Here is a 246906-nt window from a genome sequence, read left to right on the forward strand (position 1 = left end):
CCCACCACTCCCAGAGCAAGACTGATATAGACATATTGATGAGCTCTGGGTTTGAGAGAGCCTGCCTCACTGAAGAAGGTGAAGAAAGAGAGAGCGATGATGATTCCTGTCATCATCAGTCTTGGACCTCCAAGTAGACACACACCCTTGTACATAAAGATCCATCCATACATGTGCCTACACACAGTCAAATGGGCATACACACACCACACAAGGCACAAATGATAAATAGAAAAGAAAAAAAGCATCCAATGTATCTTCAAAGTAAAAACAAAAAAGTTAAGCTTTTTCAATTGAATAGAGGCCGTGTCAAGAATCTCATCCAACAATCTTCTTCTTTCTTTATTTTATTTTATTGATTTGTTGGATGTCTTTTGAGACAGGGTCTCATGTAACCCAGCTGGCCTCAAATTCACTCTGTAGCTGAGGATGACCTTGAGCTTCTCATTGTCCTCCTCAGTCTGGAAGTGTGCCACCATGCCCTGTTTACACCATGCTGGAAATCAAACCCAGGGCTCCATGCATGCTAAGCAATCACTCCACCAACTGAGTTACATCCCCAGCACCTCACATCATCTTCAAAGTTCCCTCCCTGCCACTACCACTGGCTGCCTTGAGCTACATCCATAGGCTCCCAAGGTCTGGCAGGAAATTAATAGGAAAACCACAGGATTGCGCAATGACTCTGTTTTTTCCGGTGCCGTCTCCAAAGGTCTACTTCCCTCCATTCTTAGAATTCCCCTCCTTTAGAATCTTTCCAACTCCAACCAGCGTGTATTTGGTCCAGAACTTGGTTACAAGCTCCATGAATCCCATTCCACCTCCCCAACTGCCCTTATTCAGGCATTACTCCTCTCAGTGCTCACCAAGTCACAATCAAGCACCCATCCTGACTCAGTCCTTGGATGAACACCACAGATCCAGACACAGTCTGACTAAGACCCCCTCTGCTCACAGCCACCCTGAGGAATAACCTAGATGATAGACAATTCAAACAGCAGGGGCTAAGGGAGCCTCTTAGTGGGGGCAAAGGGAGCCTCTTAGTATTCTTGCAGATCTCATAAGCACGTCAGTGAGTCCAGCTGTCGTTCTCAAGCCCCACAGTCCAAAGACCAGATAATCATGATGTGATAGAGAGTCGCTGCCTTTGGGCACTTGGTACTGTCTTTATGAGACATGGATGTCAGCTCTCTGCTGACAAGAAGGAGAAACACCATCTCCCTGTCTTGCCTGGCCCTGGTGCCACTGTAAGCAGGTGAACAGACATGCCTGGTACTTTCTTCACTCCCTTCTGTGGCACAGATCTTTAGCCACTCTCCTTCTTAGCTCAGCCCAGGCCTGGGCTCGCCTATGTGCCCACTGACCACACTGAAGCAGCTGAGAGCCCGGCACAGAGCCAGGAGCACCACGAGAGCTCAGCGGCCCCGCCCACAGCCCAGCCCTACACTCTCAGGCCCGTTATGCAGGTTAGAATTGTCTTCCTTCGTCCCAGGATCCCTCAGGACCAAAGCTTAACAGAAGAGGCCAGACCAGTGGAAAGATAATTGGAGAAGGCTGCGTGAGCAGAGTGGACCTTGTCCCCAGAGCCTAGCACACGGTGCTCAGGGGCCACCTGCTGGCAGTCAGGGGCATGTGTGACTCTGGGGGAGGAGCTGCCTAAGCCAGGGTTCCTACACATACACACTGGCACCACAATCATTTCATACACGCACACTAACACACATTTTTTTTTTTTACTCTTTGTGGGGCCCACCACCCAGCTCCCAAATAATTACATGGAGATTTATTCTTACTTATGAACGCCCAGCCTTAGCTTGGCTTGTTTCTAGCTAGCTTTTCTAACTTAAATTATCCCATTTCTCTTTAACTATGTTTGCCCCTGGGCTTTTCACCTTTCTTTATTTTATATGTCTTTCTTTCCTTCTTACTCCATGGCTGGTTGTGTGGCTGGGTGGCTGGGTGGCTGGCCCCTGGCATCCTCCTTTCTTTCTCCTTTTCTCGCTCCTCACTCTTCCCGTTCTTCGCCAGACTAGATTTCTCTTCCTATTTATCTCCTCTGCCTGCTAACCCTGCCTATCCCTTTCCCCTGCCTTGCTATTGGCCATTCAGCTCTTTATTAGACCAGTCAGGTGTTTTAGACAGGCAAAGTAATACAGCTTTACAGAGTTAAACAAACACAACATAAAAATACAACACATCTTTGCATCACTAAACAAATATTCCCCAGCATAAATGAATGTAACACATCTTAAAGTAATATTCCACAATACACATCCCACACATACAAACATGTATGTGCATATACAGAACTATGCAAGTTCATACATACATGCACATGAGGCCCTTAGATTAAGAATGCAAGTACATGGACATAATACAATGCCATGCACTGATATGTGTGCATCCACTTACACATACAATATAAAGGTACACACGTGTATATATAGAGACCCTGGTCCCTGGTTGAGTTTCTCGCTCCACATGGCCTCTTATATAACTTATACCCTCCCAGATATGCCCAGGAGAGACAGAAGCATCAGATCTCTACCCCACCAAACCCTGCTCTGAGGAGTCAGGTGCTGTTAACTCCATGGCTCAGAAACCAGTGACCCCTTCATGAGATCTCAGCTCTACCTCAGCTCTAGAGGCACCTACCCACACATGCACACATGACTTCTCCTCACTTGGAACCCATGTTTTTTTGACAATTGTATAATGGCATAGGTGTGGCTCAGCAGCATAAGGACAAAGACGAAGAGCCCTGACTGACAGTGACTTCAATATGAGATGGAACAGCTCTCCAGGTGCTACAACCAGGTGGCCATCTCCGGCACCAGAGGCCTGGAAACCAGAAAGGAGAGAGGGGATACTCCTGAGCTCCCTGGGCTTTCCAAGCTGGAGCTTTGAAAGATAAGCCTACATTTCTAAGGGTGTGTTCAAGGGATGGCAGCAGCCCCAGAGGCCCAGATTCAAGGACAAGGAAAAGGCTACTACTGTTTAATGACTGCCCTGTGCAGGCGTGGTCCATTCCAGCCTTGCTTCACCATCCATCGCCAGTCCCATTCTTCCCCTTCTGTGTCCATCAGATTTTTCCACAGATGCACTACCAAGTTTAAACTCCCACTAGTTTTTCACTAGGCAGCTGGAGTACACTCCTATTTGGACCACTTCCCCTTCCTCCTCCCGATCAATCAACCCCTGTAGAATTCAGAAGGACCAACCTTAGCCACAGGGAACAACGTCTTTTAGTGACTTTGGATTCTAAGGACCAAGACAAAAATCCTAATTTCTGTTCTGAATGTGACTTTCCTCTCCAGGATCACGGCTCACCTCTTGACCTTCAGTGTCCCTGACCTTTCCTGGTTCTGCCCCATGCCTCAAACAGCCCACCCCTTCTCCAGTCTCAGAGGTTTTGAATTGTCAGTCTAGTCTCCTGTCCCCACCCTGGAAGGCCTCCTTCCACTCTCTCTTCAATGTCACACTCTCTTGGATGCTTTTTGTGCCCCGACATCCTCTTTGTGTGTAGCTGTCTATCACCCAGAATTGCTATTTAGGCTGTTTGCTGATTTGCCTGTGTCTACTCTTTCCCTTAATTTCAGAAAGGGCAGGGACTTTGTCCCTTGATCATATTTTTATGTCAAGTCTCCACAGATTGTACATGCTACATTCACTGATGATTATTATTTCAACGAAATCTTACTCCAAACAACATCCTCCCATTCAACATGCCCGTGTTCCAGAGAGAGAGAGAGCATGAGGATGGCAGCCCAGGGCCTCTTGGCTTAAAGTCAACACGTGACCTTCTATGTCAGTCCCTGTCCTCAATTCAACTCATCTCATCATCTGATCAGTCCCAGGACTCAGCAGGCCTGACTGGACATTTGTCCCCACCTCAGCAGACCTGTGCCATCATCTTTCTTGAGCAAAAATGTAACTGTCTGATTGGCAAAGGCAGTGTTTATCTGAAGTCTCTGGTTAGTGGATAAATGAAAAAAAATCAAGTAACTAAATAAAAGACCTGCAGATGCTCATATTATTTTGTGCATGTTGGGGGAAACATTCTAATAATGGTGCCAAGGGCAGAAAGCATAAAGATCAAAAAAGTAAGAATATTAAACTTCCCTACATCTGTTTAGGTATCCAATATCCAAAGAACAGGCCGTGGGACTTGGAGTTGGATAACTGAGACAGGCAAGCTGCCTTTGCAGGAGCCACTACATGATTTGAGGGAGTGATACTAAAAATGACTGAGCCTTTCAAGACGACAGCAGCAGAACCTTAAGCTAAGAGCAGCGACTTTCTACAGCATGTGGACTCAAGACACTGTACAGGCATAGGAGCGCAAAACCAATCCTGCTTTTCTACACTGTCAAGGGTGATGCTCAAAGCTGGGAGAGGCCTCGGTGCAGCTTAGAGAGCACTTCCTAAGGACCTCACCAGTGCCCAACATTGAGAAGCTTGGAGCATAGTAGTGGAAGAGCAGTCAGTGCATCACGAAAATGTTAACATGCTTGTGTATCTCTACTCCACTGGAGGCCAGCGGGGTGGGCTGCTGTCCAGAGGCAGGATCATCTCAGCAGCCATCAGTGAGATGTGACCATGCAAACACAGCCCGGAGAGTCCTTGTATCCAAGAACCACTTTACCTATACGGACCAGAAACTCAGGGATATTTGCTTAGCATTTGGCTAGAGGTAGTTAGAGAAAACCTGGCTGAAGATAACTAACCCAGGTGCTATGAGACTTGATGATGCTGATAGAGCCAGGTGTCCCCAAGTCCTCCACTGTCTGTAGGTTGGGGAGGTTCACAGAAAGAAAAGTTTCCACAGGAAATGGGGATGTTGATAGTCTAGGTATCTCGCTGGAGCGCTGTACCAAAACATGTCTTAGCTCTAAGCTGAGAAGCTGCTTCTGGTCAACTGAGCTCAATTTTCTCATCTGTAAGATAGAAATAGCAGTAAGTCACTGTGAGGACAAAATGACCTTCTGCAGGTTGAAGGGACCTAACCTGCAATCCTGTACCTATAATCGTTTCTAACACTATTCGTGTAAGAGCCAGCAGCAACTGGTGGGTGATCCAGATGATAAGGAAATGGGGAGAGGACATAGTTCAGTCTCAACTGCAAAGTGGGTATTAATTATAATAGCAGCATTAATTATAATACCATCATCTGATCAGTCCCAGGACTCAGCAGGCCTGACTGGACATTTGTCCCCACCTCAGCAGACGTGTGCCATCATCTTTCATGAGCAAAATTGTAACTGTCTGATTGGCAAAGGCAGTGTTTATCTGAAGTCTCTGGTTAGTGGATAAATAAAAAGAAATCAAGTAACTAAAGAAAAAGACCTGCAGATACTCATATTAGTTTGTGCATGGAGGGGAAAATATTCTAATCACGGTGTCAAGGGTCAAAAGAATTGTTAGAGTCATGGTGAGAATTAGATGATATAACACAAAGAAGACCTTGGGGTGGGGGAAGCTCAATGAGTAAAACCCCTTGTCTCAGAAGTGTAGATGTAACCAACGGTCTTATTAAATAAGAAACACAGAGCCGATTCAGAGAAGAAGCCAAGAGGTCAGAGCTAAGAGCCTCACCCTTCCTGATTCAGAGATCCTCTTCAGCCAAGAGAGCTCTCCGAAAAAAGGGGCCTACTTCCTGTGTGTATGACTTTATATACTCTTCCTGTTCTGCCTTCTCATTGGTTGTAAACCGAAACATGTGACTGCCTCATCACTGCCTGAATGTACCGCCCTCCAGGTCCTTAAAGGCGTGCGCCACTGCCACCACGCACTTGCTATGGCTCTAATAGCTCTGACCCCCAGACAACTTTATTTATTAACATACAATTAAAATCACATTTCAGTACAAGTAAAATACCACCACACAGAAGCCTCACAACTGAGTTCAGATCTCCAGGACACACATGAAAGCTCGGGACAGTCGCACAGGGTCTGGACTCCTGATAGAAACAGAAGAGTTGCTGGAAGCTCACAGGCCAGATAGCCTAGAGCACACCACAGTGAACAACAGGAGACACCCACACTGGAGGCCATCCTCCGACCTCCGCATGCACACACAGGCGCCTCTAGTCACACACACAAAGCCTGGGCCAGGACGCATTCATTGTAAGCTTTACAGTTATACCACTTGATACTGTCATCTGCATTTTATCTATGCAGAGCCAATGGGGCACCGTGAGGGCATGTGGAGACAGGAAGTCAAAACGCTGAGTTAAAAATGCACCTACATTAATTGTTTCGGGACGTGTCCTTGAGCGGTACACTCAACTTCCTCTCTGCAGAGTGAAGATGACGATGAAACCACCTCTCTGGGTGTGAGTCAAGGTCACACAGGTGTTGAAAGGATATTATTATCTATCAAGAAACGTGTGTGTGTGTGTGTGTGTGTGTGTGTGTGTGAGAGAGAGAGAGAGAGAGAGAGAGAGAGAGAGAGAGAGGGTGTATGTGAGACAGTGTGTATGACAGTGTGAACGTGTGTGTGTGTGTGTGTGTGTGAGAGAGAGAGAGAGATGGTGTGTGTGAGACAGTGTGTATGACAGTGTGAACATGTGTGTGTGAGTGTGAGAGTATGTATGTGTGAGTATGTGTGTGTGAATGTGAGCGTGTGTGTGAGTGTCTGCGTGTTTACTAGAATAGCTTATTAATAAGGGCTGAGTAGTCCAACAATGGCACTTATTAGAGAGGCTCAGAAGCCACACTGCTCAGTTCACAAGGCTGGATGCATTAGCAGCTCTAATTGAGTACGAAAGTCCTGGAAGATTCCTTAACAGTCTGTGGTCTTCAGTCCATGTTGGAATCCAAAAGGGCTGGAGCCTGGAGTCAGCCAGACAGTAGTATGGCTGCTGTGCACTCATAAATGAAGGCAGCGGGCGAGCGGCACCTTTTCTCCCTGGCCCTCTCTGTCCACCGGGCTGCTCACAGGCCCTCTCTATTCACCGTGCTGCTTGCTCTGGGGAAAGGTCTGTTCCCCTCAATTAATCTTTCTGAGAAATACCCTCAACAGACCTGCCCTGAGGTGTATTCCTTAGTTGATTCCAGATCCAATCAAGTTGACAATCAAGATTAGCCATCACAGAAAGCAACCGGCTATCCTCAGAAAAGGTACTAAAACAGAAAAGGAAAACCCAGGAGGGGGCTGCGGAAACAAAGCATCTGACTGACTTAAGCAGCTACCCGTGACAGGAAGGCCAGAAGGCCAGGGTCCAGGTGCTGTCAGAAAGTCCGTCTCCAGTGACATCTTCTTGGCTAGAGGGTGGTACCTGACCACTGTTGTCCTCTCCTGGCCTTGGTGTGCAGAGGGAGCTCTGCAGGTTCCTTCCTCTTCTTAAGGAGCCCAGCTATGGGATTCAGGCCCCATCTTGACCTCACTCAGTCTTAATTTCTGCACAACATACTGCTCCAATACATTCATATTGCCACACTGCACACCAAGTCTTCAACAAATATGGACCTGGTGGAAGGTGGGGGCAATTCAGTTCGTAACACAGACCATATTAAAATCCAGTGTGAAGAGGTACAGCTCCACTCTAGCAAGGAATAATGCTCTGGAAGGCAAACCTGCTTTCTTGAATGGACCCTCCAGGCTTCCCTTGGAGACAGGCCTAGAGCATGAGGTACTGTGAGGAAGGCTTGGTGCAACACTTCCCACACCTTCTGTGGCCTTCTTAAGTAGACCTCACATTCAGTTTGCATCTGCCCAACCTGTTCTCCTTCATTTCGTCTCTAAAGTGGTTGGTTTCCCCATGGAACAGCAAGCAAAAATTTTATTTTTGAAAAGTGAAGTTTTAGATTTGGAAAAACCTCTATAAAGTGTCTGAGTCCCTTCAAACCATGTGAAGGGGGGAGGCTTTTAAATAAATATTTGAGTCAACACAGATTTTAAACAGCAGAGATGGATGGAGTCGTTTTATTACAGAATTATTAAAAAGCTGTTTATCCCCAACTGAACAAAAACACAGATCAAATCCAAATGGCGGGAATGTGAACAGGGTTTGGGATAATATAGCCAGAGTGTCTGGGGTAACTTCTCTGGAAGCAGACGAGCTTCAGCATGTTAAATTAAGTCCTCTGGCACCTTTTAAAATCTAAGAAAATCAGCTGCATGTTTCTCTAACGGGCTAGAGTTTGGGTGAAAATAAACAAAACTTTTAAAATCACCCTGGCTTTGAAACTAAATACCTGATCACAAACCATTTCTGCAATGCCCACTGCCCTTGAATGGTTACAATTTATTCATTCAATAAATATTTATTCAGTTCTTACTATGCACCAAGACAGAACATCAGAGCCTGGTGATGTCATCGGAGATGAAAACACACAATGCCTAGCCAAAAGACAGATCAACCATTGGCTTTGGAACCTGACCAACAGACCTGGCTGGGAACCCAGAAGGTAGCCAGACACCCAAGGAGGCACTAGGTTAGGAACCTAGAATGGGGACCAGACATGGAGTAGCTACGTGGCTGAGATCTATCAAGGAGACTCAGCAAATGTGGGACCATTGTCTGACAGGGACTTCCTGGTATAGGACAGGGAGGCAGGAAGCAGGAGTATATCATAGGCCACCTGGAAGTACTTCCACATCTCCATGGAGTCAAGTTTCTCCTCCTACCCCTTTGAGAGGTCCAGGGACCAAACGCATGCTATCAGGCCTACATGAGAAGTACCTCTACCTGGTAAGACCTCACTGGCCCCACAACTCTGAATGACCAGAAGATTGATCCCACTTTGAGTCCACGCACCTGGGATAAAAAGAGATGCCTGCGGCAGGATTGTGATTCCTGCCCCCACTGGGATGGATGTGAGGCAGGAATGAGAGAGAAACATCCATGGAAACTGACAAAGAGGGAAGTAGCCCAGAAAGTGAGAATGGGACTGACTGAACCCACCTGGAAACAGTAGGGTAAGCAGGGACGCTTTCTGACTTTCAGGAACCCGGTCTCGTACAAGAACCCCCCTGGCCTTCCATCGCAATGCTTGCTCTCTAGACTGTGGGAGAAAGCCAAGAAGTAAGAAAGAGAAAAGCTCAAAAGTGTGTGTGTGTGTGTGTGTGTGTGTGTGTGTGTGTGTGTGTGTGTGTGTATTAACATTTGTTATTGATATGCCAATTCCCAAGGTAGGAGAGAGCTAGAAGCTCTCTCCAGCAGGGCCCCCTCCTCTTTCCCTGCTGCCTGAATGTCCCCTGTGTAGCCCTGTGAGTTGTCACTCCAGGCACCTTCAGCTCCCCAGCAGATGAGGAATCCATCAAGAACATACATCAATGCCTGGCGTTCACTGAGCACACACTAAACAACTGGTACTGTGCTAAACCCTCCCTCTGCATCGTCTGCTGCACCCCCATTTTACAGATGAAGCAACCACGGCCTGCAGAGATACGGAACATGCTTGAAGTCACACAGCCAGCTGGGAACAGAACCAAGACCCCCGGCTCCAGGTGGAAGGATATAAACCCTGTGGGTAGCCTCTACACTGGCTGCTTTCAGCCTGCTTTGCCTCGGGTGGCACCGACCCTCACCCCAGCTGGTGAGATGTAATGGGACTCTTTAGTGAGTTTCCACATCTGCTGAGCCCAAAGTGGCCTCTGTGGAGTTCCTATGCATTCACGCTGTGTCTCCCGCTGGAGCCGCACAAATAGGAAAGCACTTGACTGGATAAAGTGCCTCGGGTGTCAGAACACAGCAACAGAGTTCCCCTTTTTTCTCTGCTCCAGATCCAAGTACCTGGGCTCCACAAGCACATACCCTACAGAGCTGGAGGCGGGTGATTCCCAGGGCCAGTCTTCAGACTTGGCTAACCCAGCAGTGCCAGAGTCGCCTGGGGTGTTGGGGAAATCCTAGCTCCTTTGGCAGAACACAAATCAGTAGATGTAAGCCCAGGAGTCCATGTTTTTTACAAGTTACCATGGGATTCCATTCAGAAATAAAGAAACCTGTTGTTTTAAAGAAAGAAAATCCTAGCTCGAATTCACAGGGCTCCATTCCAGCTAGCTCCATTTGGATGCACTCTTTTCAGTGCTGATGGTTCTAAGTCAAAAAAACCGTCCTGAGACAGTTGGTTATTAGGCAAAGGCAAGGACAAGAATACATAATCCATATGACAAGAGATGCTATTAATCAGTAATGCACACAGGGAAATATTTAATCCCAATATCTATTAAAAATGCAATCAAAACAAGGCAGAGCATTTTATAGCCATCAAATTTAAGACTAGCAATGCCCAACTTCAGGGAAGTTATAATGCCATTGGTTCATTTGCACACTGCTTGTAACAATTTAAACTGATAGAATATTTTGCAAAACAATTCAGCACCATAAATCAAGGCCACTAGCCTAGGTCTTATAAAAATATCTGCTCTATGTCAACTGCCATGCAGGTGATGGAGTTCCAAGGTACAAGTAAGACTTGCTTGCTGCCTTCAAAAGGCACAAGGTACATAAGAGAAGTCTCGATTTAGTAATAAAGGTTAGTGGTAATAATGCATACTATTTATATCATTGAGGAGGGCTTCTCAGCTCTGCCTAGAAGTTCACAAAGTGTTTCTGGAAAGGCTGACAATTGATCTAAATCTGGAAGGAGGGTGTGATTGCAAATGTGAAGAAGTTTGGGACAAGCACTCTAGGCAGATGGAGTGGCCTGAACAGGTCCTTGGAAGCTTGCAGGCATTTACAGTATGCAAGATGCCAGAGGGACTTTCAGGGCCCCAGGGATAGTAGAGGGAAGTGACTCAGAACCATGGAGGCTCACCTGTGTTCTGATAAGGGTCTGGGTCTTGTCATGTAAGTTATAAGGAGTCAATGGTGTCCTTTAGGCAGGGGAATGTCATGCCAAAGAGCAGGTCTGAGTCTTAGAAGTTCCTGGCTGTCATGTGGAAGACAGCAAAGGAACAGGAGTAGATAGGTTACCCAGGGATGTGGCCACAAGGGAGACAGTACAGGCCCCACCAGGGAGTGTGTCTTACTTAGAGTTCACTATTGCTGGGATGAGACACCATGACCACCACAACTCTTACAAAGAAAACATTTCACTCAGGGTGGCTCGCTTACAGTTTCAGAGGTTCAGTTCATCATGATCATGAAGAGGAGCATAGAAGTGTGCAGGCAGATGTGGTGCTGGAGCTTAGAGTGCTACATCATGCAGACAACAGGAAGTCAACTGACTGTCACACTGAGGGAAGCTTGAGAAAGAGACTTCAAAGCCTGCTCCCACTGTGACACACTTCCTCCAACAAGGCCACACCTCCTAATAGTGCCACTCCCTTTGGGGACCATTTTCTTTCAAACCACAGGGTGAAAACAGGGAAAGAAATAGAAGGGTAAGAGACAAGGAAGGAATGTGCTCATACACACATCCCCATCTCCCAGTCACTGGAAATTGGTGGGTCTTTGTGGAGTTTTAAGAAGTGAGTTGAAAATCAACTCAGAGGAAGAGCTGGAAGCTGCCCTTCCCAGGGGGTCAGTGATGCTCTGACTTGTGTGAGGAGAGCATTGAGGTCAGAGCTGCAGCAGCCTCTCAGATAGGGGCTTAGAAGGAGAATGAATAGCCCACCAGCATCACATGCCAAGGTTTAGCCAGCTACTGCAAAAGACAGCTATTCCCTTCAAGTGGGGACAGGTGTCAGCAGTTGGCTTCTAAGAGCCGCAGATGCTGGATGAAGATTTGAATGGAGGAAGCTGTGGACATGCTTTTCTCCATCACAGTATGGAAGACTATGGAAGTAAGCAGAAGTGAGGCAAAGGAGATGTTGGGTTGCAATCCAGCCTTGATGGAGGCCTCAGATAGCCTCCTGGCAGGCATTGACACTGACAGAATCCTTTAGAGTCATCTCGTATTGAAGAGGCAGAGGATCAGATGTTCCAGGCAAGGGGAGGTGACTGCATCAATTACTTTCCAGTTGCTGTGATTAAGCACCACACCTAAAGGCAATGTAAGGAAGAGAAAGTTTGTTTGGGCTTATGATTCCAGAAAGATCAGAGTCCATGAAGGCAGAGCAGAGGTATGTCAACAAGCTACAGGCATAGTGGCAGGGACAAGAAGCCGAAAGCTCACATCTTGACCCACAAGCATGAAGAAGAAGAAGAAGAAGAAGAAGAAGAAGAAGAAGAAGAAGAAGAAGAAGAAGAAGAAGAAGAAGAAGAAGAAGAAAGGGAGGGAGGGAGGGAGGAGAGAGAGAGAGAGAGAGAGAGAGAGAGAGAGAGAGAGAGAGAGAGAGAGATCTGAAAGTGCTTGGAAAATTTTAGCTCTAAAATCCCACCCCAGTGACATACTCCCTCCAGCAAGACAACAGTTCCTAAACCTCCCAAAATAGCATCATCAACTAGAGACCCAGTTTTCAAATACAGGAGCCCGGGGGGGGGGGGGGGGGGGGACATTTTCATTCAAGCCACTAAAGCAACTACTCTATGTTCAATGAACACATGAGTTGTCTACTAGCAGCTCTCTGAGCAACTGAGGAACCCACAGACCTCTCCCCGGAGTTGTTTGAGTGACCATTGTCATGCCCACCACACAAGTATTCCATTTTTGGTTGAATTGAGGGAATCAGGGTCAGGTCCCTGAGAAGAAATGGGAAACAGAGCAAGAGTCCAGACACAAAATGCAGTATTCGGTGGGAATTCTATGGGGACCAAGGGGCCGAGCCTTCCTTAGGGTCTATTGGTAGCAGACCAAGTGTACCATGGTTCTTTCAGACCCAGTGGATTATGTCGAAGCCATGACAGATACCGAGACAGGACAGTCCCTGGGAGCAGTCACTGGCCATGTGGGGAACAAGCACCTGATTGTACCATATGCATCAGAGCCCCAAACCTAGATGCAAAGGCAGGCATGATGATACACATCAACATTCTAGCCTAGGCAAGATGTAACAACATCAACTAAAACCTGGAAACAGCCTACCTGCCCAGCGTCAAGGGTCATTTGGTAAATCAGTAACTTCTGTGTAAGAGAACGTTTTTCTACCAATTAAAATAAGTCAGGCAAATTTTTTTTTTTTTTGGTTTTTTGAGACAGGGTTTTTCTGTGTAGCTGTGGCTGTCCTGGAACTCACTCTGTAGACAAGGCTGGCCTTGAACTCACAGAGATCTGCCTGCCTCTGCCTCCCTGAGTGCTGGGACTAAAGGCATGTGCCACCGCCAAGTCAAGCAACTTTTAAACAATGTGAAACATCACTACATTCAGCAAAGAACACAATCAAAATTTCCACCTAGTCAACACACTTATCAAGAAGTCTGCATCTGGACATTGGCAGCAAATGCAGGAAAAAACACCACTGACTTTGTGATGCACAGAGTGTGAGTGGTTTTAATTCTGTTATCATAGTTCTTTCCAGCTTGACCATCTCCCACCAGAGGAAGATGTGACAGGCTCCTGTTGGTGTGTGGCTGGCAGATGTTAAGTTCCATTTCACACTCACAGCGACGGCTGTGTGCAGCCCACTCCGCAGGCAGACCTCCAGCCTGCTCAGAGATGGCTCTGGGGCAGCCATTATATATGTCTGTGAACAGAGGGGTGTGGGAATTGATGATGAGGAAAGATTTCCAGGAGAGAAGCAAAGAAAGCTTCATGCTCCTCATGTCAACAGTCAGTAAGTGTGATGTTAAGGGAGGCGGAATTTAGGCTGGTATTTTAATAACGGCTGATGAGCTGCAGCCCTCTGGATTGTGGCAGACACTTAGATACCAGGTCCAGGATGATTCAGAGGAGTTTCTGGAGTCAAAGACGCTAACAGGAAGATTTTCTAGCTGGTGATTAAAATCCAGAAACCAGGGGCTGGGGATGTGGCTCCGTGATACAGTACTTGCCTAGCATTTGGAATGGTCTGATTTCAAGGCCCAGCCTAGTGGGGGGAAATGCTCAAAACTTAAAGATAGTCAGCTAGATCCAAACAGTACCAGCTCCTAAAGGATCTGGGGTTGCCCACAGAGAAGAGACACTGGGTAGCCCCTATAAAAATGCCTCATTTTAAACAGTCCCATTTACCCAAAATTAGCCTCAGGTTCCCTAGCTAGCTGGATTTCCCTATATCCCTTGGACTTCTGATTCTTCTGTCTCTATCTCCTGAGTGCTCGTGTGATAGGTATGGGCCACTAGGCCAGTTCTATACAGTGCTGGGAATTGAACTTGTGTCCTTGTGTGTGCTACAGAAGCGCTCTACCACCGGGCTACATTCCCAGCCCCCACTGCATTCTTGCTGTTGATCAACTAATCTCATTTGTGCTCTAAAAGCCCCAAAGTTTCCAAGACTGTGTTACTCAAGAAACCACAGCTTCCTCCGTTGCTGATGCTTAAAAGAGTTCTGAAAGTAACCAAGTAGCCCTTATTGTGGCTTTTTTTTTTTCTCTAAAAGTATTTTGTCTTTTTAATATCAATTTAAGCATCACTGCTGGTGGCATTTGAATATGGGCTAGCAATGAACTTCCATTACAAGTTGTCAAGTTGCCTTAGACCCCATTTATACATTCTTAATATGTCAAGTGACTTTGATTCTCATTACAATTCCCAGAGCATTCCTTTATTACTTTGCTGAAGTCATTCACCAAATATTAGTGAACTGAGCTGTGTACCAGTAACTAGGCTGGGCATCACACCAAAGGTCCAGAAATAAACTAAGCCAGGAGTCGGGGGATGGGGAAGGGGCTGTAGTTCACAAAAAGAAGCAAAGGAGTTATGGAGGGTACGCCACGGGCTTCCAGTACTGTCCTGAGGGAGATGCCATCTCACCTGGAGAGGGAAGGACAATTGAAAGGAGGTGGGAGCTGGTATTGGAAGGCAGCAATGGAGACAGCAGTCTCCCAGGGGTTGCAGTGTAGGAGAGAAGCCTGCAGAGGGAAGGCACGCCCCGATGGTGAAAGACACTGCCTGCCAGGTTGAAGACGGTGGATTTCAACCTGAAATTTCTGGGGAGAGCTGGGGCTTAGAGTAAGTACTCAACAGATCCCTTTGCATTATATTTTAGTCTTCCTGGGGTGGTGGAAGGATGGGGCAGAGGAGGGAGAGATGCATGACAGGAAGCTGTAGCGATCCATCATAATATAACCTGCCTCGTGCCCTGCGTACATCATTGCCATGGTTATCACCTTTTACCTCACTGAAAGATAGTACAACCAAGATGAGAGTGTGGTTCTGGGATGAAAGGGTCCCAAGGCATAGCAGAGCCCAGGTCTGAAATGTCAAGTTCCAGGTAAGAATGACTGCTCAGTATAGTCTTTCAAAAGTCACATATATCTCTGGTCCCTAACTCAATCTACTATAAATAAGAGACACCTGACACTCAGGGTGTAATGAAGATCCTGTAATTAAGATTGGAAAACACTTGGAAAACCATGGAGTCCTATGGAAGTGCGAACCCAGATGTCTGTCTGACTCCCCTGGGAGAGATAGGGGTTACCATTTCTACTGTAGTTAATTTTGCAGTGGGGGTAAACTCAGATTTAGACTCTACTGTGGTAAGAAAGTCACAGTAATATATTGTTAGACAAAAATCTACCACTAAGAAGAAAATGTCTCCACATTCACCTGTGTCCTCAGATAACTAAGTGCTTGCAGAACCACACTCAGCCACTAGAGGGAGCTCATCCTTTAGCATTGAAAGGGAGTCCACCCAGAATGTCAAAGAGATAGATCACGTGTAACAGAAGAAAACAAACTAAAAAGTACAGTTGGTTGTTGTTGTTGTTGGTGGTGGTGGTGGTGGTGGTGGTGGTGGTGTTGGTGGTGGTGTTGGTGTTGGTGTTGGTGTTGTTGGTGGTGGTGGTGGTGGTGGTGGTGGTGGTATCTGTCTTTGTGTGTGTGTGTGTGTGTGTGTATGCGTGCGTGCGTGTGCTTTGTTTAATTGGTGTTCTGACACAGGACCTCTCTAGGTAATCCTGTCTGGCCTGGAACTTTCTATGTTGACCAGGTTGGCTTTTCTATGCAGAGGAGGTTGGCCTTGAACTTGTTATGGTCCTCGTGCCTCTGCCTCCTCAGTGCTGGGACTGAGGGCGTGTACCTCCATACCCAGCTGTCTAATTACGGTTGTCATCAATCTGGCAGTAGAGTTCTACAGTTAGACAGAGCTCGCTCCCAGTGTCACTGTTTCCCAGCTCATGAACTAAACAAGTGGCTTCCCGTCAGCCTGTGTCCTTCATCAGTAAAATACTTGGGCCTATCCTACATGGTAATGACGACGTAAAACTTAAATTGGAAGTGTCCATGAATGCCTAACACAGTACAGAAATGCCCTTCTCTTTTCTCAGTGTGTTACAAGTTTCAATGACTGAGATATGTGCTTAAGTGAAATCAAGGGACAAAGAAGGGAAATAGAGCAGAGAGAAGCACAGCGGGCCTGTGAGCCACTTGGTGCTGGTCGTGTGCATCCCTCCTCCTCATATCCGCTGAGTAAAGACATCCATATATGTGGGTGCATCTGTATAAGCCCCATGGCTAAGCGAGACCATCACAACAGATGGTAAGCAAAGAGCTACTGTAAAGTGTGGCAGGCACGTGGATCGCAGACTGGGCTCTCTCCTCCTGCTGGATCCGTTCCCTCAATCATGGAGTCTTTACCCTGAGGCAGGGATGGAAATGCTACTTCACTGAGTTCATGTCATCCCATCTTTTATTTCCAAAACCACCCTTTCACTTTGGCCTCGTGTTTCCAAATAGTCGCCTCCACTTGGCATTCTAGCAAGTGACCCTGAGAAGGGTTATGACCAGACTGCGACAATATAGATGGTAGAGGAGGAGATTTGGGTCAAACACTCAGATTCTCTTGATCAATTCCAAACATCAGATGGAATGATTTTCTTCTGCTCTGTAATGACTATTTCCTGAAGGCAACTGGGTCTGCTGGATCCTCTGATTTCTCTTAAGCAAAGTCCAAAGGTGAAGGGAATTTGCATTTATTAAGCACCACTGTGCTTAGCACTCTAGTAACTCTCACACAATGCTCACACCTCTGTATGGGAAAGTATCTCTTCTTCCCTGAAGAGACATCTGGGGCCCAGAGAGGCTGAGCACTATCTGAGGTCACACAGCCAAAGGTAGGGGTGAGCACAGTCTGGAGTTCTTCCTTAGCGTCAAAGTTTGAGTTTTTTCCAACAAATATACTAAATACAATTAAAAAAAAAAAAACTTGCTGCGTGCCCTCTTTTGAAGATGCCTTTCCCTAACGTACCTCCTCTTTAGAGCTCTGCCACCCCAATTTCTGAATCTGTTCTCTGTTCTCCATGTTATAAACTGTTCTCATTTAATCCAACCTCAAAGGTTCCTACTCAAGTCACTCTGAAGTAACATCCAACAAAAGATCTGAATTTCCTGGTCTACAGACAGACTTAACTGAGGTCATTCTGTTGTTGAGGGAGGGTTCTGGGCCTAGAAAACCCACTTCCACACATAGAGAAATGGCCTTTAGATTGAGTTGAAAGAGAGAAAGCATTCTAGCCACCGATGGACAGAGTGTAGGGACCCAACCTGAGCCTGGAACCCCATCTTGGGTGTGCTGTCCAGCTCTCACCTCAATCTTGATTGAACTGGTCTTCAGTTAGTCACTTCAAGAACACCGCCACTGTGATGCCCCAATCAGGTTCAGCTCTCTGCAAAGGTCATCCACCTGTCCCCAAAGTCTTTAGTAGTTCTAGCCCTGCTCAAAAAGGCTAAGTACAGTCTCTTATAAAACTCAGGAAGTCTCTGCTTAAAAAAACAAATTATACACTTCTAATATACAGCAACACCAAATAGACATCTCATTCCCCAAATGAAGAAGCAGGGCATAGCAAAGAATGATTAGACCGAAGCATGAGGGAGACCCAGCAGCAGGGTGATCACTAGATCCTACAGTTCCATGTCAGGTGTCCTGGGCTTGTCATAGAATCATCTAGGCTCTAAAGGGCCTGAGTAGCCACACTTCTCCAGTACCGTTGCCTGTAGCACACAAAGACTCTCTCTTAAGCCATGTCTCCTCCATGCCGGCATCATGTTCCCATGATTCTGGCATCTCTAACATCATAGAGTTTACATTTCGATTTAGTATTCACCTTTACAGCTTCACACAATGGCCTCTCACAGCCTTCTTGTTTCTTACTGCCTGGCCTCAGCGATTCTCTGGAATCATGAAACAGAACTCTATGACCTCCTCAATCTTGTATTCTTCGTGCCTGCAAAGCTAGTTATCATGTAGACAACACCTACAACTTTTGCTGTCAGCTCCAAAGGGGGCCTGGCCCCTTTAAACCATGCTAGTCTAACAATGGATGGTAGTAGTCAGTTCATTTTGTCCTCTTTGTCCAGTCCAGACCCTTCCCATGGAGTGATGCCACCCACCTAAGTTAAGGTAAGGCTTCCCATGTTACTATCTAATTTAGATCATCTCTAGTGGGCATGCCATGATGCTAACCTAATCTAGCTACCTCACAGGTGTGCCTGGTGGCTTGTCTGCTGGTTGTTTCTATATCCTGTCAAGTGAATAATCAATAGTAATCATTACAGTGAATTCAAGGCAAGCCTGGCCTATATAGCAAGACTCTGGAAAACAAACAAACAAAAAAAAACTACCTCCTTTTCTTTTCTATGCCAGGCTAGCCTCACAATTTTACTGACATTAACCACTACTCATTGCTTAGAGGCATAACAGTGCTGTGACTGCTAACACTATGACTAACACTACTGCAGTTAGCAGAAAACAAGGACTCCTTTCCAGCTAGGCATGACCTTGTGACTTGATGATGGCTGATGGCAAATGGGAGACGGTGAGTGTACTTACTGCTTCTGGATTATGCTCCCTGCTTGCTATTCTTTCTTAGGGGTAAGAGAATGCACAAGTTGGCACCAGTCAACTTTGACCCACAATGACCAGAACAGTGCCCTGCAGAATGCAGGATCCTGAAAGTTTATGGAGTTATCCCTTCAGATGTGGGTTTCAGAGGGGGTTGCAGGATACGCTGGGTGCTCCTAAGGAAGGGAGACAGACAAGGGGAAGAAACCAATGAGGTGTGCTTAACATGGCAGTGCTCCCAAGGGGCAGCTGGAGGGCATACCAGGAGAGTGTAGAAAGTAACTCAGATATCGACCTAGGTGCCAGGAGAGCTGGAGGGTTTGGATGCCAATGCTCCTCAGTTTAGTTAAGTAAAACTGGAGAAACGGACATTCATTCCCTGGTTCATTAAGCCTACCTCATACCCAAGAAAGAGTGCCTCAGACAGGCACAGATATTAAAATGAATCTTTGTATCCAGACCTGCTCTCCCCATCCACCTCTCCGTTCTTCACATCACTTGGACTTTTATGAAAGAGATAATCCCCCTCTTTGCTTAATCACTCTCAGTCTCTGTCACTGCATACATCTGCCTGCTTTAGAGGATGGTACATGATCGCCTGCACCCAAAGCGTGTCTCTATCGCTTACCAGTGCCAAGGGATTGAGTCTTCTAAGCTGCAGTGACTTTCTCTGGAAAAACGGATGTACTTATGATGCTTCCTCCCAGGCCTGAGGTGGTTTTCCCTTCAGGGATTTTCAGGGTGGGGGGTGAGGTGGGGAGAATTGGTTTGGTTTGGTTTGGTTTTGGGACAGGATCTTCCTGGGTAGCCTAGGCTTGCCTTGAAGTCACTATGTAGCCCAGGCTGTCTTCAAACTCACAATAGTTTTGCTTTATCCTCTAAGAGATGAGATTGCATACAGGCATCAGCATATTTGCCCCACGGGGTTGTTTTGAAGGGGAGCTAGAATGATACATGCAAAGCACCCAGCCAAGAGTGAGAGCATGGCTGTTCCTCCTCCTGTAGGGGCCCTTTTTCCAAAGCTGCTCTTCCAGGTTCCCTGAGAGTGGCATGGTCTCTAGGACCTGGCCTTCCAAAAGTGAAACATAACGGGAGGCCCCAGAGCCGTGCCCAGCAAAGAGTTGTCAGGATCAGTTTGCGGAGATGCTGCACCTGGGATAAAGACATTAGCAGCTACAGTTCAAAGATCAAGTCCAGGACACAGCAGCCAACACAGGAAGGTGGTGAGATGAAATGAGATGGACTAGGGGAAGCCCCTAGCCCTGACGGGGCTTTCCACAGAGGTTCCTTGGGGTCTGGGCATAGGCAGGGAGCCAGCGCACAGTTGAAATAAACAGCAGGTGGTCCTGGCTACTGCGTGGCTCTGCCACCTGATCACCTCACCTGATGTTCCAACAGAAAGCCCCCTCTTGCCCCAAGCATGCACTTTAAAACTGTAGACTGCTCAGCTTTTCCTTAGAGCAGCAGGGAAGCCACAAGGCCTCTCTTTGAAAGACCAGGTCAATGGGAACGATGAATCATTAACAATTGTGATGCAATGCCCAGGATAAATATTTGTTGATTCGTGATGGATACCAAGGGCTGGGTCACGAAGCTTCCTTGAAAGTAAACATGGAAGGATGCTGTTTTACTCTTCCTCTCTGTGTGGAAGTGGTTACTGAGACTCATTATTCATTCAGCTTCTGTGGGCACTTAGGCAGGCCAGGCTCTGTGCTAGCTCAGGGTCCTAGAGAGATGGAGGCAAATCCTCAGTGCCCTGACAGAGTCATGAATAGCCAGAGGAGCAAGGGAGCAACGAAAGGATATTTGGTCACATTTAACCACTAACAACAATGTGCAGCTTCTACCCTACTCCCGGAAGTTAACCTAATGCCAGCATCACTTTTTAAATCAACTTTATTCCTGGTTTTTCTGTAAAACAGCGGCACAGAGTTTCCAGGTTGCCCTTACCAGTTTCCTCTGTTCATGTCGTCTTACATTAGAATAGCACATTTGTTCAAATAGATGCATCAAGTTTAAAGCTCTTTGACATCTTTCTCTGCTCCAGGATCCCTTTCAGGGTGGCACATTAGTCCTGGTTGTGACAGTTCCTCAGATTCTCCCAGTGGATGGCCTGGCAGATCTGAAGAGTCCTGGTCAGGTACTGCCTAGGGTGCCCCTCTACTGGAGTCGGTCTCAAGCCTTCCTCAAAGTTGTGCTGGGGTCCGAGCACTGTTTTCCTCACAGCTTGAAGGGCATATAGTGCTGGCATGATTGGCCACTGTTGATGGTGACCTTGCTCACCTAGGTGAGGTCATGCTAGCCGTTTGCTCTCCTGTAAGGTCACTCTTTTCCTATCCAACTCCACACCACCTTTGCTGGAAGTCACAGTGTAGAGCTCACACCTAAAGAGTAAAGTTCTGTCCATCCCTGACCAGGACAGAGGATCTACATTAGTTGTCTGCAATTCTCCTATGCAAGGAATGTATCTCTTCTCTCCACTTATTTATTGGATCATATTGTACATTATCGTAGGCCAAGAGCTTTTACTTTCTACTTCAGGCTGTAGCCTAACACTAGTTTATTCTGTTTGACTAATAAACGCAGTTCGGGCAATGGGGTTTGCTTGTGTCTCTTTGATATATCCTATCAATTTAGTTGTTTGTTTAAGTCATTTATCTTGTATGCATGCATTTGTATGTGTGTGTGTGTGTGTGTGTGTGAGCGTGTGGGGGTCACAGCATGTTATGGAAGTCAGAGGACAACTTGTGGAAGTTAGTTTGCTCCTCGACCTGTGGGTTCAGGATATTGAACTCAGGCTGTCGGACCCTGGCAGGCATCATCGGCTTTCCTGAGCCCTCTCGCCAGCCCTGTTGTTTGTTTTTGAGTATTTCAATATTTCCCTTCTTACTTCCTGGCACTGTGAGATGCTACAAGCTCATCTTCCATCATCCTTTTCTTGTTCTGGTCCTAGAATAAGCTCTTTATCCCAGAAGCCCTAGTTAGCTGGAGAAAGCTTTCAGAAACCAAGACCTGAGTGCTGGGTTCAGGGCCTGTATTTTATTTAACTCCTTGTTTGAAAAACTAATTTGAAAAGTTGCAATGTAGCACAAAGAAAATCCATTTATTCTTTATTCCGGCTCATCTCCTGTTGGTATTTTGTGCCATTTGCTGTAGGGTGTGTTCGCTTTTTCTCTATATAATTTTTATAAACCACCTGAGACATTAGGGCCCTTTACCTCTAAATGCTTCTGTGTGTGCTCACTAAGAGGAGCAAGGGCACTCTCCTGTATGACCACAATAATCGGGTTCTGCCAGCCTGGCATAGATCTAATTCTTTATTCCAATATACTGTCTGCTTTCCAATATTACTGATGGATTCAAACATCCTTTAGAGGGTTTTCTCGTCTCCCATTCACAGCCTAAGCTTATGCTAAGCACTTAGCTATCATGCTCCCTTAGTTTTGTGTCACCCAGGAGAGGTCCTCAGCCTTGCTTTGCCTTGTATGATATTCTCAGTTTTTAAAGAGTACCATCCACTTTCCTTGATAAAAAGTTTCTCTCTTGGAATGTTACATGCATTTTGAGGGCATAGTCCCCAGGGCTGTTCTCCCATTTGATACCAACTACAGACTCAGGGCTTCTCTAAACTTTTGGAAGTTTTAATGATTCTCAAGAAGGACTCAATGAGCTCACCAGAAGCTATGAGACTCGATTACAATTGATTGTAAGAAACACACTGTAGCACGAATCTTAACAGGTCTTATTAATAAAATCAAACCTGAATCCAGGCATTGGGGTGAATGCTGGAAGATCAGAGAAGCAGAACAAGCCACAGCTTCCTCACCTGGCCAATTCCTCAGCTGATCCTGTTTCCTCAGACTGAAAGCCTCTGTGTCCTTATCCAGAATGGATCTCAGCTGAACTGCTTCTTGAAAGCCTAAAAGCTTAACCAGGCAAAAGCTTAACCAGGCCTACTTCCTCATCCTCATGCCTTAAATACCTTTCTTCTTCCTGCCATCACTTCCTGAGATTAAAGGCTCTTATTATCACACCTGGCTGTTTCCAGTGTGGCCTTGAACTTACAGAGATCCAGGCAGATCTCTGCCTCTGGAATGCTAGGATTAAAGGCGTGTGCTACCACTGCCTAACCTCTATGTTTAATATTATGGCTGTTCTTTTTTCAGACCCCAGATAAGTTTACTAGGGTGCACAATATTTGGGGGAACACAATACCACCACAGCACACAGACTAAAATCTGTTGATGCAAATATGAGAGGCTGCAGACTTTACATTTATGTGGACCTCTTCCCTTGGAGTCAGCTTACATTGCCTCCTGGAAGTTGGTGTGACACACAGTGTTGAGAGAGGGACCTTCACTCAAGTCTCAGTGTCCAGCTAGCTTTGTTCTCCATTTCTCAGACGTGATTGATTGATTGTCCATATAGTTGAAATCCACCTCCAGGTCAACTGATAGCATGTGATCCAAACTCCCACCCCATTCACATGGCTGGGATTGCTAGGCCCCACCCTGAACAAAGTCACTTCTATCAGATATGACACAGAGTCATTCCCAGAAGCTGAGGGCACAAGGCCAAGTTCTTTACATTGACATTTTCTCATGAATACATCCAGGTTATGATTTTCCAACTGTGATATGATATTAGCAATATGGTGTTTGTAAACATATCACATCAAGAGTGCATACTGTCCATCTGCCCCTCACTGGTGATGCTAATTATCTACACAGTCAAGAGACAGACTATTCAGACCTCAAAGTGTCTAGAAACTCTCTCCTTTGATTCTAATAACCATTCATTAAAAGAATACTAAAGTTTTTTTTTTTATTTTTTATTTTGCAATACAATTCAGTTCTACATATCAGCCACGGATTCCCTTGTTCTCCCCCCTCCCGCCCCCCCTCACCTTCCCCCCAGTCAGCACCCCATTCCCATCTCCTCCAGGGCAAAGCCTTCCCCGCAGACTGAGATCAACCTGGTAGACTCAGTCCAGGTAGGTCCAGTCCCCTCCTCCCAGGCCGAGCCAAGCGATCCTGCATAGGCCCCAGGTTTCAAACAGCCAACTCATGCAATGAGCACAGGACCCGGTCTCACTGCCTGGATGCCTCCCAAACAGATCAGGCCAATCAACTGTCTCACCCACTCAGAGGGCCTGATCCAGTTGGTGACCCCTCAGCCATTGGTTCATAGTTCATGTGTTTCCATTCGTTTGGCTACTTGTCCCTGTGCTTTATCCAACCTTGGTCTCAACAATTCTCGCTCATATAAACCCTTCTCATTCTCGCTAATTGGACTCCCAGAGATCCACCCGGGGCCTAGTCATGGATCTCTGCATCCAGATCTCTCAGTAGTTGGATGAGGTTTCTAGCACGACAATTAGGGTGTTTGGCAATCCTATCACCAGAGTAGGTCAGTTCGGGAGAATACTAAAGTTTTAAAACCAAGAAAATATCCCACTCTAAACATAAACCCTCCCAGATTTACCACTTATCGGTGCGAACTACCTAAATCAGTCTTTACTGTGGTGGTTGCAAAATGTTGTTATACCATCTCCAACATTTCCTCCAACTTTACCAGTCCACACTTGTCACTGTCCATAAAGGAGGAGACTACAGTTTCAATGAACATCTCCAAATGATGTTGATGTATGAGGTCTCCTTGACCTGCTCTGAGAAGCATTCTGATGAGCCTGTCTTTCATGAAAACATAAAAACAAGTGTAGGTGTCATCTCAGAGGAGAGAGAAACATTCACTTTTGGGCAAAACACTCCTTGGGCAAAGGAAGAGCTCTTGCAGTAGGCTGGAATACCCCCAGCTCACTCTGGAAAAGGCAAAGGCTGAGACTAAGATGGAGAGGTAATCTTTAGCTTTCTCCTGCATATTTTTCCTTCTTTTCTTTCTAACAGCTTCCAGTTCTCTCCAGCATCTCACCCTCATGTTTCTCAGATATTCCCTCCAACAGCAGCAACATTTGAATACTTAATGGATGTACAGATTCTCAAAGTCTTTTGAAATGGATTGTTGTGCTGGCTAGTTTTATGTCAACTAAACAGAACTAGGGCATTCTGGAGAAAATGCCCTCCCCAGATTGGCCTGTGGGCAAGCCTGTGGTCATTTTCTTGATTGATGATGGATGTAAAGGGCCCAGCTCACTGTGGGTGGGGCCATCTCAGGGCTGGTGGTGTTGGGTCTGTAAGGAAGTAGACTGAGCAAGTGACGGGGGCAAGCCAGTAAACAGCACTCCTCCCTAGCTCTGGCTCCAGTTCCTGCCTCTAAGTTCCTGCCTTGACTTTTCTTAGTGATGGAGCATATGACCCGAGAATTATAAAGTGAAATACATCCTTTCCTCCCCAATTTGTTTATGGTCATGGCACTTTACCAGAACAATAAAAACCCTAGGACAATTTCCAACATGCTAAATTCTGGAAAACACTGACCTTTAGGATGCTGTTTGATCCAGCCTCCAATTCTCCATCCACACCTCAGGTCATACCTGCATCCCAAGTCAAACTGAGCCAGACTGAACCATAGACTCTGCACCAAACACCCAGCCCTCCTGTTTGCCTCCATGAGGCATTTGTACAAGCTAGTCTTTTCCCTGGAATGCCTTTGACCTACACATCCTAACACTTCCAGTGTCCAATGCCAGGTCAGCCTTCCAGACTCAGCTGGAACTGTGTCCTCCCGCCCTCCTTGGTTCTGCCAACAATATTAGAAGCTTTGATGTGTGCTTCTAAGGCATTTTTAACTCCCATCTTCCCAAACTCAACCACTGTACAATAACTACCCATTTGCTTATTTTTCTCTTCATTTAAGATTGCAAGCAAATTGAGGAGAGTGATTGTGTCTTATTTCTTACTGTATGCCCAGCATTGAACAAGGTACCTACACCCTAACAGACACCAGGGAAGTTTATGAACACATAACTGATAGATGATTGGTCAAATAATTAACATTGTTCAGTGTCCATATGACTGGTACTATTCCATGTGGGACATACACATACACATACTAATAATGCAGATATGCTTATCACTGCCATTATGCTGTCAAGAACCATAAAGCACAAAATTTAGCAACTGATCCAAGATCATGTGGCTGGTAAGTGCTGCAGCTGAGATTTGAACAGAAGCAGGTGACTCTAGAGCCTGCAAAGTTCCGTACACTGTGTTTCTACACAGAACTGTGGGAAGAAGAAGAAGAAGAAGAAGAAGAAGAAGAAGAAGAAGAAGAAGAAGAAGAAGAAGAAGAAGAAGAAGAAAAACACTTAACACACCTGGCTAAAACCACTTAACGGAGGAAAGATGTGTTCTGACTCCCCGTTTGAGGAGATGGAGTCCATCTTGGTGCGGAAGGCATAGGGGCAGGATGATCATGCACCTGTGGCAACAGGAGTTTGCTCACATCTGGGCAAAAAAAAAAAAAAGAAAGCAGAGGGAGGTGGGTGCTGGTGCACAGCTGGTTTTCTCCATTTTCCTTTTTTACTCAGCTTGGTACCCCAGCCGATGGGATAGTGCTGCCCTCATTCAAAGTGGGTCTTGCCCTACTCTGTTTATCCTCCCTGTAAACTCCCACAGGCATATATCTAAAGGTGTGCTTCACCAGTGCCCTCAGGTCTAGATGTTTCTTAATCCAGTCATGTTGAATAACCACTGAGACAGCAAGCTAGCATTTCTCTCAGCTACTATGTGGATGGGTAAAACTGACCAGACAGCCCAATATTCACACCCAAGGAACAAAATCTTTACATACCATCACCCCCCTGGGGTTGGGGAGGGGGTGTCATGTGCTGTTAACACTAGTGAGTGTTCGATTTGCAAACCCCCAGAGGGGAAGGAGAAAGTTCAAGTGAGAGTTTAGAGACAACCACAGCCTTTGGGACACAAGCAAGGGCTGGCCACCAGGTATTTCTCCAAGGGTAAAATGGTCAAGGAAATTCGTCGTAGAGAATTTTGCAAAAGTTGCTCATTGGAAGCCATTCATTCACATAGCACATAAACGGGTTGAGTTCCCACTGCTCCCAGCCAGGCCACGTGCAAATGCTAGTGACACTGAGATTAAAGAAACAGGTGTGAGCCTGCCCTCAAAGGCCATAGAGTCAGATGAAAGTCCATGAAAACCCATAGCATGCATGTCTGTGTGATCACTAAAGAGGTGTCTCCCCACTTGCTCACAAGCACGACCTTTTACTGTCAATGTTACGTTGAAGGCATGCAGTTCCATCTCCTCCTTTGCACACGCTGCTGCTGCTGCCCTCACAGGCTGAGACACTCTTTCACCTTGCTAACATCTCTGGGTGTCTGCCACATGAAGGAACTGGGATGCAAACACAACCAATGCGGTCTCCACCTTCACAACTTCTTGCCGGGGTAAGATGTATAGCAGAAATTGCCTGTTCTGTTGCCTGGGCGGGCCTGTTGGGTACATGGTAGGTAGAAGCAGGAAATATTTGTTAAGTGAATTAAGATTTAAAAACAGGATGGGCAGCTGCTCACTCATTCATGTCTTCAAAATTCTTTGCAAGCATCTATTCCGCTTCTCCTGCTAGTAGCAGCCTAAGGAGATTCATCAGCGCACAAAACCGAGTCTCCACGGAATTGTCGCCCTGGTTGGTTTTTTTGTTTTGTTTTGTTTTGTTTTTTGTTGTTTTTTTTTTCATTCTATTGGAGGAAAACAGATAACAAGCAAATATCTAAATACATAATTTGTTATCCAGTAGTATTAGGTACTAAAGAAAAGCTGACCAGAATGAGAAATCAGAATGTCAAGTGTGGAAACTGTAGACACAAGCCATGCCAGCAACCCTAAAACCTAGCACGTGGACATATTTTGCTCTTGAAACGTGAATGAGGAGCCTTATGGGATTGATTCTTTATAGAATTGGGGTTTCTCCCACGCCCCTCATACACACATGCTAAGCATTGAACCTGGGTTTCATACATGCTAGGCAAATGCTCAGGCTTCCAGACTCAGCTCACAACTCACTTCTTCCAGTCTCCTCTGGCTTACCACCCCAGTTTAGTAACTCTGTTAGACACTTCTACACATGTGCTTAAGGCTAACAATTTAGATGCAACCCACTCTGTAACAAGACATGTTAGCTTTAGTGGTGTCCTTATAGTGCTGTGCTGAGAGTTCAGAGAGAAAATATATACAAAACAATAAATGGTAGTTATTACATATGCATGTGTGTATTTGATGCTAGGGGTTCAACCCAAGCCTTCAGACATGTCTTCTCCTACTACACTGTGAATATTATCACTAAGAATCCTACCATGGAAAGATTAGCAGAAAGTCTGAAGGAAAACGTGCAATGATAGGCAGATACTCGAATTGTGACCAGAAATAAAAAGGAAGACAGAATCAAACTTCATTAAGCACTAACCATGAGATTGAACCTTAGACCCCTTTAATTTTTTGTTTCATCCACCCATGTCTGAAGAGTGAATCAGACACTATTATCTTCATGTTTTAGATACTGGGCTTTGGAAAAGATCAGTGTCTTACTCAAAGCCATGTGATTCCTGAGTAGTATTTTTTCCCTCACTACAAAAGCCTATTTTCTTCCAATATCACTACAAGAGTCCCTGCGTGTTACTAATTTGCAATAGGAAAGTTAATTTCAAATTTTAAAAAACAGCGCACTCAAAGTCAGCTTATTAAATTCTAAGGAACTTCATTCCAGGGATAAGGATGCTTTTGTCAAAGATTTCAAAGAAGCCACAGCACTTCATGGCAACATCCCAGGTATAAATTCCCCCAAACTCCTAAACTCCCATGGCCTTTATTTGCACATCCACAAAATGGTGGTAGCAATCTCCCACAAAAATGCTGGGAATTTAAATGAGATCATATAGGGAACCCCCACTACAGCCTGCTTTTAGTCTGAGTCTTCAGATCAGCCCTGCTGAAATGATTTGAAAACCCCTCAATGTCAGAAGCCATTGAAATGGTAATCTAGCTTCTAATAGCCACAGTTTCTTCTGTAGATACAAGGAATTGTTTCTTTGAGCAAAGCCTTCTGGGGAATGAGAAAAAGCAAGGGAGTTCATCTTCCTTTTTTGTTTTTTTAAAGTAAAGAATAAACAGGAAGACTCTAGAGACTGAATTAACTTCATAACCCAATATCCTAAATTAGTTATTCTAACCTACAGTGGAAAGTGTTTAACTTTTACAGTGTGCAGATATAGACATACTCATGCACACATGCACACGTGTGCACACACACACATGAATACCTACATGCATACATACACAAACATATATGCACACCCATATATTGCCACACACTCACACATATGTGTTCTATATTCTGAGCTTGCACTGCTGTTTGGAAAGAAGCAAGAATCCTAATACAGCTATCAAAAAAACATTTCCCAGAGACACAAAATCTGTGTTTTCTTATGTTGCCTGATAAGAATATCCTGGGGATTGAGTCATTCTCTGTAGACAGGGTAAGAAACCATCAATTCCACATGCATTCTAGGTTATTCTTAGGATCAAGCAAAACTCAAATCACTATTCAAACCCAACTTGCAAATGTAAAGACAGTTCACCTCCCAGTGAGGCTACTAATGTTGGTCTCAAGTGATTTGGCCAACACAACTAACCAATCACTAGACAATTCCCTTACCCAAAGGACATACTGCTGTAATTAAATTGATTTAATTGATGGAATTCAGCATTTAGTCCAAGTTAGCTTCAAACTCATGGCAACCTTCCTGCCTCAGCCTCCCTGGTTCTTAGATTACAGGTGTGAACCAGCCACAATACCCAGCTCTACTATAGCTAACTTTTAAAAATCAAAGGATCTAGATACCCCTTGAATGTGTCTGTCTCCTTGAGCAGTGGTGACAATGTTTGAATGGCATTAGGAAAATCCCACTTTGACTTGGAATTGATGCAGTGTGTCACCCTGGCCAGGTGTTACATGACCTGAGGTGCCTGGGGTGGTTCTGCACTTTGATGCCTCCTGCTACAGAGCAATTGCCAAGGGTAGAGAGAGGGAGCTGCAAGATCAGAGGAGGAGATTACAGATGGAGACAAAGTCGTGAAGAGCAGTGCTCAGCGGAGCCAGCGAACCCTTTCATAAGGCTGTGTCTCTTTGCACTAATCTCTCTCAATCTTAACAGCTCTTCCAAGTGAGTCATTCCCACTCTACAGACTAAGGCTCCATCTAGTAAATGACCAAGGACACTTGGGGTCTTCAATATCACTTTACTCTTTGACAATTCCATATATGTATCTGATACATCTGGTCACACTCAGCCCTACAGCTTCCCTGTTTTAAACATTCATTCATTCATTCATTCATTCATTATGTATAGGTATGCTCGTAACACAGTGCACATGTGAAAGTCAGAGAGCAATGGCTGGGAGCTAATTTTCTCCTTCCACCATGCGGGCTCTGGCAATAGCACTCAGGTCTAGGCTTGGCCTCTGGAGCCCAAACCCACTGAGCTATTTTACTGGTCCCCTCTACCCTTTTACCCTCCTCCCACGCCCACCAATGCCCACCTCCTCCCAAGTCCCCGCCCTACTTTCTGTCCTCTTGTTTTGGTTTTGCTTTGTGACTGGCTTAACCGGGGCCAGTGACTCACTAGTTTAATTGGGGCCGTGCTGTGGCATGAGTGTGAAGCCATCCACTGGTGCTTGAGGAACTTACCAGTGGTTACAGCACTGAAGACAATGACTTCTTCACTCCAAGCAGTTCTCCAACACCATTAGGTCCCCTGTGTGGAAAGGGGCCCTATGCGTCCCTCCTCTATCTATGACTTTGTGTTTAATGTGTTCAGTCTTGTGCAGACAGACCCCACACGGGCAACAGCAGCTGCCGTGGTTCACTAGTGGCAGCCACGACGTGCCCCAAAGACAGGATTTTATAGCCCATCATCCGGCTCTTGCACTCTTTCTGCCCTTTCTTCTAGGATGTTCCTTGAGACGCGGGGGTGTAATATAAATGGACGCTGGGGTTTTGAGATCCTATGTGTCTGGCTCTTTCCAACACATCAATCTGCAGCCACTCAAGGGAAGGAATTTCTGAGATGGAGCAAACTGGAACGGAGTGAGGAGGGCCACTGTGATGGATTGAATGACATAAAAATGTAAGTCAAAGAGAGGATGAGGACTTGAGGAGAACACCCTGAAAGGTTATAGAGAGCTCATAAAGGCACATGGTAATGATAGCCCATTTAAACCTCAAACACGCTGTTAAGAGAAGGGCGTGTCAAGGCAGGCCCAATGCTGAAAGGGAAAGACTGTGCAGGTATTCCTAACCAGGAGCCAGCCCCACAAGCTGCCAAAGGGCAGCAACTTGCAGGGTCGCCAATGCGGTACCTTGACAAGCGGGTCCCTGTGGATCTGAAAACAACAGATCAAAGTGGATGCCGGGACTGTGAGGCTAGAAGGGGCTGTGCTCTCCTCCATATCCTAGCCCCCCAGCCTGGCTGCCACTCTAATCTAGACTCTCCACATCTCTCTTGGTCCCCTGGCTGGTCTCCCTGCCTCCAGCATTCTATATTGTCTACACAGTATCATTTCAAACTACTACAATCCTCCCATGAAAATCCTCAGTTGTCTCTGCTGGGTTGGCGCTGAGAAGCAGGGAGCACCGTAGTAAGTAACTCCAGGACTAGAGTCAGGCGGCTGGGTTCCAACTCCAGGGCCCCTTTCCTACTAGCTGTGTGTCGTTAAAGAAGTTGCTTGTCCCCTCTGAGCCTCCACTCTAATGAGGCTTATAATAGCACCCGAGTCACGGCCTCCAGCCAAGCATTTAGCACAATCCCTCCAAGTAGAGTGTGAGCTGTAACTGGCACCTGCTGTCACTGGCATCTAAAAAGCCAGGATTTGGCAATTCATCCGTTGCTGGGGACTACACCAGCATAGGATGGACCCCAGGCTCCCAGCCATTGGCTATTCGTTTGTTTTGGAGGTATCAGAAAGTACTGTCAGTGCTGGGGGATCTGGGTTCGGAACAAACTCCCAGGTGATGCACAGTAGGCAACTTTGGAGAGAACTTACTGTTGCTAGAGTTTTCCTGCCTGGCCCACAGTCAGGGCAAATCTCTCTCACCTGCCAGTCCCACAGCCACTCAGACCCGACCAAGTAAACACAGAGACTTATATTGCTTACAAACTGTATGGCCGTGGCAGGCTTCTTGCTAACTGTTCTTATAGCTTAAATTAACCCATTTCTATTAATCTATACCTTGCCACATGGCTCGTGGCTTACCGGCATCTTCACATGCTGTTTCTCATCATGGCGGCTGGCAGTGTCTCTCTGATTCAGCCTTCCACTTCCCAGCTTTATTCTCCTCCTTGTCCCGCCTATACTTCCTGCCTGGTCACGGGCCAATCAGTGATTTATTTACCAACCAATCAGAGCAACACATTTGCCATACAGAACATCCCACAGCACTTCCCCCTTTTTTTTTCCAAAAAGGAAGGTTTTAACCTTAACAAAGTAAAATTACATATAATTTGGGAATTTGGGCGTAGCTTCTCTTACTACTTCCTGCTGGAGGGGGTCGCTGTATCTTATGGGGACACAAAGAAAATTTTAGGATCATGGAGTAGTCTGTGAGGCTGTATCGTCTGAGCCAGTTGCCTTGAAACCATTCTGGATGTTGGATCATCTGGGCCATGGTGTCATTGGAGACCTTTCAGGGGGTCTTGGCTGGTCAAACCTGATGTATCTTAATCTGGAACAAATCCATAGCCTCTGGCTTTCTGTGGAAACAAAAGAGACTCTTTTCCAAAGCAACATATCCTTATATCCAAATTTTGAAGTCAAGGTATCTTTAAAATATACATGTTGGTTTAACTCAACAGCTTTTACAATCAATTGTTTTTCTGCAGTTAAAAATCCCAAAGACAACACAATCCAGATTCTCTGTGTAATATTCATCTTTATGTGGCTTATTTTTTATATTAATTTTACTGTCTCTTTAAAGACTTTATTTTTTAAAACTATGTATTTGTTTATATAACTGTATATATCACCTTTTTTGTCTCTTTCAAGCCTACATATATTTTACACAATTGTAAACTATTACATCTGAATCTCTTATTGTGAATCTGTTGCTTTAAACTGCAGCAGCTGTGGCTGCTGGCTCCGCCCACCTCAGCTTCCCAACATGGCCGTGGTACTTTACCGCCAGCTCTGGGAGCTATCATGGGTCTGTGCTTTTATCCAAGCAGTGTGTAGCCCAAAAACCTCCTTTTTTGTTTTGTACTAGCCAAGTCTAAATCTACCACGCAGCTTAATGTGCCACTTGCAGAGGCCTCATTCCCGCCATACTGCAGGTCAAGCTCGCACGCTAGGAACCCGCCAGTAGCTCAAACCGGCAGCTGCCGCTCATTTGAGAGAGACAATTAGGAACTGTTTTTAGTTTCGTTTTAGAATCTTTTCTCAGGTTTTAGGTGGAAACTCTTGCCACCACGTTGAATGCCATTTGTTGCTAGAGTTTTCCTGCCTGGCCCACAGTCAGGACAAATCTCTCTCACCTGCCAGTCCCACAGCCACTCAGACCCAACCAAGTAAACACAGAGACTTATATTGCTTACAAACTGTATGGCTGTGGCAGGCTTCTTGCTAACTGTTCTTACAGCTTAAATTAACCCATTTCTATTAATCTATACCTTGCCACATGGCTCGTGGCTTACTGGCATCTTCACATGCTGTTTCTCATCATGGCGGCTGGCAGTGTCTCTCTGACTCAGCCTTCCACTTCCCAGCTTTATTCTCTTCCTTGTCCCGCCTATACTTCCTGCCTGGTCACGGGCCAATCAGTGATTTATTTACAAACCAATCAGAGCAACACATTTGCCATACAGAACATCCCACAGCAACTTACCACCACATCTAGGAGCTAGGTGACATCTAAGAGTTAGGTAGCCACTGGGGGCTAGGTGACATCTAGGGGCTATGGCATTCAATGTCTAGGTGGCATCTAGGGCTAGGTGGCACCTAAGAGATAGCAACATCTAGGGCTAAGTGGCATCTGGGGGCTAGGTGGCAGATCATAGCTTATCTGTAGTAGAGGAAGGGACTGGAAATTCAGGTTTATTCTGTCTGTCTCTAGGTGAGGGGACTTCCCACAGAGGAAAGCTATGAACTGATCTGGGTAGCAAGAAAAAGAATGGCTTGAAGAATGACAGCCCGAAGGGTAGAGTGGTCCCTGAAATCTGACTAATATCTAGGCTCCATGCTCACGAGAAACCTCTGTAATCACTAAATTCTTCTTTGGCCATAAGAAAGGCCAAAAACATAATGAAATTCAGTTTCCATGCACAAAATAATCTATGAATGGAGGTGGGGACACTCACAAGTAAGAACCAAGCTGCACATAGAGCTTTAACCAAGCTATGTCGAAATGTTGTTTAATCCTCAACATCAGCAAACAGGAGGTTCTGTGCCCATTTTACAGATGGAATGGCTGGGGTTCTCCAAGGCCCAGTCTTACACACAGCTAATAAGCACCAGAATGAAGGTTTAAGACCACATGCACCTGGCTCCTAACCTGTGCTCTTGTTACTATACCACTTTCTCCAAGAGCAGAGGTCACCAGCCCTACTCCGACAGCCAGTACTCAGGACTCCTCGTGACCTAACTACCTCCTCAAACCGAGGCCCTGTCCCAGCTACAGGGAGAGCAAAACTGAGGTGACAAGGACGTGAGCACGAGATCACCGGTCTGTAGGGATGACTGACCATAGTCAAAATGCCACTACGCTCTCAGTGACACAGTCCTCTCTAGTGACCCAGCCCCATGCAGGTCCGCAAAGTTCTTCATACTGGTGTCAAGAGTCTGGGTTCTTCTACCATGTGGTACCATCATACTACAGACCTGATTGTTCACACACACAGCAAAGACAACTGGAAATACCATACAGAGGTTGGAACAGCCAGTCCTGGGTACAGCATGGTAGCACAGGCCTGTAATTCCAGCATTCGGGGGTTGACACAGGAGAGCTTCTGTGAGTTCACAGCCAGCCTAGGCTCCAAAGTGAATTCAAAGCTAACCTAAGATACATAGTGAAACCATGTCTCCAGAAAGAGAGACAGACAGAGAGAGAGAGAGAGCATGCACACGTGAGTGTGAGTACCCAGCCAGTCTCTGGTAGCAAAGGAATCTGAAAACAAAGGAATTATCTAATGAAGAGGTTAGTAGCCTGCCTGAGACTCTGCTCTGGATGGCCATCCATGAATTCTGCAGCAGTGACAGGTCCAACACCCACCAGGGACGAGGAGTGGTGGGCAAACTGTCATTCGGGTGTCAAGCAATGTCCAACCTCCCCCAAAGGACTTTGCCCCTCCCCACACTTTGACCCCAGTACCCCAGCAGCTGCTGCAGTGACTAATTCTAGGCACTTCCTGGTTGTCAGGTTTCAGCACTGCGACTTCCTCCTGCTGGCACAGCTACAGCTGAAGACAGACATTAATCTTCGAGGAGAAGGGCAGCCTCGTGGGAAGGCTCCTGACTGATTCACAGCCAGGACTAATAGCGACAGCCGAGTTGCCCAGTATTTGACAGAAGGCTCCAGCCTCTCGCCTAGTAAATTACTGAATGCCTCTTTTCCCACCCTCAGCCTTCTTCCCTCTCTGGGTCCCCAGCACCCGAGCCTGACAAGCATCATACAGCCCTGTGCCCCAAACCTTCCGACAGGATTCTTACCGAACGCTTGCTAGCAGCTTACCCCCACGCCCTAACACGCCCCCACCCCCCCAAAACCCACTAGTTCTAAAAAGGAACCCCAAAACCTGTATTTTCTTTCTTGTTTTGTTTTTGGTGGTTTTGTTGTTTTTGAGGCAGGATCTCTCTACATAGCCCTGGCTGTCCTGGAACTCACTATGTAGACCAGGCTGGCCTTGAATTCACCGAGTTCCACCCGCTTCTGCCTCCCAACACTGGGTTCAATCAAAGGTGTGTGCCATCATGCCTGACAGCAATCTATATTTTCTTATAAAAAGTTCTACCTTCGTCCTGAAGAAAAGAGTCTTATCTTTAGGTTAGAAGGCACAAATAAGATGCGTGTGGCCATGCAAAATCATTCCTTGACATTTCCTTGCTTGCAAACACAATTCTGTATAGCATTGAATTCCATTGCCATGTTAGCCTTGGCCTTTGTGCAGTTACAGAACAGTCACATCACACCAGGCTTACAAATGCCCTGGGTCTAACTGGACCTAGGACTCAAAAGTTACGGACTTTACCAGGAGGTAATTGCTGTGGGATGTTCTGTATGGCAAATGTGTTGCTGATTAGTCAATAAATAAAACACTGATTGGCCATTGGCTAGGCAGGAAGTGTAGGTGGGACAAGGAGGAGAATAAAGCTGGGAAGTGGAAGGCTGAGTCAGAGAGACACTGCCAGCCGCCATGATGAGAAACAGCATGTGAAGATGCCGGTAAGCCACGAGCCACGTGGCAAGGTATAGATTTATAGAAATAGATTAATTTAAGCTGTAAGAACAGTTAGCAAGAAGCCTGCCACAGCCATACAGTTTGTAAACAATATATAAGTCTCTGTGTTTACTTGGTCGGGTCTGAGTGGCTGTGGGACTGGCAGGTGAGAGAGATTTGTCCTGACTGTGGGCCAGGCAGGGAAACTCTAGCTACAGGTAATGATGAAGTCAAGGTTAAACCCTGGCTCCCCACAGACCTGTGGCTTCTGTCCTTCTTTTCTTTGTTCAGCTTTCCTCATGGGGCTGCCAGGGGTGAGGACAGCGCAGGAGGAGGCAGAGTACACTAACTCAGGAAATCCAGAAGTTTCTGCTCAGGCCTCTCAGCCACCTGGGATGCCTTCCTTGTGGATGTAGGGAAAGGACAAAGGTGCCACAGGAAGGCTGGCCAAGCAGCTGAGTGGAAAAACATGGAGAGGGGCAGGTTAGGACATTGAGCAAGCTCACTGGTGGCTTCCTAGGAAGGGCCAGGACTCTAATGAAGCAGGTGGCTTGGAAATTATTAAAGTTTCTAGAAAGCAAGGAAGCAAGCCCATAGCCATCGGCTATGGCACCCGTCACTCATGGCCAGTGTCAGCCTCTGCCCTTTCTGCTCCAGCTGACGTGAAAGTCTGATTCCAGTGCCTCCCACTGCAGTGGTAGCTCCTCCCAAACAGCCCCTTCTCTAGTCCTCTGACCCTCGACCTGGGCACTAGCTCCTCCAGGCAGCTCCTGTCCACTGATCCACTGACGCAGTTTGCATTAAAGCCCTTGTATTAGTTATGTCCCTCGGGACAGAGTGTGAGCCCCCCGTAGAGGTGCGCAGGAAGCCAGGCTTGGTCCCTAACTCAGCTGAGCGCTCTCTCCCCTAGTTTTCTCTCCTGTCTTTTCACTTTATCCCCCCTCTCTCTTTTCCTTTTCTCTCTTCTTTCTCTTCCTTTCTGTTCCACTTTCTGTTTCCCTTTCCCTCTGTTCTCTCTCTTTCTCTTTTGCTCTCTCTCTTTCATTTTCACTTTGTAGTTTCTCTTCCACTTCCTCTTTCCTTTCTTCCCCTTTATGTTCCCTTCTTTCCCTTCCTGTTCCTTTCTTTCTCTCACTTTCTCTCACTTTCTCTTTTTCCCTTTCTGTTTCTCTTTTCCCCATGTTCTTTCTCTTTCTTCCTCTTTCTCTTTTTCTTTCTCTCTCTCTACCTTTTCCTTGCTGTCCCTTACACTCATATACATACCTCACAGAATCGAATTCTCTTCCTAAAAAGTTCTTAGTTGTATTGATTCTCTCATCACTCACAGTGTTTCTCTTAAATATACTAACTCTTGAATGCATGCTCCAACTACATGCATGTGTGCATACACACACACAAACACGTGCCTGTGCAATACACATATGCGTGTGCATTCCCTGTCATCACAGGCTGAGGCTTGTGTGGCAGAGCAAATGCACCACTCATGTGCCCATCATTCTAGCCAGCTCTTGTCTGTGTCTTGTCTTATCATAACTGCATAGTTAGGTCTACCCTAGGCTGTAGGCGTGGCATGATCCTATCTTACCATTTGACTTGTATGTTTTTTCTGGTTTCCTTGCAAGTCCTGAAGCTCAGAATATGCTGAGAGACTCCCAGGATGCAGGCAAATAATGCTGCAGCTGCAACGGTAGCAGGTGCATGGGTTTAGTGAGAAACGAGGACAACTTAGTTGCTGGACCTGTCAGCTCAGGTCTCCACAAGCTTCCTCTTACAAGTGCGCTCCTCACTCTCTGAGTCGGACCCTCCCAGGAACATCATCCTCTTGGGAACTCAGCTACACAGGCAATTACTGGTGGCTTAGATTGACTTCAGGCATGGCTAAGCCAAAGCCACCATGGAAAGACCCCCATGTAGGAGGACTGACTGCAGACTGGAGAGATTCCTCCAGCAGGTCTGGAGAGATTCCTCCCAAGCAGATGCTGAGGAGGTACCAGCGGTAGCCAGGAGAGAATGTATCATCCATGTTGGGGCCTGTTCCGTGTCAGAGAGTTCACAGCTTAAAGGGCCCTGAGAATCTCATTGAGCAGCCGGACATCTGCCACAGCATCTCTGGCCCAACCACACTAGCAGCTGTCGACACAGCCCCCCTTCCACCCCTCGCTGCCATTTAGAGATATCAGGTGACCTGGGAGAAGGAAGACCCAGAAGGCCGACTGAAAACAACAGGCTGTGTCTCTTCCCAAGGCAGGAAGCTGAGCCTGGGTCCACGCCCCCCTCCCCAAGCTGGGAATTAGAAGGCACACTTAAAATTGGATGAGAGATTGAAAGTTTAATTTAAATCAAATCGAAATGTTTAAAACTCCCCAAATGGGTCTGTTGTGATCCTTGACAAGCTAATATTTCCACATGAGATATTATCTAGGAATTGAAAAGAGATTCCCAGCAGAGCTACCTTGAAGAGTCACAACGGGGAGTGGGGGTAAAAATAAACTTTAGGGGGGTACACTTTGACTCATTCTTCATGTGGGCAGGTTATACCTGTAGGTCAGATGTGCTCACATGTAAGGCAGGGGAGCAGTTAAATGTGGACTCTGATCTGGGAAGAAAAGCCAGCAGTGCAGTCAGAGAGAACAGGCTGGCTCGGGATCAGCAGGCAGTGTCAGCCTACCTCCCAGAGTCAGACTCTCCGCATCCTGTGCTGGGCAGGCTGAGTGTTCAAAAGGATGATGGTGCCCTATGAGTCTGCAGCTCAGAGTCAAAGAGTCAGTCTGGAAGAAGCAAGACTGACTCTGAATGGTCACAGCAACACACAGAAAGGGAGCAGAATGGGAGCAGAAGTCAAGTAATTTCATCAAAATCAAGGGTTTGTATGCTATGAATGAGAATGGCCCCCATAGGTGCGTATGTTTGAATACTTAGTTCCCAGTTGGTGAACTACTTGGGAAGGATTAGGAGGTGTGGCCTAGTTGGAGGAGGTGTGTCACTGGGAGTGGGCTTTGAAGTTTCAAAAGCCCATGCCATTCCCAGTTAGCATCTCTCTCTCTCTCTCTCTCTCTCTCTCTCTCTCTCTCTCTCTCTCTCTCTCTCTCCCACTGCCAGGTACTTGTGGATCAGATATAAGCTCTCAGCTGCTGGTCTGCTGCCATGCTCCCCACCCTGATAGTCAAGGACTCACCCTCTGGAACTATAAACTCTCAATTAAATTCTTTTATAAGTGTACTTGGTCATGGTGCCTCTTCATAATGATAGGAAAGTCACTGAGACAGAAGTCTGGGGAGGTACCCATACACAAAGGCAGGGCATTGGTGTAATAACCAGTAAAGTGCAAGACAGAGCCAGGGGAGACAAAGACAGAAGAGCAATCAACTGAGAGACCCAGTCCCATGAGTGAGCCTTCCCAAAAATGCCCCCCACCCCCGTAGTTCCCAGGTTAAAATCCCTTGGTTTTCATAGCATTCTGTGCCTCCTAATTTAGTCTCCACCCCATGCTTGTGTAACTATCCCTTTATTTTCCCAGTTCCTTGTCCAGGTCCAGAGGAGAACCTTTCTGAGAACAGGGATGTAGTCAATGTTTTCATGAGTGAGTGATGGATGAAGAGCTACGTGGGTGGAGGGGGCTAGTTCCCGGCCACTGCATAGACCCAGTGTTTGGCTAACAACAAATAGCAGGTAGGTTAGTGGATGCCGAGAAGAGACCAGGAAGTGATGGCTGCCTAGTGAAGCCTGTATATGGGCCAAAGGTTGATTCCTTCACAAATAGAAAAGAGCAGGAGTTTTTTCAATCCTGGTCAGCTCAGGACAGAGAGATCCCCACAGGAGGACAATGTCATGGAGCCCAGCGGGAGGTTGCGAAAGAAGAGAGAGGTCAGAGAAACCAGAGATCAGCTGATCTTGTGGCCTCTCTACAGCATTTCTCCACTGCCCCGGAGTTTGCTTCAGAGGGTCCAGCCTAACACAAGTATGACCCTGAATCAGATAACTCGGGATGCCGGTGTATCTCTGGTGCGCCGTGATGAGGGCGAGACAAGCACATTGACAGGGTGTGTGATGCAGCTCCTACTGAAACGGCTTATCCTGAATCACAGCCACAGAAGAATAACATCATTTGGGAATGCATGCTCAGAATACCTTCTCAATAAACTTCTTCGAATTGACACGCAGCCTTTAAATCACAGAGAGTGTGTCAGTGTCAATGAGATGCAATTGGTTCTAACCATGAGAGGAACAAATCTAAGCTCCTATTTCCAGGCACATCTATATTTCCATAGAAAATAATATGGGAGAGTGGTCAGGTGCCACACCCAGTATAATTTCAGATCTCAGAGCCCCATGCCAAGATTCTGCCAAACCGTATGGCATCCAAAAGATGGGAATTAGCTGGGGGAGGGGGGAAGCATATGGCGAGGGTGGGAGGGGTTTGGGGAGGATTTGCACAAGAGACAGACTTGCTTTTCCAGAGGAGGTCTGCTTTACCATCAGACATTGAGGCAGAAACATGCTGTTTGAACAATAAAAAGAATGCCCTTCGTATTGCCTTTTCACACCAGTAATTGCATCCTAAAAGGGTGGGCCACATCCAGGGCAGACCCTACATACATATGAAGTCCAGACACAAGGTGGGTACATGCAGGGAAGGGAACCCAGGAGTCCAGACCTTCTTGGGTGCTGTCAAAGGCATCTGGCAGAAGTAACTTGACTGCTTGCTTTAAGACCCATACTACATGTTTTGCAAGTATAATTCTTTTTATTATTTCTTTGGGGGGTAAAAAAAGTATACACATAAAATTAAAAGTTAACATATTTTTAGTGTTTTTTTGCCAACTGTCATATGGGGGAGGGGTGTCAGATTTAGTTCTTTAAATTATGTATTTTTAAATGGTCACAAGTAACTTGAACAAAAAAAGGAAGGAAGGAAGGAAGGAAGAAGGAAAAAGAAAGCTATCATGGAAAATCAAAAGGCTATTACCCTAGAGTAAATAAAAGCCAATCTAGGACATTAAGGAGTGAATAAAGATGGAGGTCAGAGAGAACTGGGCTACTCATTGCAGATCCAAGCAACAGCCTGCCTTTCCATATTTAACACAAGAGTAGGCCATACATCTAACAATAGTCAGATACCAGGTTCCCACAGGCATTCCTTGATTCCATAAGATATGACATTGAACAAATCTCCTTCTCTCAAAATTAGAGTTTTGGGGAACTTTCAATCTATCTGCCACTAAGCTAATCCTCATAATTACGTGTTTTTTTAAAGTTCTCATCACAACCATGAGACTATAGGAATTATTACCCCAAATTCAAAGTGAGGAGACTGTGACTGAGAACAGTTTTATAGCTTTCTCATGGCTACACAATGTCCTGGAACATGATAGAGTGACTAAGACAGTAGTGAAGAGGGCCAAGTCAGGGAAGCAATGGAGGAAGAAAGGAAGTCAGGGCAGAACAAAGGCTGGCATGTGTGATATCAGGCCTGACTTAGCCCTTCTTTACCTCATGTGCTGGTGGGACTGCTTCTCTGCAGTACCTTGAAGAGGTTAAATGGCTTTGGGTGCTGGAAAAAATGTGGCTCTGGGTTCAAATGTGGTGAATAAGATATTGATGGTGGTGATGGTGACTGATGGTGAGGTAGAACTATGATGATGGTTATGACTAATGATGGATGAGGTGGATAGGGAAAAGTATGGCAATAGCATCATGATGATGCTGATGATGGAGCATGATGGTGGTGGTGGTGGTAGTGATAAGGACCTATGATGAGGATAGTGGCAGCTGAATATTTTCCTGTGTCTCGCCTAGTCCATAGCCACTCAGACCCAAATAAACACACACAGGCTTATATTATTTTTAAACTATGGCCATGGCAGGCTTCTTGCTAGCTAGCTCTTATATCTTAAATTAACCCATTTCTATAAAGCTATACTTTTTGCCATGTGGCTTGTGGCTTACCGGTATCTTTACATCTTGCTTCTCCTGGCAGTGGCTAGCAGCGTCTTCCTGCTCTCTTTTTCTTCTCTCCTATTTCTTTAGTTAAAATGTCCCACCTAACCTTATTCTGTCTCACCATTGGCCAAACATCTTTATTTGTCAACCACTCAGAGCAACACATTTACAGCATACAGTATGACATCACCCATCATTTTTTTTAATTAGACAGAAAAGGGGAAATGCTGTAGGATAATGCTTTTGTACACTGGTTTAATAAAACACTGATTGGCCAATAGCCAGGCAGGAAGTATAGGCAGGGTGAGCAGATGAGAGGCTTCTGGGAAGAGGAAGAACAGAGTCAGGAGTGGCCAGCCAGACACAGAGGAAGCAAGATATGAAGGTAGAACTGAGAAAAGGTACCAAGCCATGTGACTAAACATAGATATGAATTATGGGTTAAGTGCAAGAGCTAGTCAGTAATAAGCCTGAGCTAATGGCCAAGCAGTTATAATTAATATAAGCCTCTGTGTATTTACTTGGGAGACATGAGTGGGAGAGATTTGTCCTGACTGCTGGCAGGCCAGGACACAGGAAAACGTCCAGTTACAGATAGTTGATAAGTATGAGGAAGATGGTAATAGCATGAGATGATGGTGATAATAACGATAGTGGTGATCATGACAGTGATGATGGTAAGCATGATGGTGGTGATGGTCATAATGACTGACAATGAACATGGCGAACATGAAAAAGATAAACCAATTCTGTCTGTTGAAATCTGTTTACGTAGCAGACACTGTTGGAAGACCTCAGTCCTTTGTCTCCTCTTACTCTCAATGTCACCTTGTGAGGTTGACATTGTCATTTTCCTCCTTTATACAGACAAAGAAACTGAAAATAAATGCCTCGGAGGTAACACACCTAGAATAGTAATGCTGAGCCCAAAACCCAGACCTAAAGACAGTCAGGCTATGCTCTCAACCAGTACATTGATTGCCTTCTTACAGAAATTTAGCCACAATCCCCAAGTCCAGTGGGAGCTAGCATCCTGCAGGGCCTCTAAGAAGAAACTCAACCACAATAACTCCTAAGGCACCATGCAGGCATGAAAGGTTATGACCGCAACTTTGTCACTGTACGGAAAATACATCCAAAGTCTGTTTGCCTTTTAAATTTTGTTACTCTTGTTCTTTTTTATGTCCCCAAACTTGTGAACTTTTATGATTTTTCTGTTACTTCAATACTTAGTAATGTATTCTGCTGGAGGAAAACGGAAACTTTTATTGTACTTTACTCTGTTTTTTACTCCATTCTTCTACCTCTTGAATGCATCTCGAATTCATTTTGATGCATAGCAGCAGTGAAATTTTAGATCGACCTGACCTAGCCCACATTATTTCTGACAGAAAGCCTCCTTGTTGCTTCTCCCTGAAGTTACTACCATAAGACAGGTTGAAGTTTTGTAGGTACTTTTCAATTGCAGACAGTCCCTGATGATCCCTGACATTCAGCTCAAGATTTTTCAACCTTACAATGGTGTGCATGTGGTATCCATTCAGTAGAAACTGCACTTTGAAGTTTGATCTTCTCCTGGGCTAGCTTTATGCAGTAAGATCCTCTATCAAGATCCTGGGCAGTGGCACCAAGCCACAAATCCTAGTCTAACATAAAATCTTAACAGTGAGGAACTGATACTCTACAATGTGTACTGTGAACTGTTGCTAAGCTATCATGTCAGCAGGCTGGGGGCATTAAACACAGTTTCAGCTTATGATGTTTTCAGTTTTCAGCTTGCAGTGGGTTTCCCGGGACATAGCCCCATCACATGTCATGGAGCATCTGTATTTGAATTCCTCCCAATACATCTATTGAGGAATTTCAACCTTCCTAAACTGTCCATGGGTGAATCTACTTTAAACTTTTTAGCAGTAAGGTTTAGCCAGAACAAGGACTATCTAACATACCAGATGTCTTTACCTTCAAGGTTCTGTGAAAAAGGTAACAAAACTCTAGTTGACACCACATTAGCAATTTGTAGTATGGCATTACTGAAGCACATGGCGATTGGCTGCGCCCTGGCCCATATTTACAGCACATAAGGTGCCTATTTCTGGTACTTTAAGGACAGGAAGGGTGCCTGCCTAAGAATGACAAAACAGTAAAATCACCATATAGGATAGAGTCCTACAAGGCAGAGGAAATAGGAAAGTCCTTCTTTAATTTCATAAAATATATTCTTCCACCAAAATCAGGACAAAATTGGAAACCATCATTAAACTCATTCTCAGAAATATCCTAAGATATATTGCATCTGTTCACCTAAATTAAATATTTGTGAAGATGTAACCCTCCAACAGTAGGAAAGGCTATGGGAAACCAACGGTGGGCCTGAGGATTCCGATCAGTAAGAGAACACAGGAACAGGGCTTTAGGGTCAATCCCAGGCACCAAAATGTAAGAAAGGAAAAAAAAAATGGAATCAAAGTTGTAACGTAAGCAGGTAGATCCCACAGGAAGTCGATTTGCCAAAATGGAAGCAAATGAAGAGCTACGGCTTCTAGGAAGAAAGGCAAAAGTATTTTTAAATGGGAAAAACACTGGAGAAACTGAGTCTAGCTATTATGTACAAACTAGTCTAGTTTTCAGACGGTTTTATTCAGATGGAGTTCACGCACCATGTATTTCACACATTCAAGTGCACAGTGCCATGCTGACTGTGCAGTCATTATCATAGTCAGTTTTAGAATATTTTCATCAGCCAAGAAAAACCCAACTCTGAACTCCTCACCACCAATAGCCCTAGACAATAATGGGTATGTTTTATATCTCTGTGATTTTATCCATCCTAAATAAATCATGTAAATGGCATCATGCAATATGGGGGTGTTTGTGAGATTAAACCCAGGGCCTTTTACAAGCTAAGCAAGCACTCTACCAAATAAGCTATGCCCCTGGCTCAGTAGACAGTCTTAATATTTTGAGATACAGTGTGTGTGAGTGTGTGTGTGTGTATCATGCATTAATACTTCATTCCTTCTATGACCAAGCTATAGCTTATTCTATAAATACACATTTTGATTTTTTTTTTTTTTTTTTTTTTTTTGGTTTTTTCGAGACAGGGTTTCTCTGTGTAGCTTTGCGCCTTTCCTGGAACTCACTTGGTAGCCCAGGCTGGCCTCGAACTCACAGAGATCCGCCTGGCTCTGCCTCCCGAGTGCTGGGATTAAAGGCGTGCGCCACCACCGCCCAGCCGATTATTTTTTTTTACCAGTTGATAGACAGTTAACTTGTTTCTAGCTTCAGGATCTTCAGACTAATGTTGCTGTGAAGGTAATTGATGCAGAGGCTTTTTCTGTACTTTGCTTTCCTTCCCCCTCTTTTTGGGGAGCGCACGTTTCCATCTTTTTGGCTATTTTCCTGAGAGTGAACTGCTGTGTCATGAAGGAACTCAACATCTGGATTTCTACGGACTCATGGCTGTTTTCACAGCAGCCTTGATTTCGCTGATGACTCATGATGCTGAGCATCTCTTCATGTGATTATTGACCATTTGTATGTTTCCTTCAGAGAAATAATCTAATTAGGTCGTGTGTTGATTTTAAATCTTGCTTTCTATTACTTTATTAGATATATGTCTTCCAAACATTTCTTTCCACTCTATATTCAATTTTTACTTCATTGATAGGATCCTTTGAAAACTTTTGAAGCAAGAAACTTCATATGGATATAGTCAAATTTATCAACAGACATGCCCCTGTCTCCAGCATTTGATGCCTGCCCTTCTGATACATGAAGAAATTTTTGCCAAATATGAGATTGTGAAAATTCACAAGTTTGCCTTGGGCACCTTACATCATGAGTTCATTTTTGTCTACTGTGTGTGGCAGGAGTTAAACCTCTTTCTTTTGTATTTGCATATCCAATTCCTCAGCACCAATCTAGCCTCTAAAGTGACAATGTCCCTTAATAGTCAAGGACAATAACCTAAAGCCTCAACCCTGACAGCTGCAGGACATTCTGTGACATTATCAATAGCTTATGGATTTCTGCAGTGGAAGACATGTGTTCATACCCCTCATCTTTGATTCTGAACTCTTTCTCCTGAGTTTTCTCAGCTGCTGTGTGCATCAGAAACAGATCTCCTTGAATCCCGTGTGCTGCAAAAGTAATGCTTTGCAGTTCACTGTCCTTCTGAGAAAAGGATCCCAAACAGGGCTTTTCCATAGAGGTAGAAGTAACTTCAATCACTTGCTCTGTAACTTCAGTTACTCAGTTGATGGCACCAGCGAGCTGCTGCAAAGGCATGAAGGGAATCAGGAACTCGTCACATGGTTCAATATGAGCTACTTCAGAGGCATATCCCATATACTAGGCAAATGGATCCAACCAGATGCTGTCTTTTGTAAATGTTAACCACTGTTTTGTGAGATTAGTGGGAATCCAGGACCATCACAACTAATAACCACCATGTATGGTTTAGGTTGACTTTCTGGTAAAATAGACACAATATTTTATATGTTTTATTTTACTGGCATTTATTAAGACAATTATATGGTTGCTTGAAAAATATCTTACTATAATGCCTGTAATATCGTATTACAATAAATTCTTTAAAGTAATCCTGTCTACTGTGGAATAAAGTATTTGATTCTGTATGATCATCTTTCGTCCTGTTTCTTTAAAAGATTGAAGGTTTAGAAATACATCATTTTTCAAAACGGAAGGATTAGAGATTCACAGGTAGCCTGTGGACCATTTTTGCATTTACCTCTGTTGTTACATTTTAATTGTCTTTAAGGCCAGGTTCTGTGTTCTACAACAGCAGAGTGATAAGGGAGTCTTCTGATCCTTGTCAGTCAGGGAAGAATGCTCAAAATCACCTCCAGCCTACAGTCGGGACGAGGGTGAGCTTTAATCATTGTTATTCTTCTTCCAAGAAACCAATCACTTCTTAGAGACACTAACTCGCAGCTGCAATTGCCTCTGTGCTGATTGCTAATTTGCTGATATTTGGCTTTTCTGTTACTGTTCTGAGTCATTCTTTTCTATTTTCCCCACTTTCACCTTAAAAATTTAAGAATGTGTTTGCTTCATCAGAACTAGAGCCAACACTTGTTAATGTCCTTGTTCTCTACATTTTTATTTAGATTTCTTTGAATTAGCAAATTTGTACTTTTTTTCTGATGCTGGCATTGAACCTAGGGCCTCACACATTCTAGGAAGACATTCTACCACTGAGCTACAGTCTCTACCCCATTTGTACTTTTAAAAAAAGTAAGTTCTTGATCTTTTTCTAGTTCCAATGTGGATTTCATACATACATGGATATATATGTATGATATATATATATATATATATACATACATACATAAACTTTAATCGTGTACATTTTTGTACCTTGATCTCTATAAAGAGATACTTATAAAGGTAGAAATCCATGTTTAAATGCCATGGACCTGTGGACACTTGAAAGTGCATGTGTTCTGTCTTTATGTTGTTGCTGTAATGATGTTGATTAAAATATTTAGATAGTTTAATCACTTATTAAATTGTTCTGTTTAATATCAAAACTATTGAGGTTTGTTCTCACGTTTACTATGTATGCTTCCATATCATCCTCTAACACATGAGATATCACCACTAGTAAACCTTCCTTCTCGTCAGCCCACCAGCACCTGCCTCCTCTAGGAACTCACTCAACAACAAACTCCCACACCCCACCCCACCTCGGACCTGAAGAACTGGAAGCTGTGGATAGGACCAGAGATGGCTTTTTAGAGGCCTCACAGTCATTCTGATCCCTTTCCAATTAGAGCATCATTGATCTAGACCAGAGCATCCAGTACTGTAAAATGATGCTTTTGAACAAGGATCTCACATAGAACAGAATGGCTTCACACTTGATTTGTAGTCAAAGATGACTTTGAACTCCTGATCCCCCATCTCCACCTTCATAGGGCTGGGATCACAGGTGTGTACCACCACAGCCCCGAGCATCATGCAATCAAGACAAGCACTCTACGGACCATCCCCAGCCCAGTATGAACTGATACTAAATGGTTCATTTAATGACTACTATAGTGTCATGCTTTCTTTCTTAGTTTTCTGTTTTCCTAATATATTTTGGCATTTTATTTGTGTGTGTGAGGTTTGACAAAGTATATTAAGCATATTAGCACACCACTGAATTTTATTTTATGATCTAATTGGAGAAAATGTTAGCCCAATTTAAATAGATAAAGACTGTCCACATGTCTTTTCATACACTTTATGCTTGGTCACTGTTGCATTATCTTATTCTGAGTTTTATTTCTTTGATATTTCCTTTCCATTCTAATTTTCCTGATGAACTGTTCTATGCCTTAACCTCCTGCAAATATTTGGAATTCTAGGAGCAAATTGCATCCAAAGCTTTCAAAATCTGTACTTATTTATCAACTATGAAGACTATAATTTTTACTCTGGTCTATTGAAAAAATGTAGACACTAGAAGTTGCATCTTCCCTGCCCTCCAGTCTTTTCTCAGTGTTGCCCCTTTTTTTTGAATTCAGACAGTATTTCCCCTTTTAGCTAAGTATCATTTTTTTACATATAGTTTTTGCTTTTATTACAAATGTATCTATTGCTAGGTTGTTTCACATTTCTTAGCTCTGACTGCCTCACTAAGCTGTAGTGTGTTCATGTTGCATTTCATATGTATGTATGAATGTACACATGCAAGTGTATGTGGTATGTGGTCTGTGTGTGTGCATATTAGTGTTTAGATTCACACACTTATGCATGCAGAGGCCAGAGGAGGATGTCAGGCATCCTATTCTAGCACCAGAGCTCTACCTTATCCTCTGGGGACAGGGTCTCCGGGTGATCCTGGCACCTACAGTCCTTTTGCTAGGCTGTCTGGCCAGCAGATGCCAGCAACAGCCTGGTCTCCACCACCCATATGTATATTTTTTTCCTGCTACTATTTTGTTTTCACTTTTATGCCTCTTTTTATTTCCCTACCCTCTATCCTCCTCTTAACAGCCTGGACCATTTAATGGAAGAAAGTGTCCACATGTATCTTATTAGGAATTGATATTTTTAATGTTTCCTTCTCTTTTAAGATCTTTTTTGGAGGAAAGCGAGCGAATATGCTTAGCTACAGTACATCCCCATGCCTCCAGGCTACAGAATCTCTCCATAAACCTTGCATTGATTTTCCTAGGCTCTCAACTTAGGAGCAATCTTTATTTATCCAGTACTGAAACACTGCCCAGCAAGAACCAGTCTGGGAATAGTCAGAGACTGGGCGAGAGGGTAGTGCAAGAAGGGTCTTCTCAAATCCTTTCCTTCCCATCTTCAGATCCAAAAGAGGAATAAAAAAAGGCATCAGGCCAAGAATGTAAAGATTAAGTAACCCTGAGAGAATTACAGCAACACCTTGAAGAACTCATATAGGCAAAGGAATCAAGTAGGCACGGGTTTCCTGCTGTGCCCTCCTTCAGTGTGTCCTGAGTCCCACAGTGTTTCGGGGCCAGAAGGAAGTGAATACAAGGCCCAAGGGATCAAGTCAGTGCTCCTTCTGTAGCTCCGGCTGCACTTGAATCCAGGCTCCCTGACGTCCACACTCAAGCCATCACTTGTAGGCACACCAACGATTAAGCTTCATCCATATCATTCCTGGCAGAGGGCACCTACAGCTGAAGCACCAGCCTTCATTCAAGAAGCAACCTTTGAGTCTCCTTGCTCACTGACTGCCTCTTTATTATAATATTCTTTTTCCATTTCATGAAAACAACATCTCCAGGAATTCACATTTTTTACACTCTTTTTCAAGTTACCCCCTTTCCCCTAAACTACCACTGCTTTCCCTAGGCCAAATCAGTTGGTTCCTTCTTATTCATGTGGCCCATCCTCTTCATGACACTGGTGGCCATTGGGTATCCATTTCATTTCTGAAGACAAGTCTATTATAAACAGATTCATAGTGAGCTTATCTGCTCACACATGAGCCTCCAGCCTGAGGTGAGGGGACTGTGAGATTCTGCCTGTAAGGGTGCTTGCTCACTAGCCAGCATCTCTGAAGGGTATAAGGATGGGGAGCAGGTAGAAGGCACCATCCTTGATGCCCACGGACACCACTGACCACCTGCCTGTGGGAAAAAGACTATTCTGGATTACCATAGAGACACAGTAGCTCCTAACATGCAGATTTCCTGATTTCTTTAGAAAATGCTCTTCTCCCTTCAGTTTTGGATAGAAAGGACACCTGTTGTTTAGGGAAATGCCTATGAGGAAGGAGGGGAGTTTGGAAACTAAATAAGGTGGCCATGGACCAAACAGTTTGATCAGCATCTCCAGGCAGCCCATTTCCACGGAATCCTAGACTCGGGGAGATGGGCGTTCTCACACTCCCCATGCCACCCTGCTCCCACCTGGATGCCACCCTCTACCCAGCAGACCCACCACTAGCAGCAGGACCCTGGCCCTCTCCAATCTTGCTTGCTCGTGGGTCTGAATATAATACACCCTCTGCATTCCACGAACTCCACAACACTCTCAGTCTTCTAATAAGCCACAGCCATCCTCACTTTTTAGGGAGCTCACTTACTTGCATGTGTATTTTCTCACTGAGTTAGCTTCTTGTTATTCGCAAGGCTGGAGGAGAAGGCTTGCTCAGACTCACAGCTCCATCTCATACAAAAAGTGGAGAGAAAAGTTCAACAGTTCAAGTAAGAAGTACCTAGCAGCCTAGAATACTAAAAATTCTCTTGTTAGGCACTCTCTTCAAGTGCCTTTAAAGAAATCACTTTTTCTTCATCCCAGAATTTTAAATGTTATGTTTATACAGTCAGTATTCTATGTAGGGTGTAGAAAAAGTCTATATTTTATAATACAGCTGTAAGCTATAATTTATGTTTATATACACATATTTATAATTTATATTTTATATAAACTATTTTAAATTCATTATTTTGAAAAGGTTATAAGTATTTGGTGCAACCATAGAAACATTTTTAAATGGTGTTAGTAAAAAGTCATTAGAACCGTGATTTAAGTCTTTCCCATGAAGACCTAGAACTCAGCAGAGGTAGCTCAAGGACAAAGGAGCAGGACGAGGGGCATGTCCCAGTGTCCCTGGCCAGCTCCAGCAGGAGCACTGTCACTTGGATCTGTGCAGACTCCTGAGGAAGATTCCGGCTGCCGAGGATCACACCCATCCCAAGCACTCTTGGAGGCGCACTGCATTGGAAGTTTATCTTTACATTATTCTGGGACACTGTGATTTATAAATAGGCTTTGTTGCTTATTTAATAATCACTAACCAGTTGAAGCTCTTAACACTCAGCATTTATTTTATTTCATTAATTCTCTTGGCACATTTGTCCTCCTGAATTGGAACACAGGTTTCTCCTGCCATCTGGTGGCAATATATACCTATTGCGGGGACAATTTCCAAATTTATCTGGTTATCTGGCAAGGTTGAAAATGCAAACCCAGAACAATGATGATTTGTAGGGGACTTTTTTTTTTTTTTAACATCCGCTGCAAAGCACATATATATGCATTACCTCCTGTGAGCCTCCAGTGTGCCTTGAGTAAGCTTTTTCAATTGGTATGCTGGCTTATTTTTATTGTCAACTTAGCACAGCCTAGGTTCCTCAGCACAGCCTAGGCTCCTTACCTGGGAAGAGGAGACCTCAGCTGAGGTATTGCTTAAATAAGACTGGCCTGTGGGAATGTCTGTGGGGCACTGTCTGGACCACTGATTGATGGAAGAGGCCAAGTCCACACGGGTGGTTCTATCCTTGAAGGGTGAGCCTGGGCTGTATAAGGAAGTTAGCTAAGCATGTGTCTATGAGCAAGCCATAGAGTGAGGCAGCAATTCATCACGGTGAGGGAGCAGCATAGCATGGTGTGGTGTGTTCGTGGCAGATGGAGACTCAAAGAGTAGACAGGAGCCAGGCTCAGGTCTGACTCCCAGCGCCACACATCAGTCACCCCTAAAGGCTCTCCAATCTCCTGGAATGGCGCCACTAGCTGGAGACTGTCTTCAAGCACAGGAGCCTGGTTGAAACCATCACAAAGACAAAGACACGTGCTTGTTTTACCAGGAAGCTCACGTTGCTGGCAGTAAAAAATTCATCATCTGAAAAATGAAAATCCTGGGGCTGAAGAGATGGCTCCGCAGTGAGAACAATGGCTGCTCTTCCAGAGGACCTGCATTCAGTTCCCAGCACCCACATCGGGTGGCTCACAGCCACCAGTAACACCAGCTCTACACAGTTACCAATATGCATATGGTCCATTCGTGCACACACGCACATGCACACACAAGAAGGGGGGACAAAAACAAGTATTTTTAAAAGAAAATCTTCTGAGAAGTGAAAATACCTAGTTAAAAGGAGAGCCGGTAGGTCCACCCCACTCAATCCAGCTCAAACCTAAAATGCAGGACCTGGCTTCTTATAGAAAGTAGAAACAAATAATAAAAATAGGTGTGAATTACCCCCTCGCTCCACAAAGGATTTTCTGCTTTCCCAATCAGTCCCCTAGACACTTCTGTGACTGCTGAGCTAATCACAAAAAGAGGTAATCTAAGAAGAGGGGAGATGCTGGGATTCAAAAGGAGGTGTAAGAACTAAGAAGAGGGAAAGGCTTCCCACCGGAAAGGGAGGGAAGGCTGGGGACACAGAGACCGGAGGGGCTGGAACAAAGACCGTTTTAGAGTTTAGTGGGAAGCAAGACTTTGGTGCAGCTGTTTCATGTGGAGATGGGTGGGAGGACTGGCAGAATCTCCTATGGGACATCGGGGAGGAAGGAGCCAGCCACAGGAGCAAGTCCAGACACGACAAGGAGTGAAAAACAGGGATGGGGGTCAAAACCCCTGGAAGAAAACACACCACCAGCTCGAAGCTAAGACAAAGTCTGCACCGTCCATGACAGAAGTCAGTCTGCAGGCCTTTAAGACTAGAGATGTCAGAGATGAAGGCTCCTGTTCTCCTGAATGAAGGAGAGAGGAAAGGAAGGGGGATCCTTCAGCCCTAGACCTTGCCCCTGATTGGTGGTCACGTGGAACAGTCCTATCTAACACTCTTTGTACTTCTCAGTGGATTCTATGAGAGGAAGGTGCATCTCCCCTCCTGGGACCATTTAGAATTTTGGGGCAACTGGCCTTATGGCTCTTAAGTATTTGCTTTTCATTTCAGATAGCAGTTACCACAAGAACTCAATAAATTTCTTTAGCCATTTATTAAATGATTATTAAATTAATTGATCGGTAAATGTACACGTGAGGCCCTCTGGACACTCCTCACTCTATCCGTTGCCATCCTCTTCGTCTTTCACCTAGATATATGTAATGGTGACTTGTCTCCTCACCGTGTCCTTCCCTTCCGTCCATTACTCTTTTAACACTTAAGTCCTATTTCCCTCCTCTGTCCCGAGCTCTTCAGAGGAATAGCAAAGGCCCCCAAGTGGGTTCGATCTTTCTTCTATATAGTCAGGTCTTTTTCCCTCCTTGAACACACATCTCTGCCTGCACCCTCCACTCACTCCATTTCAGCCACGCTAGCCACACTGACCACTTCACAAACGCACCCCAGCTCTAAGTGGGATTCCAAGGCTTTGCCTCAGATCTCTATGTAGCTTAGCCCCTCGGAGCCTCAGTTCTTCCTCTGTGTCAGCTACTCTCAAAGCTCTTCCCTGGTCACTTATCTGAAACTCACAGTGCTCCCCACCCAGAAAACCTTTAGATCTTTCCTGCTTTTTTTTTTAAGGAAATTTTTTTATTCATTTTACACACCAACCACAGATCCCCCTCTCATCCCTCCTCCCGCTCCCCCCAGCCTTCCCCCTTCCTTCGACCCACCCCCCATCCCCTCCTCCAAGAAGGTAAGGCCTCCCATGGGGAGTCAGCAAAGTTTAGTTGAGGCAGGACCAAGCCCCTCTCCCTGCATCAAGGCTGAACAAGGCATCCCACCATAGGTAATGGGCTCCAGAAAGCCAGCCCATGCACCAGGGATGGATCCTGATCCCGTTGCTAGGGGCCCCTCAAACAGACCAAGCTACACAACTGTCTCAGTTATTCCTGCTTAATTTTTTAATAGTGCTTATGACTTCACAATACATGACAATTTACTATTTTACCTCATTTCTTTCCCTTCTAATGTAACCCCAAGGAAGGCTTTGGGTCTACTTTGTTCAGAACTGTACCGCCAGTATTCAGTGCTCGCTATTTGTTGAATGAAATCCCAGGCTCCCAAGTAGTTTAAGTCTACATGGTGTCTCAATCAAATAAACCAGCCTAGCAGCCAAAAATAATTTGAACTTTGTACTTTGCTCTTAGAAAAAATACTTAAAAAAATGGGAGATCACAGACATAACTCAAGTAATAACTCTTAAATGTTGCTTACCTCTCTAGTCTTCTCAAAGTCCAGTAACTCCTACTTAAAACCAGCTCTCCCAGCTGGAACTCCTCCAGGCTCAGTAGATTCTTTCCTGTCCCTTTCCCAGGGGCTTGTCCTTTCCCTACCAGCCTTAATAGAGTGGCTGGGAGGCATCTGGTTCCCCACGGAGGGAGAGAGCAGAGTCCCCTAAGAATTCAGTTTCTGTCACTCTGTGATTTAAAAAAAATATATTGGCAGAGCACGGAGAGAAATGGGGGATTGTTCATGTGCTACAAATGTAACTACAGTTACATTTGTACCGTTACAAGCGTGCCAGGGCCTAACGCCTTCTCCAAGGAGCCTGTCTGTGCACTACCTAGGTAAAGACCGTCAACTGTTGAGTATTGTTAACTCACTTGTGACCAGGTGTGTCGAGATCAGAAACTTCTTTCTTCCAAACTCTAGTTTGAGAACCTTGATTTTTCAGGAAAATTTGGTGGCAGGGGGTGTAGAGTGTTCTGAGTCACTGAAGAGAAAAACTCAGACAAACTCTGGCATATATAATATAAAGGAAGAAACTTTATTAACAGTGTGTGTGTGTGTGTGTGTGTGTGTGTGTGTGTGTGTGTGTGTAGACCAAAGGCCAACAATAGGTATCTTCTCTACTCATTCTCCAACTTATTTTTTAAACAAATTCTCCTCTCTCTCTCTCTCTCTCTCTCTCTCTCTCTCTCTCTCTCTCTCTCTCTCTCTCTCTCTCTCTCTCATTCACTTACTCATTTGCTCAGTTATTGGCCTTGAAGCTCACTGCAGGCATTCATCTGGAGGAAAGCCCATAAGTGGAGAACCTCAGAACTCCTACCCTTGAACGGGGGAGGTTAGGGGCCATCACTAAGAGGGAAAGAGTAGAATTAAAACCAAGGGTAAGGGATCCAGTGTCACACATCAGAGAAGACTCACAGCATGACAGAGTCAGCTAATGGGTCACAAAGACGTCATTTGTCCGTTTAGGCCCAAAGGTTCTGATGTTAACCATATGAGTTATACACAGCTACTGATAAGGGGCTAGAAAGATGGCTCAGTCAGTAAAGTGTTTGTCACGCAAGCATGAGGACCCGGGTTCAGATCCCCAGTACCCACGTAAAAAAACTGAGAGCACTGCGGCACATGCGTGCAATCCTAGTACTGGAGACAAAGAGATAGGTGGATCCCTGGGACTCACTAGCCAACTTTGGCTTAGCCAAATCAATGAGCTTCAAGTTGAGAGAGAGAGAGAGAGAGAGAGAGAGAGAGAGAGAGAGAGAGACTGTCTCAAAAAATAAGGTGAAGAATTACTAGAGAAAACATCCGCTGTTAACTTCTGGCCTACACACACACACACACACACACACACACACACACACACACTGTTGATAAAATTCCTCCCTTGGGGCTAGGGTTGTAACCAAGCATGTTGGATGTCCTAAGTTTGATCCCCAACACCAGAAAGGAAAACCAAAAATCCTTCCTTGGTGAAGATCAGTGTAAGATTTGGAGGAAAATTAAACCTTCAGGTAATTCAATTATTCATTCAGTCAGTGTCTCTAGCCATAGTCCCTTCCGGGGCATGGTCCAGTGCCTGCTCTCTTCCAGCTCCTCCAAACCTACTCATTCCACACCTGTCTGTGGCCCACTTTGAAGAGAAACTTCAGGAAGTGTGGTCTCCTTGCAGGAGGCACGGGTTTTTAACCCCAGAGAAAGTTAAACAACCAAACCAAAAATCATAGTGTCTTGAAAAATGACGGTGTGTATCTGTGGCCAGTTTTATTATTATTTCCTAGAACTCTTAGCAGCCTACTCAGGATTCCAGGATTCCACAGAGCACAATTTAAAATCCTTTGTCCTCTGACAAGCTGACCTTCCAAAAGAAGAGGTGGGCACACTGTCTATCCTCCAGGCAGCAGTAGCAGTGAGGTACATCAAAGTGAAGTGAACCAGGCTTCATTATAGGTGCTCTGAGCCCGAACCGTGTTTCCCAGAGGATCCATGCAGACTTATAAATAGTTGCAGTAAAGGAGTAAATAATGAATTTGTGCAATTGGAGGGAAAGCAGCAAAGCATTTCTGGTGATGGGGTGACAAGCATTTTAAAGACGGCCTGCGCCTGCGCCTCACCCTGCAGATGTAACAGCTTCATATACATTCATGAGCTCTGGCCTCCCAGCCCTCCATCCTCTTTTTCATCACAATCATAAAAGACAAAAGGAAAGTGAAGAGCAGCAAGAAAGATAAACTTTAAGGGTCCGGATCGCAAACACAACCTGCAGTTTGTAAATTGCTTGGAGACCTTTGCAGGGAGAATCAAGAAAATGAAAAGTAGAACATACAGGAATATTGCCGTTTGGGGAGAAGTCTGTGCTCTGGGCATAAAGCCTTGTGTGGAGAATTGGTTGCAAGGCACATCACCGACGAGATGTGAGATTGCTTTGAAGAAAGGACATGGCTGATTCTCCACTCGGCTTTCTTTCCGCCTGTCTCCTGTGGCCACCTCCAAGGTCATTGACTCGTGGAAGCTCGGAGATTCTATGGCTTTAGTTATATTAAAAACCAGGGGCCTCAGGAGTCCCAACTACGTTTGCTGGCCTCTGCTGCCCCTAAACCTTCCCACGTAGATCTTCCAGGAGTCCAACCGCAGTAAAGTCAAGGGTCTCTAAGCTCACCCTGGAGTCACACTTCTTTCTAAGTCCCAGCTCAGCCATTTTTTATATAACCTACATTTTCTTCCGAAAAGGATTTATGATCAGCTGCAAAAAAAAAAAAAAAAAAAAAAAAAGGCTTTTGGATTCTCTGCATGTGTGCATGAATTGCTTTGTAATTTAGGTAGAGAGATTTATTGGTTTTAGACACAAACGTAAACACACACATACAGAAAGAGAGAGAGAAAGAGAGAGAGGAAACCAGCTGCCGGTAACACGATGTCAAGTGATCCTTACACGCTGGGGTCCTTGTTCTGAAAGGCAAACGCGTGTTGCTAACTTCAGCCGGAAGGAATGCAGCGGTGCAGCTGCAAAAAGAGATGGAAAGATCACAGGCTGCCTCTCCAGCACCCGGCTGTATGTTTAAACCAAAGGGGATGGAGGGTCAACTAGCCAGCTCAGCCAGGTCAGCGGGCCTTGCTGCCTCTTTCCTGTGAGTGACCCCCGGCCCTAGCAAGCTGTTAGGGAGCTCTGAACTGCCAGAGAAGCCAGCCTTCAGAAGAGATATGAGATGAAGACCGTACCCATTCATGGTTAGCCCTGGCCTTGAGGTGGTCCTGCAAATCCTTGGCTCAGGGCCAGCGTGGATAATTACATTTCACCTGCCCAAACCCTCCTGTGGTTTCCCTCCGAGACCTGTTCCTCTTCCACAGCTGCTGTGATCCAAAACATAAATACTCTCTCACAGGCAGTATTCTATGCCCCAGCAGCTGAGGTTTTGTTCCTTGCAAGGAAAGCCCGTTTGCACACTCTTATTCCTTCGGCAAATGTTTATTAAGCACCTACTTAACACGCGCTAAGCACTGTGCTGGACATGCAAAGATAAATAAGCGAGACAGTCCATTTGGGGCCCTTGAGAAGCTCAGACTAGTAGGAAAGCCATCAGTAAGAGCAGTAAATGCCTTTTAAAATAAGGTACCGGGAGGGAGGGTGTGAGGTGAAGGCTCAGTTGGTAAAGCACTGGCCAAGCATAAGACATGAGTTCCGTCCCCTGGAACTAACATTAAAATAATAATAATAGGAGGCCAGAAACAACGGCACACACTTGTCATCCCAGCACAGGGGAAACAGAGACATGCAGATCCCTGGAGCACCCAGGCGAGAAAGCCTAGCCTACTTGGTGAACCCCAGGCCCAGGAGAGGCTCTGCCTCAGAAAACAAGTGTACAGCACCTGAGGAACAGCAGCTGAGGTTCTCTTCTGGCCTTCCAGTACACACACACACACACACACACACACACACACACACACACACACGCCTAGGAAACAATGAGAAATTCTAAGTCTTCCTCCGAATAAGCAAGTTTCCCAGGGCTCATGATGTTGCAGCTGAGGTGTAAACAGAACCCCAAGAAACGGAGATGGGGAAGACCATCAAAGCAGAGGGCAGCTACAGAGCAAGGAGACATGAGAGTGGGGGAGAGGGGTGGGGGGCTCGAGGCATCTTCCCTGGAGAGGTTGGAGCTCACCTGGAACACCTTGGGCAGGGATGTGTCTATAGCAGAGTACGGTTTCAGAGATGTCAGTGAAACAACTGCCCCCCCCCCCCCCACACACACACACACTGCTTGTCCATCCAATGTTGCTGTGTGGAGAGATCAGACAAATGGGAGAAACAGTGCCAACAGATATAAGCACTGGGGAATGGAACTAGCAGGTTCTCAGTGAGAAAGGAGAAGAATCCAGATGATGAGACTAAAACCAAGACGGCCCAGGAGGAGGCAGAGTGGAGGGAAGGAGGGGTGCACATGGAGACTCCAGACAGTAATTGAAGATGCAGGACTGGATCATGAACTTCCATGCATGTTCTGCAGTGACCTCAGACCACAGCGTGTGGCTTTGGGCCACTGAAGGGCCTGTTTCTGGGCCTTCCTGATCCACACCGTCTGTCTATTCAGTGAGTCTAGGTATTTCTAACAAGTTCCCCGATGACAGGATGGAGCTGGAGTCCAATGCCAATGCATCGACTGCCATTTTCTCCATGTGAGCTGAGTTTCCTCATAGCAAATGACTAAAGGGCCAACGCTGGGGGAGATCATCAAAAGTACTCCTCTCCCAACAGATTCCAAGGATTCTGTTCTAATCATTAAGAACAAGTATTTGGCTGGGCAGTGGTGGTGCATGCCTTTAATCCCAGCACCTGGGAGGCAGAGACAGGAGGATCTCTGAATTCAAGGCCAGCCTGGGCTACAGAGTGAGTTCTAGGACAGGCAAGGCTACACAGAGAAACCCTGTCTTGAAAATGCAGATATAATATACACGTGTATCATATATACATTATACATATATATATATGTATATATATGTATAATGTATATATTAATGTAGGTGCCAGGCATTTTTGCTAAGTACCTTGCCCTTCTTACTTAGTTCCATCACTAGTCCTATGGAAGTGAACAATACTATCATCTCCATATTTCATATAAGGAGACTGAAGCACTAAATGGTTAAAATAAGTCAAGGTCCAAGCATGGGTGCACATCTCTAATCCCAGCACACAGGAGGCAGAGGCAGGAAGGTCTCTGAGTTCCAGGACAGCCTGTTCTACAGAGCAATTTCCAGGGCTACACAGAGAAAAAAAAAACCCAACCAGTCAAACAAACAACAACAACAACAAAACCCAAGTGTCTTAGCCAGGTATGGTGGCAAACTCCTTCAATCACAGTACTTGGGAGGCAGAGGCAGGTGGACCTCTGTGAGTTTGTTGAAGATAGCCTGTTCTGCATAGAGTTCTAGGATAGCCAGGGCTATTAGAGAGACTCTGTCTCAAGAAAAAAAAAAGTCAATATCAAGTTGCCCATGAATGGAAGCTTTCCACATAGGCTATACTCAAGTTCTGCAGTAGACTGTTCCTTTAATCATCCTAGGTTTCTCTCTACAAAATAGCCTAGTGTATTCAAAGACTAAAATCTCCCTCATCCTATTATATCGTTAACCTACAATAATTTCCTGAATCTGTTTGCAAAAATCTGCCAGCACATAGCTGGCATCCACAATGGAGCATAATAATCATCTTTCAGCTTCTTAATAACCCTTGTGCATTGAACAATCAGGAGAACGAAAGGGTCAAGTGGAAGGCAACGCCCTGTAGTGCTATGAATGTGTTCGAGGATTTTTTGTGATAATGCCAGGGGGATACATGGGCATTCTTGGCATATGAGCATGTAAGAGCCTCACAACATCTGTTCCAACAGCATCTCCAGATAGTACACGCAGTATCATCCTTAAAAGACAATTTTCAGAAAGCCCTAAACAATTGTTAAGGGTTTTTTTTTTTTTTTGCTACCTCCAAAGAGAAAGCAAACAAAGCATGTAACTTATGATCCAACTCTCTCTACACAACCTACTGGTAGTTACTTAGCCCCTAGTTACATGCCTGAAATGGACTGTATCTTATGAGAGAACACAGGACATTGAAAATTATGACCTGTGTCCTAACCCCATTTCATGTAAAATCCTATAAGCCAGGAAATGTGGCTAAAGTTGCCTGAGGAAGACCTGGGTACCAAAAGCCCACCTGCCCACTCACCAACCCCACTTCTGCAAGAGTAAGCTCTATGAGAGATAGAATGGCATGTCCTCTATGAAAGTTGGAGATAAAAAAAATTATCAAGAGAAACATTCCCAAACTATCTCTGAGCCATCCTTGGCCCAAATAGCTCTATGCCCAGCAGCAGAAGGGACCTGAAATTAAGTATGACTGTCAAGACACATTCTCACCTATTATACTAACGGCCTTGCTTTTCTAGATTTTTTTTAATTATCTCTTGTGAACAGATGTAGAAGTTGCCTTTTAGCAATTAGAAATGCCAGAAACTAGACAGAACCTCTGTTAACCCAGTTTTAAAATGTTATATAGGGTGTCCTAAGTCCCATCTGATGTGTGCTCTTTCTACGAGATTTGTAAGAGGCTTAAGACGGAGGCCCATGAACCAGCTGAAGGCAGTAGAGAAGACAAAAGAGAGTAACATGGAACATACGTTCCATGACCATGACTTATTGCTATGCTGGATGCTTTGTGATGTGAGTTCCTTGATCAGAAATAGTGCTGGAGAGAATACCATGATAGCATAAAGCATTTGGTAAGCCTGTGGAATGCCAGTTGTTAGAAGTACTATGGGCAAGGATGTCAAATCTGTACCCAGAGTAAATGTCTATTCCATTAAGAGCACAATGCTGCCCCTTCTGTAATGGAAGTGGCCTAGTATGAATAACCTAGTGTAACTGGCTGATAACCCTGAGAAATGGAGCAGTATTGTGGACTTAGTATCGGCAGGTCAAGTAGCTGTTAGTGGTGAAAGCAGATCAGGCTCAGTGAGGTATTCATGTGGCTGAACTCATGTATAACATCCATGGAATTTAAGACTGGTTTTACTGTTACAGCAAAAATGAGTTATTGATATTTTGATTAGGATTGCTTGAATCTCTAGATTGCTTTGGGAAGTATGACCATCTTAGCAATATGAGGCCTGCTGATACATGGACAAGGGACACCCTTCTATGCCTTTAAGTCTCCCTTTATGTATGTTAGCACTGTTTTGTTCACAAGTCTTTTACATTCTTGATTAAATTTATTCCTCACAATTCTATTCTCTTGGATCAGTGAGGGTGGGCAGATCAAAGATGGAAACATACATATGCACAGAGAGATGTTTAAGGAATTGCTTCATACCTTTATGGAGTTGGCATGTCCAAAACATGCAGGGAAGGCTGGAAATGCAGGCAGTGGTTGATATGAAGTCTTGAGGAAAAAGCTTTTCTTCCCTGGATGAACTACTTCAGTTCTTGACCCTTCAAACTGATAGATAAGGTCTAACCTCCTTGTGAAGGGTAATCTCTTTTGTTAAAGCCAACTAGTTGGGCCTAGACTCTGATGGCTGTAGTGAGAGGAGAGCCCAGAAGGCAGTAACATCTTCTATGACTATTAGTCCCAACACGAAATGTGTGTGTTAATCTCCAGTTCTAAGTTACTATGTACAGAGACTTGTTCTGGACTTACAGTTAAGTAGAACAATGTTCAGCACAGAGGAATTTAGATGAGTACTTGGTTCACAATAAGTACATTTAAGAGTTAACTTCTACTTCAAGGTAAGCTGGACCAGGACCTCCCTTCTTATGACCCAGGCAAGGAGAAAAGTCAGTAAAGAAAAAAATACAGTGTTGCAAGCATGGAAAAAAAGGAAGTTCTTCAGAAATTTACAAAGGTAGTACAATGGTTAGTGTTCATTGCCAACTCAACAAACTCTAGAATCTCCAGTAGATGAGCCTCTAGGCCTATCTGAGGGACATGACCTTGATTATATTAATCAAGGTGGGAAGGCTCACTCACTGTGGGTGACACCAGTCCCTATGCAGGAAAGGGAACCTGGACTAGAAGAATGGAAGCAGTAAGCTGCAGACTCATCTCTCTCTTCCTCTGACTGCAGACATAATGTGACAAGCTGCTTCAAGCTCTCGGTGTTTTGACTTTCCCACCCTGATATGGTCACCTTGGACCATGAGCTAAAATAAACCCTTCCTTTCTTAAGTTGCTTTTCCCCCCCAAGGTATTTTATCACAGCAACAAGAAAAGAAACAAAGGAAGGCAATGATAAGATACCTTATCACTATGGAGACAAAGATGGGCAATGCATGGGAAGGAAACCAAGTTGAAGACAGCTTCAGTTGCACAACTCACCAGAGCAGAGAGAGGAAGCAGAAGACTCTTCCAAATGTGGTACTGCGGACTGAACCTTCCAGAGTAGCTCAATGAGAAGATCCCACTGAAACTGGAAGAGACAGCCAAGCTGATAGATGTGCAAAGCACATCATGGAAAGATGATATGGCAAAGTAACAGGATTCCTCCAAGAAGTCAAACTCTTCACCTACAGGATTAAAAGACTGGAATAGGTAAAATATTGCATAAAGACCACAAGGTTTACTAATGAAAATGATCAGTGATCTCACTGAAAACACAAATAAGCCGATGAAATCAATCAAGGACCCAGAGAAGAAAGTCAGCAACACAGAAGAAAATGCCAGCAAAGCAGACAAGAACAGCAGCAATGTGAATAGGAAAGCAAGTAACATAAGGGAAAAATTCAAGACAGTAGTTGAGATTTCTTAAAATTCCAGTTCTTATATCTTAAATTAACCCATTTCTATCAATCTATAAGTTGCCATGTGGCTTGTGACTTACTGGTACTTTACATCTTACTTCTCATGGTGGCAGTGACTAGCAGCATCTCCTGACTCAGCCTTCCACCTCCCAACATTCTCCTCTCTCTTTGTCCCACCTATACTTCCTGCCTGGTTACTGACCAATCAGCACTTTATTAACCAATCAGAGCAACCCATTCACTGTATACAGATATCCACAGCAATTATCTCTCTAGCTTCTGAATCTGGTACCATTTTGTTTACTGCTGAAGACAGCCTTTGTAAGAAAACTGTGAAGGATTCTGTTGGGCACTGTATAACTTTCATGAATGATTCAATTTTCTTTCCTGCTTCCTCAATTCTGTCCCATGCATTCATGGCTGCCATGCAGCATAGAATTAAGGTTTGGTTATCATATAAACATTGTCTTTGTATTTCAGCATGTTGGCCTTCTCCAAGAAGCTGATCCTGGGAAATTTCCACACCTCTAGTTCTACATTGATTTTTCTATTGTCTTAGCCTCATCTCTATACCAAGTGTGCCACTGTAATTGTGCTCCGGGTTCCAGGACAGTGGTTACTAATTCTTTCCAGTCCTGAGGAATAATCCTATTACAAGTTGACCACGAGTTTAACATCTGCTTTACAAATGGAGAATGCATGCCATAGGATACTATAGCTTCCTTAAATCTCCTCAACTCTAACATTTCAACTGGAGTCCAATTAGCTTGTACACACCCTTGAGCAGGTAGTTCCTGTATGGCTACTGGATAAATTAAGTTAAATTGTTTGAAAACAGGCTGTCTCTCTGTAATTGTATAATTCAATCCTGAAATAATTTCCCCTTTAAATTCTTCTGTCTGGGTCTGAATGTCTCTATAATTCATTTTAACAGGTTTTTCTAAAGCTTTTATCTTAGCACTTAAATTGATAAACTTTTTAAATAGTAAAATAAGGATAATTAAACAAATATGTATAATTGATGCTACATACATCCCCATCAACATTAATTATCCTCTCATGTAATTGTTCCATTTTCAGACTGCCTAATGTTTTATCAAACAAAGACCAAGTTCCTTCCATTGTAAAGATATTTCTCATTTTTTAATGTGGGAAAAAATTTTGTCTTTTAACTAGTTTTTCTCTTTAAGATATCTGATATCTTAATTGACTTACCAAGTCTGTGTAGAACAGCAGAAGTCCGAGGGAATTTCAAAGCAGCTACCTAGCATGGTTGCAGTCTGAGATGGGGATCCAGAAAGAGAGAGAGAAAGAGAGAGAGAGAGAGAGAGAGAGAGAGAGAGAGAGAGAGAGAGAGAGAGAGAGAGAGAGAGAGAGACTACTACCTACCAGGAGAAGACAAAAAAGCTAAAAGTTAAAGTCTAGCCATGTGCTCTGGCCTGAGCCATTTCGGACCTGTAAACCCACAAGCAGTCTTGCCACTTGTAGCTCCGGCCCCTTTAAGCTCTGGCCATGTGAGTTGGAGATCTGGCCACAAGTAGCTCCAGGTGCGTGTAGCTGGACTGCTTGTAGCTATGGTGGTCGAGTACAGTTCTGGCTGCATATAGTCTGGATCCCTTGTAGCTCCATCTGGGCCTGGGGGCCTGTAAGCTCTGGCCAAGCTGGGGCCTATAACCCCTAGCCTGTAAGGCCACCAATGTTTTTTTAATGAATTCTTGCCACGTGGGCGCCAATTGTAGATGAGTTTCTAAATAGTCTTATTAAATAAGAAACGCAGAGCCAAATACAGGGGTGAAAGCCATAGAGATCAGAGCAATAGCCACCAACTAACCTTAGCTCACCACATCGCTGTAGCTTCCCAAAAGATTATCTTCCTGTCTAACCTGTGCCTTTATTGCCCTGTTGTTCTGCCTTCTCATTGGCTCTAAGCCCAGCCACATCACTTCCTTGTCACTGCCTGTCTGTACAGACCTCCAGGTCTCTACAGTTGGTACTGGGATTAAAGGTTTGTGTCACCACACTTGGCTGTGTCCTTGAATGCACAGAGACTCTGCCTGCCATGTGATCAGATTAAGGGCATGTGCTACCACCACCTGACTTCTATTTATGACTGGCTATGACCTCTGATCTCCAGGAAAACTTTATTTATTAACAAATAAACAAATAAAATATCACATTTCAGCACAAATGAAATATTACCACAAGAATCCAATCAACCAGAACAACCACTGACAAAGTTTTTAAAAGTAGTAAAGATCTCTCAATAATAACCAAAAGTGTAAATGGCCTCAACTTCACCAATGGAGACATAATTACTAAACTGGATTTAAAAGCTAGATACAACCACCTATGTTGTGAAACACACCTCACTGGTAAACTCGACTCACTGTACATATTACCAAATAGCTGCACAGCAACATGTATATTAACATTTGATTAAATAAGTGAATAGTCTAACCAAATTAACACATAAGATAGGTCATTGTCACAGCTGAGTTGTGTGAATCCTGAGTTTGAGGATCACTGAACATGTAGTTACTATTACTTAACATAGAACTGAAAGTTTTGGGGTTTTCTCCCCCTGGAACGGTAAAACAAAAATCCATAAGAAAACAAGGCACACCCCGAGGCCCATCTCCCACATGATCTAGATTGTATCAGTTTGGCAATTAACACTAACCATCCACTAACCATCTCAATCCAAGTCATGTACATAAGGTTTTAAAATTAACAGCTAAGAAAAGGGCTCACGTTTGAACCTGGAACATAGGAGGAAAGTCTGTGAAATGGCTATTACCTCTCATTGTTAGGGAATTACAAATTAAAACAAGTTATCAATACACACCTGTTGGAATGGCCTTCATCCAAAACCACACAATACCAATTGCTACTGAGGATGAAGAGCATCAAGAACCTTCATGTCCTGCTGATGTGTTATTCGAATCTATAAGAGTCTGTCAAAGGATCTCAAGAATTTATTAAGATATAAAATGGGGATAATACACTCACAATACAGAATGAAATAAACACCACCGCTTACACAGCTGTCGTGGTCCTCTGTTCTGCCCAAGGGTGACGGGAACCAACTGCAAGCTGCTCCACACCGCCTGACCCTGTCCTCACTACCCGAGAGAGAGCGAGGGTGACCCCTCCTCAGTTTTAACCAGTCATGTACCTAGAAAGGGCCATGCCCATTGGGCCAGATAGTCCAAAGCATTGGTTGAACAGAATGAATTCCCACAACACTGATGGTTTATAAAAATAGTTAAGGGCACTTTAGAAGACTGCTTGGCAGTTTCACACAAAGTGAAGCTTAATCTTGCCATATATTACAGCAGTTAGCAGGTATTCACCCAATGGGCCTGGAAATGTGCACCCAATATAAAAACCTGCACATAAACATCTATAGCAGTTGTATTCATGATCAACCAAAATGTCTTTCAAGAGGTGAATGGGTATACAAGCTGTGGTAGGTCTAAACAGTACAACAGTATTAAGAGATGAAATAAGACATTACAACCACAAAAAGGCACAGATTAATGTGAAACAAGTATTGCCTACATGAAAGAAGCCAGCCAAGAAAAGCTACGTATGACAGTTCCAACCACAGGAAAAGCCAAAATCCTAGCAAGGATATAAGAAGGGCCTAGAGGACGTCAGGAATTCAGGGTCAAAGGGAGTTGAATAAGTGAAGCTCAGAAGTTTGGGAAGGAGGTACGATAGAAAAACTATTTTGTAGGATATTGTAATGGCAGACATACAACATTACGCATTTGTTAAATCTATGCAACCTCACAGCACAAAGAGTGAAAATGTAAGCAAATTGTATAAAACATAATTGAGGTCAGCAGATCCTGGAGACACTATCATAAAGATAAAACATTTCGGTAGGAGAGATAAGTGAACCTGGAATTACCGTGATTCCTAAAGTTACCCAATGAAAAATGTCACCCAGGAAGTTTATGAAAATACACATCTCTTCGCTCCTCTAAACACACTGATTTCCTAAAACCGGCAAGTATGGAGAAACAATGCCATAAAACGGTGAGTTCTGCAGTCCCTGATGATGGAGACATCATCACAGTGAATTTTCTGAAGTTTTGCAGAAAATGCACACACAGGAGAGAGTGCTTCCAGGAGAGACTGGCTGGCCTAGTTCCCAGTGGGCCTCACAGGTGGTGTTAGGATGATTAATTTATCACGGTCCTAAGGATGCCTCTCAGCCTTACAGGCCTATAAATCTGACTGAATCCATTTACAGTCAGCCTCACACAAACGGAGATGCTTGATAAAACCAGTCAGCAAGTTTACCAATTAAAAATTTAAATTATGATGATTACAACTGACGCTATGAAAATTGGTGCAACTACTTCCCTTTCTTCCTTTAGGCATCTGTATCGAAGGAATAAATTGCTATCCAAAGTTTACTTGGCAAACAATAAATTAAAGAAGATAGCAAGCAAGAAATTAAAGAAGAGTTAACTGGATCACATTTACAAGTTCACTTTGTGTAATATTCCTCGGGGCATTCTTACCCGCCATGGTCACTGCCCAGCCAAAAAACAACATCATTCAAATTAAGATGAAACAGCTATCATTCACAGCTTACACTCAGATTTTCACTGGAGGTTCTGATCTACTATGCTTCAGTGAGTCAAGACAAATATATGAAGCATCTAAAAAGCAAGAGATGAAGCTTTACTTGTAAACAACGTAATTATAAATCAGAACATTCTAAAAGTACATTCCTAACCTTCATCGTGCAGTAAGACGTAACTCCGTGTACCAAATGCTGAAATATAGGAGCTAGAACTGTGACACTCTTCTTTAGAAGGAGGGATAAGTGAAAGAGCTCATGATTTTGGATTAAAGAAAGTTGTTCAACAAAAATACACACAATCTAAGGAAAAATAAACTGAGCCTCACCACAATTTCAAAAACTTTGTTCTACAAGTGATACAAAGGGGCTCAGAGATAATGGGAAGGAAGGGTGTTTACATGGGGAGAGGAATGGGAGGGTGAGGCAAGGAAGGGGCTGTGGGGGTTAATCAACCCTAGAGGTGTTTGAGACTCATACACATATAGGTGAGTTTAATGGGAGTTACACTACACAAGAATTATGCTCATCCCAGAAGATATTAAATTGACAATAAAACACCCAGCATGGGATACCTCCCCACCTAGCAGTTGGCCAGAGTTGTGCCAGAGACTCCCCAAAACAGTACAGGCTAGTGCCATTGCTCTTGCTTTCCCACCAGACTTTGATGGCAAGACCCTTGCTGAAGCCACGACACACTTTGGTCCTGGGACATGAAGAAATCAAGTTGGTAGTGACCAGGGAGCTTCCTTCCTGCTGGCTAGCTTTTATACTGCTGTAGTTAAGCCATCCAAGATGACCACCAAGCCATCTCCCTATCCTGGAAAGACTTCTTAAATAAGAACAAAAAATTTTAATCATAAAAGGAATACTGCTACATTAACTACTGTAGGCTGCTGGAGGGAAAAGTTTTCAACAGTTTAACCAGCTCAGAAGCCTGTGGACTACAGTAACAACCAGTGTGTCTTTGGCAAGATGTGCCCACTGGTACAGTCAGGACTTGATACAAATGTTCTGGGAGTAAAACCAAACACATTCTGATTCCAGCACCCACGTAAAAGGCCAGGAATGGCTACACATGCCTGTCACAGCAGTGCTGTAAGGGGTTGGGGTGGTGACAGAATGTCACTGGGGCTTGCTGCTTCCTGCCTAGCTTCAGATGCAATGAGTGACTCATTCTCAAGCTGGAGGGATACGGCAGCCAGGCATCCTCCTTCGGCCTCCATGAATGCTCCCATCATGTATACCTCCCAGCATGAACACAGAAGCACTCGTACACACACACACACACACACACACACACACACACACACACACCCCTTATCCTTATCTGAAGGCTGTGATGATATTTGCAAGAGCTCGTATTCACCAAGCCATCTCCCTATCCTGGAAAGACTTCTTAAATAAGACCAAAAGTTTTTAATCATAAAAGGAATACTGCTACATTAACTACCTTAAAATGAAGTGTACAAGTTCATAAACACTTGTGCATGGAAACACAAGCCAGTAGACTAGATTATATCTGTGTAACCAAAGTTGCTGACACATCTACTGAAGCATTCCAGTTCCACTAGTCACCAGGAAAATATAGACAGTATTTTTATGTGTGCGTGTGTGTACCCCAGAGGTTTTTATGAGTCCGTGGCATTACAGACATTTTCCAGCCATCTAATATATGTGCTGAGATCTGAACTTGGGGAGCTGTAGGTATTCTTAATCACTGAGCCATCTCTCCAACCCTAGAAATATAAATTTTAAAACAAGCATTAGTATTTATGCCCTCACAGGAGTTATCAAAAGACACATAGCACCTAGCATTGCTGCTATGTGTGTGGGAACTGGAATTCACACACACAGTCAATGCACACACATACAAGTCCATGCAAACTCTTGCAGAAAAGCTTTTGGAACTGTCTACAAAAGTTAAATATGCTCATACTGCAGGACCCAGCACTCTCATACTCCAAAATACCCTGGGAGAAAAAGTATATGCACATGTGCACCAAAGGATATGAGCAATATTGTTCATAACACTGATATCTGCAGGAGCCCCACACTTAATATCAGTTTCTACCAACAAGTGAAACAGACGCACAAAATAAAGCACAGACCCAAGTCACCTTTACAGAGTAACCATTACTTCTCTATCATTCTAGCATCCCATGGATTTGGTCGGAAGGGACACTTGAAGTTGTTTTGATCAAAAGACTCTGGCATTTATCCTTCACTGTGAGTAACACAGTAAGGTCCTTGCATCAGGACAAGGAGACTGAACCAAACCTAAAGATCTTTGAATATTCAAACAATGCATATCAGACGGGGAGAGAAGGAGCTTTCAAGGTTCTAATAGATTTAATTACCATAAAATTCATGGCAATATATATTGGACAATTACAGGGAAGGATAATGTGAGTGTTTGAGACTTGTAGTCAACTGAGAACATGAAAGATCAAACATGGAATGTGAATGTGATAGTAACACATGTGAGTAAAATGATAGAATTATTGGATGCATGAGTCAGAATACTCTACTGATAACCTCTAGTATCAGACCATTACCACAGCATAGAATAATCATAATAAACCATGGAATAGTATAACAAAGAGCACAAACTTCTGAAGTCCCCACCTCACTTGTGAGATTCAAGTGTCTGATGCAAAGGGCACATTATATGAACTTACATACAACTTGATTTCAACCACTGGCTAGCTTAACCTTTCACTATACACTTTATAAAACACTATACAGTGTTTTTAAAACTGTACACATTATTTTCAAAGCATACGATTAGGTACAAAGTGACCTCTCACAACCCAATTCTGTATAACTCCAGGTCCTAAGATGACAGACATTCAACTGTCACCAAAGGTCACCTGAGGCAGTAGCTCCAAGTTCACTGTCTCAGATTAACGAGAATTAAGGGTGTGGATTCTCATTGGTGTATGAAAAGTAGAAGCAAGCCTTTTGAGATTTCTAGAAAAATGAGATCTGGAGGAGAAACGAGGAATTAAGGAAAAGTGGGAGAAACTCCCACAAGTGGGAGGGATTTCTAAGACAGAGCCCTTGAACTCCCGTCTTGTGATCCACAGCACAAACAGGAAAAGCGGCAACTCGCAAGAGGTGCACAGAGGCAACAGTGAGAACCAGGGACTTCCTGAGGAACAGAATCCCTGCCACACATAGCAACATAGAGTGTTTATCGTTACTGTTTCTCTAGAACAGTGGTTCTCAATCTTCCCAACGCCGCGAACTTTAATACAGTTCCTTACATTGTGGTGACCCCAGTCATAAAATTATTTCATTGCTACCTCATAACTGTAATTTTGTTACTGTTATGAATTGTAATGTAAACATCTGATGTGCAGGATGATATGAACCCCACAGGGGTCATGACCCACAGGTTGAGAACCCCTGCTCTAGAGACTGTTATTTGGGGTTCCTCAGATTGGCATGTGGCTTCATGACATGAGTCAGAAAGAGCAATAACAATGAAAAGAAAATGCTAAGAAATTAGTTGTCTTTAAAAATATAAAATCTGGAGCTGGGCACACACCTATAATCCCAGCACACAGGAGGCAGAGGCAGGTGGATCTCTGAGTTTGAGGCCAGCCTGCTCTACAGAATGAGTTCCAGGACATCCAGAGCTACACAAAGAAACCCTATCAGAAAAAGAGAGGAGAGGAGGGAGGGAGGGAGAGATGGAGGGAGGGAGGGAGGGAAGGAGGGAGAGTGTGGTGATATTTTACTTGTGCTTTAATAAAGCTTGCCTGGAGATCAGAGGAAATAGCAAGCCATTTTAAGTAAACAAGAAGTCAGACGGCACAGGCCCTTAATCCTATCACTTAGCAGGCAGGGTCTCTGTGTGTACAAGGTCACAACAGAGCCAAACATGGTGACACACGCCTTTAATCCTAGTACCAACCATAGAGACCTGGAGGTCTGTACAGATAGACAGAAAGTGACAGAGCTGTGTAGGAAGAGGAAGTGAGGTAGCTGGGCTAAGATCACCAATGAGAGGGCAGAACAGCAAGGCAATAAAGGTGTGGGTAGACAGGAAATAATGCGCATTTGGAAACTGCAGAGTTGGTGAGATAAGGTTGGCCAGTGGCTTTCCCTATTTCCCTGATCTAAGGCTTTCACCTCTATATTTGGCTCTTTGTTTTTTATTTAATAAGACCATTTAGAAATTCATCTACAGGAGAGGGAGGGAGGGAGGGAGGGAGGAAGGAGGGAGGGAAGGAGGGAGGGAAGGAGGGAGGGAAGGAGGGAGGGAGGACAGACTGCACTACATCCCAATTTCCGGGCCAGCCTGGACTAGTAAATACTTACTTTAAAAAAAAAAAAAGCATCAGTTATTTTAAATGACCCAGTGGAATTGTCTTACTAAGAAAAATAAATTCAGTAAATCAAGTTAATGAAGAAACAGTATGACTGCTTGCCTTGCTCTGTGGTACCCTCAGGTCTGTTATAAAGCAGTTCTAACAATCTTATTTTTTTTTTTAAAGATTTAGCTATTTATTATAAGCACCAGAGATGGTTGAGAGCTACCATGTGGTTGTTGGGAGTTGAACTCAGGACCTCTGGAAGAACAGTCAGTGCTCTTAACCACTGAGCCATCTCGATCTTATTTTTAACAGACACTCTGTCACTTTCTAAATCCTGCTTAATATCCATCCATTATCTTTTCCCCATGGGAACACACGTTTCCTTTCTCTAGGTGTTTTCCTTGTGCTCTGTATCTTCAGAATCTAGGAGTCTTAACCTAAACTGGCAATTCTTATTTGCTGAATAAGCAAACAAACATGCCCAAAATGTGACTCATACCTGGGGCAAACACCATACAGGGCTTTGTGTCAGGGGAAGGAGAGCATTTTTATTTTTTTATTGAAAGTAAGTTTCCTCACATAACAAATTCTGATCAGTTTCCCCTCCCTTCCTATATCACCATTCTTCCAACCTGTCTTCTGTCTCTAGAAAACAAATAGGCATAAAACAGGGAAAAAAGAAAAAGCACAAGAAACACACACACACCTTAAAAACACAAAATCAGAAACCATAATAAACAAGCAAAAGACCAATAAGGTAAGAAAATGACCAAACAAGGCAATATGAGACAAATCTCCCAAAATACCATTGAGTTTGTTTGTGTTGGCCATCAACCCTTGGCCCGGGGCCTGCCCTTAATGTGGTTTCTATATCCAGTGAGACTCCATGGGCAAACACTAAGTTTTCTTTTGTAAGTGGTTGCCAAATGGAGATAGCCTGAGGTAGTGACGGAGTCTTGTGTCTACTTCCCCTCTCGGCATTAGGACTCCACATGACTAGGACTCTGCGTGGCTAGGACTCCGCGTGGCTTAGACCCGTGCAGGCCCTCTGCATGCATGCTGCCAGTCTCTGGATTCCTATGTGCTTCTGTCCTGTTCTGTCTGGAAGACACTGTTTCCTTGGTGTTGTCCAACACCTCTGGCTCTTACACTTCTCCCTCCTCTTCCCCAAACATTTTTAAACACATGATTCAGTTTCCAACATTCCTCTCAATTGCAATCAACTCGTGACTTGAAGTGGATTTTTTTCCCTTTATTTTTTCATAAAGTATAATTTAATTTAAAAAGTGGCTGTGCTGAAACAGACAAAAACTACACGCACAAGTGTCTCTCCGCTTCCTTTCTCTCACCTCTTTTCAGGTTATGGCCACTGGAAAGACACTGGTCAGAGCTCCACTGAAATCCATCTACCCCACGAACCTGGTCTCTCCCTTACTGGAAACTCTGTCAGCAAGGAAGAATAAAGAATCTGGTGGCTCAGTTTGGAACTATTTAGGCACATTCTGCTAGAGGCTGGATCACAGCAGTGTAACATGAATTTTAAAAGGTCTTATTAATAAAAAAAAAAAAAAAAAAAAACAAAAACAAAAAAAACCCCGGAGCCAGCCATGTTCTTATCTCTACAAAATCCTCAGCCTCCTGAGAGAGACTTCCCATTTACTCACGACTCTTATATACCTTTCTGTGCCCTGCCATCTTACTTCCTTCCTAGTGCTGGGAATAAAGGTGCGTGTCACCATGCCTGAGTAAGAATGTGGCTAGTTTGTTCTGTTTATCTGATCTTTCATCTTTCACCCCAATACCTGGCCGGATTTTTTGTTTTGTTTTGGTTTGGGTTTTTTTTTATTATTATTAATAAGACCTTTTAAAATTCGTGTTACACAGCAGTCTGGAGCCCATGTTCTTGCACTTTCCTATCTCCTCTCTACTTTTTATTTTTTAAGGCCTACCAGGTCCTGCCATCATTAGGGGTCACCTCTGACTGGGCTGTGTGATGTGGGCCTATGAACCACAGCCATGCTTCTTGGTAGTTAAGGAGTAAGGAGCTGGTCTCCAGTAGTCACCTGAGCAGATTCCAGGTGGGAAGTTTCAAGCCTAATCCACGTTCTCCAGTACAGCTAAGAATTGAGGGATCTAGCATATTTGCATAGCCTGATGAAGTGGGCAGGAAGGTCCCTTCAGACTGTGGTCACTAAGTGTATCATAGAGTCAAAACAACACAGGACTCTGAACTCCTTCCTCAAAACAATACAAAAGAAAAACAAGGAATACTCCTCTAGTGCGAAAGTACTTATTTTAATGAATTTGTTTTTAACACAAAAGTAAAACAAGATTCTTACTGTTTTAACTACAGCTAAATTCAAACTTCAGAACCGACCAATAATAACATGTTCATTTTGCAAAGTTCCTGACTACAGATTATCAAATATATAATACAGAATTCAATTCCATGCTTTCTGTCACAATATTAAAAATAAACATTTTCTAATACCAAGGTTATCAAAAGTGCCCCACCCAAAATCTTTTTCTTAAGCAAGTAAAAGTAGAGAGCCTGCTAGTGTGCATATTTGTTAAAAATTAAAAAGGAAAACTTTACATCTTGCATGTCATTTAAGTGTTTCTTAGCCAACCAGAAATACCGAATATAGGTGGCAGGTTCCTATTCTTGGTATAAAAAGTCAGACCACAGAATTGTAATGTTAAAACAGGACTTTAACACCAAATAGAGCAAATAAATCTATCATGTAATACATTTTCTTGTTTTCTTTTTATCTTGTCGATGAGAAACCAGATTTCATGTTGTATTACTTCATTCAAGTAGTCTAGCATGTGAGGTTAGGTTCTGTGCAGGCAGTTCTCATGGGAGCTGAGCATGTTCACATCAAAGTGGTTTTCAGTGAAGATAAAACTAGCAATACGTGTCCATGTCAACACGGGTTTGCACATGGTGATTCAACAAAAACACCATGTGCAAACCCACAACAGACAGTCAAGTAAACACCCGAAGCAGTGGTCACAGAAGAGAGGGGCAGAAGGAGACACTGTCAGCCATGACAATACTTTTTGTTGAAGTCACTGAGACATGCATATTCAGACCAACTGAGTCAGGAGGAACATATGACATGTGACACCCTGGCCTGGCATGGTGGCCCGTGCCCATAATCCCAGCACTTGGGAGGCCGAGGTAGGAGGAGATTGAGGCCAGTCTAAGCTACAGAGTGAGACTGTTGTTGCAAAAAGAAAAAGATACACACAAATTATAACCCTGCTTTCCTGAGGAGAAAGTAGTTCTTAAAACAAGAGCATGAAAAAAACTTCAAACTGAGACTCAAATTAACAGTGTGGTCTCACTGAAAAATAATACTTTAAAATAAATTAAATTTCAGGTATTTTTAATGTGAGTAAGATATATAAAAACAAATGTATACACCAAATATACACTATCAGTTTATTTTCAGTTAAAAATTAGTTAGGAAAAGTTCTCCATGTTCAAATTTAAATAGGAACTGTCTTCTATATACAGGAATTGTACTGGAAATATAAAGTAAAAGTTTAATTCTACAGAATTAAAACACAATTAGAATCATTCAAAAAGTGAAAAAAAATACTGAATTTTATAAGTGTGAAAGCCTTAGAATTTTGTAGTAACAAGTGGACAAAAGTTTTCTACCATTTAAAAAAGTATCCTTTTATCTATATAAAACTATTCAAATAATTATGAGAATCTCTTACACCAGAAAAATAAATTCACATGATACACTCGTGACCCCAAGAGTTACTATCAACAGAGTGGTGTCCCTGAAGCAAAGCATCTCTTCCTTCCTGTCTCCTCTATCCTTACAGATAAGCCTACATCACGTCATTTACGTAGAAACACGACCACACTCTAACTCAGATAAGTAACTCTTCCCCTTTGGCCTCCTAAGCTCAGGCAAAACCATCAGTCTTCTTTCTTGGCAAGCCTCTTAGCATCATCCAGATCCTCTATGGTGGGCTTGGATGCTGACGAGGTAGTACCATTGGAAGACGGTTTTGATTCCGTTTGCTTTTCACTCAATGAAAACTGCTGTTGCCAGCCAAACAGCATCCGGCTCAAGGTATCCTCAAAGGGAGCAAGAGTCACAGTGGAATCCTTTGTCACCATCATAGTTACCTAGGGAAAAAATTTTGAATTTCAGTACAAACACTTTCTGTTTCTCAAAACTGAGACAGAAAAATTAATAATGGGAAAAGGGAGTCAAATGTGTTTTTTGTCTAATCTACAGGAGAAAAAAATAAGCTTAATTCTGGAAAAATCTCTGACCCCTATGAATATAAAGAGTATTATTCATCCAAAGTAATACCAGGTACATTTTGATGTACCTTGTACATCAAATGAAGTATGATATTGCTATAACAAGAAAGAAAGGGGGGCGGGAGGGAGGGAGGGAGGGAGGGAGGGAGGTAAGTGAATGGGTAGATAGAGAGACAGACAGAGAGACAGAAAAAGAAGTCAAAAGAAATGAGATATAATATACAGTCTGTATCAGCAGCTAATACAGCTGTCATTACTATACATCTGGCTTGGTCAGAACTGTGGTAAATACTTTATACTCATCTCCACTTTCAGTTTAATACAACAATTACTGCTGCCTTCACCACAGAGAGGAGCAGAGTCACACACAGCTCTGACAGGTAGTTAACTTGTCCCAAACTAAAAGGATAGTTAAGTGGTAAACAGGGTGCAATACAGATTTTGGGTTCAGTCACTACTTAACCACACACTATTGTCCATGGTTGCAGACTATTTCCCTAAGAGAAACTGCAGACGGCTTCTCCCCACCCATCTTTTCTGCTTGAATTAATTGTATGCAGAATGAAGACATCAGAATGTGGACCAAAGAGTGCTTTCAATCCTTTACCTAGCAAATCACATGGCCCAGAAATGCCCAGATGTGACTGAGAAATTAGACTGGCCCCAAAATGTATCTACTGGGAGAACTCTGGTATCTAACATAGTTTCAAAGCCCTAAGACTAACAGTCAGTTCTTCCAGATCACAGAAAGGAATCAAACTAGAAACTTTTGGAATTACATTCCTAAAATAGTCCCCTACACAATCCACTTTCTTGGGATAATTGACACAAAGAATAAAGTCTCACATGTGACATAATCTAGGGGCTGGGAAGTTACAAAAAGAGTATATGAGCATCTCAAGAACAGACAGGTGAGGAGTCCTCCCTGCTCAGGTGCAGGCCACACCAATGCGAAGAACAGGGGAGTGGTCTGCCTGCCAGTTGAACTGCCCCACCCCTAGATTCTGTTCCCCAAGACCCATTCCACAGCCCGTGCCCCCCACCTCATCATCCCCAGTGCTGCTGGGCCCTGCTCCCACCCCTTCAGACTCCTGCTGCTCAAGTGCAGACCACCCAGTCAGAACAACAGGTGTGAGTGACCTGCCTACCCCCTTACCTGCCTCACTCCCTAGATTCTGCTCCCCAAAACTCATTCCACTATCTGTCCCTCTCACCTCACTGCCATCGCCAAGGCCAGGCCTTGCCCCAAACCCCAGGTGACTCTTGCTGCTCAGGTGTAGGCCACACCTGTCAGAAGAACAGAGACTCCTTGCTGCACCAAAGGCCAAGCTAACCTCCAGAAGGCCAACTCCCAACTTGGATAGAGACTCCCTACTAGATCAGAGGTCACACAGGCCACCAGATTCAGGCCACAACGACTAGAAGACCAAAGAGGAAACAGAAACCAAGGAACAAAACACCCATCCAACAAAAACAAAATCAGAAATCAGGACCTACACCTAATCATCCAAAACCCAGAAGCCTAAAATCCAGTGTAAGAATAGAATCAGCGCCGGGTGGTGGTGGCGCACGCCTTTAATCCCAGCACTCGGGAGGCAGAGGCAGGCGGATCTCTGTGAGTTCGAGGCCAGCCTGGTCTACAGCGCGAGATCCAGGAAAGGCGCAAGGCTACACAGAGAAACCCTGTCTCAAAAAACCAAAAAAAAAAAAAAAAGAATAGAATCAGCAACAGCCAGGGCAATACGGCACCACCAGAGCCCAGCTATCTTACAACAGCAAGACCTGAATATTCCAATGCAGCACAAGCACAAGAAAACATCCTTAAAAACAACTTTATGAAGAAGATAGCAGTCCTGAGGAAATGAAAAAGTCCCTTAAAGAAATCAAGGAAAAGAAAACTAAAAAACTGGAGGAAATCAATAAATCCCTTAAAGAATGCCAAGAAAGGCAAGAAAAAAACAAACATGTGAAGGAAACTATCCAAGACCTGAAAACAGAAATAGAAGCAATAAAGAAAACACAAACTGGGGAAATTCTGGAAAAGGAAAATCTGGGTAAGGGAATAGGAACTATAGACACAAGCATCACCAACAGAACACAAATATGGAAGAGAATCTAAGAAACTCCTCACACAAAACATCCAGAAAATCTGGGACACTATGAAAAGATCAAACCCAAGAATAACAGGAATAGAAGAAGAAGAATCCCAGCTTAAAAACACATAAAATATATTCAACAAAATCATAGAAGAAAATTTCCCTAACCTAAAGAAGGACATGCCTATAAAGATACAAGAAGCTTACAGAACACCAAACACATTGTCTCAGAAAAGCAAATCCCCAAATCACATAATAATCAAAACTAAACATACAGAACAAAGAAAGAATATTAAAGGCTGCAGAGGAAAAAGGCCAAGTATCATATAAAGGCAGACCTATTAAAATTATACCCAACTTCTTAACTGAGACTTTAAAAGCTGGAAGAACCTGGATAGATGTCTTACAGACTCTATAAGAGACCATGGATGCCAGCCCAGACTACTGTACTACTATACCGATAAACTTCAATCACATTAGATGGAGAAAACAAGACATTTCATGACAAAGTCAACTTTAAAAATATTTATCCACAAATCCAGTCATACAGAAGGTACTAGAAGGAAAATGCCAACCCAAGGAAGTTAACTACACCTATAAAAACACAGGCAATAGATAATCTCACACCAGCAAAATCCCAAGAAGGGAAACACACACATACACAACCACCACCACAACAACAAAACAACAAGAATTAACAATCACTGGTCATTAATATCTCTCAGGCAAATGGATGGAACTAGAAAAGATTATCCTGAGTAAAGTAACCAAGACTCAGAAAGACAAACATGGTATGTACTCACTTATAGGTGGATACTAGCTGTAAAGTAAAGTAAAAGATAACCACGCGATTGTCCACCCAGAGAAGCTAGGTAACAAGGGGAGCTCAAGTGGAATAGACTCTTGAATATCACTGTGAAGAGGAAATAGAATAGATTTCACAGGCAGACAGGGAGAGAGGTCTGGATGAGGGTGGGGTATGGGGATGGGAACAGGAAGGATCAGGTCAGGGGAGGATGGAGGGAGAGAGTACTGGGAAAGACAACTGGAATCGGGGGCATCTCTGGGAAGAACTAGAAACCTAGTGCAACAGAAACTCCCAGGAATCTACGAGTGTGATCCTAACTAAGACTCCTAGCAATGAGAGATATGGAGCCTGAACCTGGCTGTCTCCTGTAACCAGGCAAGACTTCTAGTGGAATGGCTGGGACACCAGCCCAGCCACAAAATCTTCAACCTACAATCTGTCCTGACTACAAGATATGTTGGGGTAAAGGTGGCACAGAAATTGTGGGAGTATCAAACCCCTGACTAGTCCAGTTTGAGGCCCATGCCATGAGAGGGAGCCCATCCCTGACACTGCCTGGAGGGCCAGACCCCAGAGGTGGGATAGCCCAGAGACCTAGGAAAGAGCCAAACACAACCGGCAAAAAAAAAAAAGTCAGTGAAATGATTCCTAGTGGTATTCTGCTATACTCATAAACTGGTGCCTAGTCCAATCACCATTAGAGAAGCTTCACCCAGCAGCTGATGGAAACAGATGCAGAGGCCCACAGTCAAACATTAGGAAGAGTTCAGGGAATTCTGCAGAAGAAAGGGAGAAAGGAATGTAGGAGCCATAGGGGTCAAGGACACCACAAGAAAACCCACAGAATCAACTAACCTGGGCTCACAGGAGCTCATAGAGACTGAACCGACAACCTGATGCCCCACTGCCCCGTGAGGATTTATATGAAGGTAATGGGTACTGGAGAGGGAGAGCCATGTACTCCAGTGGTGCAGCCACTGGTAAGGCACCCATAACCTTTTTTAAAAATTGAATGTATTTATTTTAGTTTATTTGCATGTGCAGGTGTTCTGTCTGCATGCATGTCTGTGCACCATGTGTGTGCTTGGTGCCTGCGGAGGCTAACGGAGGGCACGGTCGCGTGGGACTGGAACTGCAGACCACTGGGAGTGGTACTCCCTGAACTGAATAGACCTTATAATTTATTACACATAAATTATACTACTATAAAGGTGATTTCTAAAAAATCTAGAAGTACTCATTCCTAAGTATTTTTAAATACACATTAATCAGTCCTTTGTTACACAGTCTTTTAAGTGACCTGGATAAAGCTGGTGTCTGCACACCTGGGACATGGCTGCTGGTCGTACCTACAGTGGAGTTAACCGGCCACAGGACAGCTGTGTCTGCAAGGGTCTGCTGTTACCAAACTGCTCCTGTAAACAGGATGCTCCTGTTTACACACCCCCAAGTTCCTTTAAAACCTTTATATTCCTCATCTTCACTTCCTTTTACTTATCTCAATTAATAAAAATCATTTTATAGTTCTACCATCTTTGAAACTGCTCTTACCAAGGTCATCACACATGGCTTAATTTAAAAACTCTGAGCTTCTCTATAGTTTTAATCATTATTGGTCAGTTCTTTGCTCGATTTCACAGAGACTATTTCACTGTAGCTTCTTCTAGAAAGCAGCCAAGAAGTCATACGTTTCTCAAAGTTCTTTCAAGTATTCTCTGATGGAGCGGGGATACAAATTTGACACGGCTCACAACAGACAAAAGTCTTACCTTAACAACTTTCTCATGTCAGAGGGCTGGAGACATGGCTCAGAAGTTAAGAGCACTGGCTCCTCTCCTAGAGGACCTGGGTTTAATTCCCAGCACCCATGGCAGCTCACAAATGTCTAACACCCTCTTACGGTCTCATCAGACACCAGACACATGCATGGTGCACAAATATATATATGCAGGCAAAACACCCATACACATAAACAATAATAAAAAAATGTAAGCCTATGTGAATTTTAACCAATGATACATTCCCATTTAACATGTTTAAAATTAATTACCATTGAGATCAATGAATGGTAGAAAATACATCACCCTTACAATATGACTTTATAAAGACAATGCCGGAAGCCACGTGTCCCTTGGGACACGTGTAAGCTTAGCTCAAGAAACACAGACTTGCTCAAAATTGCAGAGCCTCCGTTTCAACCTAAGTCCGTGCATCTACATGCTCAAGAGCTTTCTCCTCTGATGATAATCTTTCCCATTTATTTTGTTTCTCTGTGGCTTGGATTTTATCAATCATAAAGTATTTGAGAGAATTATAAAAGTATGTGATTTCTCCTTTAGTGAAACTGGCTGAACATGAATGAATGTCCAGCTTGCCTGAGTTCTGGGCAAAAAGGAGAAAAGGAAATTGCAGAGGAGAGATGAAGGAAGGAAAGGAGGAAAAGGAAGATATTTCACAGATTTCTCTCAAGAAAGAAGAGAACCATAGGTAGAGGTGGGAAAAAATTAGCTCTTCTATATTTAACCAGAAGGAGCAAGCATATCTGTAATTACATGAGACTTCCTCCACCTCCAGACTTAAGAACATACTGACTTTTCACAAAAACAAAAAGTGGTATCAACTTAAACTGTACCCCAATTTTGCAAACAAGGCAGGCCTGTCTGTACAGCCCCTGATTTCCTCCCTCCCTCCACTCCTCTCTGGCTTCCAACAAAGCACCTGCCTATTCTGTCCATCCGTAAATACCTCCAAACATCAAATGAAGAACCACAGAAGAGCTCCCGAAAATTCTGATGCATGGAGCAAACTCTCCCAAATTCATCTTTTTATATTCAATAATTAAAAAAAAAAAGCAAGTGTTGTTGGTACTAGCTTATCTGAAGGACCCCATCCAAGGGAAAGGCTTACACCGAATTTGTAATGCTGACTGGTGGACACCTGGAGCCCTCTTACCTTTATGGTCACGAGAAAGAAGGTGTAAAGGAACATGAGATCATGCTTTGACACTGCCAGATGCTTGGTGTGCTGGAAAGTGAAGATGATTGACCCCAGCAGCGTCACCTTGGAGGGGCTGAAAGGAAATAACATTTTAAGTCAGTGACAAACATACTCTGTCTACAATTTTTTCAGAGTGCTCTGTAAACATTAACTTAAGGAATGGACTATTAACAGATTAACACAAAATGAGCTGTGTGAATACATTTTTAAAGTCTCAGAAATGCTGAGTTATATAAACTTTAAAACCTTCTCTCAGCCGGGCGGTGGTGGCGCACGCCTTTAATCCCAGCACTCGGGAGGCAGAGGCAGGCGGATCTCTGTGAGTTCGAGGCCAGCCTGGACTACCAAGTGAGTTCCAGGAAAGGCGCAAAGCTACACAGAGAAACCCTGTCTCGAAAAAAAAAAAAAAAAAAAAAAAAAAAAAAGTATAACCAAAACCTTCTCTCATAACACAAAGAATTAAGAGGTTATTTTTACCGACTCTCTGTGTGTGTGTGTGTGTGTGTGTGTGTGTGTGTGTGTGTGTGTGTGTGTGTGTGCACTGTGCTGGCTAGCTCTATGTCAACAACACAAGCTAGAGCTATCTGAAAGGAGGGAAACTCAGCTGAGAAAATGCCTCCTTGAGATCCAGCTAGAGGGCATTTTCTCAATTAGTAATTGATGGAGGAGGGCCCAGCCCATTGTGGGTGGTGCCATTCAGGGGTTGATGGTCCTGGGTTCTGTAAGAAAGCAAGCCAAACAAGCCAGGAAGAAGCAAGCCAGTAAGCAGTTCACCTCCATGGCCTCTGCATCAGCTTCTGCCTTCACATTCCTGTCCTATTTGAGTCCCTGTTCTGACTTCCTTTGATGATGTACAGTATTGTGGAAGTGTAAGCCAAATAAACTCTTTCCTCCCCAAGTTTCTTCGGTTACGGTGTTTGATCAGCAATAAGACAAGTACTAAGAGTTCTTGACCACTGAGCTAACCCTTCAGGCCCAAGCCTTTTCAGAATGTCCATTATGTTTCCATAGTGCAGTATTTCAGAAACATATTTGTCCATCTAACATTTTTTTAAAGGACTTGAAGGTTTCATGCCCCACTGTGCAAATCTAGAATTAGTCCTGAAAAACCATCCATGATAAACAAGCCCCCAAGACAGATAAGAGAAGTGGGAGAAAGCCTTTCCTGTTCCATGACATAAATGCCACCACTGGACAATTTGAAGCTGCTGTAGAGAATGGTGAGTAAGATGTACACAGTCGTTCTCGGAAAGCAGTATGAGCTAGGCATGGTGGCACACCTTTAATCCCAGTTCTTGGGAGGCAAAGGCAGGTGGATATCTGTGAGTTCAAGGCTGGCCTAGGCTACATAGTGAGACCCTGTGAGCCAGCTCTAGTTTATCACCTTGAGCACAGCAGGTCAGTCTTTGCTGATATCTTAAGTATTAATGCCGAAATTATGAAACTGCTATACTGCTACCCTACCAAATCAACAGCAGTATTTTTATCTTACACACTTATCATGTACTTATGTATCTCAGTAAAGACCTCGGATAAACTATAAACTATGAGAATGCTACACTGCAACCATGAAAATATTTTTATAAGCCAGTTTATTATTTATTTTTATTTTTATTTTTTCTTTTTTTTTCGAGACAGGATTTCTCTGTGTAGCTTTACGCCTTTCCTGGAACTCGCTTTGGAGACCAGGCTGGCCTCGAACTCACAGAGATCCCCTGCCTCTGCCTCCCGAGTGCCGGGATTAAAGGCGTGCGCCACCACGCCCAGCTTCAGTTTATTATTTAAAGGTTACTAAAGTATTATAAACTAAGTACTGGGTTCTAAACAGTATAAGATCCAGACTTCACATAATAATATGAATAGTAATCATGTCTTAGAATAGTGATTCCTCAACTTTTATTGTATATTCCTATAGTTTTTAGTATTTTAAGACAATTACTAATATGAATGGACTTGTTAGTTTATATATGTATAACTATTATACAATGTACACAAGATTGAACATTTAAAAGTATAAAAGGCAAATGAGGGCTGTGGAGATGGCAGCGGGTAAGGAGACCCTTGCTGTACAGTGTGAAGGCCACACTGGATCCCTAGAACCCACAAAGGCCACCAGCAATCCCAGTGCACAGGAGGCAGACAGGGAAATCCCTGGAGCAGCCTGGCTAGCCAGGATGCCTAAAACAGTGAGCTCCATGTTCATGAAAGACCTCACTTCAACACACAAGGTGAAGACATATCACTAAAAACATCTGAATTCCACATGCACAAACATGCACTAGTATACATATGCACCCACACATGTGAACACGTGGTAATATTTTATTTGTGCTGAAATGTGGTGATATTTTATTTGTATGTTAATAAAGTTTGTCCGGAGATCAGAAAACATAGTCATCCATAAACAAAAGTCAGGTGGTGATAGCACATGCCATTAATCTGATCACATGGCAGGCAGAGTCTCTGTGTGTTCAAGGACACAGCCAAGCGTGGTGACACATGCCTTTAATCCCAGTACTAACCATAGAGACCTGGAGGTCTGTAAAGACAGGCAGTGACAAGGAAGTGAGGTGGCTGGGCTAAGAGTCAATGAGAAGGTAGAACAGCAAGGCAATAAAGGCACAGGTTAGACAGGAAGAAGCTGGTTCTCTTGGGAAGCTACGGCGACGTGGTGAGCTAAGGTTAGCTGGTGGCTCTCACTATTTCTCTGATCTCTACGGCATTCACCCCTGTATTTGACTCTGTGTTTCTTATTTAATAAGACTGTTTAGAAATTTGTCTACAAACACGCCCACACATATACATACACGAGACCCACCCCAACCCCTACCCCCGTGGAATCTGAGTTATCTTGTTGTTCTTTTGGTGTTCTAACCACTTGGTTCCTACACTAAAGTAGCTCACTAAGAAAAAGGCTTTGACACACACACTAACTGACCATTTTGGATTATGTTTTCTTAAAGAGGGACTCTAAAAAATATAAGCAGTTTGTAGATAATTGGGAAAGGACACTGGAGAGGATTTAAGGAAGATTTAAATCAAAGTAGTAGATTTGTTACGAAGATTGAGACGCCCTGGAAAATTCTATCATGTCTCTTTCCAAAGCACAGTGGTGGAACAGAGGCTGGCTACAGTCACAGACATTCCCCTTCCAAAGGGAAAGGAGAGATCCCTGGCACCAAGACATCTCAAACATCCAGCAGATGGAGTTCCACTGGATTCCAGGGCTGCAGCTGCAGGCTCCATGCTCTAATTTTACACAGCATGGCTCTGGCCTCTGGACTTGAACTGTAGCCTGTGAGACCGGCCTATGAAGCACCCCAATCCTTCCTCAAAACTACTTGGTCCTCTTCCTTGTTTCAGGACTTATTCTCTACTCGTACCTACATCATACATACAGAAAGCTAGGATCTGCACATGAGGAGAATAAGTTCATGTTGCACATTAAGTAGGTTTTGCTGTTGTTGTTGTTGTTACGTATATGGGTGCTTTGCATGCATGTATATACTGTGTACCAGGTGTGTGCCTGGTGCCCACAGGGGCCAGAAGAAGCCATCAGGTCCACTGGAACTGAGTCACAAAAAGTTTGAGACATCACCTGGGTGCCAGGAGCTGAACCTGGGTCCTCTGTAAGAGCAGCAAGTGATCTTAACCACTGAGCCAGCTCTCCAGCCTCCCAGCTGTTTTATAAAGGACGGGAATCCACAGAAAACTGATGCTGACTTTAGGAGTTCACCTGGGAAAGTAAACTCTTAGAATGAATCTGCTGGTTTTCTTCCCATTTTGATTGCCATTTATTTCTCGGGTACATTTCAGCCACCTACACAGTTCCAAACCTGTTCTTTTCAAAGAAGCTGGGTAGAAGCTATGACTGTAGGCCCAGCTCTCAGTATGACATATACCACTTACAAGGACATCTTCAGCCACTCATCACCTTTTGGTTTCCAATCTCCTTTTAGCAACTGTTCACAAGATGTGACAATAACACCCCCTGCACCTAAAAAGGAGAAGAAGAGAAAGAAAAAAAACTATTTAACCAGTTTTCTTAAGAAAACACATGGCAGGGGAAGTCAGACTTTCCCCTCCTGCTTTAAATCCAAGATTACCAAAATAGAATTCTTGAGAGGAAGAAAAAGTAGTCTTCTGTATTGAAATCTGAGACAACTGCATTCTCTCTCCCAGCATGACAAACGCCTGTCTTACTGTGATCTACGGTTAAAGCTGAGATCTCAAGCACAGAGATGCATATATAGAATTGTTTTGTGAAAAGTAAGATCCTCTCTTGATATTTATTTCCTTGACATGGTTAGTTTTCAGTGCAGCATACTGTAACAGAGGTTCCAGAAATATGTTCGATGCTTACATAGACAACACTAGGGTTAGTGACATAGCCCAGTTGGCAGAAACACTTGCCTAGCATGTATCAATCCATGACAATGCATGAACCAGGTGTGGCAGCACTTTCCTGTGATCCCAGCACTCAGGAGGTAGAGGCAGTATGGTCACAAGTTCAAGGTCATCCTCAACTACACAGGCTACCTAGTCTCAAAAAGAAAGAATATAAAATAATTATATTAGCAATTAGAACAATGTGAATATGAATATTTGCTACTTCTAACAACTCACAAGAAAGGAATATAAAGCAATTTGTTTTCATTTTTAGACAGGGTCTTTCTATGTAGCCTAGGGTGGCCCAGAAATCACTGTGTAGCTCAACCTGGTTTCAAACTTGTGACCTCCTGCCTCAGCCTTCCAAGTACTCAGATTACAGGTGTGCACGACCATGCTCAGCCTCAGCAGTGCTAGTTAATGTACATGACCCACAAAAGTTCTCATTAAGCTGTTTCATTTATGGCAAAATAATTAATTATGATTGCATATGGTTCAAGAAAACCTAAAGCAATTATTTATAAGGAACTTTACAAGGCCATCAGGCTCAAAATTATGGGTGATCGCTAATTCTCATGTAAGTAATTTTTAAATTAACTTTAGTAGCTAAAAAAGACAAGGTTTTCACTTTCCAATAAGAGTTATTAAAGTATGTGATCCCCACTCCTGAAAACAGAGTATTCAGAGTTACAGTACATCAATAACAGAATATGTATGAACACATATTATTAATATTACCTCGGGCCCATCCAATAGCTATCATGACTATCCAGCCATTTTTGTAATAGCTATTAGCATGTGTGACTCCACCTACTATTTTCCAAGTTCTGGTCACTTCCTTCATTCCCGCAGCCAGGAGCTGAATAGGTAGATATGAATAGCCCTGGGAAACTAGGTCACGTGGGCAAAAAAATACAATATACCTGAAATTAAAATTTAAATATTTTAATATGTAAATAATATCAGAAGACTAGAAGTGAAAATCTAAATCATCATCACTAGCAACATGGCATAACACAAAGAATGCGATTATCCATAAAGCTTGGAACATTATTTCAAAAAAAGTAGACTGGACATCAGGTTGTTTTTTTTGTTTTTTTTTTTTTTTGTTTTTTAAATTTATTTTAATTTATTTTGCAATACAATTCAGTTCTACATATCGGTCACGGATTCCCTTGTTCTCCCCCCTCCCGTCCCCCTCACCTTCCCCCCAACGCCCCCCCCCCCCCCCCATTCCCATCTCCTCCAGGGCAAAGCCTTTCCCACAGACTGAGGTCAACCTGGTAGACTCAGTCCAGGTAGGTCTAGTCCCCTCCTCCCAGGCCGAGCCAAACAATCCTGCATAGGCCCCAGGTTTCAAACAGCCAACTCATGCAATGAGCACAAGATCTGGTCCCACTGCCTGGATGCCTCCCAAACAGATCAAGCCAATCAACTGTCTCACCCATTCGGAGGGCCTGATCCAGTGGGGACCCCTCAGCCATTGGTTCATAGTTCATGTGTTTCCATTCATTTGGCTATTTGTCCCTGTGCTTTATCCAACCTTGGTCTCAACAATTCTCGCTCATATAAACCCTCCTCATTCTCGTTAATTGGACTCCCAGAGATCCACCCAGGGCCTAGTCATGGATCTCTGCATCCAGATCCCTCAGTCGTTGGATGAGGTTTCTAGCACAACAATTAGGGTGTTTGGCCATCCCATCACCAGAGTAGGTCAGTTCGGGCTGTCTCTCGACCATTGCCGGCAGTCTGTTGTGTGGGTATCTTTGTGGATTTCTGTGGGCCTCTCTAGCACTTTGCTTCTTCCTGTTCTCATGTGGTCTTCATTTACCATGGTCTCCTATTCCGTGTTCTCCCTCTCTGTTGTTGATCCAGCTGGGATCTCCCGCTCCCCCAAGCTCTCTTTCCCTCGACCCTCGCCTTTCATTACCCCCACTCATGTCCAGGCTGTTCATGTAGATCTCATTCCATTTCTCTGTCATTGGGCGATCCCTGTGTCTTTCTTGGGGTCCTGTTTTCCGGGTAGCCTCCCTGGTGATGTGAGTAGCAGACAATTCATCCTTGTTTCATGTCTAGTATCCTGCTATGAGTGAATACATACCATGTTTGTCTTTCTGAGTCTGGGTTACCTCACTCAGGATGATTTTTTCTAGATCCATCCATTTGTCTGCAAACCTCATCAGGTTGTTTTTTAACTCACACAAAACATATATAATCTGTCTGTGTCATGATGAGGGAAAGGAGTCACACTTTGCAATACTCCATAGAGTTTTTAACTTATTCACACAGTTTTAGAACAAACAGGTACATAATTTATTACCAAAAGGAAGCAAGTGCACCATCAGTTCCAGCACGTACAGGCCCCGGCCACTTAGTGTCTTTGTTCTTAGGGAAAAGGAATCAAACAAAGGAACCTTTTGGTAAATGAACAGAGGTTGCATTTCAACTCCTGTTAACATCTTGACCTGTGTCCCTTAGCTTAGGGCATTAAGTTAAAATCTGTGCAAAGATAGAGACAGCTCACAAGGAAATGAGTCTATGTTATAGAAAATGTATTTCCATGCAGCTGAAAGAATATGAAGCTCAGTCTTTAATTTGGTGAATACGCTTAGTTTTAGCCAATGAAGTTGTTGCTAGTTTAAGAATAACTCACCCATTCTCTGGAGAATCGCAGTTTTAAACTTCATTTGTTCTCCAGCATCCCCTCAAATACTATCAGTGGTATTTACTAGAAACTACACTGTTTCTTCCTTCCATTCCTAAGAGACAGTTCAGTGCATAAAGCACAACAGATCTTCTTCTAATGGGGTGATGCAAAACACTCGGCAGGGAAAAGTGTTGGGGTTCTTTTGAAAGCAAGAGTTAATTTTATTCCAATTCATGAGTCATAAACTCACAAACCTCCATGTTAACGAAACCCTGTGCCCACTTGAGCTGCCACGGAGTCAAGGAACAGCTCTTTGTCATGCTCAAGACTTACAAATAAGCACGTCCAACAAATGACTAGACTTGTTCTGTGACACAAGCTGGCTATGTGATGTTTCTCTAATGAATTAGTGGACCAACAGTCATTCATATATCCACGGAATATGAAATATTTGCCAACACACTGCTCCAGAAACCTAACATGGGAAGCAATGGTTTGGTCAGCCTCCACATCCCTTCTTCATCTTACTCGCTAATTCCTTCCCCTTCTTCTTCTTCAAAGTCCCACTCCAACACCACTATACCCACAGCCCTGGAAGGTCTGTTCCGTTTCATCTCAGCTCAGACAAGCAGCAGCTCTAGGCAACTGAAGCAGCTGGTTGTCAAGCCTAAAAACGCTCTTTAGACATTGTTCTCTACAATATAAAATAAAGGCTAGAGTGCTCCTAAGTAGATTACACTGGTCGCTGGATGACAGGAATCCTGCAATTTATCAGCTGTCTTCTAACCAAAAACTCAGCACAATGAAAAATAGCTCTGAATCATTCATTGGCATTCAATCTGGGGGAAAACACAAAACATAGCAAAGAATCACTGGAAAATTACAGAATCTGGGAGAAAGAAATGAAGTATCTAGAGACAATTTTATGTCATCTGAGATAAGATTTTATAGTTTAAAATTTTTACATGGACATAGGATCTTTTCAAAGTCTTTATATGTATAAGTGATTTACAGGAAGTTAGACAATGGACAGAAAAAGCATATACACTTAAGTAATAAATGGTATATATATTCTTAATAAAAGTAAACAATCTTTTGGTATCTATTGGAGATTAGATTAAGAACAGACACTGTGGTTTTACTTCAGCAGTAATTCATGCTAGGAAGAACATACTCAAAAGAAGACGCAAAACCGTATTACAATGACTCTATCTGCATTCCCTAACTCTATCTTTAACATGTGTGAAAACCTATTACTACACCAGCGATTCTGGACTTTACATCCAACTATGTGACACTATAACATATAGTCTATAATTTATAATTATTGCTACTTCTGAGTCCTAAGCTTTATCCTATTTTTCTAAAGTACAGCTACAACGATCTCACATGTTAACGAAACCCTGTGCCCACTTGAGCTGCCACGGAGTCAAGGAACAGCTCTTTGTCATGCTCAAGACTTACAAATAAGCACGTCCAACAAATGACTAGACTTGTTCTGTGACACAAGCTGGCTATGTGATGTTTCTCTAATGAATTAGTGGACCAACAGTCATTAATTAAACAGCAGGTCTCCTCTGTAAAGAGGATAATTCCACCTTAAGTTTCCAACATCTAAAATACCTTTACCTTGAAAGCACTAAAGAAAAAAAAAATACAGCAAAGAGAAAAGAAGATAACAATGGAGTTCTCACATGACACAGAGTAGAAGTTAGTCTAAAACAGGATACAACCAACAAATGCAAGCTAAACCAGTTTAAACAGGTTTTAAGATGGGAGCATAACTTAGGTTACAGCCAGAGGCTGGGCAGAGAGGAGGGCTAATCATTAAGAACATTGCTTCATTTACTACCAGTTCTCCTTTTCTGTCAAAGGCAGCATCACTTAACTGAGCCAAACAACACACTGCAGCCATGTTGGTCTTATGCAACAGCTCTGCTCTGCTCTGCAGTGAGGACTTTCATTGATATGTCTTGAAAACACCTATAAAACAATGGCTCATATATCCCCTCATCTAAAGGTAATCTCACTACAGTATGATTGGGAGTTTAAGGAAAACATTCTGAGACATAAAATCGATGCATGGAAAAATTATAAAATATGTACTGTCCCCATAAATAGATTTTTAAAAAGAAAACTTGAATGAAACAGTATGTTGTGTTGGATGTTGGGACAGTAGCTAGCTATACACTGACAGAACCAAGGTCTTGTTTGTCTTTACCAGTAGATGGCGCTAACCTCCAGACATGTGCGATGTGTGCACTGAGAAGCTGCGGTGTTAAAGCTGACCTTGCTATATGATTCCCCAAATCAATTAATTGACTCTTAAAGTTGGAAGAAGCACAGTCAAAAAACTTTATTCTAAATGTTAAAACTTCTAATATTAAAATAGCAAAATATACTGCCTGAAAGCCAGCATCATTTTTCATATTTAAGAGACTGTAAGGCCAACATTCCTATTTCCAGAATTCAAAGCAATTCACTGCTTACGCAACAACTAGAAGATTAAATAGCCAAGGTTTAAACCAGGGCTCCAGCTACCTAATATCTCTGATACCTTGTATAAGTCATTAACCTCAATGATCTGTTAAGGATAAAACAGTACTCACCTCACAGGATTTTCCAGAGCTTCAAAGAGACAAAATAAGAGACAGGGATAAAAACTGGTGATGTTCACCAAGTATATACTGAGCAAAACCTAAGACTGAATGAAAACTAAGTAGGGAAGACTGGCATACTAGCCATGAAACTGCAACAGTATAAAACACACCCTTATTTTAAAGATGGATACAACTAAATGTACATGAGCAAAGAACAGAATAAAATTCATTAGCAATGTCAGAATATTCTAATTTTGTTATATCCTTTGCCCAATAAAAAATAGAATTCTCTGTATGTCAGTAAATTAAGTATTACATATGTAACAGAAATAAGATAAATAAAAACTCCATAGTATTGAATTTGAATTAGAAATACACATCAATACGAACTTGAGTCATTTTCTTTTTCTTTGCCTTAACTCAGCTCAGTGGATGCCCTAGCAACACCTTTAATGCTCTGAGTGAGGGTTAGAAAACTATTTCTCACTTTAAAAAAAAAAAACCTAAAACTAAAACTAAATTCCAGAAGAAGTGTAAGAGTCTTACAGTACCAGAGGTCAAGGATGCTAATCCCAGGGCTGGGGGTTCCTCTGAAAAGTCTCCCACTGGCCAAAGATGGGACAATTAGCTTCAAATCATGACAAAAATTGAAATCTAGCCGGGCGGTGGTGGCGCACGCCTTTAATCCCAGCACTCGGGAGGCAGAGGCAGGTGGATCTCTGTGAGTTCGAGGCCAGCCTGGTCTCCAAAGTGAGTACCAGGAAAGGCGCAAAGCTACACAGAGAAACCCTGTCTTGAAAAAACCAAAAAAAAAAAAAAAAAAAATTGAAATCTATAGAATCTCACAAAACATCCTTTTAAAAAACTAATCATCTTTGCAGGAGATCAGCAAGTAAAAGAACCAATCAACCACGCTGCTTTTCTATGAGCCGTACACCGGGCTTACCAAAGACCAGTAAGTCAGAAGTGTCTATTACCCCTGTATGTGTGTGCTGAAAAATATGTTCTTTCCACTTATAACATACCTTTTAAATGTAAAGGCATACATTCATAGGCATGAAATTGTATTTCATTTGCTGGATCAACTAATCAAGATCTGTAGTTCCTTGCTACTCAAATCCAGAAATCACAGTACACAGCAATCCACTCTTTTGAAGGTATATCTACTGATCTGAACAGTTCTTGGTGGCACAGTTAACAAAGTGAAGTTTCTGCTCTGATATGATGTTTTCTAGAAGTAAGACAAACCAGCATTTTTAAAAAGCCAACTGGTAACATCTGCAATGTTAATGAACCTGAGAAGGAAACAGAGGAGGAGGAGGATATGACAGTCACAGAAGTCTGTGACGGAAGGTAACATTAGCAGTCTGGGGTTGGAGGAGACAGAGAAGTGAAGGAAGAACAAAGTCCCGGAGGCAGGACACCTTATGCGTTCAAGCAGCAAGTTCAGTGTGCTAGAATGGAGTAGGGGACAGACCGGTTACACCTAACAGCAAAGAGAACAGAGGGAGACTTTGTAGGGATGTACAGGCCATGGTCAAACTCAGGATTTGTTCCTAATTACTGCACACACGAGTGACATACTATAACATATTTTAAGATAATCACTTTATCATTATGTGAAGAATAGATTTAGGGGGGTAATGAAAGAAGCAACTAGCCTATGTAGGAAATTACTAAAAGTCCAGGCCACACATAGGAGGCTCAGTATTTAAGACTAGAAACAGGAGAGACAGGAGTACAGAATCTGGCTGTCTTAGTTCTTACATAGTTTCAGCATTTAAACAACATTTAAAAACCCAAAATGTTAGTATCCTTCTAAAATAATATAGAAATGGAAGTCCTTTAGAAGTGTTCTGGAAGACAATACTGTGATATGATTAAGCAAGTCTATGAGCTACTGTAGCTGTCACGCATGGAAGCTCTAAGGTCACACTTGTTCTGATTCTAGCCCTGCCACCTACTAGATATGACAGTTACAGCAGCTGTCCCATGTCTCGGTGTCCTTGCTGTCAAACGGCAGTAACAACGGCTATCTCTGGTTGGACAGTGGCAGAACTCATTTGATACAAAAATGGAAGGCGGAATACTGGGGTCTGAAGGATAACGGAGGAGGACCAGGGAGGTCAGGAAGGATCGGGAGAATCAGCCGAACCTGAGCACGAACGAGAATACCACAAGGAAATTTGATACATGTAAGCTAGCTTTTTTAATTTTTAAGGGGCTGAAGAGACATCTCAGGAGTTTAGAACAGTGGCTGCTCTTACAGAGGACCTGGATTCAATTCTCAGCACCCATATGGTGGCTCACAACTCTGTTATTTCAGTTCCAGGGTATCCAACACCCTTTTGTGGACTCTCAAGGCACCAGGCACACACATGGTGCAATACATACATTCAAACAAAACACCCATCCACATAAAATAAAAATAAATAAATCTTTTTAAAAAAGTAATTACAATAGCTCAAGTATGAAAATAAATAATTTACCTAATATATAATATTAATTCAATAGATACTAGCTAGCAAATGAATAACTCCATGCCACCTACTTTCCACAGCTGAAAAATATAAACTATTAAAGAGAGAAAGTGGTCTTCTTAATGAAAGCAAGCAGCAGCTTTCAGTAGAATCACTGTAAGACTTTCCTGTCTGAGTTTAAAGTAGTATATTCTCTTCTCTCTCATTTGATAGTTTGAATCATGATCTTAGATACCATCTACTTGACAGTGAAACCGGTCTGTAATCACTGTTAGTAAAAAAAAATCCTAATTCCACAAACTACATTGCATTTAAAAAAAACAGCCGGGCGGTGGTGGCGCACGCCTTTAATCCCAGCACTCGGGAGGCAGAGCCAGGCAGATCTCTGTGAGTTCGAGGCCAGCCTGGGCTACCAAGTGAGTTCCAGGAAAAGGCGCAAAGCTACACAGAGAAACCCTGTCTCGAAAAACAAAAACAAAAAACAAAAAAAAAAAAACAAAAACACAGTAAGACCTGGAATCCTGTTCATATGGAGGAGGGTCATCGTGCAGAATAGTTCGATGCACTCAGTCATTCCATACCTGATTAGATAGCTTACGTGTTTATTAGATGTTTCAAATAGTTATAGAATAATTCATAATTTAGCCATAGATTAGAGAGATGTAACATAGTGTTTCATAGTATTTAAGTCATTTTTTTCTCTTAATGTCACCAACAAAAGATTTTGTCAGGAAAAAAAATTACAATAGCTACTTCATAGGACTAATGATTAAATATGAAAATGAATTTTAGCTGATATACAATACTAATTCAATAATTACTAGCAAGTGAATAATTCTACCCCACCTACTTTCCACAGCCACAGGTTCCCACTACTACTTTACCACTACTACTATTATTTATAATATCCCTGCTTATAAGTACTTAAGAATATTTAAATTATTATAATAAAAATGAAGTTTTAAGTATATTTATTATTGTTTGCACGTGCATGATGGGGGTGCTGCATGCCACAATGGACAAGTGGAAGTCAAGAGGGCTACTTTGTGTGGCTGATTCTCTCCTTCTGCCTTGATGTGAGTGCTGGGGCTATAATTCAGGTGGCCAGGCTTGTGCCCCAAGCTCCTTTACCTACTGAGCCATCTCACCAGGCCCAGTAAAAATGAATTCTAAACTGGGCGGTGGTGGCGCACACCTTTAATCCCAGCACTCGGGAGGCAGAGGCAGGCGGATCTCTTGAGTTTCAGGACAGCCAGGGCTACACAATGAGACATTGAATCAATCTATCTATCTCTCTATCAACAAACAAACAAATTAAATAAATAAATAAAATCCAACAAAGAGGAAGACAAGAAAACTATACATAAGCCATAATCACTTGGACTTTCTGTTTAGTTGTTCATATTTAAGCTTTTATCATGTCATAATTCTATGTGTTAGAGTTTGTTTCACAAAATAAAATATTTGGACCAGTACTTCATGTTCTCTCACATTAAAATGTTCCCACAAAAACCTGTGAGAACAATTGTCACTGGGAGAAGACAGGGGAGAAAGGGCAAGAGGTAAATTTGCACTTAAAACCTTGGGCACTGTTGTGTTCATTCACTGCACATGCGTGAACTTAAAGACTTAAAAAACCTTAAAGGAAAAGGAGCTGTGTTACCACCATCTATACAAGAATTCTTAAAATCCCTCTCAGTGCAACATAAGGGCAACTTACCAGATTGAAGAAGCCAGTAAAATATTAGTGTGGTTTGTAAGGAACTTCAGTGGAGGCTCTGCAAGCAGTACACAGGACAAAATTCCTCCACCAAAGCAGTGCAGCATAGCACTCAACCAGCTGGACATGGGATTGCTCCACGCCACTGCCGCTGCTCCTGAAATGACAGAGTACAAACGTGCTCTGAGATAGTTGTCCATTCACAACAAAGCTTCGAGGACCCATCACACCAGAGAAATAAACCAAATCTGTAATTTCCCATGAATTATATTCATGAGTGTGCTAATCACGATCATCTAAACCAGTATTCTTTTTAAGTCAGTGGCTTTATTGTGTGGGGTGTGGTGGGGTGGGTGAATGTGGGTGCGTGTGTATGTGGGTATGTTGTGGGGCTATTCTGCAGTGCAGGCACATGGAGGTCTGACGTTGATGTCAGAACAGCTTTCTTCAATCATGTCTCGGTGTTATTTTTGAAACAGGGACTCTCCAGAACCTGAAGCCTGTTTTTCATTTAGACTGACTGGCCAATGAGCCCCTGGATCTGCCTTCTCCAACCCCCAGTGCTGGGGTTAGTCACGTGCGGCTTTGCTTGGCTTTTATTTTGGTATGGAGATCCAGAGTGAGCTCTCCATGCTTGTGCACTTTACCTGCTCAGTCATCTAACCCCAAAACAACCCATTTTTCTTTTTAAAAAAGGTGGGTGGGGAAGAAAAGTGAGAGACAGCACACTATCTATGTGCATGGCTGACAGTGCACTTGCTTATGCATGCACACGTAGAAGCTGGGGTTGACTCGGGGTTTCTTCCCATATTGCTCTCTGTCTTTTAGGGGTTTTTTTTAGGCAGAGCACTCTGTAATCTTGGCTGGCCTGGAACTCTCTATGTACACGAGGTTAGTGTCTAGAGATCCACCTGCCTCATCCTCCTGAATGCTGGAATTAAAGGCATACACCACTATGCCTAGGTCCCTCTTATTTTAGAGACAGGGCCACTCAGTGAATCTGGAGCTGTTTTACTATATTGGCCAGTAAGCAAACTCCTAGGACCTACCTGCCTCCATCCACCCGGCTTTAATATGGGGGCTGGGGATATGAACTCAGGTCCTCATGCTTGCCCAGCAAATACTTTACCCACTAAAGCCATCTCCCATCCCCAGAAGTATTTTTAATGACTGATTTTGACATCCTTAAAATACCATCCAAGTTCTTCTTGCCAGTTTCCTAGTAACAGATGGTTAATTTTAAAAGGTTCCCACTTAGCATTTCTCTTCATCCCAAATCTTACTGTAAGCACTCCTAGACAATGTGGCAAAGGAATATAGTATGAAAGGTTGGAGGCCAGTGAGACGGCTCAGCAGGTAAAAGCACTTGTTACCAGTCTGACAAACTAAGTCTGATCCCTAGGACAGACATGGTGGAAGGAGAGAACCAAATCCCACACACTGTCCTCTGACCACCACACAGGCGCATGCGCACACACACATACACACACACACACAAATGTAGTCGGAGGTTTCTCCGGTCCTGCCCGGCCCTGTGGTCAGTACAAATCTCCCCCTCCTGGGTCCTGCGGCTGCTTGATTCCAAGTAAACACACAGAGGCTTATATTACTTGCAAACTGTCTGGTCTATGGGTCAGGCTTCTTGCTAGATAGCTCTTATATTTTAAATTAACCCATTTCTATTAATCTATGCTTTGCCATGTATTCTGTGGCTTCACCGGTCTGTGGGCATCTTGCTTCTCCTTTGGCGGAGGCTGGCATCTGTCCTGTCTCTGCCTTTCTTCTTCCTGTCTCTCTCCTTAGACTTCCCACCTGCCTCTAAGCTGCCTTCCCATAGACCAAAGCAGCTTTATTTATCAACCAATCAGAGCAACACATATTAACAGCATACTGAAAGACATCCCACAGCACACAATAAAGAGTGTAATTAATTTTATTTAAAAGAAAAGTTGGGCCAGTCCAATGGTTCAGTGGGTAGAGGAGCTTGTACAAGGCCTCCAGCCTGAGTTCAATCCCCAGAACCCATGTAAAGGTGGAAGGAGAGAATCAGTCCCACAAGCTGTTCTCTGACCTCCACACATGTGCTGCAGTACCCTACCATCACCAATAACAAAGTCTTTTTGGTTTTTTGAAGAAAGGTTTATAACCTTAAGTACTTTAGAAAACGTAAGAGGCTACAGCAAACAAACTAAGCTTTCAACATCTCAGGCTGGAAACAGGAACAAACTCCAAGGTCAGATCATGGGGGAGGGCTAGAGAGCTCGCTCAGTGGCTAAAAGCACACATTGCTCCTAATGGCTCATCTTGGTTGTCACCCTGACTACAGCTGGAACCAACTAAAACCCAGGCAGCTGGGCCTACCTGTGAGGATTTTCTTGTTTGGATCATTTGAAGTGGGTTGATCCACTCTAAATCTGGGCCACACCTGCTGGTGGCAGCCTACATCTAAGGACAGAGAAGAAGGAAGCTTTTGCTTTTTGCCTGCTTGCCTTCAGTCTCACTGGCAAGTTCATCTACCCTGGTGCTTAGGCATTCCTCCGCTGGTATCAGAATCTTTGGGATTCCAAAGTAAGCTGAAGACAGCAACTCCACAGAACCCTCTGGGACTCCAGCACCAGACTGGGACTGCTAAGACATTCAGTTCATGAACTGAACAGCTAGATCCTTGGCCTTTCCACTGAGAGACAGTCATTATTGGACTACCTAGACCACAGCCTGTAAGCCACTCTAATCAATTCATACATATATGAATATATTAGAGAACACTGATTGATACACTGCTTTTGCATGGTTCCCAGCACCTACATCAAGCAGCTCAGAACAGCCTATAACTCCAGGTCCAGGGCATCTGGCATCCTCTTGTGACCTCCGTAGGGACAGCACTCAAGTGCACAAATACATACATACATACATACACACACACACACACACTTTAAAAAGAAAATCTTAAAAATGACATTTTTAAATTAATGAGAAATATGTATTTTACCATCTAAAAATTAGTCCTAATAAATGACTTAGGATTTATAGAAGAAAATAACTGGAGGGAGAAACCTGATAGAAACTACTCTGAACATCAAGTGATTCTAGACCCGAACGAAGTTCTGAGAACACACTACCATTTCTGTGGGATTTCTTTCAAAATATATAACCAGAATTAATCTAATCTAATATGCAAAATCCAAGTAGAAGGCTACCCTGAAGAAGAAAAACCTGGCCTTTACCTTTAAAATATCTAGATCAAGGAACAAACACAGTATGCATACACAAGCACATTCAAGCATGCACGCACACATACACACACACACACACACACACACACACACACACACACTCTGGCCAATTTGTTTCAAGGTTAATTTCTATTACAGTGACAACTACTGGATATACAAGAACTGATGAAATTTACAGACTGAGGCAGAAAAAATGTATTTTTATCACAGTTAAACTTTCTGATTTTTATAACTGTATTGTGGTCAGAATATACTATCTTAAATAATTAGAAGTGACTAGACAAAATGCCTCTAATTTATACTTACACAGCCCTAAAAATAATATGCACAAGTAGAAAATTTCAGAGTGGAAAAATAAGAATAACAAAAAGTAAACACTTGGTAAATATTAAGTAAGTACTATGTAGGAGGTCCTTAACCAATTATTCTGGAACTTGATTTATAAGTCTAAAATTATCAAAAGAAAAATGAATTAAAACATAAAAATAGTCCAAACCAAAAAAACAGAAGCAATTTCGAGAAGTACAAAGTGACTACATGAACAACAAAATTATAGCATGGAACCTTTTGTGAAGGAATACTAAACACCGTGTATGTTGTTAAGATATATAGAGTGCACAGAAACCAGTGTGTACTAACAAACTATTAACTGTTAGTATGAGAATCCTGGCCTTTATGGAAGATGATCAAGAAAATTTGAGGTTTAGTTTTTACTTATGTATTTATTAAGACAGACTCATACATTCCACACTGACTTCAAACTCATTATCGAGATGAGAATGACTCCTCACATACAGGTATACTCTGGCTAGCACTAGGGGTGAGTTCTCCAAATGGAAACTCTATCTGAATGAGATTCAAAGTGTGACACCTTGCCATCACTATGAAGATATTCCTCAAGTAACTGATTATTTCTGCTACATTCACATTTAGAAAACACTGGCTCAGTGTTATTCTAACAAATGATTAACCTTTACCCTATACTGAGCATTCACTGGCTAATAAGCGGACCTATATACATCCAGACTTCCCTTTACCCATCAAAACAATACAAATCAAATGTATCAAATGCTTATTCATTTCTGATTATGCCTAACAAATACCATTTCCCACAACTTCAATTTACTCATTGCACTTAAGACATTCCCATATTCTTGAACTTGTGCACAAGTTATAGCTGCATTTTAAGATTTAATCTTGAGATTTTAAAAGAGACCTCAGTAAGGAATGGGCACTCTAAAAATGTTCATATGACAGAAAAACATATGTGAAATATTTCAAACCATTTAAGCATTAAAATTATGCTACCGTGAGTTTCCCTTACCTAGCATTGTCACAATTTAAACAAGGAGTTAAGAGTACCAGTAGCTCTCTAACTTCTGGACAGGGCCTCAATCTCCTTTGCATTAAATTTCATCATTCATAATATGAAAATATTATATACTCTATAAGGATTTAAAATAAGACAACATACTTTTATGCTGAGTACATGGTAGACACTGCTGGCTGATTTACTTGCTGAATGGATCAATCTGGGAGCAGAGATAAACATGCTAAAGGAAAGCCTGGGGCTGCTGCTCATTCAATTCTCTACGCCAAAAATGTAATTCCTTTGTTTCTTACTGAAAGGCTGGGGTGGGAATGACGTGCCATGCCAGTGAAAGCAAATCAACAGTCCTTAAATCAATGAACGAGGGTGTATTAGACAGAAAAGACTCAGGAAGAGAACAGCTCAGGAGAGGGAGTACCTCCCTGAGAGTGGTCCTTTCTGACCCCATTTTCAAAATTATGTCAGCAAGAAAACCTTCTCTAGTTCAGACTGCAGAGCCATAGATGTATGTATGGTATGTGTGTGTATTTGCATATGTGTGGGAGCACAGGTCTGTGTGTGTGTGTGTGTGTGTGTGTGTGTGTGTGTGTGTGTGTGTGTGTGTGAATATGGAGGCTCACAGTTGATACTGGGTATCTTTCCTAATTTCTACTCATTTACTTATTGAAGCAGGGTCTCTCTCTGAACCCAGGACTTACTGATTCCAGTTAGTCTTTGCTAGTCAGGTTGCCCCTGGGATTCCCTGACTCTGCCCAAGTACTGGACTTACAGGTGGCCACCACACCCATCTGGCTTTTACATGGGTTCTAGGAATCCAAATCCTTTCTTTATGCTTGTATAGCAAGTGCATTATGCACTGAGCTATCTCCCTAGCTCCAAATTACTTGATTTCTAATATACATTTAGGAGAGAGAGAGAAAATTCTCTATCCTACCTTAAGATATTTTAAATATGCTACCAACAGAATCATTTTCCAAAAAATTCTTTGCAAAAGCAGTCACACTGCAGACTAAACTGAATTTCATGTTCAAGATGGCTGAAGTACAAATAATCTCATATGAACTTTAGTATCAGATACCTCAAGTGAGCTGTGATGGACAGCTGGAGGAAGACAGACAGGCAAATGGTGCAACAGCTGAACGAGGCCTGCTACCCGCACAGCCTCCTGGGACTGGAAAGGCACAAGGAAGTGGCTGTGCTGGAAAGAGCAGTGGTCAGCGACATGACGAGTAGCCCCAGTTATATGCCCTGTGGCTACAGTAAGGCCTCTGTGGATCACAGGAAAGCTTGCGTTTTCACTCTAACCAGCAAAACCAGGAGCTGCCAAACTTTATATTGATTAGATGTAAGTATTTTAGACACCATGGGGCTATACAGTGTCTGTTCAATCATCCAATTCCAATTTGGCAAAAAAGTAGTCATAGGGGATATGTAATTGAGTGAATATGCTACATTCCAATGAGACTTACTTTTACTAAGAATGAAAGTTAAACATAAAATCCTAATTCACAGCCGGATGGTGGTGGCGCATGCCTTTAATCTCAGCACTTGGGAGGCAGAGCCAGACAGATCTCCGTGAGTTCGAGGCCAGCCTGGGCTACAGAGTGCGATCCAGGACAGGCACTAAAACTACACAGAGAAACCTTGTCTCGAAAAACCAAACAAACAAACAACAACAACAACAAATCATAATTCACTTCCATGAACTCACTTCAAATCACACCTACAAAATACCAGATGAATCTTTAGACCACCCTAAAATGGCTTTGCTAACTTGGTCACCACAAAGCCTGAACCGACTCTTTAGTGTAGGTGAACATGACCTTTCTATCTTGTACTCAATCTAAACTTAGGTCAGTAGTACGTACCTATTTTTAAGAACCACTGCACTGTAGTTTTCTTTTGTATTTTGATTTTTTCCAGCAAGTATATATTGTATATTGAGCATATTTCCCTCCGTTGTCTTCCTCTCCTCCTCCTGGTAGAACCACTGCACTGCTGATATTTTTCACAACAGTCAACATCCAGCTGGCAGGTGGTTGCTATGACACCCAGAAAGGAGCATGTGAATGAATGACCAGCTTTCTTAAAGCTTCCACTTGAGGTGTTAAGTATCCTGTGAATACTAACATGTTTTTATTTTGGTCTTTCCCCTACAGGTCCCCTTTTTTAAAATGAGGGTGTTGAGGAGATAGCTCAGTCAGCATAGTGCTTGCTATGCAAGGATGAGAACCTGAGTTTGATCCTCAGAATTCACTTAAAAGAAAAGAAAAAAAAAGCGCTGGGTAATAGTGACCTGTGTTGGAGACAGGCAGATCCCTGGCCAGCCAGTCTTTCCGATCAGTGAGTTCCTAAGCAAAAGTGAGACTGTCTCAAAAAAGAGGAAACACCTTGAGAAACCACACCTGATGCTTACCACTGGCTTATACTTACACACACACACACACACACACACACACACACACACACACACACACAGGGCTGGGGGGTGAAAAAAAGGAAGCTAGAAGAAATGGTTTAGTTGTCGAAATACCTGCCTTGCAAGTATCAGCAGCTGAGTTTGATCCCTAGAGAACCATGTTAAAAAATAAAATAAAATAAAATAGAAATAAAAAAAAAAGCCAAGGGTAGTAGTATATAATCCCATCACTGGTGAGATGAAGACAGGTAGATCCATGGGACTCAATGGCTGGACTTGGTGAGTTCCAGGTCACTGAGAGACTCAGTCTCAAAAAAACGGGGTGGGTGGAATGGATGGAAGGTGTTCCTGAAGAACAAACAGCCAAGGTCATCCTGTGGCCTCCACATGCACAAACACGTGCACAACACTGTTGTGGTCTGAACGAGAAGTCCCACAATACTTGATTCTCAGTTGTTGACACTATGTGGAAAGGCTGCTGTACGAAGTACATCACTGAGGCAGACTGGTTTTAAGGCCTCATCCATCCATCGCTCACTCGCTTGCTCGCTCGCTCCCTCCCTTCCTCCCTCCCCTGCTTCTTTTGTGTGAACAAAATGTGGCCAGACAGCTTCCTGCCCCTTCCCACCATGAGGACTCTCCTCTCCCTTGCTTCATCAGGGTAACAGGAGAGTAACTGACAGTCGCACACACAAGCACATACACACATAAACCGCGTCTGCCTGATGTAGTACCATGAACGAGAATCTCCCCCACAGCTTCTAGAGTTTCAATAGTTCCTCACCAGTTGTGGTGCTGTTGGGAGGCTGCAGGTGTGGCCTTGATGGCGGGAGGATGGCAGCAGAAGCCGGCTTTGAGAGCTAAACTCCTGCCACCTCTAGTTCCCTCGCTCTGTTCTGTGCTTGTATTTGAGGATGTGAGCTCCTAGCTTCCTGCTCCTGCCACCAAGTCGGCCTGCTGCTGCCATACTGTGCTGGCCATTTGGACTGGAACTGAAGCCACAATAAACGCCTTCTTCTGTAAGTTACCTTAGTCATGATGTTTTATCACGGCAACAGAGAATAAGTAATACAAGTCACATATGGTTTGTCATCAAAATTATTTTTTTTAATTTATCAATGTAGCAACTAAAGCCCACTGAATTTGTGTCTGACACAATTCAAGGAGTTTTCAATCAATTTTTAATTACAGTAGGAAAAGCAGATACACAGAACCACTATGTGGTTATTTCCCCAGTTCCTTAATGTGTAACTAGAATAAATATACTTGGCAACTGGCACAATCCCCATATTGATCCATAAATCATTATGGTAGGAAGGATCAAGAACCCATAGAGATTCCTCTCCTCACCAGTGCAGTAGTATGTATCTACACACACACACACACACACACACACACACACACACACACACACACACAAAATTGGTACCATCTTGAAAAACAAAAAGATGGTAACCACATGGCTTGATTGTTTATAGTCTTTTTATAAAGCAGATGGCTCTTGGTGAAGAGATATGAGTTATCAGAATCTAGAGAGGCAGCAGCTCTAACTGCAGCTATCACCTATGATGCAGTATTTACTGGATCAAAGTAATGCAACTTGCAATCTAGAAGTCAAATGCTTTTTTTCTCTATACTAACTTGGCAGAAGCAGTTTTACTTTGTTAAACTACCCCAGTCTTCAGGTCTATGGTAACTTTCCTACATTTCAATATGTTCCACAGAGACAATATCATACTGGGCATCTACACAACATCACACCAGCTTCCTCTACAGATATTAAACTGACTGGATCTGATGATTAAGAAATAGCAGTGTATGTCTTAACAAGATACATGCAAGGCATAGGTGGTGATGGAAACCTTTTATCCAAGTTTGTGGAATATTAGTTGAAGATACGTTACATTTGTTTATGCTATGGAACATTTGTTTAATGATACAAAGATGTGTTGCATTCTTTTATGTTGCATTTGTTTAACTCTGTGAAGCTGTGTTCCTTCATCTATCTAAAACACCTGACTGGTCTAATAAGGAGCTGAACAATTAATAGCTAGGCAGGAGAGGGATAGGCAGGGTTGCCAGGCAGAGAGAATAAATAGAAGGAGAAAAAAAGATCAGAGGAGCAAGAAAAGAAGGTGCCAGCCACAGGGTGAAACACAATAGAAGAAGGAAAGAAAAGATATACAGAAATAGAGAAAGGTAAAAGCCCAGAGGCAAAAAAATGGGGTAATTTAAGAGAAACTGGATAGAAACAAGCCAAACTAAGGCCAGGCATTCATAAAAAAGAATAAGCCTCCATATGATTATTGGGGAGCTGGGTGGCAGGTCTACCAAAGAGTAAAAGAGTTAAAAAGAAAGAAAGAAAGAAAGAAAGAAAGAAAGAAAGAAAGAAAGAAAAAGAAAGAAAGAAAGAAAGAAAGGAAGGAAGGAAGGAAGGAAGGAAGGAAGGAAGAAAGAAAGAAAGAAAGAAAGAGGAAGGAAGGAAGGAAGGAAGGAAGGAAGGAAGGAAGGAAAAACCTACATCTCAGCACTGAAGAGAAAGAGGCAAGCCTGGTGTACATAGGGAGTTCCAGGACAATCAGGGTTTCATAAAGACAGCTGTTTTCATTTTTTTTCTTTTTCTTTTCTTTTTTTTTTTGGTTTTTTGAGACAGAGTTTCTCTGTGTAGTTTTTGTGCCTGTCCTGGAGCTCGCTCTGTAGACCAGGCTAGCCTCGAAACCACAGAGATCTGCCTGCCTCTGCCTCCTAAGTGCTGGGATTAAAGGCGTGTACCACCACCACCCGGCTGTTTTCATTTTTGAAAAAAAAAATGCAGCAGAAATACGAAGTAGGAATTGAGCTGATTATGACAAAAATAATACCTGGAAGAATCAAGGAACTCTTCCAGAGGATTGAGCCAAATCTCAGGGAGTATTTGGTGTTATTCAGCTTTTAATATACCAGTTGTTTCCTGCTATGAACTTCTTGTGCACTCATACATTCCCCAAGAATTTATAACGGTGTGAATGGATCATTTCTTGGGCATACACATTAGATATCTGAATAAATTCACGTAGACAAGGTTTACTGCCTTCAGGCCCTCAGTTTCTTCCTTAACACTTGAATTGGATGTCTGCCTTCTGCAACTCTCCCTTAGCAAGCATCCATGGACAAGCAAAAATAGCTGGTCAGACCACCCAGAAGGTGCCTGAGGCCCCTGAATTAAGGTAAACACCCTTATGGAGACACCGCCTGGCCCAAGGAGAAGTTAGGGACATAGCTTTGCTTCTTGTGCAAATCAAGCTCAGATCTCCCCTCCTCACACAGCCCTAGAGCAACTTACTTAGAAAAAGGGTTTTCTGGATACCAGGTGGAATGAGATTTCTGGATGCCAGGTGGATTAGGCAGGTTTCCTTGCTCCAAGCACAGTTTTTGCAGATTGTAGGTGGATTGGGTCAGGAGACTGGGACAGGAAGGGATGAGCATGGACAGAGGAACAGAGAATGAAGATGAGGTTGAGAGCTTAGTTAGGACTAGGACAATGAGAGGACAGGAAGAGAAGGAACAGAGTAGAGCTGAGTGTGAGAACAGAACTGAAGCTGTGTAGATAGAATTTTGTCTTAGAGGAATAAAGTAGACAGACAAAAGAGCATAGTGTACATAGATTCATATCGTCTAAGATTAGATTATCAGCTGGTTGTAGATTCTTCCACAGACCCTGATAGAGGGCTATCAAGGGGCTGGACCCCAATAGTCCCCATCAAAAAACCAACCAACAAACAAACACTGCTAGGTGTAGTGGAGCATGCCTTCACTCCCAGCACTCAGGAGGCAGAGGCAGGCGGATCTCTGAGTTTGAGGTCAGCCTGGCCTACATAGTGAGTTCCAGGACAGCAGGCTACACAGAGAAACCCTGACTTGGAAAAAAAAGAAAAATCAAAACCAAAAAAAACAAAAAACAAAAAAAACACAAGACACTTACAAGCCAGAATGTAAAGTTAAACTCTACTTCTGGGTTCTTTTATCAGTTAAGCCTCTTGTCAGATGACTGAAAACAAAGTCACTTTAACAGAGAGAATTTAATATAAAGAACTAAATTCATATAGAAGTTCAACTAGACAGTTGAAAAGCGAAAGTAAATACAATATAACAGAAAGCAGTTACTATTCTGGGAGAACAAAGGATAAGCTGAAATTATGAAAACTTAGAAGCATAGAGAAAAGCTCCATAGAGCCAAAACTAGGACCCCTGAGGAGGAGCCACTCTAGCTGGTGTTCAGTACAGCCCACTCATTATACAAACAGAATGCTGAGTTTAAAGTTCTCACCCCATGCTACCTGACCCATTATTGGTAGAGTTCAGACACTGCTCTACTGTCTTTATGAGCATGCTCTCTACCATATCACTAACTGGTATCTTATGTCTGGTCAAAGATTCTTCCTGTTCACCTAAAAATAAATAAATAGATAGATGATAAATAAGAAAGAAAGAAAGAAAGAAAGAAAGAAAGAAAGAAAGAAAGAAAGAAAGAAAGAAAGAAAGAAAGAAAGAAGAAGGAAGAAGAGGAGGAGAAGAAAATATATTCAAGCAATAACTCTAACTCTCTAAACTCAGGAGTAAATTATAGGGGTGTGTATGTGTGTGTGTGTGTATGTGTGTGTGTGTGTGTGTGTGTGTGTGTGTGTGTGTGTATAGCTATATAGATGTATACACATGTGGAGGCAGAGGTAGAAGCTGGGTATCCCCCTCAAGCTTACTTTTTGAGACAGGTCTCTTACTGAACCTAAAACTCACCAATTCAGCTGGACTGGCTAGCCAGAAATCCCAGCACTGGGATTATCCATGAGTGCCACAGCACAGAGCTTCTGAACACAGCTTACTTGAGATGGAATGCAGATCCTCATGCTTGTGTGGCAAGCACATTACAGACTAAGGCCCAGCCCCAGCCCTTGAACTGTCATTTCTAATACATTCTTTCTCACTCCACACTAGATAGAGCCTATTCTAGCTTTTAAAATCATACAACAAAAGGTGCTTCTGAAAATCATGTCTTCTTATCTAGATATTAATTACATGGAGAGATACATTTTGAACATTCATAGGCTGTATATTTATGACTATTGTCCCTCTCGCATGAATATGTAGACATCCATAAAAACTGCAAGATATGCTGCTGTCACTTTCCACCTGTCTATAACACCAAGATTAACAAATTCTTAATATATTAACCCTTTCATCTCCCACAAACCAGAGGCAGGAACAATGGCAACCTTTATTTCTGTATGTAATTATAAAAACAATGAAGAAATTGCTTTGTGGTGTGGAAATGACAAAAATCGTGGAGAAAAAAAATAACAAATGACAATGTATTGAGACTGATAAATATTGAGAAACCAAGAACATTAATAAGGCTGCAAAGCGAAAGTGAACAGTGAACAGTAAGAAACTGGAACTAGCAAGATCTGGAGTCAAGAACAAGCTCTATAATTTACTACCCATGTGCCTTAGGAAGGATACTTACTCGCCCCAACTCCACATCCGTCAAATGAGTGCACTACTACAGGAGTGCGGAGGGATTATAATTATCCAGCTGAAATAGTCTTCACGGAGCTGAACTGAGTAACTATTATTACTGTGTGAGAAGGATAGTGCTGCCTTATGAGACACTACTGAAAAAGAAAAAAGCTGAGCTTATTTAGGGCTATAACAGTATCTTTTGTTTGGGGATCCTCAATATCTAATATAGTGCCTGAAAGAGCATGCTGTTCAGTAACAATTTGGTTTAATGAACGACACATGATTGGAAAGCTAGCAAAACTGTTGTAGACTTCAGACTGAAATAATAGATGTCATGGATAGAAGAAATAATTGTAGATTAAATTTCCAGAAGGCGGGGACGTAGCTCAGTTGGTGAAGTGATTGCTTAGCATGCAGCACGGCAAAACAATTGAGCAGGGTGCTGCATGCCTGTGACACGAGTACTCAGGAGGTGGAGGCAAGAGGACCTCAATTCCAGGGCTATCTTCTAGTTCAAAGCTAGCCTGGGCTACATGAAACCATGGGTGGGGGCTCTTGAAGAAAAGAACCTGGATGTGAACATAGATTTAAATAAATATGTTTGAGGTGTTTGTATGTTTGTTTGTTTGTTTGGTGGGGGTGCTGATCATGGGGGTGCTGATTGGTTTTTTTTGTTGTTTTTTGAGAGAGAGTCTCATTATGCAGCCTAGGTTGGCCTGGAACTCATGAACATCCCTTGTCAACCTCCTGAGCACTGGGACTTCAAACTTTCATTATAGCTCATGCCACTACAGCCAAATTATTTTAATTTAATTAATGTATTAAGATTTAGGGAAAAAAAACAGTGGCACACACCCTAATCCCGGTACTCAAGGGAAGCCCTAAGGCAGTGGTTCTCAGTCTTCCTAATGCTGCAACCCTTTAATACAGCTCCTCATGTTGTGGTGACCCTTCCATCATAACATTATTTCATTGTGACTTCATAATTGTAATTTTGCTGTTATGAATTGTAATGTAAAGACTTATGGAGACAGAGGTTTGCCAAAGGGGTTGTGACCCACAAGTTGAAAACCACAACTCTAAGCTGAGTTCAAAGCTACCCTGAGTCACATAAATTTCAAAACAAAACAAAACAAAAACTTAAAAGCAGAAACAAAAAAGGTCTAAAGGAGATAAGATTTTAAGTATAAAATAAGAAAATAAGATTAAAATTGATGATATAGCCAAAAATGGTGGCACATGCCTTTAATCCCACCACTCAGGAGGCAAGAGGTAGGCGGATCTCTGAGTTCTAGACCAGCCTGGTTTATAGAATGAGTTCCAGGATAGCCAGGGCTACACAGAGAAACCCTATCTAGAAAAAAAAAATTGTACACTACTAACTCAAGCCAAAAACTACAGAAATTAGATGCCAAGACTTAGGAGGAACTAGATCTATTTATGAGACAAATGGAAGTAATTGGGAAAAGATCCAATTCACATAAATAGGCTGATGCTTTTGTGTCTTTGGTTATGAAGCAAAAGTAATCTGGAAAGAGAAGGATGCTACTCTCCTTCCTTGGGTTTAAATAACTACAACTTAGGAGCTGAAGAAATGGCTCAATGGTTAAGAACACAATGTTCTTGCAGAGGACCCAAGTTCAATTCCCACACCCATGCTGGGTGTCGTCTCACAGTCCAGTTCTAGGGAATCTGGAGTTCCCCCTCAGACCTCTGGCTTCCCATGGAAACTGCACTCATGTACACATACCCCTACAGACAGACACTCATACATATAATTTAAAACATGGTAAAAATATATCTAAAGAAGAAAAAAACCTAAAACCCCAGCCAGACAAATATGAGAGGTAGTTCTCCAAACTGTTAGAGAAGAATATTCTTATTACCACACAAAGAAACAATACAAAAATAACCCAGCAAGGCAATTTCTTTTTAGGAGGCAAGGGAGCACACCAAGCAGGAAATCTGATACATTTTTATCCTCACCCTGGAGTGTAAGACCTCTCCACACTGGCGGGGCCACATCCTCAGTCTTTTCCAGTTGGCTGGCTGTAAAACAACTTAAGGTAAGAGGAAAGGGATCTGCCAGCCTGGGCCGTCATATTCTGGGAGTGCATGGGCCTCCCTTATCGAAAGTTTTATCAGGTGAAAGAGATTATAGATTTGCATAGACGTTTTACAGTGTAGGGCCAGTAAAAGATTCAGATTCCTTGACAGAAAGTTTAACAAGCTGGGGAAGGTGTAAGTGCTGTTGACAGAAAAGCAGTTTCTCACAAAACCTTTCATTCTCCAACCTACACTGGCATTTCATAAAACCTACCCAGAGGTTTTACAAATGATAGGATACAAATTCCGAGCAGTGATGTGTTGGCAGAGATGAAAAATAAAACCAGGCTCTTAAGGAAATACAGGTTTGAAAGGGGAGAAAAGAAGAACCTGCTAGGGACAGATCTCAGCTGGTGGAGTATTTGTTCAGCATGCATCGTGAATCCCTGGATTTGATAAATAAAACTAGGTGTGCCGACACAAACCTGTAATCCCAGCACTCACTCAGGAGGTGGAGGCAGGAGAACTAGAAATTTAAGGTCATCCTCAGCTCCATAGCAAGTTCAAAGCTAGCCTGGAGTACACGAGACCCTATCTCAAGAGAAGTGAGCTGGGGGATGGAGCAAAGAAGTCTCACTGTGTCTTCTCTGTGAGCAACCCTAGGTCCTACAGGAACCCACACTGGTCAGATCCTACAGGAACCCACACTGGCCAGATCCTACAGGAACCCATGCTGGCCAGATCCAGCAAATCTTCAGCCTGGAGGGAGTCTGTTGGCTGGTCAGCTTTTGCTTGTTTTTCTATGTTGGCAGCTGAACCCAAGCAGTAGTGAATGCTAGCCAAGTACTCCACTACCAAGCCACATCTCCAGCTCCAGATTTGTTATTTTAATCACCAGCTAGAAAATCTTCCTATTAGTGTCATTGACTCCAGAAACTCTTCTATATGATCCTGAACCAATGGTCTTTTAGTACCTGCTATAATTTAGTTGGCTCACTGTTGTTATTAAAATGCGAGCCTAAACTCTGCCTTCCTTAACATCACACTTACCAGCTGTTGTGCGTGAGGAGCATGAAGCTTTCTTTGCTTCTCTCCTGAAAATCTTTCCTTATGACCAATTCCCACACCCCTCTGTTCACAGACATATGTAATGGCTGCCCCAGAGCCATCTCTGAGCAGGCTGGAGGTCTGCCTGCGGAGTGGGCTGCACACAGCCGTCGCTGTGAGTGTGAAATGGAACTTAACATCTGCCAGCCACACACCAACAGGAGCCTGTCACATCCTCCTCTGGTGGGAGATGGCCAAGCTGGAAAGATCTATGGTAACAGAATTAAAACCACCCACGCTCCCTGCATCACAAAGTCAGTGGTGTTTGTTCCTGCATTTGCTGCCAATGTCCAAATGCAGAGCTTGTTTTTATAGCACATTGTTAAGGTGGATTGTGTGTGTGTGTGTGTGTGTGTGTGTGTGCATGTGCACTCGCTCTGCTGAATGTATTCTAATGATGGTAAGTGTCATTTAAAAATTGCCTGAATTATTTTAATGGCTGGAGAAAAAATTACATTGAATAGAAAGTCAATGGCTACCCACTAATCTGGTAATGTTACACTGATAAGCTGTTTCAGAATTTGGGGGTGGGGGGTGAGACAGGACCTCTTGTTGCCCAGGCTGGCTTTGAACTCATTGTATAGTTCCGGCTAGCCTTAAATTCTTAGGGCCCTGTTGTGGATAGGGGAAGAACTTTGCTATCTGCACATACATGAATTATAGGCTTTACTGTGCTATGGGTTCTAGAGCTCTGGAGAACTGTTTGTTGAGGGCTTTAAAGTGTTATATAGAGTTTGAAACCACCCAGAAAAGACGACCAGATTCAATTCAGATTATAATTGGCCAAATGTATTGAAACTGATAGCAAGGCCGCAGTCTCTAACCCAAATCAGAGATGTGCCAGCCAGAAGCAGGTGAAGGAAGGGCTTCTAAAGGTGAAAACCACAGCACTTCACTCCTGTGGAATTTACAGCTGCGTAAGGAACTGCCTTACTCCCCTTGCACACAGGAGTAAGTGATGTTACAGAAGTCAGAGCAAGCAGCTAATCATTTCACAACAGTTACACAATTCTAGGGAGGGGCAAAGAGTCAAGGCTGCTGGGAACTTATCCTTCAGGAATTTAGGTCAGAGACAAATGGCTAGTAACATGGGTGCCTAGCACAAAATGGAGTTTTCTGCAGCCATCACAACAGCACCGTCAACTCGTAAAGCATGGATCTACTAAGTGATAATGGAGCTGAACTTCGGATGAGACGTGCACACATCAGGCCTTCAGTTCTAGATTAAGAAAAAGAAATGCTAACCACACAGGCAGAGTACACAAGCTAATCACTGTATCTACAGACAAAAGTCTGGACAAATGTATTTTAACAAAATGAAAAGAGAAAAGATACATGAGAACCTATGAAAGTATCACAAGGCATAAGATACACAAAATTCAAAGAAACGCTTAAGAGTAAACTACAGGGTCGGGTGGGGAGAGGGTTCCATTGGTAAAGTGCTTGTCATGTAAACATGAAGACCTGGGTTCAGATTCCCTAATGCCCACATAAAGCTGGGAGCAGCAATGCACACATCCATAACCTAGCACTTGGTGAGCAGAGAAAGCTCTGCGTTCGAGACAACCAGTGAGCTCCAGGTTCAGTGAGAAAACCTGTCTCCACTAGGATGAACAGGGGAGATACCCATCATCGACTTTCGCCTCCTCATGCATTGGCACCTATATGCATGAACACATACAAACTTCATACACACACCAAAAATAAAGGCTAAACTAGTAAAGGATCTAGAGACATACAGATCTACTCTGAGAGACTTAAAAACCTAAAGGAGACAGGTGACTCCTGAGAAAAATGTAAATTACCAAGCAACTTACTTAAAAAAATCATCTTGATCTAAACCTATTTTATGAAAACAGCAGAACCTCGGGGTAGTGGTGGGGCACGCCTTTGATCCCAGCACTCTGGAGGCAGAGGCAGGCAGATCTCTGTAAGTTCAAGGACAGCCCAGTACACAGAGCTAGTGCCAGGACAGCCAGGGCTACAGAAAAAACCTTGTCTCAAAAAAAAAAAAAAAATCTAATATGCAAACACCCATAATAAACATGAATGTAAAAGTTTAGATCACGTATTAACAATTCAACTCCCAATACACTAAAATAATACATAAAGCAAGCTAAGTTTATTCCAAGAATATAATGATTCATAATTTTTCAAATTAATTCTTGTGCAGCTGGGCAGTGGTGGTGCACGCCTTTAATCCAGCACTTGGGAGGCAGAGGCAGGCGGATTTCTGTGAGTTCGAGGCCAGCCTGGACTACAGAGTGGGTTCCAGGAAAGGCGCAAAGCTACACAGAGAAACCCTGTCTCGAAAAACCAAAAAAAAAAAAAAAAAAAAAAAAAAATTACATTCATGTAATCGACATTACATTTCCACATGAAAAACAAAACAATATATATATATAATATATATATATATTATATATAATTATTTACCTCAATAGATTTCTTTGGGGTGTTTTGTTTTGTTTTGTTTTGAGACAAGGTCTTGGTATGTAGCCCAAGCTCACCTTCAGTCCAGTCCTCCTGTCTGTACCTCTCAAGTACTAGGATTACAGACATTTACCAATCCTGAATCAATAGATTTTTTTTTTTTTTTTTTTTTTTTTTTTTTTTTTTTGGTTTTTCGAGACAGGGTTTCTCTGTGTAGCTTTGCGCCTTTCCTGGAACTCACTTGGTAGCCCAGGCTGGCCTCGAACTCACAGAGATCCGCCTGGCTCTGCCTCCCGAGTGCTGGGATTAAAGGCGTGCGCCACCACCGCCCGGCGATTTTTTAATTAAAAAAAAAAACTTGATAAAATTTGTCACCTTCTCTGTTTGGGTGGTAAAGAGGAGCAACCTAGAGACTTAACAAATACAATAAAACTGTCTTACAAGATGCCTCCAAAAAGCCTATGGAAAACATCACATTTCGTTAAACATTAGGAGCATCCTCACTAAAATCAGGAGTAAGGTGGGAACTACAATCAGCATTACTGCTGGTCACTCTGTACCAGGACTGATGTTTCTCCTAAGGAGGCTAGAAAAAGAAATGTGGGTTCTTGGCTACAAGCAATATGGCAAGCTTAAGCTAAAGAGAATTTACTGGAAGAATTTCAGTAACTGCCAAAAGAAATGCAAGGCTGAAGAAAACAAGTAAATACTAGGGACCTGCAAAGGGCCATGCAGAATGGTCTCTGTAAGAGGGCAAGCCCTTCAGTTAGTCACTCTGCCGAGATCACTGAGTTCCAAGGGCCCTTTGGAATAATTCATCACTGAGATTCAAAGACTTTCCAAGAAATACCCATCTACCACCAAATGGTTGCAGAGCAATTAAGAAGTGTGTGTGGGAGGGTGCAATGGAGCGTAGTATTCATGGGAAGCAGAGGACATCATCAGTGTCCTACTCTATCACTTTCCATCTTATTCCTTCCCGACATGGTCTCTCTCTGTACCTGAAGCTAAGCTCCAACAATCCTCCTGCCTCTCCCAACCCCCACAGAGCTGAGTTTACAAGCACATGTAGCTATGCACAGCTTTTCACATAGGGACAGGGGATTCGATCTCAAGTCCTCAGGCCTGTGCAGCAAGCGTTCTTACCCACTAAGCCATCTCTCCAGCCCCAAATGCTTCCTTTGTAACTAAAAACCATAATAAAAGGCTGGAAATATGGTTCAATGGTTAAGAGCACTTACTACTCTTACAGAGGACCTGATTCAGTTTCTAGCACCCTCAATGGATGGCTCAGAAATACCTGTAAAGCTAGCATAACTCCAGCTCCAGGGAACTCTGACCCAGTGGCCTCTGCGGGCACCCGTACTCATGTGCACATACACACACAAAAAATTAAAAATAAAAATAAATGTATTTAAGAGAGCATAAATCAGCACTTCTATAATCCTCAGCATGAGACCAACCTTCCTGAAACAATATATAAAGCCTAAAAGTCATAAAGGAGATCTGTCTATAAAAGTACGTCTGTCTATAAAAAAGAAAATAGATTTAACCATGAAATTTTTAAAACTTCTGCACTAAAAGCTAAAATTTAACGAGAGAAAAAAATAAAACAAAAAGCTTTAGCACTTCCAATAGAATGTCCATGACGCATGAAGAGAATCAACAAAGTAAAACAACAAGCTACATCCCGACAGAACAGGGAAAAGATATTAGGCATTTACAGGAATTAAACACAAATGACCAATAAGACCAAAGCAGCACACACATTAATAACCAGGAAAAATGCAAATGAAAACTATTTTCTGACTATGAAAATAACAAGAGGTTGAGGACTGACAATAATCACTACTGTTAACGTTAAAGGGCACTCTAACACACTCCCTGCTTACATAGGCATTCTCCTGTGAACGCAATCGTTTACTAGTATTGGGAGAAAAGCATGTTTCCCTCCATGTCTATTGGCATTCAATTATCCAAGTGATTCTCAAAACCTGGAGTCTCAAATTTTGGATTTCTATACACCCTGAAATTTAGAGAAGGCATGCACGGGGTGCCAGGGTTTGGAAGAAGGGACTACCAAGGGGCCAAGGGGATTTGGAGAAGATGAGAAAAAATACGTTATATTTTAATCATGACCATGGTTAATCATGTAACTTTGTGATTAAAAAAATAGTGAATATACTTATGTAAATAATATCCTTAAAAAAATGACATTAGAAATGGCTCAGTCTGGAGCTACACTGAGTGGGAGGGCATTACCCTAACATTACCTCCAGTAACAACAAAAGGCCTAGAGTGTTAGTTTACATTTAGCATTTAGAAATGTCAACAGTTTTTAAAGTTTCTACATACTAATTTTAAAATAATGCATTAAATGTTAAAATAATGTGTTCTTTACTAAAATAACTATTTCCCAAAGCCCAAACTATTTCGTGAGAAAAGGCACACTGTTGTGTATTTGGGCAATCTCCTTAACGTCTAGCTTCAAACAGGCACAGCTGGCTGACCCCATCATTTGTTTCCATCTCTTACAACACTGTAAGCCACAGAGCCCCTGGGAAACTTCACTGCACAGTCCTAAAGACAAGGAAGACGTGAAGAACTTCTGACTATCATGAAAACAATGAATTTTTACACCGTGTGACAGGAAAGCACGTGAAAAGTGAACCACACTTCGAGAACATCTGATTTAGTCAATACAAGATACTATCAGATTTCAGATGTGGAGTAGTATTTAAAAAAATGTAGTTCTTTTTTAATCGGAGAAGCATTAGCCCTTGCAGATGCTCTGTTCTTCAAACAATGAGTGGGACTTAGAAATTCTCAAAACACGTAAAAGAGTCAAGGATTTAGAAGTCAGTAGTCCCTAAGAGGTAAGACAGTCATCCTCAAGCCTTCACACTTCACCTGCTGGACAAGGCAAGGCAGCAGATAGCAGGAAGGCGGTGAAATGCCTGACCCGCAAAGACAGAGACTCAGAACAATAATGGAAACGTGGGGTAACTTTAAAAGTAAAGCCAGTGAGAGACAGGAAATCAAACATTGCCCTCTGGTCACATGGTTCATGAAACTCAAGGTTGTGAAAACCACATCACATCCCCACACGGTTCACACAGATGCTAAACTATGCCAAGTGACTGTTAACCTGTACCACGTCTCTAGTGACTGAGAAAACGCAAAGCCACCCACTCGTGTGGTTTAACACGCGAGCACGGTGCTAGGTGCCCCCTGAGGCGTTCTGTTCAGGGCTCTGCATCATTTCCCTAAGACGAGGTCAGAGTCAGGTGGTCCGTACCGGGAGGTGGGCCACCCGGGATTCAGGAGTCCCTGTCTGGGCCATCCCGGCACTGACTACGCGGAACCGGAGCGCAGCGGGCCCCTTCAACTCACCTGGCCGCTGCTTCAGCGCCATCACCGACACCAGGTAGTGGGCGACGTCAAAAAAGGGGAACATGGACGTGCGGGAGAAGGCCAGGGTCAGATCATCCCACGGGTATTCCATGACGACGACCGACCCCGTCGGCCCCAGCAGCCACGGCTGCCGGTTCCCCTCCCGCGGCGGGGTTGGGGGAGGGGACGGCCGCGCCAGCTCCAGCCCTGCGCGTGCGCTCTGGCGCCCAGGGGGGTGGCGAGGGGCGGGGCCCTGTATGGGGGCGGGGCCGGAGCCGGAACGAGAGGCGGGGCCAGCGAATTATGGGCTTACGTGGGCCTTGGCCCTGGTTCTCCTAATAAAGATTTGGCATCTTCTCTGTGTGAATCTGTGCCAACTGACCCAAGGGGCCACTCTCAGAGTCAAATTTCTTTATGTAAACGATGCCATTCGCCTTTCATTAAACAACTACGATGTAACTCACTTTGTTGCCTACTAAAGATATGAAAAAGAAAACAAAGTTTTATCCATAGCCTCATGAAACTTGCGCTTTCCCAAGGGGGCCTTTTCTTTTTTTTTTTTTTTTTTTTTTTTTTAAGGATGCACAGAATTTCACAAAGCGTAAAAAGCATGGATGCCATGCCAAGGCAGTTGGTTAGGGAAGACCATTGCAGGGAAATGCATAACGTATTAAGAGCTGGTCTGCAAATACTAGGAGGTATTTTGGCTAGACTACAGACTGAGAATGAAGTTAGAAAAGAAGTTAAAAAAGAAAAGAAGTAAAAGCCTTTCACAACAAAACCGAGGTGTTTTAAACTCTTGATCAATCGCTACATTGCATTCAATCTTGTTTACCAAAACCCATACCATTGTGCTAAATTGGGTTATTCTGGTAAAGAAGATGGGCAAGGCGCTGATGTTGCAATCCAGCTCCAAAGATTAGTGGAAAGAGGTGAGGGAAATCAGAGTATACTCACAGGTCCAAGACAAAAGTTAATAGATGTGGGTCTTAAGGACAGAGACCCAGATAGAGAAAGACTGTCCAAGATGAATGCAAACTCCACTTGTAAAGGCAGCAAACAGAGGCAAGTTTGAAGAAACAAGGAAAGGAGCAATCTGGGGAAATTATTTATAAAAAGAACTAGAAATAAAGGAAAAGAAGTAAGTCTGGGTAAGAAAAAAGAGTGAGTTTGGCACTTTTTTATTTGACAAGCCAACAGACGGTGCTGTTACCTGGAATACGTAAACACAGGAGCTATTATTGAAGGAAGAAGTAGATGACTGCTCTAAGTATTACTGCTAAGGGCGTTTCACCTTTTTCCTCCTGAATTTAACCTTTGTTATTAACTCAGTTAGCAAATGTTACCTACACACATGCTTTGTACCAAACACTAGATACTAGAGGCAGTGTCCTTAACACTAGGTGCTTAAAATGTAAAAAAATAAAAGAAAAAAAAAGAAAGAAAAAAGGTAATAACTGCGTTTCATAACCTACTATGAAACAATAGCCTTACTAAAATACTTTTCTGCTTTCTTTTCAAAGCAAACACTTTCTAAACAAAAACATTTTTTTTAACCTCTGCCACACTTTGGTTTTTTTTTTTTTGGTTTTTCGAGACAGGGTTTCTCTGTGTAGCTTTGCGCCTCTCCTGAAACTCACTCTGTAGCCCAGGCTGGCCTCGAACTCACAGAGATACGACTGCCTCTGCCTCCCAAGTGCTGGGATTAAAGGCGTGCACCACCACCACCTGCACACTTTGTTATAAAAATAAAATAAGAAACACTCAAGGTTTTATTAATTCTTTTCATATGTTTTAGAGGTTCCCTGACATTTGTTTCACCACACAAGTGTGAAAGTAAACTTAGCCACATCTGCCTAGTACCTGAAGACAGTGTTAAGACCTAAAGGAAATGAACTAGTAATATCACACACAGAAAAGTTCTATCCAGATTTTGTCTGTGCCTATTGTATTGGCATCTGGTCACTACATAGATTATTCAGTCTAATGGAATGCTGCATAGTTGAGGGAAACGGGGAATGAAAGAGGGAAGACTTGGAATAGAATAGAAGAAAGGCAAGATATAGAAAGTTTGTCACCGGCGGTGGTGGCGCACGTCTTTAATCCCAGAACTCGGGAGGCAGAGGCAGGCAGATTTCTGTGAGTTCAAGGCCAGCCTGGTCTACAGAGTGAGTTCCAGGAAAGGCACCAAAACTACATGGAGAAACCCTGTCTCAAAAAAACAAAAACAAAAAAAAAAAGAAAGAAAAGAAAAAGAAAGAAAGAAAGTTCATCTGGGAGCATCCAGACCTTTTCTGACAGTCTGAAAGTGATTCACAAAAGTTGCTGATAAAATAAATCCAAACAAGTATACACCTTAGAAAACAAAGCTGGTCTAATCAGACTAGCATCTAAGGGATTTTTGACTCAAGCTCTTCAAAGCATTTTTTAGTTCAGAAATATGTGAAACTAGTATTTCCTAAACCAGGTTTCTCAACAGTAGCACCATTGGCATTTGAACTGAGAATTCTTTTTCATTTGGGACTGCCCTAGGCATTATAGGATATTTAGTAGTATCTCTGGTACAAGCACACATGCATGTACACACACACACACACACACACACACACACACACACACACACACCCCAGTTGTGATGATCAAAAATATCTCCAGACATTTCGAAATGTTCCCAGAGTAGGGAGGATTATAAAATCATGCACAGTCCAGAACTACACTGGTAAATGAATAAGGGTCTGTTAGCAGAATGTGTTTCTATTAATACAAACATTGTAGTCATGCTGTAAAATTAACCAGCAGGTTAATTCTAGATCTACTCTCATAACCCATTTTAGTCCCAGCTTGTTCGTGTTTCTTCGTGGTTCAATGTCTGTACTCAGCATCACAAATGGCATTTCCTTCTCTCCTGCAATACTGCTTCTTAGCCACTGGGTGGCATGCCTTTCATTTTGAGGAATCCACATTTTATATATATATATATATTTTTTTTATATATAATGAACCATGAATAGTGTAAGAAAAGAAACTCTCATATTGAAGGGACTGATTGCACTTCTAAACTTTAGTATGCTAGATAGGCATTTTGTCTAAAGTTATGTTTTACTATTTAATATTTAAGTACACTTGTTTATTATGTGTGTGGAGGTATATGTGTGTAGAAGCATATGTGCCTCAGCATGTATATGGAAGGAGTCAGTTCTCACCTTCCACCATGTGGGTCCCATGTATCAAACTTGGGTCCTCAGGATTGGTGGCAGATGCCTTTACCCACCTGAGCCATCTCAGCACCTCATCTAAAGTTATTTTAATAGCCATTTAATAACTGCCCTGTATGAATCATATTATAATAACACATGACACATAAACACATGTACTTTGAATTTAACCTTTTTAATGTTCAGAATTATAAAGGACAGTTAACTAGAGAATGCTGGTCACACTCAACATACCTACCACTTCCGATCAGCACAATGACATTTCAGTGATTAAGTTGGTCTGAGAATCCCCCTGTACTCAGTATGTATTTGGTAATAACTTTGATGTTATGTCTGGGAAAATATGACTCCTTATTTCCCACACTTGAAATGAAAATCTTTTTCTCTAAGCATCAGTATCATTCATACTTCCAGTAAATATAAACTACTAGACTAAAAATATTCTCCAAGTGCAAACTTTCCTAAGAAAAACCTGAGGTCACCAAAGGGAAGGATCTCATTTCATCAAAGCTGAACTGCCAGTCAGTCACCAGTGAGGTAGCTGCCAGTTCTCCATGGTTCACCACGCTTAGCAATCTATCTCTGCTCAAGAGTAATAGAGACCATTAAGTTCATAGGTTGTTAAAATTGGAACATGTACACTTGAAGAAAATAAAAGTCTTTGGGGGCCCAAAATATGGCTGAATGGGTAAAAGTCCTGGATGCACAAACTGATGACCTGAGTTCAGTCCCCAGAACCCACAGGGATAGAAAAGCATCAACTCCCACAAGAAGTTGTCCTCTAAGTTCCACATGGCTGCCTTATCAAGCAGGTGCCTGTGTGTGAACGCCCCCCACATATAACAACAACAACAACAATAATAATAATGTGTGGTTTGAATAAACATGGCCCCTTATAGGCTCGTAGAAAGTGACACTTAGGAGGTGTGGACTTGGTAGAGTAGATGTGGCCTTGTTGGAGGAAGTATGTCACTGGAGGTGGGCTTTGAGGTCTCAGATGCTCAAGCCAGGCCCAGAGTCACTCTCTCTTCCTGCTGTGCGCTGATCCAGCTGTAGAACTCTCAGCTACCTCTCCAGCACTATGTTTGCCTGTGTGTCACCATGCTTCCCAATATGACAACAATGGTATAAAACTCTGATCTGTAAGCAAAACCCAATTAAATGTTTTCCTTTATAAGAGCTGCTGTGGTCATGGTGTCTCTTCACAGCAATACAACTTTGTTGAAGACAACTGATGATGATAATGGTGATGATGATACATAAAATAAAATAAAAATTTTAGGCCGGGCAGTGGTAGCTCATGCCTTTAATCCCAGCACTCGGGAGGCAGAGGCAGGCAGATCTTTGTGAATTCGAGGCCAGCCGAATTCCAGGAAAGACGCAAAGCTACATAGAGAAACCCTGTCTCGAAAAACCAAAATAAATAAATAAATAAATAAATTTAAGAAATTTCCAGGACAGATAATAAGTCATTCTGGGAAGGCTAAGCAAAGTAAAGAAGTTACTGAACCCCATGAAACTGAGGACAAGTTGAACATTAGATCCAAGAAGGAAAAAAAAGCAGGACATTTCTTGACCCAATAACAGAGAGGGTCAGGGCCTTGTCTCCACTACCGACTATATTCAGTGCCAACATTCCTTATCCTGTGCTCCTCCCCCATTCAACATCGCCAGGAGACATAGCCTGCCTGACATGAGGAAGAAAGATGTCCTTTCCTGGTTAATATGCTCTTGGGTGGAAGCTGGATCACATGGTTAAGATGCAAGACACTGTTATGTATCTGAGGCAATCTCTGAGCAAAGAGAAAGAGAGAGAGCCACCCCAAAAGGTTTCTCTTTCTCTCTCTCTCTCCTTTCTTTCTTTTTGTGATACAGAATCTGACATAACCGAAACTGGCCTTGAAAACTCACTATGTATTATTATTATTATTATTATTATTATTATTATTATTATTATTGAACTTCTAATCTTGATAATCTTCTAATCTGGTTTTCTGTGGTGTTGGGGCTCAAGCCCAGGGCTTCAGTGCATGTTAGCAAGCCCTCTACTAACTAACCTATGACCCCAGCATACATTATCATTTTCTTTAACCCATTTATTTTAAACTAGTGCTAAAGAGAGAATGCAAAGAAAGACAGTAACGAACTAGACTTTTTTATTCTTTACCACCAGTTCCTCTTAAGGACACTGTTAGTACAGTTATTTTCTCATGTTGGACAAAGCTCAAACACTACTAAGGTGTTCCTTTCCTGATGGATGCTACAGCAGTGAAAAGGCCAGGTGAGAACCAAGACCTTTGAAGAAGCGTTAGTAACTCATCATATCCTTTAACATTATCCAGAAGATCCCATTGCATTCTCCTCATTTGGAATACTAAAGAAAAAGTTCATAACAGTTAAAAACATCAATGTTCCCTCCCAGCAGCTCAGAGGTACCTGTCCAAGTCAATGAGGGAAGGAAGTAAGATGACTCCATTGTCTCTCAGCTTCTCTCCTCCCCTTCCATCTTCTATTTCTCTGTAGTCAGGACGCTCAGTGGGCAGATGGAGGGCACAATTAGAGAAGAGGAATAAGACTTCCGTGGTAGTCTGAATGTATTTGGCCCCCATAATCTCATAAGGAGTGGCACTATTAGGAGGTGTGGCTTTGTTGGAGTGGGTGTGGCCTTGTTGGAGGAAGTGTCGCACTGTGGGGACCGGCTTTGAGGTTTCATATTCTCAGGATACTGCCCAGTTGATTTCCTGTTACCTGCAAGATGTAGCAGTCTCAGCTCCAGCATCACCTCTGCCTGCACGCTGCCATGCTCCTCACCATGTTGATAATTGACTGAACATCTGAAACCATAAGCGAACTGTGTCTTTTCACAGCGTAAGAAACCCTAACTAAGACAACTTCCCATCTGGTAAGTGTTGTCATAAGGTTGGTTTGGGTTTTCCTTTGAGTCTTGTTTTCTGTTGTTGGTAGCTTTCTTAGGCAGGCCCCAGTGCTAACTCATTCACAGGGTATATTTGTGTGTTTGCTGTTGATGCCATAGACCTCCATTACCAAGGATTCTTGCTGTCTACAGTTATAACAGACACCACATGTGATGAATCCAACATGCATATCCTCTGCGATTAGATTAAAAATTAAATGTGGCTTGCCCAGCCTCTCAGGAAGGGGTATAGTTATTCAAGTATTGGCAAACTAAATGAAAGGGGAATTCTGTTATCAGCTTCTGAAACTAAGAGAAGAAGAACAAAGAGGAAAGACTGATACTGTCCACCCTCAAGAGCTGCCATAAAGCTGTAGGAATTAAAACGCAATAGTAATAATGAAAGGACAGAAAATAGATCAATGAGAGGGGAAAAGGTAATCACCCTGATAAGAGAGACCTATGCCCTTGTCATGGCCTGTCTTCAGCCTTGAGTAGCCATCTTGTGACCATGAGGGAAAATAGCATATAACCAAATGTATCAGTTATGCCTCTCTGACCTTCTGTTGTTTGAGATAAAATAGTCCTTTATCTGTTTAAAGAGAGTTTGGATGGGGGAAGGAAGGTGCATCTTTCCTCACAGAGAAGTAGGAAAGAAAGCATTCTACTCTCCGAATTCCCTTCCATGGATTTCCCTTTAGCTTTCTCACTGCGTAGACTGTTGGTGGTGAAGATCCCAGGAGCGGCTGTTAACTTTTATTCATCCTGCATAGACAGGCTAGCTTCTCATTTGAGAATGCGGAAGCAGCATCTTTTGTCTTAGGGCTCTAAGGAGAATGCTAAGGAAATGAGTCCCAGTTAACAGCTTCTGCTCCAGAAAACGGGAAAAGGATGGAGATGACAGAAAAGGTTGGAAAGAAAATCCATACATATACAGCTGAGTCCCCACAAGATGCTTGTGATTTGTGTAGGTGGTTGTATTTACTCGGCACTCCAGCAACGTGAACAAAATGAGTACTTAATGCTTGGACAAATGAGAAGGATCCTACATGGGAATTCATAAAGGTGTCTGGATACAGGCAATTCCTCCAGAAAATGGAGAAGTCGGGATCACTGGCTTCAGCATCTGCTTCCTGTTTTGTTTTCTTCTCGAGACAGGGTATCACTGTGCAGATCAGACTAGCCTGGAACTCACTGATATGCACCTGCTTCTTCCTTCTGAGTGCTGGGATTCAAGGCATGCACCTTCATGCCCAGCCCTTCAGCACCTGCCTCTTAACTCCTGTGTCTCAAAACAGGAGAAAACAGATCATCCACCTTATGGAGCAGTAGGATGAAAGCGACAGAGATGAATCTCTTGCATTTCCACCATGAGAACTGGATATCAGAATCAATGGGATCCAGAAACAGATCCTTTGAAAATAGATCCAATGCAAGTGGGTTCTGATGCCTACCAGTAACAGAGGGAAATCATTCTATTGAAAGCTGTCCATGTAACAAGTATCCACAAATACATATCCCATTGCTTGAGACCAAAATAGCATAGCTTTCTTATAGAATATGTATGTATACATCACACATCGCCTAAGCCAGTTCAAGTCAGTGTTCAGTTAGCAGAATCGTCATGCATGGATGGGTAGAATATAAATTCCAAGGACCACTTCAATCACTATATGTTCTTTAAATCTCTGTAAATCTTGTGAAATATCAAATCTGAAAAATGTGAGAGTCTATCAGTAACATTATTCATGAAGCTGGATCCTCTTAAGGTTTTGTTTGAAAAGCTGATGGTAAGTTTCCTTAGCTTAAAGAAACAACTAAGAAGCTGACTGTGATGGCATGCATCTAGAAGCCCAGTGCTCAGGAGGCCACTGAACTCTAGGCCAACGAAGGCTGCATAATGAGACCCTGTCTAAAACTAAATAAGTGAATAAATGTGAACATAAATAAATAAGAACTAAGGAGAATATTTTAATAGCAGAGTTTCTTATGGGAATCTAAGAAAGGGATAATTTTCCAAAGTCATTTAAACTCGGAAAATCCATGCCCAGCCACCCCCTAAGCAATTTATTAAACTGGAGTATAGCTTTAAAAATACTATTTAAGCTTTTCTTATTTCCGTTATCTCAGGTGAAAATCAGGTGAGTTATAGTGTTCATTCACCTAATGAACACATATCTCATCTTTCAGATGGGGCCCAACAGATTATAATAGGAAAGTCCTTCTCTATCCTTTGGCTCCCTGTTGGCACTACCCTACAATTAGCAGCATATCAGTTTCATCCTTGACGACCAAAGGCCTTGGACAAAATGTCTCATCTCATGTAGTGTGGTAATAGCATAGCACACAGAGCTCTGTCTGCAGTCGGAACAGCCACTCCCTGTAGTCTAATATGGAGGGCTGTGGATCAACCTCTACAAGTCTGTCTTCACCCTTAGAATAGAAATCACATCACTGTTTCAGTGTTGTTTTCAAAATGAAGAGACAACGCATCGAAACTGCCTGGCACAGTGTTGGCCACAGGAGGAACTCAGAAGTTTCTCTCCTTCTCTTTTCGTACTACTAATGCTACATAACAGGAATTTTCTTGAGATACAGGGATTAAGAAGCAAGTGCTGATGTTTGAAGTAGAAGACTCCAGATGTTTGAGTCTTCTACTTGCTAACAAAATTACCATGGGAGAGTGCCTCTCTGCTCGTTTCTAAAATAGTAAAAGTAAACTCTAGAACTCATGCTTTTGCGGAAGATAAGTACAGTAGTAAGTATAATAATATATATGAAGAATGGTGCCTGGCTCAAAGAAAGCCCTCAGTGATGGCCATTTGTGATGAATCAATATTTATTTATCTGATATCATAAATTTTCTGAATAATTTTCACTTGTCATGAATAGAAAATACCACATCAGAAGACTCTAACTTGTACTCTAGTGCATTCACCTCCGTCCCACTCCACACCCCGGCTGCTGGGAATTAAAATTATGGCCTCACATTTGCTAGGCAGGTGCTGTACCACTGAGCTTTATTCCCAGCCCATTACCTGCTTATCTTAATGGAAATAATGAGCAGACTAATTATTGCATTTAGGCACCTACACCCTTTTGAATGTTCAATGAAATTGTCTAGTGCAGGGTGGAAAGATGGTTTGGTAGGGAAAGTAGGAGGCTGGAGTGTAGTGGGTAGCCATTCCAGCTTTGATCTGGAAGTTCCAACCCACATTGAGACTTTGGCAACTGTCACGCCTACAAGGCGGGGCCAAGGGAGGTGCCTGGAGACCCGAGATGCAGATGGGCCAGCGCTCTCTCTTGGTTCCGGGACCCTAGACAGTGGAGGTGGGCCAAGCAGAGCTCCAGCACCGCTGGACTGCGATACACCTTCCCCAGACCCCGCGACCTACCTATCCCTTAATTTGTAAGTTACGCCATTAAATAAATCTCCTTTTAACTACGTGGAGTGGCCTTAATAATTTCACCAATACTGGAGAACCCACATAAAAACCAAGCAGGTTTGGCAGCTCCTGTAATTCCAGAACTCAGGAGGTAGAGATAGGGAATCCACAGGACAGTCTGGCTAGCTAGACCAGCCAGACCTGGTGAGCTCTGGATTCAGGAAGAGACTCTGCTTCAACAAATAAAGTAGAGAGCAGTTCAGGAAGATACCTCATGTCAACTTCAGACCTCCACATGGACACACACTTGCACACATGTGTGCTCACACACATTTAAACTTGAATACACACATCACACACAAAACCAAAAATTGTTTATAGCACTCCAAGAAAAGATGTGGGACTTTTTTTCTTTATTTTCTCCTTTTTGGTTTGTTTTGTCTTTTATTTTTAATAGCAGTTAATGATAATCATTAATTCTCCAAAACAAATAGCAATAATGCTCCCTATGATACTTGAAGATGATAGAGTAGCCTTGAATATGGCATGTTCCCAAGCTTCTCTGTATCTCTCTTTCACATTCTCTCAGCTGGAAGTCATTCATGCTAAAAATATAACTTGTTTGGTGCAGAAAAGAATGTTTAACATGGCCTCTGATGCTCTCACTTCACCCAACCTTGATACGCCAAAGTAAAAGCTAGGATTAGCTAGCACATGTTCTAAATAAGGGGACGCCCCTTTTCCAACTAAGATTAGGACAACTGGTCACCAGTAGTCAAAAATCCATAACAAGGAGAGAGGTTGAGGATAAAATTAGACATAGGGATGTAGAGACTAGCCAATTAGAGCAGGTGGCAGGCAAGTCTGGTCAGTTAGGTCATAGCTAAGACTAAGAAATCCAGCCTAAGCCAGATGATGTACTGTGTACTGGCTTGAGTAGAATGTGGTCAAACATTGCCCAGGCAGAAAGGTGAGATAGAGATAAAAATCAAGCTGATAAAAGCAAGAAGACAGCTCAGAGACAAGAAAGTTTGGATGAATAGCCATATAAAACTACTCTAGGCTAGAACCAAGCAAGGATTTCTTCTAAACAGGTAAATAGTTGAAAAAAAAACACAAACCACTGCAATAAAAACATACACTTAGCCTCTCAAAAGAATTTGCTGCCCAAAAGATACCTCACATACACACACGCGCACACACACAATCTCTGCTATATGATTTTTTTAAATGATGAATGACATTAAATAAGGGGGGAGACTGATGTAACAACAGTACTCACACATGAAATTCTCAAAAAATAAAATAATAAATCTTAAAAGGAAAAAATTACATTAAAACTACTTTTTCATTATCAACAGATGCCTTTTAAAAATATACATCTTACCCAAAATATGTAAAACCTGTTATAAATAATTTAAAAAACCCATCTTTTTTAAAAGGAAAGTTGAATACAAAGAAGAGCAAACATGCTAACAGACAAACATAAAAGAGGTGCCCAGGGGCTGGAGAGATGGCTCAGCGGGTAAGAGCACTGACTGCTCTTCCAGAGGTCCTGAGTTCAATTCCCAGCAACCACGTGGTGGCTTACAACCATCTGTAATGAGATCTGGTGCCCTCTTCTGGCCTGCAGTCATACATGCTGTATACATAATAAATAAATAAATCTTTAAAAAAAAATATTAATGAAAAAAAAAGAGGTGCCCAGGCCTGGGGCCTACACAGAGCAGCCTCAGCCGGTGGAGGCCCTCGGTTCCCCAGCACAACAGCAGCATCAAAGAGGCTTTCAAAACAGCCAGTAAACACATGAAGATGTGGTCTACAGAGCAAGTTCCAGGACAGCTAGGACTGTTACACAGAGAAACCCTGGCTCAAAAAATTAAAAAAACAAAACAAAACAAAGAAAGTCAGTGCCAAGCCTACTCAGGAGATTTGGCATCAAATCAGCAGAAAGAAAGTCATGGTACAAGTCAGTGGTACACACCAATTCAGGGTTGGGTCTTTGTGAAAATTGAGGCATGGTCACAGAGATGGGCCCCTGTGTCTCCATAAAAGCCTGCACACTGTAGGGGAAGAGAGGTGTGGTGTCTTTCCTTATCAATTATTAGGGTCATGGTGGATACACTTATGACTAAAGACAGGTCAACAAAAGCAATCAAAATCTTCAATGGGACAAGAGCCTTTAACGATGTAGACTCAAAGACCCAAAGAAATCAGCCCATTTTGGTATTTTTGCTTGATGAAGAATGGTCAACTTTGTAAACTGCTATTTTACAAAAAGGCATGATCTAATGATAATGGGCTTGGGGTAAGAATGTCCTTGCAAGGCTGGTCTACCTAGACTCCTCTTGACCCCTCTGTGAAGCTATTCTGTCCTCTTGGAAATGGCCGGGATCTCTCTGGAACAGGGATCTTCCACAGAGAATGTGCTGCCCTAAGAATGATCCTGGGCAAAACACCCACAGCTGTTGGGGTTTGGCTTCGGCATCCTGCCCATTCCAAGCTGATACATAACCTCTTCCTCCTTCCTGGTTCTGTTTTCAGTATGTACATAACAGCTCTTAGGACATGCTGTGCTGTGTAAGCAGGGTGGGGAGGACTGTCCACATCATGTTCTATTCAGGATCACTGAGTCCTGCCTGGCTTTGAGGAACATTGGGGTAGATAAAATATAAAATAAACGGCCAGAATAAATTCAGGAAACATTTTCTAGTTTAATAGTAATGACTATTAGTAAGTCTTATAAAAGATCTAAGTATTTTTACTCCAGTTTCTTTAAAATATTAGAGTTTTAAATCTAGGCTTTTTCTGTTCTCATGAAGAAGCCATCTATTTCCCAGAGCTGTGTCTGTCATAACTGGTTTGGATTTGGTCAAGGTGGTTAGCTTGACCAGCTCCCAAGACTGCAGTTCACATCCACTGACCCTTAGACTCCGGTTTATGATGACAACTAGACAAACAGATGTGGATGGAACACTGCAGCCTGATACAGCAGCATTCCATCAGGAAAAGGAAGCCGCACATAGCAAAATCCACACCAAAGTTATGTCCAAAGCTCACTGCTATTTAGATTGCTGTATATTTAAACTAGTAACAAAAGAAAATATGAATTTTCTATGACTATCCTAGAATAGTCAGCCACCTAAGGAAATTAATTTAAAACTACTAGAAGAAGCTGGGTGTGGTGATACACATCTTTAATCACAGCACTCAGGATGCAGAGACAGGCAGATCTCTGAGAGTGCAAGGCTATCCTGGGCTACATAGAAAATTCCTGTAGCTTAAGTTTTCCTGCCTGGCCCACAGTCAGGGCAAATCTCTCTCACCTGCCAGTCCCACAGCCGCTCAGACCCGACCAAGTAAACACAGAGACTTATATTGCTTACAAACTGTATGGCCGTGGCAGGCTTCTTGCTAACTGTTCTTACAGCTTAAATTAATTCATTTCCATTAATCTATACCTTGTCACATGGCTCGTGGCTTACCGGCATCTTCACATGCTGTTTGTCATCGTGGCGGCTGGCAGTGTCTCTCTGACTCAGCCTTCCACTTCCCAGCTTTATTCTCCTCCTTGTCCTACCTACACTTCCTGCCTAGCCAATGGCCAATCAGTGTTTTATTTATTGACTAATAAATCAGCAACACATTTGCCATACAGAACATCCCACAGCAAATTCCAGCCAAGGTTACACTGTGAGATTCCTTCTCAATCAATCAATAAACAAACAAACAACTGCTACTACTTTTCAGCACCTGGGGAGACAGATTAATTGTAAAGGGCTCACTGTGCAAGCTGTTCAGATCAGAGTTCAATTCCCCACCTTCCACATAAAAATCTAAGTATGGTGATAAGTGTTGGAGAGGTGGAGACAGGAAGATATTTGAAGCTTGCTGACCAGAAAGTCTAACTGAAATGGTGTACCCCGGGTCCTATAAAGAGACTCTGCAAATAAATAAATATATAAATAAATAAATAACTAGCTGGATAGATAGATAGATAGATAGATAGATAGATAGATAGATAGATAGATAGAAGATAGATGGATGGATGGATAGATAGAAGATAGATGGATGGATGGATAGATAGATAGATAGATAGATAGATAGATAGATAGATAGATAGATAGAAGATAAATAGATAGATAAAAATGAGGGTGATGGCTCCTGAGGAATGACACTCAAAGTTACATTTTTCTTCCACACGCATACACACGTGTATGTGCACACCCCCCTACACACACACACCACGTACAAAACCAAACAAACAAAAAACATACACAAATACATTTTAAAAATCTAAGTTGAATGCAGGTACTTCCGTGTTGCTATTTAGACTCATCTAAAATCTCACCTTTAACCTGCTGCAATTGCAGTCCTCATACAACCAGAATCTGAGGCTATGCAACTACAAGATTTTTTTTTTAAAAAAAAAAAAAAAGCAGGGCATGATGGTGCATGATTTTAATCCCAGCACTCGGGAGGCAGAGGCAGGAGGATCTCCAGAGTTAGAAGCCAGCCTGGTCTACAGAGTGAGTTCCAGAATAGCCAGGGCTACACAGAGAAACCCTGTGTTGGGGGAAGAAAGAAGAGGAGGAAGAGGAGGAAGGAGAAGGGGGATGTTTTTAACTTTAACTTTAAAAAGATGACTAAGGAGTGAAAAGACTGTGGAAACAGACACTTACGCCTCTCCCTTTGGCTATCAGGCTATTAAAAGGATGATCCCCACCACCATGCCTTATGCTGGGGAAAAGAAAAGGACAGGGTTCTGATGTTACCACAAGGGAGTGAGTCTGTCCCCCAGAAAGATTTCACAGTTTTGACAACTTGTCAGACCTCCTTGTGGGAGAATCTGGAGCCCAGAAAATAATGAGTTAATGATGGGCAGGCCCACATCTTGACTGGGTTAACCTCTTGCCCTCTAGTTAAACCTCTACCTTACAACAGGACTGCAAAGATGGCGGGAGGAGACACCAAGGGCCGCTTTTCGATGGCCACACGGGAAACATCTTTCTCTGGCCTCTGCTTTTTCTTGTCTCTTTAATTGGTTTGTTGAAAATGGTAGCCAACAACAGTTCACTAGGGCTGCCAGAGTCCACTCTCTGGCCCTAACAACTCTGGAAACAAGTGGAAGACTGAGAAGAGAAATAAGATAGGCCTTCTTTACTTCTCTTGATAGGAACTGGTCATTATTGCCTGTAGGTCACTGTAACCTACTTCAGGCTTGTGGGGAGGAAGCTTGTGGGGAGGGAGCTGGGAGGAAGTGGGTGAGTGTTGACTGAGAAGGCCCCCATCATTCATTCACTTCAGAGTAGTTAATCTTTTCCACTCAGTAAATGAACTGTGAATTACGAGAGTCTCTCAGCTCAGCAAAGAACTCGGTGAAAGATCCCAGAGGGAAAAGGGGCTCAGGAAAAGGAAAAAGACACATTGCTCTGCAAGCTGTGACAGGGGCAGGTGTGTGGCAGCCAGTCTCCAGGGACCATGTCTGCAACTGCTGAAGCTTCAGCACCCCAGGGGACAGCCACCTTAAGAAACCAATTAGCCAAAGTGCGAGTGTCAGTCAACCTATGCAGCAAGAAGGGAGAGAGGCAAGGCTCTGGATGAGAGGGAGACAGCAGTTCAGAGACTGTTTATTAATGTCTTGACCGAGAGAGGAAGGCCCTGGATAGACAGGAGTGGTCAGGACTAAAAGTGAGCTGAGATGGCTTAAGGGGTAGATTGCTCTGGTTCATTTTCAGCGTGAGGTGTGCCCAGAGCACATCAGAGTGACAGGCAAGCAGGAGGCACCAGGCCCTCCCTTCCCTCGCTGACTTTAGCACCTGCTGGTCTCAGAACTTAGAATTGGAGAGTTACAGGCAGTCTGCTCTTTGACTGAGCCCATGAACGGAAAAAAGGGGGCAGTCTCAAGCCCCACATTACTCATTAGATAAGACTTCGTGTAGTGATATATTGTGTATCAAATAAAGCTTGCTTGAGGATCAGAGGACAAAGCCAGCCACTAGATTAAACATAGAGGCTGGAGAATGGTGGCACATGACTAGCACTCGGGAGGTAGAGATCTGTCTGGATCTCTGTGAGTTCAAAGCCACCCTGGACTCCATGAGATGCACTCAGTCTAGGAAAGAAACAGAGACAGGCAGTGGTGGCACACGCCTTTAATCCCAGTACTTGAGATCTCACACCTTTGCTTGGGACACACACACACCTTTAATCCCAGGAAGTGAGATGGCAGGGTGGAGAAAGGCATATAAGACTTGAGACAGGAACTAAGAGTCTTTCCGCTGGGGACACAGAAGCAAACGGTCAGGCTCTTTTGGCTGAAGCTTTCCAGGCTGAGGAGTTCTAGAGACAAGATGTGGTGGTGGCTGGTTCTTTGTCTCTTTGATCCTCAGGCAAGCTTTATTTGATACACAATATATCACTACAGCTTTATGTCTTAAACCAATGAGATGGGGAATTTAAAATGAGGGGTAGGGGGAGTCCTACTGGCCTATGGGAGAACTTCTCTCAAGCCAGGACTTTAAAAACCACTATCTTATGTCAAATCAGCACACAGACCAGGCCTGCTTTTTGTCTGTGCTGACGTCCCTCTCTTCGGAATAGTATGTTAAAAACAGCTTTGAATGGTATGCTAAAAATGGCTTCATTTCCTCCTGCCTCTCGGATTTATTATCTTATTCCCAGCAATGCATCCAAACACTTCCCTCCATCGCTGCAGATTTCACCTTCCCATTTGAGAACACCACGGAGTTTTTCCCAACTAAACAATGCATAAAGGTCCTTTAAAAGGCTGTTAGTGCTGGGATTGGTGGTCAACACCAGTTATACCAATTGGTACTTGAGAGGCTAACACCAGTAATACCAGTCAGTACTTGAGAGCTGAGACAGGAGGATTTTGAGTTTGAAACCAGTTTGTCTCAAAAGCCCATTTTGTGTGTGAGAGAGAATGGTACTCTTCACCTCGTGAGGTCCAGCCTTCTGCAAGGAAGATGCTGGGAAAGGAGTGGGAACAGTAGATTTAGATGAGTCCTCTTGATTTAAAATAAAAGAAAAATCACTCCTAGGAGGCTGTGGAAGACGAGTACCAGAGTTGGCCCCACAACGGCAGAAACAAAAGAGGAAGCGCATTGTCCCATGGAGGTGTTTTCTAGTTTCTGTCCCTAAAATATCTTTCCCAACCAGAGCTGGAATTCTCAAGTGCAATAAATAAGTCTCAAACAACTTCGAGTGTCCCAGAGCACCCAGCATCATCCATCACGGGTAGCTTGTGGGATTGCATCATAGCTTCAGCTCATCTATCAGTTAGGTATTGACTAACCCAGCAGGTAACTGCGAAGTGGGAAGAGGAGGCTTACTGGTCACACCTTCCCTCTGATCCCGTTTGTGCCTAATGTGTGCCATGCTCTGGCTAGCACTGTGGATCCGGGACACTCTAAATCGTCGAGAGCTCTGTGGACTTCCCAGAGGAGCAGCTTTGTGAGGCTGAACACAGAATCTACATTCTTCCTGCACTCTTAGGGGGTAGGTTTACCGCTGAAGTCATTGTCCCTCTCTTCTCAGCCTTAACCCTCTGCAGAGTCTGGTTATGCTGTTTAGGTTTGTGAAGTACAAATTAGCATAATCCGATTAGATTAGCCAGTGAGGGGGGGCCTTTGGTCTGAAAAGCAGAGAGAAGAAAAGTGGCCTACAAAGAGGGGAGCCTGGAGGATAGGAAGGGAGAGGTGGCCACTGGCCTCCGGGCTGCGGGCGGGCGGCCTGAATGCTTGCACCTGCACAAGCCCTCTTGTAAATAAGGACTCTCAGATGGTATTAGACAAGGGACGGAGGGGCCCGGGGAGCCTGGGGGAGGTAAGCATAGGGAGGAGAAAGGCAAGATGGCAGCTCTGCATTAATTGATTTATCTGGATTGCTAGAGCAAGGGCTGCTGACGGAGGAGGGTGACGGGCTCGCTCCTACTCAGCACTGAGAGTGTTAGCCTCCTAATCTGGTCTATGGAGATAACATCTGAGAATCTCTGCAACAGCCTGATAAGGGGTTGACTCTATACGATAAGGGAATAAAGTTCAGTGGGTGTTTGATTCTAGTCGTTTCTGAATTTGGACGTCTGCATCCTTCCTTTGCTTAAGGAAAAGACAAAAACAGAAAAAGAAAAAAAAAGGCTATATGGTGGTACAGATGGTGGGAGTCATCTTTGGCTGTTGGGTAACTTCTGTTTAAAAGCACAATAGACAAACTGAACGACCCAGTGTTTTTTAACAGGCAAAGTCAGGGAAATTGACTGATACTACTTTTCTCTATAGTTAGGAGGTATGATCAAGTTTTTCATTTTTTTGAAACATAAAAAAGGACTCCATGTTCACATGAATAAATAGTGAGTCTCAATCAAGTGATGTGTATGTGTGTGTGGGGGGGGGTGCCTGTACCCATGTGTGCCTGTTGAGACCAGAGGTTAATGTTGGGTGTCGTCAGCTAGCACCCACCGTATTTGTTGATTCATTCAGTATTTAGAAACAGGTTCTCTTAGTGAACTCAGCACTTACTGATTGACTAGACTAGGACCATCAGCTCGTAAGCTCCAGGGATCTGCCTGTCTCTGGCCCCCTACACCAGTGTACAGATGCATGCTGCCATGCCCTGCTGTCTGTGTGAGTGCTGGGGATCTGAACTCAGGTTCTCATGTTTATGGGGCAGGAATTTTACTGTCTGAACTTGTCTCACTGGCTCCAGTATCCACATAAAAAACAGATGTGGCAGCTCACATCTGTAATGTTAGTTGCTTACAGAGACAGGTGGATCCCTATAGTTCACTGGCCAGCCTGGCTAAAGGTTCTATTATTTTTTATTTTATGTGTGCGTGGGTTCATGTGAGTGTGTGTGTGTGTGTGTGTGTGTGTGTGTGTGTGTGTGTGTGTGTGTGTGTTTATGCACTCACACGCGTAGATTCTGGGGCCCTGGGATTGAGTGTGGAGATTGAAAAACAACTTTTGGAGTCTGTGGGTTCTGAGGATTGAACCCAGGTGCCCAGGCTTACTTGGCAAGCATCTTAAACTGCTGAGCCATCTCATTGCTCCATTTTCTATTCTAAAAGGCAGAAGAAAAAGTAAAAGAAACTTTGCCTTTCCCGAAAAGCTGACCTGGTTCAGAGCCTTGCCTTCTTGGTCACTACTGGCCTGGTCGTAAGTTTTTCTGCTAGACTCTTCTAGGTCACAGTTTCCTGTAACTGTAGCTTGATAAACAGCATCATTAAATAGTGGTTAGAAGGATTAAAAATGGCATGTATTATATCCTTGACCCTGTGAACATGCAGTGAGAGTTACCAGCATTTACTGCAAGTGTTTATACTTTAGTTCCTTCTCAACCCAAATCCGAGTATTCAGATACATTTACATCATGTGTCCAAGAGGTGGATCATGAGGCCCATGATGCCCATGAACAGACTGCAGAGAGGTGAAGTCCCTGCAGCTACCTTCTCCTTTTTACTTTCTCGGTCATTTTTCCAGTCCATGTGTCCCACTCAGTTTCCACAGTGAGTGTTTCTCCTCTTGAAGTCAGAGCCCACATCCTCTCAGGGAGCAACAGAGGATAGGTTGCCAGTTGCTTTTAAAAATCTCTGCAGCCTGGGAAGGCAGGGAACAAAATAACCCCAGTGTGAAGAGAAGCTGAGTTCTTGGGGCCTCCTGTCCAGAAGAAAGAGTAAGAAGCAGGCAGGCAAGATGGAAGCTCTTTAGTCTCCATGAAAGTGCTGTATGATTTGCAAGTCTGCGGGATACAGTATTAAGAGATTAAGAAGGAGGAAGAAAAAAAGAATACACAGTTTTATTGCATATACCCACTGATAAAAGTGGGTAGAAGAAGTAGCGTGGATGGATAAAGTAAGTGGAATGAGTTTTTTGTTTATTTATTTAGGAGCTGGGAATTGACTTAGAGCATGAACCATGTGCTCTACGATTGAGCTATCTCCCAGACTCAGTACAATTTTGTACCTTACGAGTGAATTAGATCCTCAAAAATATCTTCAAAGGTGTTGTATGATCGCCACAGTTTTAGCTAGAGTGTTAAAGGGAATCTAAGCTACCTGATCCTCTGACCTTCTCCTGTTACTCACTGGTGCCAATGAAGAGTTAGAGGACAGCGCTACCAACTTTCGTTGATAAAACCTCCCCCAACTCAGCATCGCTTAGACACTACACCACTCAGGTGACAGATATCTCATCCTTCCAGGGAATTTCCAGGCACCTTGTCTCACTGCTGACAACTCTTTCAAAATCCACCCTCTGTGCAGTCCCGAGACGAAGTTCAAGGGGGTCCGCACATCCGAGTTTCTGGTGTAATTGTACTCTTGCAGCTATGCTGTGTGCAGGGAGAAGACATCGCAAGGCCACATAGACAACATATACGCACATACATATACACACATAAGGTAGAATTCGATCTACATTTATTTAGTGGAATATTAAAACAATACACTGGAATTAACAGCTGACTTCTGGAGTAGATACAAGTTCTTTCAACATAGTACTCCGTTTATCCCAAAGTAGAATCTGGTCACAGTGGTCATGTGACTGTGTACAAGAAAGTTTTCTTTTTTTGCAGAAAGAAAACGTTTATTCCCTTTTATTTTATGTGTAAGGATGTTTGCCTGCATGCATGTATATGCACTACATGCAAGCCTGGTGCCCACAGAAACCAGAAACGGGCATCAGAGCCCCTGGAACTAGAGTTACAGATGGCTGTGAGCTGCCATGTGGGTCCTAGGAACTGAACCTGAGTTCTCTGCAAGGCCTAGCAAGGACTCTTAACTACTGGGCTATCTCTCCCACTCCTTTTCTAGTCCTTTCAAACCTAACACATGTACATGATTAGCTATCAAAAAACAACACAAAGACTTACAGAGAGCAAGAATGTACCTTATATGTGGTGAAGAAGAACATTTTGTGCAAAGCCTTATCCTCCTTTCTCTCCAACTCCAGAGAGTCGAGACCAGGAGAGCAGGAGAGATGGAGGGGCCACCAAGGGGAAGGGGAATATAATGAGCGTTTGAAGTGGCCTGATCTGGCCTGCTTGCCCTTATAGAGCAGGAAGGCAAGCTGAGGCAAACAGGTCTGTTGATAGGGACTAGAAAAAAAAAAAAACACATCAAACCGTCTCACGCTGGTGCCTATAGGTGCCCACCGTGGGGCTGCCTGTGATACTGATGGCATCACATTTGGTACAGCTGTCTTTCAGAGGTTCATTGGTGGTAACCACTGCCTGGTGCTTCTGGGGCAGGAAGCTTCCTCTTCCTAAGGACTTTGGTGCTTATTTACCTAGCAGTGTGTCTCTGGCTGTGAGGTTACATGGATATGGTTAGAGTCAAGAAGAACATAAGACTCGGATGTAAATAAAACAGTGTGAAAAGTCACCCTGTCTTTACATGATGCAATTCTTCTGTGCAGAAACAGCTCAGAGGAACGTTCTGATTCAGCAGTGTGAACCCACAGTTATATATTCTTAGATATTTTGTGAAATGGCAACAATAATATTGATATAATACATGCATGTAATTAGGGCTGGGGATGTGGTTCAGTAGTAGAATGCTTGCTAAATATGCTCAAGGTCCCAGATTCACTCCCCAGGACCACAAAAAGAAGTACATATAATTAATAGAATACAATTAATGCTGTATTAGCAAATATAATATTATTATAAAAATTAGGTAAGCCAATATACTAGAAGTTCTTAGGGTCAATGTCTGGCAGAGAGTGAAAACTTTGTCAGTCTTATTCTTAATATTATACTCATGTGTTCCTTACATATAATTCTGAAATATTCATATCTATAGTTCTTTGAAAAAGAATTTTTCCCAGAGACAAGGTCTCATTATGCGGCATAGGTTGTGAATTCTGGAATGGAAGATATCCTTTTGTCTTACTTGTGATATAGTAAGGACTACTGGAGATTTACGACTTTAAGATCATGCACATACTTCTTTGACCAGAATTCTGATTATTTCTTTATATACTTCTTTCTGTGATTACTTAGAACAAATAATGGGATTGCATTCACTATAGTCCACATTTTCAATACTTTTCTAATGATGACCATTAATAGTCTACCAAGGAAATTTCTCGAGTGGGAATTTCTAAAGTCTTGTAATAAATGTTACTTGGTAAATTATGAACCTAACTGAAACTTATGTATAAATCTGGTGTCTTTAGAACTTCTTTATGATACACCATTAGCGAAGATAAGATAAGAAAATGAAGTCATGCATGACTGTCTGTCTCCAGTAAGCAGCAAGTGGGCACAAGAAGACATTGGGCTGGGGAGGCCTTGCCACCTCCGGCCTCCTGAGATCCCAGAGGACATTCTAGCCTTCGAATTCCTTTTGAAACACCTGCTGCAAATCCCTCACTTTGCATTGCTATTGGCCTTTCAGATCCCTCCATATCATTGACCTCTCTAGGGAAGGATGTGACTTTTGACTAACCTTTGGCCTAGGTCAGCAGTTAAGCTGACCATTATCCCCAGCCTCTTTCATCTCTTGCCTTTTAAGGACAATGCCAGTCGTGCATAACTTAATACTTATTTTGGCCAACTCAAGCCATTCATTCTTAGGTGATGAAATTCACAAGGCAGGTGCTATAAGGGGTATTCTTGGATGGTAATTATGGGAAGCTTTAAAGAGAAGCATTAGACTGAGCTTCTCAGAGGGAGAAAAAACAGCCTGTGCAGCTTCATTTTAATGTCTTGTCTCCCCCCACCCCCACCCCAGGGGAAGCCAACCATATTCTTGACATGGATAGTCTTGGAATCATTTTCACATTTTAGAAGTAGAGGCGAGTTGCAGGGCTACAGTAAGGATTAAACATCAGAATCCATCCCTGTACTCAAGTGGATTTCAGCTTTTCAGAAAGAACAGGATATACACAGGTGTCCATAATACAAGGCAAAGGAAAAGAGGTTGTAAGTCAGATAAGGGAGATGAGGAAACAGTGAGTGGGTCGAATAGAACTCTGGGACGCTGTGTAAGAGTACGTAGCCAGGGGCTTGTTGGCTCAAGCCTGCAGTCCCAGAGCTGGGGAGGTGAGGAAGGAGGATGGCCAGGAGGTTGAGGTCAGCCTGAGCTACAGAGTGAGTCCTCATCTCAAAAAGGGTGAGGGGAAGGAATGGAGGGTGGAAGGGGGTTATATATTAAGACCAACCATGAAGGATTTAGTGTCTGAGATTTGATACAGATGGAGAGGCAAGTGGAAGGAATGAGAATGGAACAAACAATTGAAATCACAAGGCTAAAGGAAGACGTAGAAAAAAGGCATCATTGAGTGAAGCCATTTTATTGCCCATGTAACACGTGTAGGGTTTGTGGGAAAAGGAGAAGGTACGATGGGGCCAGGTTTGCAGGTGGCCTAGCTCTTGCAATGTCTGTTTGTGTGGTAGATGAACTGAGGGTTCAGGAGTATGGAAGCAATCTGACCACAGCTGTGATTTGAGGACAATTAGGAAGCCATATGAATCAGGTGTAGTGGCACCTGCCTGTAATCCCAGCATAATCGAGGCTGACATAGAAGGATCATAAGTTCAAGACCACCAGGGTCTTATGTGGTAAAACTGTCTAAAAGGGGGGAAAAAAGAAAAGAGAGGGGGACAGAAGAAAGCATGCTGCTGTGAGGACATGGGGAGAGGGGAGAGACATCAGTTGATGCTATTTTTTTCTCTAAACTAAGGACAATGAGTATGGAAAGGGTTTTCTTCCATATCAGGACAGTGACCATGAAAGTGGAGAGATGGGATGGATATGCTTAGTAAGTTTATGAAATTATACCTAAAAATAAAAGAACAATTATTTTCTTAAATAGTTTATTTGTAATAAGTTAACAGTTAAATAGCAAATTATTATCAATGGTTAAGAACTCACCAAACACATCAACAGATAAAAATCTTTGGTTAACACAGCTACTCACATTCTACAGAGCAGGATAATTTCATATCACAAAAAAGCATATGAAGATCACTAATTGCTTTTAGGGAAAGGTTAACATAATGATAAGGCGCTTGTTCCTTTTCAATCTCAACACACGGTGACTGATCAATGCTATGGACAGGCTAGAGAGAGGATCAGGAGACTGGCATCTGTGTCCTAGATTTCGGCTGATGGCCCATGAGACAGACCTGTTTTCTTCTCTGTGAAATGGAGTAACACAGTCAATATAAAGCAAGGCCCTGCTTGAATATGGTTTCTACACATTTCCATTACTGTCCAACGCAGACCAAGTGCTCACTTTAATTCAAGGAACAGAGAAGCATAGTTAGAAAATTTGGCTTAACTCTTCTGTTAGACTCAAATGGTCTGTAAACAGAAGTAGCACCCAGCAGACGGTAACGCATTTGAACTATGAAGTCTTATGGCTAGGACCACCAAAGGAAACCGTAGAGGGAGTTCTGAATTAGCTTCCATTCTCACACACATCATGACTAGGTTTTGGACTACATGAGATTACAGTTGTTTTTTGGTTTTGTTTTTTTTTTGTGTGTTTGTTCGATAGTCATGTTAATCTAATTCAACTTGAAACAGAAAATTAAAGCTGAACAAATATTGTAAGGAGTACATCACATATAATAACATTGTAGAGGTTTACTCATCTATGAAAGGATTTCCTCTCGGGCTTCTTTAGATAAGTATCCCCTCCCCCCATTTACTGTAATGATAACTCAACCTCCTCACATCTTTTTGGGGTCCTTGTAAGCACTCCAGTGGGAGGCCCTGGTTAAGCACAGACAAGAGCTCATCAGGAAAGTGAGTGTGTTCTGTGTAGAGCACAAAAATGTTGCATTTAGGGACAGAGGGCCTCTGTGCTTTCTTCATATTCACAGAACCTATGTAAAAACAAAACCACTGTCAGACGTATTTTATTTAATGTACCAGATGAGAGGGTAGTGTTACTTAGTTGACAACTACCATAAAAACTTTGAAATGTCCCACTGCCTGGCAATTTGGGGACAACCTTGAACTTCCCCAAACTGATGAGAATGATATACACATCTGGGGTGGAAGGAAGGACTCGGCCAGCCTCTGTGCTTACCAGTCTCCAAAAGCTATGCTGTTTCTGTGGGGAAATTGATCTAGTGCAGGTTAAATAAAGGATTTGGAGGGAAACCCGTTGTTCTACAAGTGCATCGGCTAAAACGACCTTAATGATGCAGTTACTTTAGAATACTTTCTAGAGAAACAAGAAGTTTAAATTCCTGTGTTGTGTAGACACTGGGAATTCATAACCACAATCCATAGATTTCCCACCTGTAATTCAGAAGATCATAAAGCCAAAAGAACTCTGGGGAAATAAAATGTCCCAGATAGACATCTACATTTGGGGCTCAGCTACCAGATTTATCTTTGAATCCAAGTACCATGAGGCCCAGAATGGTGTGTGGTGATGACTGGAGCATCCATAGGGCTCCACCCCTGCCTCCAGCTTAAGACCAAGCTGATGCTCCCTGGGAGACAGGAAGTGAAGCTAAATGCACGAGGTCATTAGCATCTGGTCCTTTATTTCTATTGTTTGCTCTCAACAAAATAGAAAATGGCAACATTTGGGTTTTCATAATTATCAAATTGTACAGGACTTAAGTCAGCAGGAATGTGGGCTGAATTAAACGTTTTAGTACCCAGTGTGTCAGTCTAAGTGGTCTGCTCACTCATTTTAGCTAACTTCTAATAAGAAAACTATGAAGTCTAGTTCCTAAATTACCAAGGTTTTTCCTGGAATGAATGCAATCCACTATTTGGTTTCAGAGGTTCAACTAAAGTAGAAGATCATGATTCTATAGAGGTCGAAGGATATGGAGACTTTCACATACATAATTCCTCACTGCTGTGCTCCGAAGGGACATCCCTCCAGAGATGGCCCCACGCCTCTCCTGTGTTGGTTTCCACAGCGGCTACCTTTTCATTCATCAATCTTAAGATTTCTTGTATGTACCCTCAATAAACATGTCTCCTTTTTCAAAGCAAACTTTTAAATATATTCAGAGGGCAACAAGCTTTGCTCATTCATCTGAGATCCAGTAGAAGGAAATCGTCATTAATGAAGTCATGAGTGAGATGGCAGTTTTAAAAAGAAGGTTGTTTTGTTTTTTGCAATGATCTCGTGCAGACTTATAGAACAAGTCGTTCTGCCTGAAGTTCTGAGGTAATGAGGTCAGAGCAACATTCCTCAAGTCCTTTTGCAGATCTCAGCTTCTGTCCCAATCACCTCCTGCGTCATACCTCTCCGCAGCATGAAACCACAGGGCTCTGCAACCAGTACTGCCCTGGGGGCTGACCGGCACAGCCACCCTAGGGAGCCTCATGGCTTGGGCCAGGGTCATTGAGTAGAGTTCTTTCATCCACATCTGGCAGGTGGGGCCTTTGGGGAAAGAGCCCCAGAATGTTTCCCTGAGCAGCTACTCCTGTTTGCTGTAGGCTTTGCTCTCCCAAGACCTTGACCAAGAAGTTGATGTACCTCATTGCCAAGCGAAGCGTTTCATTTTTGCTCAGCTTCTTGTCTGGAGGGTGAGTGGGGATCAGTTTCCTCAGCTTGGCGAAGGCGCTGTTGACGCTCTGCTGCCGCCACCGCTCCCTGGTGTTTGTGAAGATCTTTCTGGTCATGTCCAGGTTCCTGAGATGGAGAGAAAAGGGAATTTGGTGGCCAAGACATTGCAAGAGGCCCAGTGACTATCACATGTTCTGCCAAGAACCTGCAGTGTTAGAGCTTCTCAACTCAGACGTTAGGAAATCCGTTTTGAGTGTTTTAGAAATGTCTTTTTGAAGAAGAAAAAAGATGGCAGAGGAAAGGGCAAAAAGAAGAACCCTGTAGCCTTTTCTCCCTGATTGTTTTGAAGTCACCATTACAAAACTGTATTTAGTTCCTCCCTTGCCCTCCCCCAATGCACCCACACTTTTGAGGCTGGGTCTCATGTATTCGCAGCTTCCATCAAACTTACTATGCAGCCAAGGACAGCCTTGAACTTCTGATCCTCTTACTTCACCTCCTGAAAGCTAGGATTACAGGCATGTGCCACCATTTTTGGTTTATGCATGCTAGGGATTGAGCCCAGGGCCTCAAGTTTGCCATGCCGCACCGACTAAGCGACATCTCCAACCCCACTACTTCCTTTATAACCCGTCCCTCCCAGCTGATCAAAGTCATCTACAATGTGGAATTGAGTGCATATTTATCCCAGAAAGTGTTGGGTGTGAACGTGCAGTGTGTCAAGAGCTTTTAAAAAGAGAGAAAGGCTGCACCCCGGGGTTTCCTCAATAAAATGACATTTGGAATGGAGAAAATGGGACAGTTTTCCTTGTTTTAGCTGACCTTAGCTGGAGGGTTTCGCTCCAATCTCCAGCAGCTAGAATTGTTCACACGGGAGCACATTTGGAAGACTGTGAGCAGGGGGAGAAAGGGCTGTGATACCCAGATTTATGAAAACAGACATGGGGGTGTTCAGCCTGGTAAGAATGAAAAGATCATCAGCGGGTGCTCTGTGGCATGGATCTACAGCAGATAGCCAGGCTTCTTAGCACTCCCATAGCTCACCTTTTCCACATTAGGAAAGGTATCATCAAATACCGCCAAATCTCATTTTGCCATCTTTAACTCCTGGAGGCATGCACCCCCTTTTTTCCCAGGTGGCCTGGATTAGTGCATTTTATTGGGAACATTCAGGATACACTGGCAATAAGCGAAAGCCCCACCCTAGGCAGCCTGGTGTTGCAGCTCACTGCTGTCACTTGCAGCATGCTCCAGCCTCAGCTTCCCAGGGCACTTAGTGCCTTCTGCCTGTTCCAAAGAGTGACGCCTATTGCTAACTCTACCTTTTCCTCATGCCCTTTCCTCTTTCTTGAATCCCCTCCACACATTCTCTCCCTCTATTTCTCCACGTTCCTTAAAGAGCTGCTCTAACTGGGTCTGGCAATGCAGGCCTGCATTCCTTGCTACTTAGGAGGCTGAGGCAAGAAGATTCCAAGATCAAGGCCTCCTTGAGCTACCAAGTGAGTTTGGGCCCCTGGGCAAGAGCACCTGCCTAGCATGCATGAAGGAGGCCCAAGGTTCAATGTCTAGCACTGAGGGAGGGATCAGCTCTACCCAGCCTCCTCCTAACCCTGACTATATGAGTCTTCGTCACATAGCATGATACTCTCTGGAGACCCTGGGATCAACTGCAGCTCCCTGTCAGCCGCACCATCACTGGAGTAAGCTGGAGTGCATAGTACTATGCTGCCAGTGTTTTGTGGATCGAGGTATTCAATAAACTGTATGTGACATTTCCTACTTTCTTATAAAATAGACTTTGCATTGGTAATTGTGCCCATTGTAAGCGAATGTGAGTGTTCTGGGCACGTTTAAGTTATGCTGGTCTAAATTAATGATTTTCTATAGGTTAGGTATGTCAAATACAATTTCAATGTGTATTTTCAACCTATGGCAGACTCTTGAGGAGGGTTCAGAACTACATCCTGAGTCAGGGCATGGCTTTCTTGTACTGCTGCTGGACCCTCAGGAGCAAGCTGCCTTTTGTTTACCTGAGGGAGGAAAATAGATTCTATAGAAGAAGAGAAACAGCACACCTACATGCTAGAGCAAGCTTCCAAGAAGACCACACCTCCCTGTAAACAGAAGGGTGGACCAGGTCTCTTCCGGTTTAGAAATGTACACTGCCCCATTCTCTTGTGTCTAGCCCTAGTCATTTCTGAATCTTTTGGTCTTTGGTCCTACAATAAAAGTATGTTGCCAGAATTTTACCCCAGCTATCCCTGAAACAGAAAACTCTACCTGATCTAGGGGACTTGAAGACAGAAAGAAAACTATTAGATTTTGTTCACACTGAAGTTGGCCAGGGCTGAAGGACAAAGTTGTCTTATCAAAGGAGGGTTTAGCTCACTGCCAAGTCAACTCTAGTCCCGTGGGGGGTGGGGGGGTCCTTTTCAAGCTGGAAGCAAAGAAGATTAGGCGGGGGTAAACTGATTGTGGTGTTGTTCTAAGAAGGCTGGAGCCTATTGTACTAGACAGACAGAAGGGTCAGTTAAAAAAGAAAGAAAGGGAAGGAAAGGGAAGGGAAGGGAAGGGAAGGGAAGGGAAGGGAAGGGAAGGGAGGGGAAGGGAAGGGAAGGGAAGGGGGAAGGGAAGGGAAGGGAAGGGGGAAGGGAAGGGAAGGGAAGGGAAGGGAAGGGGGAAGGGAAGGGAAGGGAAGGGGGAAGGGAAGGGAAGGGAAGGGAAGGGAAGGGAAGGGAAGGGAAGGGAAGGGAAGGGAAGGGAAGGGAAGGGAAGGGAAGGGAAGGGAAGGGAAGGGAAGGGAAGGGAAGGGAAGGGAAGGGAAGGGAAGGGAAGGGAAGGGAAGGGAAGGGAAGGGAAGGGAAGGGAAGGGAAGGGAAGGGAGGGAAGGGAAGGGAAGGGAAGGGAAGGGAAGGGAAGGGAAGGAAGGGAAGGGAAGGGAAGGGAAGGGAAGGGAAGGGAAGGGAAGGGAAGGGAAGGGAAGGGAAGGGAAGGGAAGGGAAGGGAAGGGAAGGGAAGGGAAGGGAAGGGAAGGGAAGGGAAGGGAAGGGAAGGGAAGGGAAGGGAAGGGAAGGGAAGGGAAGGGAAGGGAAGGGAAGGGAAGGGAAGGGAAGGGAAGGGAAGGGAAGGGAAGGGAAGGGAAGGGAAGGGAAGGGAAGGGAAAAAAAAAGCTCTTCTAAAATGTAGCCTGCTGCCTGAGCTAGAAAGGCACAAAAGGCCTCAGCAACTCACACTGCTACAGGGTTAGCCTCAGGCTTGCAGGCTCATACAGGTCTTTTGTTCTTAAGGTTTCTCTTCTGCAACTCAATCCTGTGTATTTGTCTCTTCCTACAACCGTCTCTGTCTCTTGGAGGTGCAGATGCCCCCCTAAGAAGGAAGCCGAACAGCCCTTTGAATAACTAGATTAGGGATGGTCTAACAGCCAACACTAGGTACAGTTCTGCTCCGTTAATAAAAAAAGTACCAAGCAAAACTTTACAGGGGAAGCTACAAGGTCGGGGGTGGGGATATAAGGGTAGCAGGCGGTGTGGGACGAGGGAAGGAAATGGCTACAACAGTTTATTTGAAAATGTTACAATGATATCGAACACCTTTCATGTTAATTTTTAGAAAGTTATTCCATACCAGTTCGAAAAAATTAAAAAGTAAACGGTACGAGGAAAGTTTCTTACATATCTATTTAACCCATCCCGTTCCCCAGCCACTGCGAGTTTGAGGTGTACACTTGACGCTCACTCATACATGCACATACACTCACATATTAGCACTCACTGTGCATACTATCACGCAAGTCGTCTCTCTTAAGCAACCCCACGCTTCGCTTTGAGTCAGCGGAGCACACTGGATACCGCTCTGTCGGGAGCGGACTAAGGTGGTCCCCTTCAACCGTTTTCATGGGCTATCCATGCTGAGGCGCACTTTACACCGGGGCCTCGCAGCCTGCACGCACTTGACTTCTCTGCTCTTTTTGTTCAATCTGCAGCTTGTCTGTGGACCTTCTTCATTCCCCAGCTATCCCTTCCCGATTCTTTAAAAAAAAAAAAAAAAAAAAAAGTTATTATCTCGTCGTAGCAAACCCGCCCGTTATTTCGGGAATCTGGGAAAGCATATAGGGGTTGAAATTTCACATCTGCAGTGTCGGAGGATCGCTAAGAGAGACCTGGCGGCGGTATAAAGAACCCTGGAGATGCTCTGGGGTGGAGGGGACTGTCCCTGCCTTCCAGCTAAAGCGGCTTGGACAACACGCGCGCCTTAGGAGGCCAGACCCTCTCCCCGAGTGCCGCGCCACTGCCACTGCCCCTCTTAAAATGCCCGGGTCACCCAAAGAGTCCCCTCAGTGGCTGCTACCGAGTGGCCACATCTCTCTCCGTTCTCTGTGACCTGCTCGGTGGCCCCCTTGCTCCTGCCCACTCCCACTCCCTTAAGTCAACGCACCTTCTTGCTGGGAGCTGGGAGCCCGCGCTGTCGCAGCGGCTGTCGGCTGTCCGTGTGCGCCCTCGCCTGGACGCTGAGCCTCGGCTGCAGCCTTTATAGGGCACCGCCCTTTGTCTGACCGCAGGAGGGGGGCTTTCTGCGGAGGACTCCCTCCAGTCCCTCCCCGTTTTGCCCCATCATCCCTCCCATGTGCAGCAGCCAAGGAGCAATGGAGGAAAGAGGGCCCCTCCTTTGTCTAAGGCTTTCGGGGAGGGGGTGCTGCTTCCAACCTCCTCCTTACAGACAAGCATCTGAAAGCTTCGAGCTCTTACTGACTCACCGGGTGCTTCTTCAAATTCCAGCGCAGGTGCAGTCGGATGCCCAGCTCCAGACCCTCTACATGAGTTTGGGGGATGCAGCCTGTGACCTACAATTTCACCAAGTGCCCCCAGGAAATGAAGGCGCACAACAAAGTTTAAAAGCACCACACTGAACAGATTGATGGATTTATTATAGGTCCCGTCTAGTTTTTCCTGTCAGTCAACACAGGGTATGGTGATTTCAGGGATGGAGAGACTCTACTCTTACCTCCTTCCTGTCCTGTATCTCCCAGGATGATCTGAGAAAACACCAGTCAGACCTCTGTCACTTCCGAGATCTAAACTCTCTGGTGGCTTTCCATTTCATTCAAAGTTAAGCATTAATCCGTGCGGTGGCACACATCTGCAAACCCAAGGCAAAGGGATGGGACATTTGAGGCCACCCTGGTCTATGTAGTGAGAGAGACGTTGTCAACAGACTAAAACAACAGAAGGAATGTGAGCTGCAGGCTTTAACTGGCCCCTGAGATCTCCATCTCTGGCCCCTGAGATCTCCATCTCTGGCCCCTCAGATCTCAACCTCTGGCCCCTCAGATCTCTACCTCTCGCCCCTCAGATCCCTATCTCTGGCCCCTCAGATCTCCATCTCTGGCCCCTGAGATCTCTACCTCTGGCCCCTGAGATCTCCATCTCTGGCCCTTGAGATCTCTGTCTCTTTCATCAACCTGTCCCTTCCTTCCCTGGGCTTCACTCCTCTCCAGAGACTCGGATTTGTCCTTTCAGGAATGCATCAGACACCCTCCTGCCTCCTAGCCTTTGCATCGATCCCTCTACCTAAAATGTGCTTCTCACAGGCTGTCCTTAGGAGTCCTTCCCTTCCCTTCCTTTACTGTGCATCAGGTCATTACTTGAAGCTTATGCCCTGCTCAGGCCCTGTGTGGGTGTGGAGAGTATAACTTCACACAAAACGAGACACAAACCCCTGCCCTCAAGGGACTGACATTCTTTACTATTTACTCAGATGCCACCTTTCCGGTGAAAAGCTTTACATTTTAAAAATTATATTTCTGCATTTATTGCCTTGGGTGCACCGAGGTGAATGTGGGAGGTCAGAGAACAGCTCTAGGGAGGCAGTTCTTTCCTTCAGCTATGTGGGTTCCAGGGATCAAATTCAGGACTTCAGATTTGGCAGCAAGTGTCTTTCCCCACTGAGCCCTCTCATCAGCCCATCACCTAAGAGCTTTTTCATACTAAGATTGTGCCTATACAAAGACACACACACACACACATACACACACACACACACACACACACACACACACACACACCAGAACACAGGCACAGGCCCCCACACACTTCATCCTTTGGTGTATTCTCAGAGCTTCACCACACTTAGTAATATTTACATATTTATCATGTCTTACATCTCTTCTATATCCCTCAGTACCACATTGAATAGATGTCCATCAAATGTTGCTTGATTAGTGTATGATTAAAAAACCAATCTCTAGGTATTTCTTTCTCTGAAGGTCCCAGGATTTGAGACAACAAATTCATAAATGCATTGCACCTTGGTGAAAAAGAGCAAATGACTCTGAGGTTGTATTCACCCAGATTGACATTTCTTGTTTATTCACTTGTAGGATGCCAGGCAAATTCCTAATCTTCTCTCTACTTCAGTTACCTTATTTGTAAAATGGCTGCAGTGCTGGAACTGTCAGAATCAAATAAGAAGGAAGAACAGGTAAGGCATTTAGGATCACAAGCACACATACCATAGTATTAATAGATTTTTGTTGTAGTTGATTATATTATTGTTACCACTACCTTCTAGTTCCCTTCTCTGTGAGAGAATTATATAGACCCTTCCACTGTCTGTGGAGGGGCCCCAAAATAGCTTGACCACACAGCAGCCATGACAGGCTTAGGGGCCTAGACACGGCTTCTGTGACAGGTTTACTGGCAGGCAACACCCAGATCCAGGAAAAGCCTTAAGGTGATACCACCCAGGGATCTACCCAGGGGTGAGGAAGCACCTGACATCCCAAATATTCCAACCATTAGATAAGGTGGCCAGATATCTTTGAGTCTAGCACACACCTATTTATTTTTTGTTGTTGTTTTACAGATAAACCTAGACAATTGTCAGCCAATCAGGGTCCTGGACCCTGGGAATCCCCTCACCCCAGCCTCTGCTATGATAAAAACTCTGGCCCACCTGAGCTCAGGGCTCTCTGCTCTCACTGCTGCATTGGACAGACAGAGGGACCAAGCTCCAGAGCTTGAAATAAAGGCTCTTTGCTTTTACATGTGGGATTTGGTCTCTGTGGTGGCCTTTTGGGGGTCCCAGAGATCTGGGCATAACACTGTCATGTGACCAGTAGCTCTGCATAGGTGGAAAGAATACACTTCCCTTCTCAGTGCCAGATTTGGTCATGTGCAAAAATCAGCCAATGGAATATGAACAGATTCTTTGGGATGTTCTGTATGGCAAATGTGTTGCTGATTAGTCAATAAATAAAACACTGATTGGCCATTGGCTAGGCAGGAAGTGTAGGCGGGACAAGGAGGAGAATAAAGCTGGGAAGTGGAAGGCTGAGACAGAGAGACACTGCCAGCCTCCACGATGAGAAACAGCATGTGAAGATGCCGGTGAGCCACGAGCCATGTGGAAAGGTATAGATTTATAGAAATGGATTAATTTAAGCTGTAAGAACAGTTAACAAAAAGCCTGCCACGGCCATACAGTTTGTAACCAATATAAGTCTCTGTGTTTACTTGGTCGGGTTTGAGCGGCTGTGGGACTGGCGGGTGAGAGAGATTTGTCCTGACTGTGGGCCAGGCAGGAAAACTCTAGCTACAAACAGATATGACACAGACCATGGAGAGAGGCTCCAGCAGGATGACCGCAGGCTGAGGCAGCAGTGAGAAAGTCATGCTTGAGGTTGTTCCTGCAGCCTGGGTACCATGGAGCAAACCCCAAACCACCCACAGCCCTAATGCAACAGGAGAGATCACTGCTGTGAGGCACTGAGACCTCGGGCTGCTTGTCACACCTAGGACTCCTTACCCTACACCCATGTAAACTCATAATTTTATTACAAACGGAGAAGATACTGTCTGGATTACAAAGCTCAGGTATGTGGGTAGAGCCAGAAAGGTGAAGGGGACATGACAGACTGAATACAAGATTGACAGTCCTCAGGAGCAGAGAAGGTAAACTCTAGTTAGGACAAGAGGTCAAAGATTCTGGCTGGATGACCAGGCATTATGTGTGGCAGGGATGGTATTTAGACAAGGCCTTGAAGCAAGGCTCCCATTGGCAATCGAGGACCTTAAAGGAAAAACGGAGACTCCTAATTCCTTCCTCTCTATTTTTTCCTACCCACAGCTCCATTTGTTTCAGTAAAGGGCCCTGTGTATTAGGTGGACTCCGATCCACAGACTTGGAAAGAGCCCCGAACCAACACTGAAAATGAGCTCGGTGCCTATTGTAAAGCAATTCAGGGTTCCCAAATGTCCAGGTTGTTGTCTAGAAGGTGGAGCATGGGTACAGTGTAGGCAGGGGAGGAGACCAGGAGCAGGGCTTCTAAAGTACAATACCCAGGACAGGGCCCTGGGTTCCTGGAATCTTGGAGGGGAGGGTAGAGGATAGGAAGACAACAGTGAGCTGCCAAGATGGGAACAGTAACTTCCGCTGGGACTCCAAGACCCATTCTGGTTATATCTTGAGGACGTAGTGGAGGGAAGAATAAGATGAGCTGGCCATTAGTGCCCAGAAACACAACCTAACATTTGCAGAAAGCACCTGTGGCCTGCTCCTCTTTCTGCCCCCTGCTCTTTCAGTGTGCTGTGCGAGAGAAATTGTTCCTAGGGTGTCCATGCTTTTCCCACTCTGTCCGATTATGTTACAGTTCTGACAGGCCACACCAAAGCTCATTATCCTTCACCTTAGCCAACATCTGTGAGGTGATATATTTCCTCAATGCCATGTTTTTCATTTGTAAAGAGAATTATGACAACTGGATGGCAGGATCCAGTGGATGATGCTAAGTGTAACAAGCTATAAAATAAAATCTGTGCAAGTGGACAGACACTCAGACAAAGCACAAAGACTCGGAGCATAAGTATGTTAGTATACTGGAAGAGGGTTGGCTTTTGTTCTTGAATCTTCTTAAATGTTACTGTTGGCTTTATGCTTTTGGAAGCCATTTGGGTACATCGGTTCCCTAGCAGTGGCTCTTCAGAGTGATGGGTCTGCTCCCATCCCATTCTCCCAGTGTAGAGCATTTAAAGGCTAGGTCCTGCAGTGGAAGAGGTTGGAGTAGGAATTTACATAATCCGATTATTGGGGGATTAAGTTTAGGCAGCTAAAAGCCTCTATGTGCTTGAGCTAAAAGGCTTACTATTCATGGCTCTCGCTGCCCCCTGGAGAGATGGCACCTGCAGAGCTCCTGGGGAAAGCCTGGGGGATGAGCAGGTCCCTAGGAGAGCCTGGTGTTGTCAGACTCCCTGATCCTGCTGCTTTAACTGATCTGCCTGGAGAAGCCTGTGTATACCAGCCTTCCAGTCCCCTATGCAGGGTTGTCAGGTTCAGGAAAAATGAGGGGTCCTTGGAGGTTCTGCCAGACCAGGTGGGTATGGGTGACCAAAGTAATTTTGACTAGAGGTTAAGCATCAGCCTTAACCAGTGTTAACCTTTCCTACTCACCCCCCCCCCATGCTAAACTCCTCTCTCAATCCTCAATTCATAGTTTCCAGGCATCAGCATCATATTTCTCTGCATCCAGTCAGTTATTCATCCCTGTTCCCAACCACACAGTATGCATGTGTTTATTTGTCATATGAATTAGCTAGTTCTTGATATGTAACAGAACTTACAAGCATATCCCGCTAGGCAGATATTTTTCTTTATGTATTCTAGCTCTTAAGTTTTGGCAGTTGGCCGTATAAATTTTGACCCAAGAGTCATCAATAGGGTTAAGTTTTTATTTTATTTCAATTTTAGGGACAAGGTCTTGCTATGATGCCCATGCTGGCCTGGAACAGATGATCATCTTGCCTCTGTCATAGATGTGTGCAATGACATCTGGCTGCTATTAGCCTCTAAAGTCTGTTTTTTCCTTTTTAGAAAGTGTTTTTTTTTTTAAAGCTTCATTGTATTATTATTACTGTTATTGACCATGGCTTGCTATTAGTTTCTAATGTTATTGTGGTGTACTCAAAAATGTACATAGTCTTTTTTTTTCTCTGAAATAGTTTTTTGAAACTTTTATTTTTGAAACAACATATAACCTATTTTTTTAATGCTTCTTAGTCACTATAAGAGGAGACACACTCCTTATTTGAAAGCTACCATGCTTTTATTGCTTTTATGTACCTCCATTAGGTCATTACTTTGTATTCTTGGAAGGTTTAGCCTAGTAGATTTGTGGAAACTTCTCTGTCTTGTATTTGTTCTTTCTCTTTTGTGTTTGTAGGAGTGTTGCTTTTGTTTTTCCAGAAGCTTCTCAGTAGACAGCCGTGGCCAGTAAGTCACTATGTAGACCAGGTAGGCCTATCTACCTGACTTTTATTCCCAAGTGTTGGGGTTAAAGGCAGGCAACATTAAGCCCAACTTGCTTTAGGTTTATAAGTCTTTTGATGAGCATCTTCTGGGGTTTAAAGGTGCACAGGAGTTCAGATGATCTAAAGAAATGTACCTCTAAACAATAAAGATGACCCTTTGTCAGCTTTCTGTCAAAAATTCTATTTTCTTTTAAATTTAAGTTATAACTCTTGTTTTTAAGTTTTTATTTCCAACTTAAACCATGCATTTTAACTTGAATTAAAAAAAAATTCATGTGGGGGCTGGAGAGATGGCTCTTCCAGAGGTCCTGAGTTCAGTTCCCAGCAACCACATGGTGGCTCACACTATCTATAATGAGATCTGGTGCCCTCTTCTGTTGTGTAGGCATACATGGAGGCAGAATATTTTATACATAATAAATAAATAAATCTTAAAAAAATTCATATGTGTGGGATGTGCATGTATGTGTATGCATGCTTGTGAACATGTGTGGGTAGGTGCATGGTACGTGTATATTTGCATGTGGAGGTGAGGTTGACATTAGGTGTCACCCTCATTTCACTCAAGGTTTCTCACTGAGCCCAGGGAATGATCACATGGCTAGTCTCCCTAGCCAGCTTGCTCTGATGACCCCATAACTACCTTCAAATTGTTGGGAGTACAGGCAGGCAGACAGATCTGAAATCCTGCCCTAACGCTTTACCCACTGAGTCATCTCCCAGGATCTGTGCTCATTCTTTACAGCTAATTTATTGGTCTGGTGTAACTCTTGGCCATGGAAACCTTTCATTTTCTTTTTCTTTTTCTTTTTTTTTTTTTTTTTTTTTTTGGTTGTTGTTTTTCAAGACAGGGTTTTTTTGTATAGCCCTGGTTGTCCTGGAACTCTCTCTGTAGACCAGGGTGGCCTCAACCACACAGAGGCCTGTCTCTGCCTCCTGAGTGCTAGGATTACAGGTGTGCTCCACCACCGCCCAGTGTAACTTTTCTTGGTAAATTTAAAATCCTTGTACCCCTTTTACAAAGGAGCCACCATGTCCATGCTGAGTTCTTCACAATAAATCTCAGTTTCTGTCACTTGCTACATGGTGAACTTCAGTAGATCCCAATACTTAACGCCCCCATTACTTAACCCTAAGCATCAGTATCACTCTAGGCGTTTCACTCAAGTTCTCTCATTAGTATGTTCTCTCACAAACAAACAAACAAACAAACAAACCAATATTTATATGAGTGTGTGTGGTGTGTGTATATATAATATGCATATATATAACATATATGTATATATACAACACATATATATATATTTGTGTGTTTGTGCATGTATGTGTGTGTTTGTGCGTGTGTGTGTGTGTGTGTGTGTGTGTGTGTGTGTGTACAGGTTACCAGACAAATTATAATTGTAGACAAAACAAAATATTATTCCTAACTAGGTGAAATTCCAAAACGTATACTCAAAGAAACAAAACTTGGGCATAGAGCTAACTCAGTTGAGTCGGCAGAGGCTGCAAGTTCTCTCTCGTTAGTGTGAACTGCTCCACTTACAGAATGTACCATGCAACTCTGATTGATTAGCTTCCATCTTCAGACCTCTTTCTGTTTCCTCAGGACAACACCCCCCAAATAAGAAGGGTAGCTATGGATGCAAGCAAGTGAGAGAGCAAACCAAGCCACAGAAGGGAAAAAGCATTGACCTGGCCCCCATCTCTGCCTGAGTGTGGGAGCAGAGGCAGAGGGCTGAGAGCTTTGGTCTGCTCTCTCAATGAAGGGGTTAGTTGTTTCACTGTTACCTTTAGACGTCTCTGAGTTAGAACAGAAAAGAGACGCTAGCATCTTCAAAGCATCTCTACACACAGAGCCAGTACTAGATGGGTTCCACATACACACCAGACAGGTAGAAGTACCCTCCAAAGAAGTCCCCTATAAAATAGGAGTAATAAATACTCATTGCTTTAAGATACTAAGGAATGGCACATGGGAGGCAGCTTACTGTGGTAGCTGAGAAGACTAGAGCTTTGACTTTAGAGGCAGACCAACTGACATTTGAACCACTAACGCTCACACAGCAGGCCGAATGCTTCCTCTCCCGGCCTCGGTTTTCTTAATTGCAAATTGTAAATATCAACTTCATGAGTTATTGTGAAGACTCAGTGAGCTATATGTGCTAATCGTGGGAAGTAAACGGTATGAGGGCTGAGGATGCAGCTCAGCTGGCAGAATGCTTGCCTAGCCCTGCCTTCCAACGCCACAGTGACAAACTTGATGTGGTGCTATAGGCCTGTAATCCCGATACTAACAGGGTGGAGACAGGAGAATCCAAAGTCCAAATTTATCCTTGGCTACACAGGGAGTTTGAAACCAAACTAGGTTACACAAAACTGTCTTAAAAAAAAAAAAAAAAAAAAAAAAAACAAAAAACCAGCTAGACTCCAGTACTCGTTCTTTTGTTTTAGGGATAGGGAAATCTAAGCACATGGCTCTCATTGTCTGCAGAGGGCATTCTGCATTGTCTCTTTGTCCCTGCTCAGCCCAGTGTTCTGCCCATCCTCCCCTCTGAGTAACTGGAGCAGTGCTGCTATGACCAGAATGTGGAAGAAGCAGAGGAGGGTAATGCCAGCAAGGAGAGCAAAGCTTCTACTGAACACCAGGCTGTTCACCAATTACGTTCGCTCTCCAGGACCCAGGCTGACATCTCCTCGGCAACACCCACACTTCCACATGCACACACAGAAAGTCCTCCCTAAGACACCTGCTGTGGAGGCCTGGGGGGTATTTCTGTCCAGAGCAAATGTTGACTACTGAAGCATAAAGTGGGGCGTGTAACTGGCTCAAGTGAGTGGGCATTTTTCCCATAGTTTACCAGTTAGAGGGGCACACAGCCCTGGGTGTGCCCAGCTACCTGCTAAACTCTCAAGACAAGACTGGCCTGGCCTTAACTCTGTAGGTGTGGAACAGTGAATGCTTCTATTTTTCAATCAATAAACCCAAGAGCAGGGATGAAAATGAAAGAAGATGGGGTGGGGTGGGCAGAAAGGTGTGGGTGGGGTGCTGTCCCCTTTTTATTCGCTGCTCTTGGTATAAGAACATGACTCATCAATTGGTTCCCTGGACAGGATTTAGAGCTCTGTGGGCAGCTGATAAGAGTGCAGCTTAGGTGTAGAAAGTAAATACATTGAATATTCCCCATAAAGTCAATAGTGTCAGGCTTATCAGCTGCCCTCACTCCCCACTCAGTCCCCAGGGGACCAGACTTGAAATAAAGGCCACAGTCCCAGGGGCAAAGAGTGGAGGTGCCTGGTTGAGCTGAGAGGGGCCTCTGTGCCCCCTGGGTTGTGTTTGAGGCAGGTGGGTGAAAGCTGCCGGGCACAAGCTGCTCAGAGGCCCCGGTTTTCCAGACTGACAAATCCCAAACCAAACACACACACCAGGCCAGGAAAGCAGCACCTTCTTATCCTCCAATCCAGCCAAGGTTTCCAGGAAGCTTCTTAGGAAAATGAGAGGATGTCACTTTAAATCCGATCTGCAAAGACCCACAAAGAAAACAGATCAACAAAGAAACCTTGCTTTCCCACCAGGGTTCTCACCTCTGCCTTTCATAACAGGTATTAATGCCTACTTCTGCCCTCCTCAAGCATGTATCTGTCTTTTTAACCAGTGAAGATTTGACAGCTTTGCAAATGGCCTGAAATAAATGTTACCAGCCTCTGTTTCAGATCCATTTTGAAGACTCACACTAATGGAAGTGGTCTGCCTTGAGCCTCAGCTTTCACTGGCTGTCTCTATGCTTTTGCTGGATTCTAGCCTGGCCTGGTGCCATTTGCTTGTGATAAGTGTTTGAGCTCTTTCTGGTTGGGGTAGGAGTCTCCCCGGCTGGGGGGAAATGGGCATGAATGAAAACAAGATGGATTTAGTCCACCTGATTTACTAGGGCTCACATAGAGTAGCAGAAGTAAGGTCGATGGTTAGTCTCAACTACCCACCCCCAATACTAATGAGTGTGCGGTTTTAGGGGGTGAGAATGAGGACTGAGACCCAGAATTTATACTCTGTACTGGGCATCTCTTTATAAGTCCTTCCCTGTCTGCTCTCCAACTGAAAGCAGCAGGTCCCCAGCCTCCTCTTCACATTGCTACACTGTGATGCATGGGCCCAAAATGAACTGCAGGGCTTCCTTGTTACTCTACTCTTACCTTTCAAAACTGTCCTTCTCACAACCCTGAATCCTGCTAACAGCTTTCTTGCCCCCATTCAACTAACTTCTACAATAGTTTTCAAAGGCCTGTGCTAATTCCCAGAAACCCTCTGGACAAGAACCTGCCTCTATGCTTTTGAGCAAGATCGCCATCCAAGCCTCCCTGCTCAATCTAGCCATGAGTCATTTTGAACTTGGACCCCCTGTTTGTGGCTAGAACTGGTGGGATATTCCTAGGACTGACCTTTTCTAAGCCATTAACGCTCACCTGGCTAAGCACCACTTGGGATTCTAGTCTACGATCTCAGCAACAGATGCTTGTGAACTGCCAGGTGGGTGCTGGAAATGGAACCTGCCTCCTCTACAAGAGCAACAAGTGTTCTTAACCGCTGAGCATCTCTGCAGCCCCCCATGGTTCTCGTTTTGAATGCATGCTGTATGTATTGTTTTTCTGAGACATATTTTCAACTCAGTAGTATGGGCACCCTTCAGGATAAAATTTAAAGGAATAATCTTGTCTCAGCTCTTAGAAGGCAGGTTTTTAGGTTACTGTTTTTGTTTTTAATTGTATGTTTGTGTTAGGGGTAGGGGTGCACCACTAGTCCAGCAGCAGCATGTAGAAACCAGAAGCAGACAGTGGGTGTCTTCCTCTCCTGCTCTCTCTCTTATTTTTAAAGGCAAGATCTCTTACTGAGCCCAGAGCTGACTGACTAGCCTGGCTGGCCCACCAAGTTCCTAGACCCACCTGTCTCTGCTCCAGCTCTCAGTGCTAGCCTTTCCCAGCTTTGTGCTGCTCCTTGGACCCAAATTGGAGCTCTCATCCTAGGAGCACAAGCACTTACCCACTGAGCTATTGCCTCAGCTCTTGCTTGGTTCTGCTTCGGTCTTTTATACTGTAGGTTACAACCTTGCAAAGGTTTTGTTTTTTTGTTATTTTTTTTTTTATTTTCCCTCCTTACTGGAGATTGGACCCAGGGCCTCATGCATGCTCCCTAGACGTGTGTGTGTGTGTGTGTGTGTGTGTGTGTGTGTGTGTGTGTGTGTGTGTGTGTGTCTGTGTCTGTGTCTGTGTCTGTGTGTACATTGTAGATGTCTCATATTACATTTATCAGAATAATACTCTAACAGCTAGTCTTATTGTTGCTGGGTTTCATTCTGCTGAAGAAGCTATCTTTCCTTCATAGGATAGCTTTAGCACATTCATGTGGGTTGTTTTGCTTTGCATGGATGATCAGTGTCCATCCTTCGCAAACACTAATGTCTCGATTCCAGCATTAGATTGTGAGGACCCTGATAAAGAACCACACTGACTAGGTGACTTAAACAGTAGATAATTCCTGTGTTCTGGAGCTGGAAATCCAAATTAAGGTGTTGCAAGTTAGTTCCTTCTGTAGGTTCCTCTTCCAGGCTTGTAGACGGACACCCTCTTCCTGTCCACACGCGGTACTCTCCTTATGAGTCATTCCTGTCCCAGTCTCTCTTACAATGACACAGTCGCCACTGGATTAGGATTTGCACATGCAAACTCCATTGTACCTGAATTGTCTATTAAAAGGTTCTGTTTCCACATCCCATAATATTGTGCATACTGAAAGTTAAGGTGGGACTTCAATACCTGAATTTTAAGTGTGCTCAGAACAATCAGATAGTATAAATTAAATGTACTGTATACTTTTACAATTTTTCTTTTTGTCTTTTTCCTTCTTACTATACTTACAATTTTCTATGTAAAACTTAATATTGGACAGAGTAACTAATTGTACCATCACTATAAGAAGTTATGTGAGAATTGGGGTAGAGGATGGGATGTATGGGGTCTCTCTCTCAGAGCAGAGGTAAGAGGCACCCAGGGATTGCGAGCTGTATTATTTCTCTTTTCTCTGGTTCTGTTCCCAGCCTCCCCCTGCACAAAGAAAGCAGGGGTCATTCACCCCAGAAGCCTGGATGCTGAGATAGACTCCCTGCCCAGCATGCTGGATGGTCTGGACATGGGTGGCAGTCATGTTCTCCCCATCCTAACTTTATAGCATGCCCCCAACCCCTTTTTACTATGCAAGATCTCTGATACCCAGTGGAGGTGCTATTCCACCCCTATGGCCGAACTACCTGGTCTTTCTACACTACCACCAGACCCAGCTGGTCCTGCTTTCTCTGTAACGTCAAGGTGGCTCTGAGAGCCTGTAGATGGTCCAGGTGGGGTCTTCTCCTAGGCCCTGGTGAAGTCTATGGGGATGGCTTTAGGAGCCACCAGGAGCCAGGACCACAAGGGAAAGATAAAGTTGCTGGAGTACATAGCACTGTAGGAGGAAGAAAGGCAGTTAGGGTACCAGCCCCAGGTCATGACTTTCAGAATAGGAGCTGGAGATACTGCCCAAGAGATTGGTGCATGGCATGAGCCACCTGATTAGAGTGGTAAGTGTTGTGGAGTATTCACCAGAGAAGACTGCTCAGACATGGGTTTAAGCCAATAGAAAGTCTTTATTAGCCAGCTGGCTTCTACACTGGGTGTTCAGGATCCCAGTGTAGCACTGAGCCTTTCTCAGGGTGAGCTTTTAAGCACAAAAAAACATGTTCTGGGTTGACATCTTTAGTTAACAAGAACACTTAGCCAGAAGTAGAACTACAGAAGCCAAAAAGTGAGGTTAGAACATTTAGAGACTTTCTCATAACTGTGGACGTAGATGGATTAGGTCTTTGTTTTCATTTTGTCAGGTGGTACAGTCGACATGTTGAGTTTATGGGCTGAATGGTACTTCTGCTATGGAGTCAGTTGTGCTAAGGTCTGGGACCCTGTTACAGTAAGCCTTCTGAATGGTCTAAATGATCCAGGCTAGGATGAGTTCAGAGAATGCAAAACACTTCTCCAGGGTGGCCACAGAGCAGCTTTCACAGTAGGCTGGCCTGGCACAGCACAGGGATGATAGCCTGAGATTTGGGGCCAGCAGGTAGAATACACAAAACACCCAATATGGAAGGCATGGTCTAGTGTAGCTAGAGTTTTCCTGCCTGGCCCACAGTCAGGACAAAACTTTGTCACCTGCCAGTCCCACAGCTGCTCAGACCCAACCAAGTAAACACAGAGACTTATATTTCTTACAAACTGTATGGCCGTGGCAGGCTTGTGCTAACTGTTCTTACATCTTAAAATAATCCACTTCTATAAATCTATACCTTGCCACGTGGCTCATGGCTTACCGGCATCTTCACATGCTGCTTGTCATGGCGGCGGCTGGCAGTGTCTCCTCCCACCTTCCTGTTCTCTCAGTTCTCCTCTCTGTTAGTCCCACCTATACTTCCTGCCTAGCCACTGGCCAATCAGTGTTTTATTTATTGACCAATCAGCAACACATTTGACATACAGACCATCCCACAGCAGTCTAGGGCTACAACCCAGGCTCAATCACCAGCCACATCTCAGCAGCCACCACACAGATCAGAATATTGGTGGTGTGTCACCATAAACCCGATGGAATCCCCTTCATAGTGGATGCCATCATCCAGATTCATGCCGAGGACTTGGTATTAGAAATCTGCTTCACAATGCTCAGGGTGGGGTGGGCCATAATGCTGGAACCAGAAGGGGATGGTGGGAATTGTTGATCTGGACAGTTTTCACATTGGCTGTTAAAAGCCTGAGGAATGTGGGCTACTGCTGTCCTCAGAGGACAAGTGTCAAGGGTGCTACGCTCCAGGTGGCTACATCTTATGCAAGGTTTGCAGTGTTTGGCACATCTAAGGGCTGTAAGTCACCAACACCACCAGCTGTCAACTCTACAAACCAGCATCTGCGGGGATCTCAGTACCCACCCATCATCACCCTGACATCTACCTTTACAAGTTGTCACCTAATGCCTTTCCCCCTCTTCATGAAACAACAATCTCTATAGTTTTTTACTTATTTCTTTTATGGGTTGGATTCACTTCTTGTTCAAGAAAATATCAAATGGGTGATGTCTATGTGGCAGTAGGTCCCAGAGGACAGAGGCCCATGCTTGGGAGGATTCTAAAGCTTTCATAGAGGATATAGTGGTGAAGACTGGAGTCAAGGCTGTGGGGTTTTGGAGGCAGAGCCAAAGACAAGAAGTCGCCAACTTATGTCCAGTGGTCTAGGATATGAAGATCAAGTCCCTGAAGATCTACCTGTTCCCTCTGCCCATCCAAGAACATGTGATCACTGACTTTTCCCTTGGAGAGTCCCTTGATGAGGTTCTGATGATCAGGCTGAAGTGACTAGGGCTGGCCAGCTTTGTAGCCATGGTGGTCTACAATGGTTATCATGGCCTGGGTGTTCCTACTCAGACCCTCCTATGGAGCCAAGATTTCCATTGTCCTAGTGCAGAGTCTGGAGTCACTGGTGGGATAAGAACGGTAAATTCTACACTGTACCATGTGAGGTGACAGGCTGCTATGGCTCTCTGCTGGTGAGCCTCAGCCCTGCCCTGAGCAGCTCAGGCTCCATGATCATTCTTGTATTCAAGGTGATACTGCTGGCCAAAATTGATGCCTGGGTCTTCACTGACACATTGGACAACTTCACTAAGGTCACCTTTGATGCCATCTCTAAGACTCTTGACTTCTGGAAAGAGACTGAATTCACAATTTTGTGAAAACCCATAGCAGTTTCCTTGCAGAGGACTTAGGCACCAGCTATTGCTACCACATAAAATTTTCATACCAAATAAATGTATATATTTGGCATATATATATATATATATATATATATATATATATATATATATACATATGTTTGCTTGCTGAAAATAATGTTGGATTCAAGTTATAATTTAAAAAAATTATTTCCCAGGCCAGTAGTAATAAGAATTGGCAGAAATGAAAACCAGTGGATTTCAAATGAGAAGACAGTGCGTTAAGATCTGTCATCTGCATAGACCAACTGATTTCACTGTCAAACTTGGGATCACCACCTCCCTTCTAAGATCACAGACCTATTCAAATGCAAGGAGACTCGAATCTCTTTGTCTCAGAAGATTTTTCTTTAATATGTGTGCTTGTTTTGCCTGTATATGCACCATATGTGTACCTCGTGCCCACAGAAACAGAAAAGGGTGTTAGGTCCCCTGAGTTGGAGTTAAGGACAGTGTGAGCTGCCATGTGCGTGCTGGGATCTGAAGACAGGAGCTCTGGAAGAGCAGCTAGTGCTCTTATCACTGGAACCATGTCTCCTGCACTCTCTTTCCTATTCTTGTCAAGATGGCTCAAGCTCCTCTAGATAAATTTATCATAGAATTACAGAATAAGGATTTTAGAAAAACATGGCTGAGATTATTGTAGGAGTTTCACACCAAATCTATACATCAATTTGGGCAAATTTCCTATCTTTTGACTTTTCTAATGCTTGACACAGTCCCTCCATTTATGTAGGTCTTCTTTGGTTTCTTTTTTGTCATATATATGTATTTCCTTTTATAGATAGTTGGATTTGCATAAACTAGGACTTTTTCACTCTGTGCCCTGGGGTATTTCTTTACAATTTTGACTTTAGCTCACATAGTATAAAAGACTGGGCAGTGGTGGCGCACGCCTTGAATCCCAGCACTCGGGAGGCAGAGCCAGGCGGATCTTTGTGAGTTCGAGGCCAGCCTGGTCTACAGAGTGAGATCTAGGAAAGGCGCTAAGCTACACAGAGAAACCCTGTCTCGAAAAACCAAAAAAAAAAAAAAGACCTTTCTAGAGCTCTTTGCCTATGTCATGGTTCTCCATAGTGGATGTTTTCCCTGGCTACCATGAGCAGATAAGCCAAACTCTGCATGATGAGAGATGTCATGTGGCTGACTTTGTCACTGAGAAATTTTGGATACCAGGGTATGTGTGTAGGCCTCTATGGTTTCCAGACTTGAATTTTAGAAATATTATATTTGTGCCAAGTTCACTATTTCACCAGTTTTGAATGCTAGTGGCTTTTTTTTAAAATTTATTTATTTATTATGTATACAGCATGTATGACTGCAGGCCAGAAGAGGGCACCAGATCTCATTACAGATAGTTGTGAGCCACCATGTGGTTGCTGGGAATTGAACTCAGGACCTCTGGAAGAGCAGTCAATGCTCTTAACCTCTGAGCCATCTCTCCAGCCCCGCTAGTAGCTTTTTATTTCTAGTTCAAGTTTCAAAAACAAACACAAAAAGCATAAGAGATTAAAACATTTTATTAATCATCCCAAAGTAGGTTATAAATTACAAATTCAGATCACGGTAATAATATTAAAAGTGTTTTCAGCAGTACCATAAACTATACCTTAAGACAAAAACCAAATAGTAAATGGTATGCTACACTGAAATCTCATGTTTAAAATATTACTTTGTCTAGAAAATTCACATACATGTTCATAGGCATACACATGTTGACAGAGCTACATGATTTGCATTTAACAAACTCATGAACTAGTTTTCATGCTTTGAATAAATTGCCAGGAGGCTGTAAGAGCTTAGAGTTTTTAAAGTGTATGACAGAATACCTTATATGACGAAGCTTTCCTATATACCCCCTTCTGTGAAGGTACTCATAAGTAGAAGTTTAGATGACTACATGGGCCCTCAGAGAAATTCTATTCGGTTGGGTCCAGGAATTATAGTGACAAATTCTAGCCTAGGTGAGAGGGTACAGAAACAAATTTCTCAGAAAATTTATATTTGCTTACTGGTCCTATATGAAAGGTCTCAACACCAAATTGGTCTGCTTGCCTATAATAAATTAGAATTAGTATTTTGCACTAAAGTGAAGTGACTTAAAACAGCATTACATACCCTGCTGAGTCCTGCCTAGCTTAGAAAAAAATACAAATGTGTAGGCAGATGATTGACATGAGTATATTCTCATTCTCCCTCTCTCTCTTCCCTCCTTCTCCCTTCCTCAATACAGGGTCTTACACGGTTCCAGGATGGATTGAAACTCACTATGTAGCCCAGGGTGGCCTTGAACATGGTGATCCTTCTGATCAGACTTCTGGTGCTTTGTACTGATCCAGGCATCACACATGCTGGGCAAGAAGACTCCACTAGCCCACATGTCTATCCAGGGTACGTAGTAAATGACTAAGCAATCCAAAGCTTTGGTTCTGTGAGTCATTGCACAGAGTGATGTTTGCAGGGACCACAGGCCATTTGTGGAAATCAGTCCTCTCTGTGCACCATATGGATCCTGGGATCCAACTCAAGTTGTCAATTTGGTGACAAGTGCTTTTACCCGCCAAGCCATCTCATCAGTGCCCCACCCCCATGTTATTTCTAAGCAACTTTTGGCATGCCACCTTCTGAGTAAGGCAGTATATCCTCACCTGCAATTTCTGTGTCCTAGTTAAATGATTTTGGACAAGAAAGAAACATTCCTCCTTAGCGTCTTTTGTCACCTCAGGCCTTCAGTGGGGATGGCAGGAACACCCCAAAGCACATGTCACTGAGACACTGGAGTGACGTGTCATGGAGGCCACACTAAGAACTCATCTCAGAACTGCAGACAGCAGCAGACTAGAAGTCACAGAATGCTTGGATCTCGGCCTCAGCTCTTTTGCTCAGCTCACTCCTTCCTGGGATTACTCAGTGGCTGAGAAAATGAGGGCTAGAGTGAATGTTTCACTGAGTACACAGGGGCCACATTTCAGGGTCTACAGCTAGGGAATCTGGGGAACCTGCTTTCTAACTGCTCAGCTATTCATAGGGACGCCCAGTTGTGGTTACGAGCATTTTATCTTGGTGGCCAGAGGTCAATAACTGCAGCCAAGAGCACGGCATGTGCCCCATGCTTGGAGAAGTAGCTAGATGTTGCAAACTGAGAAAGCATTGCTTCTCAGGGTCTCTCTGCAGATAACCTTGGTTACATAAGTACCAACAAGTTACTACACAAGGTGTCTTCAAGCAAGCCAGGCAATGGGACCAGAAAGTAGTCATATAGGAGAAGGACACTTGGCATATTCAGGGAGGAAAGGAAAAGTGATCTGAGAAGGTACAGGTGGTGGGCACACCTAACCCAAGGTCTCTGGACACTCAGCAGAGTTCAAAGGTTAAGAAGCACAGGTGTCACTGTGAGTGAATCATGGGATCATTTTGAGATGCAGGCCTCACCTTCGAGTTTGGGAGAAAGGCTTTCATTTTCTGCAAGATAGGATGGAACTTAAATACTAATGCCAAACCAGAGGGAAGACAAGAAATTTAGCTGTCCTCTGTGTAGGGAGGAATATAGAACCTCTGACCACAGGCCGAGACTGCCTGTATTCTGGATACTTCCAGACCTTGAACTCCAAAGATGGACACAGGTGAGGTAACTTGAATAGGAGTAGGTGAGATGCTTAGAAAGCATCCCTAAGCAGCAGAGAGTAGAGAATCTCTTCTCCCAGGCAGCATTAACTGTGCCAGACTGCCCTGCATATCTCACTTAGAGCACATCACTTAAGTACAGGTACAGAGATGGGTGCAGCTAGCCCAACCTACTCACGAGTGCATAATGAGAAGAAAAAGGAGATCAAGGGGTCCAGCAGGTGTAGCACTTGGTAGTAGGGAAGTCTGAGTCCTTGCACTATTACACTCAGCAGAAGGAAAATCTAGAGATGGATATAGGTTTTAAAAGCAGTGATTTGGAATGAGGAAGAGTTATCAGGTTCACATTAACCCTCCATTATGGAAACCTGAAGTAATATTGGATAGAAGAACAGTCATATCTTTATGCTAGATTAATTCAGAGTGTAGGCTATCGATTAAAGAAACAGGGCTATGGTTCATACATAAATAAATGGTATATTAGAAAACTCAGAGGTATATCTACTAGTATTTAGTGTCAACATTCAAATTAAGGGTAGAAGAGTTACAAGTTCAGAACATAGAAAAATAACCATGAATAACTCCTATATTTAAGTCTAACAGCGATTGAGAATGAAATGAGCAAAGTAAGCTCTGTGAAATCACAACTTTTGGGCAGCATGACTGAGTGACTTATCAAGAACTACTGCAGGTCAGTGACCATGTTCCTATGACGTCAGACATTTAAGCATCACATAGGCATCAACTTCTCACTTCAAATATGAAGAAAAGAGGATACATCTTGACAAGACTTGAAATGGGCTCTCATCTTCCTTTATAAATCGCCCTGTGCTTTAAGTCAACTGTGGATCGCATTGCTTGTAAAATGAGTCTGCCACTGTCTTTCTCTGTGTGACACAAAGTCTAATCACTCATAAAATACTAACTCATATTCCACAACCTTAAAGGGGCACTAACACAGCAGCTTAAGTCCTGAGGGCTGGCAGGAAGGACTTATTCCTAATAAATGTACCCTTCCTTAGCTTTGTCTCATGAGCTCACTTTCCAGTATAAACATTATTTAATGTTTTAAGAATCATGGAATACATCACAATGCACATGAGCTCTCCAGAAGGTGGGGGAGACTCCCTTAACAGAAAATTGGACATGACAAGGGAGAGGCAGGCATTTGCTCATTCATCTCTGCCTGACCACCAGAACCCAGTGTTTTACCTGGTGTATAAACGCCTCAGTAAATGCTGAATGGCAGAGCTGATTAGATGGCCCACCAGTTAGAACATTTCTGTCTTCAAACTTTTCACTTATCTTCTTTGGCTCACACATGTTTTAAACAGTTACCCGCCTTCTTTTTGGGAAATGTCCCTCCTTAACTTTGTATTCTCAGTACAGCTGGATAACCTCATCCCACTCAGAAATAGGCCAGATCCCATTGGGCTGCACATTTGGGGGCGAGCTCTTCCAGTCCCATGTCTTGACAGGAATCGTCCAGGTCTTACCATAGTTGGCTTCAACGTAGTCAACTGTTTCACAGGGCACATGGACTTTCATGTCTACAAACTCGGTCCACCACAGTGTGAACTTGGTAAACAGGTACCTACAGGAAAACAAGGACAAGCAGGAGCATCAGGCCATGTACCTCAACTGCCAGGCCTTCCTAGTGAGGGACAGCCCTTTCCTGTCAAGTAGATTTGGAGAGAGAGTTGGCATTTATTCTTTATCTGCTCAGCACCCCTTTCTTCTTTTAGGGTTTACACCCTGGTCTTGCTCTTCTATTCTGCGTCCATCTGAAGGAGAGCTAATCCCATCCATAAGCTCCAGTGGAGAAAAAAATACAAACCAACCAATCTAAACCTAACCCAGGCCTGGTTAGTAAGTTACGGGGAATGATTGCTTCAGAGATGGGAAGACACCAAAATTAGGCAAAATCAAAGCCAGCCCTGGGACTGTGTTGAGAAACCTGGGGAAATAAGTGTCACAACGTTTCCACAAGATCGAGGAAATGGTTATTTCCTTTTCTTGTACAATCTCGTGTTCCAAAGCAAATGGATTGATTCCTCCAGCATGCCCGAGGTTTTTCCTCTGCTCTATATGCGATAATAACTCTACTTTCTACTTCTCTTTAATCTCAAATTTTAAAGAACATTTCTAAACCTCTTGGGAAGGGAAGGAATGAGGATCAGGAGTTCAAGACCAGCTTCAGTCATATTGTGAATTCTGGGGCAGTCTAGTCTACTAAGACTCTGTCTCAAAAAATAAAATATTGAAATAGAACCTTCCATAAACTCTATAACAAAGGAAAGTAAAAAGCAGCAGGCCTGTTTACAGTTACATAGCTCTATATTCTGTGTTGGATTCTCAATGAGAAATTTTTTCATCATAACTCGGAAGAACTTTCAGTATTTAATGAGGAAATGGCAATAATAGGGATCAAGAGTTTAATATACTAGAGAATTACAGAGAGAGTAGAGAACTGGGGAAAAGGGATCTGATTGTATTTGATTAACATGTTTTACCACCAAGTGAACCCCAAGAATGGATTTTGCTCCTGAATATCTTGTTTTACCACAAAGCAAACATGAAACCACACATGAAAGTGTATCTGAATATTCTAAAAAAGCCAACAAGTCCGATACAAAAGGCAGTGGGTACTGGCAGTTAGTGGACAGTCCCAGCTGGCATCTATGAAAAGACAGCCACAGAAAACCTCATAGCTGAGACACAAACCAGGCACTGCTTCGACACACCATCTGCTGGTCTCAGTTTTACCCTGCACTTCAAGTACACAGAATGACTTATTTTGTCATGAGAAATAGCCATCCTTCATCAGTATCCACGCCCCACAATCACCTGCTGGTCAGCAGAATGTCCACCTGCCCCATACTATCAGGTTGACACTATGAACCCGAATTGAGGCAGACACCATCTCCCTAGTAACAGCAACCAGAAAGCATCTGCCTTAATATTAGCCTTTAGTCTCATCAAAAAGCTGAGAGCGGAAAAACAACAGCTTCAGGATACACGTGGTAGAATACTACAGGCTACAAAAGAATGCTTGGAACAGTGAAGGAGAATCTAAGAGCAAACCCCAAACACTTAAACTAGAGAAACAATATGAAAACGATACAAAAACAATGCAACTCTAATGTTGTCCCTAACCAAATCCCTAGACACTCTGATTCTCATATCTCTACTCATTTTCAATCTATTCTACAGAAGAGTATCTTGGCTTCCCAGGAGAACAGGAAAGATAATCACAAAATGTGATAAGTAATTGTAAAGTCAGACCATGCAGAGGAAGGAGGCAGCAAGTCACACACAACAGCACATGCTTGGACTTTGCCTGGGTTACAAGTAAATAATGACTGATACTAAATCTCTCAGTGTTGCCTGGATTAAAAGCTATGATTCAATCTGGCAGAACAGTCTGTACTTTAAAGCCTTGGGAAGATATCCAAAATCTGAACAGATTTAATTAGAGTAAGGCACCCTAAATTAGGATACAAATTTAAGAGATCTTACTATGGTAAAAAATTCTCCCATCTGTTTTCTAACTTGGACCACTTCACTTCATTCCACTTTGGCTAAAACAGCAGTTACAACACTTGCTAGCTTGAACAGTGAACTAGAGTAGGATAGTTTTATTTTCTTCCCCAAATCTGAAAGCCAATAAAGCCACTTTGGGGTGGTTAGAATAATTTTGTCAGCTTAGTTGTACAATCTTTGAACATAATTGCCAAATGAGAAGTATTCCCAGCACTCTAGAACAGTGTGTCTCCTGGTGCTAATAGAGGAGGCTAAGTGAGACAGAGGCCATCAACTACAACCGACCTGACCTTTCCAAATCTAAGTCTGCACCAAAAACTGCAGTCCCAAGAGCACAGCCGAAGACCCCCTGAATTCCTCATAAACACAGTTTATTCCCATTAGCACCTCACTTTTCCTGAACCTCCCATTTTATCTGATATTCCAGGGCCTAAACACTAGCATCCCGTTTAATAGGAGCAGTCAACACAGGCTGCTGCTTCTGATTGTAATGGAAATGTGGTGGTATTGTGTTCCCCAAAATGTGTGCACCCTAATAAACTTATCTGGAGTCAGAGAACAGAACAACCACTAGATACAGAGGACAGAAAATGGTGGCACTCACGCCTTTAATCCTAGCATTCCAGAGGCAGAAATTCTCTGGATCTCTGTGAGTTCAAGGCCACACTGGAAACAGCCAAGCATGGTGACTCTCGCCTTTAGTCCCAGGGAGTGATGGCAGAAAGCAGAAAGGTATATAAGGTGTGAGGACCAGAAACTAGAACCATTTTTGGCTGGCTTTCAAGAAGCAGTTCAGCTGAGATTCATTTTGATAAGGACTCAGAGGCTTCCAGTATGAGGAAACAGGATCAGCTGAGGAACTGGCAAGGTGAGGTAGCTGTGGCTTGTTCTGCTTCTCTGGTCTTCCAGCATTCACCCCAATACCTGGCTTCAGGTTTGATTTTATTAATAAAAACTTTTAAGATTCCTGCTACATGGAAAAGCTTCTGAGTTTCACCATTAAACATGAAGCTCCCTCAAGGTTTTCATTATCTTCCCTTCATCAAATCAAGGAAATCCCATATCCCTTTTAATTCAGTTTCCTGGAAGATCTTTGCTGATGGGGACTTAATGTTTTTATGTCATCAACTCAATCACCTCCTCCCCTCCCTCCTGTGGCAGCAGTGGAGTTGGAAAAGGAGGCTGTGCACAGGAAGTGCTCCCTTCACTCCGTTAGGTAGAGTCAGACTATGCACATGCCTTATGAAACTATTCTTTAGCATGTTTCCACCTGTGTTCACTGTGCCGTTTCCCTCTTAAAAATATGCCGGGGGACTCCATGTGCAGGCTTGCTGAGTCTCATGCAGTGAGTGACTCAGCTGCTCTCTTCCTGGTTTAGAAACAGGCTCTGTCCCCTGCAGGCAACTTATGTGTGTAGGTATGATGGACAGTTTACTCTTTGTAAACCATGTGGGTCTTGGTAACTCCTGGAAGGGGAAAGAAAGGGAAAAGGCTTTCTGGTTATTAGTGCAGTTTCTTGACTGGGTGTAGGCTATCTGTATCTTCCTGAATTGATTCTTTTTTGTAGTTTTCTGTACTTTTTACATCTCACATCGTACTGCAATGGCTATACATAGATCACCCACAGTATTTTTTTTATCATCAGTCCAACACAGTGAGAACTATAAAGGGTCATACATCTTGGGTATGGGGTATAAATATTATTTTTATTTATTTCATTTCCCCTATATACCTGATCAATCATGCTAAAGGTCTTTAGTTGTACAAATTTTAAAACTATTTATTTATCCATTTATTTTTTCAAGATAGGTTTCTTTATGTAGCCCTGACTGTCCTAGAACTAGCTCTGTAGACCAGGCTGGCCTAGATAAAATTAATTTTTAAACAAACCAGCATCTGGAATTGATCTTTTATACTATTTATTGTTTCATTAATTTCTTTTGACTTTTTACTTTAATTCCTCAGAAAACTTCCCTGATCATTTATACTTATCTCCATGTGAATCCTTAAGTTATACAAGTATTAAAAAATATTTATCTTTACGTGTATGTGTCTGTATGGATGTATATGCATGCGTGTGTGTGGGTGGCCACAGAATCTAGAAGGGGTCAGATCCCCTGTCGATGAAGTTATAGATGTTTGTGCTCCACCCAATCAGATGCTGGGAACTGAACTCATGTCCTTCTCTGGAAAAGCAGCAAGTGCCCTTAACTACCAGGCATCTCTCCAGACCTCAGTTTTAATGAGTATTTTTTTTCAAGGCAAGGCTATATATACATTTATACTTAGTTCTTTATATCCTGTAAGTTTCAGTATGTTGTATATAATTATCTCAGTACAAAGTATAATGTATTTTCTACTATAATTTCCCTTTGACTCATTATAATAAAGAATATTTAAAATTTTCCAGTTTCAAAGAATATTTTTAAATTGGCTTCTTCTTTGTCTCTTTTCTTTTCATGTGTGTGTGTGTGTGTGTGTGTGTGTGTGTGTGTGTGTGTGTATGTGTGTCTGAACTCTGGTCTTCTTGATTGCATGGTAAGTGCCTTAACCACTGGACCATTTCCCCAGTATCCCTTCTAGCTTCTTTAATATGTCTTTGTGCATAGATCTGTGAGGCCTAAACTTTCTAAGCCTTTCTGTATTTGTAAATGTCATTGTTTTCATCTCACTCCTGAGCATGACTTAATTACATGTGATGTGAAAAGGTGACAGTTTTTAGAAGACTCTGGTGCATCATCTTCTGGCCTGTGTGACTGCTAAGGCACACCTGGCGCTCTTTTGGTAAGCCTCAAACTTTCAGTCTTCCCGACTTAGCCTCCTAAGTGCTGGGATTACAGACAGGATCTACTACAATCAGTTACTAATCCTCTTTGTTTGTTTCATATTTTATTCTCATATTAATATACATAATAATGGGCCTCATTATGACATTTTTATACTTTTTATTGTCAAATTTGTGTATGTTTAACAATTTTGCTCTTATACACTCATCTAAGAATTAGACTCAACTCTTAAAAAACCAAAGTTACAGTATACTGCCTAGTATCTTTTTTAAAATTATCAGCTGAACTGTGGTGGTACACAACTTTAATCTCAGCACTTGAGAAGCAGAGGAAGGTTGATCTCCAGGTTCGAGGCCATCTTGGTCTACATAGTGAGTTCCAGGGCAGCCAGGGCTACATAGAGAAATCCTGTCTCAAAAAACTAAAAAACAAACACACCACCCCCAACAACAACAAAACCCCAAACCTAAAACAAACTATTAACACCTGTGGATATGTCTCTGTCTCTCAAATACTAACAAGTTAGCATGCTACAGAATTATGTTTAAATAACAAAATATGTAAGTTTCAAAAATAAAATTTTTACTTCACATACAAGTTTTATAGTAAAATCTTCTCTTTAGAAATCAAAGCTCACCGTAGAAGAAACTGCCTCTTCAAGTTTTCCCCTCATTCTTTCAACTTACACCTGCTGCTGTTGACTCGCTATCTGGAGATTCAATTAAGGAGATATGATATAATGGGTATGTTGCAAAATATGAAGGTAGAAATAGGGCAGGGAATGAGATCATTTTAGAAAAGCCAATACTTCAAATATACTCACTTAAAGAAATGACTCAATCTGCCTCTTAGCTTTGCAGCTGTAAGAACTGAGAGATAAACATATTTCCTGAGAGCTGTAACCATGGGAGCAGAGCATCAGTCTCTGAAGCTGGAAGTCCACCAGGGCCAACTCCACTCCTAAGTCTAACTTGGTGAGGGGCAGAATGACTGGAAGTAACCAGAATGAGTCTTTATTGTTCCAATTGTCCAAAGATGCTGGGCTGGATCAACTCATTCTCTGAGTGTCACCTGTCATCCTCACTAAACGGTAGAGAGCTGACTCAGTGTCAGGCAGCACTCAGGTCTCACTCAGCCTGCCAGTTTATCAAAACTGACTTTAATCTGTCACTTAGGACAGATACATTAGCAAAGTCCTCTAAAATCCATGAAAGAAAGACCTCAGGGAGGGGAGATCTATGGAAACTAGGAAGGACGAGAGATCATTTCTACAGAGATACTAAATCTTACAGTGAAGGCAACTCAATGCCTTTGATTCAGCAGAGCTGAGACATGTAATGATGGATGGCAGTCTGGAAACACTAGTGTCATTTCTACAACCCTGGACTAATCTCCAGGGTCAAAAGTCAGGAAGTCTATATGTAATGTGGTACTCAGGATTGACTCTTGGAACAGAAAGAGAACACAAGAAAAAAAAAAGCCTAGGAAGTATCAAGTATGGAGTTTCAACTTGATCTTTACTTTCTATAACATAAAAAACAACCAAGTGTCTAAAAGACAATCTAGATTACCTCAAAATAGGAAACTATTTTGTAAAAAGGACACCAAAGGTACTGAACGTAAAGACTGATACACAGAATTACATTAACACTAAGAGATTTCAGTGAGCAAGCTTCCATTAGGAGTGAAAAGAATAAAGGACAAATTGGAAGATGTTTTCTTTTTTTTGTTGTTGTTGTTTTCTTTCATTTTTCTTTATTAAGAAATATTCTACTCACTCAACATACTAGCCACAGATCACCCCTCCTCCTTCCTCCCTCCTCTTACCTCCTAGCTACTGGTGAAATTATTAAGGCCACTCCACATAGTTAAAAGGAGATTTATTTAATGGCGTAACTTACAAATTAAGAGATAGGTAGGTCGCGGGGTCTGGGGAAGGTGTATCTAAGTCCAGTGGTGTTCTCTGGAGCTCTGCTTGGCCCACCTATAACGTCCAGGGTCCCGGAACAGAGAGCGCTGGCCCATCCAGATCTCGGGTCTCCAGGCATCTCCCTTGGCCCCACCTTGTAGGCGTGACAGTTGCGGAAGTCTCAATGGGGGTTGGAACTTCCAGATCAAAGCTGGAATGGCTACCCACTACATCTCCCCCTTTTTGTCTAAATAAGAAAGTTCTAACCTAATACAAGACTATATACAAAGGAATGGTTATCAAATATTGTCCAGGAATAATGAGGGATAATGACCTAGACAAGATGGAACTACAACCAATGCAAACAATATCAAGCAAGAACCACATACTAAAATTCAGAGAAGTATAGAGCATAGGTAAATGGCATGTTACAAAGATCATTCCAAAAGTTGTCCTATCCTAAAGAACCTGAATCTAATGCTTAATATGTTCTATCTACTAAGTTGTAACTATAACTGCTAGTATTCAGTCCCATCAAAGACCTGAGAAGGAATATAATGGTACCTGAGAAATGGTAGATGGATGTAAGCAACTTTCGGGAATCTTGCAAGAGTAGACCGAGACAGCTGGCAGCCTGGACAGTCACCTAATATTTCTCAGCATTGTTGGTGCATTCAAATTGGCTACAGGCCTAAAGTATTTGACAGACCATTTTCAGAAGTAGGAATTCTGAAAGACCATCTTACCCTGTCTTGGCAGAGTACAGTGGTCGCTTTCCTTGTGTCCTGCTTGTCCAGAAAGGACAGCATTGCATTTGTACTGTCAGCCGTCGAGGCAAGGGCAGTTCTTTGCCCAGTAGGCCATTTTGTGCCAAGAAGACAAACTTCCAAATGAAAATGTCTTAGAAGCCCAACATTCTCTCGGGATCTGTGAAGAATTGTGTTGGGATTTTGATGGGGATTGCATTGAATTTGTAGATTGCTTTTGGTAAGATTGCCATTTTCACTATGTCGATTCTACCTATCCATGAGCATGGGAGGTCTTTCCATTTTCCGATATCTTCTTCAATTTCTTTCTTCAGAGACTTAAAGTTCTTATCATATAGGTCTTTCATTTGCTTAGTTAGTTACCCCAAGGTATTTTATATTATTTGTGGCTATTGTAAAGGGTGATGTTTCTCTGATTTCTTTCTCAGCCCCTTTTTCATTTGTATATAGGAGGGCTACTGATTTTTTTGAGTTAATCTTGTACCCTGCCACCTTACTGAAGGAGTTTATCAGCTGTAGGAGTTCCCTGGTAGAATTTTTGGGGTCACTTATGTATATTATCGTATCGTCTGCAAATAATGAAAGTTTGACTTCTTCCTTTCCAATTTGTATCCCCTTGATCTCCTTATGTTGTCTTATTGCTCGAGCCAGAACTTCAAGTACTATATTGAATAAGTATGGGGAGAGTGGACAGCCTTGTCTTGTTCCTGATTTTAGTGGAATCGTTTTGGGTTTCGCTCCATTTTATTTGATGTTGGCTGTCAGCTTACTGTAAATAGCCTTTATTATATTTAGGTATGTTCCTTGTATTCTTGATCTCTCTGGAACTTTTATCATGAAGGGGTGTTGGATTTTGTCAAAGGCTTTTTCAGCATCCAATGAGATGATCATGTGTTTTTTTTTTTTTTCAGTTTGTTTATATGGTGTATTATATTGACAGATTTTAGTATGTTGAACCATCCTTGCATCCATGGGATGAAGCCTACTTGGTCATGGTGGATAATTTTTTTGATGTGTCCCTGGATTCAGTTAGCCAGTATTTTATTGAGTATCTTTGCATCAATGTTCATGAGGGAGATTGGTCTGTAATTCTCTTTCTTTGTTGCATCTTTGTGTGGTTTGGTATCAGGGTAACTGTAGCCTCATAAAAAGAATTTGGTAGGGGGGCTGGAGAGATGGCTCAGTGGTTAAGAGCACTGACTACTCTTCCAGAGGTCAGGAGTTCAATTCCCAGCAACCACATGTTGGCTCACAACCACCTGTAATGAGATCTGTAAAGTGCCCTCTTCCGGCCTGCAAGGACACAGGCAGACAGAATATTGTATACATAATAAATAAACCTTAAAAAAAAAAGAATTTGGTAATGTTCCTTCTGTTTCTATGGTGTGGAACAATTTGAAGAGTATTGGTATTAGCTCTTCTTTGAAAATCTGGTAGAACTCTGCGTTGAAACCATCTGGTTCTTGGCTTTTTTTGGTTGGGAGATTTTAATGACTGTTTCTATTTCCTTAGGGGTTATTGGTCTATTTAAATAGTTTATCTGGTCTTGATTTAGCTTTGGTATGGGGTACCTATCCAGAAAATCATCCATTTCTTTCAGATTTTCCAATTTTGTGGAGTACAGGTTTTTGAAGTATGACCTGACGATTCTCTGGATTTCCTCATTGTCTGTTGTTATATCCCCCTTTTCATTTCTGATTTTGTTAATTTGGATCCTCTCTCTCTGCTTTTTTGGTTAATTTGGATAAGAGCTTATCTATCTTGTTGATTTTCTCAAAGAACCAACTCTTTGTTTCATTGATTCTTTGTATTGTTCTCTTTGTTTCTATTTTATTGATTTCAGCCCTCAATTTGATTATTTCCTGGTGTCTGTTTCTCCTGGGTGAGTTTGCTTCTTCTTGTTCTAGAGCTTTCAGTTGTGCTGTTAAGTCACTAGTGTGAGATTTCTCCAACTTCTTTATGTGGGCATTTAGAGCTATGAATTTTCCTCTTAGACTATTTTCATGGTGTCCCATAAGTTTGAGTATGTTGTATATTCGCTTTCATTGAATTCTAGGAAATCTTTAATTTCTTTCTTTATTTCTTCCTTGACTCATTGGTGATTCAATTGGGCATTATTCAGTTTCCATGAGATTCTAGGCTTTCTGTAATTTTTGTTGTTGTTGAAATCTAACTTTGAGCCATGGTGGTCTGATAAGACACAGGAGGTTATTTCAATTTTTTTGTATCTGTTGAGATTTGCTTTGTGACCAAGCATGTGGTTGATTTTGGAGAAGGTTCCATGGGGTGCTGAAAAGAAGGTATATTCTTTTGTGTTAGGGTGGAATATTCTGTAGATATCTATTAAGTCTATTTGAATCATAATGTCTGTTAGTTCCCTTATTTCTCTGTTAAGTTTCTGTCTGGCAGACCTGTCCATTGGTGAGAGTTGGGTGTTGAAGTCTCCCACTACTAGTGTATGGGGTTTGATGTGTGATTTAAGCTTTAGTAATGTTTTTTTTTTTTAATGAATGTTAGTGCCCTTGTATTTGGGGCATAAATATTCAGAATTGAGACTTCATCTTGTCAGATTTTCCCTGTGATAAATATGTAGTGTCCTTCTAGATGTCTTTCAATTGATTTTCGTTTGAAGTCTATTTTATTAGATATTAGGATAGCTACACCAGCTTGCTTCTTAAATCCATTTGATTGGAAAGTCTTTCCCAGCCTTTTATTCTGAGGTGGTGTCTGTCTTTGAAGTTGAGGTAGGTTTCCTGTAGGTAGCAAATGGATGGGTCTTGTTTTTGTACCCATTCTATTAGCCTATGTCTTTTTATAGGTGAATTGAGACCATTGATATTGATGGATATTAATGACCAGTTATCGTTAATTCCTGTTATTTTTTTGGTGATAGTGTTGTACGTTTCCCTTGTTTGGCATTTGTTGGTATGGGACTATCTATTGCCTGTGTTTTCATGGGTGTATCTAACTTCCTTAGGTTGGATTTTTCCTTCAAGTGCTTTCTGTAGGGCTGGATTTGTGGAGAGATATTGTTTAAATCTGGTTTTATCATGGAATATTTTGTTTACTCTGTCTATGTTGATGGAGAGTTTTGCTGGGTATAATAGTCTGGGTTGGCATCCATGGTCTTTTAGTATCTGCATAACATCTGTCCAGGACCTTCTGGCTTTTAGAATCTCCATTGAGAAGTCAGGTGTTATTCTTATGGGGCTGCCTTTATATGTTACTTGGCCTTTTTCCTTTGCAGCTCTTAATATTTTTTCTTTATTCTGTATGTTTAGTGGTTTGATTATTATGTGGCAAGGGGACTTTTTTTTTGGATCCAGTCTATTTGGTGTTCTGTAACCCTCCTGTATTTTTATAGGCATTTCCTTCTTTAGGTTGGAAAAGTTTTCTTCTATGATTTTGTTGAATATATTTTCTGTGCCCTTGAGTTGGTATTCTTCTCCTTCTTCTATCCCTATTATTCTTAGGTTTGGTCTCTTCATGGTGTCCCAAATTTCCTGGACATTTTGGGTCATGACTTTGTTGGCTTTAGTGTTTCCTTTGACTGATGAATCTATTTCTTCTACTGTATCTTCAACGCTAGAGATCCGCTCTTCCATCTCTTGCATTCTGTTGGTTATACTTGAATCTGTAGTTCCTGTTTGTTTACTCAGATTTTCCACTTCCAGCATTACCTCAGTTTGTGTCTTCTTTATTGACTCCATTTCAGTTTTGAAATCTTTAACTGTTTCCCTCACTTGTTTGCTTTCTCTTGGCTTTCAAGGGATTTACTGATTTCTTCCCTTTTTTTGTTTGACTTTTCCTCGATTTCTTTAAGGGAATTTTTCATTTCCTCTTTTAAGATCTCTAATATCTTCTTAAAGTCATTTTTATGGTAGATACCTTCTGTTTCTTCTGTGTTGGGATGTTCAGGTCTTGCTGATGTAGGTTCTGATGGAGCCATATTGGTTTTTATGTTATTGACTGTATTTTTGCACTGGCATCTACCCATCTCTTTCTCCACTTGGTGCAAGTGGTGTCTGTGTCTGAAGTAGCCTCTCTTGGTCTGATTGATACTCTTGATCCAGTGGGAGTTCTTGGTCTAGTCAATGCTGATGGACTTTATGTCTTAGGGAGCAGCTATTAGTCCAACTGGCGCTAGTGGGCTCTGTCTCAGGGAGTAGCTGCAGTCTTAGCATGTGGTAGATGGTGGTAATCTGACCTGTCTGCAGGAGGTCTGCCTGCCAGCTGGCCTCTTAGTCCAGTTGGGTGCTGGCAGGCTCTTTCTCAGGGAGCAGTTGCAGTGGGATTTGGGGGAGGTGTGGCTTGGGTTACAGGGTCTGATGGGGGATGGGGGTAGTCTGACCTATGTGCAGGAGGTCTGCCTGCCAACTGGCCTGAAACTGGAAATGCAGTGAGTGGTGGTGTAGGGGCACAGGGTTGTGCCCCTGGGTTCAAAGTCTAGGGGCTGGGGTATTCGAGTATGAGGATAAAGACTCACCTCTTAGTCCAGTCAGGTGCTGGCAGGCTCTGGAAGAAGATGTTTTCAATATATAGAAGCTACAGTTTGTGAGAAAGGGACTGATACCTCAAACAGAGGAAAACCAGTAAGATATTTAATAGGTTCCTCACAAAACAGAGCATCTAAATGGTCAATAAATATGAAAAAGTAGAAATTAAATCTACAGTATGGTAACAACATGTACTTAACCAAAACAGTTAAAAAAAATCAATGAGAATATCTGGTGCTGACAAGAATATGCAGGAAATGGGAAGTCTTATAACACAGTGATGGCAGTGTAGAGTACAGTGGAGAACAATCCCCAAGTAAGATCCTTAAGGTGAAATGTCTTATTCCTATGACCAAGCAACCCCTTTTAAGCATATATGTGCTAAAGAAAACCAGTGCTGTATGTATGCAACTCAACACCAAGACCTTGGCAACTACCGTACATCAGCACTCCTTGGCATCACCTCTATACTTCAATTCATTACAGGTCTCTTTTTTAGGATCCACTCAAGATAACTCACTAACAATTTCCCACTCAACAGCATTCATTTAAACTGTGCTAGCTCAACCCTTACTTGGCACTCTCCCTACCCACTCTATGTTACATTTCATCCCTCTGTCAGTGTGAAGTATAAATCTGCAATCTTCCCTGTAATATCTGGTAGACTTCAACACACTAAAAAATTTGTTTCCTAATTGCTGCATGATACGGAACCTTGCTAATCAGAGTTCTAGGAATTAGAAAGAGTTGAAACTTATTATGTCCCAAGTCCTAAACCAGATGATTTTGCAGTATGTAATCTAAGCAGTGGTGCATTCTGGGAAGGGCGCGATATTATTTTCTCCTCATAGAGGAGAAATCTGAAGCTCAAAAACTCAGGGAGCACAAAATGCACATTTTAGACTTGAATCCAGGCCTAACAGATTTCCTGGAGCCACTATCCTAAAATCATACTCGAATCAGGTTTAGATATATAGTGGTTCTTAACCTTTCTAATCCTGTGACCCTTTAAAACAGTTCCTCATGCTGTGCTGACCCCAACCATGAAATTAATTTCATTGCTACTTCATACTTGAAATTTTGCTACTGTTATAAATTGTAATGTAAATATCTGATATGCACGATGACCTTAGGGGAACACTGTCAAAGGGTTATCTCACCTCTATAGGGCTTGTGACCCACAGGTTGAGAACCACTGATATAGAAGTTTCACCTAGTGCTTAACTAATATTTAAAACGATATAATCTAAAGCACTGTAATATTTCATGACTGAATTTTGAAGTGTAGACTAAATGTAGGGGGAGATATGTGCCTGGTAACACTAAAGAGTCTACAAATTTGGAATAGATACCAGTTAATAACTCTGGTATCTCATCAATAGCTGATCCTGTTTTATGATAGATATCTTGTATTAATTAGAAGCCATAGCAGGTGTGGGAGGTGGGGAGTGGGGGGCGGGGAAAGACTCAAAAAAACAATCAAGTTTCACAATGACCATAATTACAATGTGAAATTCAGTAACCTAACAATATCAGTTACTGCTGGTAACTATCAATAAAAATTTAATAACTTTTTGGGATGGCAGTCTGGCCATATTATAACCATATTAATTTATTTCTCCATCCATATTCATTAATTCAATAGCTACTAAGTGAGCTTGGGGCTTAGCTCTGGGGGAAACTACATAATAAATGGGACATAATTGCTTAATAGACATTAAACTTCTTTGTATGATATATAACATGTCCCTACTTCTTTGTGCTTTATTTTTTCACTAATGTATATTAGTTAATGTACATATTAACACAGTCCATGCATACAGCATGCACTAATCACATTTAGGCTCCCTTTCACACTATTAGTGTATAATCACTATTCCACATTTATGACAAATTATTTTTTTAGGTTAGAAATGTTATTTATTCATGAAAGTTTAATTTAGATTATTTTCTGAAAGTTTAAGTGTTTGCTTCAACTTAAAATCATGTCAAGGTTAGTTCTACTGCCACATAACTTCATCAGTTACAAGCAGATGCAAACAAATCTGCTTTTGTACAACAAAAAATAGAACATTATAGTTTTTAATGAAATTAATTGAAGCACAGTTGGTGGCTTAAGGCTCATCAGTAGCTCAAAAAATAATGGAAATGGGTTTTCACAATGCCAGTCATCAGCAGTATATTTAAAGGTCAGAAGTCATCTTCATACATATTATTTCTATGGTATCACTTAAGTCACTAGTTGTAATGACTTAAGAAACAAGTAATCCTCCTTTATAGTCCTGGAATATGGACTATCATATTCTAGACAGTGGCAAAAACTAAAGGCACTCCAAAATTTAAAGTGGATAAATGTGCAAGAATATTTTGCTCATTAAATATTTTCTTATGAAATGTAAACTATTGTATATTCTGTTTACTAAATTAGTTATTATATTATGTTTGTCAGTAAAATGGAGAAACAGGTGAAGAATAACTGCCTCAAAAGTTAAGTTGGAAAATTTTAAAATTAAAAATTGAAAAATCAGAATAGTAAAGCAATTACATAAATCTATCATTAGACTTTCTCCATATTCCTCCCAAGGCTACCTAACCAACTCTGCTATTTTAAACCATGATTCCTTGTTATGTTTTGACAAGAACCTCAACTATATATTGTACACAGTTCTGTAATTGTGCTTTTTGCTTACAGAATATGCTGTAACTATTTTATGGGCAAGATTATGATCACAATGAGAGCAGAAACTAAAATACATTTCTACCAGTATTCTTAGTATAGAGCAAAAATAAAGTAATAACTAAAAAATGAAATGAAATAATAAATTACATAGAGTTACATTGGATTGGAGTGTAGTCTACAAAGGATGAGTTAAAATTCCTTGAAGATCTATCCAAAGATGAAAGACATTACAAGGACCCAATACTACTAACCAAATAAATAAAAGATCACCTGTTATGGGACATTTGATCACAGTGTCAACCCCAAGTTTGTGTTAATTAAATAAAACCATGGGTCAAGAGATGACACTAGCAACTAGTTGACAGGAAGTAGCCATAGAGAGCTAGAGGGAGTCTGGAGAACTGATAGACACACACACAGGAAGTAGTAGGGAGGGACTTTGAGTCTGGTGGTCTTTTTGGCTGGGGACAGCAGAAGGGAAGTTCTCTTGGTGGGTCACTAGCTAAGGAGGAAGGTCAGCTGGTTGCTTCTCAGCATCTCTGAGCTAGCAAGTTTTCACCCCAGTATCTGACTCCTGAGACTTTATTGGTAAAATAGAATGATAGAGACATAGTTTGGCAGAGATGGGTCCAGCAGGATGCATAAGTCCTGCTGGACCGCAGCCTGAGCAGCAGGCAGTGATTGTGGAACCAGTCAGTAGCTGAAGCAGCAGCAGATTCAGGTGCAGCCACTGTGCCGATGCTTAAAACAATTCCCTTGGGGAGATAGCAGTAGCTGTATTATCTCAACAGTGTTTTCATGAAGGGAGGATTAAGAATATGAGAGTAAGCTTGGTGACACCAGCAGTATACAGAAAAGAAAAGTGGGCTCTTACTGGAAAGTAGGGAGAAGGTCTGTGAAATGCCATTTTCAAAGGACCGCACAGTCACAGCAATTGTCAACTCAGAGCAGCTGTGCTACTGGCACCAGGCTATATTAGTGAGGCCCACTCATTAGTCAGCTATGAACAGGGAAGGGAAATCACAGGGCCCAACCATTTAAAGAGTCTGGGTAATGGGGAGACATAGTATGCAGTTGTGTACCCATCAGAGAGTCCACCGGGTTCTCATTGGCATGGTCACACAGAGGGCCATAGGCCCTAGTTAAATCTCTGCAGGACTCTACACAAAAGTCATGAATATGGGAAAGCTGTAGGGAAAGGGGGCTGACAGACAGGGGTGGAAACTAAGACAGTAACCAGAGAGTGTTAAGCTGGGGAGAGAGTAACCAGAATACATTATATACATGTATGAAATTGTCAAAGAACAAAATTTATTTTAAAAGGAGGGGGAAGAGAAGAAGGAGAACATGAGCTCTAAAATGACACAGCCTAGCTCTGGGTCTCAGCTCTGTGTTATTCTCCATTAGATAAAGGCAGCAGTATTCAAATCTCCATTACAAAGTTCCCAAGAGGGTTAAACAAGAAGGTACACATAAAAATGTGGCATAGTAGCTGCATACACTAAGTATCCCATAAACAGTAGCTCCCATGGTTAGCTCTAAAACACCTAGCTTCTATTCATACATTGATTCAGATGAAGAATACAAAGAAATCCAATCAAATAGCTGTAGGAACTGAGAAGTTGTGAAATAAAAAGTTCTTTCATTTGTTTTGAGGACCCTCCATATTTCCGTAGTGACTGGACCAATTTCCAGTGCCACCAGCAGTGTATCAGCATGCCTGTCCGTGGCCAGCCCCGACCTGCTGAAGGGTTCTTGGAGGGAGGAGAGAGGAATGAGGAAGTATTAGATAGAAATATAGTCAGAGACTATGAGGAAGACAGAGACACAGGATTGCTTCAGGAGGGCTGTGGGTCAACACCCAGCCGCCTGAGGTTTGATCTAATGGGTTTCTTATATACTAGCAAGGGGAGAAGCAAAAGACCTCCCCCTTTCAAGAGCAAAGTGCAAAGTACCGATATGTGTAAACCCTTCAAAACATCTGATGACCACACCCCTGGCCAAATCATTCTACTATGCAATCCTGGTGGGTAAAGCAAGCTCAGATTCTCTGATCTTAAGTAAGGCCTTACTAGGGAGCCTCTGTGGGCACCCACACATTCCCTTTTGCCTGCATTATTGCCAGCATTCTGTTTTCCTAATGATAGTCATTCTGACAGGTGAGATGGAATAACAATGTTTTAATTTACACTTTTTGGTATCTATCAGTCATTTGTACTTCATCTTTTGAGACCTGTCTTTTCATTTCATTTGCCCATTGACTGACTGAGTTGTTTGGGTTTTGGTATTTAGCTTTTTAAATTCTTAATATATTGTAAATATTCTGTCCCATGTACAGAAGCAAAGTTTTTTCTTCTTCTCATTCTATAGGCTATTACTCAACAATTTGTTTATTCAAAGTTTTTACACTTCGTACAATTCTACTGTTATCAAGTCTTGGATTTGGAGCTGTTTCTATACAACCCCCCTTCTGGGTATACACTCAAAGGACTCTCAGTAAAACACACTGCACAAACACCTGCACATTATGTTCACTGCAGCATTACCCTCAATAGCCAAGTTATGGACTCAGACTTAATATCTGACAACAGTTGAAGAGATAAAGAGTTGTGGTATATGCACACATAATGGAGTTTCTGATAACAGTTGAAGAGATAAAGAGTTGTGGTATATACACACATAATGGAGTTTCTGACAATAGTTGAAGAGATAAAGAGTTGTGGTATATACACACATAATGGAGTTTCTGACAACAGTTGAAGAGATAAAGAGTTGTGGTATATACACACATAATGGAGTTTCTGATAACAGTTGAATAGATAAAGAGTTGTGGTATATGCACACATAATGGAGTTTCTGATAACAGTTGAATAAAGAGTTGCGGTATATACACACATAATGGAGTTTCATTCAGTCATAAAGAAACATGAAATTGTGTCCTTTACTGGAAAATGGCCAAGTAGAGATCATCATATGAAGTGAAATTAACCTGACTCATGAAGACAAATATCACACATTAATCCTCATTTGTGGATCCTACATTTTATATGGGCACATAAAATTTATAGATGTGTGTGGTAGTTTGAATGTAATTGGTCCCCATAATCCCATAGGGAGTGGTACTATTAGGAGGTCTTGCTTTGTTGGAGAGGGTATGGCCTTGTTGGAGGAAGTGTGTCACTGTAGGGGCAGACTTTGAGGTTTCCTATGCTCATGATACTGCCCAGTGTCTCAATCGACTACCTGTTGCCTAAAAGATTTAGGACTCTCAGCTGCTTCAACAGTACAGTGTCTGCCTGCATGCCTCCATGCTCCCCACCATGATGATAATGGACTGAATCTCTGAAACTGTAAGTCAGTCACTCCAATTAAATGTTTTCTTTATAAGAACTGCTGTGGTCACGGTGTCTCTTCAAAACAATAGAAAACCTAAGAGAGAAGTTGGTACCAGAAGTGGGGTATTGCTATGATAGACTTGACCATGTTTTTGTTTGGAGGAATCTGGACTTTGGCACTTAGGGCTATGAAAGCATTAGAATGCTTTAAGCACTGCTTAATGAGCCATACTAAAGGAGCAAGGAAGACAGTGGTGAAGAATTGTGGGGATCAAGAGGTTTCAGGGGATAATTTTAGTAAGTTGCCTAGAGATCATTCTGGTGATATTTTGGTTAACAAGAGTGGCTGCCTTTTGCCCTTTTCTTTCTGAGACTAATAAGAAGAGTTTTGAACTAATTCCATTGGCAGAGGAGATATCAAAACAAGCTAGTATAGACTGTGTTGTGTGGTTATTAGTGGTAAATCTAATGAAGAATTATAATGAAAAGGAGCAAGAAAAGCAGAGTAAATTACAAAATGTAAATTTTGAGGAGTAAAAGAGTACCAATGTAGGGAAAAAGGGGCTGGCTAAAGAAACCCACCCTGACCCTGGAGTACAGACCCATGGAAATAAACACAGCCTGGATCTGGGACCTGAGCCAGAGGAAGAAACACTTTATCCCCAAATCCAGAACCTAAAAAACATGCCCTAACTCTGAAACCAGTACCAAAGAAACACTCTTTGTTCCTAGAATCAGAGCCAGTGAAAGAATATGCCCTGGCCTTAAAATTAGAGTTAAAAGGCTAAGAAAGGTCAGTGAAAAAAGCACAGTTTGTCTCTGAGATCAGGGCCATCACTGCCCCTAACTCACGAAACTATCCAATCCCTGAGCAGAAAAATCAACCAATCCATGGTTAACTCTGCCCCCAAGAGATCCTACATAAACCACCCTCCTGGTCAGCTGTGGCCTGTTCTCTCCATCTTTGTAGAAGCAGCAACTTTCCTGGACTCCTCTTTCCCAAATAAAACTCCTTCTCAAAAGAGTCTTGGGTGTGAAGATCTTCATTCATTGGCTCAGAGAAGAAGATTGCTAAGATGTCCCATAGTGGACTGAGCAGAGAAGACCTTGTTGAGATGTCCTTCAGGGGACTGAGCAAGGGGAAGCTGAACAGAAGAACCTTGCAGAGACGACCCTTAGGGGACTGAGCAAGGGGAAGCAGAAAAAGTAACTTTTCACTGGAGCTGGAGGAGATTGCCACATTTCTGCAGGAGTTTCCCCTTTAGCAGAGTGAAGCAAAAGAAGCAACATCTCCTCGGGCCAGAGAAGAAGCAGGGCTCTGCAGGGAAGCCCACTTAAGTGGAAGCTGAGCAAAGCTCAGCTGTAGCAGCTCTCCAGGAGAGGAACAGGATTGTCACATCCTGCAGGGAGACCATCTCCCATCACACCAGGTATAGCCTGACTCCTGAACAGTCAGAGTACCTTTCCCTGCTGAGCTGTCCTTAGCAGCTCTAGGCCTGACTCTCCTGAGCAGTCAGGATACCTTTCCAGAGCTGAGCTGTTCCACTCCAGCTCCAGCTGTCAGAGCTGTCCTACCAGCTCGAGGTATCCAGGGTATCTTTCCCTCTAGAGCTCAGCTGTCTCAATGCAGCTCAAGTTGCCAGAACTGTCCTAACAGCTCAAGGTGTCCCCTGACTCCCGAACAGTTAGGATAACTTCACCCCAGAGGTGCAACATAGTTACTTACAACCAGGAAGTGGATAGGAGCTAAGTCCTATGTTCAAGGAGATAAATGAATTAAGAAATGGAATATAGGGAATGGTGACTTCAAGGCAAGATCCTACCCAGGTAAGAGTCCCAACTTGTGAAAAGGAACTTAAAAAAGTTTAGAGCTGGGTATGGAGGGGTACACATTTAATCTCAGCATTAGGAAGGCAGAGGCTGGCAGATCTTTGAGTTTGAGGCCAGGTTGGTCTACATAGCAAGTTTCAAGACAGCTAAATTAGGCAATGAAGGACTTCTAGAAAGCTGGTAAAGATGTAAATGAATGAGAGGAACAGGTCCAGCCCCAGCAAGCAGCAGATTTGGCAGCTTTGGCCACGTGGTTCTGGCTTTAGAGTTAAGGATAGCAAAAACAGGTTATGGAATTTGCCTCCTCTGCTAAAGAAAGCCTCTTAGGTCAGGCATGTATCAGGGGTATCCTGAATGGAGCCCTACAGAGAACATTGTGTGAAGCTGTGAAGTTGAAGCCTGGATTGCCTTGCAGAACCCAACATGTTAGAGATGCCAGACTCATGGGATGGGATACTTGTCAAAGAGAGCTGGTAATGGAGTGGAACCAGCCCAAGAGAAAGAAATGTGTTACAGTCAACAAAACTGAACAGTGCTGGAGATCTGAAGAGCATTTTGACATCAAATACGGAGATGAAGAGTTTGGAGTTGACGCAGCTGAGTTTTGGTCTTGCTTTGGTCCAGTATTTCCTCACTATGCTCCCTTCCTGATATTTTGGAATGGTCATGTATATCCTGGGCCATTATAAATTGGAAGTAAGTGATCTGGTTTTTTATTTTGATTTTATAGGGAATTATATTTAAGAGACTGCATGAATCTCAGAAGAGACTTTCAACTTTAAACATTAATGAGACATGAGAGACTATGAGGACTTTTCAAGTTGGACTAAAATAGATTTTGCATTCTGATATTGTTACAAGCTTATGGGTGCCACGGAGTAGAATATGGTAGGTAGTTTGAATGTAATTGGCCCACATAATCTCAGATAGAGTGGTACTATTAGGAGGTCTGGCTTTGTTGGGGTGAGTATTGCCTTGTTGGCAGAAATGTGTCATTGTGGGGGTAGGCTTTGAGCTTTCCAAGGCTCAGGAGACCACCCAGTGTCTCAGTCGACTTCTTGTTGCCTGAAAGATGTAGGATTCTGAGCTCCAGCACCACATCTGGCTGCATGCTGCCATGCTCCTGCCATGCTCCCCACTATGCCATGATGATAATGGACTGAATCTCTGAAACTGTAATTGAGCCACCCCGGGAAATGTCTTCCTTTGTAAGAGTTGCCATGGTCATGGTGTCTCTTCACAGCAAGAGAAACCCTAACTAAGACAATGTGTGAAAAATGATTAGAAGCAGGACTGAGAGAAGGAAGGGGACTAAGGGGGACAAGGAAAAAGAGGAGGTTATGGAGCATACCAAAGTACCCATGTTTGAAACAAAGGCCTTTATGAAACCCATTATTATGTAGCATAATATATGGCAATAAAAACTTAAAAAGGAAAAACTTCCCTCATGAAGGTTGGGCTAAGACAGCTTTATTTGTATACTCCACAGATACAACAGCAGAACAATGAAAGACTAATGGGAACTAAGAAGTAAAAGACTGAATGATACCCAGTAAGAAAATGCTCACCAAGGGGGTAACTACTCAAGTCAGTATGTGTTGAAGGTGCTGTGATCTGTGCTAGTCCAGCACCTGATGAATAACAGCAGTAGTAGAGACAATCTTGAAGTGGGAATAGAAGCAGTATTTAACAGTGACACGTACTTATAGGGTGTCAGGCACTGTTCTAATACTTCACACGGATCAACTAATTTACGCTATTAACTCAAGTGTTTAGGCCAGGGTCAAACCATTCTGAGGTGAATCATGGCGCTGCTATTAATGGTCCACGGCCTTAGACAGTCATTGCCCATAAGTGTGTTTTAGCTTCCCCAAGCCTGATCTGGTCATTAGAAGACATAATCTAAAGAGTGATATAGGATTCTCTAATAGTTTTAGAGTTTTCTCAGCATGAACTACACATGGGTTTAAAAAACACTATTATGAAATTTAAAAAACCCTCACACTAGTTTCAAGTTTCAGGTCATCCCTTTTAGAGATGGCCGTGTGATCAGTCCTGTATTGCCTAAAGTGAATGGTGTTGACAATGGCATATGGCTGGGGAGTCTTCCAAAGAAATGGCTCCACACAGCCTTCCTCTGTTCTTTTCTCTGCCTCTAAGGTCACAGTAACAGGAGAGAAAATCTGGGATGCACACCATCTGTTCAGACTGTTCCCTCACTGCTCTTTTCTCCTGTTCCTCAGAGAACTTCACACTTGGCCAACACTGCTACTAGAAAGGGCAATGGGAGGAAACCAAAGTTGTCTCTACTATAAATGTGGCAGCTGAAATGAATGCTGCTTCTGAGGTCTGTGTTTTCAGATCACACCATGAGAAGAAAAATTCACCTTTGACAGGAAATTTAAGACAAAAGTCTGACACTTTTACAGGACTTCTCAAAACACAGATGTAGCAACTTTATACCGCGCTGTTTAGATGGTATCTAAATTTCTCACAAGACTATGAAAGGCATCATTTTCCCACTATTAGTATAGTGGCAATAACACACGCTAACAGCATTCAGGAAATCTTGAATCCCTTCAAATCCTTTTTCTACAACAATAATTTTAGTCCTTAAAACAAGGCTGCATGACAATGTCTAATATTATTTCCACTTTGAAGTAGAGGAACCATATGCAGAGAAGTTAAATAAAAAATTGCTGAAGGAAACAGTACTTGTCACATGTACAGTTGGGATTTAAAAGCTATGACATTAATTTCTATGGTATGCTATCTTATAAAGAAAAAACTCATTATACACTAACTTTGGAGTTTCTATCACAGTTTGAAAAATAAGGTGTAAACATTGTGAAAACACTCCCACTCACCTAACTAAAACTGAACCTCAATAAGAAAGTTCCTCCATAAGTTCAGGGTGTAACCAAACCTGTAGAGCATTTTATTAATTAGTGACTATGGGGGAGGGCCAGGCTCGATGTAGGTGGGGCCTTCCCTGGGCAGGAGGTTCTGTGTTCTGTAAGAAAGTAGGCTGCCTGTAAATTGCCTTTGTTATGCTTAGGTATGTCCCTAGTATCCCTGATTTCTCCAATACTCTTATCATGAAGGGGCATTGGATTTGTCAAAGGCTTTTTCAGCATCTAATGAGATGATCATGTGGTTTTCTTCTTTCAGTTTGTTTATATGGTATATTACATGTATTCATCTATATGCTCCACTCAAAGCAGTGCCAGACACCAGCCTTTGGCAAGTATCTTCTCAGTGACTAAAGCTACTGCTTTGGCCTCAGAAAACACTAATTTTTTTTTAAAATAAATTAGAATGATTACTTCTGATGGGGAGAAATAATTTTCCAGGAATGAAAATAAAATTCCCTGGGAATAAATTAAGAGCAGCATTACCAAAAAGGGTCGTGGGCATTGTGAACAGCAATCAAACTGTCCAGAGTTCATTTGGGCCACAGTGCCCTTGCCCATGTTAACGTCTGAGGAAGTTGCTTATCTTAGCACACGTGAGACAAACAAGAAACTGAAGCACTTGTTAAACATGGCTCAATATCTCTATCCCTTAGCAATCGATGGGATATTTGTGCTGATGATTATTATGACATCTAATCCTAAGTGAGCATTTAATTAGACGACTCAGAAACAAATATAACTTCAAACAGAGTAGCAGGACTCTATCTTTAGATTAATTTTGTGCCAGACTATTGCATAACAGAATGGCAACACATTCACTTACGAGAGCCCAAGTTCCTTCTTTCATATTATCAATAAAAGGCATATTTTTGAACTTATCCTTAACTGGTATAGAAATGATAAGGGATAATAGGCTTCCACAGCCCATCCTGGTAAGTGCTGGGTGCTAAAACTATGTTTGACATACCTTTACTCATGTATAAGTTAGTTAAGGTAAACTTTACAACTGAGACACATTATTTATGAAATTAAGTTCATTGTCACCAACCTTCCCAAACTTGTGTTTTAGTGGAAGTCCAGCATTCTGAAATGCCAAAATAATATCAGGTTTGTAATCTTGTATAAAAATTCCCAGGTCGACATCTTTGCTATAAGGAATAATACTGCACTGCCGATACCATCCTAAAAAGGGGAAGAGGATAAAATATGTTAAAATTATATTTGGAAGATTAGTTATTATCATGAACAAACTTTATAGTAATGGCTATCATTTCATAAGGTTGTGCTTGGGGTTCTTTATTAAAATTATTTTTTAAAAGTTAAATCCCAAACTAAACCACTTGGTTGCAGTAGTTACCTTGAAAAATCAATCTCCTTGCTTTTTTCCCTCCCCACCCCTTCCCTCCCTTCCCTCCCTCTCTCCTCTCCTTCCCTCTCTCTCTTCCTTCCTTACCCTGGCCTGAGTGCTCAGCTTCCTCAAAAGTTTGAATGAAGACAGACATGGTGGCTGACACTTTTAGGTCAGCCTGTTTGGTCTACATAGTGAGTTTCAGAACAGCCAGGGCTACACAGTGAGATCCCGTGTAAAAAAAAAAATTTCAGGATACATAATAATATCTGAGTAGATCATTAGCTTTAATAATGTATTAATTGGTCCATTCACTTAAACAATTGCTGTTCAGAGTGTTTAAACATTAAAGTTTAATGATCGAGACTGCTTTAAGATGTGCTAAGAATATTTAATTCTTTAAATATTTTCCTGAATCCATAAACTATAGTGTTTAACAGCTCCCACAGCTCATAACTGATGGGTCACATAAAAGATCTTTTAAGGTATGATATGCAGTGCACACCCAATGCTATTTCTCGGTGTTTCTTGTGTATCTACATCTGGTTTAGACGCCTCAACAACGGACTGAGAAAGCTTACACCTAAACATTATTAGTAACTCCCCAGTCCTCCCTACCAGCTTCTAACCTTTCCACTCCAACAGCTTTTAAAGTATGTAAGTGTCTATAGTCAGCCCAGGAGGCATTGCGATTACAAAATATGATTTGGAATTTTAAAAGAATTCTAATAAACAATTATGAACTATTAAAAATGAAGGGTTTGCCTCTCAATAGAGGCTGAGACAGGTGGATCTCTGAGAGCTCAAGGCCAGCCTGGTCTACACAGTGTTCTAGGTCAGTGTTGCTACATAGTAAGACCCTGCTTAAAACAAAACAAAACAAAACAAAACAAAAACATTAAAAAACCACCAAAACCTAAAAATAAAGGGGTCCTTAAATATCATTTAATACACAATATCATCAAATATAACTCTCTTATTTTATAAATGAAATAAACCACAAGGGTAAATTTCAAATCAAACGACTAAGCATTTTTAGCTACTAAATATAAAAACAAACATGATTGTATAAAAAGGTTTTAAAGTAAACATGCACACACAAAAGATTACCATGTATTCTTTTATGGCCTTGAACTTTTTTTTTTTTTTTTTTGGTTTTTCGAGACAAGGTTTCTCTGTGTAGTGTTAGTGCCACTCCTGGATCTCGCTCTGCAGACCAGGCTGGCCTCGAACTCACAGAGATCCGCCTGGCTGTGCTTCCAAGAGCTGGGATTAAAGGCGTGCCACCACCGCCGCCTGGATGGCCTTGAACTTTTGAGCCTCCCGCCTCTACCCCCTGTGCTAAATTAAAAATGTGTGCCTCACCCTGTCTAAGCATGTAATCTCTCATATAGCCCAGTATATAGGACAGGCTACACCTGTTGTACCTGCATAATTATTTAAGGCATTTCCTTTCAGTCTCAAAGTGTCCTGAATGGGAAAATAAATTCTATGGTAACTTTAAAAAGCTGAACTAACTGGAATTAACTTTTCTACAAATACAGTCACAATTTTAAAAAAATACAGATACAATTATAATCAACTACAATAAAAATTGAGAAGGAACAGATAAATGCAACAATCTTAAGGATCTAAACAATACTAAAGTCCAAGAAGCTGACGTAATGAATGGTGTATCCGGAAAAATTTCTCAGATTCTAATAGTTGCCTGCTTAAAACTACAAAAAGCATCTTTCCCATCTCAGGTGAACAGTGATGCCTAACCAGTGATGCTCTCAATGACCTGGAAGTTATGGATAACCTTAAAGCATGCCTGTCAATCTTCCTCTCACTAGAAATGTTTCCTGCAATATTTCAATTTAAAGCAATAATAATCTTGAAGATAGAAATAGCAAAATGCTAATTTAAGGGTTACCTGAAAACCAAACATACTCTACATGTCTGATGTAAATTTGTACACATAATTATATCTTTTAGTAAATACAAGTGACCTTATGATTCTATATTATAGATTTGGAGAGATGGCTCAGCTTTAGGAGCACTGGCTGCTCTTCCAGAGGACCTGAATTCAATTCCCAGCGACCACATGGTGGCTCACAACCATCTATAATGGGATCTGATACCTTCTTCTAGCACGCAGGTGTATATTCAAATAGAGCACTTCTCTACATATAATACATAAATAAATAAGTCTTCAAAAAGATTCTATTTTATATTTCATCAATTACTTTCTTTAAAGGAGTCAACACATCTTTGCTTCTACATTAATGTTTGTTCAGCTTATAAATATTATAGTTCCAATATCACTGATGTCTGATCACCTCAAACATTCACTCCTAAAGTCAAAAGGAAGAGATGGAGATAAAAGGAAAGCATTTTTACCTAGACAAGTTCCACTGCTCAGCCAGAAGGGCACTTCCAATTCCTGTAATGTTTTGGCGGCTAGTTGCAGTAATTCCTTTGCCCTCTTCCGAAAGGCCATAGCATCCACAGTGTTATCCACAAGGTAATGCTGTAAGTTTAATAAACAATTATTTATTATAACAATCCCTAAACTGTTAGAAACTTTTCTATGATATCTGAATTAAACTTGGAAATTAACACTATCTTTTTTCTATTGCAAAAAATCCAAATGTAAGGGACTTGGGTGGCTCAGTGGCTTTGGATTCTCAACACCCATATAAAAGCTGGGAGTGTTGGTGTGGGTCTGCGATGCCTGTGCTGTGGGGGTGGCAGAGAAAGGAGACAAACAGATCCTGGAGCTCCTTGGCCAGCCTGTCTAGCCAGTCCATCATTTCCAGGTTAAGTGAGAGACACTGTCTCAAAAAATAAGGTGAAGAAGTTGTGGACTGCTGTTAACGTGCCCAAGCTCTGGTGCATGGCCCCACTCCCACGTGCATGTAGGAAGCACTAATTGGATTCTTTGAGTTATAAAAATAAGAAGACATGAAAATGGGAAGGGGGTGTATTGGGCAGGAGTACAGGGGAGCTGGGAGTGGATATAATCAAGACGTAATAGAGGAAGACACCTAGTTCCAACCTCTAGCCTCACAGACACAAGTGCACAAGTGTGCCCACATATCTACATACAGGCACAAATGCATATACCCCACAAGCCCAGAAATCAAAGTTTATAGTTGCTTCTTAGTCACACATAAAAATAATTCAAATAGATTCTAGGAGCAGCCAGGTTAAGAGGAAGAAATTTAAATAATCAGGATTCCCCAACGATGAGACTTGAAACTGTTATCTGTTTCCTCTGTACATCAGAAGTTAGCAGGCTGGGCAGTTGGGAGAAAAGAAGAGCTAATTACAGAGCCAGGAGCATTATTTAATCCAAATAGATTAAATGATGTATTAGATGCAATTGTTTACTTGTCTTTACAGATTGGGTCATCAAGCAGAAAGACACATTTTGAATCAGACCATCTGTGTTGGACTCTAGGTCCATCTCCTTTGGGATGGGCAGATCATTTTACAAGAGTGTAAGCTCAATCAGGAGGGGACGTTTGTTGGGGTATTGTAAAAAATACCCCAGTGTCTAGAACAGTATTTCTACATCTGAAAAATGAACAACAGAATGGAAGAAACAAATTTCACTGTGGTTAATGTCCTCATTTATAACTTAAAGATAATAACTATGCTTTATACAACTATTTTACAGATTGGATTGAAAGCCCTTTTGTAAAGTATAAAGATTTATGCTAATGTTATCTTTTACTTAGTCATTTTAATTTCTGATTTAGTACATTTCATTCTGTAACTGAACAGCACGAATTCTTCAGTGATATGTCACTATGGAACAAAATATAAACTACTTGGTCTAGCAGACCAGGGACACAGGTCTCTGGCTATTGTCTGGCCTTATCACTAGCCTCTTCTTATATGTCCTGTTATAATAATAAAATATAATTTCTCCAATATACCATAGCCTTTCTAGTCTATGTGAGTTTATATGTTGCTTTCTTATTCAGTATGACTCTGACTAACAAAATCATGTTTCAGCTCCAACCTCTGAGAAATATCCTCATTTCCCTAAAAAGACAGATGAGTGTGTTTCCCCAATGTTTCCGTTCAACATTCCATTCAATACATAAAGCCAAGCAAAATAGTCAGCTCCTCCATGAACTTACAATGGTTGCCACTTACACAGAAGTTTTAAGTCCCTAATTTATTTTTTACCATTTTATGTATATGAGTTTTGCCTGCATGCATGTCTGTGCACTATGTCCATGCCTAGTGGCCGTGGAGGAAAGGAGAGAACATCAGAACTCCTGGGAATGGAGTTATAAACTGTTGTGAACTGCCATGTGGATGCAGGGAATCAAACCCAGGTCCTCTGGAAGAGCAGCCAGTGCTCTTAATCATTGAGCTAGTCCTCTGTCTTTTTAATTCTTATATTTAGTTGTAACTGTTGGTTTTGTGTCATTTCCCAGTGAGGCTGTAAACATATGAGAACAGGTACTGCATTTCTCCCTCACTGAATCAACAGCTTTAGAATGCCACCTGGTACAGAGTAGGTTAGCAACAAATACTGGTGAGTGGCTAAATGAAGAAATGACTGTAGCTGTAAGGTTTCTCGGGTCCCACCCGACCTTGAGGTCCTGCAGATGCTTATAAAATAATCACTCAGAGGCTTATATTAATTATAACTGCTTGGCCATTAGCTCAGGCTTATTACTGACTAGTTCTTACACTTAAATTAACCCATAATTCTTACCTATGTTTAGCCACGTGGCTTGGTACCTTTTCTCAATTCTGCCTTGTCATCTTGCTTCCTCTGTGTCTGGCTGGTGCCTCCTGACTAAGCCCTTCCTCTTCCCAGCATTCTTCTCATCTGCTTGCCCCACTATACTTCCTGCCTGGCTACAGGCCAATCAGAGTTTTATTAAACCAGTGTACAAGAGCATTATCCCACAGCAAAAGACTAACTCTGACAGTATCCTAAATATCATGTGATTTCTTCTCTTTTACAACAGAACAAGAGAGTATATAGTTCACAGAGACATGTCCCTGGGACTATAAGGAATAGAATTGCTACATGGATCTTGAGGGAAGAAAGAGTATCCTATGAAAGAAAGCTCCCTGCAGGAAAGCAGTTTTTATGGATTAAGCAAATTATACAGAATATCCTGAAATAAAATATCCCTTTCCTTAGTCACTATTTCTTTTAGAACAAATGACTGGAAAGAGGTCCATATTTTTATGCTTATTCGAAGAGAGAATGCCTAGAGCTGCACATTTATAGACTATCTATCATTTAGATTAAGTGCTAAGCCAATAATGCCTATCAATGTTAAAAGCATCATAAAGCTACAATTTCCTCTCTGTTAAAGAACACTTGCCTTATGGGAAACCTCCCTTCAAAGAGGTTGGTCAGAGGAGTCTGAAGCTCCCCAAACAATGTAAGTCCTCGTCCTTGGTTGCATTCCAGAATACGAAGGTAAGACCTTATTGCTAAAGACACTATATACTTCAGACCCAGGGCTTGGAGGAGTCAACCCAGAAATGAACAGCTGAGCAAGGGACGTCCACATCTAGTTAATTACATCTACAACACAGTCTTTATATCGAAGACTCAGGAAACATGGAAAAAGCAGCAGACTCTACAAGTGAAAGGATCAGGATGTCAACTATGAGAGAGTACCCTCTATAGATAACAGGGACGTGTAACTAAAAATCTTAACAATATAGTCACCTAAACAAGACCTGTACAATGACAGCATCAGCTGATATTACAGTGTGGATGGGGGAAATTCCACAAGGCTCCAACCCTAGATGAAGAGCTACAGACAATTAATGGCTGCTGAGAGGGACAATCCAATCTCTCCAGTAATGAGTCCCCTGACAGGTCATCCAATGTTGTTTAGTTAGATCTTACAACTTAATTGGGCTGGAGATAATGATTTGAATTTATAAATTTCATCAAACAGATTTAGAAATAAATACAAACAGACATATGCATAATGTCCCTGTTAAGTGAGAGGGCCTGTGTACAGAAAAACCCAAACAGCAATGGGCATGCTCCCTACTGTTCAGATCTTGGCTTATACAAGGACCCATGACTCAGAGAAATGGCTGAACCCAGGGCTGAGACAGGAAATTCACAAGATGAACTTAGAATATCTATATTTTGCTAAAAATGAAGAAAGATGGAGATAAGACAGAAGACACAGAAGCTGTGGTCAAGAGTCTTCTAACAGCCAAGTATACAACAATCTTCAGATAAAAATCAATGATAAAAGTAAGGGTCTACAATTCATGAAAACAGGAAACCATGAGTTTCTTATTTAAATAACAAATTTGATGAGAAATGTTAATATTTAAATAGTTGCAAAGTAACTTGCAAACAAATACTTCTAATTACAAAGGGAAAAATGCAAAGTCACAAAAGACTTTAAGACTTGAAAACTGGGTGAATGATGTAAACATCAACAGTGTTCTGTAGCCCTTCCCCTGAACTTAAACATTTCCAGCAGGGGGAGAAGGGAGGTCACAGGACTCAGGAAGTACATGAAAACTAAAGGTCACAGGAAACCCCCCAAAGCTGCAAGCTTCACAAGGCCTCACCCCAAGGTTATGAGGGCATCAATAGTTTCTAGGGTCTGAGACTGATGATGTCGTGAAAGCTATTAGGAGCTCTAGGGCACGCAGCTTTCCTAAGTGTCACTTGCACAGGGGGAAGCTTCTTGGTGATGTTTAAAACTGGTCTTGCTATATGCCTTAGCAGGCCTTGAACTTTGGGCAATCCTCCTGTCCTGGCCTCCCAAGTGTGGAAATTACAGGCATGTGCTATCACACAGAGGTAGATAGAGATTAAAAGCAATGTATGTTAATCCCTGATTTTTTATTCAGATATAGAGAATATTCTGTTTTTTGGAAAATACTGAGTTATTTGAGGCTTCAGGACACTAGTTTATAGATCACTCTCAAACGCACCAGAAAAAAGCAAAAACACCATATTATTTGTATTGTAGTTGCAATTGTTATGTAAGTCTGACACTTTTTAAAAATCATTATTAAATAAAATGAGAAAGCTAGGGGACTACTTTACTAGATTTTTGTTTGCTTGTTTTGTTTGTTTTTTTAAATTGGATTAATTCACTGCTATAACCATCCTGTGTACTTCACTTCATTGAAGACTGGCGCCATCAAGTGTACAAATGTGTGTAAGTTCACTTTAATTTGAAAGTGGACCCTCCTGGTCTCTTATTTATTTATTATCGTTCTAACATAAGAAACAAAGAATGAAACATGTAAGAGGAAAAGGATAAAAAACATAACCAAACCTTTCAGTGGTTCCACATTAGTAATATCAATACAATGTCAGAAGGGAAAAAGAAATCAAACAAATCCGGCATCACAAATGGCACAGCAGCAACTGACTACCGTGAATAAAATAGGAGCCTGCTGTTTAGTTCACAGAATTAGGAGGGTATGAGACACTCACAGTTCACTGTGGTAATTTCTATGGCAGAGTTGGGAAATGCCATTAGGGCAGGAAGCACAAAACTCCATTCCTCCTCCTCCTGCCCATTCCTCCTCCTCCTCCTCCTCCTCCTCCTCCTCCTCCTCCTCCTCCTCCTCCTCCTCATTCTCTCCTCCTCCTCCTCCTCCTCCTCCTCCTCCTCCTCCTCCTCCTCCTCCTCCTCCACTTTGGCTGTCAGGCTGAAGTCTTGTGGTATCAACATACAGTATCTGAGACCCTTGTATTTGAGTCTTGGATACTGGGCAGCAATAAAGAAGTTAATACTTAGTTTCACATTCTATTTGTCCTAATTGGCTTTATATTGTGTGATAAACACTATGATCAAAATACAGCTCAGGGGAGAAAAGGGTTTAATTCATCTTACTACTAACTCCAATTCACAGTCCACCCCTGAGGGAGTCAGGGCAGGAACTCAAAGTATGACCTAAAGCAGAGTTGGTTGGTGATGGCACAAGCCTTTAATCCCAGCACTCTGGAAGCAGAGGCAAGTGGATTGCTGAGTTCAAGGCTAGCCTGGTCTACAGAGTGAGTTCCAGCCAGGGCTACACAAAGAAACCCTCTCTCAAAAACCCAAAAAAAGAAGAAATAAAACCAAAACAAACAAATAATGAAAGAACTTAAGCAGAGACCATGAAGTAATGCTACTTACCGGCCTACTCGGCTATAACTTTTATACAATGCCAAATCATATGCACAGGGGTGGCACTGCCCCCAGTGGGCTGGTCAACCCCCCAAAATAAAAAAAAAAAACAAGCAAAGAAGAAATGAAGCAGACACCATTCATGGAATTCATGGAAGAAGAAACTGTGTGCATACCTGTGTGCTTGCGTCCATGTGTGAAGCCCAGGGATGCTTTCTAACTGAGATCTTCTGCCTTAGCTGGCTGGGTGCTGGTTGGAGTTACAAACTTGCCTTATCAGCCAGCAGAATCTATGCTTTCCTGTTGGAGATAGGCTCTTGGTGGTCCAGGCTGCCTCTGCACTCACTGTGTAGTGGAACATCACCATCAACCCTCTGCCTCCATCTTCCAAGTGCCGGGATTATAGGCACCTGCTACCACACCTGATCTATGTGGTGGGGGAAATCACACTCAAGCCCTGTGCATTTCAGACAGGCACTCAACCCATTACGCTACACCCCTAACCCTTAGGGAAAAAATGAAGTTTTTAACTTTAAATGAAAAGAAAATAAGTAGGATGAAAAATGATCAACTTAACAAGACATTTTAACCTATTCTGCATAAGCTATCTTCACTGCCTCTTAAAAACTAATCGAGCCCTAATTCTCATTAATTTAATTTAGAACTACATTATTTGGTCATCTCTAACCTGAAGGAATGCCCGAGATTCTTTATACCTGCACTCGATAAATCTGGAGTGTGGTACTTCTTCTAGAAAGTGTCCTGGGTCTTTTGGAATAAGCACATCTAGTCCATCTACAGTAACTTGCTGTAACTCTGACCTGAAAAGGAAACTTAAGAAGATTTTCTATCAACATTTAATCCAGAACACAGGCAGCCTTTTAAAATAATGAATATTAGCCAAGGAGCTAAACATCAAGTGAATTTTCTTCAAATACTTCAGGTATCAATCAACAACTTTATTAGGACCTTGGAAATTTGACATCCAATAGCAGAGCAGAATTTCAGTATTAAGTATTTTCACTAATGCAGCTTAATTTGGGAGTGAGGAGGGAATGGTATGGATTGAACCTAGGGCCTTCTGCATGCAACCACTGAGCTACATCACCCCTCTTTTTTTAAGACAAGTTCTTCCTAAGTTGACAAAGCTGGCACTGATTTGCAATCCTCCTGCTTCAGACTCCCGAGAGCGGGGACTATAGGCCTGTGCCACTAGGGCTGACTTGGTGCATCTAAAATAGTTTTATAGCTACTTTGGCATTTTAAGCAGAAATGAAAGTTGAACAACATCATTTTCAGTTATCAATTTAGTTTTAGAGAGGTAAACAGTTCTTACATCTAAGAAATACTGAGTTAAATTATAGTAGCTTGGGAGCCTCATTGACTGGAAAAATACTAGAAACCCACCTCCTATGAATATTTCTTGAGAACTTTCTATTCCTCTAGGTAAAACTTTATCTACTGGCACACATTACACTTACAAGTTATTTCTGAGTTGGCAATATTGAACTTAATTAAATTATTAACTAAACTTTGATATAAACTTTTAATACCTTAGAGAACTAAATGACTCCCCCCAACCAAAAAAAAAATGTTTGAAACACAAAGTAAGAAAAAGTGCATATGTGAATAGTGGCTAAGATTTCGACAAAAATAAAGGAAGAAACATTGACAAGAAACTGTTTCTTACAACCCACTAATCGCTTTTGGTCACTTATATTCCTGACTTCCCCAGTTCTGAACACCCTTTCAGCTGTTTCTCAAATTCGTGATGTTAAACACTAACAAGAAAACAAAAATACCCATGCATTTACAGTTCTAAAGCTAACAAAGCAGTGTTTCTCTGAAAGTGGTCACAAAAGATATCGATATGAAAATTCTTATAAGAATGATAGACTTTAAGGCAAAGGACAAACATTCACTGCTATATTCATATCAAGTTCCAGAGTTTCAGACAGATTATAACATCATTATTAAGGACTTCCGAGGAGAAAGACAAGTCTGACTCTGGGTCAGAAAGCTGACATTCACAGTCCGGTTTCCTGAGTCTCCTCAAGTACCTGTTTCCATTCAGCAGCGTTTACTAGTGTGGTAGTTAAGGACAGACTTCTACACAGAGTATTATTTTTATTCTCATGATCTGTCTTAGTTTTCTGAGGCAGGGTTTCATGATTACAGCCAGGCTGGCCTGCAACTTGTTCCTTGGCCCAGCCTCACCTGCAGCTTGCAACTCTCCTGCTTCAGCTTCCAGAGTGCTAGGTTTACAGGTATGAGTCACCACCTCAGGACACAGGGAAATTAAAATAACACACACAGACACACACACACACACACACACACACACACACACACACACACACACAAACACGCTCACTCAAGTGCATGTAAACATAAAGGCACAAAATAATGCGTCACAAGCATTTGTGTCTTCATCTTCATCACAGACACTGAATCTTGTCAGCTCCCCTGGAGGTCTCTGTACCCCACTCAGTAACTCTCTGTCTATCCTTCCCCTTCTAGGGATACATTCTATCTTCTTTGGGGATAACTTTTCCTTACTATTCTTAGTACCTTTATTCTATTTTAAATATATCCATGAACACAGTATAGCATATGCTATTAATCTTTTCTGCCTTGGGACACTCAGCATTGTAGGACCCATCCATGCTGTTGCCGAATTGCAGCAGATTTCGCTGATGTAGGAGTATACAGATTACATATAACTATAAACACATAATATCACTGATTTATCATTGTTTATTGTTATAGACTGACTTACCTGTCAAAAGCTCCAGGATAACGACCGAACTGTAACTTTGGAAAAGGAACAAACTTTCTGTCCACGTGTCCTTGGAGCCGCAGGTGACCATGCCAGAGGTAGTGGCCGCTCCTCTCATGAAAGAACACCAAGTGGATGACGTGAGTGGCCAGCTTACAGACACAGTGCAGAGGGATTTCAGTTCCAGAAAGTGAGTCCATCCCATCTAGCCGAGGATCTTTGCTTTCAGTCTTTAAGCACTGAAATCCCATATTCTCAGCTATCTGAAACCAGCCATCCTAGAATAAGGAAAAGATCAAGCCTGAATATTTTAAACCAAATGCTAATAACAAAACTGAAGCAATCGTTACACCATTAATGAAGCCATATTTTTGTCTTGATTTGCTTTTTGCCAGAACATTGTAAAAAATGACTGTAGGAAACAGAAGGTAGTGCGGAAAGAAGGAAGTAGCAAAACAAAGGTATGGGGAATGGAGAGTAGGTCTCAGGACTCTGAAAATAACACAAATTTCTCCCAAAGGAGAAGAATGCTCATTTAGTGTCCTCCCATTAGTTTCTATGAAGTAGATGTTAGTAGGAAGAACAGAAAAGCAAACTTACAATTCTTATCTCCTAACACTTGAAAAATGATATAACAGGAAAAGAAGATGGCGGTGGGGGCTAGGTGAGGTGTTGTGTAGGGGTGGGGAGCCACGGATCAATGACCCATGCAGGCCGCTGGGGCAGATGAGACCCCTGTCGCACTGCAGGTGTGGGCTGGAGGGAGGAGATAGTGACATAGGAGTATGACGGCTCTATGAGCTGGTATGATGGGTGCTGCATGGGCTGCTCTGAAATTATTCAATGGTATGGCCAGTGAATGCCCATCAAGCAATAGCATCTTCACCCACATTCCTATGTCTGTCTGTGTCCCCCTCCTTCCTCATCCACCTCAATCCTTCTCTCTGTCCTGCCTCAGTCTCCCAAGTCCTGAGACTACCGCATGAACCAGCTGGTTCTCTACTATCTCTATGAAATTAGGGTTTGTCTATTTAGTCCCATATTCCTAACTGCATCTCCATATACTGAATTAGTGATGAGATGGAAAATGAGGTTTAAAAAGTATAATGAACACATGTCAAAGGTCCCCTCCCACATACTCCCTCATAACAACACTGCAAAGTCATTATATCTAGTAGAGAGATGGTCCCAATACCCACACTTTTCATCATGTACACTATTATTCAAATGTTCTAGGTTCCTTATAAGTTAATAGTACTTTTTAAATGTCCAGGTTCAGAGAGTCAGAAGGAAGAAAGCAATGTTATCAGTAGTAATACCCTACACCTCCAAATAGTTTGAAACTAAATAGGAGAAAGAATGTTGGATGGTATAGAGGTAAGAAGAGTGTTTCAAGCTCAAAGAAGTTTAACAGCTCCTTATGCTTTCAATGAATTTCTACCTATGAAGTATAAATAACTGAGAGGAAGCTGACGGACAATTAGAATCGCCTCATCCTATGAACACAACATTCCTAAAAATAAGGCTCGTCTTCTTGTTAACCTGCACACTCAACGCCAGGTGCCAAGGCCAAGCTTTCTTTGTATTACCATGTCTGGCCTAGTGCTCGGTTAAATAAATGTTGGTACGAAATTGTTAACTGGAGGAGAAAGGAAGGAGGAAGAGTAATTAAGGCAGAGCCTGACTCAGTCTCTCACAAGATCTGCACTGTAGACAGTAAAATTTAATACAAATGGACATGTGAGAGAAACTAACAACTGAAAAATAAAAACGCAGGGAACATTGTAATCTTCAATCCTGACAAGTGATGGAAACTGTAGACAGAAATTTGATTTTCACTACAGCCCTACATTAGGAGAGGAGCCTGAATTTTTAAGCAGTTGAATTGGTTGAGTTTGGAGTAAGTACATTTCTAATGAGCTTGCAGATTATTTTATATAAAATTTACTGGAATAAGATCATATATCATAATTCCTACCATTTTGAAGTGTATAGTTAACTGTATAGTTAAATGTATGGATGTTGGAACACAGTCTAAAATGGAGTCATGCGAGGGGAATTCGGAGTGCTTGTGAGACAACTCCAAAAAAAAACAAGAAATCAAAATCATCTCTAGTAAAAATCCTCAAAATCCTCCTCAAGTCTCTGAGGTTTACAGTTATATACCCATGCAATAGCAGTGCTCTAGCTAAACAAGGTCACCAGGCTTGAATTCTTACAGGGTCATAAAGGCAGACAAGAGTTTTCTTTAGGCAGTGACTGTCAGGCTTTCTTTTATAACCCAAAGGGGGAGAGGTAAAGCAGGAGGACCACTAAGAGCTAAAATTGGTTAATATATCAGAAAAAGGGAATTTATGTGCTCAAACTACATTCCTAGGGGTGGTTAGGTAAATTTTAGGAGTCTATAATGTTAGTATAAATACCATTAAGGCTTTATAAGAAAGGAGGGTCTGAGTTTAATTTACCTTAATTCAGAAGATCATTTGGCCTTGGATGCTTGGTAGGTATTTCCAATAAAATGCACCATTATGAGTTCTTGGAAGCATACATAGCATACAAGGAAATCGTTGCAGGAATCAGCTAATATATACATACAACAGCTAAAATATCACCAAGACTTCTTAAGCCATGGCTTGACCTTAGGAAAATTCCTTGACCTTTCCAAGTAGTAGCTTTTGTGATAGCTGAATTCCATTACATTTTCCTGTGGCTTGCAGCACTTAACCCTCAGTGTATATATAATCCGATGCTCTGAATAAAGTTGGCTATCAAATGAGACTTTACTCCACCTCATTCTTAAGCCCTGCTCTCTAGGTTCATGACTCCAACGAGAGCAGTAAACATACAGTTACAGTAGTATTACTATCACCTCTACCTAGAACTTTACACCATTTCAAAACTACATTCTTATTAGCAGTCACTCCCCAGTCTACTTCCTCTGTGACACCAATATGAGCAATGCTGTCACAAAAACCATGTTTTGAATGGCAAACCCTCCTACAGACTCACAATTTGCCACTATTTTACTTGCTTAGTAAAACACACACACACACACACACACACACACACACACACACACACACAAACTCCAAAACTCCAAAAACCAAAGCCAAAACAAACAAACAAAATCCCACAAAACGGTTCATATTCACAGCTGGGCACGGCGGAGCAAACTTATAATTCCATTATTAGGGAGGCTAAGTCCAGAAGACCATTAGTGGGTTCTAGGCCAACCTGGACTATATAGTGAGACCCTTCATCACAAAACAAAGCAAATCAAGCAAGGGAATCCAACTCCTCACTTGTCTGCACAAGCAAGCACACAGCTAACTACAGCTGTAAACTGGTGTCACCGCCGGATCTCCAGGATGTAAGGTAGGCCTTCACTCTGTTGAGCAGTGCTACATTTCATTTCCTTGGCATTAATCCTCTCCTTCTCTTAGGTGACTTTTTCTGCTCTTTTTTCTTTTTAAAACATTTTCCATATCCCCTGTGCCACCATATTGCATTGCTTTCTCTTTCCTAAGAAAAGAAAAGAAAAGAAAAGGAAGTAGAGACCTTTCAAACCCTCCCAATACTTTACCACCAACTGAGAATACATTCAAACAGTGTGACTGCCCTCTTCTCCTAAGAGATGAACTGCCTACATTCCTCTTTACAGCCACTTCTCTACTGACTACATCTCAGGCCCTCTTGCTTGGCCAAAGACATCGCTCTGGTAGACCATTCCTATGAATATACAAACCCAAAATTATTTTTCCTATTAAAAATAATTACAACAAGAAACAAAACAAACCAAAACCTATTGACAGACCTTTCCTCCAACAATTTCTTTTTCTCCATGGTGCAAAACTCCCAATGTCACTCTCATTGCCTTTAATTCTTTCCTATCAATTCACTTGAGCTCAAATCCGCTCCGCCAGACACTCACAACTACCACTGACCTCCACAATGCTAATTCCATTGGTTGGTAGCTCTTATCTCATTTCATCTACCAGACTTGGTAGCATCTGCCTCACTGGAACGCTTCATTTACTGGACTCTCCAGAGTCCATACTACAGACATCTCCTGCACTGTCTCGCCTTTTTTTTTTTTTTAAATGTTTTCAAGGTTTCTCTGTGTAGTCTTGGTTGTCTTAGAACTCAGAGATCTGCCTCCTGAGTACTGAATGTGCCACTACTGCAGCAAGTCTAGTAGCTTTTACTTAAAATGTATTTTTTTATGTTTATGAGTATTTTACCTATACATATATACCACATGTGTGAAGTGTCTGCAGAGGCCAGAGAGTGCATCAATTTTCCTGGAACTGGAGTTACAAGAGATTGTCAGATACCACAAAAGTCAAAGATCAAGTGAAAATCTTTGCACAATTTTCCAAGTAACCCACTTTAAACTTTTCCAAAAGCCTTTTCTGCATATGTTCTACATGGCTGTAAGGTTAGTTCCCATTCCTAATGATAACGTAGGAAGTTGTTCACTATGAACAACTGCTGCCATTCTTCTTTCAAATCTTTCCTCTAACGGAAAATGAATTACTGAACAAATGCGAAGCTAGCCCGGAAGAACAGCCTGTGAGTGGCCTGCTAGTAATAAGGCACTGGGGGGGCTTGTCTGGTTAGGAAGAACAATATAAGGCTTGCTCCAGTTACTGCTTTGTCTTTTACTTAGCTATCAACCCCAATATTTTCAATTATCCTACAGCGTTCTGAAAGCCATCTCATCTCATATCTGCCAATCTGAACATACTCTATTTAGACAGACTTTTACTTATATTTCAGAGCGGCTGCAGTAAAGACACAAGCTTTAGGTCCTGAACACTTTAATCATGAGCAAGAAACACTCAATCTAGAAATGAGTTAACTCATGCATAAAACAGTGAGAAATCGGCTCACAAGGACTCTATAATCATTTACTTCAACTTTATTTTTATTTATTTGTTTGTTTGTTAGCTTATTAAGGGGTGGGAGAAGGTGTGTCATGGCACATGTATGGAGGTCAGAGGACAACTTTCATGAGTCCGTTCTCTCCTTCTACAATGTGGGTTTCAGGAATTGAACTCAGATTTTCCAGCGGGGAAGCAAGTGACCTTACCACTGAGGAATCTCACTAGCCTCTCAACTTGATTTTCAAAATAGTAATGTAAACCTTCAGTAGGAAACATAAGCTGCTAGAAGCTATTATCTTTGATCATATACATGTAGAAAACACTAAGTGAGATGCATCACATCAACTAGACTAGCTTAACTCAGTTGGTAATTTTGCTAAGAGTCCCAACCAAAGGAATCAAAGCTCTAAGAAATGACCAGCTGAAAGCCAGATTGTAGATGTAACAGTCTTATTAAATAAGAAACACAGAGCCAAATGCAGAGTTAAAAGCCCAAGAGGTCAGAGCAGTAGCTAAGAGCTGATACTAAAAACCCTTTCTTACCCTTCACTGCTGCTACCGTCCTTCCCCTCTGAAAGAGACCTACTTCCTGTGTATCTGTCTTTTTATTGACTTTCTGTTCTGCCTTCTCATTGATTGTAAACCCAATCACATGACCTTCTTGTCATTGCCTGTCTATTCAGACCTCCAGGTCTTCTATGGTTGGTATTGAGATTAAAAGCCTATGTCTCCATGCTGGAGCTGTATCCTGGAACACACAGAAACACACAGAGATCTGTCTGTCATGTGATCGGGATTAGAGGTGTGCACCACCACCGCCTGGCTTCTGCTATGGCTTGCTATTTGTTCTGAACCCCAGGCAACTTTATTTATTAACAAATAAAATCACATTTCAGAGCCGGGCGGTGGTGGCGCACGCCTTTAATCCCAGCACTCGGGAGGCAGAGGCAGGCGGATCTCTGTGAGTTCGAGGCCAGCCTGGTCTACAGCGCGAGATCCAGGAAAGGCACAAAGCTACACAAAGAAACCCTGTCTCGAAAAAACCAAAAAAAAAAAAAAAAAAAAAAAAAAATCACATTTCAGTTCAAATGAAATATCACCATATTTACCCTTTTCTATTTTAATAAAAAGAAAAAAGGAAAAAAGTCATAACTAATATAAGAAAAACAATATACAAAAGTACAATAACTATATACCACATATACAAGCAATAAATACCTAAACAATGTCTATTCCATTTGTATTTGACAAATTCAGAGAAAATAATTCCATTATCTATCCTATTTGGTAAGTCCAAAATGTACCTGATTCACTGTCTATCCTAACTTATATTACTAACAGAACTATCTTATAACGTCTTCCAAATTTATACACTTACAGCTCTTTAGTGAGTTTCTTTTCTGAAATTCTTAACAAGGAAAACTATAACTATCTAATCTTCAACTATAACTAACTAATCTTCAACTCCCTCAGAGACCCAATAAGGAAATAATATTACCTAATAAAAAATAAAAACAGGAAGTGCATGCAAGCAGCTTCCAAAAAAAAATGTAAGTTGACAGAAACTGCCAGCTGCCTGGACAGTCACCTGAGGTTTCTCTGCAGTGTTGGGGCATCATCTTCAGCCTATAGGCTTAGCGTATCTGACAGATTCATTTGTGAAGTAGGATGTACACAAGGTTAATAGTTCGACCTCACATTTGGTGAGAGCAGTCCATGTACCAGAAACACATGGATTCCACTAGTGTTATGTCACTATTCAGGATTTTAAATCCTGGAAATTGTTGATTTTTTTTTAATTCAGTGTCCATTCTTCTTGGCTGTGTGTGTGTGTGGCTTCATCTTAGCATCCCGTTCTTCTCCATATCCCTCTATTAAATGCCAGTCTACTATTGAGAGGTGTGAGCTTAGTTACTCTTCAAGAGTAACTGTTTCAGCTGCTGTTTCACTCCACATCAGAAGCCATCGACCCACTGCCTGTTCAGCTGCCTTCGAAGAAAAGGGCACTGTACTTTTTCCGGATTGCAAAGGCCACTTCAGGGATGGTGCCATATTGTCCTGGCCTCAGAAGATGCCTTTTGTTAAAGCCACAACCACACTTGTTTTGGCAAGAATCGGTAGTCCTTTGTTTCATGTCCTGTCTGACCTGTTTGTCAGCAGTTGATTCGAGGATACTTTGTTGTTCAGTGGCTAGCTTTTGCCACAATGAAAGTTAACTCCATATGCAGTTTCTTCAATGCCCATATTTTCTCTGAAGTAGATTGGTACTGCCAGGAGCCAACATGTCTCATAGTCCTAACAAAAAAAGAAAAATTTTCTAAGTTATTAAAACATTTTAAATGCCATATATTGTAGATCTCTGAAGGGTTTGAAGATGACCTGTCTATCTAAAATATATCTGCTCAATCTTGAAAACATACTTAATATGACTACAATTTCGATTATAATGTCTAACTACTAACTTCATTACTTTATATCCTAATAGTTGGTAATAACAACATTCAAGGATCAGCAAATTGAATTACATTGTCAAATCAACGGTATAAGTACAATATCTTGAACAAGATTAGAAATATTCATATAGCATTTTCTAACAATATCAATCTCAATATATATAATTTGTATACAATATAAAAAAATTCAATCCAATGTAAAGTATTTAAAACTAGTAACTGTCTTTTAAAAGTAGATTCAATAATCTATCTTTTAATCTATGTTGTATCTATATCTTCTCTTTATTTTTCCAAGTAGATTCAATAATCTACCCTCTATTCTATCATTTCTATGTATTTTTTTTAAACAAGAACCTTAAATCTAATCTCCTTTGCTTAGCCCTTTTCCTAAACCTTAACAACTTGTAACCAACCATCCTAAACAATGAAAATTATTCCAGACCCAAAACACATTAAAAGACCAAAAAACCAGCTGCCCTACACCACCTCTTTGGGAATGTGGGTGTTGTATTCTTAAAATTGCTTCCTGCTGGATATGGGCAAAGGTATCTTTATTTTGAAAAGAAAAATTTTGGGTTAATTGTCAAATTCTAGGAAAGGTAGCTATATCCTTTGTTATCCAGTCTGTGCATAATGCCAAAGTTCAGGGTTTATCTCAAGTCCATATTCAAGTAGTCTTTGAAACTGGATCATCTCAGCTAGCCATCTCAAAATTGCTCTGAGCAATTTGTTGTCCAAAGCTGATCTGTAGATGATGTTTGTCAGCTTAGTGGTATTATTATTGTCCACGTGGAATTGTTGTTGTGGGGCCCCATCTTCTTCCTGGAGACTTAAGTGGTTGTTAGGCCTGGCTGTGATTTCCTGCAGAAAACTGATAAGAGACTCGAACACAAAGACATGTATAGGCAGCTAATTGAAGCCTTTTTTCTAGAATTAGTTAGTATTCTATATGACCAATAATATCTTAACAAAGTTTAAAATGTATATATATATATATATATATAAATCTTGTAAATTTTGATATAAAATTCATACTTTAAGAAAAGTTTAAAGAATCAGAATAGAATCAAAGAATTGAGATTAGTAGTTATAGAATAGTTCCTTAATTAATTTGGTTTTTCTTCTGTCCCATATCAGAAGATGGCTCTTTCTTCTGGCATGATACAGGGAATTTGCATTTTCCTTTTAACAACATGCTTGAGTTTAAAGAAGGAGAGAGCCATTCTCCAACTCCAAAGTCAGCTTAAATTTTAATTGAACTGGGACTACAAGAAGACCAATAGTGTTAAATTTCTTTAGAGAAGAGCAGAAACAAACATTTAGGAAGACTTATGAAATTTTATAGATGATATACCAATAGGCCATTTTACTCTTTTTCTTGGGACATTTTTTTCTAGGTGATTTGTCCTTTTTCTTCAGATGTCTCATTTGTCCAGTGTTCTTCAGATTCCTTAGCCTTCATTCTCCTAAAAGACAAAAACAAAAACCTTTCCCCAAGACTAATTTTGGGGAGGTTCCCTTTTGGCAAGTTATATCTGATTAAAGGAAAAGGCATGTGTTAATGGTATAAGTTAGTTTAAATTGAATGGTCACACTGGTTGATGAACTATCACCTCTTCTAATTAAGAGGTCTCTCTTGTTCAATTCGAACTTTTATCAATTTTGATGGTATCCACAGCTTATCTTCTCCTGTAGAAACAAAAGCAAAACCTTGTCCCTAATGTAACACATATCCTGGTTTCCATTCTGAGGTCAGCACATCCTTAAAGTATATAGGCTGATTTAATTCTGTAGTTTTTTTCTATTATCCAATGTCTCTCTGCAACTGTTGTTCCTTTCTCATTAGCACTGAGAAAATTCAAACTTAATAGAGCATTATGCAGTCTATTTCTGGGGGCTTTTGTTACCCCTTTCTGTTTATTTAGCATATCCTTTAGAGTTCTGTTTGATCTTCCTATAACTGCTTGGCCTGTAGGATTATGTGGTATACCTGTAATATGTTTTATATTGTAATAAGCAAAAAACTGTTTCATTTTACCTGAGACATATGGTGGAGCATTGTCAGTTTTAATTTGTGCAGGTATACCCATGATGGCCATAACCTCCAGCAAATGAGTAATTACTGAATCAGCTTTTTCAGAGCTCAAAGCAGTTGCCCAGTGAAATCTTGAATAAGTATCAATGGTATGGTGTACATCTTTCAATTTTCCAAATTCTGCAAAGTGAAACACATCCATCTGCCAGATTTCATTCCTCTGAATACTCTTTGGGTTACATACTGCTGATAATGACGTCTGATTGTAAAAGGAACAAGTAGGACATTTCCTTACAATTTCCTTGGCTTACTGTCAGGTCATGGAAAAATTCTTTTTTAAACCTTTACTATTGACATTTTTTTTATGAAATTCTGAGGCCTCCAGCACATTTCCTATCAATAGTTTATCAATCTCATCATTACCTTGTGCTAGAGGCCCTGGCAGACCCGTATGGGATCAGATGTGAGTTATATATAAAGGATGACTCCTTTTCCTGATTGTATCTTGTAACTGAATAAATAGTGAAGTTAATTCTGAAGCATCAGGGATAAATTCTGCAGTCTCAATATGTAATACCACTCTTTCAGCATAATGAAAGTCAGTAACTATGTTGAGAGGTTCTGAAAAGTCCATTAATACCAACAGAATAGCATACAATTCCAATTTTTGAACTGAATTAAAAGGACTTTGAACCACTTTACTTAAATTTTCTGATTTGTAACCTGCCTTTCCTTGTTTGTTGGCATCTGTATAAAATGTATGAACTCCAGATATGGGTTTTTCCCGTACAATTCGAGGCAAAATCCAATCAGCTCTCTTTATAAGATCAATTCTATCACATTTGGGATATTTGCTGTTAATTTCTCCCAAAAAATTACTGCAAGCTCTTTGCCAAGGTTCACTTTCTGACCATAATTTTTCAATGTCCTTCTTAGTTAATGGTATGACCATTTATGCTCGGTCTATTCCTGCTAACTGACGAAGTCTCAATTTTCCTTTCCAAACCATGTCAGAGATTTTTTCCACATAAGTTTTTAATTTTTTATTCGGTTTATTTTGTAAAAATATCCATTCCAATATATCTTCCCTCTGCATTAATATTCCTGTAGAAGAATGCCTAGAGGGTAAAATAACCAAAATGCAATCCAGCTTTGGATCGATATGGTCCACGTGTACTTCATGTACTTTCTTTTCTACCAAGGCCAATTCTTTCTCAGCTTCAGGTGATAATTCTCTTGGACTATTTAAGTCCTTCTCACCTTCTAAGGTTTTGAACAAATTATTCAGTTCATCATTTTTTACCCCATCAATAGTTCGTAGATGAGAAATGTCTCCAAATAATCTTTGAAAGTCATTAAGAGTCTGTAGTTGATCTCTCCTAATTTGCACCTTTTGGGGTCTAATTTTTTGTAGCTTTATTTTATATCCTAAATAATTAATAGAATCTCCTCTTTGTATCTTTTCAGGAGTAATTTGTAATCCTTAGCAAGGCAAAATTTTCTTTACTTCTTCAAACATTCTTTCTAAAGTATCTGCATTTGAATCAGCTAGTAAAATATCATCCATATAATGATAAATTATAGATTTAGGAAATTTTTTATGTATCACTTCCAATGGCTGTTGTACAAAATATTGGCACACAGTTGGGCTATTCAACATTCCCTGTGGGAGGACCCTCCATTGATATCTCTTAACCAGTTGAGAATTATTATAAGTAGGCACCATGAAGGTAAATCTTTCTCTGTCTTTTTCTTGTAAGGGTATTGAAAAGAAACAGTCTTTTAAATCAATAACTATAAGAGGCCAACATTTGATAACAGAGTAGGCAAAGGAATTCCAGATTGTAGAGAGCTCATTGGCTGAATTACTTTGTTAATTGCTCTAAGGTCTGTTACCATTCTCCATTTACCAGATTTCTTTTTAATAACAAATACAGGAGAATTCCAAGGGCTGGTTGATTCTTCAATATGCTGAGCATTTAACTCTTCTTCTACCAGATCTTCTAAAGCCTGGAGTTTCTCTGTTGTTAAAGGCCATTGATGAACCCATACAAGCTTGTCTGTTAATTATTTTAAAGGTAGAGCTGTTGGTGTCTTTGGAAGATCATCAGTTGTTGTGCCCTGTTCTTGTATAATATGGATGGCTGGTGACTACTCATTAGAATAATAACTTCTAATATTTCTCTCAGAAACATGTGCTAGTTTATGATTGTTTCTGAGGTCTGAGGGATATTAATCTGAGTATTCCATTGTTGCAACAGGTCTCGGCCCCACAGGTTCATAGCTATGTTAGCCACATATGGTTTTAATTTTCCTCTCTGCCCTTCTGGACCTATACATTCCAGCCATCTTGCACTCTGTTTCACTTAAGATAATGTTCCAATTCCTAACAGCTGAACGTTTACCTCCTGAAGAGGCCAAGTTGGATGCCAAAATTCTGGTGCAATTATGGTCACGTCAGCACCTATGTCTACCAGACCAGACAACAAAACATCATTTATTCTTATTGTTAACTTTGGTCTTTGTTCATTTATAGAAGTTTGCCAAAAAAATTTTCTTTATGTTTTCTCCTGAATTTTCTTTTCTCTCTGTCTCAGCTGTTTCATCACCCCAAGCAGCCTGGTTTATTCAAATTGGCATTTGGTTATTTAATTGCTCTGAGTAGAGGTTTCCTCTATGACTGCAGGAAAGGTCTGAACTGGATTTGCTGTGGGGGCCTTCCTGAGGCCCCTCTGGGAGTTTCCCAAAGACCAAGGCAAAGTATTACCTTGTCTGTCCCTTGTTGATCTACATTCGTTGGTCCAATGTTTTCCCTTACCACACTTTTTGCATACTCCAGAAGGGGCATTTTGTTGCCATTGTTCCTTGAATAAACATTGTTTCTAGAAATGCCCTGTTTACAGTCCCTTTTCAAATGTCCTTGCTTTCCACATCCAAAACATCTGACATTCCTCAAATCTCTTGAAATTGCTTCTCCTATCCACATATCATCATGGTCATGAGCCTCAACATTAAACGTGTCTCTAATCCAATCTTCCAAGGGTACAGATCTTGCCTTTAATGGCCTGATTATTTTCTTGCATGCTGCATTGGCATTCTCAAAAGCCAAAGATTCGATTATTATCTTGCTAGCTTCTGAATTTGGGACCATTCTATTTACTGCTGAAGTCAGTCTTTGTAAGAAATCCGTGAAGGATTCTTTTGGGCCCTGTATAACCTTTGTAAATGACTCACTCTTCTTTTCTGGTTCCTCAACTCTGTCCCATGCTTTCAAGGCTGCCATTCAACATAGAATTAGGGTTTGGATATCATATAACATTGTGTTTGCATTGCAGTATATTGGCCGTCTCCAACAAGCTGATCCTGGGAGATTTGTATACCTTTAGCCCTCCATTGATTTTCTGTTTTTAGCTTCCTCTTTGAACCACATACGCCACTGCAGCTGTGCCCCAGGTTCCAGAACAGCATTTACCAGCTCTTGCCAGTCCTGTGGTATAATCATATTATAGTTGACCAGGAGTTTAACATTTACTTTACAAATGGGGATAGCATGCCATAAGATACTATTGCCTCCTTAAACCTTCGTAAATCTAACATTTCAATGGGAGTCCAAATATTTTGTGCATTGACTTGACCAGGTAGCTGCTATATGGTTACCGGATAAATTAAGGGTGATTCTGTGAAAACAGGCTTTCTTTCTATAACCTTATATTCCAATCCTGAAACAATTTCACTGTTAGTTTCTTCTGTCTGAATCTGAATTTCTCTATAATTCATTTTAACAATTTTAACAGGTTTTTCTAGAGCTTTTATCCTGGCACTTAAATTGACTTTCTTTTTAAATAGTAAAATAAGGATAAGGAAAGTAATAATGTGCATAATCCCATCAACATTACTCTTCTCATATAGTTGTTCCATTGTCAGACTACCTAAAATTTTATCAAACATAGACCAATTTTGTTCCAATGTACACATAATACCCATTTTTTTAATGTAGAAAAAAATTCTCTTTTAAATAGTGTTTTCCTTTAAAATATCTATTAATTGACTTACAAAGACTGCGAAGAACAGTAGAAATCTGAGAGAATTTCAAAACAGCTACCTAGCATCCGAGGTGTGAATCCAAAGAGAGAGAGACAGAGATGGAAAAAAAGAAAGCAAGAGAGCATAGCCATGAGTTCTGGCTGAAAGCTTAAATCCAGCCACGTGTTCCCACTTGAGCCGAGTTGAGCCTGGGCACTGGCTTCCTTAAGATCCGACCATATGTGTTGGCATTTCAGCCAAAAGCAGCTCTATCTGCAGTTGCGTGTAGCTACTGCAATTAGCGGTAGCTCCAGCAGGGCAGGCCTGAGTTGTTTGTAGCACCGGTGTAGCTACGGTCGGTCAAGCCTGGGGCCTAGGCCGAGCTGGCCCAAGGTGGGGAGCCGAGGAGCCAATGGGCCGCCAAGCTGCCAAGCTGAGCCGAGCAAAGTGGTTTTTAATGAATTCGTGCCATGTGTGAGCCAAATGTAGATATAACAGTCTTATTAAATGAGAAACACAGAGCCAAACGCAGAGTTAGAAGTCAAGAGGTCAGAGCTGATACTAAAAACGCATTCTTACCCTTCACTGCCGCTGCCATCCTTCTCCTCTGAAAGAAACCTACTTCCTGTGTATCTTTTTATTGACTTTCTGTTCTGCCTTCTCATTGGTTGTAAACCCAACCACATGACCTTCTCATCATTGCCTGTCTATACAGACCTCCAGGTCTTCTATGGTTGGTATTGAGATTAAAGGCCTGTGTCTCCATGCTGGCTGTATCCTGGAACACACAGAGATCTGTCTGTCATGTGATCGGGATTAGAGGTGTGCGCCACTACTGCCTGGCTTCTGCTATGGCTTGCTATTAGCTCTGACCCCCAGGTAACTTTATTTATTAACAAATAAAATCACATTTCAGTACAAATGAAATATCACCATACCAGATGACTGAAGAGAGACTTAAACTCTGATCCCAGACTCAAGAATCAATACTACTGCCAGGCAGTGGCGGTGCACCCCTTTAATCCCAGCACTCAGGAGGCAGAGGCAGGTGGATCTCTGAAAGTTTGAGGCCAGCCTGGTCTACAGAGCTAGTTCCAGGACAGCCAGAGCTACACAGAGAACCCCATGACAAATAAGAATCATTACTACTGCTATGACTATCAAATAAGAGAAAGAAAAACTGGTGAAGAAAAAAAGCTAAGAAAAAGCCATCTGCAGTTCTACAGAACACTTTGACCAAGAGGAATGCAAGGAGGGGCTTCTCCAATGTCTGTGACCTGGACTTCTGGATCTTAGAATGTATGTCTGACAAGTCCAAAGGTGATACTTCTGACCACACTGAGCACAATTTCCACGGGAAAGTGAGAAAGTGTTTAGTCAAGGAGGACAGTATCTGTTTCTTTGTGAAGGGTGTGTGTGTGTGAGTGTGTGTGTGTTTGTGTGTGTTAGAATGCTCATGTGTGACCCTGGTATTTGCAAGGGTAAAGAACACCTTGGAAATCATTTTGGTCTTTCATCCTTGGTGTCAACTCCGATTATTTCTTTAGAGTTAAAAATTTAGTATGTATATACTTCTTACCTCCACTCAAATACAAGATCTTGCTTAAATATTTTTAAAATGTCCTATTGTGTTTAGCTTTATTTCTTCAAGAATACTAATACCTGTTTCACTTAATAATCTAAGATTCCTGTCTTATGTTTTCTGGTTATAACGAGAAACTGGCAAACTATGCTAGCTATGTCTTCTTTCCTTTTCCTATTTATTTCTGCTTGGTTATTTTATTTTGTACTATAACTATGTTATTTTATTCTTATTGGTACAGTGTTCCGCAATGACCCTATATACCCTGGGCACACTCAGTCTCTCTGCAGCTTATAAAAAAAAAAAAAAAAAAAAAAAAAAAAAACAGATATGTACTACTTACTTTCAGTATTTGCATAGTTTAAACAGATGTCAGTAGAGTTTGCCTGTGAGGTCACACTTTACTTCCCCTGATAAGCTACAGGATTCATCATTGCCCTGTAATGCTAAATATTCTCAATTAATATTCAATTACACAGCACCAACTGTAGGGAATCTGATCTGTTTTGATGAGATGCAGAGTGGAAGCACACATATTTCCTATCTTGTTGACATAGACAATGTAATGATAGTGATGAGCATATATTCATTTTTCTTTGGTCTTTGTGTATTCTTTTAACATATAAAGATTTCTATGTAGAAAACTTTTGGAGTCATTTAAATACTTTCATTGCAACACTGGGGTCTCTATTTCCAGAACTATAGTAAGTACATCTCCTTTCTTTCCTATTTCAGTTTGTTCAACTTCCAAAGCCTGTCATCAAGCCACCTCACTGAGGCTTCAATGCTGACTTTCCATCCTAATGTCTGTTATTTCTCCTTGTGTGTCTTTTCCTCCTGAGCTCTGCCAGACTGCTCTCTTATAATTAATTCCTAGCTCTTGAGCCAATGAACACTGTCTTTATTTTTTGCAGGGCTACTAACTGAACACAAGGCTTCTATCCCAGATTGGCAAATTATCACCGAGGTACAAACAACAATGTCATTTCAGAGATTTTATTTTTTATTTTTATTTATTTATTTAGAGATTTTTAAAATGATTTTTAACTGTAAGTACATGCATGGGTATGTTTGGATGTGTGCAGGTGCACATAAAGGACAGAGGTGGCCAATGACCCTGGAGCTAGAGTTATAGGGGGTCATTGAGTCACCCGATATAGATACTAGGAAGCAAAATCAAGTCACTCAGAGTAGTGTATGTCTTAACCACTGAGTCCTCTGTCTTTCATTTTAAAAGTTTAACTGTTTCATAAACTACCCCAACACTTAGACCTGTACAATTTCATCATGGGTTGTCACTTGTTTTCTGGCTTATTTTCTTCTTGTTGTAGCATTTTTCATGGATCATGCTCATTTCCTTTTATTTACTTACCTTTGAATGGCCTGAGCACCCCAAGACCAGTCATTCAAAGGAATACTGGGGGAGGAGGGAACAGCATTATATTCTAGACTAGATGGAAGTTCTTTCCAATAGAACAGTTTATACACATGTGTTTGTGAGAAAAATGGATAATACATATTAGATACTAGGAACAGTTGAAACATTACTCTTGTCATGATGTCAGAAACAGGTACCAAAGAGTCTCTGGCAATCTCTCCCTCCATTTTCCTGCTGTAAGGATAGTGCACTTGTGTATACCTTATTTGCTTTTCTTCTTGCTAGTTCATGCTGCCAAACATCTATGGATGCTCCCATGCCTCCCTATATGTCCTGACCTACTGTAAACAGAAGAGCCAAGTCTCTGTTCTGTTAGTTCAGAGATCTCTTTCTACAAGGATCTTCCTTTTACAGGTGACAACCATTTTTCAAATATTGCATTTTGCAGTTACAGCAATACTTGTCTACGGGAATCTGTATTGTGTTGTTTGAGCATAACTTTAGACAGAATAGAGTACAAATATTTTTACTCTGCCATTTTAAATGCTAAGTTTTGGTGTGGAGCTTTGAAACAATTTAAATGAACTGACAGAGCTGAAGCCACATAAAATAAGCACTGTAAGAAAAAAAATAAGATCAACTACTCAAGAGAAGGACAACAGAGATGAGAATTACCTATCCTATCTGCAGATAATGTATCAAGGTGATGGGATAAAACCAGAATTGTCTTTACTAAACTGTGAAAATTAGCAGCAACTATCAACACAGATGGTGGTCCTAGCGCCTGCTGTCAGCTGAAACTTGTTACAACGGTTTCATCATACAAGGATAACAATTATTTCTCACTCTCCAGATTTAGCTATTCCTCATACAAGTATTAAATAGCACATCAGTGTAATGCACGCTGCTTCCTGGTGAAATTTAAGCCAACCTTCAGACTACCACTGTTAAGCCTCTCTAAGCCCAACTATTTTAAAATCCAAACTACTAAACTGTTGTTTTTTGGGATCTATCACTATTTTACAACTAATACAACATTAATTCATTAATAATATAGAAACCACTTAAACAAAGCAATGGGACAGTTTTAAAAAGAAGTATCTCACAGCAACATCATAAACCCTGGCTTCTCAGAGGCAGAGGTCCTACATCCAGATAATATTAGTGTACATAGTTCTTATTTGTGACATTTTAGCCACAATTATAAAAACAGTAAAAAGGATAATGCATTTCTTACTTTACACAAGCGTAAAGAAGATATTGCATCATGTGTAATGGACAATAGTACAAAGCTAATAAAATAAGCAGAGAAAAGGGGAAAACAGAGGGCAAACGTACAGCTGATTGCTTATCATTTTACCTCATTATATCTCTTCCAGAGATGAAAGTGCAGCTTTGGATGTATATATAAGGTATTTAATGTTTCTTATATTCTCCTCTATTAAGTAATTTAACATTAATATTTCAAATTATGTTGACAAAATAGCAAACGTTAGGAGTGTATCATCTACCCTTGGACTTTTACACTGGAGACTAACACATGAGGATCATGAGTTCAAATGTATTTCAGACAAATAACTGACATCCAACCTAGGCTGAATAACAAACAATATCTTAAGGGAATTTGTGAAAATATGAAAAAGAAAACCAAGAAAACCCACCACCCTTTCACAGACACCCTTACTTGAAAAGTATGATCAGCACTACCTGATGTTTAAAGATGCCTGATGTCCATAAACAATGGACTACTTAGATGATGGACATCCTACTCTATACATTGCAATAAAAAAAAATCTATCTCTAAATGAAAGCACAATTGAGGATGAACAATGGCCACAGAGGAATATAAGGACCATAAATTGAATTTGACTAAATAGATTTGCAACACATATAGCACACTTTAATAACTACCTCAAATGATGCAAAATAGAACCACAATGCACTGATCTCCAACATCAATCTTATGTGAATATGATAATTTGCTTCCTTCAAGGTTATGATGTTAATGAGATGAAGGAAGTCCATTTTTTTGAACCTGAAGACAACTGTGGTGTGTAAGTTCTTTACAAAATCATATACATGAATAGGGTTTCCTCTTGTATGAGTTCTACCCTATTTCTTGATATCAAGATGATAGTAAAAGATTTTAAAATATTTTAAGGGCTAGAGACATGACTGAACAATTAAGACAAGTTCATTCCTAGGACCAAAGTCAGGATTTGACAACTTCCTATAATTCATGCTACAACAAGCTCCAAGGGTATAACCTTCTTGGGAACCAGAATGCACATGCACACAGACACACAGACATCACATAGTTAAAAAGTGTAAACAAATTTTATTTATGAATGCTTTTCTGTTGTAAGCATTCATTCTAGTAACACAAGTCTTCAGACATTTAAAAGGCTTACAGGGATTTTCATGTAACAGAAAGCTAGCATGTAGGCTTGAAGTCAGAGAAATCAATCCTTCTCAGTTGGTGGTATCATTTCAGAAGATTGAAAAAATGCTGCCATGCTTATGAAATATGTCACTATGGGTGGGTCTGAGAGTTTTCATCCATACACCATTTCCAGGTCCTATTCTCTGCTTCATGGTTCAGTTTAAGGATGTAAGTTCTTAGCTTCTTGTTTTAGCTGCCCTGTCTGACAATTGTTGCCATGCCACTTTCATTGTGATCCAGTATCTCCCAGGAACCAAGGGCCAATTAAATTCTTTCATAAGTTGACTTAGGCATTATGTTTTACTACAGCAATAAAAAATGTACTAATACATATTCATAAAGGTTTACTCATGGATTTCTTTTTTTCTGTGATCGAAGAGAAGAAATCTAAGAGTTGCTTCATACTTTAAATTCAGAGGCCTTTTGTCTATGTGAGTTTGCAGGTACAAACAAAATAAAGACATCATAATAACTGAAGAGATTGTTGGCACTTACTAGATTTTTTTCCTCCAGAAAAATAATCTCATGTAACTAAATGCATATATGTTGGCCAATGATCTTACCAAATGCTTTATAGTCAGATTTCCTTTGGTATTCTTTTTTTTTTTTGATCATCAAAGATTAATGTGATATGCACAGGCTTGAACAGCCCAATTACACACTAAAAGTTCTACTCTTGTATGAAGACTACCATGAATTGCAAAACCTTACCACATTAACTACATTTATAGGGTTTCTCGGCAGTATGATTATTTTCTTATGATTTTGAAGACTACTAATATGCAAACGCTTTATCACATTAATTACATTCATAGTGTTTCTCTTCAGTATGTCTTCTTTTATATATTTGGAGAGTACTTGATATGCAAGGGCTTTACCACACTAATTTCATTCATATGGTATCTCTTCAGTTCCAGTATGTTTTCTTTCATGTCTTTGGAGACTCCTTCGACATGCAAAGGCTTTATCACATTGATGACATTCATAAGGTTTCTCTCCAGTATGTCTTCTTTTATGTATTTGGAGATAACTGTATTGTGAAAAGGCTTTATCACATTGATTACATGTGTATGGTTTCTCTCCAGTATGTGTTCTTTTATGTACTTGGAGACTACTATGATATGCAAAGGCTTTACCACATTGATTACATTCATAAGGTTTCTCTCCAGTATGAGTTCTTTTATGTATTTGGAGACTCTTTTGGCATATAAAGGTTTTACCACACTCTCTGCATTTATAGGGTTTCTCTCCAGTATGTGTTCTTTTATGTAATTGGAGACTCTCTTGATAAGCAAAGAGCTTACCACATTGACTACATTCATAGGGTTTCTCTCCAGTATGTGTTCTTTTATGCTTTTGCAGATTACTGTATTGTGAAAAGGCTTTATCACATTGAATACATTTGTATGGTTTCTCTCCAGTATGGGTTTTTTTATGTTCTTGAAGATTGTTGTGATGTGCAAAGGCTTTACCACATTGATTGCATTCATAAGGTTTCTCTCCAGTATGAGTCCTTTTATGTCTTTGGAGACGCTTTTGACATACAAAGGCTTTACCACACTCCTTACAATCAAAGGGTTTCTCTCCAGAATGTGTCCTTTTATGTAACTGGAGACTCTTTTGACATACAAAGGCTTTACCACATTGACTACATTCATAAGGTTTATCTCCAGTATGAGTTTTTTTATGTATTTGAAGTTTACACTTTCGTGAAAAGGCTTTATCACACTGATCACATTTGAAAGGTTTCTCTCCAGTATGTATTCTTGCATGTCTTTGGAAATCACGGTAATATAAAAAGGCTTTACCACATTGACTACATTCAAAGGGTTTCTCTCCTATATGGATTCCCTTATGTGTTTGGAGATTACTGTATTGTGAAAAGGCTTTATCACATTGATTACATTTGTATGCTTTCTCTCCAGTATGTAATCTATTATGTATTTGGAGACTACTCTGATGTGCAAAGGCTTTCCCACAATGATTACATTTGTAAGGTTTCTCTCCAGTATGAGTTTTTTTATGTGTTTGGAGACTACTGTGATGTGCAAAGGCTTTATCACACTGATTACATTCATAAGGTTTCTCTCCAGTATGAGTTACTTCATGTCTTTGTAGATGACTCTGACATGAAAAGGCTTTATCACATTTATTATATTCATAGGGTTTCTCTCCAGTATGTCTTCTTTTATGTATTTGAAGATGATTGTGATGTGCAAAGGTTTTAACACATTGAGTATTTTCAGAAGGTTTCGCTCCAGTATGATTTCTTTCATTCCTGCCCTGCCTTCTAAAACTTTGACAATGTTTTTCAGTATTATGGTCTTCCCAACTGTAGCCTATAGCTGTGAGGTTCCTGTAGGTCTCTAGCATCACATCTTTGTATAGATTCTTCTGGGAAGAATCCAGCAAAGCCCACTCATCCACACTGAAGTCCACATGCACATCGTCATAGGTCACTGCACTCATCTTTTGGTCTCAAAAGGCAATCCCGACTTTACCATCACAGCCTCATGCAATGAACTCTCAGGATCTCCTCACTGCAGCTCTGACACATCTTGTGGTCTAAAAGGCAATCCAGGCTTCATCCTCATAGCTTCATGCAATGGCCTCTCAGGATCTCCTCTAGGAGCTCTAACTCATGTCCTGTCTTCCTAGCTGGACCATGCTCTCTCCTCAGTTCCCTGCAGCAGCATTTGCACAGCACACAAACCCAATAGTGCCAAATCCTCTTCAAAGTCAAGCCTGAAACCAGAAAATTATTCTTAAATGGCATAGGGTAAGGACAAAACTAGTATATGAACTGAGATCTAGCAATGGAGAAGAAGGAAATGGTAAGTAGTTTGGGGCATCAGAGCTATCAGTCCTCTTGTCTCTGGCCCTAAACTGTGATGTTAGTTAACAGAATGCACATTCTTTTAACTTTCATTTCATCTTTTATTATCAATTTTACTACACATCACTACCTGAACAAGGATGAGAAAACATGGTCGTAAGAACCAAACACACTTGTGATAGAAACATGTGCAAAGTAAGGTCAAGATTGTTTTCACATTCTTTCTGTAGCCAAGAGCAATACATAGTCTTTCAGTGTCACAGCTGACATCCAAATATGCCTCCAACTACAAAACAAATAGGAAGTCAAACTACAGAGGAAAGAGAACAGTTCAGATTGGAGAGTGTATGGTTAGGGGTCTAGGTAGCAGAATGAGAGGCATGAAAAGAAAATGAAACCAAACATGCACTCAGAAACTCATGCTCAATTAGAAGCTTCACTCCAGGTAAATAGAGTTCATAGTGTTGAAAAGAATGATACACACTACTGGAGAAGAAAAGTAATCATCAACCTCACACAGGTGTCAACACTACAAGCTATAACAGCAACCTGTCTACAAGATTTAACCACTGACTGTGCAATAGTGGCACAAATGCTATAGGAGTAACCAACCACCTTTTAATTGGATTTTAGGCCAACTCTATAAGATGAAACCTTTATCTGACACACTAATGAGGCCAAGAACCTGAGACTAGATAGGTCAAAGACCTCAAGGGAAAATCTACTATAATTATTCTGCCAAATGAACATAGAAATAAAATGACTCCTAACTACATATTGTTATATCCACAGAGTACTGCATTGCTGAGTACTCATCAGAAAGGAGACTTTCTTCAGTAGATAATAACTAATATGGACAACCACAACTGGACAACATTCAGAGAGTGAGAGACTTTGGAGCACTCAGTCCTAAAGGGATAGCCCATTAAAGCAACCCTCAAAGGCTGAGGTTTATATACAGAAGAGAAAGTAGAAAGAGTATAAAAGCCAGAAGTGATAAAAAAAAAAAACTCCAAGGAAACAGCATTTTTCAGACACAATAGGGCTAATGCACATTTGAAATTGCAGAGACTGTGCCAGCATGCACATGATCTGTACTAGTTCAAGCCATACAAAAATCCCAGCACACAGAATGGGAAGTGGGCACCAAGTCCCACTTCTAACCAAGAAGCTATGTGCACCATTAACTTTTGAGAGGGAGAAAACCAACTTTATTCAATGGAGAGTCAGAATATATTAAACAAACTCCAGGGCAAGCCACATGCTCATGAATAGTTGGTCAACACAAAATGGAACCCATGTATTTTTTTGTTTTCATTTTTATGAGAAAGAATCTGAAGTTGAGTGGGTATCTGGGAGTAGTTGGGGGAGAGGAAAATATGACTAAAATATAGTGCACAAAATTTTTTTTTTTAATTTTGGTAGAATATTACTTTAAGTTGTGTTACTTTAGTTTATGTTGCATTTCTTTAATTCTGTAAAGCTGTGCTACTGTGCCTGTGTAAAACACCTTCTGGTCTAATAAAGAACTTGCCAATGGCAAGGCACCAGAAAGGATAGATGGGAATCTCAGGCAGACAGAACATATAGAGAAGGCGGCAGAGAACAGGAAGCCATCAAGGGCCAGCTACATAACCAGCAAACCACGGAATAAGATTAAGATTTATAGAAGAGATCGGGAAAAACCCAGAGGCAAAAGATAGATGGGTTAATTTAAGTTAAGGAAAGCTGGCTAGAAACTAAGCCAAGCTAAGACCGGGCAATCATAATTAAAATAAGCATCTGAATGTGATTTATTGGGGAGCTGGTTGGAGGAGGCCCAAAAAGAGTAAAAAGCAAATAACAACATTAAATTAAAAAAGGAAGTCTAGTAGGAGCTCATGGCACAGGCCTATTATGCCAGCTACTCTAGAGTCTAGCCAGGATGATGGTTAAGTTCAAGGGCTGTCTGTGCAACAGACTTCCTGGCCAGCCTAGGAAACTTAGTGAGACTATCTCAAAATAAAAACTGAAAAAAGAGATGGGAATGAAACTTGGCAATACAGTGCTTGCATACACAATCCTAGGACTGAAAATAATAATAATAATGATCAGAATGGGTCTTTATCTATGTACTATCATTCACTTTGTACTCCTTTGCAAAATAACCTCTACCTCGCCACATTGCCACTTAGAAGGTGAGGGTAAAATAGAGCAGTCTTTCCATGTGATTATCCAGAAAAATCATAAACATGCGGGGACACGTTTATGCTATAAGGAAAGTTCTGAGGGAGTGATGGAAATAAAGGACCCAGGGAACATAGGTTGTATTAAAAAGTAAGACAGGTAAGGTTGGACAGACTCTGCCAGCACTTATTGGACAAAGAGGTGAATGACTCTTCTCCTATCTAGAGAGTCCTGCCTCAAAGACTTGGCGTGGAAGCACAATCCGTGCTCCCCACCCCCACCCATTACTGCCCTAGTTTCAGGCCAGCAGGCAACACTCCTCCACACAAGCCTCCCCACTATACCCCACATTGGAAACGGCAATCCATAAGACCCACTCCCTGACCCTAACTTAACCATCCCTCTGAGAAACAGAATCTGCTACATCTGATTAAACCAAGAGTGGTCCCCTGAGACACAGACACAGTAAGCACAGACTCAACCAAGAGCAGCTCCCTCAGACACAGACACCTCTTACACCTATTGGAGGAAGAAATGGGTAGACACCAGTGCAAAAATATATACAACAACATAAAGAGCAATATGGCACCAATAGAATCTAGAGGTTTTACAACAGCAAGACCTGAGCATCACAGAACAGAAGAAGCAGAAGTAAGCAATCTTACAAATCATTTTATGAAGATGATAGAGGCTTTTAAAGAGGAAATAAAAAATTCCCTTAAAGAAACTGATGAAAAGACTTCCAAAAAAATTGGAAGAAATCAATAAATCCCTTAAGAAAAGCCAAGAAAACAAAGTAAAAGTGATTAAAGAAGTGAAGAAAACAGTTCAAGACCTGAAAATTGAAACAGAAGCAATGAAGAACACACAAGGAGGGAATAATGGAAATAAAAAATCTGAGTAAATGAACAGGAAATACAGATGCAACCATAACCAAGAGAACACAAGAGATGGAAGAGAGAATCTCAGGCGTGGTGGACACATAAAAGAAATAGATTCATCAGTCAAAGAAAACACTAAAACTAAAAAAGTCATAACACAAAACATCCAGGAAATCTCTGACACCATAAAAAGTCTAAATCTAAGAATAAGAGGAATAGAAGAAGAATACCAACTCAAAGGCACAGAAAATATATTTAACACAATCATACAAGAAAACTTTCCCAACTTAAAGAAGGAAATACCTATGAAGATACAAGAAGCTTACAGAACACCACATAGACTAGACCCCCCACAAAAAAGTCCCCTCATCACATAATAATGAAACCACAAAACATAAAGAATAAAGAAAGAATAGTAAGAGCAGCAAAGGAAAGAGGCCATGTAACTTATAAAGGCAGATCCATCAGAATAATACCTCACTTCTCAATGGCAACTCTGAAAGTCAGAAGGTCCTGGACAGATGTAACGACCACGGATGCCAGCCCAGACAACTATACCCAACATAACTTTCAATCACCATAGACAGAGTGCACAAGATATTCCAAGACAAAACCAGATTTAAATAATACCTATCCACAAGTCCAGCCCTACAGAAAGCACATGAGGGAAAACTCCAACATAAGGAAGTTAGGTGTACCCATAAAACACAGGAAATTGATAACCCCACAGTAGTAAATCTCAAAGACGGGAAATACACACAAACTACCACCAAAAGATAATAGGAATTAACAACCACTTGTCATATACATGAATATCAATGGACTGAATTTCTCTATAAAAAGACACAAGCTAAAAGAATAGATACAAAATCAGGATCCATCCTTCTGCTGCATATAAGAAACACACCTCAACTTCATAAACAGACACTACCTCAGAGTGAAAGGCTAAAAAAAGACTTTCCAATCAAATGGACTTAAGAAGCAAGATAGTGTAGCTATCCTATTATCTAACAAAATAGACTTCAAGCTAAAATCAATTAAAAGAGATCAGGAAGGATATTACATATTCATCACAAGAAAAATGCACCAAGAGGAAGTCTTAATTCTCAGAAACTATGCCCCCAATACAAGGGTATCCACATATGTAAAAGAAACAGTACTAAAGCTTAAATTGCACATCAAACCCCACACACTATTAGTGGCAGACTTCAACACACCACTCTGATCAATGGACAGATTTGCTAGACAGAAACTTAACAGAGAAATAAGGGACTGAACAGATGTTATGACTCAAACAGACTTAATAGAAATCTATAGAACATTCCATCCTAACACAACCTTTTCCTCAGCACCCCAAGGAACCTTCTCTAAAATCGTCAACATACTCAGTCACACACACACAAAAAAATCTTAACAGATACAAAAAAAATTAATAAAACCTCCTGTATTTTATCAGTCGACTGCGGCTTAAAGTTAAGAGTTCAACAACAACAAAAATTATACAAAGCCTACAATCTCATGGAAGATAAATAATGCTCAACTGCGTCACCAATGGGTCAAGGAAGAAATAAGGAAAGAAATGAAAGACTTCTTAGAATTCAATGAAAATGAATTTACTACATACCCAAACTTATGGGACACTAAAAAAGCAGTGTTAAGAGGAAAATTCATAGCACTAAATGCCCACATGAAGAAGTTGGAGAAAATCAATACTAGTGACCTAACAGCTCACATGAAAGCTCTAGAACAAAAAGAAACAAACTTACCCAGGAGGAATAGATGCTAGGAAATAATCAAATTGAGAGCTGAAATCAATAAAACAGAAACAAAAAGAACAATACAAAGAATCAATGACACAAAGAGTTGGTTCTTTGAGAAAAATCAACAAGATAGACAAACCCCTATCCAAACAAAACAAAAGGCAGAGAGAGAACATCCAAATTAACAAAATCAAAAATGAAAAGGAGGACATAACAAGAGACAATGATGAAATCCAGAGAATCATCAGGTCATACTTCAAAAACCTGTACTCGGCCGGGCGGTGGTGGCGCACGCCTTTAATCCCAGCACTCGGGAGGCAGAGCCAGGCGGATCTCTGTGAGTTCGAGGCCAGCCTGGTCTCCAAAGCGAGTTCCAGGAAAGGCGCAAAGCTACACAGAGAAACCCTGTCTCGAAAAACTAAAAAAAACAAACAAACAAACAAAAAAAACCTGTACTCCACTAAATTGGAAAATCTAAAAGAAATGGACAATTTTCTGCATAGGTACCCCATACCAAAGTTAAATCAAGACTAGATAAACTATTTAAATAGACCAGTAACCCTTAAGGAAATAGAAACAGTCATTAAAAGTCTCCTAACCAAAAAAAAGCCCAGAACCAGATGGTTTGAACACAGAATTCTACCAGATTTTCAAAGAGCTAATACCAATACTCTTCAAATTGTTCCACACAACAGAAACAGAAGTAATGTTACCAAACTCCTTTAATGAGGCTACAATTACTCTGATTCCCAAATGACACAAAGATGCAACAAAGAAAGAAAATTACAGACCAATCAACCTCATGATCATTGATGCAAAAATATTCAATAAAATATTAGCAAACTGACTCCAAGAACACATAAAAACAATTATCCACCTTGATCAAGTAGGCTTCATCCCAGGGATGCAAGGATGGTTCAACATACGAAAATCTGCTAATGTAATAAACCATATAAAAGAAACTCAAAGAAGAAATTACATGATCATCTCATTAGATGCTGAAAAGGTCTTTGACAAAATCCAACACCCCTTCATGATAAAGGTCTTGGAGAGATCAGGAATACAGGGAACATACCTAAACATAATAATGGCAATTTACAGCAAGACAGCCAACATCAAAGTAAATGGAAAGAAACTCAAAGCAATTTCACTAAAATCAGGAACAAGGCAAGGCTGTCCACTCTCCCCATATTTATTCAATACAGTACTTGAAGTTCTGGCTAGAGCAATTAAAAAAAAAAAGATCAAGAAGATACAAATTGGAAAGGAAAAAGTCAAACTTTCACTATTTGCAGATGGTATGATAGTACACTTAGTGACCCCAAAAATTCTACCAGGGAACTCATACAGCTGATAAATACCTTCAGTAATGTGGAGGGATACAAGATTCATTCAAAAACATCAATAGCTCTCCTATATACAAATGATAAATGGGTCAAGAAAGAAATCAGGGAAACATCACCCTTTACAGTAGCCACAAATAATATAAAATACCTTGGGGTAACTCTAAGTGAGTGAAAGACCCATATGACAAGAACTTTAAGTCTCTAATGAAAGAAATTGAAGAAGATATCAGAAAATGGAAAGATCTCCAACGCTTAGGGATATGTAACACAGTAAAAACGGCAATCTTACCAAAAGCAATCTACAGATTCAATGCAATCCCCATCAAAATCCTAACACAATTCTTCACAGACCTTGAAAGAACAATACTCAACTTAATCGACGGGGGGAGGGGAAACACAGGATAGCCAAAACAATCCTGTACAATTAAGCAACTTCTGAAGGCATCACCATGTCTGACCTTCAGCTCTACAATAGAGCTGTAGTAATAAAAAAACAGCTGGGTACTGGCATAAAAAAACCGACATGTGGAGCAATGGAATCAAATTGAAGACCCTGACATTAATCCACACACCTATGAACACCCGATATTTGAGTAAGAGCCAAAACTGTATAGCAGAAAAAAGAAAACATCTTCAACAAATGCTGCTGGCATAACTGGATGTCAACATGTAGAAGATTGCACATAGATCCATATCTATCACCACGCACAAAACTCAAGTCCAAGTGTATCAAGACCACAACATAAATCCAGTTACACTGAACCTAACAGAAGAGAAAGTAGAAAGTAGCCTTAAGTACATTGGCACAGGAGACCACTTCCTAAATATAACACCAGTAGACAGACACTGAGAGCAAGAATTAACAAATCAGACCTCCTCAAGTGGAGAACATTCTGTAAGGCAAAGGACATGGTAAACAATACAAAATGACAGCTTACAAAATGGGAAAAGATCTTTAACAACCCCAAATCTGACAGAGGACTGACCTCCAAAATACATAAAGAACTGAAGAAACTAAACAGCAAAATATCAAACAATCCATTTAAAACATGGGCTACAGAACTAAACATCCTTACTCATCAGGGAAATGTAAATCAAAATGACTCTCAGATACTATCTTACAACTGTCAGATTGGCTATGATCAAAAACACTAATGACAGCTTATGTTAGGAAAGGATGTGGAAGAAAGGAAACACTCCTCCACTAATGGTGGGAGTGCAAACTTGTATAGCCACTTTGGAAATCAGTGCGGAGGTTTCTCAGATAATTGGATATCAATCTTCCTCAAGACCCAGTGATACCACTCTTGAGCATATACCCAAGGAATGCTCAAAAATTCCAGAACGAAACTTGCTCAATTATGTTCATAGCAGCATTATTAGTAATATCCAGAATCTGGAAACAACCTAGATGCCCCTCAACCAATGAATGGCTAAAGAAAATGTGGCACATATACACAATGGAGTACTACTCAGCAGTTAAAAAACAATGACATCTTGAGATTTGCAGGCAAATGGATAGAACTAGAAAATATCATCCTGAATGAGGAAACTCAAACTCAGAAAGACAAACACATGGCATGTACTCACTCATAAGTGGATACTAGGTGTAAAGCAAAGGATAACCAGACGACAACTCACAGCTCCAGAGAAGCTAGCTAACAAGGAGGACACTAAGAGGGACACATGGATCGCCCTGGGAAGGTGAAATAGATGAGATCTCCATTAGTAAAATGAGGGTTTGGGGGGCAATGTAGGGTAAGGTATGTGGAGTGAGTACATAAGGAATCAGGATGATCAAGCTGGGTGAGGGAATGAGTGGGAGAGCAAAATGAAAGAGATACCTTGATAGAGGGAGACATCATGGGGACAGGGAGAAACCTAGTGCTAGGGAAATTCTTGTGCAAGAATCCACAAGAATGACCCCAGCTTAGACTACTAGCAATAGTGGAGAGGGTGCCTGAGCTGGCTTACCCCAGTAATCAGACTGGTGAACACCTTGTCATCATAGAGCCTTCATTAGGTAACTGATGGAAGATGCAGAGATCCACAGTCAAGCATCAGGCCAAGCTCCAGGAGTATCGGGGACTATGGGAGTCCAGCCCCTAATAGTCTCCTTTCCAGGGTCCAGGGAAGAATCTATCAAGCAGCTAAGAATCTATTCTTAAGGTCAGCGAATCAATCTATGCAGGCAGAGTTCTTTGGTCCATTCGCTTTAATCCACCTTTTGTCCCTTGCTTTACAGTTATATATCCCCCAAAAATCACAATCCTCCCCTCCACCCAGGACACCCAGCCTGAACTTCCTCAGGCAGTTATTATCCACTATCAGGATCAAATGGAGGGGTGATAAGAATCACAATGAGGGGCAATAGTTGTTAATTACTATTTGCAACCCAAAGGGGAAGTGACTAATGAATTGACTAAAGGCTAAATTTGGGTAATATCTAAGAGGGATCTTATGTGCACAACTATAGTCTAAAATGTGTTTGGTAAAGGATGTTAAAAATCTAAATATTCCTAGAAGTGGTTAGGTAAGGAGTTAGAGGTCTAAAGTTAGTAAGGCTGTAAGAAAGAAGGGCCTGAGCTAAATTGTATAAAACTATTACTTAATGTCCACCTGACCTAGGCGGTGTCTCCTTGTGGAATTTACTTTAAGTCAGGAGACTTGTACGTGGGCTGCTATCACTGTTAGTCCTTGAAGGTTGAGCACCCACCTGGGCGGTGTCTCCTTGTGGAATTTAAGTCAGGAGACTTGCAGGTGGGCTGTTATCATTGTTAGTCCTTGGAAGTTGGGCGCCCACCTGGGCAGTGTTTCCTGTAGTCCTTGAAAGTGGCTAAGGGAGGTAATCTGATTTCAGAGAAATCTTTCCTTTCCTGAGGCTGTTCTCCAAATTCCTGGAATGTGTATGTCCAGAGAGTGATCAGTCCACACTGTTAGCCCTTCTTAGGGGAAAGTCAATTGGGAAAACTATGAAGGCACACATGATTTTCATAACAGAATACAGCTGATATATAACAAGCCAAGTAACACCAAAAACTCCTTGGGATTTGGCTCCCTCTGGAGGAATTCCCTGATTCCTCCAGGTAGTGACTTTGCCATAACCAGCTGAGTTCTTATGATATATTCCTGCAGCCTGCAGCACAGGAGTCCAGTCGAAGAGAGAAAAGAGGGATTCTATGAGCAAGGGGCATCAAGATTATGATGGGGAAACCTACACAGACAACCATACCAAGCTAGTGGTAACTCATGAACTTTACACCAACAGCTGTGGAACCTCCATGGGACTGGACTAGGACCCTTGCATAAACAAAACAGTTGTATAGCTTGATCTGCTTAAGGGGCCCCCGGCAGTAGGATCAGGATCCATCCCTGATGTATCAGCTGGTTTTTTGGAGCCCATTACCTATGGTAGGGCATCTTACACAGCCTTGATGCAAGGGGAGAGGCCTGGACCTGCCTTTACTGAATATACCAAGCTCTGCTGACTCCCCATGGAAGGCCTTACCTTTTTGAAGGAGGAAATGGAAGATGGGAACGGGGGCAGGCTGGGAGGCCAGACGATGGAAGATACGGTGATCTGTCATTGGTATATAAAATGAATAAAAAAAATTCTTAACTAAAAAGAAATAGTAGGTAAGACTGAATTTCAAGGGGAGAAAATGTAGATGCTTTTCTTTTTATTTAATGGCTTTTTCACTTGAACCTAATTTTGTAATAGAAAAAAAAATGTTTTTTTTAATTCTACTCTTAACCAGGTATGGCGGTGTAAGCCTTTAATTCCAGCACTTGGGAGACAGAGGCAGGAGGATTGCTGAGTTCAGGGTCAGCCTAGTCTACATAATGTGTTCCAGGCCAGACAGGGCTCCATAATGAGACCGTCTCAAACAAAACAAAAGAAAAACCCAACACCACCACCACCAACTTCATTTTGGTAATGTGTTCTTAGGGCTAGAAGAGAATGGTACTAAACCAGTTGTTACTGTATAGGGAGATGATGAGCGCAGTGTATGCAAGTATGTGGAGGTAAAACTACCTCTAGTGTCATTCTTTAGGTACCATCAACCTCTTTGTGGGTGTGTAAGGATCTATGTGCACTTATGTGTGTTTGGGGAGGCTATGTACACTTGTGTATTGCAGGCATGTGGACTTGTGTGTGCTGGGGGTATGTACACTTCTATGAGGGCAGGAACATGCAGGCCAGAAGAGATCCAGTATTTTGATCTTTCACACTCTACCTTATTCCCTCAAGACAGAGACTCTCACTGACTTTGGAGCCAGGCTGGTGGCCAGCAACCCTTATTTTTTGCTGCCTCCCCTGGTTCTGGGGTGACCGACATGCACACAGCCATGCTTGGCTTCCTACATGAGTGCTAATATCTGAATTCAGGTTAACATCTCATGCTTGCTCTCTGTCACTGAGCCATCCTCCTTCCTACTGCTTATACCCCAAAAAACAAAGTCTATCACTAGCCTGGAAGTCACTATATGAGCAAGGGTGGGTAGGTAGAAATTCCCAGGAATCCTTCTGTCTCCATCTCCCCAGATCTAAGAGTAGACCTGCAGGCTGCCATGCTCACTTTTATGTAACTTCTGGGAATTGAAATCAGATGATCATGCTTGTAATGACAAGCACTTTAGTGGCTGAACTATCTTCCCAGCTCAAATCAAGTTCTTTTTATGAGTGTGCTAGCTAATTTTAGGTCAACTTGAGAGTCATATGAGAAGAGGGAACCCCAACTGAGAAAATGCCTCTATAAGACCAAGGCTGTAAGCAAATATGGGGGGCCATTTCTTACTAGTTATTAATGTGGGAAGACCCAGCCCATTATGAGTGGTCCCAGGTTCTATAAGAAAGCAGGCTGAGCAAAACATGGTAGCAAGCCAGTAAGCAGCACTCTTCCATGGCCTCTACATTGGCTCCTCCCTCCAGGTTTCTTCCCCCACTGCTTTTGATGGTGAACTGTTACATGGAACAGGGAGTGAAATAAACCCTTTCTTCCACAAGTCACTTTTGGTCATGGTGTTTCATCACAGCAATATTAACTCTAATGCAGTGAGAAAAGACTTTCCCTCAAGAGGCAAGAAATTAATTCCTTGCTTGAGGGCATTTACCCCAGGCTGGCCTGAAGCTCATTATGCAGTGATTCTCTTGTCCCCACCTCCAAAGTGCTGATATTCAGGTGTGAGCTACCATGCCTGGCTGACTTTTATTTATCTGAAATATATAAAGCTAGAAAGACTAGAGTATCATTCTTTATAGATGAGTAAGTTTGAGTCACACAGCAAAGTGGTTTCCATCGTGCTACCTGAGAAATTGAAAACAGTGATGAAATGTGAATTCAGTTTTCTGTACTCTTATCTAAAGCCTCTACCCCGCCCCAGTTATATCCAATCTTTCCCGATATTCCCCAACTGATAATGTAAACGCAAGACAGCAAAGCTACACGCAATTATCTGTCATGGCTAACCGCTTCCACCTTATTATTATTATTATCGTCATCCACCGTTATTATTAAGCACAGTGAGCACTCCTCCAAACGTACTAAGGACGAACACTGAGGAGTCTCAGAGGACAGGAAAGACACTGGCAATTCAACCACCTCCTCTCTTCGAAGCGGCTGCAGCTGGCCCCTGCACACAGAACTTCTCAAGTCCTTCGCGGGGGCATCAAACTCCTTCAGGGGGAACTCTGGTTAGCCGCCTGCCATTCTCCCTGTCCCTGGCGAGTTCATGCCTCCAGCCACTACTGAAGATGCAGGCAGAGCAGCCGGCTGCAGCAGTTCCTCCCCTGCAGAGGCACCTTGCCATGCACCGGTCCTCACGTCTCCTCGTTCTCCCCCATCCTCCGCTCTCACCACCCAGCTCAAAAGATGACACCGTCCCGACCCGGCTTCTACGAGCGTCTCCATCAACCTCCGAAATCGAAGCCGGTCAGGACGATCAGCGGACCGCAAGGGCACGTGGGGACTATCTGCTTCCGTGAGGAGCGCAGCGTGCCGGCGGACTGACTCACACATGGACCTGCGGCCGACCTCCGCTGCTCCCACCGCCTAGGGCGGGTACCCCGAATGTGGCCGACCGCCAGTCCGGGTACCGGGCGACCAGCGACACCTGCCTGAGGAGGCCCGCCCAGAGCCCAGAGACACAGCCCCGGTGCCTCATCTTACCTCACTCTACAGCAGCAGCGGAGGCCTCGCTTTACGGCAGTCGCGACGACCGTCGCAAAGCGGCCGTCAAGCGCGCAGCCTCACAGGCTGGCCTGAGTAGTGTCTGGGGTGGCCTGGGGCCGTCCGCGTTTTCTGCCACTTCACTGTCCCACGTTCCTGGAGCCCTGCTGTTTGCCTGGCCTTTAGAAAGCCGCAGGCAGCCAGCCCTTCAGCAGCGCACCGAGGCTGCCTGAGAGTTTAGAAAAACCTCAGCGAGCAAAGCAGAACTGTCTCCCCTGGTGTGCTGGTTCACCAGACAGTGCAGAGTGTGGGCTACATGCAAACTTCGGGTGGATAAGGATTCCTTTTGCTTTGCTTGCTTGCTTGCTCCTCCCTTCCTCCCTACTCCCTCCTTCCCTCCTTCCCTCCTTCTTCCTATCTTCCCTTCTCTCTCTCCCTCTCTGTCTGTGTCTCTGTCTCCCACCCCCCTGGTGTGTAAACGGATGTACTAAGTAAACAGATTCAGAATAACTCCTTGGATTCTGCTTTGGATACCGTTACTTGCGATTTAGATACCATTGCTTCCGATTGGGGATAGAGTGGGAAAGATCACTAGGAAGTGATGTATAAGCTCATGAGGTTGAGCTGCCTAGTTGACATCCAGGTCTGGAAGATGCTGTCTTCCAGATTAGGACTCGAAACAAACATAGACAGTTCTGGGACTGGCATCTCTTGCTTTTAATGGTGTAAAGAGTTATTGGTAAGTATTAGATGTAGATTTTGATAGGAGTTTCTGAAAATTACAAAGTACTAGACACAGTATTGTAGTTTTAAGTCCTCTCTACAAAATTTATTAAGAGACCATAGAAAAAGATGAAATAATTTACCCTCCACATCCAGTTCTGTATTATGTAACTCAAGCTGGCCTTAAACTCTCCATGTAGCCTAGGATGGCCTTCAACGGTTCCTAGTGCTTCCACATCTCAAGTGCTGGGATTACAAGTTTGCACTGCCATGCTTGGCTTAAAGAGAATTTTTTTTGAAAACTGTAATGGGATGTGACACTTCCAAGAGGTCACTATTAAGCCTGGCATGCCTATGACTCAATCATTCTGGACTTCAAGGCAGAAGGGTCAAGAGTCAGGCTTTGTCTTTTAAAGAAAAAAAAAAAAGTTAAAATTGATGCATTCTGGAGTGTTAAGAGGTGATTTTTTTTTTTTTTAAAAAAAGAACAGTGTTTATTATGCTAAACAATGTATGTGAATTCTAAGTAGGAAGACCTCTCAGGTTTTTATAAGTGAATGCTTTTCAAATGCATAGCTGTAAGTTTTGTAGCTCTGAAGGGAAAAGCTTCCCCAATGCAAGTGTTATAGCTCTGTTCCAGCAGTGGGGAAAAAGTTTCCCTACCAGAAGTGTTACATCTCTGCTCCAGCAGAGGTGGGGGTGATGTTTTCAAAGCAGAAGTGTTACAGCCCTGCTCCTTTTCTTTTATTATTTATACCAAGGATCAGTTCAGATTATACATAATATTGTTGATGGTTTGATTCCAAAAAAGAGACAACGAATGTAAGTCAGTGTCTCATTTTAAAATATTCAGAACAGAACACACACACACTCACATGCACGCACGCACGTCTATTGGCAGAATGTGCTTCTATTAATACAAACATGTGGTCGTGCCATAAATTTAAACAGCAGGTTAATTCTAGGATCTACTCTCATAACCCATTTTATTCCCAGCTTGTTCATGTTTCTTCCTGGTTCCCTGTCTCCATACTCAGCATCACTAATGGCATTTCCTTTCTCTCCTGCAATACGACTTCCTAGCCACTGGGCGGCATGCCGTTCACTTTGAAGAATCCATAATAGATATGGATATATATATATAGATATAGATATAGATATATAGATACAGATATCCATGAATAGAAAGTCTCATATTAAAGGGACTGATTGCACTTCTAAACTTTAGTATGCTAGATAGGCATTTTGTCTAAACTTATTTTAATAGCCATTTAATAACTGCCTTCTATGAATTATATTATAATAACACATGACACATAAACACATGTACTTTGAATTTAACCTTTTTAATGTTCAGAATTATAAAGGACAGTTAACTAGAGAATGCTGGTCACAGTCAACATACCTACCACTTCCAATCAGCACAATGATGTTTCTTTCAGTGATTAAGTTGGTCTGAGAATCCACTTAACTCTACTCACTATGTATTTGGTAATACATTTGGTGTTATGTCTGGGAAAATATGGCCTTGCCCCTTATTTCCCACACTTGAAATGAAAATCTTTTTCTCTAAGTATCAGTACCATTCATACTTTTTTATTATTATTATGGTCCAGCCTTAATAATCTTCTTCCTAGGGAACCAGAAGAGCTGTAAACAGCAAGAATTATTTTCAGGAAAAGAATCTAAGTACACTGAGCTCTTAGTTCACACTTTATTCCTCTATGATAAAATTCTGTCTCCTCAGCTTCAGTTCTGTTCTCATGCCTAGATCCTCTCTTGCCTGATATCTCTCTACATTTATCTGCTGTCCCCTCTAAGTTCTATCTTACTTCTCTCATCTTAATTCTGCCCCATCTTGGTCTTTCTCATCTTATTCTTACTCATCTCATTCTTATCTGGCTCTTCCTCATCTTCCATCTCATTCTTCTAGACCTCCATCTAGTTCTCCAGTCAAAATCCTCTCCAGTCAAAATCCTTCATCAATGTTTTTTTGGTTTACAGTTATTTACCCATGCAATAGCAGTGCTCTAGCTAAAGCAACGTCACCAGGCTTGAGTTCTTACAGAATCATAAAGGCAAACAAGAGTTTTCCTCAGGCAGTGACCATCAGGCTTTCTTTTATAACAAAAAAGGGGAGAGGTAAAGGAGGAGGTCAACTAAGAGCTAAAATTGGTTAATATATCAGAAAAAAAAATTATGTGCCAAAGTACATTCCTATAGGTGGTTAGGTAAATGTTAGGAGTCTATAATGTTAGTACAAATACCACCGAGGCTGTATAGGAAAGGAGGGTCCAAGCTTAATTTGCCTTAATTCAGGAGATCCTTTGGCCTTGGACACTTGATAGGCATTTCCGATAAAATACACTGTTATGAATTCTTGAAAGCATATATAGCATACAAGGAAATCATTGCAGGAATTGGATAATATATATACAGAAGCTAAAATATCAACAAGACTTGTTAAGCTATGGCTTGACCTTCAGAAAAGGCCTTGACCTTTCCAATAGTAGCTTTTGAGATAGTAGCTAAATTCCATTATATTTTCCTATGGCTTGCAGCACATAATTCCAGTAAATATAAACTACTAGACTAAAAATAGTCTCCAAATGCAAACGTTCCTAAGAAAAACCTCAGGTCACCAAAGGGAAGGATTTCATTTCATCAAAGCTGAACTGCCAGTCAGTCACCAGTGAGGTAGCTGCCAGTTCTCCATGGTTAACCACACACTTAGCAATCTATCTCTGCTCAAGAGTAATAGGGACCATTAAATTCGTAAGTCATTTAAATTGGAACACGGACCAAGACACTTGAAGAAAATAAAAGTATTTTTGGGCCCAAAAGATGACTCAGTGAGTAAAAGTCCTGGATGCACAAACTGATGACCTGAGTTCAGTCCCCAGAGCCCACAGGGGCAGAAAAGCATCAACTCCCACAGGAAGTTGTCCTCTAAGTTCTGCATGGCTGCCTTATCAAGCAGGCGCCTGTGTGTGAACGCCCCCCACATATAACAACAACAACAACAATAATAATAATGTGTGGTTTGAATAAACATGGCCCCTTACAGGCTCGTAGAAAGTGACACTTATGAGGTGTGGCCTAGGTAGAGTAGATGTGGCCTTGTTGGAGGGAGTATGTCACTGGAGGTGGGCTTTGAGGTCTCAGATGCTCAAGCCAGGCCCAGAGTCACTCTCTCTTCCTGCTGTGCGCTGATCCAGCTGTAGAACTCTTAGCTACCTCTCCAGCGCTATGTTTGCCTGTGTGTCACCATGCTTCCCAATATGACAACAATGGCATAAAACTCTGATCTGTAAGCAAAACCCAATTAAATGTTTTCCTTTATAGGAACTGCTGTGGTCATGGTGTCTCTTTGCAGCAATAAAGCTTTGTCTAAGACAACTAATCATGATGAGGATGATGATGATGATACATAAGATAAAATAAATCTTTAAGAAATTTCCAGGACAGACAATAAGTCACTCTGGGAAGGCTAAGCAAAGTGAGGAAGTTATTGAACCCCATGAAACTGAGGACAAGTTGAAAATCAGATCCAAGAAGGAAAAAAGCAGGACATTTCTTAGCCCAATAACAGAGAGGGTCAGGGCCTTCTTTCAGGTACTCACCATACTCAGTGCCAACATCCCTCATCCTGTGCTCCTCCCCCATTCAACGTTTCCAGAAGACATAGCCTGCCTGGCATGAGAAGAAAGATGTCCTTTCCTGGTTAATATGCTCTTGGGTGGAGGCTGGATCACATGGTTAAGATACAGACACTGCTATATATCTGAGGGATCAAATTCAGAACTTCTGATTCGGCAGCAAGTGTTTTTCCTCACCTAGCCCTCTCGTCAGCCCATCACCTAAGAGCTTTTTCATACTAAGATTATGCCTACACACACACACACACACACACACACACACACACACACACCAGAGCACAGGCACAGGCCCCCACACACTTCATCTTTGCTGTATTCTCAGCGCTTCACCACACTTAGTAATATTTACTTATTTATCATGTCTTACATCTCTTCTATATCCCTCAGTACCACATTGAATAGATGTCCATCAAATGTTGCTTGATTAGTGTATGATTAAAAAATCAATCTCTAGGTATTTCTCTCTGAAGGTCCCAGGATTTGAGGCAATAAATTCATAAATGCATTGCACCTTGGTGAATAAGAGCAAATGTCTCTGAGGTTGTATTCATCCAGGATGACATTTCTTGTCTATTCATTGTAGGTTGCCAGGCAAATTCCTAACCTTCTCTCTACTTCAGTTACCTTATTTGTAAAATGGCTACAGTGCTGGAACTGCCAGAATCGAATTAGAAGGAAAAACAGGTAAGGTATTTAGGATCACAAGCAGCACATTTCATAGTATTAACAGATTTTTGTTGTAGTTGATTATATTATTGTTACAACTGCATTCTAGTTCCCTTCTCTGTGAGGATTATAGAAACCCTTCAAGTTCATGTGACCAGTAGCTCTGCATAGGTGGAAAGAATACACTTCCCTCTTCAGTGCCAGGCTTGGTCATGTGCAAGAATCAGCCAATGGAATATGAACAGATATGACACAGACCATGGAGAGAGGCTCCAGCAGGATGACTGCGGGCTGAGGCAGCAGTGAGAAAGTCATGCTTGAGGTTGCTCCTGCAGCCTGGGTACCATGGAGCAAACCCCAAACCACCCACAGCCCTAATGCAACAGGAGAGATCACTGCTGTGAGGCACTGAGACCTCAGGCTGCTTGTCACACCTAGGACTCCTTACCCTACACCCATGTAAACTCATAATTTTATTACAAACGGAGAAGATACTGTCTGGATTACAAAGCTCAGGTATGTGGGTAGAGCCAGAAAGGTGAAGGGGACATGACAGACTGAATACAAGATTGACAGTCCTCAGGAGCAGAGAAGGTAAACTCTAGTTAGGACAAGAGGTCAAAGATTCTGGCTGGATGACCAGGCATTATGTGTGGGAGGGATAGTATTTAGACAAGGCCTTGAAGCAAGGCTCCCATTGGCAATCGAGGACCTTAAAGGAAAAACGGAGACTCCTAATTCCTTCCTCTCTGTTTTTTCCTACCCACAGCTCCATTTGTTTCAGTAAAGGGCCCTGTGTATTAGGTGGACTCCGATCCACAGACTTGAAAAGAGTCCTGAACCAACACTGAAAATGAGCTTGGTGCCTATTGTAAAGCAATTCAGGGTTCCCAAATGTCCAGGTTGTTGTCTAGAAGGTGGAGCATGGGTACAGTGTAGGCAGGGGAGGAGATCAGGAGCAGGGCTTCTAAAGTACAATACCCAGAACAGGGACCTGAGTTCCTGGAATCTTGGAGGGGAGGGTAGAGGATAGGAAGACAACAGTGAGCTGCCAAGATGGGAACAGTAACTTCCGCTGGGACTCCAAGACCCATTCTGGTTATATCTTGAGGACGTAGTGGAGGGAAGAAAAAGATGAGCTGGCCATTAGTGCCCAGAAACACAACCTAACATTTGCAGAAAGCACCTGTGGCCTGCTCCTCTTTCTGTCCCCTGCTCTTTCAGTGTGCTGTGGGAGAGAAATTGTTCCTAGGGTGTCCATGCTTTTCCCACTCTGTCCGATTATGTTACAGTTCTGACAGGCCACACAAAAGCTCATTATCCTTCACCTGTGTTCTGGAGCTGGAAATCCAAATTAAGGTGTTGCACGTTAGTTCCTCTGTAGGTTCCTCTTCCAGGCTTGTAGACGGACACCCTCTTCCTGTCCACACGCGGTACTCTCCTTATGAGTCATTCCTGTCCCAGTCTCTCTTACAATGACACAGTCACCACTGGATTAGGATTTGCACATACAAACTCCATTGTACCTGAACTGTCTATTAAAAGGTTCTGTTTCCACATCCCATAATATTGTGCATACTGAAAGTTAAGGTGGGACTTCAATACCTGAATTTTAAGTGTGCTCAGAACAATCAGATAGTATAAATTAAATGTACTGTATACTTTTTACAATTTTTCTTTTTGTCTTTTTCCTTCTTACTATACTTACAATTTTCTATGTAAAACTTAATATTGGACAGAATAACTAATTGTACCATCACTTTAAGAAGTAATGTGAGAATTGGGGTCGAGGATGAGATGTATGGGGTCTCTCTCTCAGAGCAGAGGTGAGAGGAACCCAGAGATTGTGAGCTGTATTATTTCTTTCTTTGCTTCTGTTCCCAGCCTCCCAGCCCCCACCCCAAAAAAGCAGGGGTCATTTACCCCAGAAACCTGGATGCTGAGATAGACTCCCTGCCCAGCATGCTGGATGGTCTGGACATGGGTGGCAGTCATGTTCTCCCCATTCTGACCGAATAACATGCCCCTAACCCCTTTTTGCTATGCAAGATCTCTGATTCCCAGTGGAGATCTTAATCTACCCCTATGGCCGAACTTCCTGGTCTTTCTACACTACCACCAGCACCCAGCTGGTCCTGCTTTCTCTGTAATGTCAAGTTGGCTCTGAGAGCCTGTAGATGGTCCAGGTGGGGTCTTCTCCTAGGCCCTGGTGAAGTCTATGAGGATGGCTTTAGGAGCCATCATGAGCCAGGACCACAAGGGAAGGATAAAGTTGCTGGAGTACATAGCACTGCAGGAGGAAGAAAGGCAGTTAGGGTATAGGCCCAGGTTCCCATTTTTGGAATAGGAGCTGGAGATACTGCCCAAGAAATTGGTGCATGCCATAAGCCACCTGACTAGAGTGGTAAGTGTTGTATTCACCAGAGAAGACTGCTCGGACATGGGTTTAAGCCAATAGAAAGTCCTTATTAGCCAGCTGGCTTTTACACTGGGTGTTCAGGATCCCAGTGTAGCACTGAGCCTTTTTCAGGGTGAGCTTTTAAGCACAAAAAATGTTCTGGGTTGACATCTTTAGTTAACAGGAACACTTAGCCAGAATTAGAACTACAGAAGCCAAAAAGCGAGGTTAGAACATTTGGAGACTTTCTCATAACTGTAGACGTAGATGGATTAGGTCTTTGTTTTCATTTTGTCAGGTGGTACAGTCGACATGTTGAGTTTATGGGCTGAATGGTACTTCTGTTATGGAGTCAGTTGTGCTACGGTCTGGGGCCCTGTTACAGTAAGCCTTCTGAATGGTCTAAAGGATCCAGTCTAGGATGAGTTCAGAGAATGCAAAACACTTCTCCAGGGTGGCCACAGAGCAGCTTTCACAGTAGTCTGGCCTGGCACAGCACAGGGATGATAGCCTGAGATTTGGGCCCAGCAGGTAGAATACACAAAACACCCAATATGGAAGGCATGGTGTCAGGCTACAATCCCCGGCTCAATCACCAGCCACATCTCAGCAGCCAGCACACAGTTCAGAATGTGGGTGGTGTGTCACCATGAACTCGTTGGAATCCCCTTCATAGTGGATGCCATCATCCAGATTCATGCCGAGGACTTGGTATTAGAAATCTGCCCCACAATGCTTAGTGTGGGGTGGGTCATAACGTTGGAATCAGAAGGGGATGGTGGGAATTGTTGATCTGGAAAGTTTTCACATTGGCTGTTACAACCCTGAGGAATGTGGGCTACTGCTATCCTCAGAGGGCAAGTGTCAAGGGTGCTACCCTCCAGGTGGGTACATCTTATGCAAGGTTTGCAGTGTTTGGCACATCTAAGGGCTCTAAGTCACCAACACCACCAGCTGTCAACTCTACAAACCAGCATCTGCTGGGATCTCAGTCCCCACCCATCATCACCCTGACATCTACCTTTACAAGTTGTCACCTAATGCCTTTACCCCTCTTCATGAAACAACAATCTCTATAGTTTTTTACTTATTTCTTTTTCGGGTTGGATTCACTTCTTGGTCAAGAAAATATCAAATGGGTGATGCCCATGTAGCAGTAGGATAGAGGCCCATGCTTGGGAGGATTCAGAACCTTTCATAGAGGATATAGTGGTCAAGACCAGAGTCAAGGCTGTAGGGTTTTGGAGGCAGAGCCAAAGACAAGAAGTCACCAACTTATGTCCAGTGGTCTAGGACATGAAGATCAAGTCCCTGAAGATCTACCTGTTGCCTCTGCCCATCCAAGAACATGTGATCACTGACTTTTCCCTTGGAGAGTCCCTTGATTACGTTCTGATGATCAGGCCAGGGCTTATGTGGACTTTGGTTTGCCAGCTTTGTGGTGCTCTACAATGGTTATGTTGGCCTGGGTGTTTTGAGCCCTGAGGAGGTAAGATCTCCTCAGACCCTCCTATGGGGCCAAGTTTTCCATTGTCCCAGTGCAGAGGCTGGAGTACCTGGTGGGATAAGAATGGTAAACTCCACACTGTACCATGTGAGGTGACAGGCTGCTGTGGCTCTCTGCTGGTGCGTCTCAGCCCTGTCCTGAGCAGCTCAGGCTCCATGTTCATTTTTGTATTCAAGGTGATACTGCTGGCCAAAATTGACGCCTGGGTCTTCACTGACACATTGGACAACTTCACTAAGGCCACCTTGATGCCATCTCTAAGACTCTTGACTTCTGGAAAGAGACGTATTCACCATTTTGTGAAAACCCACAGCAGTCTCCTTGTAGAGGACTCAGGCATCAGCTATTGCTACCACATAAAATTTTCATATCAAATATATATATTATATATACCATATATATTATATATACATAATATATATACACACATATACATGTTTTCTTGTTGAAAATAATGTTGGATACAAGCTATAATTAAAAAAATTATTTTCCAGGCCAGTAGTAATAAGAATTGGCAGAAATGAAAACCAGTGGATTTCAAATGAGAAGACAAGGATTTAAGATCTGTCATCTCTACAGAGCAACTGATTTCACTGTCAAACTTGGGATCACCACCTCCCTTCTAAGATCACAGACCTATTCAAATGCAAGGAGACTCACATCTCTTTGTCCATAAGAAATTTTCTTTAATATGTGTGCTTGTTTTGCCTGTATATGCACCATGTGTATGTCTGATGCCAACAGAAACAGAAATGGGTGTTAGGTCCCCTGGAGTTGGAGTTAAGGACAGTGTGAGTTGCCACGTGGATGCTGGGATCTGAAGCCAGGAGCTCTGGAAGAGCAGCTAGTGCTCTTATCACTGGAACCGTGTCTCCTGCACTCTTTCCTATTCTTGTCAAGATGGCTCAAGCTCCTCTAGATAAATTTATCATAGAATTACAGAATAAGGATTTTAGAAAAACATGGCTGAGATTATCATAGGAG

General features: G+C 42.2%; 3 protein-coding genes across 33 annotated transcripts; all 3 read right to left on the reverse strand.

Annotated features, from left to right (window-relative positions):
- Positions 1-74494: 74494 nt before the first annotated feature.
- Positions 74495-117924, reverse strand: Tmem38b (transmembrane protein 38B). Its single transcript, XM_052716930.1, has 6 exons — positions 117707-117924; positions 96250-96406; positions 87541-87725; positions 86323-86410; positions 82369-82486; positions 74495-76371 (listed from the first exon to the last, which is right to left on the reverse strand). The coding sequence occupies exons 1-6, from the start codon at positions 117816-117818 to the stop codon at positions 76159-76161; spliced, it is 873 nt and encodes a 290-aa protein (XP_052572890.1). The 5' UTR covers positions 117819-117924; the 3' UTR covers positions 74495-76158.
- A 19718-nt stretch (positions 117925-137642) lies between these two features.
- LOC128096343 (T-cell acute lymphocytic leukemia protein 2) lies at positions 137643-192328 on the reverse strand. 10 transcript variants are annotated; one of them, XM_052715810.1, is made up of 8 exons: positions 192208-192328; positions 191803-191936; positions 167990-168087; positions 157476-157551; positions 150076-150179; positions 148167-148868; positions 147504-147759; positions 137643-143858 (listed from the first exon to the last, which is right to left on the reverse strand). In XM_052715810.1, exon 8 carries the CDS (start codon positions 143846-143848, stop codon positions 143537-143539), a length of 312 nt encoding a protein of 103 aa, XP_052571770.1. In that variant the 5' UTR covers positions 143849-143858; positions 147504-147759; positions 148167-148868; positions 150076-150179; positions 157476-157551; positions 167990-168087; positions 191803-191936; positions 192208-192328; the 3' UTR covers positions 137643-143536. The 10 variants fall into 10 exon arrangements, 3 of the variants coding, with proteins under 3 accessions (XP_052571770.1, XP_052571769.1, XP_052571767.1); XM_052715809.1 differs by having other exon boundaries at positions 147490-147759; XR_008213620.1 differs by lacking the exon at positions 137643-143858 and having other exon boundaries at positions 147491-147759; positions 148167-148541; positions 148734-148868.
- A 2174-nt stretch (positions 192329-194502) lies between these two features.
- LOC128096342 (zinc finger protein 431-like) lies at positions 194503-237473 on the reverse strand. Of its 22 annotated transcripts, XR_008213610.1 has the most exons (7): positions 236403-236774; positions 234308-234379; positions 233603-233696; positions 232774-232826; positions 209395-210191; positions 205476-206532; positions 203177-203288 (listed from the first exon to the last, which is right to left on the reverse strand). XR_008213610.1 is itself a non-coding variant. In XM_052715799.1 (6 exons), the coding sequence occupies exons 1-5, from the start codon at positions 236817-236819 to the stop codon at positions 200522-200524; spliced, it is 684 nt and encodes a 227-aa protein (XP_052571759.1). In that variant the 5' UTR covers positions 236820-236960; the 3' UTR covers positions 194503-194614; positions 200408-200521. The 22 variants fall into 22 exon arrangements, 10 of the variants coding, with proteins under 10 accessions (XP_052571759.1, XP_052571757.1, XP_052571762.1 ...); XM_052715799.1 differs by lacking the exons at positions 205476-206532; positions 209395-210191; positions 232774-232826; positions 233603-233696 and adding exons at positions 194503-194614; positions 200408-200576; positions 200948-201064 and having other exon boundaries at positions 203011-203288; positions 236658-236960; XM_052715797.1 differs by lacking the exons at positions 205476-206532; positions 209395-210191; positions 232774-232826; positions 233603-233696 and adding exons at positions 194503-194614; positions 200408-200658; positions 200948-201064 and having other exon boundaries at positions 203011-203288; positions 236658-236960.
- Positions 237474-246906: the final 9433 nt, after the last annotated feature.

Source organism: Peromyscus californicus, unplaced genomic scaffold (genome assembly GCF_007827085.1).
Source record: "Peromyscus californicus insignis strain IS unplaced genomic scaffold, ASM782708v3 Scaffold_5__1_contigs__length_169319896, whole genome shotgun sequence".
Taxonomy (NCBI): Eukaryota; Metazoa; Chordata; class Mammalia; order Rodentia; family Cricetidae; genus Peromyscus; species Peromyscus californicus.

Coding starts and splice junctions, on each gene's coding strand:
- LOC128096342 (XM_052715796.1), bottom strand. CDS start 224,279: ATGAGTGCAGTGACCTATGACGATGTGCATGTGGACTTCAGTGTGGAT.
- Tmem38b (XM_052716930.1), bottom strand. CDS start 117,818: ATGGAATACCCGTGGGATGATCTGACCCTGGCCTTCTCCCGCACGTCC. Junction 87,726..96,249: donor TTACTGGCTTCTTCAATCTG/GTAAGTTGCCCT, acceptor TTTTAATTTCAG/GTATATTGTATTTTTTTGCC. Junction 82,487..86,322: donor GAGTGGCTGAAGATGTCCTT/GTAAGTGGTATA, acceptor ATTTCCTTTCAG/CCCCTCCAAGGTGACGCTGC.
- LOC128096343 (XM_052715807.1), bottom strand. CDS start 192,256: ATGTCTGTCTTCATTCAAACTTTTGAGGAAGCTGAGCACTCAGGCCAG. Junction 191,937..192,207: donor AGCTGAGCACTCAGGCCAGG/GTAAGGAAGGAA, acceptor TCCCCTTTTTAG/GATGGTATCGGCAGTGCAGT. Junction 184,429..191,802: donor TAAAACACAAGTTTGGGAAG/GTTGGTGACAAT, acceptor CCTCCCTCCAAG/AACCCTTCAGCAGGTCGGGG.